We start from the raw sequence: 288358 nt of genomic DNA on the forward strand, positions 1-288358 counted from the left end.
TGTGATCATCCCTACGGTAGCTCGTTTGTGTACTGTGTAGAATTCAGCCAGTGGTGGAGAGTCACGTACCTCTTGTACCAGTCCTACGCCATCTACTGCAGACTGAAATGGCCACCGAACAATTCATTTTGTTATGTGAGTTATCCGTTCACTTAAACCATTATTATATGAATTTTAGTTCCCCACACTCCTTCTCCTGTCGCCAAACCAAGTACATACCTTTGTTCTTATTTTGAAGTCTCCATTTCACAGTTTTCAGCACTACTGACTCCAGTGTACACTCCACGTGCGCACGTGCTCACTATGTTGTCACGTGGCTGTTTGCCCTCGTGCCTGCAATGGCGAGTTTCGGGGCTCAGCGTTCTTGTAGCGGCCACTCCTCCACCTGTATGCGGTGCCACTATGATCACTTCAGTGGTTTTCATGTTATAGCCTCCTGCTCGTTTCATTCTGGATGCCTCTTAACACAGGTTGATTCAGCTCCTCCTGCTCACAGGTTTTATGCAACCCACAACGCCCTCGAAAAGGATACGTGAGATTTTTCATATTCCCTCGCTCACTACGCACAAACTAACCACATCAAAAAATTCTTTGCGTCACTCCGGTTCCCAGAACTCTTGAAGACAGAGGTTGACTGTGAACACTGTATCACAGACACAGTCCCTTTGACTGTTCACGGATGTCTCTAAACCCGCCCAAAATTGTAAACAACAATGCGTGAGCAGTGCCTATTAGACGGAGGGGGTCCTACAGTCGATGAGCTCCAGTCATTCCACCAGAAAGGAGGTACACGGTTCGTGTTGTCTGTAGTTCAACCATGACTAGACGCTCAATACCGCGGTTTGATAGCGTCCTCATCGTTATTTCGCGCCAAAAACGGCTCTCAACAAGGGAAGTGACCAGACGTTTCGGAGTGAACCACAGCGATGCTGTTCGGACATGGAGGAGATACAGAGAGACAGGAACTGTCGGTGACATGCCTCGCTCAGGCCACCCATGGGCTACTACTGCAGTGGATGACCGCTGCATATGCATTATGGCTTGGAGGAACCCTGACAGCAAAGTCATCATGTTGAATAATGCTTTTCGTGCAGGCACAGGACGTCGTGTTACGTCTCAAACTGTGCTCAATAGGCTGCATGATGCGCAACTTCACTCCCGACGTCCATGTCGAGGCAACCACGACACCATGCAGCGCGGTACAGATGGGCCCAACAACATGCCGAATGGACCGCTCAGGATTGGCATCACGTTCTCTTCACCGATGAGTGTCGTATATGCCTTCAACTAGCCAATTGTCGGAGAGGTGTTTGGAGGCAACTCGATCAGGCTGAACGCCTTAGACACACTGTCCAGCGAGTGCAGCAAGGTGGAGGTTCCCTGCTGTTTTCGGGTGGCATTATTTGGCGCCGACGTATGCCGGTAGTAGTATGGAAGGCGCTGTAACGGCTGTATGATACGTGAATGCCATCCTCCGACCGATAGTGCATCCATATCGGCAGCATACTGGCGAGGCATTCATCTTCATGGACGTTTGGCACCCCCATCGTGTACATCTTCTTTCAGGATATCGACATCCCTCGACTAGAGTGGCCAGCATGTTCTCTAGACATGACCCTTATCGAACGTGCCTGGCATCGATTTAAAAGGGCGGTTTATGGACGACGTGACACACCAGCCACGCTGAGGAATCTACGTCAAATCGCCGTTGAGGGGTGGGACAATCTGGACCTACAGTACTTTGATGAAATTGTGGGTAGTATGCCACGACGAATACAAGCATGCATCAATGCAAGAGAAAGTGCTACAAGGTATTATAGGTACCGGAGTGTACAGCAATCTGGACCACCACCACTGAAGGTCTCGCTGTATGGTGGTACAACATGCAATGTGTGGTTTTCATGAGCAATGAAAAGGGTGGAAATAATGTTTATGTTGATGCCAATTCCAATTTTCAGTACAGATTCCGGAACTAGCAGAAGCGAGGTGACGCAAAACTTGTTTTGGTGTATTAGTCCTACGTAAAAAAAGTTAGGTTTTTGTAGGAAATTTAATGTATTTAAATGTAAATTTTGTACTGGTATGGATTCTCGATAGAGACCATGGGTTTACAGTTAATCAAGGAAAACGCATTTTAAGGTAAATTTTATGTTTCTCTCGAATAATTCCAAAACTACAGCGTCTAGAGAAAACTAGATTAAATTGCCTACTAAAAGTTCCGGCTTGTTTTTTATGTAGGACTAATAGTTTGCACGTAGTGAGAGAGAGGGTATATAGAAATCTTGCTTGTGGTATCTTATTGTGTTGTGGGTTGAATGGAGCCCACGCATTGGGGCAGCGGAATCTCGCTGTACATCGAAACATAAGGACTGAAGTAACTTTTGACTCGTGCATTGTTTCGATATGAAATCGAAAGCAGGATTTAACCTCTTCCTCTGTGGCCAAGCAGCCGCTTCTTTCTCGTTCCCCGTGGGGCAGGCGCTCACTGTGCAGTGCCGACTTGGTAGAGATCTGGAGGTGGTCCCTCTCAGTCGATGACCATCGGTAACTGGAGTATGGGCGTCGAAGCACAAGTGCGGGCAGGTACGTGCGACATGGACGCTGCAAGCACCTGCCAGAACTGGGTATCTGTCAACTTCCATGCTTGAGATTCATGTCGCTCGGATATGTTGGAAGGCGGAGTTGTTACTTCGTCTACTGTTCGGTATTTGCTGAAAGTGGAACTGCTGAGTGTTCGATGCACTTGTCTCATGAGTATCTTAATGTGCAGGTTGTGGGAGCTGTTATGTGGAGTTATTCGCTGTACAGTAGGTTTTTTTATACCATGCCTGCGGTTACCCTAGACGCTGCATCACAGACAGGAGCGTCTGCGACGGTGTACTCAACCACGAACCTGGGTGCACGAATGGCAAAACGTCATTTTTTTCGGATGAATCCAGGTTCTGTTTACAGCATCATGATGGTTGCATCCGTGTTTGGCGTCATCGCGGTGAACGCACGTTTCGTGTATTCGTCATCGCAATATTGGCGTATCACCCGGCGTGATGGTATGGTGGTGCCTTTGGTTACACGTCTCGGTCACCTCTTGTTCGCATTGACGGCACTTTGAACAGTGGACGTTACATTTCAGATGTATTACGACCCGTGGCTCTACTCTTCATTCGATCCCTGCGAAACCCTATATTTCAGCAGGATAATGCACGACCGCATGTTGCAGGTCCTGTACGGGCCTTTCTGGATACAGAAAATGTTCGACTGCTACCTTGGCCAGCACATTCTCCAGATCTCTCACTAATTTAAAACGTCTGGTCAATGGTGGCCGAGCAACTGGCTCGTCACAATACGACAGTCACTACTCTTGGTGAACTGTGGTATCGTGTTGAAGCTGCATGGGCAGCTGTACCTGTACACGCCATCCAAGCTCTGTTTGACTCAATGGCCAGCCGTATCAAGGCCGTTATTACGGCCAGATGTGATTGGTCTGGGTACTGATTTCTCAGCATCTATGCACCCAAATTGCGTGAAAATTTAATCACATGTCAGTTCTAGTATAATATATTTGTCCAATGAATACCCGTTCATCATCTGCATTTCTTCTTGGTGTAGCAATTTTAATGGCCAGTACTGTAGTAATTTCTTTCAATCCGATTTAAGCTGTGTTCATTACTTTCTAGTATTATTTTAGCTGCTTCTGTACTTTATTTGGCTCTCAGGATTAATGTTACTGTATGCTGCTTCTAGTTGAAGGCTTGTTGGCATTATTGTTTAAAATTTATTTATACGTTCTTTTGTGGGACTTGCCTCAGTAATCTCAATTTCAATTCAAGCTATATACATTGGTAAATTCAGCCTATGCTACTGTTATTCAGCTGTCTACCGGGTTTGAGTCCAGTTTGTAATTTAGCAGCATTCGTGCTGGCTTTGTATGATTTATTTTGATACTAAGGGTTAATTTTAGTGCTTGTTGTTGAAGACAGATGCTGCGCTGATCTTCAAATTTCATTTCTACAGTCTTTATAGTTGCCCATTAATTTCACAGTCCTGTTATAGTGGCTCGTTGAGTGTTCTAATCTGTTACCTAAATCTTTGTTTGTGTTAACTCTATTGTCATTGAGTAGTTGTTACCTGAATTTTTTCCCTATCTGGTGGAGTAACACCTGAGTTCATACTGTGCTTTATTTGCGTTGAAACAGAACGACAGGAATGGAGTGACAGTCTAAGCAATGTTACGATTTGTAACCTCAAGTTAAACTGCTTAATTTCTAATTTTAAATCTATATTGTTGCTTTGATTACAGTCATTTGCGTCTCTCAGTGCTAACATGTTAGAGAAGCACATAACAACTGTTGGAGTTTCTTTTGGTATAAATTGACATTTCTGGTTGAAATATGTTTTTTGTGACGTGGCTCCTCGCTTACTAAGGAATTCCAAATTTAGTCACTTAGCGACAGAGGGTGCTGGGCACTGGCCATTAGCGTGTCCCTGTAGGTCAGGTGAAAGGAAGCCCACGGCCTGCTGGTGTGGCGCACACTGTAAACTCTGCCAGTGGCCGAAAGCGGGCAGCGCACCACAGCACGGCTGCGCTCTGCAAATGTTTGGAGTGCGGCCATCCGTCACCGCGTCTCCTGAAACGCCGGCTCCCTTACTGCGTGCCCGACCGACACGGCCGGGGTTCAAATTCGTGAGTCGTATTAATGCGAAAGCCTACTGTGGATAGCGACACACTGCATGCACAGGTGTTCCAGAAAGTTTTAAGGACACCTTCGTTTCCGTGAACGATAACCTACTATCCTCCTCTGTTGCTAACAAATTTATTTCTATCAGTCAGCGTGACTTCCCTGTCAACCATTTTTCCGATGGCAAATTCTGAATGTGACCCATCCGCCAATCACGGCAGCTTAACCAGAAAGAAATGCATAATTTTTATATCACTTGACACTGAGAAAGCCTGTGACCACATACAGGGTGGTCAGAAGCAGTCTTAAAAGCTTGTAGAGATGATGAGGGGTAGGTTGTTCTGAGAAACTGTTGTGAAGAAAAAATATACTCTTCACTCAGTTTCCCAGGTATTTAGCATTGAAGCCGGAGACGGTATCGCCAAACGTTTTCTTCGCGTGGTTTCCTAAAACCGAACAAGACGTACGGTGATGTGGATCGAACCCGACCCATAGACTGAGCATTCTCGTGTGCTATCATCTACGGTATGAGAAAGATTGACACTAATTGTACCTGTATTAAATTAGCGCGCGCAACTACGTGACTGTCTAAATTCAATGTGAATTAATTCGGAAACGACACTGAAACCTGGTAGTCAAGGGAAGACAGGATTCGGTTACGATTGTAGACGGAAAGGCAATCAGTTACTATTGGTTGCCTTTACAGTTACACACAATTTATTTTAAACCATTAACTGCAGACTCAACAATAAATAAAAAATACCACACGTTGTTAATGAATGAATGAATGAACAATTGTGTAAATAATAGTGTTTTCAGTGAGCTAGAATTTAGCAAATCACCATTAAGTACAGATACAACAGACAATGTTTTAAAAGCAAGCCACTGTGATCTGGGCAGAAGGCCTTACACGCCAGCAACGGCAATAAATTAAGAATCGTTTAAGAACTCACTGCAATTCACAACTCACAGGGATTGAAATATTAAGGTAAGTCGCCACACAAACAGCAGAAGGCATCAGACGCCAGGAATGGCAGTAAATAAGCATTTAAAGCTTACTGCTAAAATACAAATACCAAATCTGAATTTTAAGGCAAATGACCACAATCATGGCTGAAGGCCTTACACACCAAGAACGGCGATAATATAAAAAAAAATTTTGAAACTTGCTGTAAAACAGCATATGGCAGAAGTTAATTAAAACAAAAACATGCAACTGATCCAGACAGTGCTCCAGGAATGAACCTCTGAGAAGGTCCGGCAACAAACACTTTAGCAGGTGATGAGACAGGCAGCCACGAGTTGCATTCACTTTACAAGATGGTAACTCAGACTAGTGGCAGTCTAACGAATGAGTAATGATATCCTTGCAGAAGGTTTTTACAAACGTTAATACACAGGGTGATTGACTGTCATACAATGCTTGACAAAAAAAAAAAAAAAAGTAAATCACCCGGAAGGTGAGAAGGGAACGAAATGAAACTTCATGGCTTGAGAGGGTATGTGACGTTACTTCAGCGATTACAACATCGAGTAAATTTACAAATAACTTGACAATATCAGCCCACAAACCGGTTCGGAAGGATGTCATAAAACGAGGTGCCATCCGTAACAGACACCCAGACGTTTGTCTTCTTTTGTCCTGTTGTATTACTCTTAACACTTCTACAAGATGGAAAGCTCATTTTAGTATCCCACTTCGGGTTTTCGATGGCTTTCACATACGCAGTTTAAAAAGACTTTGGAACACAATATGACGAATAAAGATTACAGCCTTCTTGTATAGCTGTCGTTTCCAAAGCAAAAGCACAAAATGTGTGGGATGTCAAACTTTCATGCAATACTTCCGCCTGTTTTGTTTATTGTTTATTCATCCGTGTAGCCCCATATCGGGGGGAGGGGGGGTGGGAGAGGAGGCTGTCAGCGGTACAATACTACGCTCTTCAACGAAGAGCAATTTTTAAAAATGTAACAAAGTTGAGAAAAACAACATGAGGACTGAATTTATTCTAAAATTAAAAAATCGAAGACAGACATCTAAAAAACGATATTATATATGTTTAAAAATTAGATTGCAGAATGGCGAAATTCTTCTAAGGATAAGCACTGAAGCACTGCACGTTCTCTTAAAATCTGAAGGAGGAAAGCGTTTCTCGAAGAGATAATATCTTCCATAGGGCTGAGAGGTGGGAAGACTATGGAGATAGGAGTTGGGGTGGATAGTGGGAAGACAGAGGATTGGTGGGGTGGGGGAGTATGGTTTGTGGGTAAGGTAGTGGGTAGTGGTAACAAGAGGTAAGGCTAGGAGCCGTGATGTGGAGTGGTGGAGTGGGATGGGTGGGAAAGCGTTAAAGCTGGAGGGATAAATATCGGGGCGGATCCCTTTGTCTGGGAGATGGAGTTGGTTGAAGCTACATTGGCATATGATGTGGAATGCATGTAGTTGTAGGGTCGAAGGGACGTGTTTGTAAAGCAGCGGCAGCATAGCAGGATTGGTGATGAAAGGGTAGGCACTGGGGTTATTGGAATCTAGTTTGCGGATAGTATTGGAGATGCCGAGGTGTTCGATGTAGGTCAGGAGGGGTGGGATTTGATGGTAGAGGTTCCGTGGGGGGGGGGGGGGAAGGTAAAAGAATGCTGGAAGTGAGACGTAGTACATGGCGTTCGAAGATTTAGAGGGACTTACAGAAAATTAGTGGGGCGGGAATGTGTGCAACATTTCCATAGCAAAGGATGGGTTGGATCAGGATTTTGTATGTGTAGAGAAGAGTGGAGGGATACTACTGCTTGGGAGTAAATAACACACCATACCACTGAAGCATCTTCATGCCGACGGACATCAGTGAAAACTAGAAAAAAGTGTGCCAAATAAACATTAAATAGCGCCCAAACTTGAATTAATTGCGATGGATTTATTTAACTGTGATAGTAAACAGCGCCCTGGTAGTATCTGGATGAAGTACCAAATGGGCAATATGAGCATTCGACTGAATCCAACGATCGATAGTAATCAAAGAATTTGGTGTTGATATCAGAGGGCAGAGATTCCGCATTCCCGACCCGGGCATTGTGAGCTGAAGGTTGTCTGCTGACTCCTGAAGAAACATTTTATCGCCAACTACTGATGTCGAACATTCAACAAAGGTTCGGAATCCACTACAAGTAAGACATTTATTCGAATTCCCCAAAAGGGGATTCACGGCAATAAATTGCATACGCACATTTCATTTTACTTCAGAAATTCGCATCTGGCAGCGTTCTGCTACATGAAGCACCCTAATCCGGTGCGGGTAAGGCACTTATATATGATCGAAAGAATTTAAGGGTCTGCTCTCCACCATGTTCCAGGGACATAGCTCAATGTATTAGTGCTAAATTCAGTTTTATTGAAGAGCCCTAACGGAATTGAGACACACTGTGTATATGTTTAAGATTCTTCAGTAGCCATTAATGTTTCATTAGCTAATGTATCGCACTAGAGCTGTGATCATAAATATTTCATTGCAATTACGCTATAATCTGCGCTGCGTTAGAAAGCCACCCAGTTGCTGGTACAATGAGAGACTGCTGCTCGTGATGTAGGTGTATGCTTGCGTTTGATGTTCGTAAGGTGAGAATTGACTGTACACTAGCGTGAGTAGCTGGCGTTCTGAAGGGATCATCTCTTTCTATTACGGGCTATGGAACACACTCATATCGTACTATCCGTGCTGTATAAAGATGCGAATTTGCTGCCTTCTTCCGCTTATTCCCTGCCCATACATAGCAACACCGACGCAATCGAACAACGAAAAGCACCAGCCATATATTTTCAGGCTGTTTTCTTTGCTTTGCTGTTGAAGGTATTAGGTTCCAGAGTTCGGTTGCTTTTCCCAGGCAAACGAAAGCAACAGCTATTGACTGGCGCCAAATCGCTTTTGGTGCTGTTAAAGAGTTCCATCCTCTTTTGCAGTTTTCTTTTTCCTTGCCTAATTTTTACATTTTTTTACATTTCCACCCAGTTTGTGTGTCCGTAGTTGACTTACTCCCAGGTATTGGAAAGTTGTAACTTCTTCCTGCGATTTACTGGTAATTTTCCCAGTTTCATGCAGCGGGTCTCCTCTGTAGGGCTTTCTCCTTTTTGCTGCTACATTTTCTGGGTTATTTTATTTTTTTTGTTTAAAATTTCTGTCCGGGATCAGCAACCCAATGCCGCCCACTCCTCTCCCCTTCCCAACCCCATGTTGCCGTTCCTCAGCCATTAATTTATATCAGAGAGTTCGGATTAAAGGAAAACAATTATTGAGGATACAAATCATATTTTTATGAATGTAAGATTTGATACGGCGCACAGTATCTGATCGAAAGTATACGATCAGGTGTCACTGGACAGTAAGGTAGGGAGAGTCCACTCTTCGCAGTTATCAGTGATTCAACTCTGGTGTGGACACTTCTACTGAATGTTTGGAGAAATGGCAGCATATTCGTCCTCAAGAACTGAAACCGGAGTAGGTTGTTTGACACTGGGATCTGGAGTGATTTCGGCGCTGTAACTCCTTTGAAAGTGTTCCATTGGGTTCAGGTTAGGCTTCCGGGCAGAACAATTTTCGGGATGTTACTGTCCACAAACCATTGCCTCATAGATGGTGCTTTATGAGATATTGCATTCTTATGCTGATACAGTTATCGTCTTTGAAATGTCCCTATAATGTACACAGTACAAATGCTGTAGAAGTTTTCATATATTTCAGTACTTACCAATTAGTTAACCACGTTTAAGAGGACCGCACCATAACCACAAACAGCAGCCACTTACCGTAACATCTCTTCCGCACTGCACTACTGACACTGTACACAACGGTAAGTGAAGTTCTCCAGGCATTAGCCAAACCCAAACCCTGTCATCGGAATTCCATTGCGTGAAGAGTGTTTCATCACTCCAAATCACTCATTTCGAGTCATTCACTGGCCAGTAACGTCGCTCTTCACAACACCTCAAATGCGCTCAGCACTGACTACGGAAACGTGGCGTTTATATGGAGCTGTCCGATCGTTGTACCCCATTACTTTCAACTCCCTACGCACGGCCATTGTGCTAGGTGGACTGCTGGTGTATGGTGGAATCCCTGAGTGATTTTACAGCCATACTCAGCAATGATCTAATGTCCTTGTCTCTCAGTACATCATGTCTGGCTTGTCTTCCTTTAGCTGTGACTGGTCCTTCGCGTTTCTGCAATCGTGTCCTCAACATATTACATTTACATCAGTAGAAGAGTTGAAACAGCACTTATCGATTTGCTACTCTGATAACATCGAATCACAGCTCCACATCAGCCGCCCGCTGTGGCCGAGCGGTTCTAGCCGCTTCAGTCTGGAACCGCGCTGCTGCTACGGTCACAGGTTCGAATCCTGCCTCGGGTATGGATGTGTGTGATGTCCTTCGGTTAGTTAGATATAAGTACTAAATTATAGGGGACTGATGACCTCAGATGTTAAGTCCCATAGTGCTTAGAACCATTTGAACTACTCCACATCCGAAGACACTGACGTCTCCTGACCGTACTATTATGCTGCTATGGTTGTCTGCTGACAACGCAACAAATCCTCCATCGTTTTGTACTGCTGCTTTCGGTTGCATCTAGTGGTCAATTCTACATTACAGAGTTGATTGTCCGGATACTTCTGATCGGATAGTGTATATGAAGGTGAAAGGAAGGTGACACCTGTTGGCAGGGGTGCGAGCCAACAGGCCAATCTTGTCGAGGATGGTGGAGACTACACGATGTTGGGACCCAAATTTACGGGAAATTCAGGATACACGAAGATGTTGCAAATATTGGAGCAGGTGTGGAGAATTGATTAACTGGTATAGCGGATGTGTTGCAAAAGGTGATGGCATATGAAAGACAAGGTGGAGAGCATGCCGCTCTAGGCTTTGTAGGAATGGGAAAATTTCGGAGAGAGTGAGGTCCACGTAACATTCCCACAGATGAAAGTAGGAGAGTTGTATAGGTATGGAAGATAATAGAGAGATCTAGTCCAACTGTTCGTGGTTTTAGTCTGTTTTGGGCCTTCTTTTGGATGCTGATGAAGTGGAGATCCCAGGTTATATCGGGCCGAGTGTAACTCAAGTTATTTTACTGTTATCATTAGAGTGTTTGGGCGGTTGCCGACTGTAAGGTAGAGGTCTGAAGGACGGAACGTCTGGGTGATTTTTCCAATGATTCTTAACTGACTCCTTGCGGCATTGTTGGAAAGGTACCACTGACTGTACCAGGGTATGAAAGTTGGAGCTGAAGGGATCGTTGGAATGACTCAAAGATAGGGACAGTTTTCTGTCTGTGCGACTTCGTTATATCCAAGAGTTCCATCCACGAACAATCACATCTTCCGGAATTATTCAGCAGGTCGGCAGTATATATTACGAACGGTATCGGTATTATAATACTTCCTTTTTAGCTCCTTAAACTCTCTTCAGATTTGATAATCCCTTTCCGCTAGTTAGTACGTAAGGTAACGTTCACCGGTGGTCAGCGAATATCGTGCGAAACTTAGTAAGTGCTTAACGTTTTGGCGCGAAAGCGTGGAAATTTGCGGAGTGAACGAAATGTTACGAAAACATGTGCTTTTGGTGTCAGGTAATTGATAATGGCAGAAAAGATGTGGGAGACGAGCTAAGGTCTGGCCGGCCGCCTTAGGAACGACACGTCGAACGATTGATTCAGTCTGATAGCCGCATCCTTGTGAGACAGCTTCCACACGAAATCAATATCTCCATTGCTTGTGTGGTAGATATAGCACACACGACTTTTGTCTACAGGGAGACATCCCAAGATAGGTATCACACTAACACTACGACGAGGAAAGAGCCAAAGCGAATGGGTTTCTCTCTCCAGGACTTCATGCGGTACCACGTCGTCATAGCGGTCAGAAGTGAGTGTTTCCTGTGACACCTGAGAGGATGAATATTTTTTCTAAGAAGTTAAAATGAACGGCATCCGCGAAGACAGTCGTGACCACAATCTTTTGGGACAAAAAGATTAGATAGATTCACTTTTCGTTCCGTAGAGCCAAAAATGAGATTATTCTCGTGGATGTCGAACACGCCAGAAAGTATAACATAAAAAAGCACAGAACATTTTAATACAATACTTACTACGCTGATCATTCGTCAGGAGATTATCAAAATAGGTGACAGTAAACGAGAATTGCTAATATTTACAGAATTAATACACTGTCAGAATGAAACATTGTTATGCACTTTTAATAAATGTATCATACACAAAATATCTAATCTTGACTGTCGTGACCAAATGCTGCCAAAACTGAAACGTAACAGACGTTTTTACTTAAAATGGTCTACCGGTGTGCAGGTGGTTCTTTCCTCTCCCATGAAGAGAGCGTGTGTGTTGTGTGGCACTGCGCCGCGATGGAACGGTTCCAGCAGACCATTCGGTATAAAAGACCGGAGATTGCGTTCGAAAGGTGTCGACTTATTCCAGGACAAACCCAGGCCACCAACGTCCTCAATTACACGTGATTTCGTTCAGCGCTTCCGATGGGCTGTATTGGAGCTCCCTCCATACAGCCCAGATCTTGGCACTTCCGAACTGGTAAAAACCTTTAGAAGTCCGTTTGTAAGTGACTGTTAGGTCTGTAGTCTGAATGCTTTTATGGCGGTGTCGACAATTTTGTTTACCGGTCTAACAAATGTGACTATGTGAAAAACTAATGAGCGTCTTCGAGCATCTGATTTCGTGAATCAGCCTTTTCTCGCAGAGGAGTTCTTCCCTTAATTTTTAAGCACCCTTATTTAGGCCCCCGTGCTGAGCTACATTTGCTAGGAAATATTCAGTCCAGCTGCAAGTTATTTGAATAGCGAACAGCGTGGAGCCGTACCGAGCACTTTGCGGATACTAGGTTTCACGGCTTACAACTGTGCGCCTTTACGTTAATGTCTCACGTATAAACGGAGTGGCCTTTGTAAGTTAGAAAATATGCGTGCTAAGCGGAATGCACGTATTATTCCTAGACGGGAGAGTTTAAGTCATCAAGAAAGTCACACACATGTTCATGTTCCATAATTCTATAATAGATTAATGACACCGATGTAAGCGATAAATATGGGCATCCGCCTGAAGAACCTTCTAGAAAACGAACTGACTGGCGTCTTTTTCCATTTCATTGGAGCGGGTAATTGCTCCAGGGACTTAAATCTATTTTACTAAACGATCTATGTTACTAAAAGTGTGAAACAATAATTCAGATATTAAAGTTAGAAACTGTATATATGTCCTGAGACAAGTAAACCATGGCGAGAGAATTACACAAGCTGTATTTATGCAATACTAGAGAATGAGATCACTTAGTGACTTCCAACAAACAGGGTGACAATTACTGAACCATACAAAAAAGTAACATAAATTAGTTACAAAGTACGGCGTGCCCACACTTTATTCGACATGTAAACGTCACTACAGATATTAGAATTTAGGTTATGATATGTTCATTTGCCTCCCATCATTGTCGATGATGTGGTGATGGCCTCTGGAATGGCTGTGTTCAAATGTTCAAATGTTCAAATGTGTGTGAAATCTTATGGGACTCAACTGCTAATGTTATCAGTCCCTAAGCTTACACACTACGTAACCTAAATTATCCTAAGGACAAACACACACACAAACACCCATGCCCGAGGCAGGGCTCGAACCTCCGCCGCGAACAGCCCCACAGTCCATGACTGCAGCGCCTAAGGCCGCTCGGCTAATCCCGCGCGGCCCGGAATGGCTGTTTACAGCACAGAAATGATTTAGGGGATATTGCTGTACACCTTATCTTAAAAACAGCCCCACAAAAAGGGGTCGCATGTGTTCAGATCCGGAGAATATGGCGGCCAATCGAGGCCCATGCTAGTGGCTTCTGGGTAGCCCAGAACCATGATGCGGTCCTCAAAGTGCTCCTCAAGGTTATCACTCTCCTGCTTCGATGGGATCGAACTCCGCCTTGCATGAACCACTTCTTGTCGAAATCAGGGTCACTTGGAACAATGGGGATGATATCATCTTCCAAAACTTTCACGTCCGTTCGGTAGCCACCGTGCCATCAAGGGATGTCGCACAGATTAATCCGTGACTGGTCATTGCACACCACACAGTGACAGGGTGAAAAGATTTGTCAATCGCGAAATACGGATTCTCAGTCCACCAAATGCGCCAATTTTGCTTATTTACGAACCCATCCAAATGAAAGTGGGCTTCGTCGCTAAATCAAACCACACTGCGCACAGTAATTTCCACTATGCGCCGCGGCCAACCGTGTAGTTTGGACGTCCATCGCAAAGTGTTCAGAAGTTATGACGATTTTATTTCATGTAGTTCAGTAATTGTCACTCAGTACATTACACAAAATGTCAAGTCTTTTCCAAACTTCCTCTCGCTAACAGCCCCTAAAACACACACACACACACACACAAAATAATAAAATAGGAAAAATGTTTGTCCGTGCTACATTTCCCTGCTTTTCATGCAGTCAAACTTCAGAATCAGGTGTGACGTTTTAATTTATTACTTCCTTACCACTGATTCTATTCGCATCACATTTTACACATACGCTGTGAATACTGGATGTACTTGCAAAATTATCTGACTCGTAGTTCAGTTATTATGACGTCATAAACAATGAGATGAGTGAAACATTAGCTTTCCTTGAAACCATGTGCAAATTAGCCATATTATGCTGGTCTAGTGTTTGATAATGAGGACAAACTTCCAACAAACTTTAAACACAATATCAAATTTCTTCAAAACTTATCTCGCTTACACAATTACCAGATAATGAAAGGAAGACAGTTTATCAGATTCTAATGTTTGTTGTTGATGTGGTAAAATTTCAGAATCAGACGTGAAGCAGCCATTTACTATGTTATTAATACTAACTCTATTCACAACCTGTTTTGCAGACAGTATCCATATATACCACTGAAGGTAGAGTGTCATGGCTGTCAAAGAGGTGTCATGGATATCAACTTCGAGTAATGTAAGGAAACACACACTCCGTGTGGCATATGGCCGGCGGAAACCAGAGAGATCGTAACTGTCAAAACACAGTGCCGAGAAGTGGCGCATCACAGCCACGGTCACTGCATTTGCAGTAACACCTTTGTGCCCAACAGCGGTACCCACAACAAGACAGCGGAGGCAAACACGGAAATGGTAGGAAAGTCACTGTGTTCGAGAAGCATTTCAAGTAAGGTTCGTTGTTTCCAGAAATTAGGGAAGATTCAAGAGGGAGCGAGGGAAACTCTTCAGATGTCCCTGAGAAGTGAGTACAGAGCGTGAGTCACCTAAAGCTTGCACCGCAAATATTGAGGGAGAGGAAAGTGCTACTGATGTCCGGTTTTCACAGAGTGCATCGGTATTAAACGGCTCGTGTTATTAGCCAATCTGCACAATGTAGTAATACATGGCAAGCGTATTTTTAGTTCAATTATACACATTTTTAATGGGAGCAAAGCATGTTAACATTAACAAACTAGAAGACGCGTACATTAGAATCTCATAGCTGATTGTCGCAGTATTCACATTTACGAGATATCGTATTTTTAAAAGTTCCCACATTGATAATGGTACAATACCTCTGGTAGCATACACTGAAGAACAACACAAGTGCATACACTAGTTTTGTGGATCCTGACCAATAACGAGACAACTGATAATCACAGGATGTGTTCAAAATGACCACCAGAAGCGGTAATATACGCTACCAGTCTGATATGGAACGACTGCTGTACACGTGCTAGCATTTCAGCGGAGATGCTGCAGCAATACCTCGTTGCGTGTCATCGGGTATAGCCGGTATATCCTTGTGGACAGCGTCTTTCAGCCTTCCCCCACAGAAAAATTTGTACGGGAGTCAAATCGGGGGAACGGGCCGGCCAGCGTACAGATCCTCTGTGCCCAATCCAACGATATGGAAACAATTCCTAGGGCGAGTTGTTGTACTTCGTTCACTATAGGCTGGACAGTCATCGTGTTGGTACCACAGATTCCTTCTAGTCTGCAGAGAAACGTCTAGTATCCGTGGAAGATGGTCTTTTAATTGGCTGCGATGCTTGTCCGCTTTAATTGTTCCGTCTACGAAGCTCGGGTCTGTGAGTTGATGGTTCATTAAGACACACCACACGTTTACTCTCCATGGAGGCTGGCGTTCCACCTGATAAAGCCGACAGGGATTTTCAACATACCAATAGTGGATGTTTCGGCGGTTTACTTGGTCATGATTGGTAAATGTGGCTTCATCACTATACAAGATACATCTGGAGTGCCCTATCGTAATGCCCATTTACAGAAGATAAGACGATTCTCATAATAGTTTTAATGCAGCTCTTGATGGAGCGAGATGTGATAGCGATGGAACCTATGTCGATGGAGAATGCCTGTCTCATGACTCTTCCACCTGCGGCTGCGCGGGACCTAACGCGCAGATCAACCGCAATTGCTGCAAGAACGTTAATTTCCCCCTCTCCTGTCGTCCGTTGTTCATTGTGTTACTTTGTCTAGGTGTTACACGACAACCTTTACGTAACTGACTGAAGAGGCTGATGGTTTACGCCTATTGGGATATCTTGTTGATTACACCGTGCATGAACGATATGCATTTTTGCTACATTCTCCTTATACCACGAGCATGTTGGCTTTTTCTGCGTTGGTAAATCCCATCGCCCACTCACGACTTACTGCTTGGACTATCACACACTAACTGACTGGTAAGTCGCAATGGATTCAAGGAACACAGTAGGCCGCTGTGACCGAGCCCTAGGCGCTTCAGTCCGGAACCGCGCTGCTGCTACGGTCGCAGGTTCGAATCCTGCTTCGGGCATGGATATGTGTGATGTCTTTGGGTTAGTTAGGTTCAAGTAGTTCTAAGTCTAGGGGGCTGATGTCTTTGGGTTAGTTAGGTTCAAGTAGTTCTAAGTCTAGGGGGCTGATGACCTCAGATGTTAAGTCCCTCAGTGATCAGAGCCATTTGAAGGAACACACAAGCCCACTGTAGGCAAACATAACAACATCCTACCTGCAAACTATGCAGGTTGAAAGATACAAACAAGTGTCGGTGTGGGATCGTTTCAGGATACGGTATCTCGTAAATGACTGGCACTAGAATTCTGTGAACACCACCACTGACATTCTCGTTTATTCCACTTTTAGGTTCTTGAGGTCAATTGGCATTTGTTCCATTTCAAACATCGCATGTTTGCACAAAAAGAATATTTTCTATGTATTACTACAATCTGTATTTGGCTAACAATAGGACCTCCTGGCTACCAGTCCAGCATGTGGAAACCGCACATCAATAGCACTTCCCAGTTCCGCAATATTTGCGGTGAGCGGTTTAGTTGGTTCGCCCTGTACAAGCTACTACTGCACAGGACTAAAGCAAACCTAGTCAGTACAGTGAGTTAGAGGGGTCACTACCAGAAAGCGGCTATGAGCAGTACAACAATCGAATCCTTGGGGGCAGTCACTGTAGTGGTCACTTTGATACTGACGCTGTAAAAACAGTGTGAAGTCCGTACACGTTCGAGGGAGGACAACTGAAATTTCCATAAGTACCCATTAACAGTTACTATCTTGAGTTTTATACTTATCAGAAAAGAACAAGCTCTGTAGAGTTTGTCGCTAGTAGTGGCAACGAGTAATATTCGATGTTTTCTGTGTGACAGAATATAGGAAAGAACAGGTGCTGTCCTTCACTTGACACCCAGTGGCTTAAAGTGTTTGGTTGTATATTGTCAGAAAGAGTCGCAAGCGGAGCACTTGTTTCTAAAATCGAAAGATGGAACTCAGGCAACTGGAGTAGCTGGAAGAGACTAGCATATAAAGTGTACTCTTCATTTTGCCAAGATATAAAGCCACTATGAGACACCTCTCCAAATATGTTTGAAATAAATTCTTAAATTCTTAAATTCTATCCTCAAGCGTTCGCACCCTTATTCACTTCCTACGAAGCCAAAAACTACTACTCTCCGTTCCAAAATGTTTTGTGCTAAGCGCCCTAGAGGAGTTTCTCTGTCTCATTCCATTGAAGGTAACTCAGTAGACCTCAGCCTACAACGTCGTCGATGTCCTGATTGCAGCACACAGGCCACATCTTCGTCTGTCCAGTGCCAGGACACAACACCATACAAAAATTTTGTCGTTGTACAACACATCGTTCAGGAAAAAATTAGCCATTCAGAGCAATGTAAATAGTGCTGAAGTCTTTTTCATTAGTCTTGTTGTTGTTGTTGTTGTTGTAGTTGTTGTGGTCTTCAGTCCAGATACTGGTTTGATGCAGCTGTGTATGATACTCTATCCTGTGCAAGCTTCTTCATCTCCCAGTACGTACTGCAACCTACATCCTTCTGTATGTGCTTAGTGTATTCATCTCTTGGTCTCCCTCTACGATTTTTACCCTCCACGCTGCCCTCCAGTACTAAATTGGTGATCCCTTTATGCCTCAGAACATGTCCTACCAACCGATTCCTTCTTCTAGTCAGGTTGTGTCACAAACTTCTCTTCTCCCCAATCCTATTCAATACCTCCTCATTAGTTATGTGATCTACCCATCTAATCTTCAGCATTCTTCTGTAGCACCACATTTCAAGAGCTTCTATTCTCTTCTTGTCTAAACTATTTCTCGGCCGTGTTTCACTTCCATACATGGCTACGCCACGTACAAATACTTTCAGAAACGACTCCCCGACACTTAAATATATACTGGATGTTAACAAATTTCTCTTCTACAGAAACGCTTTCCTTGCCATTGCCTGTCTACATTTTATATCTTCTCTACTTCGACCATCATCAGTTATTTTGCTGCCCCCAAATAGCAAAGCTCATCTACTACTTTAAGTGTCTAATTTCCTCAGCATCACCCGACTTCATTCGAATACATTCTATTATCCTCGTTTTGATTTCGTTGATGTTCACCTTATATCCTTTCAAGACACTGTCCATTCCGTTCAACTGTTCTTCCAAGTCCTTTGCTGTCTCTGACAGAATTAAAATGTCATCGGTGAACCTCAAAGTTTTTATTTCTTCTCCATGGATTTTAATTCCTATGCCGAATTTTTCTTTTGCTTTCTTTACTGCTTGCTCAGATTGAATACCTTTCATGCTCCTCGACTCTTGACAAGTTTTTTTTTTTTTTTGGTCTTCAGTCTACTGACTGGTTTGTTGCGGCCCGCCACGAATTCCTATTCCTTTCCTGTGCTAACCTCTTCACCTCAGAGTAGCACTTGCAACCTACGTCCTCAATTATTTGCTTGACGTGTTGCAATCTCTGTCTTCCTCTACAGTTTTTGCCCTCTACAGCTCCCTCTAGTACCATGGAAGTCATTCCCTCATGTCTTAGCAGATGTTCTATCATCCTGTCCCTTCTCCTTATCAGTGTTTTCCACATATTCCTTTCCTCTCCGATTCTGCGTAGAACCTCCTCATTCCTTACCTTATCAGTCCCCCTAATTTTCAACATTCGTCTATAGCACCACATCTCAAATGCTTCGATTCTCTTCTGTTCCGGTTTTCCCACAGTCCATGTTTCGCTACCATACAATGCTGTACTCCAGACGTACATCCTCAGAAATTTCTTCCTCAAATTAAGGCCGGTATTTGATATTAGTAGATTTCACTTGGCCAGAAATGCCTTTTTTGCCATAGCGAGTCTGCTTTTGATGTCCTCCTTGCTCCGTCCGTCATTGGTTATTTTACTGCCTAGGTAGCAGAATTTCTTAACTTCATTGACTTCGTGACCATCAATCCTGATGTTAAGTTTCTCGCTGTTCTCATTTCTACTACTTCTCATTACCTTCGTCTTTCTCCGATTTACTCTCAAACCATACTGTGTACTCATTGGACTGTTCATTCCATTCAGCAGATCATTTAATTCTTCTTCACTTTCACTCAGGATAGCAATGTCATCAGCGAATCGTATCATTGATATCCTTTCACCTTGTATTTTAATTCCACTCCATCATTGCTTCATCGATGTACAGATTGAAGAGTAGGGACGAAAGGCTACAGCCTTCTCTTACACCCTTCTTAATACGAGCACTTCGTTCTTGATCGTCCACTCTTATTATTCCCTCTTGGTTGTTGTACATATTGAATATGACCCGTCTCTCCCTATAGCTTACCCCAATTTTTTTCAGAATCTCGAACAGCTTGCACCATTTTATATTGTCGAACGCTTTTTCCAGGTCGACAAATCCTATGAAAGTGTCTTCATTTTTCTTTAGCCTTGCTTCCATTACTAGCCGTAACGTCAGAATTGTCTCTCTCGTCCCTTTACTTTTCCTAAAGCCAAACTGATCGTCACCTAGCGCATTCTCAATTTTCTTTTCCATTCTTCTGTATATTATTCTTGTAAGCAGCTTCGATGCATGAGCTGTTAAGCTGATTCTGCGATAATTCTCGCACTTGTCAGCAATTGCCGTCTTCGGAATCGTGTGGATGATGCTTTTCCGAAAGTCAGATGGTATATCGCCAGACTCATATATTCTACACACCAACGTGAATAGTCGTTTTGTTGCCACTTCCCCAATGATTTTAGAAATTGTGATGGAATATAATCTATCCCTTCTGCCTTATTTGACCGTAAGTCCTCCAAAGCTCTTTTAAATTCCGATTCTAATACTGGATCCCTCTATCTCTTCTAAATCGACTCCTGTTTCTTCTTCTATCTCATCAGACAAATCTACTCCCTCATAGATGCTTTCAATGTATTCTTTCCACCTATCTGCTCTCTCCTCTCCATTTAACAGTGGAATTCCCGTTGCACTCTTAATGTTACCACCGTTGCTTTTAATGTCATCAAAGGTTGTTTTGACTTTCCTGTATGATGAGTCTGTCCTTCCGATAATCATATCCTTTTCGATGTCTTCACATTTTTCCTGTAGCCATTTCGTCTTAGCTTCCCTGCACTTCCTATTTATTTCATTCCTCAGCGACTTGTATTTCTGTATTCCTAATTTTCCCGGAACATGTTTGTACTTCCTCCTTTCATCAATCAACTGAAGTATTTCTTCTGTTACCCATGGTTTCTTCGCAGCTACCTTCTTTGTACCTATGTTTTCCTTCCCAACTTCTGTGATGGCTCTTTTTAGAGATGTCCATTCCTCTTCAACTGTACTGCCTACTGCGTTATTCCTTTTTGCTGTATCTATAGCGTTAGAGAACTTCAAACGTATCTCGTCATTCCTTAGTACTTCCTTAATCTACTTCTATGCGTATTGATTCTTCGTAACTAATGTCTTGACCTTCAGCCTACTCTTCATCACTACTATATTGTGATCTGAGTCTATATCTGCTCCTGGGTACACCTTACAATCCAGTATCTGATTTCGGAATCTCTGTCTGACCATGATGTAATCTAATTGAAATCTTCCCGTATCTCCCTGTGATTCTTTAACAGGGTATTCGCTATTACTAGCTGAAACTTGTTACAGAACTCAATTAGTATTTCTCCTCTTTCATTCCTTGACCCAAGCCCATATTCTCCTGTAACCTTTTCTTCTACGCCTTCCCCTACAACTGCATTCCAGTCGTCCATGACTATTAGATTTTCGTCCCCCTTTACATACTGCATTACCCTTTCAATATCCTCATACACTTTCTCTATCTGTTCATCTTCAGCTTGCGACGTCGGCATGTATACCTGAACTATCGTTGTCGGTGTTGGTCTGCTGTCAATTCTGATTAGAACAACCCGGTCACTGAACTGTTCACAGTAGCACACCCTCTGCCCTACCTTCCTATTCATAACGAATCCTACACCTGTTATACCATTTTCTGCTGCTGGTGATATTACCCGATACTCATCTGACCAGAAATCCTTGTCTTCCTTCCACTTCACTTCACTGACCCCTACTATATCTAGATTGAGCCTTTGCATTTCCCTTTTCGGATTTTCTAGTTTGCCTACCACGTTCAAGCTTCTGACATTCCACGCCCCGACTCGTAGAACGTTATCCTTTCGTTGATTATTCAATCTTTTTGTCATGGTAACTTCCCCCTTGGCAGTCCCCTCCAGGAGATCCGAATGGGGGACTATTCCGGAATCTTTTTCCAATGGAGAGACCATCATGACACTTCTTCAATTACAGGCCACATGTCTTGTGGATACACGTTACGTGTCTTTAATGCAGTGGTTTCCATTGCCTTCTGCATCCTCATGTCGTTGATCATTGCTGATTCTTCCGCCTTTAAGGGCAATTCCCCATCCCTAGGACAAGAGAGTGCCCTGAACTTCTATCCGCTCCTCCGTCCTCTTTGACAAGGCCGTTGGTAGAATGAGGCTGACTTCTTATGCCGGAAGTCTTCGGCCGCCAATGCTGATTATTTACCAAAATTTAGGCCGTGGCGGGGATCGAACCCGGGACCGAAGACGTTTCGATTATGAATCGAAGACGCTACCCCTAGACCTCGGGGTTTATGGGTGGTTAAACTAAAACTTACAAAACCAACGTAATTATTGTTGTGCGTCTGCAACTACAAACATGTTACGTGCTTAACGTCAAATTTTAACACATTAAGTTGTGTATAACGTAATGAGACCGTTCGGTTAAGGATTCGGGGACGAAGTGGCAGGGCTCCTAATGAACTGCTACTAGATGGGAAGGTGTAAGGAGTTACGAAGGAAAATACCAATTTTAGCACCTTCAGAATGTCCGAAAACGGTGTAGCCTGCTTTTTCAGTTGCAGTGAGAAATGTTAATGGGGAAGCTCTTTTTCTATCCTACCAGTGCTTATTAGTGTTTTTGGACAAGTCAATATCTCAGCTGTGCCCATTTGTAGAAACATCATAGTGAATGCGCAGCGAATTTATCGTCGGTAGTTGAAATACAAACAAATGAATAAGCAGAAATCCGACTGTTGGGAGGTACCACGAGGACAACAGTGACATCTGCAAGCTTTTTTTCTGATTCCTTCCGTGCGGAGTACGTGGGCAGAGACCGCAGGTCTCCCCCTCGTTGGAAATGGTAATATGCATCCCTCGCTGCATATTCATCGCGTTAACTGCCTCGGCTACGTCACAGACGCGTGCTGCCACATGCGGGAATCCACACTAGATTGCCGACACGTGAGTAACAGCTGTGTGCGAATGTTGCCCCGTGGCACGCAACGTACCTTATCACTGTCACTCACATGGACCCCTCTCTCTCTCTCTCTCACTCACTCACACACACACACACACACACACACACACACACACAGACACCATTTGTGGCCTCTGGCAATCTTGTATCTCTATCTTCCACTCTTCCACTCGTCACTTCTGTTGTAATTCTACACGCCGTAAAGGAAGCTATGAGCAATAAAATGTATGTATTACATAAAATTACACCTCTGTCACAATGAGCTCTATCGACAATGCTTCCAGTTTCGGAGGACAGGTGGTCTACCTACAGGCATCTTAAATGTCATGCAAGTTGTCAGAAAAAGCATTACTGAAATGTATGTACTGTAGAATCACTAAGCATCTACAGCTGTTGTATCAAAAAATCATTCCCGTCTTTCATTATTCCTTGATTATTGACTGGGGAATCATTTTAACTTCAGGTTTATAAAAATTTAGTGTTTGTGTACCTCCTTGTTTGAGAGTCTTTACTCGTTTTTGGTTTGGTTCCGATTGACGAAACAGTCCTATTAATTTATTTTAATAATAGGAAATTTGTTTGCTATTCTGCGTTCCTTCACATGTACTCTACCCAGTGCACGTGCAAGAATCGTACGAGTCTTAAAGAGTGAGTAATTTAAATTATAGTGTCTGGTCTTGACTGAATGAACTAATTCGCAGACTCGGGCTTCGCAGCGAGACTCCTCATATGCCAGCGATAGAAAAATAGTCTTTCTCAAAATTTCGTCCAGAGAGTGCATCCATCGGAAAAAGAACGTTAAAGAGTGGCAATATGGCAACATTGTAACCACATGTCTGATAACTACATCTGTCAGCACATAATATTCGAGCTTTACAGTCGGTGCAGTGGACAGTTTTGGGTTACCATGCAGGAGATCGAGGTATCATTCCTGGGTTGGAACACATTTTTTTTTATTTGATAATTTCATTCCGACATTTCATACTGTAATATACACTGTTTCTTAGGTCACTTGTATCCTAAATGTACAACATTTTGTTACGCTGAACATAAGAAATACGTGGTTCGACAAATAAGAAACAGGCAGTTGAAACAAATGACCTGTTATAGGGCAGAATAACTACAAAAACAGTATCAATTTCGAGATGCTAAAGATGATAGCACAGTACAATAACACAGCAATCACTTGTCACGTATAATATATGTAATATGAGCGCTCAGATCTCACACATTAGCAACCAGTGATCATAATGTTCATATCATGCAGTGCATGACCTTCAGAACAGAATAAGTTGTCCTCAGAACAACGGATGCTCAAACCGACCTTCCTGCACGTCTAAACATTGCGCAACCCGCCAGATCCTAAAGCTCTGGACCCTTCGCAGCAAAGCTGCATCCACAGTAACAAGAGCATCATGAACATGCGCTACCAATTCTTCCACATTTTTCGGCGGAATGGAGTACACATGCTCCTTCAGGTGTCGCAAAAGGAAGAAATCCAGGGGATTTACGTCAGGTGAACACGGTGACCATATAACTGGACCTCAACGTCCAAGCCATTTCCCTGCCCAAATACTGTCACACATTAATTCCAGAGTGTCGACGTGCACCATCATGTTGGAACCATATCCTCTACCGAACATGTAGTGAAACATCTTTCAGCGCATCAGGCATATAGCTTGAGAGGAATGCATGATACCTTCCTGCAGTCAACTGGCCGGGCAACATGTAGGGGCCCAAACACCTGTCACCCAATATTCCAGCCCAGACATTGATACCAAAGCGAACTTGACATCCACGGTCGTGGGTGATTTTGTGGACTGGCAAGAGAGCCAATCCACGAGGACGGGAGGCCGAAGGGCACGCGTTTAAGCTCACGCAGGCTGGCGTGAGGTCTGGAACAGGTAAAGTAATTATACTAGCAAAAAAGGTACGTAGCTTCTGGAATACTTAACTTTAATCCATAATTGGTGAACATCGGTCTGACGGTACATGCATCACAAGATAAATAGCAAATGATAATGGCGCCTTGCTAGGTCGTAGCAAATGACGTAGCTGAAGGCTATGCTAACTATCGTCTCGGCAAATGAGAGCGTATTTGTCAGTGTAGCGTCGCTAGCAAAGTCGGCTGTACAACTGGAGCGAATGTGCTAGAAAGTCTCTCTAGACCTGCCGTGTGGCGGCGCTCGGTCTGCAATCACTGATAGTGGCGACACGCGGGTCCGACGTATACTAACGGACCGCGGCCGATTTAAGGGCTACCACATAGCAAGTGTGGTGTCTGGCGGTGACACCACAGGTGACGTGCGGGTTAACCTCAAACCAATGGTAGGCATTGTACATATTGAAGACACCCTCATGAGTGAATGCTGCTTCATCCGACCATATTACAGTGTTCATTAAGTCAGCGCTGGCTTCCGGTTGTTCATCCACAGAATTTCATCTGCTGATGGCGATCTGCAGGGTGCAGGAGTTGAGTGAAAGCATAACGGCAGGGGTGCAGCCCATGCTCGTGCACCACATCAACGCCCGTGCGTTGCGAGACATGCAGCTGCCTTGCTAAGCTACGTGTTCTTCGCTGAGGTTCTTGGCGTGTGACCTCTAGAACAGCTTCCTCAGTTGCTGAAGTATCGGGAGTTTGTGGACGACCTCTTTCACACGATGGTGGAAGGAGAGAACGTGATCTCGAAAACACAGCTCCAGATGACGAAACACACTTTTATCTAGATGGCGACGACGAGGATATCTATCAGCATATTCACGAGTGGCAACACCAGCCCAGTTATCAGATGCACCGTCGGCCGCTGTGACCAAGCGGCTCTAGGCGATTGAGCGAGGAACCGCGCTGCTGCTAAGGTCGCAGGTTCGGATCGTGCCTCGGGCATGGATGTGCGTGATGTCCTTTGGTTAGTTAGGTTTACGTAGTTCTGAGTCTAGGGGACTGATGATGACCTCAGATGTTAAGTCCAATAGTGCTTAGAGCCATTTGAACCATCAGATGCACCAAGGATTGGAAATACATCCACATATTCATCGTTTTTGTATGCCATACGTCTTACACACTGGTTTAGAGGTTTACAGTGAGAAAATTCGATACGTGTAGGTATGTACACTGGAGCCTGTCACGGGCCCGTTTCTCCGCAGGCAACTAGTCCCTTTCTGGTGTACAGCGCATACAGTATAAACACGCCATCAGTTCTGCACGCTATTCCCCCTAGCACGCATTACCCCTCATGATTCATCCCGACACTGCTAATTGTGGAATGTTCGGTTTCGAATTACGTTGTTCCCCTAAAGGTAATAGACAATTTCACAGAAAGAATAATGATGATGATGATAATAATAATAATAATGCATTGAGTAACGTACGAAACAGCATGCGGTTACCAGACTCAATGTTTAAAGGCATAATTAGTGGGACCATTGTGAAAACACATACAAACAGTAACCGAGTTTGGACATTATTCGCGAAGTACGTTGCCAGTCCTGCTGGTAATGTAAGGCCCTAACAAAATGTAATGGACCTGAACGAAGCAAGAATAATAGTTGGTACTAATCTATGGGACCACTGGAGGAGGGTACACAGAAAACACCTTTCGCATCTAGTGGGTGAACTGGTGCGAATAAATTCACGTCCACGACGTGGAAAGGGCTTCTTTCAAAGCTGACGATTTCTACGATTGCAGTATGTACGTGCAAATGTTTTCGAGAGTACCCGGTGCAATCGCTGTTCATTTAGTATATATATATATATATATATATATATATATATATATATATATATATATAACTCAGGATCGAAGCATCGACCTCCTAATTGCTAACTCAAAACTCTATCCACTGCACCACGACTAACGTCTTCTGACACAGGTAGTTACCATACATGTGGTTACAGTGTTGCCAGATTGCCACTCTGTAGCGTCGTTTCTCTGCCGGATCTACTCGCCAGACAAAATTTTGTGAGAGACGTTTTCTTATCGCTAGCACGTGAGGAGTCGCACCGCGATGCCCAAGTGCGTGACTTTCGCTTCACCCTGCATACCTGTTCAGGAATACTTTTACGATGTCTCTCCTGAATGTAAGCTGAGTAGTCCTACCTCCTATTCCTGTCTTTAACTCGCTGACATTATGTACATGTGCGTCAATCAACCAAGAAATTGAATCCCAAGGTATTTCTTTTTCCTTTCCTGTACACGACAATATTTTCATCCATCCTGTCCACTGTCCCCATGTGTTTAATATAAGCTGTAGTATCACAGGGAGCTTTACTTGAATTATTTTCTTCTTTGCAGACTCTCTGTTCGCAGATGATAAAAGTTCTACTCCTTCAGAGATGGATGCTACAACATTGTCCGTCCATTTAGTGACAATAATGAAACTATCCCGGTAAAGGAAAAACTGCTGGATCGGGAAGCGCTCTGTAATTTCCTTCAGCCTGAGGAGTGTTTGTTTCCTCAAACAGGATATCTAAGTCAACCTACACAGTCAAACTTGGTTGTAAAAATTCTGCGAGGCCCCTGTGAAGACATAAAAGAGAAAAAGAGATGAAATAATTTTTGACCCATAGTGTAAACATGGAAACAACTGAAATACGCAATTCATAAACAGAAAGTGAATCGATGGATAAAAATTCTCCAAAACGAAACTGCCAATAAACATATTTAGAGTTAGTGCAAACAGATTCACTGTGGAAAACGGAGTAGTTCTTCATAAAACAACACTCACATCAATCTGCTCCATTGCTGTTGTCAAAGCAGTACTAACAATACAGACTGTCACAAACACAATGGGAATGTTAACAATAAATCTTTAAACAATGAATGAAAAATTCAAATCCTATCTGACAAGAATGAATTTGTGCTAACGTGAAAAATAATTATTAGCTGACAATGGAGAAAGATCAAAGTTATTGAACAGTTGTGTCCACATGGACACGCTGGGAAATTAAGAGTGAACTCGAGACACGATACGAGAAAGTTATAACAAGGAACACGGTATCACCACATGGATAGTCACCTGGACACAAGATTTACCGTTACTCAGACCTTATTTGATCCTAACATGCAAATATTATCAAAACGACCTAATTAGTCGATAGCAGAACGTGAAACTGGCAGGACTTACACGTCTTACAAAGACATAGCTCATTAAACGCGTCCCAAAGAACAAACATGCTCACCAGCCGAGTCCGGTACACGGCTCCCCTAGGACTGTGCCTTTAGGAACGTCACTTTGCCTTTAGATAAGGACAGGCGACGAAAAGTGCTCTACTGGCCAATGGAGAGAATATAGGGAAACGGAAAAACCGCGAACGCGTTCGAGTTGTAGAACATCAAGATAAACGTTGGTGCTACTATTTGAGGAAGAAGGAAAGGCACAGGAAAGAGGCTGTCGTTTCCAAGCAAAAACAAAATAAAACAGTAATTACATTCGTGAGCTTCCCTCCAAGCGTCATCATGTGCTCGAAATAATAAAAATAAGGCGGGAAACAAACCAGTCCCATTACAAGTCACGAAATTTCCAAATTGTGAAAGGGGATCGAAAAGTGGGTCTCTTTCAGTATGACAAAAAAATTTGTGATACTGAAACAGTCCACGCATAAATTATCTCCTAGTGACTGAAATTTAAGTTAATACCACAATATTCACTTTAACGTGGACAATTATAGTCACATGGCAAAGGATGAGATACAAGCCTCAAATTTTATTCGCTATGTTAACTGTCAACAACAGTAAGTCATGCCACTTGCGCCTTAAGTCTCCACAAACTTACTACCTCAAAGCACAATATAATCACAATTACTTACAAGGAATTACTTTCCAAGTTACATGTCGAAAGCACCATGCCGATGTTATATAATAACAAAGAACATGAAAGCGGGTTCACAACAACCGTATATTAAAATTCAAGTTGTGCAACATAAACTTCACGCTTAAATATAACTGTCACAGTTCTGACACTAAATGTAACTGGGTTTTCTCTTTTGATGCTGTTAATTGTCAGGATGAGCATTCTAAAGCATTCTGTCAGGGTGAAAATATTAAATTAATCAATTTTTCTCTCTTAACAACATGTGGGCAGGGTGGGTTCTTCCTTGGCTCGGGTATGAGGTAGAATGAAACAGCATTTTTACATAAGATAACTTTTATTGCAAGTTTCGTACAACTGTATCTTACTGGATGTTACTGGCTCGGAGAGCGGCAGCTGTGCCGTTTGCGAAGCCTTCTGCTGCTGCGGCGGCGGCGGCGGCGGCGTCTGATTACGCGTAGCGGTGTGTATCTCGTGTCGCCGTCTCGCCCAGCTGACTGGAGACGCCCAGCGCGAGGTGGCCCGTTTAATTATTGCGAGCGAAGTCGTGCATCGGATGGTGATACCTTGGATGTGGCGTCCCAGTGTTTCTCTTCTCTAAGCGGCCGCGTGTGTTGTGCGTCGGCCAGCGGAGCGGCGCGGCGGGGGAAGAAGGCCAGTGTCCCGGACTCGAACAACGGACTCCCGCTTGCCAGTCTTCGGCTGTCAGATTTTCATCCCAGCTCACAGGTGACTGCTGATGTGAGGCCGTCTCCTTCCCGTCCTCTCGAGTCACCCGTGTATGTAAAAATCAGACTTCAAATACCTTTTAACTTCTGTCTTCTGGCGCCGAGGCTGCTGCTTGCTATACAATTACAGCGGCAGACTTGGTGCGTCTGTGCATGATGAGGTCTCTTCTTGCATGACGGTCTTCAGCACCGAAACTGACTGAAAACTACTGCTACTCTTCTCTTCTTCCTTCTTCTTCTTCGTCTCTCGTCTGTCGGGCCCACTGCGTCTTGCGTATTTATTCACTTCAGTTTACTGGAGGTGAACGACTTCACGGTCATTGTCTCTTCTGTTCTGCTGTTCTGCCCGCTGTTTGCCAGTATGTAACTCTCTAAACTAAACCAAGTATTTCATTTATATTCTAATTTCTACTTCACTTTGATTTCACTAATTTATTTGCTTAAGTACCACTCAACGTAACACACAGCCGAACCGATAGTTAGAGTCCAATCACAAAGGCCGTGCAGCATTTTTCAGGCCCACACATTTTGTTTACAAGATGTCAGCGGCTTCCTGTATCGAATGATACACCGTGAGGTCGGGTTTCGTCAGTTACGTCTATCTGGATCTCAGTCACACCAACATAGAGAGTTTAATTTTACGACATATTTTGCTTTTCTTTTTTTTTTGTGGAATCGTTGTAGATTCGTATAGAAATGATTTTACTTCTGCAATATCGGCAAAAAGCTTGAGCAGAATCAGAGTTCCATAATTATACAACAAACCGACGACGTGCGTCTGCCCGATGACACTTTTGGAAAAATTAATGATCTGCACCTTTCTCGTAACACCCCGTGGCCTTCGATGCTCCATCGACCTGCTACTGAAAGACGAACGCTTTCTTTCGTACGAACTGTATAGAATGGTGCAGGTATCACGTCCAGTTTAGCTCACTTCTCTTTCAATTATCTCAGTATCGGCGCCTTGGTGTAATTTAAAAGAGTGAAAAATATTACGGAAGACAGTAATCAGTACTTGCTGCTTACCTCTGACAGCTTCTGTTCCCTTTAAGTTTGACCTCTTATTTCGTGACTGTATAAGCTATAGTGTAAGATAAATAATAAGTATTCGACAGCCATATGAGGAAGCCCGTCCTTTACCAACTACAAATAGGCATGAATACTAGAAATCTGTACAAGTAGGGTGGTGCATCAATACACAGTCGTAATGGACATCAGTCAACGAATAGCAGCGTTATGCCGCATTTGTCTGTGATTTGAGTTTCGAGTGCACACTGAACACCAGCTTTGCTGTTTGATGTAGATGTTAGATCACGATGGTCAGGTACCTTCTGTTGTTGTACTTCGTAGCCGAGGTACGGGCACAACAGCAACCTTCTTAGAAGACGCTGTGGTTACATCTTAGGCTCCATGTTTACCAATGGCATCCTCGTGGTAACACGCATACACTATCTGTTACCCATCAATGAGCGCCTATTTCATATTGGACTTAGTGTCACGGATCAGTGTAGTCGCTGTCTCACCATAGACAAACTACGTCGTAGAGTTTCCTACCAGTGCTACCTGGCATTGGCTTAAGAAACAATCTGCGTTCGTAATTCGATCCGCTGAGATTGCCTTTTCGGTTGATATCCTATTGCGTTTAGCCTCCTCCTACTTTCCAAGGGAAAAGTCAAATACCATTGCACGGTTCTTGTGCCACTATGGTTATTACAATGTAGATGGAGGGGGTGATAGGGACCCGCTGGCGTTCCATCAATAAATGGTCACTGCATGGTAGAAGTGTTTGCGCCTGCCACGATGTCGCGACTTTTCGCCAATATTTAGCACCTTGTATTTAGTTGTCAAGGTGTCGGCTGAGTTAACCGATCCTCGTGATCCTACTCCGATTTATTTCAATTTTTTTGAGCAGGAATTTTTAAGGTTTAAAGAATAAAAAATTAAAATTAAAGATAAAAACAATAGGCTTGTACAAAGTGAAGGATCAGCACAATTAAACGCGGGAAAGAGGCATCGGTGTCAGTCCTCAGAATTCTACCCCTGCCCACCGTGTTTCCGCCCAACCGGAATCTGACAGTGTCCGTTCTACCCTGTCGGTACATACATTTTCTGTATTATTAAAAAAGAATTGGTAGCGTGGTCACCTGTGAAGCTAAGGCTGCTCTGGACAAAACAGTGACCAAGACACCTGGTTCGTGAGCACACACTGCGTGTTCGATTCCTACATGGGTGCAGCACTTTTTTCTTTTTTCTTTTTCCATATGTAACTTTCTCCGTTACAGAACTGCTTGGAATTAAAAAAGAAAAAAGAAAAAGTTGGAAGACCACTTTCCCGCTAAACGCTTAGGTTCCGAGTACGAGTCTCGGTCCGGCTCACGGTTTTAATGAAGGTATCGGTTGAGTTAACGGTTCCTTGTGGTTTTCTCGTCGTGGTCCCGTTCACGAAAATTGTTGCGCCGATTATTTCACTTTTGCGAACCTCTTTGTCTTGCTTTCCTTTCTTAATTAATAAAAATAAGAGAAACAAAAATGGAGGAAACTGTAGTGTCACCGCCAGACACCACACTTGCTAGGTGGTAGCCTTTAAAACGGCCGCGGTCCGGTAGTATACGTCGGACCCGCGTGTCGCCACTATCAGTGATTGGAGACCGAGCGACACCACATGGCAGGTCTAGAGAGACGTCGTAGCACTCGCCCCAGTTGTACAGACGACTTTGCTACCGATGCTACACTGACAAGTTACGCTTTCATTTGCCGAGACGATAGTTAGCATAGCCTTCAGCTACGTCATTTGCTACGACCTAGCAAGGCGCCATTATAATTAGCTATTTATCTTGTGATGCATGTACCGTCAGACCGATGTTCACCAATTATGGATTAAAGTTAAGTATTCCAGCAGCTATGTACCTTTTTTACTAGACTCCTTTAACTGTTCCAGACCTCACGCCAGCCTGCGTGAGCTTAAACGCGTGCCTTTCGGCTTCCTCTCATAGTGACTTGGCTGTCTTGCCAAGTCACAACAGAAACGAATGGATGAACCCCGATTATGTTTCATTTTATTTGTGTGCCAAGTTGTGAGGATTAAAGAAAACAAAAATGAGAAAATAAAACTAAAAATATAAAAAAAAGGCCAGGCTTCGGGACTCGACCCCTGCACGTCTTGCCTCCCCCCTGCCTGAAGCTGACTGTGTCCTTTCTTTCCTTCCTTTACAGGCATTCTTCTTTATCATAAAAAATACCAAAAGTCACGCAATGGAGATATGAAGTAGCGAGTCCATGGGTGTAGGTTCGCATCTCTTTACATGCTAATATATTTGGGTTCACGGTATATCGCTGCTGTGCGGAATACGGGGGTTCGATTTCCGGTACTGCCAAGTATTTCTTCTTCGTGGGGCGACCGGTACGGAGTGCACTCAGCCCCGAGAGGCCACTTGAGCAGCTGCTTGAGTAAGAAGTAGCGGCCCCACGGTCTGGAAAGTCGTCAGAACGGCCGGCACAGTCGTGTGCTCACCACATGCCCCTCCATACCGCATCCACACGCAGCCCCTAGGCAGAGGATGACACGGCGGCCGGTCGACACCGCCTGAGCCTTCACGGCCTGAACGAGGAGCTTATACTTCTTAATAAGCTGTCAATTAAGGGAAACAACAAATATGAGACGCAGGAGTGAGAACGGCAGCATTTTATTTTGCTTGTACAAATCTTTCGAGAGAGAATCAGAGGCCATGTCAGTGAACCAACTACGAGTACGGCCCGGCATTACCATCTGCCGAATAGAATAACCGGGTGGTTCCATGTGGCAGAGAAAAAGAAAATATCGTAATTATGCGATCGTAAGGTAAAGCAAGTGGTGGAATGGATGGAAGCTCTTTTTAAAGGTAAGATGACGCCTATAACAACGAGGAAGAGCACAACAGTACCAGTGGCGACACTTGAGCACATTACATCATGGAAGTACCCTGTGGTTATAATTAATGTGCGCCTCTTCACGGAGGACCAGTGTGGGCTGCAATTATCATATGGAAGAGAAAATTATTACATATGCTAATGCATTAACCCTTTCAGGGGAGGTGATTCCGTTTGAAACCACCTACAATTTTCTCAGTTTTTGGCAAAAGGGCAGTGGCTACATTTGGGACACCATTCAGCAGCCTATTTGGTGCTGTCCTCTAGCGGCTGTCACTAGAACCGCTTCAAACTCTGTAAATATTAGCAAGCAGGGAGGCGAGTTGGATAGCCATTTTTGTACGCTGTGCACGAACGTCTTTGTTTTCAAATTGTGACTGTATTCTTCTGTATTATATAACTTTTATGCATGTATTAAATGCAGAATACTGTTCTGTTTACATTAATACTATATGTACTGCAATAATAACCAAAATAATCCATTTATTTCCGTGAATGTTGTGGTGGTTCCATTTGAAACCACTGCTCCTGTAACGGCAGCATTAGTGGGTGTGGCGAATTTTTTTTTTCTTTTTCCAGTTTCACGTGATGTATTCTCACAGAGTAAAGGATGAGGAAATTCTAGAGTGCCTTTTCGCAGATATTCCTTCAGATCCCGACTCACAGATCGACACTAGCAGTGACAGTGAAAGTGATGTGCTAGCTGAAGACAATGATCTGGATTTGGGAACGGTAACACTTGTTTTATCTCAAATTATTTCGGAAAGTGAGAGTGAGGACCATTTTGACAATGAACGTGATGATAGTTTCAGCACTAATTACGATTTGCCACTGTCTTCCATTGCGAGTTTTTCCATGGAGAAAGGATGTCAGTGAAATTTTTCACAGGAAGCTGGTGTACGAGGAAAACTTAAAATTGACAGTGAAGGTATGCAACCATTAGATTTTTTTGTGTCTGTTTCGTGACACTATGTTAGAACACATAGTTTTCGAGTCTAACCTGTAAACAACACAGAAAGGTGGCAATTTCAGACCTCTTTCTAAAGCAGAACTAAAAGTATTTTTGGCTATAAACATTCTAATGGGAATCAAGAAACCTTGTTATTATCGTGATTGCTGGTCATCCCATAAGGAACTTCCGAGATGAGTACATTTTCTCACTAATGTCGGTAAAAAGATTCAGCTGGGTTTTGACACATATTGACATCAATGACAACGCTGTTATGCCTTCAAGGGAGAGCAGAAATTATGACTAATTATATAAAATCTGTCCACTAATCAATCAGATACTGATGAACTTCAAAGAACTCTATGCACCTACTAAGGAGCAAGCTATAGATGAATGCATGGTGAAGTTCAAAGGACGAATCGCATTCAAACAAACAGAATGAGAATTCTGGAAGCATCCCCTGGGCTGTGGCTAAGTCATGTCTCCGCAATATCCTTTCTTTCAGGAGTGCTAGTTCTGCAAGGTTCGCAGGAGAGCTTCTGTAATGTTTGGAAGGTAGGAGACGAGGTACTGGCGGAAGTATAGCTGTGAGGACGGGGCGTGACTCGTGCTTGGGTAGCTCAGTTGGTAGAGCACTTGCCTGCGAAAGGCAAAGGTCCTGAGTTCGAGTCTCGGTCCGGCACACAGTTTTAATCTACCCTGAAGTTTCATTGTAGTCTGTTGCTGTCTACAATTGATTCGCCTGTATGTGTTGGAGAAGTCAACCGTAAAGAAAGGGATGGAAAAATCACAAAGGTACCTTGCCCAAAAATAGTGAAATCGTATAACGCAAATATGGGATGTGTCGATGAGGCAGATATGATGAACAGATTTTATGCAACAGACAGGATATCACGAAGGTGGTGGGTAATAATTTTTTGGTATATAGTTGATATTCCTATTGGAAATGCATTTATTCTGTTTCGATTATGTAATCCAACTGTGAAGCAAGTGCTAAAGGATTTTCGAAGACGTGTTGCCACAGGCCTGGTAGGCAGTAATGTCTTCAAAGATAGTCCTGGCCACCCCAGTACACCGTCAGAACCATCTGCAAAAAATTCAAAACTGTTGTTCCCCATGAGCAGCGTATATCGGAAGCAAAACATCTGCCAAAACATGGAACCTCAAGGCGCTGTGTGCACTGCAGCACAAAGAAAGAACCCCACAGAAGCAGATCGACATGTAGTCACTGCCAGGTAGCCTTACGCATATCTGCAGAAAGGAATTGCTTTTTACTGTATCATCAAAAGTGATGACATTTAGCGGGCAGTGGCTCCATTTGAAACCACCCTGTATGTGTTCAGTTTACGTATATTTCATTTAATTTATAGATTTTTCTGTCTCACTGTATGAAAATTAATACAATAAAAACATGGAAAAATTAAAAATTATTATTTTTTATTTTGCCCCTGAAAGAGGCTGCAAAAAATAGGTTCCAATATTGGCCAACGCCTCCCCAGTGCTCATAATCAACAAATTATATAAGCGTAAGTTAAGAATAAAATAAACATACTGCCTTTTCGATTTTCTTGCAGACATATGCAGACGTTTCTTTACGTCTGTCTTGCATTCGCAGCGGCAGATTTGCACTTGGTGGCCAAAATTAGAAATAATCTTTTTCCAGCGTAAACAGAGTCTGCATTAATACATTAGAATATCTACGAAGTTTCACTGCCTTACGATAATAACAGCACACACTGGATCTCTGTGAGTAGCCACAGTTTAATTATGACCATCCGATATGCACCGAGATGACAAAAGTCACGGGATAGCGATATGCACATATACAGACGGCGGTAGTATCGCGTGCACGAGGCACAAAAGGCCTGTGATTCGGCGGAGGCCGCGCGGGACTAACCGAGCGGTCTGTGCAGCTGGTCCCGGCGGAGGTTCGAGTCCTCCCTCGGGCATGGGTGTGTGTGTGTGTGTGTGTGTGTGTGTGTGTGTGTCCTTAGGATAATTGAGGTTAAGAAGTGTGTAAACTTAGGGACTGATGACCATAGCAGTTAAGTCCCATAAGATATCACACACGTGGGCGGAGCTGTCATTTATAGTCAGCTGATCAGTGTAAAAAGATTTCCGGCGTGATTATGGCCGCAGAATGGGCATTAGAAGGCTCTGAACGCGGAGTGGTAGTTGGAGCTAAACGTGTGGGAATTCCATATCTGAATGTCAACTGTGTGCCGAGAATACCAAACATCAGGCATTATTTCTCCCCATGGATAACGCAGTGGCTGACGGCCTTCACGTAACAACCGAGAACAGCGGCGTTTGCGTGGTGTAATCAGTGCTAACAGACAAGTAACACTGCGTGGATTGACCCCAGAAATCAATGCGTAACGTACGAATAACATATCCATTGGGACAATGCGCGCGGAAGTTAGCGTTAATGGGCTGTGGAAGCACACGACCGACGCGAGTGCCTTTGCTAACAGCACGACATTGATGGTAGCGCCTCTTAAGGGCTCGAGATCATATCGGTTGGACCCTAGACGAGTGGAAACCCGTGATCTGGTCAGATTAGACCCGATTTCAGGTGGTAAAAGCTGATGGTAGGGTTCGAGTGTGGTTCAGATACCAAAAAGCCCTGAACCCAACTGATGAACAGACACTTCATAATGATGTTGGCTCTGTTTACATCGAATGAAATGGGTTCTCTGGTCCAATTACACCGATCATTCACTGGAAATGGTTATGTTCGGCTACACGAAGACCATCTACAGCCCTTCATGGACTTCATGTTCCCGAACAACGATGGAATTTTTATGGTTCAAATGGCTCTCAGCACTATGGGACTTAACTTCTGTGGTCATCAGTCCCCTAGAACTTAGAACTACTTAAACCTAACTAACCTAAGGACACCACACACATACATGCCCGAGGCAGGATTCGAACCTGCGACCGTAGCAGTCCCGCGGTTCCGGACTGCGCGCCTAGAACCACTAGAACACCGCGGCCGGCGGAATTTTTATGGATGACAATGAGTCATGTCATCGGGCGACAATTGTTAGCGACTGGTTTGAAGAACATTCTGGACGATTCGAGTGAGTGATTTGGCCAACCGCCGACCGGTGTGGCCGAGCGGTTCTAGGAGCTACAGTCTGGAACCGCACGACCATTACGGTCGCAGGTTCGAATCCTGCCTTGGGCATGGATGTGTGTTATGTCCTTAGGTTAGTTAGGTTTAAGTAGTTTTAAGTTCTAGGGGACTGATGACCTCAGCGGTTAAGTCCCAAAGTGCCCAGAGCCGTTTGAGCCATTTGGCCAACCACGTAGCCCGACTTCCCCATCGAACATTTATGCCACATAATCGAGGGGTCGATCGTGCACAAAATCCTGTCCGGCAAAGCATTGGCAATTATGGACGGCTATAGAGGCCACATGTTTGAATATTTCTCAGCGGACTTCCAATGACGTGTTGAGCCCATGCCAAGGCAAGTTCGTGCACTAGGCCAGGCGAAACGATGTGCGACACGATATTAGGAGGTGTCACATGACGTTTGTCAACTCAGTGTACAGGGTACTACTAACAAAGAATCATCTGCAACTGGACCTCATACTTTGAAGGAGAAAAAAATTACACGTGCACGACATTGCCCCCCCCCCCCCGGAGAATTTGGGCCACAGTTCTGATAGTATGCGATTACGACATTCTGAATGAGCAGCTTTTTAAACATCGTCCGCACCGGTTGCTTATCTCTCTCTCCGCCCACTTCAGCCGACTAATACCCGAGCGCGGAGTACTGTACTGCCAACGTACAACGACAGTCATACTATTCGCGGAATGTTGAAGGCGAGGGAAGAGGAAGGGGAGATGGACACATCTCCCCACTTGGTTTGAAATCTCGTTCGAGGACACATTATCCTACTTCAAAAATAGGAGAGCAATGTAAGTACGTACTATATCAATTTCACGAACAAATTTATTTAGTATCTTGGATTGATCTGCAGGTATAGTGTGACAATTATTGAACCATATGGGGAAAAAAAGGAAATTCGTTACAAACTACGGCGTGCACACACTTTATTCAACATGTAAATGTCACTACAGATATTCGGATTTAGGTTATGACACGTTCAATATGCCTAACAACATTGGCGATATATGGCAAAGACCAATAGAGAAATTCTGCACGATCCGCTGTAGTGCCACAATATCGATACTGTCGATCACCACCTGCATGGCTGTTTTCAGCTCAGCAATGGTTTTAGGGTTATTGCTTACACCTTGTATTTAATAGAGCCCCACAAAAACAAGTAGCATGTGTTCAGATTCGGAGAATATGACGGCTAATAGAGGCCCTTGCCAGTGGCCTCTGGGTATCCCAGAGCCAGAATGCGGTCCCCAAAGTGTTCCTCCAGAAAATCAGACAGTCTCCTGCTTCGATGGGACAGAGCTCTGACGTGCACGAACCAGATATTGTCGAAATCAGGTCCTATTGAATAATGGGGATGAAATCATCTTCCAAAACAATCACGTACCATTCGGTAGTCACCAGGCAATCAAGAAACATCGCACCGACTATTGCCTGACTGGACATTACACACCAGTGTCACCCGTTGATAATGACATGCGGATTCTCAGTCCCCGGAGTGCCCCAGTTTTGCTTATTGATGAACCCATCCAAGCGAAAGTGGGCTTCGTCGCTAAACCAAGCCATACTGCACATGCTAATTCCCACTATGCCCCGTAACCAACCGTGCAGTTGAACGTCCGAACGTAGACCGTTCGGAAGATATGACGATTTTATTTTAGATAGTTCACTATTTACCACACTGTATATATACGCCTCAAAATCAGAATGAATAAAGCTAAGAAACCGAAGTACTACCACTAAATGATGTTAATGATTTTCGTATTATTCTTGAAATTTCAAGCTAACCAAGATCGCTAGAAATTCTTTTTGTTACTGTGACCACTTTCGGCAGATCTACGCTGTCATCATCGGATCGTGTACCATTACTAGTTGTACATGCTTGTTATAGTAGAACACTGAAATTCACATAGTGATAATGTGTCAAATAAAACGTCACCTTTCATTCTGGAAACATCCCCTAGGCTGTGGCTACGCCATGTCTCAGCAATATCCTTTGCTAGTTCTGCACGCCGGCCGGGGTGGCCGAGCGGTTCTAGGCGCTATAGTCCGGAATCGCGCGACCGCTATGGTCGTAGGTTCGAATCCTGCCTCGGACATGGATGTGTGTGGTGTCCTTAGGTTAGTTAGGTTTAAGTAGTTCTAAGTTCTAGAGGACTCATGACCTCAGAAGTTAAGTCCCATAGTGCTCAGGGCCATTTTTTGCTAGTTCTGTAAGGTATGCAGGAGAGCTTCTGCGAAGTTTGGAAGGTAGGAGACGAGGTACTGGCGGAATTGAAGCTGTGAGGACGGGTCGTGAGTCGTGCTTGGGTAGCTCAGTTGGGCAGTCTGCTTTAGGCAGTGGCGCGGCACGGACCTGCTGTCCCGGCCACGGGCGCGCGTGGACGAGGAAGTGTTTACACGGCCGGTACTCGCGCGTGTTGTTGTCTGACTCGATCGCCATGGCACACAATTTTCGGAAGACTACGCTCCAATTTACGTTCGACAACGAATTTGCCAGACCCAAAGCTTTCGAAATAGAGCGTTTTTTGAGGGAAGAAGTTCTGCTGCAGACATAATAGGAATACACCTGTCCATTGTAAGCAGTACAATGTACGTAAAGATGACCGATGAAGCTGCGTGTGAAAGAACTCTCTCCGCTGCTCAAAGAGGATTTAAATTTCGACACTCTGATGGCCATATCAGCGATGTAACAGTAGCTCCTTCAGGATTGGGTGTGAGGGTCATTCGGATCTTTGAATTGCCGTTTGAGGTGCCAGACTCGATGGTTACTGAATCGCTGCGACCATATGGAACGGTACTTAGTCATACGCCTGAACGCTGGGCAAGTTTTAGCACCTATCGTGTGCTAAACGGCGTCCGACAGGTGCGGATTGTCCTTACTAAACATATCCCTTCTTTTTTATACATTGGAGGATATCGAGCTATTGTGATTTACGATGGCCAGCCACGCACCTGTTCTGGCTGTGGTGGAGAAGGACATATCCGCTCGGAGTGTATGCAACGCCGCGTTGTGCAACTGCCACATGGAGAAGCGTCACAGCGAGAAGTTCCCACGCAACTGCCGATGACGTACGTGTCGGTGGCCCGCCGGGAGGTGTTACCAAGTTCGGAGCGTGACAAGGACGTGTTTATGCAAGAGCAGACCGAGTTACGGGAGCATGGAGGTGACTCGGAGAATGTTCCTACACCCACGTCACGTCAGTTGAGGGAGGAACCTTCCGAAAACTCACATGAAGCAAGCGCCGTGGAAGTAGAGGTCGAGACAGTGGCGCCGGCAACAGACCAACGAACGATCGACGAACACAGTGAGGCAGCAGAGGGCAGGGCACGCAAACAGCGATCGCCGAAGCGTCGCAAAAATCGTCGCCATAGTTCAGGTGACAAGTCCCCCCCTAGCCTAGGGGACACGGATGGTATCCTAGCCGAAGAACTGTCTGACACAGAACACGTGCCTTTAGAGGACGCTGACAGGATTCCGTCAGATGGTGACCGGATGTCCTGCCTTTCAGATGGTCCCTCTTCATTGACACCGACTGACGCAGCGCTGCCGAGTCAGGGACACCAATGTCCCGGCAGCCACGTCGAAATACATCAGAGGACGTTTCTCGGATGGATGACCACTGCGACTGGGCGGAACCAGTCGAAGACAAACAGGACTTGCCACTCCCAAATGATGACCACTCACTTACAGGACGCACACCACGGAACGACAACAAAGGAGGGCAACCCGCTGGCGGGCACCCCTCTGAGCACAAATAGTGGACTAAAGCCCTTGGAGTTCGCAATGACATGATACGAGCATGACAACGACAACGAACCAAGCATATAAGGTGGGCACAGTGAACATTGACGCCGCACGTTCGCTTGCAAAGATGCAACTTCTCCGGGACATGATTTACGCCACAGACGTTGATATTCTGCTGATGCAGGAAACCTGCAATGCTGCTTTTCCCGACGTGCATGGATACAACACTTATCTAGCGCCGACTCCAGATGGAGGACGTGGCACAGCGATACTAGTCCGGGAAGGGATTCCGATGTGTGATCTCGATTACCTTCCTTCGGTTCGGGGTTTGGCTATGACCGTGAACGGGATTCGTATCGTCAACATCTATGCACCCTCCGGATCTGACAATCGACAGGCGCGTACACGCTTCTACTCGGAGGAGATTGCCCCCCTATTCCATGGGAGGTATGACCACATCTTGGTAGGGGGGGATTTTAACTGTGTACTCACACCGAAGGATCAAACTCCTCAACTCAGCTCCTGCCACGCATTGAACACGATCTGTCGGGACATGGCCCTAATGGACACGTGGGAAAAGATCCATGGGCAGCGAGAGGGCTACACGTATTTTACTAGCCACTCGGCGAGCAGGTTGGATCGGATTTATGTTTCTGATGGATTAAGAGATCACATGTTAGCTGCTGAACGTTGGCCCACAGCTTTTACGGATCACCTTGCATATTTATGCACGTTAACCCTCCCGCGGCAGCGGGTCTGGCGGCGTCGTTGTTCCTGGAAACTTAATTCATCCTTATTGGTGGATCTCGAATGTCGCCAGCGGATCGAAGAAACATGGCAGACTTGCACTCGCCGTCTGCCGCTGCACCGTACGGTTCTTTCATGGTGGCTGCAGTGTGCAAAACCGGCGATACGAAGAGCTCTCATAACGTATGTCAAGGAAAAAGCGAAATGGCTCCGAGATACACTTAATTATTACTACATAGTGCTCCGCGATCTGTCCTCCAGGGCCCCATCGCCCGAGCGTCAAGCGGAAGTCCATCACATTCAGGCCTGCATTTTATCGATCACGAGACGTCGACTGGAGGGACTTTCGATCCGTGCTCGGTGCTTGGACAACGTCGATGGAGAACGTATTAGCATGCATCATGTGTCCAAGGGACACGCGCGTAATCGCCTATCCCTCATCACAGTGCTCCATGATGACGACGGTCGGCCCTTGACATCACAACAGGACACAGCTGCTGAATTTCTGAAGCATTACCGCCTCCTTTCCACTGGGACGCCGACGGACAATCGGACAGGAGAAGAAATTTTACGACAGATGCAAACGGAGGTGGATGGTCCAGATGCAGAGGCGCTATTGGAACCCCTAACGGAAGATGACATCCGGGGCGCACTCGCGAAGGGTGCGGTGCATAAATCACCGCAACCAGATGGGTTGCCACTCGAATTTTATCGCTCGTTTGCGGATTTAATGATGTCCCAGTTAGTATCGACGTATAATGAGTTACTGAGCCCTGACACGGACGTTCCGTCGCAGTTCATGGCGGGACTGCTTATACCAATCATGCCCATCAATTTAGACCGCTCACGATGCTCAATACTGACTATAAGATTTTTGCGCGACTGTTGGCGGCAAGGCTCAAGACTGTAATATCCAAGTCAATACCACCAGACCAGGCTTGTTTAGGGGTTCGGAGCAACATACATTCTATCCTCGGCGAATACCGTGACGTAATTTCCCTGACGGAGGCTTGTCGCATGCGAGCGGCGTTCGTATCGGTGGATTTTGATCGTGCCTTTGACAGGATCAACCATGATTTCCTTGACTCGACCATGCGACGCATGGCGATACCACAGGATTTTATTACCGTACTCGTGCGCCTCCTTCGCGGCGCTTCTTCGACGGTGAGAGTCAATGGCAGGGAGGTAGGAACGATTCCCGTTTGCAGCTCAGTTACGCAAGGATGTCCCTTGTCGATGATACTGTTTACAATGGCGCTCGAACCATTGATGCAGACTCTTACACGGACTCTAAAAGGCGTCCGACTCCGTGCGAGATCCTTCACGTGTCGTACATTTGCCGACGACTTGATGATACTCGTCCGGTCGGAGAACGAAGTAAGTAAGGTAGTTAGCCTTCTTACTACGTACGGAGTAGCTGCGGGAAGCAGAGTCAACATGAATAAAACCAAGATCATGCACATCGGTCGAGGGCTGGACGCTCTGCACAGTCCGTTTACGACGGTGGACATCTTGCGATGCTTGGGTGTTTTGTTCACACGATCGCTACGGCAATCAGCGGCGGCGAGCTATCGACGTCTCCTCCAGCAGGTGCGACTGCACATACGCAACAATTCACTGTGAACGCACGACCTGCTCCAAAGGGTGGACTACACTAATGTTCATCTGGGCTCGCGACTGCCGCACCTGGCACAGGTACTGCCAATGCCACATGGTATTGCTGACAGATTACTGGCGGCCTTTGGATACTATGTCAGCCAAGGAATGTTGTTTAAGATCAAATACAAGACTTTAACTCTCCCACACCATTCTGGAGGACTTAATCTCACGGATGTGCGGAACAAGGCTCTAGCTCTATACCTGCGAGCGACGCTACGAACTTGGAACCAACGGCAACACGCCATCACGTCGGCCATCCTGGATGTGCTTCTTCCCGCATTCTTTGAACCACCGGTGGCGGTACGCACAATCTCGCCCTCTTTTTCTCACGTCGCGCGATTTTTTGTTGATTTTAGTTATGTTCAGTTACAGATACCTTCTACAAGAATCTCCACTACCCGTGAGATACAGCGATTCTTGCGGCGTCATCGTGGCAGCAATGTTGTCGAACTTAAATACCCAACACGAAACTGGCGACAGATTTGGCGAGCTGTCCATACACCTCTCCTCATCACAGCAGCGCGATCATCAACCGCAAGACAGTCAACCGCCAACGACTGTACGACATTCGCATGGTAGATTCCCCGCTCTGCCTTATATGTGGCATGCGGGACCCCGACGAACATTCTCTGCAGTGCGGTGGGGCAAAGGATGTTTGGCGGCTGACGCAACGCATCATGGCCCTCCTCCGACGCACCGACGAATCCACGATCACGACGGACGCGTTATTCTTCCCTGACGCTGTCTTTTCCCCTCACAAAAAACTTCGCCAACCCGATGGATTGGAGGTTACGCATCGCACTACGTGCTCTGGCGGACCTTGATATCGGCCATGGACTATTGGCATTATCTACTAGAACAACACGAAATCATCCGACGCCACTCTAAATATAAAACGCATTTTGCGCACTTTCTAGGCGGCATGTTTCATAACCCCCCGAAGCGGTGGGGAGTCCCAGGTTTACGTTGTTTTGAGGGATAGGATTTACTCCCAGTGAAGTGACGAGGATGTCACTTCGGCCCTATATTTCTTTCCCTTCTATTTTTATATATGATTTTTCTTTTGGGACATTAAAATTAAATGGATAAATAAAATATTATTGTTACGAACAAAAAAAAATTACAATGTACAATGTTTCCTTCCTGCTGCCTCTCCCTTATCCTGTCAGGAGACGGGGACACCGTGGCCAGGCCTCCAAGTACAACCCCTGCCCACTCTGCCCCTTGACCTGCTTAATATATATATAAGTTGATAGAGCACTTTACCGCGAAAAGCAAAGGTCCCGAGTTCGAGTCTCGGTCCGGCACACAGTTTTAATCCGCCAGGAAGTTTCCGTCACAGGGAAAATCAGCATGTCACAAATAAAATAACACAAAGCAAGTTGTGCTAATATCCCAGCATACGGTAACCGCTTGACACCACAATGGCTAGTATGCACTACAAAGGCTAAGTCGCCGATGTGGTGTAAAGCGGTTAGTGTATGCTGGGATATCACAACATTCTGTATGCTTTAATTTATGTTACTTCATTTCTTTTCTGTGGCATGCTGATGTTCCCTACCACGTTTTATTTGACGGAACATCGCTATGTTAACATCAGAGTTGTAACAGGCATGTAAAATTAGAAGGGTTACGAGATCCGATGCTAACAGCGTAGATCTGTCGAAAGTGTTCATAGGAATAAAAAAAAAAAATCGCTAGCAATCTGGGCTAACGTGATACTTCAAGAATAACGTAACTTCCACATCTGAGATCGACGTAATTTAAAGCATATATTCATGATTTTCGATTTACAATTAAATCATGTCACTCACGTTGAAGATTAGGCTATCTCCTTGAAATGTAGCTCACTTTAAAAGCGTCAGCTTTAAAACCCAAAGGAAATTACGTTCAACAATGATGTTAATAATTAAATAGCGTCAAGCTAATTCTTTGGTGGCACACTCATTTCTTTTATTCATTTATACTGCCTTTATGAATCGCAACATAAAAATGTTCGAAGGACAGAGATCTCTGGACCAGTTACAAGTTAGGAACTGCGCACTTTTATGCAGTGCAGAAAGCGTCTTACCCATGTCACAGCAGTATTTCACAAACCTCTTACTCGCTCTTCTTGCTCATTCGCGCTCGTGCATTAAGTGGCTGCAGTGGGGCGGAGCGTGTCACAAACATCCAGTGCGCGCCTAAGTTTATAACCTGCACTCTGTCTGAATTATGGCCCAAATTTAAAAACAGTATAAACTTATGAGGGTGATATCTTGCAAATTTGCTTCTTCTCCTGAATATATGAGGTCAAGATAGTGATGTTTCCTTGTAAGACCCGATAGTAAATGGGATGGTTACGTAAATCATCACTAAGAAAGGCGAATAGAAGACTGGGATTTGTTGGAAGGGGTCTGACAAAATGCAGTGCATCTGTAAAGAAAATCTCCTGCAAGACATGTCCAGTATAAGTAGACATGGCAACAGACATTGGGCCTTTTCAGAGACGAGCTGTTACGATCGTAACAGATCGGGCAGAGCCATTATGTAAGTGTAACGGAAGTGTTCTGGGAAGTTAAATTGAAATCCTTAGAAGAAGACGACTTAGTTCTCGTGAAACCTTGTTGGATAATTCTGAGAACTTTTATTCGAAGATGACTGTGACTATCAAGCTGATACCTTACGTGGGGGCAATGAGTGCTTAGGAGACGTACAGTGGCACATATTCGTTTCTCTCTCTTAATACAGGAATGAAAGAGACAGGAAACAGGTGATGTTGTTACAAAGTACACTTCGCCATGAGCTGTACAGTGGCTTGCGAAGTGTATATGTTATCCGCGAAAGAATCGTATTCAGTGATATGACAGGAAGGACAAGTCTTAGGAAAAAATCCTAGTAACATGGGCTCTAAAACGCATATTAAGCACTTCTTTATCTTCGGTACTGTGAAATGAATCTCTTCCACTGCCAGCTCTTAACTATCCTTATTTTGAGAGGTGAGAGTATGGGCCAAAACAACGAAAAAGTCCAGTAAACACGGCCTCATGTGCACGTCCTAAGATCTATGAGCACCTGCTCGTCGTCTACCGAATTACTGCTCTTAGTTCTAAAGAAATGTATCATGCAGCCCACGTTTACTAGAAAATTTACTTTGTTCTCGGTCCACATTACTTCCACTAATATATGGAAAACAAAGATCTTGCAGCATAAGAGATTTGATCACAGAATTGAAGATGATGCAGTGCCCATTTCTCGCAAGGTAAGCATTTCAGAGCCCATGTTTAGTGGACTTTTTTATTCTAATGATTGTTCCTGTCGTATCCCTGAAATACTTACCATTCCTCCTGGGAGACCCTGTGTACACTATCTGACCAAAAGCATCCAGCCACCCGTGTACGATGACGAAGTGACCACTGAATGTGCCGCGAGGCGGGGATGAGGAGTATCTGTATAATAATTTGTGTAATAATTTATTACGTCGCCATCGTTTCAATGTATATAAAATATTCACATTAGCGGATTCAGCAAGTGAATATTTTACGTATACTTAATCTACCGTGATGTAATAAATAAACATTTGCAGAAGTTGCAGTCTTCCAGTTGGCAAAATGACAGTTAAAAAAATTGCATTACGTATCCACAATTTTTGAGGAAAAAATCATAAGTAATAAACGTATCTTTAGGTAGGGAACACAGTAAGTGGAATCGTTCAAACGGCTCGGAGCACTATGGGACTTAACATCTGTGGTCGTCAGTCCCCTAGAACTTAGAACTACTTAAACCTAACTAACCTAAGGACATCACACACATCCATGCCCGAGGCAGGATTCGAACCTGCGACCGTAGCGGTCACGCGGTTCCAGACTGAAGCGCCTAGAACCGCACGGCCACACCGGCCGGCAGTGGAATCGTATTTTGTTCCCTGTCGAGTCGTAAATTGGTGTCCAACTTCACTGCCAATGTATGTTTACAGTTCGTTAATGCGTGGTACATAGAACAACCTCAAATTTGACTACACAGTATCGTGACGTTACGGAGACGGACTGCTGGTGTGGTCAGCTATAAGCTCCGATGAACGTATGTGATACTTTCTTTTCCCTTTCTTTTCTTTTCTTTTTCTATAGTCCAGTCTCATTGAGTATTTACTCCCGTTTACGGTGAAAATAGGCAGCTCCAAGCAGCTTAATTGTGGGACAATGTGAAGATTTCACTCGAATTCCATCACCAGTCAGCCATAGAGATTTTAATCCCATTGAAAGTGTTTGGGATTCGCTGGACTAATACCTCTCAAGCTATTCAAGGATGGGGATTGCTCTCATTCATGGGTCACTAAATGTTCATCACAAATTCATCAGATATGTCGTGCCACTCTGGAACGTAAAAGCTGAGGCTGCTCGCAGTGGACACAAGAGGTATTAGAGGACAGTATTGACGGACGCTTCACCGTTTCTATGCTGTTCGCCTAGCGCAAAAATATGCGTCTCGTATCATTAATCGTAGAGACAAATTAGAAACGCTTATACAGACACTATAAACATGTAATGTGCCGAACCTGTGGGCCATGTATGCAGTTTTGGCAAGTTAATTTTACGAAACGTTAGCAACTCACAAATTACAAGTTGTAAGCCAACTATTTACCAGTTAACTGGAATGTCAAACTCCACATTGGCCTCACTTCACCATTTGGCAAAGCTGTTAGATTACTTGCACCGCGTCACTTAATTCGCTCTTTCAATGATAATTCGAAAACTAAGCATTTTACACACATGTCCCTCTAGTATTTGTTGCTTGCTTTGTACTCGTGAATCCATATCTTTGATATTTCCTGTTCTTTTCCAAATAGTTTACAAAAGTACTTTTTGTTTAAATATCTCTAACACCAACATATTTTTCTTATCACTTTTACATACAGTAATCTTTCATAAATATTTCAGTTAACCGTTTAATCATACTTGTATTATTTGGAAACCGCAACAATACCAATATCAAGTTTTGGAGAACTCTTTGACTTCCAGTTGTGTAATTCAGTTTTTGATCTCTAAAGCTTTTCTTAAAGCAAGTGGAACATCATCAACAGTTTCGTAGTGAAGCCCTTCTTCTCAGTCGATATAAATCGACGTTGATAACATAATGATGCTTCCTCATAAAACGACAGAACAGAAAGTGCACTACTACTACAATGAGTTATTCCATACATCTCGGCCGGCACAGATAACTTTTTCTCCGCAAGAAAAATAACAAAAGTATTACGCAAATGATATTTATCTACTAGAGAAGGATTAACCAGCATGACGGCTTTATTCATTACGAAGACATACATGTCTGTTTTAAATAGAACCCCAAATTTTTTGTTCGGCAATCCACTACATCTTCTCAGGATCTGTACAGAAACGTACCATATTTTCCGTAAGCCCGACATTCAACTAAATAAGAAATACAACGGAAAACAGCCAAAGTCGAAAGTTTCCCTTTTATTTTCTTCATGACTAGTTTCGAGTCGGGATCAAATTTCAGATCCTCCAGAAAATCAAAATCGTATTTCCCAAAATATGAGAACCATTTCAATATAACAAACATCCAAGTTTAAAAAAGTGAAAATAAACGGTTACAGAACGTACAATACTTTGCTACATATGTATGTTTGTCATCTTAACATGTATCATATGTTTTGGGAAATACTATGTGGATGATTCGAAAATGAGTCCCGACCCGACACTATTCGTTAAGTAAATAAAACTGAAATTTGTAACTTTTGATATTTTTCCGTTGTATTGATTAACAAAAGTTGCTGCTCTGCAATTACTCCAGCATGCTGAAAGTTCGTTAACAAATATTTGAAACGCGGATCTTTCATACCACTAGCACCAAAAGCAATTGTGGTCACAGACGCGGGTAGAACATTCCAAGGCGCTCATGGTGATGACCACTGACAGTGATACATTGGGACATGTGTTGACTGTGAGAATTCGTGGCTGTTTCCACTGGTGCCTTCTGAAGAGAATTAAGTGCAAGCACAATACGTTCCTGGCTTTTCTCTGGAATTGTCGGAATATTGCGATAGACGATGTTCTATGGAGTAGTTGTAATATCGAGGTAGACAGTCTTTTATGCATTCTGCATTAAAGAAGTTCACAGGCGTCAGAATTCCAAGAAGGCCTATCCACTGTTCCTCCACGACCAATCCGTCGAGCAAGATACCTTAGGTTCAGAATTCGACATGGACGTGAGGCATTATGTGCTGCACATCCATAATGTTGGTAACGGTAAGCAGTTCGGTTCTCAGCAGCGCTTCACCCAGAAGATGAGGAAGAATTCTTGTGAGAAAGTTCACACGTGCCCTGCCATATAGGTTACCACTGATGAAACAAGGGCCATGTTTAAGCACCTAACATTCCACGCAAGATATACTAACTCTCCACTGACGCTGATGTTCCATTTGTGTACCCAATCGTGAAATTACGATTTTTTTGTATTTACCTGCCCTTTGTTTGAAATGGAACATTCATTAGTAAAAGAACATTGGAGACATTTTTCTGGTTGTAGGGAACCTGATTCATTTAGCACTGACACATCCCTACACGATTCTGGAAATCATTTCTATACAATTATTAGTCTTAGTGCACATGATAAGTCTGGAACTGATGACGTGTGAGAATACTACGTACACTAGTTTTGCGAATGTCAATCTCCCGTTCAAACTGTCGTCTGTTCACATGTCAATTAATTGCATCGAAAGCGAGAACAGTAATTTCGACGGCTTCTTCTGTGCGAATTCTACGACTACTGCGTTGCCTTGGATTGTAGCTTACCGTTTCCTAAAATGTCACTACAAGACAAGAAAAAATTTGTTGCGAAGACAAGAACTTACAAAGATACCGCTCTCTGTAGAGTTCCTCTGCGCGCTTATCATTTCGCTTGCATTCAACCACAATAAAAGACAAGTAATGATGGTGGAGTTTTTAATCTAGAACTGTTTTTACTGTACGTAAATTGGAGTTTAAAAGCATTACAGATGTGTACTACATGTACCTATAAGGTAATTAAGAAGATGATATTGCAATTACTGTTCTCCTTACGAAGGTACCCCACAGATGAGTGACATTTCTACCTTCTCTTCGTTGGTGTGCATTGTACTCACACCAGCCTTCATGGAGACGGTTCATTGAATATCATACATTTTTCTTGTGCTTCCATTGGTTTACTGTCAGCCCCAGCAAGTGAACACTGGATACCGGCACCCTATGTTAGGACAGGGCAGTCTAAGTCAGTTTATTATTAAATTTCTAAAAAACCTCATATTCACGTGAATGCTATTGTGATACGATGTTGAACAGGTGTTGAGCATAGAAAGAGAATTACTAAGTAAATTATATAGGACGCTATTTTTAAAAGTCGCACTGATATTCGTATATTCGTAACGAAGGAAGTTATATCAATGGCGGCAATCTTTTTAGTTAATGTCCCCTTCTAGCTAAGCATTAGCTTGATTTATTATTTCCTTTCCTTCGTCCGCAGCTCGTGGTCGTGCGGTAGCGTTCTCGCTTCCCGCGCTCGGGTTTCCGGGTTCGATTCCCGGCGGGGTCAGGGATTTTCTCTGCCTCGTGATGACTGGGTGTTGTGTGATGTCCTTATGTTAGTTAGGTTTAAGTAGTTCCAAGTTCTAGGGGACTGATGACCATAGATGTGAAGTCCCATAGTCCTCAGAGCCATTTGAACCATTCGAACCTTTCCTTCAGGGCAAAAAGTTATTTGGTGTGATGATGGTACATCGTATACTCTGTATATTTCGCATATATCTCAGTTTTTATTGCTTGGTAGTCATATGCCTTGCACGACCAAGTCCGGAAAGAGCCGATAAACTAATCTGTTAATATCACTCACTGGCACTGCGTTCTTATATTTGTAGCCGAAGCTGATATTAGAAACGAAAGGGAATGTCACGTTTCAAATACTGTGAGTATGATACTAGTGTCAGTACTATTCGATTACTTTTACGTGTCATCCCCTTCCTCCCCCGTCCACAAGCCCACGTTTGAATTTTCATCGTGGCTTGAGAAGAGAGGAGGGACGTATTACATTAGGCAAAGAGAAAAGGGAGAACGTAGAGAGAGAGAGAGAGAGAGAGAGAGAGAGAGAGAGAGAGAGAGAGAGAGAGACAGAGACAGAGAGAGCTTTTTTTTTAATTTGCCGCTCACCCCATCTAAGTTTTTTTTAAAATCTCCTGAGAATTTTTCAAGTTTCATGGCTTTGACGTCTTTAAGTGGTATAAAGACTTGTTACCAGAATGTGACGAGCATAACATTGAGGACAAGTGTTCCGCCACACTTCCTGCATTCCGACTGAAAATGTGTGTTGACAGATATGATCCTGTGGCTAAAGAGTAAAATGTGAGGTTGTTGGAACAATGGAGGCGTGATTGTCAGTTGCGAGGATTCCCAGATGACAGCAGTGAGCGGAATGGACCTTGACGTTAAAAAATGAAAGGAAAGCAATGTGTTTTTGTAGTTCCGTGCGTAGCCTTAACAGGATCACTTTGTTGTCTGTCTGTCCGTCTGTAAAGTCCCCTTTTTCACAGGAATGGGTTCAGGTATCAAGTTGAAATTCATGTGAAATTCTAAGATCTACAGTCCTTTAACGGTGGAAAATATTGGAGCTTTTAAGTCAATGCAATCAAAGCATACGGTTATTTATATCCCATATTGTCACATTCGCAAACTCACTCATTAAAATTTATGCAGTACTGTCCGTTAACCCAGAATCACGAAATTTGGCAGGACGCAAAGTTTCACAGTACAAGTAACGGAAAAAATTCGGAAAGTTGCTGATATGTAATTATATCGCACAAGCATATCTTTTTGCCATTCTTGCCCATCTGTCTTTCTGTTCGTCCGAAGACCCCTTTCCTCAGAAAATGACACAGATATCAAATTGAAATTTATGTCAAAGACTAAGGTCTACACTTCATCGTTAATACTCGCTAACTCACACATGGAAACTTGTAGATGACCTGTCTATATCCATAACTAATTTTGTAGAAAATCCTGAAAGTGCTAGTTCTACTCGAACTTATTTATTTATTTCTTTATTTATTTGGCATGTTAAAATTTATATCTTGATGGAAATGAGCAAAATGAACTTTGTTTTTAACAAAGATTTGGGTACCCTAACGAAACGCATATTTTATAGAAAGTGATGTATAATTGTGTACAAAAAATGGAATAGGATGTGAGTGCCACAAATAAAAATTTTCAATACTCAAATAAATGTGTATTATATATTGGATGATTATATTAATTTTCTCAAAAAATGTGTATATCAAAATACCTCTACAAAACATAAAAACAGTTTTTTTATGAATAAGTATAAAGGGATCAAAAACTATATGGAAAAAGAGCTAAATGCCATCATTTCATTTCCTGGAAAAAGCTGTAAGTCCATTGTTTTGGGAACGTTTAATAACTTTACATATAATTTTACTCTTTCAATGCTAGGCTAATATGAAAAAGGTATAAACTAAAATTTTGGATGGTTTTTTTAAGCGAAGTTTTTTGTCTTCAGTTTATTCAGCTTCTTCTTTCATCAATAAGTATAAGCCACCTGAAAACCAAAAACTGAATCAGATGTCTAAATTTATTTTGGATGCCTCAGCTATATACATAATAGTTTGACTTTTTATTCCCTTTCGAAATTCTTTCTGATACAGTTGATCGTTTTTGACTAAATCAATTTTATTTTAAAAACATTGATACATACGAGAAATCAATCGAAAAGTTATCTGCATTTAGTAATCGAAATAAACTTACAGTACTGTACTTCTTGCCTCCAAGCAGTCCTATTCCTCATCTTCTTCCTACACCTCCATGTTGCAGGCCTCTTCATCTTTGTTCTCCAACAGGGCTCTGTAGCAGTCCTTGTCTTCCTCTTTCTTTTGTACTCGTATAATCAATCGTTACCAAAAGATCATTCTTCTTTTCTTGTGAGATTTAGGATTTCAACAGTATTTTTGGCAAGTAATGCATATCCAGTAGATTGCCGAGATTAGCATCTTACTTTAAGACATCAACTTTTTTCCAAGTTACCATAACATCACCTTCACGACCCCTTTTTTTCCAAATTAGCATAACATCACCCTCAAGACCCAAAACTGATGCCACTTTCACTGTGGTAGGATTCTTGTGGAAAATGCACAAATGGGAAATTTTACTTATAGCCAGGACTTTTGTATGTAGGTAGTCTTTAGCATGGCCTTTAACATCTATCAAGTCATCAGTATTAATAGATACTACAGTAAAATGTGTTGTCAATTTTGCACTTGAAATTAACGTTTCAAGATCTTTAGTTGTTAGTGCATTCGCAGATTTGCATTTCTTCTCAATCACCCTAAAATCACGGTCACAGCTCATGTAGCTGTGTCCACTTACAAGATATTTCACATCTATTGAACGGTAAATTCCTTTGTGGACTAAATAAATAATATACATTAACATCATCTGGTTTTAGTTTTGTGCTCCGCAATTATCGCACCATAATATGAGCCTTTCATGAGGAAAATGGCCTCCAGTAGAAGCAACTTTGGACAAACAAGAAGCTATTTCGTTAGCACCACGGCCTCCAGTCCCTTCATGCCACATACACATAAATGCAGAGCCATTGTCACCAACATGTGTTCCTAGATTGTAGCAAGATAGCTGTCTTCAATAAAACATAGGTCTATGTGTAAGCATTGGAACAAACATAACTTGTTGTACATTCATGCATAAGATTGTGTAAGTAACCACTGGAAACTGTGAAGATGAGGAAGTACAAGTCCGCCTACTCTCTGTTGCACTTTCGGACGTCCCATGACGTCTGGGACCAATAGGTAAAATTTGAATATGATTCAACAAATATGTGTCTTGGCTTTCTTCATCAACTTTATAAACCTCAAAAAACAATAGCTGTACTTGTTCACTGCTTAGGTTTTTTTTATACATGTACATACAGGAGCAGCTTGCCTGTTCTGATGGCGGTTGTTTTGCAGGTATCTCTTTCCCACGTCTGTTAATGTACGGCTGGACCTTCTCTCTTGCTTCACGTCTCTTGCGAACAATCACCTTCTTCCTAACAGGCTTTTCCATTTTCTGGTTGGTACGTTAAACACACAACCGAAGAACACTCTAAAGCACACACGTGAAACGACCGAAATCACTGCCAGGCCAATGTACTGTCACCAACCAAAGCAACTGTGTAGCTGAGGCACATCATGGTGGTGGCACTTACATCCCTTCCCATCCCAGCCCCTCTGGTGCTTGCACAATACTGCTATTTTCGAAATGCTCTTGAAGCTAGTAGGAATTTTATTGGCACTTGCGACCTTTCTCGTTTCATTACACTTGGCTTATACACTCCTTTTCACTATAAAAGTATTTTTTTTAATTTTTGGCACTTACATCCTATTCCATTCTTTCTACTCAGTTTAAAGAAATTGTGACAAGGTTGTCACCACATATCCTTACTCAGCTACTTTTAATTTAATTTCATTTCATTGATTTTTTATAGTTACTGTTATGCAGTTCCTTAAAACATTAGCACCAATCAAAAGTAAAATGTGAAAATAAAACGCTGAAATATGCTTGCCTATCTTTTTTCAGGCAATAATGAAAAAGATTGGTAGATGCAAACAGGTAAGCATGTATGAGTAAATTGCACTAATCAAGTTTCATCATATAATTGTAAATAAAAATGTAAACAATTTTTATTACAAATACTATGGCTAGGGACTGTATTAGCGAAAGTAGGAAATCTTAGGTTTGTCATGATTTTAAGTTTCAGTGATTGAACATGAGAGTGTGGAATGATGGAGAAACACAGAAGGTACAAACCTATATGATAGCAAAAGAATTGGAATGAATACTGCATATGAGACAGTCACCAAGTAAATGACAATGGACATGTTCATTGTTTCAGGTAATAATGAAAGATAAATCTGCGGTACCACCAAGAATCTGTTATGGAGTAAACAGTAGCAGATATAATTTAAAAAAATTAGATGATAATAATACTAATAATAATTGTATAAATAGTAGTGGTGTTTAAAAGGTCAAAAAATTGCAACCTAACAACAAAGAAACTGATTTGGAGTAACAACAACAGCAACAACAACAGTAACAATAATATGTTTAAATTCTTGCATTTGAATTCTACTGCCAGTGTTTTGTATTTTGGAGCATACAATAATGTCAGCTATATAAATAAACAATATTTTGATAATATAACAAGTAACATTCACTTATCTCTCAAATTTTATATATTCTGTTAATGAAATAGAGTTAATAAATAAATCAACAGTCTTCAGAAGAAGGGTTCTATCTGAAATCTTAATTATTGTTATAGGAAGCAATGAGTCACAAGGCCTCCTCTGTGTGGGGTATCGCCGGCCGGAGTGGCCGTGCGGTTCTAGGTGCTACGGTCTGGAGCCGAGCGACCGCTACGGTCGCAGGTTCGAATCCTGCCTCGGGCATGGATGTGTGTGATGTCCTTAGGTTAGTTAGGTTTAATTAGTTCTAAGTTCTAGGCGACTCATGACCTCAGAAGTTAAGTCGCATAGTGCTCAGAGTCATTTGAACCATTTTTTGTGTGGGGTATCAATTTATCCTTTCAATATTGTTATTCCATCCTGGAATTTCTTTTGTCTGAAAAAATAAATCAACACTTCAAAAACTGAATTATAACTTCATTGTTATAGCAGCAATTTAGTTTATTGTAAAATTTAAAATACAGTGAGTTCAAATGCTAATGTTTATTCAAAATATGATCCATCAGAAGCTAAAATACTGAAAACAAATTCTAAGTGACAGCGTTATCATCCCTGTTTGTAACCTATAAAATTTCATTAATCTGCATAGTTGTCCAATAACCAAGGACCCTCACTGGTTTTAAATAGCCATTCATGTGCCATTATCAATATTCTAGCAACAGGGTTACATGAAACTTCCTGGCAGATTAAAACTGTGTGCCCGACCGAGACCGAAACTCGGGACCTTTGCCTTTCGCGGGCAAGTGCTCTACCAACTGAGCTACCCAAGCACGACTCACGCCCCGTCCTCACAGCTTTAGTTCCGCCAGTACCTCGCCTCCTACCTTCCAAACTTTACAGAAGCTCTCCTGCGAACCTCGAGTCTCGGTCCGGCACACAGTTTTAATCTGCCAGGAAGTTTCGTATCAGCGCACACTCCGCTGCAGAATGAAAATGTCATTCTGGAAAGATCCCCCAGACTGTGGCTAAGCCATGTCTCCGCAGTATCCTTTCTTTCAGGAGTGCTAGTTCTGCAAGGTTCGCAGGAGAGCTTCTGTAAAGTTTGGAAGGTAGGAGGCGAGGTACTGGAGGAAGTAAAGCTGTGAGGACGGGGCGTGAGCCGTGCTTGGGTAGCTCAGTTGATAGAGCAGTTGCCCGCGAAAGGCAAAGTCCCCAAGTTCGAGTCTCGGTCCGGCACACAGTTTTAATCTGCCAGGAAGATTCGTATCAGTGCACACTCCGCTGCAGAGTGAAAAATGTCATTCAGGAAACAGGGTTACATAACAATGATTTGTAGCATTAAGGCATATGGAATTTACATATACTGTGTTTGACCGATGTCCAATATAGTGGATCATATTGCAATTGAGGCTTTTAACTTTTTCTTAAATTACTCATTGTATTTCTTGGTGGAATAGTTCATTTGGAATCTCATGCCATTAACACTTGTGCCCTTTTCTGCATTATACATAGAACAATAAATGAAAACATTGGCATCATCTGTTAACGATGCGAAAGTTATATCATAAATTTCGTTTTTTGATAAAATTTGGAAAGGTCTGACCTTTTCCTTGTTGTCGAAAGTAGTAGTGCAATCGCAGCCTATAAATGTGTGAAATGCTGCTAGACTTAGACATAATGAGGATCTCAATTTTTCTGCAATTCATGTAGAGGTCATTAACTTTTTTTCTTAGTTGCTGAACATGCCAACCAAATTTCAGAATCAGATCTTTATGCACATTCACCAACAAAATGAGGACAACAGTAGAGGAGGATTTTACTAAAATCCTTTAAGTTGGTGTGTCTTTGCGAACATGAAATATTATTAACATATCTGTTTCCTGATGTTGACATTCAAAATCAATTTCTTCACCTTTTACTACTTGATCTTTCTATAAAATTTATTTACTATTTCAATGACGACTTGTGTCAGCTGAACCATGTGGACTTGAGATTTCGATGTCTTGTTTATGTTGCCTTGTCTGCTATAAATATTTCATCAGTGCATGATAAAAGAGGAGACTGTATTCATGCTAGTAGAAACGTCAGACAGTGTTCTGCATCTATTTCTTTTTCATGGCTAGTAGTAAGTAGCCAACCAAAGATACTCCCTTCTTACCGTCATTCACCCGAAATTTTGAAGTAAACTGTAATGAGAAATTAAGAATTATTTTGTTTTGTGTTATCTGTTTTCAAATCTTCTGGTAACGGAATAGCATTCACAAATAAGTTAACTTTTGTTGACTCCATAGTAAGCAAGAAATAAGTAACATATGAATATGCTGCTACAGCAGCAGGTATGTTGAGTAAAACATTTTTATCGATACTATCATCAAATGGTTTGACTGTATATTTGGTCATTTTGATAAAATTGTAAAGACTTGCTTAACCTTTCTTTATTCTGCTTCTTGGCAAAGAATATATGTATCAATTGTTGTGATCATATAAGAAACAGCATCTTTTTGGTTGGTTTGCGGGATTGAATGGAACAGACTGCTAGGGCCATCGGTCCCTCAACATCTTTTTATTAGAAGCCTTCAACAAAGTACGCGAGTGATGGTTGAAACCTGCATGGTGTGTTTTTGAACAATGAATACCTCATTGGTGTCAGATGCAACACTGAAGCTTTATTCGTCCTGCACTTGTGAGGTAGATCCAGCTTGAGAACTAGAATGCCGTCATAGCTGCTGTAGAAACGAAATAGTAAAAATCGAAATTTGCCTACTTTTGCTGTATCTGCCCTATACCATTGTGTTTGCAATAAAATGTATATTTTTATGTCTATTTATATGGGGAAACTTGACTTAGTCATACATGCTTACCTGTTTACATTTGGCCACCTTTCATTATTCCTTGAGGGAAAGCCGATTTGATTCTGGATTTTAGACAGTATTGCTCTTGTAATTCATTCACCACTGACCACCATTCTCTATCAACCAATCTAGTGATCATTGACTACCGTCATCATATTGACTACTGGTCATTATTGACCGATCATGATTGTCACTGACAACTGATAATCATCATTAACCATTCATCAACGCTGACTGCTGACCATCATTGGCCATTGACCAACATTGACCACTAATCATCATCAGGGACCACTAACCCATGTTGCAGCAATAAAGCAACAACTCTAACAATTAATCCTCATTTTTGAGAGCTAGTAGCTGATACCCCATTAGCTAATATCTCTCCCAGTACCTGAAACATTCAGTAGCTGTTACCTCCCCAGTAGGTGACACCCCTGTAAATGACACCCAGTAACTGACATCCACTGCAGGACACACTGCTTTCAATAAATTGTGCAGTATTTCCTCTCTCTTTAATGCTTCCTTAAATGTGGCACCAGCATTATGACACATATTACAAATGAAATACAGTTTTCCAATGTGTAACAGCAGAAGATAACAATATTTTGTGAGCCTGGTGAGGTTAGTTTTACCACATAGTTGTCTCAGACCTAACTTCTAATGTCAGCTGTTAATTTACGATATTATCTGTAACTATTTAAGCACGAGAATAGCAATGGAGTACTTAATTTGGAGTTGACAGTCACGTTCTAGGAACTAATCTGACGAACATATGCTTAGTGGAAAATAAGAGTCAATATTTAATGTAAACATTGCACTATTTTGCAGTGCAGACGTAGATTTGAATACATTTTAGAATTGGAAAAAAACATTGGAACACTTGAGAAGCATAAGGGATGAGAGAAACAATTTGTGCCTTAAATCAAGCTTTGTACTTAGATCGAACTGAATGTTTCACCAGTGCGGCCTTTTGTTGACAAAGATAAGCAACAGGAGCTTAACTACAGTTAGTGTTATTTTAGATTTTTGAAGTTTTGCAAAATAGTATTTAAAGTAGAACTCACATTTGGCTACTACATATTACTAATCCGCTAACTGCACTGCATAAGCAAACATCACATTTTAAATATTTATAGAGACCATGATCTTCAGCTCGTTCCAATATCCCATAGCGGATGGTACGTAGCTTTCAGTGAAATTTAGTGATGTGACTGGTGCGCCAGTCCATGAAAGATTTTCTGTAATTGATAGTTTTACGCAATTGAGGTATGTCTTAAGTGTGCGATATATTTTTTGCTAAATATTTCAGTTTGTTTGGATACTTTTTAGCACATCCCAGATGGGGCTAAAGCGTAATTTAATGATGGCTGAAATCCTAGTCTCTGATTGGAGATGAAGAGTTGGTGTATTATGCAGTGTGTGTGTGTGTGTGTGTGTGTGTGTGTGTGTGTGTGTGTGTGAATTTACCAGCCACTGCCATCTTTCATTATTTTTTTTATAATTTCCTGCCAACTTCCCACAATAGTCTCTTGATAACCTAATCAAAAAAGGGTGCCTTTTGTGACCTCATAATTACAATTACAGCATCGAAAAGGGAGCATGGGTTAATGATGCCACTGAGAAGTGAATGGCCTAGGTCAAGGTCAGTGAGCTTATTCAAGATCAATGACGTAGGTCATACGACGACACAAATGTTAACTAAGTTAGTTGTAATCGTCATAGCCATACTACTGTCATCAATGAAACAACACTTCGTGTCATTTTGATAAAATTAGAATTTTATACTGAAGGACTACTTTTATTCCATATTTTTCTCAAGATTAGCATCCACCATTCTAAAAGCAGCCACGATGTGAGCTACCTGCAACTAGACAGCCGTAGTGGCGTGAGATATTCTCCTTTCCAACTTGAATCGTTGTAAGCTTTCGTTTGCCCTGACCTTTAAAAGAAGCAATCTGAAGTCAAAGTTGTACAAACAAGAACTATCCGCTGCGCAGCTGCTTCCTGACAACCACTGGCCCTTCAGAGCGTGGCCTCTTTCGGAGCTCCAGCAGCTGCGGTGTCCGGGGTGCCGGCGCTTGAAGAGCGGAGGTTCTGTGCCGGCCATTCACGGGGCCGGACAACTCGCTACCTTCAGATCCCCGCTTTCATGCCGCGGATGAAGTGCGCGGCTCCTGAATAGCCGCTGTGCGCGGCTTTCCGAGGGCAGCCGGCGATTCACCTCGTCTGCAAAAGAGCACCGCCGTACACAGCAGGTGAAGGCCACGGAGCTGACCAACAGCTGCCTGCAGCGACGAGGCGCAGCAGCAAGCGGCTCTCTGATCGTGCAGAAAGGCGTGACAAATGAACAGCCGTTGCATCTGCAGTCGACAACATAAACACTGGTCACATGGTTTAAAAAGCTCGTGTACTTTCAGTGTTGTACACTGGTGGTGGTAAATGCAGCGCGTACTGTTAACGGCGGCAGTACCACGTGTAACACAAGTTTCGCAGTATATTTGTCCTCTTCTTACTGCAACAGTTTTACTTCTAGACCTTTCCCATCCTCAGTGGTTGCCTATAATGATCACACATTGTTTTATAGATGCAATGTACACTTACACTTGTGTGTGTCTGTGAAACGCCAATACGAGGTCATAACAACAAAAATCCGGAGCATTCGTAAATTCGCGCCAGTAGTGTGGTGGAGTGAAATGCGGTTGGCATCGTCTATTTTTAATGTGTAAGTACTTGAAGTATCACTGTTCTATGTCAGTTAGTTATTGTTCAGTGCTGCGTTGCGTAGAACGTTGTGTCACACATGTTGCGAATTTCGAGATGGAGTTAGAGGAGCAATGCGACAGCATTAAATTTTGCGGGAAACTTAGACACACGAAATGATGCAGGAAGCCTACGGTGATGAGTGCCTACGCCTTAATCAGTGTTACGAATGGTCCACATGGTTTAAAAATGGCCTGACGGAAGATAAAGCTGACACTCGTTCAGGGCTCCCTTCGCGTCTACCGACGGCGCTCATGTCAGGAACGTCAACGAAACTGTGCGTGCCAATCTAAGACAGACGACAGGAGAGATTTCATAATAATATAACATTTCAGGTGGATCATGTCAAGAAATCCTAACACAGCATCTTGGAATGCATCGTATTTGTGGTGTCACCGCCAGACACCACACTTGCTAGGTGGTAGCCTTTAAATCGGCCGCGGTCCGGTAGTATACGTCAGACCCGCGTGTCGCCACTGTCAGTGATAGCAGACCGAGCGCCACCACACGGCAGGTCTAGAGAGACTTACTGGCACTCGCCCCAGTTGTACAGCCGACTTTGCTAGCGATGCTATACTGACGAAGACTCTCTCATTTGCCGAGACGATAGTTAGCATAGCCTTCAGCTAAGTCAATTGCTACGACCTAGCAAGGCGCCGTATTCAATTGATATTTATTATATGAAGCATGTATCATCAAGAGCGATGTTATACAATTATGGATTAAAGTTAAGTATTCCAGAAGCTACGTACTTTTCTTTGTAGCATTCATTACGTATCCTGTTTCAGACCTCACGCCAGCCTGCGTGAGTTTAAGCGCGTGCCTTTCGGCTTCCTCTCATTGTGTCTAGGCTGTCTTGTCTAGACACAACAGTATTGCCACCAAGTTAGTCCCAGGCTCATGAGTCACGACCAGAAAGATCTTCGCCTCGAAATCTGTCAGGAGTTTATGGATCACGCAATGAAAACAAGATGTTCCTTAAGAGAAATATGACTGCAGATGAGACGTGGATCTACAGTTATTATCTTGAGACTAAGGTTCAGTCTTCACAAGGGATCGCCAAAAAGCGTGCCAGGTCAAATTTCGAAGCCATGGTGATAGTTTTCTTTCACTTTGAAGGGTAGTTCATCATTAATTCGTGACGCAAGTATAAACAGTTAATCGATAGTACTATCGGGTCATGTTGCGAAACTTGCAGAAAAATGTGAGAAGGATTCGTTTTCGGCCCTGCCTAAAGGATGATGCGTTCTCCGAATGCTATACAGAGGTTCAAGCAAAATAACATCAATAGTTTCTATTACAAATAAGAAAATTGACAATACTTACCTTGTATTTACAACATGTTGTCGCAAGCGATGGAAGAAATGCAATATAAATTAGAGTATTTTTTGTTTTTAAAATTCAGTCTTAATCACACCACGTATGTTACAAGAACATAGGTGACCGATTTCGGTTATATCACATGACCATCATCAGACCCATGGCATCCTTTGAAGATGGAGTTGACTTCACAGCAGCTGAGAAGAGCGCTCCACCTACCATCTTCGAAGGGAGTCATGGATCTGATGATGGTCATGTGATATAACCGAAACCGGTCACCTATGTTCTTGTAACATATGTGGTGTGATTAAGAATGAATTTTAAAAACAAAAAAATTTTAAAAATTTTAATCACTGTTCCAAAAATGTTTATTAAAATTGTATAAATTAGAGTCCTTTGCTATATGCAATGCTGATGCAAGTTTCTGGATCACTAATAACTGTTATCGTAGCGTTCTCTGCAGCGCCACACCTAGTCCTGTGCGAATGAAACTTCCCCTTTGAAAATTAAGAGTGACAGTGCTGGAAAAACTCTTACGTTATTTTGTACAGAAACAGCTGAGTAAAACTCAACGTACTCAGACAGTTTTCTCTTTACTTATTCTGATCATCACTAAACTTGAAAGGTCTCTGTTGGATTCCTTTCATGTTAATTTCTTAAAACTGTTGTCATTTACGGGATACATTCCACTTCTAAATTTACTGTGGTGTTTCTGAATACCTAGGAGGAGACTAAGCAGTTGAACGTGTTACTTTTACACATAAACAAGAACGATATGTCGCACTACTACACTTTGAAACACAGTATATACGTAATTCATGTCACACAGTCTCATACGGAACCAACATCCACTTTCTTTTATATACCGTATAATATAAGATACTGTCATGCCCCTTCCCTTCTGTGTGAAAGGATGAATGAAAAAATGTGTTTCTAGTTGCATGCTCGATGGTAGCATACAAGCCTGTCTGCTAGAGAACAGTAGGACCAATGTCACAACAGGTAGCTACGCTTTCTAAAAGCAAGGAGGCTTCTATTCTTGGTACGGTCCTGTCCGCCCCTTGTCATGTTGGTATAGGAAGCTGCCTCTCTGGTCACTTCCGTTTGCATCTGTGAAGTACCCTCGGTAGGGGCCCAGGCCAGTCTGTCCTCGGCGAGCATCTGAAGTGGTAAGATATCTGGCTAAGTGCGTCTCTGCTAAGTCTGTAGGACAATGGATTTCTTAAGTTCAGCCTAACTGAAAATTTAATCACCTTTATTTCAGGTTTGGATCTAAAATATCTAATGTTTTCTTAAATTGTAACACAGTGTAATTCGAGTATGAAGTTCAGAATATCTTCCAGTAGTTGCTTTGTCACTACTTTGTGAGTAAAGTGGAACCACATGTTGTGATCTGTAACTCTAAGATTATCAATCTGAAATGTGAATGTGTGTGAGATTATAACGTCTCGTCTTGACAATATTTTTCAATATAGCAACTTTTCTGTATACAATTGTTTGACCCATCAGGTTAATAGTAAGACGATAGTAACCAGTTCGAGGTTTTTCTTTTGTAAATTGCGTTTCGATGTAATTTATTTTAACTATCAGAATTATTGTGGAGTTACACTATTTGCGTAAACCAAGCTGACCACGTGAAGGATGTGGTGTAATCATCAAAGTAGCCCTCAGCTATTCTTTTCGGAAAGATTTCACAGAGAGTTAGTATGAATTTAGTATACCAGTGTGTGGTAATTTCATGACGGACAGGATTGCGCTACGAACGTAACTTCTTTGGGTGAAAATTGAATCTGTTGGTTGTGGTTAATTTCCTCTTGCATATGTTTCAACGTTCTTCGTGTATTATTTTATGAATGCAGTGTTGTATGCTGTCTCCCAATCTTGGATCCATATTTGATGTGTTCTGTAAGATTACAAACTCACATTTTCACAATCCTATACAAGGCACCAGTTTAGTTATAAATCAAGTTTAATATGCTGAAATTTTAACGTAACAATGATCAATGTTAAAATAAATGTCCAAATATAAACTTATTTGTTCTTATTTAAATTCTCATATATATATATATATATATATATATATATATATATATATATATATATATCACCGGTTGTCGTAAGATGACTATTAAAAGATTATAATTAATGTTAGTCTGGTTGGGAATTTGGTAAGCTAGACTCGATACTTGGTGAAACAGTTGCTCAGTAATGCAAGGTTAACTTCCGCAGATAGCTCACAGCTTTTAACCCGCTTTCATTGTCATGAATATCAGCACCGCTTTCAGAACAAATTAATGCATCAACATTACAAACTGACACACAATATTTTAGGGCAATGCCATCTGACTTTCAATAATCCCTACAAAATAATGGCCCTGACTAACAAAAACCTACACATTGCATGAATCACTTACCTCACAAAAATATTCGTTACTCGAACTATTACAGTACAGCGAGCGCCAATACTGCCAGCAAAATAAAAGATTCTAACTGCTGAAGACACTGACTACTGATAGGCATAGCAAATTAAAGATTTTGATAGAGAACAAACAATGTATTTACCTTAACAGTGTTCAAAAGTCATATATCAGTTCTTGACATTCAGTCTTACAAATTTCCTTTTTCTGACGAACAGACGTCCAGATTGTCCGCTCTCAAAACTCTGGCATCTCTCTCCCCACATCCACCACCGCTGACGGCTCATCTCCAACTGCCCAACACTACACTAGCGAATATTCCAACAAGAGTCCAACCAGCCACAGACTGCACACAGCGCAGTCAGCGATTTTCATGCACAGCACTACGTGGCATTACCAACATACAAAACTAAACAGTCTACTTACACGAATACTCTCCGAATACTGAGAGGCCGAAGCTGGCAGGAGCGGCGCTCATACACACGTCAGACAAAGTTTTGCATCACCCCGGTTCCAGGAGCTCCAGAAGATAGATGTTGACTTTGGATATTGTATCACAGACACAGTCCCTTTGACTGTTCAGAAATATCACTAAACCCACCAAGAGATGTACCCAACCATGCATGAGCAGCGCCTGTTAGACGGAGGGGTCCGACAGCCGATCAGTTCCAGTCATTCCACCAGGAAGGACGTACATGGCTCGTGTTGTCTGTAGTTCAACCATGCGTAGACGCTCAATACCGCATTGTGACTTGGTGCCAGGAAGGGCTCACAACGACGAAAGCGTTCAGGCGTCTCTGAGTGAACCAAAGCGATACTGTTGGGACATGGAGGAGATACAGGGAGACAGGAACTGTCGATGACATAACTCACTCAGGACGCCCAAGGGCTACTACCGCCAGTGGATGACTGCTACCTACGGATTGTAGCACGGAGGAACCCTGACAATAACACCACCTTGTTGAATAATGCTTTTAGAGCAGCCACAGGACGTCGTGTTACGACTCAAACTGTGCGCAATAGGATACATGATGCGCAACTTTACTCCCGACGTCCATGGCGAGGTCCATCTTTGCAACCACGACACCAAGCAGCGCGGTGCAGATGGGCCCAATAACATACCAAATGGACCGCTCAGGATTGGCATCACGTTCTCTTCACCGACGAGTGTCGCATATGCCTTCAACCAATCGTTGGAGACGTCTTTGGAGGCAACCCGGTCAGGCTGAACGCCTTAGACACACTGTCCAGCGAGTGCAGCAATGTGTAGGATCCTGCTGTTTTGGGGTGGCTTTATGTGGCGCCGACGTACCCCGGTAGTGGTAACGGCTGTGCGATACATAAATTCCATCCTCCGACCGACAGGGCATCCATACCGGCAGCATATTGGCGAGGCATTCGTCTTCATGGACGACAATCGCTCCCCCATCGTGCACATCTTGTGAATGACTTCCTTCACGATAACGACATCGCTCCACTAGAGTGGACAGCATGTTCTCCAGTCACGAACCCTGTCGTGCATGCCTGGGATAGATTGAAAATGTCTCTTTATGGCCGACGTGACCCACCAACAACTCTGAGGGATCTACGCCGAATCGCCGTTGAGGAGTGGGACAAATGGGACCAATAGTGCCTTGATGAACTTCTGGATAGTATACCACGACGAATACATGCATGCATCAATGCAAGTGGACGTTCTACTGGGTATCAGAGGTACCGATGTGTACAGCAATCTGGACCACCACCTATGAAGGTCTCGCTGTATGGTGGTTCAACATAAATCGAGTGGTTCTCATGAGCAATAAAAAGGGCAGAAATGATGTTTATGTTGATCTCTATTCCAGTTTTCTGTGGAAGTTCCGGAACCCTCAGAACCGAGGTGATGCAGAACTTCTTTTGAATTGTGAATTTTCCTCATGCAGAGGCGGTCGTGGTGCGGTCCTAAGCAGCGCTCCATTGCCCGACGTCGTTTCACCGCCTTCTGTTCTCTTCTCTTGCATTTTTCATCTTCGATCCGGCGCTTGTGGTTAAGCCAGAACGAAAGGGCCTGAACCGTGGCGAGACAATTCATTGCTCTTGCATCACGATAACGCACCCGCAAGTTCATCCCTGCACAAAAAAAAGATATCACTGCGCTGACTCATCCTCCGCACTCTCCAGACCTTTTTTATTTTCATTGGTGAAATCGCCATTAAAATAATGAAGATTTGCAACGGTAGGCAACATAAATGAAAATTCGCTGACGGCGTTTCATGCGATCCAGCAAAAGGCATACCAAGACTGCTTCCGGAAGTGGAAACGTTGAGAGCGGTGTATCAAATGTGGAGGAGAGTATTTCGAAGGAGAACATGCATAACAAGTGAAAAGGTAACTGTAGAAAAATTTTGTGGACGAAGTTCCGGAAATTTTTGAACAGACCTCGTATTCTTCTCCCTCGAACACACAAATGAGAATCTATAGATCTGCTTTGCAACTGCGAGGTAGCATTTGAGGCTCTACATTTCCAATTACGTATTTACAGTTTGCACCACTATGATAGCATATTTAGGGTTCTGTGTCTCAATCTGTACAAATGGAACTCTTATTGGAACTCTCTCGTGTCCGTCTGTCATCTGTCCCACTATTTAAGAACTCTTTTTCTCAGGAACTGTGGTGTCACCGCCAGACACCACACTTGCTAGGTGGTAGCATTTAAATCGGCCGCGTTCCGTTAGTATACGTCAGACCCGCGTGTCGCCACTATCAGTGACTGCAGCCGAGCGCCGCCACACAGCAGGTCTAGTCTAGAGAGACTCCCTAGTACTCGCCCCAGTTGTGCAGCCGACTTTGGTAGCGATGGTTCACTGTCTACATACGCTGTCATTTGCAGAGACGACAGGTTAGCATAGCCTTCAGCTACGTCATTTGCTACAACCTAGTAAGGCGCCATATTCAATCACTATATTCAAGAATGTATTCTGAACAGATAATATTGTGACTAATGTACCGTCAAGAGCGACGTTCATCATTAATGGATTAAAGTTAAATATCAAACTAATTACGTCCGCTTTCTGAATTCTAATTCTTTGTCATGTTCCAGACCTCACGTCAGTATAGTTCTTCCCTCCTCACGCCAGCCTGCGTGAGCTAAGACGCGTGCATTTCGGCCTCCTCTAGTAACACGGTGTTGGCTCTTCTGCCAACACAACAATTGGCGACGAGTGTAAAAACGGTCTTCTTATCTATACTGCCCTGATTTAATTGTGTAATGGCTTCGCCACAATCTCCAGATGTACTGTCCGAATTTTATCGCTTACAGAATCAGCAAACACACGCCTTACTGGATGCCCTTGGACAACTCGTCCAGGGTCAATGTGCAATGCAAAACGATGTGGTAGCCGCCACTCCACCGCTAACGCAGCTGCAACACGCAGTTGCACCGACCTTCAGACCTTTTGATGCTGCACTGGAAAGCTGGACGGAGTTGTCACGCCAATTTGGATTCCATCTCGCCGCCTACAGAATTCAAGGTAACGAGAAGCAGCCTTTTCTTTTGTCGTCTGTCGGTGTGCAAACCTACCATGCGATAGTCAAATTATTTCCCAGCGCGACGTAGCAACTCTGCTCTACGAAGAAATTTTGTCTGCATTAGATGCATATTTCAAAGAATCAGTCAATGTAGTTGCGAAACGGTATACCTTCTTTCGTACAAAACGTATGGCAGGTCAGACTAATTGGGAGTGGGTTGCAACCTTGCAAGGTCTTACTAGGGATTGTGCTTTTGAGTGTCAGTATGGACTCCCGTATTCAGATATTATAGTACGTGATGCAACTGCAGAGAACGTTTTTGATGTTCGTATAAGGGAACAGATTTTGAAACTAGTCAATCCCTCCCTTCAACAAGTGACGGACATACTGGAACGGCAGGACACACTTGACTTTGCTCAGGAATCATTTGAAACTTCGCCACCCGTGTGTCAGGTTAACTGACCCGCCGGGCGAGCTGCATGGAGCAGTAAACAGCCCTCGCGCCCGGCCGCACTGCTGCCGCCAGGCTCGCAGCCACGTGTGCCGCGTCGGCAAGCAAATGCAGTGCTCAAATCCTACCCCCGGTGTGCTATTAAACATTCGCGTGAGAATTGCCTGTCATGCCAAGCTATTTGCTTTTAATGTAATAAAAAAGGACATGTTCAGAGTGTTTGCCACAAAAACTTCAGATCGGAAACTGCAAACCATTCCAGGCCATTTGCTTCACGCCGGATCAGCATCGAACCAAGGATATTCAGGCTCACGAAACTTCGCCCATGGAAATTCATGTCGTTCATTCTACTCCACCCAGTGCCACTCTCACTAACAGTGACTGTGTTTGTCCCACAAATAGTGTGCGGCGACATCGACGGAACTCCTGTCAAGTCACAAGTGATTTTGTACCAGTGTCAGTTCACATTTCACGAGACAGTCGCTCTTGTCGTCAGCAGGACAGTAAGCTTTTTGTAGACTTGGACATTAATGGGAAAGTGATACCATTCCAGCTCGACGCCGGAGCTGCAGTTTCACTAATCAATCAAGACACTTACAAACTACTGGGCACACCTCCGTTGTGTGCCGTAAATGTTAAGTTAACTAGCTATTCAGATCAAGATGGTTCAAATGGCTCTGAGCACTATGGGACTTAACTACTGAGGTCATCAGTCCCCTAGAACTTAGAACTACTTAAACCCAACTAACCTAAGGACATCACACACATCCATGCCCGAGGCAGGATTCGAACCTTTGACCGTAGCGGTCAAGCGGTTCCAAACTGACGCACTTAGAACCGCACAGCCACACCGGCTGGCTATTCAGATTAAGAGATCCCTGTGTTAGGACAGTGCAGCCTTTTTGCAACATACAAAGGACAAACAAAATTTGTGTCATTTTACGTGCTTCGTTCTTCTTCTGCAGTGAACTTGACCGCTACGGTCGCAGGTTCGAATCCTGCCTCGGGCATGGATGTGTGTGATGTCCTTAGGTTAGTTAAGTTTAAGTAGTTCTAAGTTCTAGGGAACTGATGACCTTAGAAGTTAGGTACCATAGTGCTCAGAGCCATTTGAACCATTTTGCAGTGAACTTGTTTGGTTTCGATTTATTTCAGTTGTTTAACTTGTCTATAGTAAATCAGGTCTTATCAGTGAACCAGACTGTGCCTTCAGACAGTGTGTCTCGTCTATGTGAAGAATTTGCAGACATTTTTGCACCGGGCCTCGGTTGCGCTAAGAACTATAAAGCACATTTGGAACTGAAAGTAAACGCACAACCGAAATTTTTCAGAGCGCGCAATGTTCCCCACGCATTGGGTGATGAGGTCGCAAAAAAATACACGATTTGGTATCACAAGGTGTAATTGAACGTGTGCAGGCTTCTCTCTGGGTATCACACTTAGTAATTTTGCCAAAACCTTCGGGAAAATTGAGACTTCGTGTGGACTTCAAGGCAACAGTGAATCCACAACTAGTGACTGCTACTTTTCCTTTACCCCGTCTGGAAGATCTTTTTGGCAAACTGTGCCCGGGCAATTAATTTTCGACGTTGGACCCAGCAGATGCGTACTTGCAAATACCGGTGGGCGAAGAATCCCAGCGAGTTTTGGTGGTTAACACGCATCTTGGTTTGTATCAATTGAAACGACTGCCATTCGGGTGTGCATCCGCCCCTGCATTGTTTCAGCAATATCTACAAACTATATATCCATCCCTAACTAGATATCTATCCCTACTGCAGCAAACTATCTGGACGATATTGTGATCACCGGAAAGACGGAAGAAGAACATTTAGCCAATCTCAGAACATTATTTCAGGTCTTGCGACAAAATGGTCTTCGCCTGCGGAAGGACAAATGTGTGTTTTTTGCTCGGGACTTACTCTACCTGGGCCATGTACTCAATGCCCAAGGCATACATCCAGTCTCACGCACCTCCGTGCCATACAAGACTTGCCTTCGCCGCAGAATTTGAAGCAGCTACAGAGTGTGCTGGGAAAAATTAATTATTATCATCACTATGTTCCCGATGCCTCTTACATTTCAGCTCCGCTTCATCGCTTACGCCATAAAGGTGTTCCGTTCGTCTGGACGACGGACGTCTGGACGACGGAATGCGAACGCGCCTTTCGCCGGTTGAAATCGGCGCTGCTTTCCAATACTTGCCTTACGCCATTCGATCCCCGGAAGCCCCTTTTGTTGATGTTGGGTGCATCGTATTTCGGGATCGGTGCTGTGCTTGCGCGCAAAGATGGCTCGCACGATCGCCCTATTGCCTTTGCGTCCAAATTGCTCTCGTCTGCGCAAAGAAATTATTCACAGATCGAGAAAGAAGCATTGGCTCTCGTATTTGGTGTTACAAACTTTCATGACTTCTTGTATGGTCGTCACTTTGCCATAATCACAGACCACAAACCTTTGACGTCGCTTTTTCATCCGACCAAGCCTGTATCTCCACGTACAGCGCAGAAATTCATTCGCTGGTCTATTTTCCTCTCGCAGTACCGCTACGATATCTTGTATCGGTCCACTGCTAAGCACGGAAACGCCGATGCGTTGTCCCGTTTGCCTGTAGCTGAGGATGGGGCATTCGATTTCTCTGAACTTCCTTGTGTGTTCATTGATTCGGAAACCGATGACGTGGTCGAATCGTTTCCGATTGATTTTCGTCGTGTAGCTACAGCCACAACTGCCGACCCTGCCCTTGCTACCGTTTTGCGTTTTGTTGCTACGCAATGGCCCTTGTCAAAGTCGCGGATCAGGGACCCGCGGGTTCGCCGATTTTTTGCTCACAAGGAGCGACATTTTGTTCGACGTGGTGTTTTGCTTTGGCGTTCTAATAATGATCAGTCCATGGTCGTGGTCCCACGTTCGTTACAGTCCTTAAAGCTTCTCCACTAAGGACATTGGGGTATAGTGCGAACGAAACAACTCGCTCGTCAGCACTGTACTTGGTTCGGAATCGATGCCTCGATTACGAATATGTGCTCTTCTTGCACGGTGTGTGCCGAACAACAGTCAGCACCACTGCGGAAATTCTTTGCATGACCTATAGCCACTTTCCCTTGGCAACACTTACACATCGATTTTTCTGGTCCATTCTGGAATGCTCGATGGTTGGTTGTGATAGATTCATTCAGTAATTATCTTTTGTTGTCCGGATGTCTTCCACGACGTCATCTGCCACCATCCAAGCGTTATCTGCTATGTTTTGCATTGAAGGTCTTCCACAGACAATTTTTTCCGACAATGGCCCACAATTCATGTCCGCAGAATTTCAGTCATTCTGCAAGGCCAATGGTATTCAACATCTGACGTCTGCGCCGTTTTCGCCACAGTCAAACGGTGCCGCTGAACGATTGGTCAGGACTTTCAAGTCACAGATGTTGAAGTTGAGAATCGCATTCACGGGAGGATGCGTTATTGCTCTTTTTGTCCTCGTATCGCTCTCAACCCCGAGATGGTCGCTCGCTGGCTGAGTTGCTCCACGGTCGCCATCATCTAACCTTGATGTCTTTGCTACATCCGCCGCATCAGGTTCCTGTGCAGCGGCAGACACCTGATTTCGCCCCAGGCGACGTTGTCTACTACCGCCACTATCGAGGTTCACGGCGTTGGCTCGCAGGGCGCATTCTTCGCTGCCTCGGACACGCTATGTATCTGGTTTTGGGGGCCTCTGGTGAGGTGCGCCGGCATCTCAATCAGCTGCGCCTCTGTCGTCGCACGAGATCTGTCGCTCCCCGTCTGCTTTCAGCGACGGTGCCGTCCGGTCAGCGCCCTGGGGACCCATCTACTGGCTCGCCTCAGCCCCAGGTGTTACCGACGCTGCCTTCCATTTTGCCCCGTGGCGACGCGCCTCCGCCGCCGCCTCCGCCGCTGCCGCCGCCTGTTCTCCCGCCGGCGACGCCCGCAGTGGACGCGTCGCTGCAGCCGCCGGGCGCCTCCCTGGGTCACGCGCCGCCGATCGCTTCCCGTGACCAGTTGTCCTCCGACATGGAACTCTTGCCCGCTCCGGACCATGTTTCGTCTTCGCCCGTCGGGTGCCCCGGCCCGATGGACACCGCATGTTGGCGTGCACCCTGGAGCAGGTTTTCAGGCGTTCCCTAGCTCCCCGCGGTCCGAGTGGCTGGGTGCGGGCGGCACAGCCTCGCCTGTTGTTAGGCTCCCCACCTTGTCGCATACGTCAACATGGGGTCCTCCCCACGCCGGGCGGAGGCCTTATACCACAACCGTCCGCCGATTTGCGGGGGAGGAATGTGGTGTCACCGCCAGACACAACACTTGCTAGGTGGTAGCCTTTAAATCGGCCGCTGTCCGTTAGTATACGTCAGACCCGCGTGTCGCCACTATCAGTGATTGCAGACCGAGCGGCGCCACATGGCAGGTCTAGTCTAGAGAGACTCCCTAGCAGTCGCACCAGTTGTGCAGCCGACTTTGCTAGCGATGGTTCACTGTCTACATACGCTCTCATTTGCAGAGACGACAGTTTAGCATAGCCTTCAGCTACGACCTAGCAAGGCGCCATATTTAGTTACTACGAATGTATTCTGAACATATAATATTGTGAATCATGTACCGTCAAGAGCGACGTTCATCATTAACGGATTAAAGTTAAGTATCAAACTAATTACGTCCCCTTTCTGAATCCTAATTCCTTGTCGTGTTCCAGACCTCACGTCAGTATAGTTCTTCCCTCCTCACGCCAGCCTGCGTGAGCTAAGACGCGTGCATTTCGGCCTCCTCTAGTAACACGTTGTTGGCTCTTCTGCCAACACAACAGAACGAGTCCACATATCAAGTTAAAATTTACGTCACGCCTGAAAATCCATGCTACATTTGAATGGCTCTCTGAAGAATACCTTGAGCAACTAAGTCGGCAGCCCACACCCAATGGAAATATCTTTGACCTCGTAATTACAAATAGGCTGGACCTTATCAACAACGTCAATATAGAAACGAGGATTAGCTATCATTATGTCATTACAGCAACTATAGTTACGTAAGTCAGAAAGGCTGGGAGAGTTTTTCTGCTGGAAAGAGCAGATAACCAGATGTTAGCATCTCACTTCGACAGTGAACTGACATCACTTAGTGCCAATAAGATGGCCGTAAAGGGAAAGTTGGCAAAATTGAAGCAGACTTAATAGCGATATGAACCTAGCAAGTGAATTAAGGGCGGAGAAGACCCATGAAGTTTTAATAACGAGATTCGGAAACTGCTGAGGAAGCAGAGGCTGTCGCACTGTCGGTTCAAAAGGGAACGCACAAATGACGACAAGCAAAGACTAGGAGAGATTCGTGCGTCTGGGAAAAGATCTATGCGCGAAGCATACAAGTGCTCCCACCATCATACATTAGCGGAAGATCTGTCAGTCACAATTTTATTAAAATTTCATGCAGGAACTGGCGGCTAAATAATGTTCAGTTTTGAGAGGCTGAATTTATCCCAGAAACAATATCTTTTCACACAATTCACCACAGTTCCACTGTTTATTATTAAAACACTTTTTGTCATTGTGGGAACTGAGTAGGTCGACCAGCACTATGTGTTTGCTTAAGCTCTCGCAAAGCCACGAAAATTATTCAAAGTGCTTCAGCACACTTCTAACCTGACGTTCTGTAATCGCGAACTAACGGTACTTCTGACTGGAGATATCCAGCAAAGTTAGCAGCAAAAAAGTTCACAGATGTTTATCTAAAGTGGTCTAATCCAGTATTATTCAGAGTCCAAACGCTGAATAACGTCTACAAACTCTTTTCGATCGAGACTCGCTAAATAATTGGAAATTGCAACCAACCGTTCACGCAAGTGAATTTCTTGTAAGTGCGAGCGAACTCAAATTATTTCGGAGTTCCTCGCGATCGTCACAGGCATAAATTTTACAAGTCGCGAAGGAACACTTGTAAAATATTTCAGTTACACACACGAGATGAGTTGCGGCCGCTCATGCGATCTGTCTCTATGAGAGCTCTGTTCCAACTGCCCGCCGAGATCTGACTGTGTCGCGCGAAAAATGGCCGCCTGTTCTTAATAGGCTCGCCCCGAAAGTGAGTCAACTCAAATATGCCCAACTTTCGAAAACATATATAAACATATGTTAATAAAAGAAAATTCTTTGCACTCTAAGAGAAAACTTATTATTGAAAGACAGTAGGGCAGTAATACAATTATTCCCACATTCTTTTAATATCAAGTTCATCCTTCGAGTACAAACATTTTTCTGTTACTAATATGTTACATATTAGACAGCCCACACGTCATCTGTGCTCTGTTTATATCCTTGGTCAATATTTAATGAATGAAATTTCAGTGTTTTTGCTTAATGACAATCTTTACACTGTAATCAAAAAGATCAGGAATATACGAGGGTTGGAACTTAAATAGTGGCAACTATTTATTCACAACCGATACAAAGAGTTACATGTTTGCACCTGTTACTGTCCATCGAAGTAGTCACCAGCGTTGTGTAGAACCCATTGCCAGCGATGTAGAAGGCGTAGTATACCATTAGCAGAGCCTGGGTTGTTGATGGTGCGAATGGAGAGGTCTACTGGCTGTCGAATCTCTGGAACAGTTCTGAAGCAAATGCCACGAAGTGGTTCCTTCATCTTCGGAATCAAATCAAAGTCACGATGACTTACGTCCGGGGAGTATGGTGGATGGTACAGTACTTCCCATTTCCATCGACCGAACAGAGCAGCCACAGCTTGCGCTGTATGCACCCGCGCATTGTCGTGCAAAATGATGGGTGGGTTGCGCAGAAAGTGTCCAAGCTTCTTTCGCAAAGCTGGTCGCCGGCGATACTCCAAAAATGAACAGTAATACTGTGCATTGATGGTCTGCCGTGGAGGAACGTAATGCATGAGGATAACACCATCACAGTCTTACACGAGAATCACCGTAACTTTCACCATACTGGGGCTCTGCTGCACTTTCGACTTTCACGGCGATCCATTATAAGGGCATTCTTTGGATTGGCATTTCAGTTTCGGTTCGTACGATGTGGCCCTGGCTGAGACAAGTGTTACGATACGGCGTAAGAAAGCCTCTCCTTTGCGCTCATAGCACTCCAAGTGCGTCTGAGCAGCTTCGTAACGCATCCATTTCTGCATTTCCGTCAAGTCATGCGCAACCTATCGTGATCCAGTTTTTCGCATGCCTAGGCGTTCCTTCGGGATGCGAAGCACAGTCGTTTGCTCTAATCCGGATTCGTGGGCGAGCTCACGAATCGTATGGCGTCTATCACTGTCCACTAACGCGGCAACAGCGTGTACTTCTTCTTCAGAGACGCTAGGACGACCTGCCCGACGCATGTCTGCCACAGTTTGTCGACCTTCATTGAAGGCTTCTACCCAACGTACCACTGTTCTGTACGGCAATACCAATTCCCCGCACGTCTCTTGAAGAACTTGATGACACTGTCGTGCTGTATGACCTCTGGCACATTCAGTCTTGATCCAGCTCCGTTGTTCCTGTTTCGAAAACATAGTGACACCGTTACGATTGACCGCTCGACCGACTAGACCCATGATTGTGCGCACACCGGTGACGTGGAACGGGCGAGTCCATTTGCTCGGAGGTAAGGTAGGTATGTCAACAACCTATGCTGTCAGCGACAATAGTAGATTCCATTGCATAGCGTCTCCACAGCAGTGTCGCCACTATTTAAGTTCCAACCTACGTAGCACATGTGTGACGTACAACACTGAGATTAAAGAATATTTTGAAGTGCACCACAGCCATTTATTTGCAATACGTGTGCCCCGTGCAACATATACATCGACCTGTATAAGCACATGGACACCAACAAAACAAATCGGTATCTCTTACGTATGTGGACTCATATATAAAGGCAAATATAAATAAATGAAAGACCTTTAGCATATTTTTATTAATGAAATAATATGTAGAGTGACACTAAATACTCAGATATCATTGTGCAGTGTGGTCGGCGTAAAGAGATATATTAGCAATCTGAAGGTGGACTTGGTAGCTCAAAACCGGTTTTAGCACTAAAATAAAACATTTAAAATCTATCTGTGTCTGGTTGCGTGATTATCCAGCAATAAATTTAATGTTATGTAGACATAATACACATGAATTTAGACATAAATTTCATCAGCTTGTCGGTGTTGCTCTTAGTTTTTGTATCGCTGGAATGGGTTTCGCGAAGGTAGTGTTTTTGCTTCTATGGGCGCGAACTTGCTACAAATGCTGCAAAATGCTGCAAATGTTGCAAAATGGTTCTAATCTTATATCTCTGTCACGAAACAAAGGGTGTTATTAGGAAAGAGACATGTATCGAGCTGTCAGGCATCATCGAACTGGGAACTAATTACATGTGGGGTCCCACAAGGTTCCATTTTGGGGCCCTTACTTTTTCTTGTGTATATCAATGACCTTTCATCAGTAACACTACCAGATGCCAAGTTTATTTTGTTTGTCAATGATAAAAACATTGCAATAAATAGCAAATCAAGCGTAGTCTTAGAAAGATCACCTAATGAAATATTTGTGGACATTAATCACTGGTTCCTAGCCAATTATTTGTCACTAAACTTTGAAAAAACACACAATATGCAGTTCAGAACTCGTAAGGGGTGTCCCACGAGTATATGTCTAACATACGATGACAAGAAGATAGAAGAAGTGGACAGTGTTAAACTCTTGGATTGCAGCTTGATAATAAATTCAACTAGGAGGAGCACACCACAGAACTGCTGAAGTGTCTTAGCAAATGTCTATTTGCAATGCGAATTGTGTCAGACATAGGGCATATAAAAATGAAAAAGCTGGCATACTATGCTTACCTTCATTCCATAATGTCATATGGGATTATGTTTTGGGGTAATTCATCAAGCCAAGCTAAAGTTTTCCGGGCACAAAAACGTGCAGTAAGAGTTATATGTGGTGTGAACTCAAGAACATCCTGCAGAAGCCTGTTTAGGGAACTAGGGATACTAACTACTGCTTCCCAATATATTTATTCCTTAATGAAATATGTCATTAAAAATATATCACTTTTTCAAACCAACAGCTCAATTCATGGAATTAATACTAGAAATAAGAATGATCTTCACAAGGATTTAAAGTCACTTAGTCTTGTACAAAAAGGTGTGCATTACTCAGCAACACACATTTTCAATAACTTGCCAGCAGCCATAATAAGCTTACAACCAATGAAATTCAGTTTAAGAGAAGCCTAGAGGATTTACTGGTGGCCAACTCCTCCTACTCCATTGATGGATTTCTCAATAAAACCAACTGATTTGTGTATATATATAAGTACAATATAACTTCTGCACAATTCATTGTAAATAAGTGTTGTAGTAGTTGTATTACATGTTTATTAACTTATAAATAAATAAATAAATATTTTTATTTTAAATTCAGTGCATTAGTATTTGTAAAATGACTTGCATATAGTGTTCATTAAAAAATGACGATCATTCCACTTGGGACCTATGGAATGGTACATTAGCTATTTGTTTTAGTTGTATATATTTGTCATGTATTGTTGTTTTTATGATATGTTCTACATCGTGGAGGACCTCCTCACTACGGATCAATTGGAATGAAAGTAAATCTAATCTCATCTATCACTAATAGCTAATAAAGAAGTAAATTAATTGTAGTCATACATCCGGAATTACCTATATTTAGCCGGCTGGAGTGGCCGAGCGGTTCCAGGCGCTTCAGTCTGGAACCGCGTGACCGTCAAGATCGCAGGTTCGAATCCTGCCTCGGGCATGGATCTGTGTGATTTTAGGTTAGTTAGGTTTAAGTAGTTCTAAGTTCTAGGGGACTGAAGAGCTCAGAAGTTAAGTCTCATAGTGCTGAGAGCCATTTGAACCATTTACCTCTATTTACTAATGCTGCCGCTATTTTAATGTTAAATGTATTAATTAGCAGAAATTCATTTTTTTGTTCGCGTAGTATACATTCTGGTCTGCAGTTTCAAATATGAAATATTAAAAGAAAAAACTATACATGTATAGTGGTCACTCAGCTCTATCCGTTGACACAATATTTCTCTGACTCGCTTAAGGTGTGAGTTAATTTTTGAAGATCTTTTTATATCCCAAATTTTTAACTTTTAATAACTTTTAAACTAAACCGCGTAATGCGTGAACGTCTTCACTCACACACTGGCATAATTTTTGTCTGTCATTAATATGGTTAATTTTTTATTTAGATTTTCCCCTATTTCATATTTTCTTTATTCCATTAGTTCGGCCACGGCGGTTGCCTTCGCTGGACGGCTCAAACTGTCACGTTTTCCCCACCGCGTGTTCTGAGCGCCAGTGTAGCTGACACGCAGTCAGGAATTCTCGTGCTTTTAGCTCCGCCAATTATCGCGCGTAAAAGGTGCCGCCACTTACTGGCCACGCTGCAAAGCCCGTCCGACCTAAAATGGCCCACAACCGTCAGATTTCACTCTCCCGGCCGCCTGCAACAGCCGTCGACAAGGCTGTCACTTTTATGACAGGGCGCGAGCGCACGGCCGCGTCTGTTGTTAAGGTTTCTCACAGGCGTTTTTGGGGTGTACCGTCTGAAGCAGTAGCTCTATCATTAGAATCTAAGTGATTGATTTGAGATGTTTCTCAACACTTGGTGAAGTTGCACATGAAGGATTTCATAATATTACGCAAACGGAACAGCATAAGCGGGCTATTAAGAAGGGAACTGAAACTCTATAAATCACCGGAATAATGGAAAAATCTTCAATGTTTTTTTGAGTTTCACGGAAGATACATGGTAACAATTATTGAACTATACAGGTTGTTCCATTGATAGTTACCGGGCCAAATATCTCACGAAATAAGCATCAATCGAAAAAACTAGAAAGAACGAAACTCGTCTAGCTTGAAGGGGGAAACCAGATGGCGCTATGGTTGCCCGCTACATGGTGCTACCACAGGTCAAACTGATATCAATCGCGTTTCTTAAAATTGGAACCCCCATTTTTATTACATATTCGAAAAAATGGCTCTGAGCACTATGGGACTCAACTGCTGAGGTCATTAGTCCCCTAGAACTTAGAACTAGTTAAACCTAACTAACCTAAGGACATCACAAACATCCATGCCCGAGGCAGGATTCGAACCTGCGACCGTAGCGGTCTTGCGGTTCCAGACTGCAGCGCCTTTAACCGCACGGCCACTTCGGCCGGCATTACATATTCGTTTAGTACGTAAAGAAGTATGAATGTTTTAGTTGGGCCACTTTTTTCGCTTTGTGATAAATTCCACTGTAATAGTTACAAACGTATAAGTACGTGGTATCACGTACCATTCCGCCAGTGCGGATGGTATTTAATTCGTGATACATTACCTGTGTTAAAATGGACCGTTTACCAATTGCGGAAAAGGTCGATATGGTGTTGATGTATGGCTATTGTGATCAAAATGCTCAAAGAGCTTGTGCTATTTATGCTGCTCGGTATCCTGGACGACGACATCCAAGTGTCCGGAACGTTCGCCGGATGGTTACGTTATTTAAGGAAACAGGAAGTGTTCAGCCACATGTGAAACGTCAACCACGACCTGTAACAAATGATGGTGCCGAAGTAGGTGTTTTAGCTGCTGTCGCGGCTAATCCGCACATCAGTAGCAGACAAACTGCGCGAGAATCGGGAATCTCAAAAACGTCGTTGTTGAGAATGCAACATCAACATCGATTGCACCAGTACCATATTTCTATGCTCCAGGAATTACATGGCGACGTCTTTGAACGTCGTGTACAGTTCTGTCACTAGGCACAAGAGAAATTACGGGACGATGACAGATTTTTTGCACGTGTGCTATTTAGCGACGAAGCGTCATTCACCAACAGCGGTAACGTAAACCGGCATAATATGCACTATTGGGCAACGAAAAATCCACGATGGCTGCGACAAGTAGAACATCAGCGACCTTTGCGGGTTAACGTATGATGCGGCATTATGGCAATCTAAATGGTGTAATGTATGCTGATTTCCTACGTAATGTTCTACCGATGTTACTACAAGATGATTCACTGCATGACAGAATGGCGATGTACTTCCAACATGATGGATGTCCGGCACATAGCTCGCTAGCGGTTGAAGCGGTACTGAATAGCATATTTCATGACAGGTGGATTGGTCGTCGAAGCATCATACAATGGCCCGCACGTTCACCGGATCTGACGTCCCCGGATTTCTTTCAGTGGGGAAAGTTGAAGGATATTTGCTATCGTGATCCACCGACAACGCCTGACAACATGCGTCAGCGCATTGTCAATGCTTGCGCGAACATTACGGATGGCGAACTACTCGCTGTTGAGAGGAATGTCGTTACACGTATTGCCAAATGCATTGAGGTTGACGGACATCATTTTGAGCATTTATTGCATTAATGTGGTATTTACAGGTAATCACGCTGTAACAGCATGCGTTCTCAGAAATGGTAAGTTCACAAACGTACATATATCACATTGGAACAACCGGAATAAAATGTTCAAACGTACCTACGTTCTGTATTTTAATTTAAAAAAACCTACCTGTTACCAACTGTTCGTCTAAAATTGTGAGCCATATGTTTGTGACTGTTACAGTGCCATCTATCACAAAGCGAAAAAAGTGGTCCAAGTGAAACATTCAAATTTGTTTACGTATTACACGAATATGTAATAAAAAATTGGGCTTCCTATTTAAAAAAATGCAGTTCATATCCATTTAACCTGTGGCAGCGCCATCTAGTGGGCCAACGATAGCGCCATCTGGTTTCCCCTTCTAGCTAGACAAGTTTCGTGCTTTGTAGTTGTTTCGTTTGACGCTTATTTCGTGGGATATTTGGCCTGGTCACGATCAATGGACCACCGTGTATAGAGGAACGCTAATTAGTCACAAATTATAGCGTAGAAACACTTTAATCAACATGTAAACGTTACTACAGTTATTCGGATTTAGGTTATGATATGGTCGAGATGCCTTCCATTGTTGGCGATGATGTAGTGCAGACCATTAGCGAAATTCTGCATAATCCGCTGAAGTTCCGACATATCGATGCTGTCGATGACCTCCTCAGTTGATATTTTCAGCTCAGCAATGATTTTGGGATTATTTCTGTGCACCTGTCTTCAGTATAGCCCCACAAAAATGAGTAGCATGTGTTCAAATATGGAGCACATGGCGGTCAATCGAGGCCCGTGCCAGTGGCGTCTGGGTACCCCAGAGCCAGAATGCGGTCCCCAAAGTGCTCCTATCAAACATCTCCTACTTCTATGGGGTCGAGTCCGTCTTGCATGAACCACATCTTGTCGAAATCATGGTCACTTTGAATAATGGGGAAATCACAGTGAAATCAACGAATATCGCGTCAATTATTGCGTGACTGGACATTTCACACCACACATTCACCTGCTGAGGGTGAAGAGACGACAGCGAAATGCAGGTTCTCAGTCCCACAAATGCGCCAGTTTTGCTTATTGACGAACCCATCCAAATGAAAATGGGCTTCGTCACTACACCAGAGCATACATGCGCATACTAATTTTCATGCCACGCGGCCAGCAGCGTAATTTGAACGTCCTAACGCAAACTGTTCAGACGTTATGAGGATTTTTTTCCATGTAGTTTAATAGTTGTCACCCTGTATGTCGTCAACATATTAAAACACCAAAACATTTAAAATATACACTATCTCATGGAAATGTCCGGACACCTACTAGCTGACATTAATATGGGATTTGTCTGGCCTTTGCTCTACTGGAGACACGTTGAGTGAGTTGTATGAACGTCTGCGGAGGAATGGCAGCCCATTCTTTCTCAAGAACCGAGAACAGGGTATGTTGTGGTGCTGCACACTGGGGTCTGGAGTGAAGTCGACGTTCTTACTCATCCCAAAGCTCTTCCATTGGGTTCAGGTCGGGCTTCAGGACAGACCAGTCCATTTCAAGAATGTTATCGTCCAAGAATCATTGCCTCGCAGGTATTTCTTTATAATCGGATGCATTGTCATGTTGATACGGTCATCATGTCTAAACTATTCCTCTACTGCACGAAGTACACAATGCCGCGAAGTGTTTTTTTTCGCGTCAGTGTCACTACTGTATTGTCGCACCTCTCATGTTGTTCCTAAATAAACCAGCAAGAATTTGTTATAGGAAAAGTTTGTTTTAACCATTTCGTAGACCATATATGAGCGGTTAAATATTAATTGTGTACTCTTTCCAGACTTTCCCCTGTAGTTCAATGCAGCCACGCTTATTACCACACGTAAAATGCACAAGTAAAATGCACGCCACCGACCGCCGGAACAGAACCCAACAGAATAGTGACGGAGAAGCTTTGTCCCTTTGAACATGCTAGCCATGTGGACAGTAACAGCACTTTCACTTCTCATCGGTCGAACCCTCAGTCGACTTAAAGATACTAGGAAAGAGCGACCATCGCAGCGGGAGCGACTACACAAATATTCAGCGAGTGGGCGCGAATCACTGACATACATTACTAGACTGCCAAGGGCGCACCTTTTACTGATGCCTGACGTTTGATGAGCTAAGAAGATGGAGTCAGAAAATTTGTGTATGGTAGTACTACGATTTTCTGGAACGAAATTACATTTTAAGCCTTACCAGGTGATCTAAACAAGTTCTGCAGTTGAGCAAATATATGTGAACTAGTTGAATTTAGTACCTATATTGTAGCATCGGCTTACGAGGAGAACATCAAGCTGCATATTCAGACATTTAAAGCATGGAGACTTGATCCTTTCCTTTTATCTTGCGTCTGCTGTACGAAAAATTACAGAGAAACAGGACACATGTATTGATTATTAGGTCAAAACTGTAAACGTGAAGTAGTTATAGTAATTCCTGCCCCTTTCTTAGGACCGTTTTATTAGTAAATAAACAGTAGTTTACACGTCCATTGCGCTCGTCGCACTGTTACGACAGACTTGGTAACATTTTGCAGCGATACTGGTATGTCTTTAAATCTCGTGCAGATATTTTCATTTATTTAACTTAGAAGTTCCTGACACTTTAATTTATTTATGATCCATGCCGAACAATCTTGAAATCAATGACTTCGGTGCTCCCGTTACTTCGGCTCACCATGACTGGAAAGCGCACTTTTTTTTACGAAGAAGCCACTTCAGTTTTTGTCGGTATCTCCAAATTATTCATCCTATATAAACGTGACGGAAAAATAACTAGAAAACAAAGCAAAACTCGGCTTTTTAAGTTTCCTGTGACAATATAAATGTGTGTGGTGTGCCTTAAGCGACTATGTAACTGAAAAAGGGACTTCACTTTGCCTGCATAATCTCTTTTCGGCGTTCCCCAGCCTCACTCGGTACTATATTTTTTTCCATGTCGACCTGGGTGGATTGCTAGAGAAGTAATTGTTAGATGTGGTACCAAGAGCGGTCTGAACGGCAAAGACAGTCGTCGATGTGACTACGAGTCTACATGGGATTTTCAAATGTTCTCTGCACGATAGAGGGCTCTCGAGTACTCCCTTTGTGGGCACCTTTATAGAGGTACATAGATTTTTTCGAAATCCGAGATCAGTATGGCACTTGGGAATTCGTGCATTATACAGCCGGTTTCCCATGACGTCACAGAAACATTTCTGATCTTCAATGTGTATAAATTTGATTACGAACGTAGTGTTGTTATTAGTAAGTGCAAGGGGTGACTAGCTTTACTAGAAGGTGATGTCTGAGGGTGATTTACAAGCGGATTACTTCCCGCCATAGCGCTGACTCACCAAAGAAATAAAAAAGTTTGGCAGATATCAGAAGTTGTTTTCAACTCGCGAAATAGGGGCGTCTGCAGCGTACCATCCTGGATGGAAGGTCGAACGAGACCCAGTTCGATTTCACTAGGAGTACTCCACGGCACTGGCCACTTACCCAGGTTGCATTTATCCTGAATCTCTGGCCGGCTGCGGTGGTCCCGCGGTCCTAGGCGCGCAGTCCAGAACCGCGCGACTGCTACGGTCGCAGGTTCGAATCCTGCCTCGGGCATGGATGTGTGCGATGTTCTTAGGTTAGTTAGGTTTAAGTAGTTCTAAGTTCTAGGGGACTGATGACCACAGCTGTTAAGTCCCATAGTGTTCAGAGCCATTTGAACCATTTGAACCAACGGACCCACAAAATTACAGACTTTTATCTCTGTTTGCTGCAGATTCCTTGAACATAGTCTCAGTTCTACGAGGTGCATTCAAGTTCTAAGGCCTCCGATTTTTTTTCTCCGGACTGGAAAGAGATAGAAACATGGCCATTGTTTTAAAATGAGGCCGCATTCATTGTCAATATGTCCCAGAGATGGCAGCACCGTACGGCTGATGGAATTTTACCGCCAGCGGCGAGAATGAGAACTGTTTTAAATACTTAAAATGGCGACGTTTTCCTTACTTGAACAGCGTGCAATCATTCGTTTTCTGAATTTGCGTGGTGTGAAACCAATTGAAATCCATCGACAGTTGAAGGAGACATGTGGTGATGGAGTTATGGATGTGTCGAAAGTGCGTTCGTCGGTGCGACAGTTTAATGAAGGCAGAACATCGTGTGACAACAAGCCGAAACAACCTCCGGCTCGCACAAGCCGGTCTGACGACATGATCGAGAAAGTGGAGAGAATTGTTTTGGGGGATCGCCGAATGACTGTTGAACAGATCGCCTCCAGAGTTGGCATTTCTGTGGGTTCTGTGCACACAATCCTGCATGACGACCTGAAAATGCGAAAAGTGTCATCCAGGTGGGTGCCACGAATGCTGACGGACGACCACATGGCTGCCAGTGTGGCATGTAGCCAAGCAATGTTGACGCGCAACGACAGCATGAATGGGACTTTCTTTTCGTCGTTTGTGACAATGGATGAGACGTGGATGCCATTTTTCAATCCAGAAACAAAGCGCCAGTCAGCTCAATAGAAGCACACAGATTCACCGCCACCAAAAAAATTTCGGGTAACCGCCAGTGCTGAAAAAATGATGGTGTCCATGTTCTGGGACAGCGAGGTCGTAATCCTTACCCGTTGCGTTCCAAAGGGCACTACGGTAACAGGTGCATCCTACAAAAATGTTTTGAAGAACAAATTCCTTCCTGCACTGCAACAAAAACGTCCGGGAAGGGCTGCGCGTGTGCTGTTTCACCAAGCCAACGCACCCGCACATCGAGCTAACGTTACGCAACAGTTTCTTCGTGATAACAACTTTGAAGTGATTCCTCATGCTCCCTACTCACCTGACCTGGCTCCTAGTGACTTTTGGCTTTTTCCAACAATGAAAGACACTCTCTGTGGCCGCACATTCACCAGCCGTGCTGCTATTGCCTCAGCGATTTTCCAGTGCTCAAAACAGACTCCTAAAGAAGCCTTCGCCGCTGCCATGGAATCATGGCGTCAGCGTTGTGAAAAATGTGTACGTCTGCAGGGCGATTACGTCGAGAAGTAACGCCATTTTCATCGATTTCGGGTGAGTGGTTAATTAGAAAAAAAATCGGAGGCCTTAGAACTTGAATGCACCTCGTAATACGCTTGAAACTGATAAGCTTATGATGCACGAATCGTCATGGTTTTAGAAAGCATCGCTCGTGCGAAACTCAGTTTGCCCTCTTCTCACATGATATACTGCGCACTATGAATAAAGGGCAGCCGGCCGAAGTGGCCGTGCGGTTATAGGCGCTACAGTCTGGAACCGCGCGACCGCTACGGTCGCAGGTTCGAATCCTGCCTCGGGCATGGATGTGTGTGATGTCCTTAGGTTAGTTAGGTTTAAGTAGTTCTAAGTTCTAGGGGACTTATGACCTCAGCAGTTGAGTCCCATAGTGCTCAGTGCCAATAAAGGGCAACAGGCAGATTCCATTTTTCTAGATTTCAGAAAAGCATTTGAACCGGTGCCACATTGTAGGCTTTTAACGAAGGTACGAGGATATGGAATATGTTCACAGATGTGTGAGTGACTCGAACACTTCTTAAGTAATGGAAGCCAGTATGTCGTCCTCGACGGCGAGGGTACATCAGGAAAAAGTGTAGCGTCAGGAGTATCCCAGGGAAGTGGGGTAGGACCACTGTAGTTCTACGTAACCTGAGATGCGAAATGCTATTAACCACACATATTCTCGCAGACGTTAATCGCGTTTCAGTGGTAATTGTCTTCATCTATTTCAACTGATAACGGTCTGTTTATTCAAGGTTTCAATAGGGAATGAGCAGCTATTGCAGTATAACATCGAGAAGTTTTTATTTTCGTTCGTAAAAACATGAGTTTTGAAGTATCCGGTGCAAATGTTTTAGAGCATTTTTATTCAGTTTTAGCTTAGAGAATTTCTAATTTTATTCGTTAATTAGATAGATCACAAGCAGGCAGTCAACTTCTATCGACCACTATATAGTATTTGACATTAAATGCGATTAAGACAATACAGAATGAAGGAGAACAATATTTCTGTTATTGTATGCTACTGTTCTTTCCACACAGCCTAGTCAATTTTAGGTACGTCACCCTTCAGTTTCGCCAGATTAAATATTAAATGACTGCTGCCGATATGTGACGAACTAACGTCATGACGAAAGCCACATTAATAGACACAGACAACGATATCAAATATAGAGAGAAAAACGAAAGAAAGATTTTTTCTTATATCAGTGAAATTATATTGACAGTCTGCAGTCGCGTTAGCTGACTTCAGTAAAGTAACAAGAGAAATAAGGCAGAGAGATCTGCTAAAACCGATTAAAAACGAGTTTAAAATATGGAGGCGCATTTGATCTGCCAGCCATCGACGTCAGACATTTAAAAAACTCTCCATTTTTGATCGATGTTCGATGGTTAACGGATTTAAAGACCAGAGAAGCTCAAGTCACTGAACAAACAACCAACGCCTTGGAACAGAATATTAAGGCTAGCATATTCACAAGAGCCATATATGTATTGTCTGCCCAAAGAAAAAATATTTGCATGAGACAATCTTAAATTATGCAGTACTTACAAAGGCATGTTTCCCGATTTCGAAGTTTCTATATATTATCCACCATAGAATTGGAACTAACAAGTTTCAAGAATGATTATAGCACACCTAAATCTAACAGTTCACGGCAAAGATCTGAACAATGTGATGATCATGATTTTAGCTACAGACAACTGAAGCCCAGAGAAGCCGAAAATACGGCAGCACGCTAACACGTTGCTCTTGCCCAGTTTGTATACTGTCCCATTTGACGGTGTTTCAGTCACTTCATCGCAACTGCGCCTTTGCACTTCGAAGATGGGCAATGGAAGTACGTACGCCACACAGTAACTTCTATTTTGGGAAGTGTGACTGTAAGTACTGCATATATTACATTTTCGTGATCATGACACAAATCTTAAGAGGTGACGGTATGTGTGTACGTATTTGTCGATTAATACGTTCAAGAGCGAAGATATTAACACTTTTGCTTAAACAGTCCGAGATGAAGGATGGTAACCCGAAAATGCACAAAATACGAACTCGCCTTCCTCAACATTAAATAATTCCCTTTCTCTACTGCTTGTTCAGTGTGAAGATTGAATAACGTCGGGTATGATTACAACCCTGTCTCACGTCTCACCCTCTTCTCAGTAAGTGTTACCCCTTCATGGCCCTTGACTCTTGTAACTGCAGTCTTTAGTTTCTCTTTTTTTTTTTAACTTGTAGATAACCTTGCGCTCCGTGCATTTTGCCCCTGCTCCTTTTAGGAGTTCAAGGAATGTGCTCCAGTCAACATTGTCAAAAGCTATCCCTGCAATTGCAAATGCTATAAAAGTATTTTTGCCTGTCTTGAACCTGCCTTCTAAGGCAAGTCATAGGGTCAGTACCGCCTCTTGTGTTTGTGTGTTTCTCCGGGATCTAGACAGAGCTTCCCCAAAATAGCCCTTTTCAGTTTTTTCTTCTCTGAGTAATTCGTGTCAGTATTTTGTAACAATGATTCATTAAACAGACAGTTAGGTAATAATCACATAATAATCACACCTCTCAGCATCTGTACCTTTTACAATCGGAAGTACAACATTCTTCTTGATTTCTGAAGGTATTTCCCTCCTGTCTAATCCATGTAACAGGCAGAGTTCTTTATTTTCGACAGGTTCCGCTCGCCTGAACAGATCTGTTGTGCTCAAGAGATTTCACGTGACTCAAAAAGAGAGATCTTGTGCACTCACGTCAGGTTGATGTGCTGAACGCAACATGGCCACCTCTTGATGCTCACCGCTCAGAGAACGTCTCAGGCAGTTGTTCACGAACCGAATGTCCAAAGTAAGCTTGAGTTCTACCATGTTTGAGCCACACACCGTGTGTCAAACCATCGCCAGTGTATCAACCCTCCTCGTTGTTCGGGTTTCCCAAACGTGTAATGTTAGCAATTACGCACGTAATAAGTGAGTGTTACATCATAAAAACAACTATCGCAGATTCTCGTACTTAGTGTTGCCCTAGACACCCTGTAGAAACTGAATCAATAGAGCAGGTGTTCACATTCGCGAACCAGTCAAGACAGAAGGCAACGAAGGGAGAAATGACTATTTTTCCTATATGGATCCACATGACTACAGATTTGGTACATAGGGCAAAAAATGATAATATTTCATTCAACTGCTAGACGCTATATTACGTGTCAGGGAAGCTTTCGTAGGAGGCGAGACCTTACGGCTTTCTCTCTGTTTCCAAGAGGTTTATATCTGGCTGACACTTTAGCAGATGCGCTGCAGAAAGAGAGCGCGGTGACAGCATTCCCTCCCGTTGTAGCTCCAACTGCAAGAGGGGGCAGAGCTCAACGCTCCACTTCGAGACGCGTCGTGACGGGCTTTACTTGGAGCACAGGTACATTAATTAGACGCCTCCGTTGTCCTGTCACAGTAAGGCGCGCCGATCTGTCTGCGTCTTGCAGCAGAACACACACACACTGAGACCGCGCGACGCATCGGCGGATAACACGGACTGCCTCATTTCAACTGTTTCTCTGGCTGTGCCAACAACGCGACACGCGAAGTATTTGCGTGAACGCTACCATTATTTTTAAGGACTGATACACCTGCCTACCTGTCTACCCGCACGGTAGCGGTGAAGTTAGCTACGCAGGAACTTACGACAGAAGGGGTCTCCAGTTCGTGCACCTCTCTAATTAACATCGTTATTTTCAGTGTAGAAAATTGCAAAACTCTGCGTGTTTGTAAGTAAATTGAACTGACTCAGAATTAATCGTGACAAAGGCACACCCTTTAGAACCAATAGTCGAATCAATGTGCCCAACGGATTGACTGACTCTACGAAATATTGGGGTCTTAGCAGTGAATCTTCAGGTGAAGAATTGGCATTTTATCATTGGAAAACATTAAATGTGATAATAAAACACAAGGTTTAAATGACCTCTGTAGTTTATCACAAAAAAGCGATAGATTCGTAAAGCATACAAAACAATCACGAAATTACTAAAGCAACAATCACGGAAAATATCATTACAATTACAAAACTGGAACAATTGGTTGGCAAAGTTACTCAGAGGGATGAGAACTTTGTCGAACTGCTGACCCTTTCTGCACCACACCTATCTTCTGTCTGTACCAGTCGTCACTTCTAAAGCTCATCCGGAAAAGCAACTGATGTAGTCAGCACCATGTTAGATTAAAGAATAAAGAAGAAATTAAATCAGCACATACAATCATTAATTTCGTTCCTACATCTAAACGGACTCAACTCCCCTCCAGCTGCATAAATGATAATAAATAAATGAAAAGAGACTAGCCGACCGACCGCCTTGCCACTTTCCAAAATCACGAAAATAACAACCGTTTTACGCTGAACTTCGTGTATTATAGAACAGTCTGGCAATATGGTTGGTTGGTTGAGTTTTTTTTGGGGGGGGGGGGGGGAGGAGACCAAACAGCGAGATTATCGGTCCCATCGAATTTAGGAGAGGATAGAGAAGGAGGTCGGTCATGCCCTTTCAAAGAAGCCATCACGGAATTTGCCTGAAGCGATTTAGGGAAATCACGGGAAACCTAAATCTGGATGGGCGAACGCGGCCTTGGACCGTCGTCCTCCCAAATGCGACTCCAGTGCCCTACTTTGTTCGGTAGGCAATATGGAAGAGCGTGATTTCTCAGGCGTATAGTGGTGTTCCCAAGCAGGAGACGCATGATCTACTTCAAAATATTCCCATGATCCTCCGCAGCTCGTCCAGTCCATCTCCAGACATTGTGAGACTTCGTTTTTTTTTTATATTTTGACAAAATTTTTTGAGGTAAGTTTTCAAAAAATATACTACAATCGAAAATGTACTGTAAGTATTAAAGCTATGCAATTTATTAAGTAAAAGAGCAGTAGATGTACTACTTTATTTTTGGCTATGGATACGGCTTCTTCCGTTGTTATTGTGCGAAGTCCAACATGGGATGCCGCTCAACAGAGAATACTTGGTATTCTGTAATACCTACCTTGACTGCGCATGTGGGAGAACGAAGATTATATTTGTGGGCTATTAAGAGTTTCTTGTAACATCTGTTCCAAATTTGTGTTAGTGTATACCTATTTCTTTCCAAATTTACATGATTATCTGCATTTTTACAACCTTCCACCATCTTTCCCAGCTATTCCATATTAGCCACCAAGAGGCACTTTTTTAAAGCCTATTTTTCGGTAGTTTTTTTAATTTCATTGAGGAGAAATACAGATACTTATTATCAACGACTTTAATTCTATCATCAGCTGTGTTTGAAACCGAAGAGTGTATTCAATTTGGAGATACAACTACATAAGTAATTGCTTTTTCATAACACCCGAACTTGATCGAGTTGATGGTAACATGCGGTGAAAATCAGCAAGAGTACGTCACATATACCACGGCATAAATGAAACATGAAAACACAGTTCTAGGTATACAGGCTTTTGGCTATTGTAGGGGTAAGTGGAGGACATGAAACAAAGAAATAATCATACTGAACACAGGTTTGGAAACCAGTGGTTTACACGATACGATGTGTTACCCCTGAGTACATGAACACCTTGCTACAGACTGTCCGAGGATTCAATCTGCAGATATGCTCCTGAGAACAAACACACTTTAACTGATCCACACATTCACGTTTCACGTGATGGCAGGCTTCATCACGACTACTCATCGATACGTGTACACATACAAAAAACTCATCTGGGTTCCGAATGCACTGACAACCATCAAAAATGCGTTCATGGGGTTCATCGTCACTACGAATAGTGATGGAATACACCAGAGATTTTAAATGTTCTCACACAAAAAAATTATCCGAAGGGTTCATGTCAGGGGACCTGGGAGGTCAGTGTATTTGCTAGCCGCGGCTTGTTGTCGAAACGTCATTAATCGTACTTAATTACCCAGAATGTTGTTAAAATCGCACGAGGGCAGTTTACCCCTACGTAGATTATGCCTCAGTTGCTATTTTTAAAAGGAAAAGAAAAAAGAAAGAAAACCCGTAGTATCAGACATCAACAATGTTGTAACATTGGCATGACAGCACTTGTGCATACATCGAGTTGACTGCACTTGTGCATACATCGAGTTGGAGAAACCGTCGGTTTCCTAACTTTCATTTAATTGGATTATTTGCTTGTTTCATTGTCCTCTAAACACTCATTTTGTCTGCACCTATAATCGACAAACATTCTGTGAAATCAATTCATCTACTAGTGACAAGCTTGCGATACATTCTATGTAATTCTTAAACAAGTAATAGAAGTTCAAGTACAAGCTCTTGGAACACGTCTGTCGCACCGAGAAAAGAATATGTTATACGAACATAGATCCGAGAATGCATGTTAGAACTGATTATGTAAAATTCTTCATATTACACTAATTATTGGACGCACACATAAACAGGACATATCACTATACCATGTGATTAGAAACATAGCTTAGAGGAAATGAAGCCTGCTGATTGGAAAGTTGGAACCGCCTTTCTGGAGAGATGAAGGACAGTTTTGAACGGCCACTTGGCTGGCAGTTCTGAAAAGAAATGGACGTGTTTCAGACTACACAAAATTAGAACAGCTTTTCCTTGTTTACAGCGATGACAATTTTGTAACATATACGTTTACAGCTGATCACATTTACAAAAAAAAAAAAAAAGTGTTCGAAAACAGTAGCCTAGCTGGGCGAGGGTAGGATTGACAAACCCAATAGCTGCGCGTGCGGCAAGGTACTTCATATGCCGACGTCACATGTTCAACATTTGTCGTCTACGTTTTGGGTATTTCCCGACATTTTCGGCCCCACGTGTCTTAAATTAAATTACTCGTCTCAGCGTCATCTACAGGGGCTTTTAAACGTTAATAAGAATCACCGTGTGCATTGGTTTACTGATTCTCAGTAAAGACGTCATGGTTGTCAACTGAAGAGGTAGTCCCGCGCCGAAACGTACTGCACTGGCCAAGCACGAGACCGAATCTAATGTCAACACATGGTGAGGGCAGTAAATAACTGCTTCATCAACAAGATGATGCATTTAATGGATGATTAAATTTCTCAGCCCACATCTGTTTTGCGATGACGTTTAATAAACCGCAGGATCCAACGCAGCAAGTTGTTTAAAGAGGAGTTGTTCAACAGATTACATTGTCCGTGATTCAGTTCCAGTCTGTAATTCATTTTACGGAAATGCATACTTGTTTAACTAACAGTGTTACAAGTGCTAAACGTAACTTTATTGCAGTTGCGAGCAGGACTAGAAACAATCAAACAGTAGAACACGATTTGTATTGAACGTCCTGGATCTTTTTGACAGTTGGAATTAAAATAAGCACTTGAGCTTTCGACCACTGCCTGCATCGTCTTCGCCATAGGCAACTGCCTGTTGTTGTTGCTGCTGTGGTTGAATCTGATGAATATGATGAACCAAACCATCGAAAGATCGATTTTTTACTCTAATCTGACCAAACAAGAAGAACAGGATGATTTCACACACGGATGTCTTCGTAAGTGTGTTCCCTCCCATGAAGCATTTTTTTAGTAAGCTGTGATATCACTTGTAACAATATACAAAATAGAGGCATGTTACAGGAATGTGAACGAATACTGTTAGCGCAAATTAAACAGATTAGTGGGGAAGCTTAAAATGTTGAGATATTAATTTAAAATGATGTATATTCGTTTAGAAACTGTTGATAATCGTATAAACTGCAGGTCGTGAGAAAGAAAGAAAGAAAGAAAGATAGAAAGAGAGAGAGAGAGAGAGAGAGAGAGAGAGAGAGAGAGAGAGAGATGAGGGACGGAGGGGGGAAGTGATAGTGGTACCAAAAGTATCCCCCGCCACACACCGTAAGGTAGCTTGCGGAGTAGATGTACATGTGGACTCACTCAAATTCATGTGCAAGATATAGTTCCGTTAAATTGGACGAATCTTTTTGAAACAGCCTGTAGAATGCTGCACGTAGCGTTGTTTCAGCCTTGCTGGACTCGCCAGGAGGGCGCAAATAGTCGATAGTAGCGGCAGAAAGGTCGACCGCGTGGTACAACCCAGTGAGGGGAAACTTACCTTGCCTCTGTGACCGAAGATTTCGGACCGGTACAGATGTAGATAGAGGGCCGCGTGGAGCGGCTGCGATGTTTGAGGCGCCATGTCACGGACTGCGCGGCCCCTCCCGACGGAGGTTCGAGTCCTCCCTCGGGCATGGGTGTGTGTGTGTGTGTGTGTGTTGTTCTTAGCGTTAAGTTAAAGTAGTGTGTAAGTCCAGGGATCGATGACCTGAACAGTTTGGTCCCTTAGGAGTTCACACACATTTGAACATTTATAGAGAGAGCTACAACAATGTGTTGCCGCCAACACTGTGAATCGGCAGCCTGGAATGTTTTCTTTGCTTGGACTGGCAACGGGCCAACTGCGTTCCAGTCGCACAAAGGCAGAGCGTGGCTGCGTGAGCGAGTGACTGCCAGTAGATGGCGATATTGAGACTTCACATATCTGTCGTTTTAAAATTTATCATTTCTTACAGTTTTAATAATCACAGCTAAGATACTCGCCTATTAGTTTGTTTACAGTGAGCATTTAAAGAAACTGCTATAAAAAATTGGAAATTTTACATAAGAGTTGGGACAATTTTTAGAACTTCTGTAAAGGCCTAACTCAACAACAGTACTTCTACAACTACGTGATTACCCTGCTATTCACAATAAAGTGCCTCGCAGAGGGTTCAATGAACCACCTTCAAACTGTCTCTCTACCGTTCCACTCTCTAACGGCACGCGGGAAAAACGAACACCTAAATATTTCTGTGCGAGCCCCGATTTCTCTTATTTTATTGTGAAGATCATTTCTCCCTATGTAGGTGGGTAGCAACAGAATGTTTTCGCAATTGGAGGAGAAAACTGGTGATTGGAATTTCATGAGAAGATCCCGTCGCAACGAAAAACGCATTTGTTTTAATGAGTGCCACTCCAATTCACGTATCATGTCTGTGACATTATCTCCCCTATTTCGCGAACATACAGAACGAGCTGCCCTTCTTTGTACTTCTTCTATGTCAACCGTCAGTCCCAACTGATACGGATCCCACACCGCACAGCAATACTCCAGAATATGGCGGACAAGCGTGGTGCAAGCAGTCTCTTTAGTAGACCTGTAGCACCTAAGTGTTCTGCCAACGAATCGCAGTCTTTGGTTTGCTGTATCCACAATGTTATGGATGTAATCGTTCCAATTTAGGTTACTTGCAATTGTAATACCTAAGTATTTGCTTGAATTTACAGCCTTCAGATTTGTGTGACTTATCGCGTAATCGAAATTTAGCTGATTTCTTTTAGTACTAATGTGAATAGCTTCACACTTTTCTTCATTCAGGGTCAATTGCCACTTTTCGCACCATACAGGTATCTTATCTAAATCATTTAGAAATAGTTTTGATCATCTGATGACTTTACAAGACGGTAAATGACAGCATCATCTGCAAACAATCTAAGGACGGCTTCGAAATCCTTCATGAAACTTTTGGTAACCAATCACGTTCAGAGAATACCGTTAACAATTTTTACAATCTGTTGGTAGATTACATCTTAGTCGTAGGGTAGACTCTCATATGTTGTACAACCCTTTGAATGGTATCACCAGTATATCTAGAAAACACACTGCATCCTGATGACACATGTTGGAAATAGTGCGCATTAGCTTCTTTCTAACCGTTGAATGTGGCCATTTCGACAGACCGTTGAGAAATCTGGCATGGAGTGGTTCAATTTGTGATCTACGGAAGTCAAAATTTTTTGATCAAATTAAGTATCTGTACTTTTACAGGTTTGTCTAGTCTGTTTATAAATTTTACAGCACATAATTTATTCAATGTCAACATAGCGTAGAAACCTTTAAGATCACTCTAGCCTCTTTGCAGTAAAAAAGTAAGTTTGAAAAGTATGACGGCGGCTTATAAATTTTATCACCACTTTCATTATATATTATACCACATATTCTAAGATTCTGTTCCCTATACATGTTTTAACAATTGATGTAATAACTGTACTGCTGTATCTGTCGCCTGCTACACCTTTAGCTACAGGTAACGGTGCAGTCATGCTTTGAATGTCACCATACACCACACATAGGCAACAGCCACCAGACGTTGCATATTTAAAGCCACTTTCTACTTATTGTAAACAATCAGCTGAAAGGTGACTTCTCTCAAATCCTGGTAGCAATACTACTCAGACAAAGGTTGCTCACCTGTTAGGACACTCATATGGCAGGGCTGCGACCATGCAAAGCACTCACAGCGGCTTCTCCGGAACTGGAATCTGGCCATTGGATTCATACGTGTTTCAGATTTCTGACTCCGTGGCGAGCAAGTCCAATTTAGAATCAAAAGCTAGTAGGACAAAGAAATGATTGGAGAAAATGTCTAGACAAACTACTGGAAAATAAGCACAAACTGATAGAAATTATTCACTCCTGAACCTTCAACTCCCACAAAACAAGCTATCATAGGAAAGTACCATCATCTGCTATCAGTTCCAAAGTATTCAGTTTAGACATTAAAGTAGTAACATGTTTTAGATGAAGGATATGTATTATGGGCTCACATTTCTTTGCTAATATTTTAAAAATTAAAATAGTATTGGTCATACTACATTTGTGTACTTCTTGTTACAGCTGAGAAAATTCTTAGTCGTACAATTTATAAATCAGTAACACAATTTAGGAGACCTGCTTTAAATTTTAACACTTCTCACCTCTCTACCAACTTTGTCATATCATGAAAACTGTAGAAAATTTATTTCCGAAAGTTTCATCTTATGGGCTGCACAACGTTAATATTACATTTAGGTAATGTGTATTACATCTCATAAAAATCAGAAAAATTCTGGAAGTGGTGCAATTTATGTGACCTTACCCTACTTCCGGCGGTGATGCATTTCGTTAAAGTCGAACAAAATCGGTTGTTGTTCGAAAAAGCGTCGATTCTGTGAACAACACGATTGACGAGGATCGGCAGATAATTTACTGGTAGGCAAAGACATTTTTACGCACGTCGGAGACTGTTGTACATTTGATTTTCCATGAACATTTAGAAGATTTATTTGCAGTGGATTCCATTCAGTTTTATCGAAGCTGCAAAACAAGTTCGTATCAGTTCTTTTAATGAAATACTCAATAAATTCGGCCAAGGAAGGGCTAAATCCGTATACGTTATCGTAATAGGGGCCTAAACTTGCATAAATTTGGAATCTAATTAGCTATCAACGGTTGGGTGTTGTATTATTAACCGAAACCGACAAAACCGCTTTGTTCGCGAAGCACTTACAATTGAAGGCTCGTTTCTTTGATTACTGTCGAAAATTTACGACTATCGCTTTAGACGATCGGATAAAAGTTAATGCTGAATGCCATAAAACAATGTTTGTCGTAAGTCGCCGATTACAATAGGAAAAACAATCGAAAACGTCGCATCAGCTGTCACCGCAGCACATCATAGATCACAAGCCTCGATTTAATGAGTCATTAACTAATTCACCTGGTCTGTCGCCCAACGACTTCCTTTAGTTTCCTCATTCTGTTTTTGATTTGTTGTAGACTTCAGTCCTAAGACTGGTTTGATAGAGCCCCCATGCTAATCTACCCTATCCTCTTCGTACTGCAACCTACATATACTTTGTAACACCCCACCCGTCACTTATCTGGTTTTGGTGTGTGTTCGCCCCAGGTCAACAGAGAGTGCAAAACTGCCACAATATCGGATAACGCAAAGAAAGTAATAAGGCCCTGTAACTCCTGATTGAACTGCAGTGGCAGTGTTGACATTAATTGATTCAGAATTGATCCCTTTTAATTAAAACAGGGTGCACATTGATGTTATATTCAGCTATTGAACACCAGATGCAAATGTTGAACATAAAATTAATTAAGAAAGTGACTTGGGATTTCAACTACTTGATTGAAAACAGATGCAGTCGATTAGCACAGATTTATTTTAACTCACGACCTTCAATCATCACATTACATGACTCTCTTAACAGGCAGTGGTAATAAATTGCGTTTGCGTGGAGTAAAGCGCGATAAATCAAAAGTAATTCCTATCGACTGACCGAGGTGTAATGCGAAGTACAAGAAGAATTCTACAATACACGGCCCATGAAACCCTCGTGGAAACTTTGCCGACGTGATCCAACAAATTAATCAGTGGCCGGAGCAGGCGCAATACCACCGAATTCAGCGTGGCAGAGCGTCGTGGTTGTGTGGACGTCGGCCGACCTCGTGGTGCTCCAAGGCTGCACTCGTCTATTCACTCCTAGCTATCTTGCTCAGTACATAGCTGAACCAAAACTTCCTATCTCCAAGCTCAATCATTCCCTTTGCTAAGTCCTAAACTGCAGAGATGCTCACTTTCTCAGGCAAGCTGAGTCAAGAACGCCACGTCTGCACTCTAGGCAAGCTGGAACGGAAGACCTCTACGGAGACTTCTCACAGTCTGCTCTTTGCCTCGGTTTCCCCTCCAGCAAAATCATTTACGCCAATTGCAGCGCAAGTCACGTTAACTATGCGTCGCTTCCCAGCGCCGACCAATGCCTGCTCTGGGAAGTGAACAAATTCCCACAAAATTTCCCTTCCTCTCAACTTCTGTTTTGCTCCTCCCAGGCCACCCATCAAGGTTAGCGCCTGCACAAACACCCAGTTTTCCGGAATTCTGACTCCCTGGAGAGTTCTTCAAATTCCTTGGTCCTACGTTCCCATCGGAGGCCGGCGTATTTCATTCTGTCGCTCTTCGCCTGATTTGCTTCAGACTCTGCGGACTGAGAATTCAGCGTGAAGTTGCTATAGTCACGAACACGCATATTTTGACCTCTGTTGACCGCTCCACTGTAGCTTTGCGCGGCTTTCTCGCATGTTTCACTGAAAACGGGACGATGGACATTTATCAACAGGCGTACAAGTTCTCTGTCTGTTTCCTGGTACACCAGCATGGAGTTGGGGTCAACCACCCACTCACTGTCACTCATCTTAAGGTGGCTGGAGGCCGTGCACAGTTACCACTTTCTCAGAGCTTGAGCCGCCCTAAGCTGCCTATTGCCGCTTCCCTTAGCCGCTCCCCTGGCGGCCATGGTCAATTCTGAGTACTTCCCTGGGGTAAACTAGCCTCCAGTAAATCGAAGCATTTCCACAAAGTTTTCATATCACGTGAATTACTTTAAAACCATCACTCGACATTAATTATTCCAATACATCCATACTATACCCTCTACAAAATGCATTGTGCCTTGTCAGTCATTTTTGTTCAGCCCTACTATTCGCTCAACGTGAGTTAGGTGATCTTTAATGACTTCAATTAAGGGGCATAGTTATTGCCATTTTACAACTTGAAGCTGCTAACTGTTAGTCAAGCCTTAGTCTCCCTCTACTATCTTCCCCCCACCCCCCCACCCTTCCCCTGCCTATTCACTCATGCCCAACGATGTGTCCTAAAAAGCTGTCACCCCTTTAGATAAGGTATACCATAACGCCGCTTTCTCTTCGATTCAACCACACTTTGTTAGTCATTCTATTTTCCCATCTAATTCTCGGCATTCTTTTGTAGTACCATGTTTCAAAAGTTTCTTTTCTCATCTGTATTGCTTATCAGACACGTTTAATTCAGTATAAGGCAAGAAACCAGATACTACTTATAGAAAAGTCTTTGTAACACTTAAATTTAAGCTCCATGTTAAAATATTAGTCTCTGCAAAGAAGTTTCTCAAGCTGACGGGAAGGTATATTTTGTATCCTCTCCTATTCAGCCATCGTAAGTTACCTTGTTCCCTAAAGAGCAAAATTATTCTACAAATTTTACTTCCATTTTCTAATCAAAGTCCCGGAGAATGATCTGACTTAAACTGAGGACACACCAGTACCCATGTCTTACTTTTCTTGAAGTTTATTTTGTGACCTCTTCTCGTACAATATTGATTACGTTAAACTCTTTATTCCAAGCCACTTGCCGTCTCTGACAAAATTACTATAGCATCAGCAAACCTCAGTTCCTATAATGAAACGTCCCCTTAGAAAAATGACTGTGCTTAAACTGACACACAATATTTTTAGCGCAACGCAATCTGACTTTCAATAATCCCTACAAAAGAATGGCCCTGACTAACATTATCCTATACCTTTCACAAACCATTTACCTCACCAAAAATCTTCGTTACTCGCGCTACTGCAATACAGCGAGCGCCACTACTGCCAGCTAAATAAAAGATTCAAAACTACTGAAGGCACTAACTACTGATAGGCATAGATAGCAAATCAAAGATTTTAATAGAGAATAAACAATGTATTTACCTTAATAGTCATAATATATATAGCAGTTCATGACATCCAGTCTTACAAATTTCAAAACTCCGCCATCTCTCTCCCCACATCCACCACTGCTGATGGCTCACCTCCAACTGCGCAACGCTACGCGCTGTTAACATCCAGCTGCCCAACACTACAATGGCAGACAACAATGCAAACTAGCCACAGACTGCACACAGCACAGCCAGTGATTTTCATACAGAGTGCTGCGTGGCGTTACCAGTATAAAACATAAACAGCCTACTTACATAGCCCCCATACTCCCCACAAAAAATTTTACAAATTGTTTTGGGCAGTGGCCAATAATGATTTGATAAAATTTGTCATAATTAAAATAACAAAGATATCAAATGCACACACTTATTGATACAATGTTGGTCAAAAACTAAAATTTTCTCACAGTCCATAAAGACAGCCCTGATCATTCATTACAGTAAAATTGCAGTCTTTTTCTCAAAGTCTGAGCAGTTAAAGAAAATGCACACGAAAGTAGTGGATTTCCCTGCAGTCTTGAAGAAGTACTGTTGTCCTTCCAACGGAAAGACAGTGCTGACTCTTGACATGCAGGCATGTAATGGGCCACAACAGAGCAAACCCACAGCAGAGTCAGTCGAAGTTTTGAAGAATATTGGTCGGTAGGTCATCACAGAGTAGATCCACTGTAGTCCAGGTAGAGATTACGGTATTGGTGGGACACCAGCGGTGCAGACCCACTGCAGTCCTTGTAGAAATAATGGTATTGGTGAGTCAGCAAAGGTGTAGACCCACTGTAGTCCTTGTAGAAATAGTGGTATTTGTGGGTCATCAAAGATGCAGACCCACTGTAGTCCTTGTAGAGATGGCCATCAGCCATCTGTTGTGACTGTGCAGGTGCTCAATCACCATTGAAGAGTCTCGCAGATAATATAGCAAGTCCATAACCACCACTTGTGCACTCACAAAGTTTTTGGAATTGTCCTTAGAACAAGCAATGCTGTTATCCAGTCCCTTGCTGAATTATTAACACACGTGCAAACACTAACAGTCCCTACTTCTCACATATTGTCCATATACTATGACCAACAGAAACGTGTGCAGTGAAATGTAACTTACAAGTTAATAATACGATGAACTGGTGACAATTACAATTTTATGACATGAGAATACAATTACAAAGATACAGAAAACATCATTAAAAACATAATAATGCAGATAACATTTGTAGTAATACAGGCTTTACAAAAGAATCGAAATAACATATACATCAGTGTTATAGGAATTATAAGTACCTACATAAAAGATCAGAATAACTTTTGAAACATCAACTTCACACATGAGCAACAAAACAGAACAGATAAATAATGTCTAAACATCTTTACAAAGTAAATAACATATTATTAATGCAAATTATATTTGAGGATAACAGTATTCCTCATCATAGTGAATGTAGCTGAGTATTAGAAAAATTCTACAACATAAATCGTATAAGATAAACACATAAAGACAGGATGAACACAAATACACAAGGGTACACAAACATGTAGCGGAATAATACAAAAGGAAAGAACAGGGTTTGTTTTACTGCAGTATTTTTCAAACAAAACTTTCTTTACTTCTTGGAGATCTCCCTTCATTCATCATTATTCCCAAAAAATCCTATCTATACCTGCTTTCTGTATTCTATTCATATTTCTTTCACAATAATTATTTCTTAGAGTACAATACTCATTTTGGCCCAAATCTTTATCGTATGACTTATCAATGCATTTTTTCCCTATTGTCCATAGTCAGTTTCTTATATAGTCTACCCCCTCTTAAGCTAACTTAAATCTACTGAGCTCTGATGCATAAACTAAGGGACGAGGCAATGCAGCAGCACAAAACAATTAATATGAACAGAAATGACAAAAAAAATGGAAAATAGCGAAGCAAGCAGCATTATAGAAATTAGCAAAGCAATTGCAATATTACAACTAATATAAGGCAATGTGCAGCAAACAATAAAAATAAACCAGTAGTAAAACTGCCTTAAAAGAGTAATACAAAGTCAAATTCAGTAACATTATGCCTGGCAAACAGCAGCAGCAAATGCAATAACTTATATCTAAACATGACAAAGCTCAAGCAGAAAAAAATATTACACTAAAGACAACAATGCAGACAACAGAAATGTATATTCACATCTTAATGTCTATGTAATTAAAGTGGTGCACCACAAGAAGTTATTCTACCAAACAAATTACCAAGTAGGTGAAAAGAAAATTCCGTATGCAATTCCTGTGAAGGGAAATGTCTTTTTGTGATTCTTCGTTTTTTTTTAAGTACATCAAAATTATTATTTACTGGATCTGTAGGCATAAAATATTTATATTAGTACATCTATAAAATTTTATTTTAACCAATGCTGCAGTGCAGCTAGAAACTAGATATTAAACAAAATGAGCAATCTCTCAACTAGAAAGACAATAGATGTAAAATGTCTCTCATCATTTCATTAGGCATTTTAGTAAATATCATAAATGAAGAGCTCCACAATGTGATCATATATTTTCAAGTTTGAGCGTGTCGTATTTGTGATGCTTTCTACAAAGAAATGTCTACAGCGAGGATAATGCCCTCCATTTTTCTCCACCTGTGCCTCTGAAAGGCACACACTAATGGCTTTTTTCCAGGTGACTGTCGCACAGCTGCCCACGTAATGCCATATGAAACGTCCCCTTAGAAAAATTATACATGACTGTGCTTAAACTGACACACAATATTTTTAGTGCAACGCAATCTGACTTTCAATAATCCCTACAAAAGAATGGCCCTGACTAACATTAACCTATACCTTTCACAAACCACTTACCTCACCAAAAATCCTCGTTACTCGCACTACTGCAATACAGCGAGCGCCACAACTGCCAGCTAAATAAAAGATTCAAACTACTGAAGGCACTAACTACTGATAGGCATAGATAGCAAATGGAAGATTTTAATAGAGAACAAACAATGTATTTACCTTAATAGTCATAATATATGTAGCAGTTCATGACATCCAGTCCTACAAATTTCAAAACTCCGCCATCTCTCTCCCCACATCCACCACTGCTGAAGGCTCACCTCCAACTGCGCAACGCTACGCGCTGTTAACATCCAGCTGCCCAACACTACAATGGCAGACAACAATGCAAACTAGCCACAGACTGCACACAGCACAGCCAGTGATTTTCATACAGAGTGCTGCGTGGCGTTACCAGTATAAAACAGCCCACTTACACTATTTCTTCGCCATGAGCATTGAGTCCCTTTCCCAATTTCTGTTACCCAGCGAGGTGGCGCAGTGGTAGCACACTGGACTCGCATTCAGGAGGACGACGGTTCAATCCCGCGTCCGGCCATCCTGATTTAGGTTTTCCGTGATTTCCCTAAATCGCTCCAGGCAAATGCTGGGATGGTTCCTTTGACAGGGCATGGCCGACTTCCTTCCCCATCCTTTCCTAATCCGATGAGACTGATGACCTCGCTGTTTGGTCTCTTCCCTCAAACAACCAACCAATTTCTGTTATGCTTACCACAAAGGCGTCTCATTCCCTTGCCAATCACTGCCTGTGTTTCACGTCCGTGGGTTTTGTAACTGCAGTGTGCTTCCTGCAGAAGTAGTACACAACCTTTCACTCCCGGTATTTCTTGCCCGATACCTTTGGAATTTCAATGACTACACGAAAATACAGAGAAGTGTGGGATGGAACAAATCAAACCGTAAACTCTGTATGTACATAACGATATGCTCAGACAATGGAGACCAGAGATAGATTTCTGAGTGGAACAAATCCTTTGGAAACCATATACAGAGCATCGAAACTCCCTCTATGGCAAGCTAGACTCAACAATCTACGTCGTATGTTCTAAAGAAGCTCCACCATCTGGCAGAAATGTATATTGTAAATCTGGGAAATCCGTTAGAGGAAGGAGTGGGATAACAAGAACAAAGGTAACCACAGCATATTGTAGCCTCCTTGGGGACCAAATCGATTTGTGATTCTGCAGAAAGCCATAAACTATCCAGAACTTTTTGTTCTGCTTGTTTGTATCTGACAACATGTTCGCTGGAAGACTTCATTTCACCAAAGACAACGCTGCCGACCTTCAACATTTATAGACTGATTAAGTTTAATACCTGTTCACATATTAATATGTGCCTCAGATATGGAAAAAAGGAATAGCAGATTTCGAGATCTCATTTCCATAATTTCACTGCGAGAATACGAGCCGATGCTGGAGGCAAGAATTTTAATAAATAGTCGCAAGTCTAACTACATGCTGGTTTCCGTCACATGGACGCCATTGTGATGTTAGGGTACAAGAACTAATTTGATCAGTATGATTATACCTGCAATTTGAAGGGTAGATTGTTCTTAAGCAAAACGTGGTAGGCATTCAGTTAAAGAGTGAACAATGCCAATGGCACATAGTGGCTTTTGGTATGAAGGATCGCTTGAAGCATGTCATGAAAATTAACTGAAAAACTCAGCGAACTGAAACAAAGAGCACTTCGGAACATTTCGTGAAATAAATGAGCTGAATATTAATTTCATACCACTAGCCGGACCAAAAACTTTACCAAGAAGTCTTCCAAGGAACTTCAAATCTTCCTATGGTGGCAGCACCCTATAGTGCGTGACGGAGTGTACTCTGTACCACTGCGAGCCATTTCCTTTCCTATTCAAATCGCAAGTAGAGCGAGGAAAAAACTACTGTCTATGCGCCTCCGTACGACTCCTAATTTCTCTTGTCTTCTATTCGTGGTCCTTACGCGAAATGTATGTTGGCGGGCGTCGTAGAATCGTTTGGTAGTCAGCTTCTCTAGTTTTTTTTTTTTTTTTTTTTTTTTTTTTTTTTTTTTTTTTTTTTTTTTTTTCAAACTGTTCCTCCGTGACTCTTGCATGTTGTTCGAACCCACCACCGTTAACAAATTCCAGCAGCCCGCCTGTGAATTGTTTCAATGTCTACCTTTAATCCGACCTGGTACGGATCCCAAACACTCGAGCAGTACTCAAGAATTGTTCGCACCAGCGTCCCATATGCGGTCTCCTTCGTATATGAATCACACTTCCTAAATTTCCGCCATTAAACAGAAGTCACCCGTTCGCCTTGCCTACCACATTCCTCACACGCTGGCTCCTTTCCATACTGGTCTGCAACGTTATGCCCGGATATTTAAACGACGTGATTGTGTCAAGCAGGTCAATACTAACACTGTATCCGAACATTAGGGGATTGTTTTTCCTGATCATCCTCATTCACTTACATTTTTCTACGTTTAGAGCTAGCTGCCTTACATTACTGCAACTAGAAATTCTGTCTAAGCCGTCTTGTATCGTCCTACATTCACTCAACTTCGATACGTTCCCGTAGACCACAGCATCATCAGGAAACAACCGCAGGTTGCAGCTCACTCACCGCAAAGAAGCAGCTTTGTTAGGTACCTATGGGGAAAGGTGTCGATACTGGTACTGCACGCTGCACAGCCAACAGCACGTGGCGCAGTCTCAGCTTCCTTCATCGACACATTTAAACACATAATCCCAGAGACTAATATTCTGGGGAGATTATGTAGTCATACACAAAATATATATAGTCGCAATCTGGTTAATCTGTAGCCAAGGGAGTACAACACATACAAAAACCGTCTTTTCAATCTATACTGGATAAGTGAGGAGTGTCAAACAGCAGAAATGAAAGTTGGCTTATACAGCCACCTTTCAATACGCTTCCCAGTTTACCATCTAACAGTAAGAAGTAGTTGCCACAAGACAATGAATCCCTAGCCCTTAGCTGCGCCCGCCAGTCTCTGGCAGCATAGCCCGAACTGGTCCCTTTACACTTTCTGCGAGCGAAGTTTGTTGCCTCTGTTGAGTATCCACAGCATCGACTCCCGGAGTCGGTCGGCAAGTTCCCGCTGTGTTGGACACGCGATCGCCGGGAAAGAGACCGGCGCAGTAAAAATATCACCGCCGGCGGTTTACTGCTCGGCGGAGAGATTTACAGCCGTCTGTGTAGCCTCGGCAATTACAGAGTTCTTGTAGAGTGTTTTACGGCGAGGCGGTCCTTAAACAAATGGCGGAGCCCGCGGTCTGTTGCTTACACCCGACCGGCGCCGACCGGCGTTTGTTTGCAGAGGTCAAACGCGGCGGCCGCCGCTACCTGCCATCTAAACACGCCGCCCCGGCAAGTATCTGAGGCGACGGCCGTCCCTCACTGTCTCCCGTCGTTAGTTCTGCGCTGGCCTGGCTACTGTACCTCTTAACGACCGTCCCAACAGGCCTCGAAAGTGCCAGCGGCACCGACCGACCGCCGTGACATCCTCATCCGGTAGGCGTCACTGGATGCGGACATGGAGGGTCGTTGGTCAGCACACCGCTCTCCTGGCCGTTGTCAGTTTTCGTGACCCGAGCCGCTACTTCCGAATAAAGGAGCTCCTCAATCGGGTTCCCGAGGTCTGAGTGCACCCCACTCGCCAACAGCGCTCGGCAAGCGGAATGGTCACCCATCCAAGTACAAGCCAATCCCGACAGCGGCTAAAACCGGTGGTCTTAAGGGAAGCGATGTTACACTGTGGCTGTATAGTGCCCCCCTCCCGCCCCCCCCCCCCCCCCCCTTCGTCCGCGATTCGGAACAGATTAGCCGACCGAGCGATGTGGCGCAGTGGTTAGCACACGCCGGCACCGTAGCTCAGCGTGTTCGGTCAGAGGGTTTAGCGACCCTCTGTAATGAAAAAACTAAGTGAACGAATCAACGAACAACCTCAACTGGTGTCATCGGACGCCCGCCACAAACAAATTCAACGAACAATGTAGAACAAAATGAGATCATTAAAAAAAGAACATTCCGGAGGCCGACGGTTCAATCCCCCGACCGGCCATCTTCAATTAGGTTTCCCGTGATTTCCCTAAATCGCTTCAGGTAAATGCCTGGATGGATCCTTTGGCAGGGCACAGCCGACTTCCTTCCCCACCCTTCCCTAATCCGAAGAGACCGATGATCTTGCTGTTTGATCTCTTCCCCCAAATCAACGCCGCCCCCCTCCTCCAACGGCAGATTCGCCCATTTTTTAAAACTCCTGGCAAATTTGTGAGCCAGGCCACGACTCCAACTGGAGACCTTTGCCTTTCATGGGAAAAAGAAGTGGAAATGACTCAGGTTGGAGTCGCGGTTCCAGTCTGCCAGGAAGTTCAGGTATCCATGTAGTTAACTACATTTCAGAAAATTGAGATGTAACGTGCATTGCTGCAATTACTAACATTTAAACTTTCAGTGGTTGTTCAGGGCTGCATTCTGACAATGGAAACTACCCAACGCACCCCTCTTAGATTTATATATATGGATATGGTATCTGTTCCTTCGGACATGTCCCAAAGAAGAGACACCATACTCATATAAGTAAATAGTTCTGGCAACACCGGCCATGACCTCCTCCTTCTGTGCCGATGCACACATATTCTGCGAACTCTTGCGAAACTTGTTAAGAATGTCTTCCACGACTAATGAGTGTGTTAGGGTGGGACTCTACGAATGTAGTGTGTGGACATACAAGGTGGGAATGTGGGTCTCGCGGGAGGCGAGCGCGAGATGGTACCTGCAGTCTGGCTATCCTCTCTGCCCTTGGTGGCTCAGATGGATAGAGCGTCTGCCATGTAAGCAGGAGATCCCGGATTCGAGTCCCGGTTGGGGCACACATTTTCACCTGTCCCCAATGAACGGTCCAAGCACAAGACTTTTAACATTGAGCAGTGTGCATCAGTAACAGCGTCGTGGTTAGCCATCACGATAGCAAAGCGTATTCGGTCAGAGGGTTAAGAAACCGAATAAATTGTCATTATGTTTTTACGAAACTCCCCTGTTTTCGTTTTACGTTTAGTATATTCTTCACTCCAGCCCCAGAGGCATACTTGCCGCCCGATTTCCAAAAGGAGACCAACATTACTCAAGACCTTGAACATTTTCTCAGCGTACAATGGCCGCAGTACGCTCACATCTACACGGCCGGTTTTAATTCTGAGGCGGGTGTGGGACATGCCTTCTTTTGCCGTTCTATTGGCGCCTTCCAAATGTTTGCTCTTCCACCTGAAACTTCCGTCTACACGGCGGAGCTACTGGCCATCAAGGAAGCTATTCGTTATGGTGCACGGACGTTCAAGTTCGCCCTTATACCTACGGACTCTCAAAGTGTGTTGCAGAAATCGCAACATTCCGCGTTTGATAAACAGACCAACAGGTATGTTCTGGACGTCTTGGTGGCCATAAGAGACACGCAGACCTTGGGCATTTCCGTCCAATTACTCTGGATTAAAGGAAACCGTGGCATTCTTCATAATGGAACCGTTGACCGCCTTGCCAAGGAGAGTATTAAAGAAGGCCAGTACCCACAACGCCGATTCCATATAAGGATCTCACATCGACGATATGGAAGGCTGCTGCTTATCACGCCCGGGACTGTCCGTCGTATGTCTCTCAGCACTCAAAGGGTGGCCACTTCTCGAAAATGGTTCGCCCCAGTGCAAATTTGTAGACGTAATGTGACTTCTACCATTCGCCTGACGCTAAGACGCGGGCGTACATTGGTTGAAGGTTATCATGTCTGGATACTGCGATAAGGACAGAACGGCAGTCGCTTATCTTAACGATATTATATTGACATGTTTCAAGTACAAGAGCGCACAATGAGACTTGTACAGTGCCTTCGTCGGTTGTAGAGCGCAAACTCCGTTGCTTGCAACCAAACTGTGGTCGGCACGATGCATGCCTCCCTATTGACTGCTTTCACCAAAAAAATATCTTAACAGGCACTTAGGTATGAACAGGTAGAAAACACTGATATTTTTTTTAAGGCGTGACTTACGCAAACTGCGTGCCTCATTCCACGCTGCACTTCAGTTGAAACGTTAATTAAATCATCCTTCACTCGAATCTCAGTTGCTTGTTTTATCACACTACCCCACGAATTCACCGGCTGCACCATGATGCTGGTATCCTCATGTTTCATTTCCTGCTCAAAGGTGAGCCGTTATATGGAGACATGATTTAATTGGCTGGTCGTGTTGAGTGCAATGCTTCTGTTCCTTTCGTCTCTTTCAAACAACTCTTACTGTTAATAAACTTAAACATGGTCTGTAGTAGGCTGTAATGAGATGTTTGTTTAATCGTGGGATTAGCTGATTTCGACTAAGCGTCATTGTCAAACACATTTGTAACATCTGCATTTCAGGTCATTTTCAAATCACACTTAATTGCGAGTATAAAGTAGCCATATTCCGTCACTTTGGCTACATTTTACTTGTAATTAAGAGCGATTTGAAAATGACATCAAATACAGATGTTACAAATGTGCTTGACATTGACGCTTAGTCGAAATTAGCTAATCGCGCCATTAAATAAACATCGAGTTACATCATACTGCGGACCATGTTTACGTTTATTAAGCATCTGGAGGCTGTGAATCCACACAAATACAAAATTTTAACACTAACTGTCTTTTCAACATATGACGTGCAACATTCGCACCGTTTCAGAACCCCAGATTATCTTCTATAGAAAACAGGATATCTTAAGTTGTTTGGAGCGATCTATATATTACGGGGAAAGGTATTTTCGTACATCGCTTACTCCTACATACATCTCGTGAAAAGAACATGAAGGTAAAATTAGAGCCCACACGCAAGCTTACCAACAATCGCTACTGCCACGAACGATTCGGTATAGCAATAGGAAACGGAAAAGGGTTATTGGCACACGTAGTACCCTCCGCCGCACATCATAGATTGCCTTGCGGAGTACATATACAGTTAAATCGTATGTAAGCATGGCCTCACCTGTTCCTAGATTTTTCTGGACGCAAAAAAAAAAATCTTCAGTGAGATTGTCTTCTATCACCTTCTCCATTCTTTTGTAAATAATGTGTGCCAGTATTATGACTTGCTAAACTTCCACTTTTTTTTTTATTTTCTCGTTTGGTGAGTTAAACTGAACATGTAGTGTGCTATCGAATGACTTCTACTGCGTCTTTTCTTTTTCCCTATTCAATTCTCTGATGCCTTCTGTTGTCTTCTGTCCCCTTGTTCTGCTCAGTCGTTTCCTAACGCACCCTTGAAACTCTCAGTTCTAGTTCTGTTAGCTTACTCACATCCCATATCCTCAATTTCCTATCTTCCTCAATTTTCTTCAGTTCTTATTTACAGTTCGTAAACGATAAATTAATGTCAGAGCCCACATTCCCCCTGGAAAACACAAATCAATTGAGAGACACCCACATACCTTGCTCATATTGTGCAACAAGGAACATGCATAATCCACTGCCTCTGAACCTATCTTGCTACTCTCCCATGCAAACCACACATAATTAAATCACGTGAAATACATCACACTGGCAACATAAGATACAATCACAAAGAATAGTCACAATGTTAGACTCATTTCACTTTCAGCTTCCCCACTTCAATTAGTATTTATCCCAGTTTCACACGACACTGCCCCACTTCGTAACTTTTCTTTCCTACTACGAACTCTGGAGGATATATGCACGTCTTCCTGTGCAATGCAAGCCAAGTGGCGTTGCTGGATAGACGGCTGACTCACCTTGCTTCTCTGTCAGAGTATCAGAGTTTGAATCATGCGTCACACGGAAACATAACACGCAAAAGTAGTATTGTAAGTAAGCTGTTTAGGTTTTTATATTGGTAACGACACGTAGCGCTCTGTATGAAAATCACTGGCTGTGCTGTGTGCAGTCTGTGGCTAGTTTGCATTGTTGTCTGCCATTGTAGTGTTGGGCAGCTGAATGTTAACAGCGCGTAGCGTTGCGCAGTTGGAGGTGAGCCGCCAGCAGTGGTGGATGTGGGGAGAGAGATGGCGGAGTTTTGAAATTTGTAAGACTGGATGTCATGAACATCTATATATATTATGACTATTAAGGTAAATACATTGTTTGTTCTCTATCAAAATCTTTCATTTGCTAACTATGCCTATTAGTAGTTAGTGCCTTCAGTAGTTTGAATCTTTTATTTAGCTGGCAGTAGTGGCGCTCGCTGTATTGCTGTAGTTCGAATAACGAAGATTTTTGGTGAGGTAAGTGATTTGTGAAAGGTATAGGTTAATGTTAGTCAGGGCCATTCTTTTGTAGGGATTTTTGAAAGTCAGATTGCGTTGCGCTGAAAATATTGTGTGTCAGTTTAAACACAGTCATGTACAATTGTTCGAAGGGGACGTTTCATATGTCGACCCTTAGCCGAGCAAGCCTCACTGGAATCTTCTGATTTTTTCTTGTAGTTTGTGTAATTAGTGTAGATTTTGTTTATTGCTAGCGCGTAATTGTAGAGAGAATCTCCTTTGTTGTTGCAGTCTTTCATAGTTGTACAGTAAAACAGGTGTGGCATGCATGTAGATTTGCACCAAGTATTTTGCAGCTGCAATTAACTTGATATTATTTTCAGTGTTATGTTAATGTGTTCTCTTATTTTGCTCTTCAAATTGTGCTTTTCTGTGTTATCATGTGAAATATTGTGACTATAATGGCGTGTGATAAACGTAATACTAGGCTTCAAAGTAAACTGAGAAGTGACAGTGAAAACGAAAGGAGTGTGTTAGCGTCACCGAGTAATGAATTAACTGATGTTCAAAGTAGTAATTTGGTAATTGTGCATAGGGAAATGGAGCGGGCTGCAAACAATGGTGTAGACAGTGAAACAATTAGTGAACAGGGAAGCATTATCGATCGATCGGTCGGCAAGAGCCCGCCTCACGAATCCGAAACGACAGGACACAATCTTGCAAATACTGTAGATTCAGGTTTTGTGTCCTCACCGTTGTCTCAAATAAGTCAAGACACATTTTCTGCTTGTCAAAATGTGAATGTTGCCGGTGCAAATTCCCTGCCGAAAAGCATAGAGGAACAGATTCCAGATACTAATACATTATTATTGCAATTAATGGAACAAATGGAACAAAATCAGAGACAAACACAGCAAAAGCTTCAAAAGTTAGACACAATGGTACAAAATCTTCGGAAGTTAGACACCACACTTGAACAAACACGTGAAGATTTAACTACTGAGTTACATAACATTGAATCGAAATGTCAAAAAGTCTGTAATGACGTAAAAACACAAATTTGTGAGCATTTTCAACCTATTTTTTCGCGGCATGAAAATGCATTACAGAATCACGAAGCAGCCATAAAAGAACTGCAAACCATTGTTCATGAAAATCATGAGACCTTGTGGGCTAAACCTGACTCAGTTGCATCTACCGATTCGGTTACGCAACTTGCAAAAACTCAAGAAAACTTAAAAGACACAGTAGATACTCTGAAACTTGGTTCAGAAAAACACACTGAGGAAATAAGTACACTATCGGAGAAAGTAGCCGAACTTTCGGATCAGTTCACTAACTTATCTACAAAGGTAGATGATGATCTGAATGACACAAGACCTGTAGCCATCACTGACAGAGAAGGGTATGAACAAATTAAGAAATTCAAACAAAATCAGAATCAAATTAATACGCAACACAAAACAGAAATCCGGGAAGTACAAGATCAGTTGGCACAAGTAATACAAAAATTACATATTTCAGAGGACACTCGCGCTCCAACACGGGAGGAGGGACTTAGAAATACGGAACAACCACAAAATAATAACACAGGACACTTCGGAAATTATGAAAGAAATTGGCAAGGCACACCGAATTTTGAGATGGAACCGCCGAAACGACGTAACAATGACCGACATGCGACTCGCCGACATGATGATTTTGACTATAAGCTGTTCATTACTACACGTAAATTCAAAACATTTAAGAATTCTGGCAACGACATTCATCCACAAGCATGGCTCCATCAATTCTCTCATTGTTTGCCTCCCAACTGGTCATTAGAGCACAGATTAGAATTTATGTGTGGCTACTTAGAGAATGAACCAGCTGTAAGAATGCGATCGGTCATTCACGATTGTCACAGTGGAGGAGAATTTTACCATGCCTTCCTCTCAGCATATTGGTCTCAAGCTACACAAGACCAGGTAAAACATAGCATCATGATGATGAAACACTTTGAACAATCTGAATTTTCCAGTCTTGTCAAATATTTTGTAGACATGTTGCATAAGAATCAATATCTTTCAAACCCATACAGCCCTTCAGAACTCATCCGCATTTGCTTAATGAAATTGCCTGGACATATAAGAAATATTATTTTGACAGGACGTTGCAAAGACGACATTGAAGCTTTTCAGGGACTCTTACAAGAATTAGAAATTGACACAGACAGTCGCGGGATGCGAAAACAAGAAAACAATCACTACAGGTCACATCCGTCACAATTCCGTGACGACAGAAATAATAACTGGACACGACAAGGCTATTCTTACAACGCAAATCGTGAACAGAAGAGACACCACCCATATGACAACCACTGGCAGAATAGTAGTTACAGAGAAAGATCGCATTTCCGTAGTAATGAATATGACAGAGATAAACATAGAAACAGACAATATGGGAACCAAAACAATTATTATCAAAGGAGACAGAATACCTTCAGATGCAACAGTTCATCACGCAGTTACGATTCAGGGAGAAATTCTCCACCACGTGGCTGACAGGAAAGAAACTATGGAATCTACCAACATGACGACTGACGATATGATCGTAACGACAGACCAGAATTGCATCAGAACTGGCGGGATTCAAACAGAGCAGGGTACTCTCGACAAGGTGAATTTGTAGAAATTAGGTCTCCTAATCCCAATAACGACGCACGCCAACAAAGAGACAGACAATGACTCGCACTGCAGGCAGCCGCGTGCGCCGGCTGGCTCAGAGAAAAATAACATAGACGCTAACCTTGAGAAAAATTTTAGCGTTCCTCACCGACGTATACCGCATGATAATTCCGTTCACGTTGAACCTCTGCGTACTAGGAAGAGTAAAGTTTTACACCACATTTCACATGTAAAACCGTTTATTGAGAGATAATCTGCTTTTTAACTTTGTCTTTGCCATATAACTTTTCACTTTACATTACCAGTATGCTTTGTCAGACTTAGAATCTATTAACATGCAACAATGTTTGAAGTTAAATATCCAGTCAAGAACCAAGAGAACTTATTTAAACAGAAATTACGAATGCATTGTTATAGTGAACAGACGACACAGTGTTGTTATTTGTACATTCTTGGTTGTTAGTTGCACGATCACGTAACGACTAGGCTCACATACTTAGAACATATACCGGCACTGCTAATGAGATTTTCATGCAACATTTTGGTTTACTTGAAAAGACATTCTTTATTTGAAGTACTTTCTGTGGGATTAAAGATGACTTAGCACTTGGTTTCTTGGACAGAGACACAATTATATCACGACGCTACTAATGAGTGACAATTTACAATGTTGCTTTTGCGGTGTATCTTTTTTATATCTGCACAGTTTTTCTGAATTCTTCTGTAAAGTAAAACATGTTTTACTTTTGTGGTATAGCTACAAGGAGACAGCCTTTCCCGTAGGACGACAATACGTTACAGCACAGTACTTTCTTCATCACGGCAATAACCGTAATAACTACGATATCTATATGAAAAGCATTTCACTTTTGTTTATCATGAGGTAAGTACATTGACTTCTGCAGAACTTATCTTTCGGAGGACGATAAGTATGACACTTCCACAGAGATTATCTTACAACAAGATGCACAGTTTAGCGCTACAGTACACGTATTTGAGTGACTAATTTTGTACTTAAAACATTTATTTTTAAAGATATTTGAAGTACAATGATACAAAGGTTTTCTGTGATACATTTAATTACATTGCTGTAATCTGTAACACCTGAGGGTATAATTACATTAATCCTCAGGGGGGCACACGCTTACTTTGTGTACCATGTGTTTGGCAAGCACAAGGGGCCCTAGCTAATATGGCATTTGCTTATACAACTTTACACATCGGTACCATATTTCTCTAACACATAATCACACAGCTATCTGATTATTTAACAGAGAAACAAAATTTTTTTTTTACTATATCAGTGACACATGTTTACGCAATTACACTGTTGGATAACTTCACACTTATGAACTTGTATTTTGTCTGTACTTTGTGAACTGTTCATATTTTTCGGAACCATTGTGATAATATGAGAGCTCAGAATGATATATTTGGTAAGGGATCATGATTTTTGAATATGTTTGAGGTAGATGACTTTATTGAAGGTCTTGAAATTATTGAAAGAAGCTGCAACGATTCTGAGATGTGATTGATCTGTTATGATGTTATTATTGCGATGACGATGTGTATTATGCTGTTGAGGTACGTTTATGATCAATAAGCTGAGAATCGTACTTTAAGAGTTATGAAATGTCTGTAAATGTACAAATGTATCACAATGCCGACGAAAACTTTTTGAACACTGTTATATTCATAGGACTTTGTTTCTACACATTTGCAATGCAAATTCTCGACCTGTGAAATTTTTTATATGAGACTGTCACTGTAATGCAAACTGGTGTCGTAAATATTTCAGTAAGAAAGTTAAGTGACCACCTTCACGTAATGAGTCATTGGCACCCAGCTGCGTGACAGTCGCCTGGAAAAAAGCCATTAGTGTGTGCCTTTCAGAGGCACAGGTGGAGAAAAAAAAAGGGGCCATTATCCTTGCTATTGACATTTCTTTGTAGAAAGCATCGCAAATACGACTCGCCCAAACTTGAAAACATATGATTACACTGTGGAGCTCTTAATTAATGATATTTACTAAAATGCCTAATGAAATGATGAGAAACATTTCACGGCTATTGTCTTGCTAGTTGAGAGAAATGCCATATGGCTTGCTTTATGTATTTATTTACTCATTTTGTTTAATATTTAGTTTCTAGCATTGGTAAAATAAAATTTAATAGATGAACTAATATTGTTATTTTATGTCTACAGATCCAGTCAATTATAAATTTATGATCTACTTCCAAGAAAATGAGGGCACATAAATAGACATTTCCCTTCACAGGAATTACATAAATAATTTTTTTTACGATTTGGTAACTTATCTGCTAGTGTAAGTTCTCGTGATGCATCACTCTAGTGTTAAGATGTGACATAGGCGTTAAACATGGCCATTTTTAGTGTAATATTTTTTCTGCTTGAGCTTTGTCATGTTTAGATATAAGTTATTGCATTTGCTGCTGCTGTTTGCCAGGCATAATGTTACTGAATTTGACTTTGTATTACTCTGTCAAGCCAGTTTTACTACGGATTTATTTTTCTTGTTTGCTGCACATTGCCTTATATTAGTTGTAATATTCCATTTGCTTTGCTAATTTATGCTGCTTCCTTTGCCAATTTGAATTTTTTTGTCATTGCTGTTTGTATTAATTGTTTTGTGCTGCTGCATTGCCTTGTTCCTTAGTTTAGCATCTGAGCTCAGTAGATTTAAGTTGTGATGAATTGGAAGAAATGCATTGAGAAGCTATAAGAAAATGGTTTGGCCAAAAAAGTATTTTGAAAGAGGATGTGACCAAGAAACAGTAGGGTTTAGGGACAACAGGTTTAGGTAGGATTTTGTTGGAAATAAATGATGAGGTAAGATAATGGAAAATAAATAATGAGGTAAGAAATGTGTGAACATATAAATACAGAAAGCATGCTTGGATAGAACTTTTTTGGTGGAAACAAATGTTGAAATAAGAGGAAAGATATATGGAATGAAGTTTTGGGGTGGACTGCAGTACCAAACGTCACACTGAAAACAAACCCTGTCCTGTATTTTTGTGTTATTACACTATGTGAATTTGTGTTTTTCCTGTCTTAATGTGTTTAGCTAATAAGAGTTATGTTGTAGAATTTTTCTGATAATATGTTATTTTCTTTGTAAAGATGTTTAGACATTATTTATTCTTTTCTGTTTTAATGCTCATGTGTGAAATTGATGTTTCGAAAGTTATTCTGATTATTTATGTATGTACTCATGTCGTAATTCCTGTAACACTGATGTATATGTTATTTCGATTCTTTTGTAAAGCCTGTACTACAAATGTTATCTCTATTGTTATGTTCTTTAATGATGTATTTTGTACCTTTGTAATTGTATTCTTATTTTATAAAATTGTAATTGACACCAGTTCATCAAATTAAGTAACTTGTAAGCTACATTTCACTGCACACGTTTCTGTTGGTCATAGTATATGGACAATATGTGAGAAGTAGGGACTGATAGTGTTTGGATGTATGTTGATAATTCAGCAAGGGACTGGTTAACAGCATTGCTGGTTTTAAGGATGATTCCAAAAACTTTGTGCGTGCACAAGTGGTGGTTTATGGACTTGCTATATAGTACAAGACTCTTCGATGGTGATTGTGCACCTGCGCAGTCGCAACAGATGGCTGCTGGCCGTCTCTACAATGACTGAAGTGAGTCTGCACCTTTGATGATCCACCAATACCATTATTTCTACAAGAACTGCAGTGGCTCTGCACCTTTGATGGCCCACCAATACCATAATCTCTACCAGGACTACAGGACTACTCTTCAAAATTTCGACTGACTCTGCTGTGGGTTTACTCTGTTGTGGCCCATTACCTGTCTGCATGTCAAGAGTCAGCACTGTCTTTACATTGGAAGGACAACACTACTTCTTCAAGATTGCATGGGAATCCACCACTTCCGTGTGCATTCTCTTTTACTGCTCAGACTTTGAGAAAAAAAAAACACTGCAATTTTACTGTGATGGATGATCAGGACTGTCTTTATGGACTGTGAAAAAATTTTAGCTTTTGACCAACATTGTATCAATAAGTGCGTGCATTTGATTTCTTTGTTATTGCAATGGTGAAAAAAATTTTAACAAATATGTATTGGCCAGTGCCCAAAAAAAAAAATTTGTAAAATTTTTTGTGGAGAGCATGGGGGCTATGTAAGTAGGCTGTTTAGGTTTTTATATTGGTAACGCCACGTAGCGCTCTGTATGAAAATCACTGGCTGTGCTGTGTGCAGTCTTTGGCTAGTTTGCATAGTTGTCTGGCATTGTAGTGTTGGGCAGCTGGATGTTAACAGCGCGTAGCGTTGCGCAGTTGGAGGTGAGCCGCCAGCAGTGGTGGATGTGGGGAGAGAGATGGCGAAGTTTTGAAATTTGTAAGACTGGATGTCATGAACTGCTATATATATTATGACTATTAAGGTAAATACAATGTTCGTTCTCTATCAAAATCTTTCATTTGCTAACTATGCCTATTAGTAGTTAGTGCCATCAGTAGTGTGAATCTTTTATTTAGCTGGCAGTAGTGACGCTCGCTGTATTGCAGTAGTTCGAGTAACGAAGATTTTTGGTGGGGTAAGTGATTTGTGAAAGGTATAGGTTAATGTTAGTCAGGGCCATTCTTTTGTAGGGATTTTTGAAAGTCAGATTGCGTTGCGCTGAAAATATTGTGTGTCAGTTTAAACACAGTCATGTACAATTGTTCAAAGGGGACGTTTCAGTATTAGGATCATATTCGTGACACGCGCGAGTCCTCAACTGATACCTTGGACGAGTACTTCTTTTTGTCCTTTGTCTCATACACAGATTGACACTCACACAGCATTCACCACGTGGAAGTGCTCGTCTCTAATTTCAAGTCCTGCACACGCCATTTCATAAATATTTCCAACTTATAGTACACACGCCAGTAATTCAGCTTAACTTTAGCACTCGAAAGTATTTCAACTTATTGTTGCACGTGGTTTCATTGTGACCGTTGGTCACTTGCGAAGATTACTACGATCCCCTTAATATTACCTGCCTGTCATTTAATTCTCCCCCCAGAAGTTCCTGAAATAGCGAAATAATTATTCCACACTACTCTTTAGTATTTCACATGCATACCATGCTCTCCACTCTTTTTTCGTTACGGAGCACACCTAAGACAGGTCTTACCAACACAAGATCCAGCGCCAGAGTGCTGAAACATGGCCGTTCTTCAGGTCATCTCGCACCTCCGCCGAAGTGGGGGAGCACTATGCTACCATAATGGTCAGCCACATTTCAGGTGCTCAAAGCTCAGGTAAATTTCATCTCTTTGGTTCCACCAAAGGTGACCAAAGGACCGTCTCAAAGATGATCATATATTGCACATTCACTATCTGCGGCTAGCGGACGACCATACATTCATTCATTTCACAGATCTCACTAAATTGGATGTAGGGATTTATTTTGTGGGAGTGTGCATGTGATCAATTAAATAAATAAATTAATCGTTCTTTCCTACACTGGTATCCGGCTTCGGTGTATTAACGGAAATTTAGTTATTATTAGAAAAAATATGTTGTTCTGACAAGAATAACGAAGAATGTTGTACCTATTTTCAATGTCGGGCAGTACTGTACCCTTTCACAATAACACAATCATTTTTTCAGTGTATGTATTCCATATTCATCGGTTTCCTTTATGTAATCGGTCCCCACCTATGTAAATGTAAATTCACTTTCAGAATAGTGGTACTACGATATCATCAACAAAACTTCATGACAGAATGCAATGGCACCCACACAATTTGGGACTCTGCGTAAAGCGGCTAAACTAGCCACTACTGTGATCTCTTGCTTTCTATGTTCTGAAGCTATGTCTACTGATTTAACTCTCAGGCGGAAATCATAAAACAACATCTCAATTAAGAACAAACTGTACTTGAAGACAGTGGAATCTGATTCCGAAGGAGTGTCACTTAAATTCTATTATTAACTATTTACAAGAAAGTTTTCGTTGAGTCGCCTGAATCACTGTGATGGCATATTTCTGCAAATTATTACAGTATGTACTGCGTATAAATATTTCGTAACGTGGTGGAACTGTATTGTCGAGTGGGGTCTATCACTTTCGGCTGTAGTGATCGAACCAGTTGCCTACCCGAACATGTCTGAAGCTCCGTATCTACGTTTCAATTTCCATCCATCTCCCTACCTCAAAACAGAACTTCAGAACTCTGAATTGATGGGAGTTGCACTTAACCACTCGCTGAGCGTGGAGGTTGGAAATCCCGTACACTGTTCTATCTTGTCGAAAAGTGTATTGCCGAAACCGCTTCTAGCAGATGCGCCAACAGTTGATGCAAAGAAATTACTGAATGCTCCTTCCGCCAAATGTGTCACTTTTAAGCAGTGTCAAGTGTGTAAATGCTATGTTAATAGAATGTCAAATTAGAACTTAACAATTGCAATAATTTCTTTCATCCGTCGACCGTTATTACGAAGAGCCCTGATATGTCGTACTTCAGTTAAAGAACAAGTAACATATTTGCTACATAGAGAAGTTCACATACTTCTAGGACATGGGCGGTACAGGTTTTGAACTGTGGCCGCACAGTATGAACATTGCATTTGAGTGAACTAATTTAGTGAAACCAAGGGAAAACCTAAATCAGGAGGGACAAGTGGAAACTGCAGCCTCTAGCTCCTGAATGGAAGGCGAGTCTGTTTAAAAAGCCCACCCTTGTTTACCTGTAGTGTACAAAACTGTTTCGTTTATAATCTCCTACAAACAAGTTATTTCGCAAAGTAAAGGTAGTGCACACTTTTCACGCAATGCTGAATACCAATCGCTGCACACGCTATACACACATTATTTCATGACGCAAAATGCTAAAGGCATACCGTTCATTATTTCTCTACTCTATTGCCTACCGTACTTTCCAGACCTCTGTCCTTTCATAATGTGCTTGTTTTAATTGTAGTAAGATGACAGGTCTGAAGACGAAGAAGTAGCGAGAGACCCTTCATGTAGTACTTATTTTATCCTCTTTTTAACTTTCCTCATCAAGTGTAAATAAATGAAAGATCCAAGGTAAGTATAATTCTCATCAGCCTCAGAGAATTTAATGAATAAAAGAACACCTAAATTACTCAAGGAGAAAGGACACTGCCCGGTGATTATCTGCGTCTTTTTAATCAGAATTACCTTTTCTCCGGTAATGAGTCCTTTACGTAGGCGGGGGACCCCCCACTGCGTCCCCGCAGCAAACGATCGAGTTTTGCTAACTGCCGGCCCGCCGTGGCCGTGCTTTGATGTGGAGGACTCTCCGTTTCTTAACGAACCCCCTGTCCGCAGCAACGATTCACCAACAGTCCATACTGAAGTCAGTAGCCTTTCTAATCAAAATGGGTCGATCTTCCACCGTCTGCAACTAATCTGAACACTTAGCACAACTCAACAGAGACCAAAGAAATCTCTGATTCTCTCCTTTTATCTTTTAGCGTGACCGTCTACTTTTTACATGCCTGTAAATCTCGAGAGATCCACAGAGAGACGATCTACGTTTGCGTATCACTGTCAGCTATTATGGTGTTAGTACTGTGTCAATATTCAATCAGAGAGCACATAACACTATACACCAGTGAAAAATCACGTTTATGGCCACAGGAAAATAACTTTTCTGAAGAACTTTGAGTTGAATGAATGAAATAAAAATTCTTGGATACGTTAAGGCTATACGCCAAATTACAGTCAACCTCCCAGTTTGAAGACGAGTTGTTATAAGAACGTATTGGCAAATTAAAATTGTGTCAAATCGAATATCGATCGCTGACCCTCGACTGATTTGTGAATCATTACATTATGGATTAATTCATTGTGGTAGAAACACTCAAAATGTAACAATGGAAGTTGAAAGGGAGCTGGGTTCTGTTTACTACAGAAAGGAACTTACAAGTCCTGGTTGTATTCGGTTGTTTAGCGTTTCTCGTAATTCTGGCAAAATGAATAAGCGTTGATATAGCATTTACACTTGAAAAAGAAAGCAAAATCATTTTCAAATATCCTTAAGGGATCACTTGTACAATACATCTTACAGTGGGTGGAAAATGAAGGACATCAACTTCAGTAAACTTGACCAAAGGGTTTAAACATTCCGATAATACCCCAAACAATTGCCTGGATCATCATATCAACGTGAAACTTAATAAGGCATGTAAAGGGTGAACTACACTTTCTCGGCATTGGATGAATAATCTGTGGGGCCTTTGTGGTCTCGATTCGCGTATCTATCGTCTACTCTCGAATAAAAAAATAAATTTAAAAAACGCGTCTGGTGGAATTAACGGGCCAAACCAAGTAAAATGCAAACCTCCTTAGAGTTGCGTAAGAATTAGAAATTCTGCTTAGAGCTAGCGCCCTATCAAGTGATGCAGCGCATACCAGATGAAACTGTCGCCATTGTGAACTAAAGGCAGCGTCAGGACCCAACTGGATTCGCTCGAAGTCAGCAGGTACCGGACTATGGGTCTTCTCTGCTCAGAGTCTAACGCTAGACTCCAAAGTAAGCTCCCGTCGGAATCTATCGCCAGCAAGCTTCTCTCCTGCCCTCGTCCGTATGTATCACCAGAACGTCTTTTTACTGTTTCTGTTGGAATGTAAAACCAGAGTATTCTCCTTACTTCGCCTCCGAGTACTCCTTCGCATCTTTATAAGGCAACACGCCCATGAAGTTGCCGTAGCCAGTCAGACTTGAACAACAATCGTCCCGACAAACAGAGGAGAGGAACTCGCAGTTTCCATCCTACGCCGTATAGAATTTTGGGACTGCCCAATGTGATTTTACCACACGTAGAGGGTAAGTTTGTTTTCGGCTGTTCTGTGTGACACCAGTTCGTCGCAACCTGCCTGTACTTTAGAAAATTTTAGGATTTCGACCCCTCGCAGACGCTCCCGACAACCTTTCATTCCGTTACATCTGTAGACGTTGTTGCAGTCAGTCTGGCTCCAGAAAGGATGCGTCAAATGAATGACTTGGGAAAATTGCCTTGCAATGCGACCGTCCACTTGTGTCGGCCACAAGGCCTGCATTTTTCACTCCACTCTGTTCACAGCACGACCAAGAGAGTGTCTAAAAATGAGTGTAAGCTACCCTCCACTTTACTTAGCCTCCTATAGTGTTGCAGTTTAGATAGTGAAGTCGCAGAAGATGGCGGAAGAGGCGTACAGTATGACTGGTCGTTCTTTTCCATCCAAAATTTACAGAGATTAAGACAACCGTTCCTGGATTACCTTAGTGAATCGTCGCGTAGTATTTCTTCCTACCTGTATTTCGGCAAACCTCTTTTATTTGATGGCCTCGCTGAAGCAGTATAGGAAAGTGCAATTCTATGTCCTGTAATTCTAAATCATGATGCAGGAAGCGATATTAGTTGAAATAATTTTCGTGGATGTACTTGTGTTTATTTACGAAAACACCGTAATCTGGTAATAATGAAACAATATACCACTTATTAATGCAAAATTACCAATTTCTTGAGAGTAAGGTATTTCCGTAGAATTAATTCGAAAGGCACCCTATCAGCGCCTGGCGCCAATGCCGCACCGTCTACATATCAGATTTATAACTGTGAAACACCGTAGCTATTCGTACAACTTCGGTATCTAAGCCACTGTTCATTTGTTTATTGGAACAGTAAGCTCTTAATATCTATAGTGGCTTTTATTAGTCGGTATTTACTAAATCAGATCACTTGCTTTGCGTCAGAATGGCTGTGGTTCCCATATGTATCGCGAACTGACTGATGTAACTGTTATTGAGAGGCGTACACGTACTTCGCACGCGCCGGTTGGCGACGCTTGGGGCTAACAGCAACGAAGCGAGCGAACACTGTAATCTTTCCCAAACGATTTTGCAGAAACTATTCAGTAAAAATATTACATTTTTACCTTGCTTGTAGCGTTATATGTCAGCTTCGTGGTGAAGGACCCATAATCTCGCTAATGGTTATACTTTTTGTGGTATACACATTTTAGTAAGAAGCTACGCAAAATCTTAAAAGTTTGCAATGAAAAATATTAGTCGCTATGAGTTTGTTTTTGGTGCGTATTGTACCATATGTTGCTGCGTATGAAATTTAGCCAACATGTTGAATTTTTCTTTGGACTTGGGAGGAAGTCTCTATCTGCCTCCGATCTCGAGAAAATGGATCCCATGTAGCGCGCTCATTCCCGATCTGACCAAACCGCTCGAGACATCCAATCGAGAGTTTGCCGTATGATAGTACACAAAGAGGAGAGTATTTTGCCAATTCGTAAACACACAGAACTTTCTTATCCCTGTCGATATACCAGTTGTTATACTTTCCTTTTTATTTTTGCATTACAGTCACTTAAATTTTTTAAGAGTTATCGACAGACAGTGAAACAAGAGTTTCCTAGTATGAAATTAAACATGAAATGTCTTCACGTAAGTTAAAGCAAACCGACAATATGGGATTTTTCGTAAGCTATTGAGCTCTATGACTGTCAATTACTTGTTTAATGAGGCACTTTGTTTCAGAATTCTGTCGCAATAGCTGCTGTGAGATGCATTTGTGCAAATTACACTGTGTTTTGGCAAACAAAGTACAATTAAACCTGTCAACAAGAGAAATCTGGCCGTTATTCATAAATGGTGATGCTTCTTCCCGTGAGAAAAAGTTAGCAGTTCACACATAAATAAATTGCCAATTCTGTTGGAATTTTGTTGGAATCCCCGTAACCCAACGTATTTTTAACACTGAACTACTTGAATGGAAACTTCCAAAAAGATTTTATTCCTTCTCCTTATCTGAGCAGTATTAAAATAGTGACGACCGTTTCCTTCAGGTGGAATGAAATGCCAGATGCTGGTTACTCACCTACGGCTTGCCAAACTGACCATGTGTGATTCGCGAATAAAATAGTCGTTATTGAGAAAAAGAAATAATTGACCTGTCGTAAAACACAATGGTCACTGCATTGTCAGCAGCTGAGCATAATGGGCGCGAAAGATAGCCATGTGTGCCTTGTGAGCGGGAGTTTTAATAATACTGTCATGAAAGTAGAGCTGCCTTTGTCAGCAATACATTTCAACAAATTAAATATATCTAATCACCACCCTCTTTCAGGATACTCCTTCTTCCGTAATAATTTCGAACATTTTTATTTTCATTTGTGTAGCCTGTTGTATAATTAGTTTGTTAATGCTGATAATGTGTGTGGATTTCTCTGCCTCGTGATGTCTGGGTGTTGTGTGATGTCCTTAGGTTAATTAGGTTTAAGTAGTTCTAAGTTCTAGGGGACTGATGACCATAGATGTTAAGTCGCATAGTGCTCAGAGCCATTTGAACCAATGTGTATGCAACAAGTGAAATGCTTTTTCTCAACACGGCGAGCCAATTAAAACATTGTTATTTGCGGCTGCTTTTCAAGTGTTTCTAGCTTGCAGTGCAAATGTAACGTCCATATGTACAGTCGTGCTCAAAAGTATCCGAACGACCTGAATTGCATTTCGCCTGATTCGCATGCAACCGGCATAACGCAACTGTCTAGCAGTTCCTCTAATCGATACATTGTACAGTCGTTTGACTATTGAAAATCTGTATCGCAATAACTCAAGATGTAAAGTAATACCACGATACTACAAATATCAGGGAACACCTTATCACAGATAAGACTATCCTTAAGGCTTGTAAGCTCACATTTATTACAATAAATGACATACCTGAAATATTACCACTCTCATTATTGCGTCAGACAGGTGATGCACGTAGTAAGTTCGTCGTATTCATGATTTACTCTTGGAAGTAACATACCGTTCTTATTATTTAACACAAAATGACATTAAAAATTTAAGTTATTCAGCTAGTTGAGAATATGTATGAACTTCAAATGACACGATGAACCGTCTCGTTTGCATATGGATTCAAACCCAGGTCATGCAGACTAAGCAAAGATTTCGTCACTGATGGAAACTGTCATTCCTCATTAGGCATACAGAGAATGATATACCTCGATTTTAGACTGTATCAGTTAACAAGGATCAACTTTAAATTACATAACGCAGACATTTTTAACGGACACGAATTCCTACCCAGCATCTACTGTCCCTGTTAACGAACTACGAGAGATGTTAAATATTGCTTCTTCACATGCAACTTACTTGAAATGCCGTGTGGTAAAGCTTGGTGTTGGACGGGGATTCGAACGCAGAACCTAATTGGATTGATATCTAAGCACAATCAACTGCGACATATCGGATTTTCTCGGCAGTAGCTAGAGGTTTTACTGAAATGAAGAGACGAAACACTAATTTTTTCCTTCCCAGGACTCCAACCCGGCACCTATCGCAGTTATATTCTAGAGAAAACGAACGTTAAATATGGGTTTGTTGCAACAGCAGCGACATGTGAGCTTGTTTGAACTAGAAATAATATGACGAAGAGTTCACTGCTGACTGGGAATAGAGCCCCACACATATCGTTGTTGACTACACACCAACAGACGTCAGCTACAGAAGTTTTCTCCACCAGCAGCTCTAAATAACATCCTTGCACTTACAGTGATCTCTCAAATAGTTGTGTGTCTCACTGGGAGTCAGAAACGTCAGATATCGTTAGTGTTGACAACGAATGAAAATGCATTAAAAATCAAAATTATAATACAGATAGGTGTTCTCATGCTAGAGCTTGATAATACACGATGAAATCGGTAGTGCCGGACCAGGATTCGAACCCACTCACGCGCAACATGTGAAGATGTTGAGGAATCTGCAGTTTTGAACAAACAACAAATTGTAGCCGAGCTGTATTGTCACGAAGGGATCAGATTCCGCGTTAAGGGCGTTCTGAGCTGCATTCCCAGTTCAGAACCAATTTTATCGACATTCAGAAGCTCAAATAAAAGATGGAATAAGTGTCCTGTGACCCTACATAACGTTTGTTTCGTCACTAGAAATAAATAACTAGTATAAGAAAGGTTACTGGTGATAGAGTTTCTACATGTCGCCACTGCAGACTTTATTGTGGTTCAAACTAACGTCTACTTAGTAGAGAAGGAATATCATTTTTAATGTGAATTTCAGACCACAGTGCCATAATATCTTCTTCACTTGGTGTAGACAGAAGAGAATGGAATCTGTCTCTCCCTATATAAAATCATTGACCGAAGTTGGAATCGATCCCCGACTGTAGGTATACGAAACTATCATCAGTCCAACAGACCACCAAAGCCTCTTCTCTGTAACTCATTTTTCTATCGTAACGCCGTTGCGCCACACTGGATGAGAATTCTGACACAGGCTCCCTGTAGTAATTTGCAGCATGTCCAGTAAATTCATTTACTTGGTTGACCGAATCACCATGAACTAGCTGCCTCGGCTACCCAGTGCATACATTCGACTCTATTTTGTAATCACCGAAATAAAATCACGTAACTGCCACCTACACAGAACAGCTGACAGTGTAGGATGCAGAAATTTAAATAGGAAGTGTTCCTTTCCACTTGAGCTACCCTATTGCGCTTTCTGTTCGTTGAAAACGTCGTGCAGTGCAAAAGAAAAGCTGTAACTGATTGTCTCTCAGAAGTCTAGACCCAGTCATATGCTGTTAGAGTTCATGGTAAGTGTCGCGCACTGTAGATACGATGTCGCGAGTCCGAATACATTCACTGCTACGTTTTTTAAAACGCAATTCTGCTGTCTGCTAAAGTTATCAATCTAAGGGAACTTTGAACATAATTCCCTTCACTCCTCAACACAAAATAGTTGCATGTCAAAAAAGGGCAACTTCTGCGACATTTTGTTCTTTTTCAGGTTTAATAGACAGCCAGGCAGCAGATACATCTCGAAACTTTGGTATTATGTATGGGGAGAGCGCATCGTGCCAAAATACGTCAGAAAAGTATTTTCTACATTAGCTGACGTGTGATAGCGGCATTTTATTCTTCTTCAAACCTTGTTTGACAGCTTTAACTCACAACAAGTTTTCTACATGCCTGTAATCAATAAACTGCATGTGCATTGTCAGACTGTTATAGATAACATCAGAGAATTCGCATATATCCTTGATGATTAATATCTCTCTCATGTGTTTTAACAGCACTAAAGGAAAACTTACGAAAATTGTGCACTTTATTATAAGAAATGAAATAAAACTACCCACGATAACCTTACGACGAAAGTCTGTTGTAATAAAACTGAGTATCTGTACACAAGCGTGCCTCTATGGACACGAATTAGTAAAATACTACTCATTTAGATTTTGATTGGGTCTGTGTTTAATTGATACGCTGTGACATACTCAAGGGGCATACAAATGTGGCATTTCATAACTAAAGTTACATATTCCTAGAACCCAAAATTTGCTTGCCAGCAGCGGAAAGAGGCGTTACCTGTTACTCAGCATTGTAAGTTTTTCACCATTGCGCTATGAGCCGAAAGTATTTTCTTGCGATTTCCTTATCGATGTTTGATCTGACTGCTTGTAGCTCTTCTACAGAAGGGATAAAAACGTTACACTTAGTGAGACTCGAACTGCGAACCATAAAAGACGCTTTTCCACAGGTCAGCACGTTACCAAAGAGCTGGCGAAGAGGCGTGTGTCTTAGCTTCGTCTTACGAGGTCAGTGGTTGCTAGAACTCGTAAACCGCTATTTAAAGGACGAGATTAGTTGCGATTTCCACGTGCAACAACTTTCCTGGGCTGAAAACCGTAAATTTTCAATCTTTTATTACACCTCAAGCGATAATAACTCAGATTATTCAATGGAAATGACAGGTAAAATCAAGTGAACTTTGATGCTTATTTCCGTGCACACCAGGAAGTAACTCGTCGATCACAGAGTTGCGAAACATACCCTGCCTTGTTGCCAATCTCAGTTACAGCACCAGCAGGAAGAAGACGAACCGATGTGATCCTACAGCGGGCTGGGAAGTGACCATAGTTGGCGTCTCCAAGTCGCGGTTGCTACGGCCTGGAATACGTAATGCGTCTGATTCGCATTTCTGTAACTAGATTTAGGGACTGGAGCGTAGTTACTAACAATACTCAGAACTGACAGCAAACTGAGCATCATAAATCAGTAACTCACATACACTCCCGGAAATTGAAATAAGAACACCGTGAATTCATTGTCCCAGGAAGGGGAAACTTTATTGACACATTCCTGGGGTCAGATACATCACATGATCACACTGACAGAACCACAGGCACATAGACACAGGCAACAGAGCATGCACAATGTCGGCACTAGTACAGTGTATATCCACCTTTCGCAGCAATGCAGGCTGCTATTCTCCCATGGAGACGATCGTAGAGATGCTGGATGTAGTCCTGTGGAACGGTTTGCCATGCCATTTCCACCTGGCGCCTCAGTTGGACCAGCGTTCGTGCTGGACGTGCAGACCGCGTGAGACGACGCTTCATCCAGTCCCAAACATGCTCAATGGGGGACAGATCCGGAGATCTTGCTGACCAGGGTAGTTGACTTACACCTTGTAGAGCACGTTGGGTGGCACGGGATACATGCGGACGTGCATTGTCCTGTTGGAACAGCAAGTTCCCTTGACGGTCTAGGAATGGTAGAACGATGGGTTCGATGACGGTTTGGATGTACCGTGCACTATTCATTGTCCCCTCGACGATCACCAGTGGTGTACGGCCAGTGTAGGAGATCGCTCCCCACACCATGATGCCGGGTGTTGGCCCTGTGTGCCTCGGTCGTATGCAGTCCTGATTGTGGTGCTCACCTGCACGGCGCCAAACACGCATACGACTATCATTGGCACCAAGGCAGAAGCGACTCTCATCGCTGAAGACGACACGTCTCCATTCGTCCCTCCATTCACGCCTGTCGCGACACCACTGGAGGCGGGCTGCACGATGTTGGGGCGTGAGCGGAAGACGGCCTAACGGTGTGCGGGACCGTAGCCCAGCTTCATGGAGACGGTTGCGAATGGTCCTCGCCGATACCCCAGGAGCAACAGTGTCCCTAATTTGCTGGGAAGTGGCGGTGCGGTCCCCTACGGCACTGCGTAGGATCCTACGGTCTTGGCGTGCATCCGTGCGTCGCTGCGGTCCAGTCCCAGGTCGACGGGCACGTTCACCTTCCGCCGACCACTGGCGACAACATCGATGTACTGTGGAGACCTCACGCCCCACGTGTTGAGCAATTCGGCGGTACGTCCACCCGGCCTCCCGCATGCCCACTATACGCCCTCGCTCAAAGTCCGTCAACTGCACATACGGTTCACGTCCACGCTGTCGCGGCATGCTACCAGTGTTAAAGACTGCGATGGAGCTCCGTATGCCACGGCAAACTGGCTGACACTGACGGCGGCGGTGCACAAATGCTGCGCAGCTAGCGCCATTCGACGGCCAACACCGCGGTTCCTGGTGTGTCCGCTGTGCCGTGCGTGTGATCATTGCTTGTACAGCCCTCTCGCAGTGTCCGGAGCAAGTATGGTGGGTCTGACACACCGGTGTCAATGTGTTCTTTTTTCCATTTCCAGGAGTGTAGTTATTATATTTCTTTCGTAAGTGTACTCAAAACTAAGAACTCATTCACAGATATTTTCGTGACTCGCTGATAGTCGAGCACAACAAACAAATAAAAACAAAAAAATAATGTATGTGTGTGTGTGTGTGTGTGTGTGTGTGTGTGTGTGTGTGTGTGTGTGACAGAGATATCAATCCGATTAGGTTCTGCGTTCGAATCTCTGTCCAACACCAAGCTTTACCTCACGGCATTTCAAGTAAGTTACATGTGAAGAAGCAATATTTAACATCTCTCGTAGTTCGTTAACAGGGACAGTAGATGCTGGGTAGGAATTCGCGTCCGTTAAAAATGTCTGCGTTATGTAATTTAAAGTTGATCCTTGTTAACTGATACAGTCTAAAATCGAGGTATATCATTCTCTGTATGCCTAATGAGGAATGACAGTTTCCATCAGTCACGAAATCTTTGCTTAGTCTGCATGACCTGGGTTTGAATCCATATGCAAACGAGACGATTCGTCGTGTCATTTGAAGTTCATACATATTCTCAACTAGCTGAATAACTTAAATTTTTAATGTCATTTTGTGTTAAATAATAAGAACGGTATGTTACTTCCAAGAGTAAATCATGAATACGACGAACTTACTACGTGCATTACCTATCTGACGTAATAATGAGAGTGGTAACATTTCATGTATGTCATTTATTGTAATAAATGTGAGCTTACAAGCCTTAAGGATAGTCTTATCTGTGATAAGGTGTTCCCTGATATTTGTAGTATCGTGGTATTACTTTACATCTTGAGTTATTGCGATACAGAGCAATGTTTGCTAGTGGTGACTTGTTGGAACCATTTTCAATAGTCAAACGACTGTAACATGTAGCGATTAGAGGACCTGCTAGACAGCTGCGTTATGCCGGTTGCATGCGAATCAGGCGAAATGCAATTCAGGTCGTTCGGATACGTTTGAGCACGACTGTACATAGTATAATGTCTCTTATTACATCTATATCCAAGTAACGATAGTGAACTTATGTACTTCATTCCTTGGACGCTTTCTACCAGATGCACAAAGTTGTCACATCTGTGGAAATTATGCCTTTTTGCAACAGATCGTTGAGATACGTCGTCATAACAGGCAGCAAGTAGAGAACCTTGTTTTATTTTCCTGCCTTGGTTCTAAATTAGGAGATTTTTTAATATTCACTACCTTCACGATGAATGGTCTCTCCCATCTTACCATCTGAAACTAGTGTAGAGACAGAAGATACAATCCCAGTGCCTAATGGCTCACCAGTTATTGAACTGTACTTTGTTCTTGACAAAAGAATTAACAAAACAAAGGGACAGTACAGATATATGTAACTGAAAACTACTAGAGCTCTTGAACGGAGAAAAACGAAACACTACTTAGTGATGATAAAATTCAATATACCATAAGGGCGCGCTTTTCGGGTGGGCGATACTTCCACTGCCCATATGCACCATGCCGAAGTGAACAATCGAGCGAGGTGGCGCAGTGGTTAGCACACTGGACTCGCATTCGGGAGGACGACGGTTCAAGCCCGTCTCCGGCCATCCTGATTTAGGTTTTCCGTGATTTCCCTAAATCGCTTCAGGCAAATGCCGAGATGGTTCCTTTGAAAGGGCACGGCCGATTTCCTTCCCCATCCTTCCCTCAACCGAGCTTGCGCTCCGTCTCTAATGACCTCGCTGTCGACGGGACGTTAAACACTAATCTCCTCCTCCTCCGAAGTGAACATACGGCAGGACTGTCTTACCGCTCGCCGCCTCACCCCTTCCGCAGTACTCGCGTCGACACTGTACTTGGCAGGGCATGGACGCCCAAGTCGAACAGATGACGTCACAGTGTCAGGCATGTGCGGAAAATCAGTCTGCTCCGCCACAAAAATTCTCTGCTTGGCCTAAGTCGCAATCTCCATGGCAACGAGTGCACTTGACATTGCGGGACCTTTTTGGAACACTCTTTGGTATATTGTGGTTGACTCGAATAGTACGTTTCCTTTTGCTGTGCCTATGAACTCGACAGCGTCAAGTAGCACAATTCAGGTGTCGTCCTCGACTTTCTGCCTAAAAGGTTTACCTGAAGTAACAGTGTCGGACAACGGCCCTCGGATCACGTCAAACGAATTAGAAACGTTCTGTAAGCGCAATGGCATACAGCATCTAACTAGTGCACCGTTCCATGCACAGTCAAATGGCGAATCGGGACATTTTGTCAGAACAGTCAAACAGCAGATGGGCAGACTTCGCTCCGCACACGCCAGGATCAAGTATTGCAACTTTTTCTCGTCTCATATCGTTCGCACCCACGAGATGGACAATCGCCGGCGGAAATGCTTCACGGCCGCAGCCATCAGACACTGCTCCACTCTCCTCAGCATCCGGCGCCGAAGGAAGGCCACAAGTATCACTTCGCACCGCGTGATATTGTCTTTTACAGGGTTTTTAGCGGCAGCAGACGGTGGGCGCGAGGCGAGATCCTCCGTCGACTTAGCGCTTGCAAGTGATGTGTCGGCAGCTGGGCCAATACCTTGTAGATCGAGGTGGCTGAAAATGCACGCTAGACTAACGCAGACGGGCGTGAAGTACTGGAACAGGCTACGTAATTAATGCTATGAAGAAAAGTACGTAGCTGGATTAATACTTATCTTTAATCAATCATTGTGGTACATCGCTCTTGACTATACACAGGAGACTTTAATTACAATCACTGTAAGGCTAATGGCGCCTTGCTAGTTCGTAGCCATTAACTTAGCTGAAGGCTATTCTGTCTCTCGGCTAATGAGAGAGAAAGGCTTCGTACATCTAGTCGCTAGCTAGGTCGTCCGTACAACTGGGGCGAGTGCTTGTTCGTATCACGAGACCTGCCTTGTGGTGGCGCTAGGTCTGCGATCACACAGTGGCGACACGCGGGTCCGACATGTACTAAATGGTCCGCGGCCGATTTAATCTACCACCTAGCAAGCGTGGTGTCTGGCGGTGACACCACAGCAAGTATCTTCTTTCAGGTCCAGATGGTTTGCAGTGAATCCATCAAAATCATCTTCGCCTCTGTCAGATACACGACAATACTGACCTTACGACTTATCTTAGAAGAAATATTAAGGAAAGGCAACCCTGCGTTTCTAGCATTTCTCGACTTAGAGAAAGCTTTTGACAATTATGACTGGAATACTCTATTTCAAATTCTAAAGGTGGCAGGGATAAAATACAGGGAGCGAAAGGCTATTTACAATTTGTACAGAAAGTAGATGGCAGTTATAAGCGTCGAGGGGCATGATAGGGAAGCAGTGGTTGGGAAGGGAGTGAGACAGGGTTGTAGCCTCTCCCCGATGTTATTCAATCTGTATATTGAGCAAGCAGTAAAGGAAACAAAAGAAAAATTCGGAGTAGGTATTAAAATACATGGAGAAGAAATAAAAACTTTGAGGTTCGCCGATGACATTGTAATTCATTCAGAGAGAGCAAAAGACTTGGAAGAGCAGTTGAACGGAATGGACAGTGTCTTGAAAGGAGGGTATAAGATGAACATCAACAAAAGCAAAACGAGGATAATGGAATGTAGTCGAATTAAGTCGGGTGATGCTGAGGGAATTAGATTAGGAAAGGAGACAATTAAAGTAGTAAAGGAGTTTTGCCATTTCGAGAGCAAAATAACTGATGATGGCCGAAGTAGGGAGGATATAAAATGTAGACTGGCAATGGCAAAGAAAGCGTTTCTGAAGAAGAGAAATTTGTTAACATCTAGTATAGATGTGTCAGGAAGTCATTTCTGAAAGTATTTGTATGGAGATTAGCCATGTATTTAAGTGAGACGTGGACGATAGATAGTTTAGAGAAAAAGAGAATAGAAGCTTTCGAAATGTGGTACTACAGAAGAATGCTGAAGATTAGATGGGTAGATCACATAACTAATGAGGAGGTATTGAATAGAATTGGGGAGAAGTGGAGTTTGTGGCACAACTTGACGAGAAGAACGGACCGGTTGGTAGGACATGTTCTGAGGCATCAAGAGATCTCAAATTTAGTACTGGAGTGCAGCGTGGAGGGTAAAAATCGTAGAGGGAGACCAAGAGACGAATACACTAAGCAGATTCAGAAGGATGTATGGTGCAGTAAGTAAGAGATGAAGAAGCTTGCACAGGATAGACTAGTATGGAGATCTGCATCAAACCAGTCTCTGAACTGAAGACCACAAAAACAACAACGTGCCTCCAAAGTTAAGAATAGACAAGCTGCTTTATATAAATAAAACTGCCAATGTTATTTGTTTGAATTATTGTATAGCATTCCGAGAACCCAGCATCCTTTAGGTATCCTACAGGGTGAGTGGGCAAGATACAACAGTTTGTGTATAGCAATGAACTATCGGTGTGTCTGTTTTTGGAATACTGTTTGCCTATTCAGAAGTTATTTGGCAACAGAGTGTTTTCTTTGTGGCTATTTCCCTGTTTGTGTGTGCTGCCACCATACGTAAAACGTAAGGGTTTTATGTACGGTCTGCATTTGCAGAGTCATACCCTGAATGTAATTTTAATGCTGTGTTTTGACCTAGTGAACTGTTAACAGGTGTTTTATCTTTTTGCGTTTCTCACTCTGCTGTGTCGGATTGTCTATCTGTTCCTTGTTTTTCTCTGTTGCGAGATGAATATGGTTCGGTACCCCTGAGGTGCCCTAGGACGTCCTTTGTGTTCGTTTTCTGATTGTTTTGCTATGTTCCCCACTACATTAATAGAAAACGTCCTCTCCAGCTCTTCCACACGCAGCTGAATTCCGGTCTAGAAGGTTGCCCACTGTGACATTTCGTGCTTCATGTGCCTTCCTACGTGGTAGTCAATGGCTCCCTGTAGACACATCTCGACTACGTCATCAGTGATGTTACAATATCTTCGCTGTATTATGTCAAACTTTTGCAGCGATGTAAACTTGTTCGTTTCTAGATCTGTTAATTGTGATATACCCCATATGTTGTCGCCAGACGACTGCACGCCATCAGTCTCTCGTTTTAGCTGCTGGAGACTTACATTTACGCATGTATGTATTGTTTCTTTGAATGCCTACACTGAAGAGCCAAAGAAAATGGTACAACTGCCTACAACCGTGTAGGACCCCCCAGCACGCAAAATTGCCGTAACACGAGGTGGCATGGACTTGACTAATGTCTGAAGTAGTGCAAGGAGAATGGACACCATGAATCCTGCAGGGATGTCCGGAAATCAGTAACAGTACTATGGGTTGGAGGTCTTTTCTGAACAGCACGTTGCAAGGCATCGCAGATGTGCTCAATAACGTTCATGCCTGGGGAGTTTGGTGGCTAGCGGAAGTGTTTAAACTCACAGGTGTGTTCCTGGAGCCACTCTGTACAAATTCTGGGTGTGTGGGGTGTCGCATTGTCGTGCTGGAATTCCCCAAGTCCGTCGGAACACACAATGAACATTAATGGATGCAGGTTGTTAGTCAGGATGCTTCCGTGTGTGTCACCAGGAAGAGTCGTATCTAGACGTATCAGGGGTCCCACATTACTCCAACAGCACACGCCCTAAGCCATTGCAGAACCTCCACCATCTCGAACAGTCCCCTGCTGACATGATGGATCTATGAAGTCATGAGGCTGCTTCCATACCAGTAAACGTCCATCCGCTCGATACAGTTTGAAACGAGACTTATCCGACCAGGCAACGTGTTTCCAGTCATCAGCAGTCCAATACCGGTGTTGACGGGCCCAGGCGAAGTGTAAAGCTTTGTGTCCTGCAGTCATCAAGGGTACACGAGTGGGCCTTCGGATCGGAAAGCCCGTATCGATGATGTTTCGTTGAATGGTTCGCACGCTGCCACTTGCTGATGGCCCAGCAATTTGCGGAAGGGTTGCACTTCTGCACGTCGAACGATTCTCTTCAGTCGTCGTCGGTCCCATTGTTGCAGGATCTTTTTCTCCGGCCGCAGCGATATCTCAGATCTGATGTTTTACCGGATTCGTGATGTTCACGGTGCACTTCTGGAATGGTCGTACGGGAAAATCTCCACCTCATGACTTTCTCGGAGATGCTGAATCCCATCGCTCGTGCGTCGACTATAACACTACATTCAAACTCACTTGATAATCTTCCATTTTAAAGCAGTAACCGATCTCACAAATGCGCAAGACACTTGTTCTCTTACATAAGCGTTGCCAACCGCAGCGCAGTGTTCAGCCTGTTTACATATCTATATTTTTCTTTTTCGCTTCACTGTATGATTGTACGTATCGAGGGCTTTAGTGTCTGACCGCTGTAGTTGTACTCCGCGTTAGCGAACGTTGTCAGCAATGTCATATTCGTTTCGCTCTATTTGCCTCTCCTGAAGTTACTTGTCAATAGGGCAGCACATCTCCGTGAGTCATCGCATGTCCTGTTCCTTGATTTGCGTTGTATATATATCTCCAACTGTGGCTTCCTCTCGGTATTCTGACTTCTTGTGGCCTGGCTTCACAGATTTTCCATATTGTTGTTGTTGTGGTCTTCAGTCCTGAGACTGGTTTGATGCAGCTCTCCATGCTACTCTATCCTGTGCAAGCTTCTTCATCTCCCAGTACCACACTGCAACCTACATCCTTCTGTATCTGTTTGGTGTATTCATCTCTTGGTCTCCCTCTACGATTTTTACCCTCCACGCTGCCCTCCAGTACCAAATTGGTGATCCCTTGATGCCTCAGAACATGTCCTACCAACCGATCCCTTCTTCTAGTCAAGTTGTGCCACAAACTTCTCTTCTCCCCAATCGTATTCAATATCTCCTCATTAGTTATCTGATATACCCATCTAAACTTCAGCATTCTTCTGTACCACCACATTTCAAAAGCTTCTATTCTCTTCTTGTCCAGACTATATGTCGTCCATGTTTCACTTCCATACATGAGTACACACCATACAAATACTTTCAGAAACGACTTCCTGACACTTAAATCTATACTCGATGCTAACAAATTTCTCTTCTTCAGAAATGCTTTCCTTGCCATTGCCAGTCTACATTTTATATCCTCTCTACTTCGACCATCATCAGTTATTTTGCTCCCCAAATAGCAAAACTCCTATACTACTTTAAGTGTCTCATTTCCTAATCTAATTCCCTCACATCACCTGACTTAATTCGACTACATTCCATTATCCTCGTTTTGCTTTTGTTAATGTTCATCTTATACCCTCCTTTCAAGACACTGTCCATTCCGTTCAGCTGCTCTTCCAAGACCTTTGCTGTCTCTGACAGAAATACAATGTCATCGGCGAACCTCAAAGTTTTTATTTCTTCTCCATGTATTTTAATACCTACTCCGAATTTTTCTTTTGTTTCCTTCACTGCTTGCTCAATATACAGATTGAATAACATCGGGGAGAGGCTGCAACCCTGTCTCACTCCCTTCGCCACCGCTGATCCTTTTCATGTCCCTCGACTCTTATAACTGCCATCTTGTTTCTGTGCAAATTGTAAATAGCTTTTCGCTCCCTGTATTTTACCCCTGCCACCTTCAGAATTTGAAAGAGAGTATTTCAGTCAACATTGTCAAAAGCTTTCTCTAAGTCTACAAATGCTAGAAACGTAGGTTTGCCTTTCCTTAATATTTCTTCTAAGATAAGTCGTAGGGTCAGTATTGCCTCATGTGTTCAGATATTTCTACGGAATCCAAACTGATCTTCCCCGAGGTCGGCTTCTACTAGTTTTTCCATTCGTCTGTAAAGAATTCCCGTTAGTATTTAGCAGCCGTGACTTATTAAACTGATAGTTTGGTAATTTTCACATCTGTCAACACCTGCTTTCTTTGGGATAGGAATTATTATATTCTTCTTGAAGTCTGAGGGTATTTCGCCTGTCTCATACATCTTGCTCACTAGATGGTGGAGTTTTGTTAGGCCTGGCTCTCCCAAGGCTGTCAGTAGTTCTAATGGAATGTTGTCTACTCCCGGGGCCTTGTTTCGACTCAGGTCTTTCAGTGCTCTGTCAGATTCTTCACGCAGTATCACATCTCCCATTTCATCATCATCTACATCCTCTTCCATTTCCATAATAGTGTCCTCGAGTACATCGCCCTTGTATAGACCCTCTATATACTCCTTCCACCTTTCTGCTTTCCCTTCTTTGCTTAGAACTGGGTTTCCATTTGAGCTCTTGATATTCATACAAGTGGTTCTCTTTTCTCCAAAGGTCTCTAATTTTCCTGTAGGCAGTATCTATCTTACTCCTAGTGAGATATGCCTGAACATCCTTACATTTGTCCTCTAGCCATCCCTGCTTAGCCATTTTGCACTTCCTGTCGATATCATTTTATAGACGTTTGTATTCCTTTTTGCCTGCTTCATTTACTGCATTTTTATATTTTCTCCTTTCATCAATTAAATTCAATATATCTTCAGTTATCCAAGGATTTCTACTAGACCTCGTCTTTTTACCTACTTGATCCTCTGCTGCCTTCACTACTTCATCCCTCAAAGCTACCCATTCTTCTTCTACTGTATTTCTTTCCCCCATTCTTGTCAATTGTTCCCTTATGCTCTCCCTGAAACTCTGTACAACCTCTGGTTTAGTCAGTTTATCCAGATCCCATCTCCTTAAATTATCACCTTTCGTAGTTTATTCGGTTTTAATCTACAGTTCATAACCAATAGATTGTGGTCAGAGTCCGCATCTGCCCCTGGAAACGTCTTACAATTTAAAACCTGGTTCCTAAATCTCTGTCTTGCCATTATATAATCTATCTGAAACCTGTCAGTATCTCCAGGCTTCTTCCATGTATACAACCTTCTTTCATGATTCTTGAACCAAGTGTTAACTATGATTAAGTTATGCTCTGTGCAAAATTCTACCAGGCGGCTTCCTCTTTCATTTCTTAGCCCCAATCCATATTCACCTACTACATTTCTTTCTCTCCCTTTTCCTACTGACGAATTCCAATCACCCATGACTATTAAATTTTCGTCTCCCTTCACTATCTGAATAATTTCTTTTATTTCATCGTACATTTCTTCAATTTCTTCGTCATCTGCAGAGCTAGTCGGCATATAAACTTGTACTACTGCCGTAGGTGTGGGCTTCATATCTATCTTGGCCACAATAATGCGTTCACTATGCTGTTTGTAGTAGCTTACCCGCATTCCTATTTTCCTATTCATTATTAAACCTACTCCTGCATTACCCCTATTTGATTTTGTGTTTATAACCCTGTAGTCACCTGACCATAAGTCTTGTTCCTCCTGCCACCGAACTTCACTAATTCCCACTATATCTAACTTTAACCTATCCATTTCTCTTTTTAAATTTTCTAACCTACTTGGCCGATTAAGGGATCTGACATTCCACGCTCCGATCCGTAGAACGCCAGTTTTCTTTCTCCTGATAATGACATCCTCTTGAGTAGTCCCCGCCCGGAGATCCAAATGGGGGACTATTTTACCTCTGGAATATTTTACCCAAGAGGACACCATCATCATTTAACCATACAGTAAAGCTGCATGCCCTCGGGAAAAATTACGGCTGTAGTTTCCCCTTGCTTTCAGCCGTTCGCAGTACCAGCACAGCAAGGCCGATTTGATTAGTGTTACAAAGCCAGATCAGTCAATCATCCAGACTGTTGCCCCTGCAACTACTGAAAAGGCTGCTGCCCCTCTTCAGGAACCACAGGTTTGTCTGGCCTCTCAACAGACACCCCTCCGTTGTGGTTGCGCCTACGGTACGGCTATCTGTATCGCTGAGACACGCAAGCCTCCCCACCAACGGCAAGGTCCATGGTTCATGGGGGGAGATTTTCCATAAACTTGTTCTTTATCGCAACGTTTTGGTGGTCACCTAGAACCTCAGAAATTTAAGCATTTGTGCAAAATCTTTGCATTATAAGGACTCTAATCAAATACATACCTGATACACTGCAAGGAGTAGTCGAAATTTCCTTGGCTCTTCACATCTAATATATTTCATATTTTTCAATGCTATAGGGTCTACAGCTGCCATGAATTTTTTGGATGGCTTTGTGATGCCTTCAGCTATCATCCTCTGTTTCATTTAGTTGTGCTGTCTTTTCTAGGATTTTCCTTTTATTTGGTCGTGTTTTCATTTCTGAGATTGTTTTTGCTGTGGATGTGACTCATTTTGTTTTGCAAATGTCTTCCCATGATTGACTGTTTTAGTGATGGTTTCACATACGGCCTTGGCGTCTTGATTGCCTTCTGATTTGAAGAAGAGAAAATACTACTATTTTTATTTGTCTTTATTCATGCGGTCTTCTACTTTGCTCATCGATTTTGAAGATGAGCCAACGGCCGCAAATGCTAGATAGGGTAGTGGAGTTAACATAATTTCTGGTCTTACTCTTTGATTTTCTGATTTGAGATCTTATTTCTTATTCCATATGGTGAATTCGTTCCAGCGCAACTGGTGCATAGCTGTTAATTCTGTAACTAATGCTCGTTTTCTTTACTTAACTCCTAATTCTTCTAATTTTGCTTCGATGATGACGAGCACCCATATTGTTTTTATACTGTTGATGGTACAACTGTCACAGTTCTTTTTAGCCTCAGTCTCCTTAGAAGCTCCGTAGGAATATCTCCAGCTACGGCCATCTTCTCTGCAGTCCACGCATCTGGAGGTGCTACCGACGATGCCATTTCAGCACATGCACTTCGTTTTGTAGCACTTGTTTTTCTGCCACTCGGTGCGGTGTGCTGTCATTCAGTTTTCCTTCTGAAGCAACCGTGATTACTGTTTTTGGTGATCCGCTGTCGCTGCAAGGACTAGTGGCGGGAGCCACCAGCACAGACCAGGCGAGTCCTCTCCAGTATCCACGCTTTCATGTGGACAGGGAGACAGCGCAATCAGGAAGGCACGTCTTGATTGCTAACAAGGGTTCCTCCTCCTCCCGTCCCCCTCAGATAGAGTGGTAAGATGGCCCAGTAGACTGCCCGTCAGTAACTGAACACAGATCAACCATGAAAACAGGAAGGAGGTGTACTGAATTGTGATAAAAGAAGCAAAGTAGAAACAAGGAACGATCGAAGCTCAAGATATGCAATATTAAGATAGTTCCATTAGCCACGCCCTTGTGGTTACGTAGTCTCAGTGTTTGACTGTGAAAGAGGAGACCCGTGTTCAATCTCCCACATGCCCCCATTTTTTTTTTCACAAAATCACGAACTGTCTGTCTGGTCATTGATGTATCTATTCGCTGTATACAAATTTATGTGTGCGTCGTTGTGTAACGTCAGTTTGCAACAGCGAGGTGTAAGGAAGTTACCTCCAGACGTACACATCTATTTATTCTAAACAAGTACCAAATGTTATGACCCTTGTGTTCGTTTTGGGAGATTCAGCTCTTTAATTCATTTATTGTAACATATTCACCCTTTTGCTTGTTGTTTTCATTTCTGCAGGAGGTTTATCCACCATCTCGCGTGCTCTCACTATTTATCACACCCCACAACCATGATGGCGTACTTCGTGCAGCACACTCGATGTTGCATATCTTGAGCTTGTACCTTTGAAATGTACAGAAGTTCCCGCTCCATAAGCAGCAGGTTTTGCTGCTCGCTCGCACCTGGAAATACAAACGTAGGCGGCTCCGCCGCCAATTTTATTGCACGACGCGGCCTGCCGCGAGTGCAACAGAACCCATGTTGACGGGTGGAAAGAAATGTGTCAGGCTTCATAATATATATTTACATGTGTCGTCTATTATGCATTTCTTGTACGTGAATGTGAATCTGCACATGAACTTTCCTAATCCTCCTCACACCTTTCAATAAAGCGTGGCCAAATCTTAGTTGGGAAGTAGTTCTGTAGCATAGTAGTGCCACCCTTACTCCTGGGTAGGGGATCAGAGAGACATCACAGCAGGTAAAAGTCAAAGACGTTCGAGTGACACAAGATTTGGGGTGGAGAGGTTGGTCACGGCCAAGTGGTTCGACCACCCCCTCCACCGGGGCCCAGGAAGACCTCTGGGTGCCTGCGATATTCTGGGAGTGTTACAGAAGACGGGTAAGTCAGCAGACATGCCCTCAGTGCGTCTGTCCTGATGTTCACGCGTGGAAGACAGGTATTTGAATGTTTACACTATTTCCTTTATGTCCAGCTGTGGATTGTGTAAGGAAATGAATCTTCCCGTTTAATTCCGGAAATTTGACCCCTGTCTTAATGTATCTCGTCCCCCGTTTGCCTGTTATCCTCCTCACATAGTAGATGTCCCATGTAAAATATTGGGAGACTTTGGTGGTATACATTTGACCAACGCAATTCCGTCTTGCCCGTCGAAATGACCGTGCAGATTAGTATACAATTTTTTTTTTTGTTATCAGTCTACTGACTGGTTTGATGCGGCCCGCCACGAATTCCTTTCCTGTGCTAACCTCTTCATCCCAGAGTAGCACTTGCAACCTACGTCCTCAATTATTTGCTTGACGTATTCCAATCTCTGTCTTCCTCTACAGTTTTTGCCATCTACAGCTCCCTCTAGTACCATGGAAGTCATTCCCTCATGTCTTAGCAGATGTCCTATCATCCTGTCCCTTCTCCTTATCAGTGTTTTCCACATATTCCTTTCCTCTCCGATTCTGCGTAGAACCTCCTCATTCCTTACCTTATCAGTCCACCTAATATTCAACATTCGTCTATAGCACCACATCTCAAATGCTTCGATTCTCTTGTGTTCCGGTTTTCCCACAGTCCATGTTTCACTACCATACAATGCTGTACTCCAGACGTACATCCTCAGAAATTTCTCCCTCAAATTAAGGCCAGTATTTGATATTAGTAGACTTCTCTTGGCCAGAAATGCCTTTTTTGCCATAGCGAGTCTGCTTTTGATGTCCTCCTTGCTCCGTCCGTCATTGGTTATTTCACTGCCTAGGTAGCAGAATTCCTTAACTTCATTGACTTCGTGACCATCAATCCTGATGTTAAGTTTCTCGCTGTTCTCATTTCTACTACTTCTCATTACCTTCGTCTTTCTCCGATTTACTCTCAAACCATTCTGTGTACTCATTAGACTGTTCATTCCGTTCAGCAGATCATTTAATTCTTCTTCACTTTCACTCAGGATAGCAATGTCATCAGCGAATCGTATCATTGATATTCTTTCACCTTGTATTTTAATTCCACTCCTGAACCTTTCTTTTATTTCCATCATTGCTTCCTCGATGTTCAGATTCAAGAGTAGGGGTGAAAGGCTACAGCCTTGTCTTACACCCTTCTTAATACGAGCACTTCGTTCTTGATCGTCCACTCTTATTATTCCCTCTTGGTTGTTGTACATATTGTATATGACTCGTCTCTCCCTATAGCTTATCCCTACTTTTTTCAGAATCTCTAACAGCTTGCACCATTTTATATTGTCGAACGCTTTTTCCAAGTCGACTAATCCTATGAAAGTGTCTTGATTTTTCTTTAGCCTTGCTTCCATTATTAGCCGTAACGTCAGAATTGCCTCTCTCGTCTCTTTACTTTTCCTAAAGCCAAACTGATCGTCACCTAGCACATCCTCAATTTTCTTTTCCATTCTTCTGTATATTATTCTTGTAAGCAGTTTCGATGCATGAGCTGTTAAGCTGATTGTGCGATAATTCTCGCACTTGTCAGCTCTTGCTGTCTTCGGAATTGTGTGGATGATGCTTTTCCGAAAGTCAGATGGTATATCGCCAGACTCATATATTCTACACACCAACGTGAATAGTCGTTTTGTTGCCACTTCCCCCAATGATTTTAGAACTTCTGATGGAATGTTATCTATCCCTTCTGCCTTATTTGACCGTAAGTCCTCCAAAGCTCTTTTAAATTCCGATTCTAATACTGGATCCCCTATCTCTTCTAAATCGACTCCTGTTTCTTCTTCTATCACATCAGACAAATCTTCACCCTCATAGAGGCTTTCAATGTATTCTTTCCACCCATCTGCTCTCTCCTCTGCATTTAACAGTGGAATTCCCGTTGCACTCTTAATGTTACCACCGTTGCTTTTAATGTCACCAAAGGTTGTTTTGACTTTCCTGTATGCTGAGTCTGTCCTTCCAACAATCATATCCTTTTCGATGTCTTCACATTTTTCCTGCAGCCATTTCGTCTTAGCTTCTCTGCACTTCCTATTTATTTCATTCCTCAGCGACTTGTATTTCTGTATTCCTGATTTTCCCGGAACATGTTTGTACTTCCTCCTTTCATCAATCAACTGAAGTATTTCTTCTGTTACCCATGGTTTCTTCGCAGCTACCTTCTTTGTACCTATGTTTTCCTTCCCAACTTCTGTGATGGCCCTTTTTAGAGATGTCCATTCCTCTTCAACTGTACTGCCTACTGCGCTATTCCTTATTGCTGTATCTACAGCGTTAGAGAACTTCAAACGTATCTCGTCATTCCTTAGTACTTCCGTATCCCACTTCAATATACTCGACCTATAAGTTGTAAAACTGTAATATCTGTAAACTGGATCAATTGCTGTAATCGCTGTAATGTCGAGCGATAATGTTTAAAATAAATAGGTAATCAATTGTCATCAATCTTTAACATGCCCTAAAAATCACAAAGGAGTCAAGTTAAAGGAATTCATTTAAAATAAAAGATATAGAATGCAGCGACCCACACATCAACGTGTGGGCCCTCCAGCCCCTTGCCTAGTATCGTGCAGAATAGGCTCCCCTCCCCAGTTATTAACTTTCATCTGGCGTCCCTAGGCAGGGAGGTTTGACGGTAATCTTTCACCGTTCACTGTTTCTATTTTGCTTATTTTTTCGCAGTTCTGTAGGCCTGCTTCCTGTTTTGATGGTTGATCTGTGTTCAGGTTTTGAAGGGTTATCCACTGGGCCATTTTACTACAGAGTCTGAGGAGGAGTGATGAGGAGTTAACTTTGGGAGCCTCTGTATCAGACCTACCTACACTGGCCTACGACGCCACCACAGCACTGGCCACTGGAGGGAGTCGTTAGTATCCCCGAAGACTTATTCTCCAGCTGCTTCAGTGTGACACGGTGAAATGGAGACGCGACCGGCAAGGCGATGTCACTTTTTTTATAGAATTTGAGATATTGCAGAGCACTCTTACTTTTGAAATGGTGTCATGCTGCTTAATATTCTTAGGAAAGATGATCTTCATTACTTTGTTGCTGTATTTGATACGATCCGACTTCATTCATATGATGAAATGGTTGGCAGTAGTTAACACTCTTGCTTGTGTGCTTTAGTGAAGGCATAGCGGTAGGCTTTACCTGCGTTCGAAGGAAGAGTGTTGTAAGAGCTATATGCTGTCTGCGATATGTAAGCTATAAGAGAATCTGAGACCAAAGAGCAGTGTTGATTGCAGTACGAACTGTGTAGCAGTAGCAGTAAGTTGTTGCTAGCCAGCAGTCGCCTGTCTGCGCTTGTCAGTCCAGTCTGGTGTATCAGGTTGGCTGGGCCGGTCGCGGTGCAGCGATGCCGGAGCCTCAGTATTATTGTATAAGGTAAAAAAGCAGCCTCGCGCATATCTAGTAATGTTATGTGAAGTCCCGTGTAAATCTCTTAAAAATGTCCTAATAATAATCTTCGTGATATAAAGTAATTTCTAACAAACATTCATTTCAATTTAAAGAATTTACAAATTTTTTCAATCCATGATCATTCCTATTGTTGAAAAAGAAAAATCAGTTGCTTCCTTTCATAAAATGACAAATCTATCGGCCAGCATTGCACAGAGCTGTCCTGGAAAATTTTTATGTAAGAGCAGATATATTCGCCGTTTTTATTGAGGTAAGAATTTTTCCTTTCTTATTCAGAATGATCTTACAGGGCCATGACGCAGCGCTGCTGTCGTCCAAATTCTACCAGGTTACTGAATTTATTTTTTATTACGAGGTTTAGGAATTTTTCTGTTTCGAGCTTACATTAAATGGGAAACAAATTTTGTGTGGAGGTTAAATGTGAATGAATTTCTGTAGGGAGGTTATAAATGGGAACCAATTTTGTTCTGAGGTTACACTAATATTAGAATTGGTATCAATAATAATTATTTTATTACAATTTTTTGTGGGGAGGTTACAGGGTGCCGAGTTAATTGGTTTGAAAGGGTACAGTACCACCCGATAATTGAAAATAGGTACAACATACTTCATTATTTTTGTCAGAACAACATATTTTTTCTAATAATAACTCAATTTCAATTAATACAGTGAAGCCGGATACCAGGGTGGGAAAGAATGACAATTTATTTATTTAATTGATCACATGTGCACTCTCACAAAATAAACCCCTACAACCAGTTTGGTGAGATCTGCGAAATGAATGAATGTACGGTCATCTGCTAACTGCAGATAGTGAATGTGAATATATGATCATCTTTGAGACGATCCTTTGGCCACCTTTGGTGGAACCAAAGAGATGAAACTTACCGGAGCTTTGAGCACCTGAAATGTGGCTGACCAATACGGTAGCATGGTCTTCCCCCACCTCGACAGAGGTGCGAGATAACCTGAAGAATGGCCATGTTTCAGCACTCTGCTGCTGGTTCTTGTGTTGTTAAGACCTGTCGTAGGTGTGCTCCGTAAAGACAAAAGAGTGGAGACATGGTATGCATGTGGAATATTTAAGAGTAGTTGGAAATAATAATTTCTGGGGAGAATTAAATGTCAGGCAGGTAATATTAATGGGATAGTAGTAATCTTCGGAAGTGAACAACGGTCACAATGAAACCACGCGTAGCAATATGTTGAAATACTTCCGTGTGCTTAAGTTAAGCTGAATTACTAGCGTGTGTACTATAAGTTGAAATATTTAAGAAATAGCGTGTGCAGGACTTGAAATTAGAGGCGAGTACTTCCACGTGGTGAGTACTGTGTGAGTCTCAATCTGTGTATGAGACAAAGGATAAAGAGAAGTACTCGTTCATGGTATCAGTTGAGGACTCGTGTGTGTGATGAATATGTTCTTAATATTACTTTGCGAGATATGTTTCCATGTGACGCTTGATTCAAACTATAATACTCTGAGAGAGAAACAAGGTGAGTCAGCCGTCTATCCAGCAACGCCACTAGGCTTGCATTGCACAGGAAGACGTGCATATATCTCCAGAGTTCATAGTAGGAAAGTAGAATCACGAAGTGGGGCAGTGTCGTGTGAAACTGGGATAAATATTAATTGAAGTGGGAAAGCTGAAAGTGATAATGTTGTGACTATTCCGTGTGTTGTATTTCATGTTGTAGTGTGGTGTATGTCATGTAATTTAAGTATGTGTGGTTTGCATGGGAGAGTAGCAAGGTAGTTTCAGAGGTAGTGGGTTATGCGTGTTCCTTTTGTACTGCTCGGTCTGGAGGAAAGTTTCGTGATGATGATTGTGAGAGTCGAAGTGTGAGATATAGCAAAAGGTCCACCATCCTATCCAGAAAGTGCACTGTAGCGTTAAATAATTACGAGACGATAAGGTAGAGAATCACCAATGTAAAGCCATGCCCACTGGGCGGAATTTCTCATGTGTTATTGTTGTAGGTTATAGAATTTGTGTGTTTAGGTTATAGAATTTATCGGAATAAATAAGATAGTGAAAAGACAAAGATTGGTGGCCTTTTCCTTCGAATTGTATGTTGTCATGATATCCAGAATTAATAATGTGTGTGACACTCATATTCAGTGCGATGGCCACGTGTTGATAAAAGCCATTAAATAAAAAAGAAAGAAAATGTGGTATTGCCAGTGCGTAGTGTACAGTCAGAGTTCTGTAAATTACTGATAGTCAGATGTGCGTTTCCGTTGCGTATTATTCATACTGGAGGATAATTTGTAACTTAATTGAGAGTACGAGAGTTCATATTACTCGATAAATAAGAATGAATCCACTCGCTTGGTAGACCACTCATTTTGCAGGCCTGACTGCTTGATGCCACAGTATGAGCAAGACATGTGGGTGCCTCTCAGGTTCAAATGGCTCTGAGCACTATGGGACTCAACTGCTGAGGTCATCAGTCCCCTAGAACTTAGAACTACTTAAACCTAACTAACCTGAGGACATCACTCACATCCATGCCCGAGGGAGGATTCGAACCTGGGACCGTAGTGATGGCGCGGTTCCAGCCTGTAGCGCCTAGAACCGCTCGGCCACCCCGGCTGGCGAGTTAATTGACTGCAGTAAAAGTGTACGGCGGCTGAGAGCTGGGGGGAGGTTTTTTCTGTGGAACCTGTGGGTGAAAACGTTTGCTGACAGCGAAGTCCACCTGTCTCATTGTGCAACCACATTGGGCAGCGCCGGTGGTCGGCAGCCACATCTTGGTAGTAGACTGACTAGTGCCGAGGAGTCGCTGCAGCTATTAGTGGCGCTTTGTACAAACTGATGACAGGCAATAAACCAGAGGATGGGTCCTTGTTAGTAGAAAGGGTCGAGACAGCTGTGAGTTTCTGCGAATTTCTGTGGGACAGGGCAGTGGCACCAAAGTGTGCAGACTCTGCTGCAAAACATGTTTGTGAAGGCACGAGGCTTTTATCGAGTTCATGGCCGTTCTTTGGAAAGTTCAAACTGCACACAGTAGGAGAGATAACTATCGTTATATGGAGAGATGTGGTTCTATCAAAGCCGTGCTTTTAGCAAAGATACTGCGTAAACACATGGGAAAGAGGCCGCAAAGCTGAACCTCTCTTTCCCTTTCTCCCAATTAATTTATAAAGTCTCTGGTTCGTCAGATCTGTGTATGCTGAGCAGGAAGGGGGGGGGGGGGGGGCGGTCGTCTCTCAGCTTCGAATGCCGAGCTCCAGCTCTCATCATTGTCTTGTGCTGAAGTGGGTGCAGTCTAAGTACACTCCTGGAATGGAGGGATGTGGTTCTATCAAAGCCGTGCTTTTAGCAAAGATACTGCGTAAACACATGGGAAAGATGCCGCAAAGCTGAACCTCTCTTTCCTTTTCTCCCAATTAATTTATAAAGTCTCTGGTTCGTCAGATCTGTGTATGCTGAGCAAGAAGGGGGGGGGGGGGGCGGTCGTCTCTCAGCTTCGAATGCCGAGCTCCAGCTCTCATCATTGTCTTGTGCTGAAGTGGGTGCAGCCTAAGTACACTCCTGGAAATTGAAATAAGAACACCGTGAATTCATTGTCCCAGGAAGGGGAAACTTTATTGACACATTCCTGGGGTCAGATACATCACATGATCACACTGACAGAACCACAGGCACATAGACACCGGCAACAGAGCATGCACAATGTCGGCACTAGTACAGTGTATATCCACCTTTCGCAGCAATGCAGGCTGCTATTCTCCCATGGAGACGATCGTAGAGATGCTGGATGTAGTCCTGTGGAACGGCTTGCCATGCCATTTCCACCTGGCGCCTCAGTTGGACCAGCGTTCGTGCTGGACGTGCAGACCGCGTGAGACGACGCTTCATCCAGTCCCAAACATGCTCGATGGGGGACAGATCCGGAGATCTTGCTGGCCAGGGTAGTTGACTTACACCTTCTAGAGCACGTTTGGTGGCACGGGATACATGCGGACGTGCATTGTCCTGTTGGAACAGCAAGTTCCCTTGCCGGTCTAGGAATGGTAGAACGATGGGTTCGATGACGGTTTGGATGTACCGTGCACTATTCAGTGTCCCCTCGACGATCACCAGTGGTGTACGGCCAGTGTAGGAGATCGCTCCCCACACCATGATGCCGGGTGTTGGCCCTGTGTGTCTCGGTCGTATGCAATCCTGATTGTGGCGCTCACCTGCACGGGGCCAAACACGCATACGACCATCATTGGCACCAAGGCAGAAGCGACTCTCATCGCTGAAGACGACACGTCTCCATTCGTCCCTCCATTCACGCCTGTCGCGACACCACTGGAGGCGGGCTGCACGATGTTGGGGCGTGAGCGGAAGACGGCCTAACGGTGTGCGGGACCGTAGCCCAGCTTGATGGAGACGGTTGCGAATGGTCCTCGCCGATACCCCAGGAGCAACAGTGTCCCTAATTTGCTGGGAAGTGGCGGTGCGGTCCCCTACGGCACTGCGTGGGATCCTACGGTCTTGGCGTGCATCCGTGCGTCGCTGCGGTCCGGTCCCAGGTCGACGGGCACGTGCACCTTCCGCCGACCACTGGCGACAACATCGATGTACTGTGGAGACCTCACGCCCCACGTGTTGAGCAATTCGGCGGTACGTCCACCCGGCCTCCCGCATGCCCACTATACGCCCTCGCTCAAAGTCCGTCAACTGCACATACGGTTCACGTCCACGCTGTCGCGGCATGCTACCAGTGTTAAAGACTGCGATGGAGCTCCGTATGCCACGGCAAACTGGCTGACACTGACGGCGGCGGTGCACAAATGCTGCGCAGCTAGCGCCATTCGACGGCCAACACCGCGGTTCCTGGTGTGTCCGCTGTGTCGTGCGTGTGATCATTGCTTGTACAGCCCTCTCGCAGTGTCCGGAGCAAGTATGGTGGGTCTGACACACCGGTGTCAATGTGTTCTTTTTTCCATTTCCGGGAGTGTATGTAAATGTTCTATGCTACCAAGCTGTGGAGGAAAGCTGTAGAGAAAGAGAAACTCACTTTTGCACAGGCGCTTTGCTAGTACAGAACGGCAGATCTTTACGGAGATGGTGACATATGCGTCCTTTGCTAGTGTGCCACTTAGAGCCTGTGCCCATTACCATCAGAACCGTCAGAGGTACTGCTTCTTTCATCACACACACAACGAGTTAAGCGTGGGTGTGCTTATTTGAGTTGGCCTTCTCAACGTTTGACATGTTCCATCACGCATAGTCATGTCACTGAGTCAAACTGTTTTGGCAGGCCAGCAAACGGGTCCACCTGCACAGTGGAATCCACCGGGGTTTCAGAGGCTCATAGGGAAGTATCTGCGTTCCGAATCAGCCAAACGCGGGACGAGACCGCCTAATTGCATACTTCCGGGGGCGCCGTTACTAACAGATTGCCGGTGTTCATGACTACAGTCGGCGAGTGTCGCGCTGTGCCGCTCTCACCTGCAGAAGGGTAAAGTATTCGTTGCTACGGCGTGGGGCTCCAATATATGCTTCTCAGCACCCTGTTCTTTAGAACCATATCTTTCTTTACGGAATAGAAGAGTATAGATGGTTGATAGTAGCGTAGTTCTTGGGCCATACCACGGATTCACATTTATGAAGTCAGATAAAGCGATTAATTCTGGTTAGTGTGGTTTGTTGATTCCAAGCTTATCACTTTGTTAACCATAGACCGCACATTACTGAAAGCGTTTGTCAATTAAAAATGTTTGTGTGGCGCTTCTTTAGCCATCTTTTGCCATGTGATGATAAGAATGGATAAATCTATTGTTATTAAGACCATACCTCCTCCCAGTGTTCTGATTAACATTACCTTTGCCATTTTGTTAAAGTCTTGATTGCAACTGAAAAAGTCGGAAGGCTGCAAATTTAATAACTTCAGTCTTCACTCTGAAGTCCTACTTTCAGATTCAGCTCATCAATTTGCTTCCATTACCAGTCTAGTACTATCCATCTTTCATACTTACATCATAATAATCGCGACACAACTTCATGACTGCAGTTGTCTCATATTATATGCAGTTACTAGAAATGTACCCCAAAGACGTACTTAAATGATGTTATTGCTTCTCAGGTGATCTATGAGTCATTTTATCGTATTCAACAGAATTAAGTGTGATTCTTGTTTCATTTTGTACGCATTGAATTCGTAATTTATTATTATTTGGGAGGGAGTCCAATTAATTTATTTCACATACCAGGTCCAATTAGCGCAGTTCCAGATAATCAGACAAACTGCAAACCTGAAATTTACGTAGGTCAAAGAGCAGCTTCCTGTAACAGTTCCTTGGGGAACAACAGATGTATTCGCTTCACTGCTACGTACTGTGACCTGTCTGACACGAAATTACCTGTCGAGTCGTATAGCTGAGACGATAATCCGTAGACATACAATTTGATATGATGCCACTTGTGAAGAACCGTGTCACTAGTGAAGGACAGAGTTAAAATCATTCCGGAAATAAAGGGAAAGTGAGTCAACTAGAGTCCGTTGTCGGTAACAGTCTAGTGTGAAAGTACCACACTCTTGCTAGTCTTGCTTAAAGGCAATTCGTGACTCGCAGCAGAATGTGATACTGCAAAAGACGGCAGCGTTGCTGCCAGCACCTTTTGTTCTTCGCAGCTGTTTATTCTCTAGCAGGGAGTATGGGGAGGGGGGAAGAGATGGGCTCCGGCATAGTATAAAAAGATGCCATTGTTTAAGCGAGAAACGGCCCGTAGCGTGGTAAATATTAGCCCCTCGCCCTCAGAAGCGGTATTGTATGCAAACGCTGTCCCCACCACCTGCTAATCAAAGGTTGCATTTCATTTAGGTCTTTTATATGTTATGGTGAATTACGTCCAACTCGCAATATCCATTGCCAGTCATTACCCATACTGTCTCGCTTTGAAACTGAAGATATTTTAACACTAATGTAAATCAGAAATCATGAAACCGTAAATCATTGGGTGATGTGCCATTTATACGAGTCACAGAGAGACAGCCGTCCAAACGTCGCAATCGAAAATGTAGGTCAGGAGAAATGACTCGCATTTAAAAGTGCAAGCGCTGCCAGACTCATTAATCTGCGCAGCTACGCATATTTCTTGGCTACTTTTAATTAGATAATCTGTAGGCCTTTTGGGCTCCTCTGACCACAATTTTTTTCCATCACGTACAGTTTTGAACGAAATAATTTAGTCAGGAACTACAAAAGTAGCAAATGACATGTAAATGAGTTGAGGTGGGGGGGGGGGGGGAGGGGGCACGTTGTGTCACAGGAGATTGTAGTTTTCATGTCTGTTGTTTTATGATTATGAACCCGTTAAACTTCGGTTACATGATAAATCTGTCAAATCTAAAAGGCGCAGATTCAACTAAATACCTATGAATGAGAGTTGTGAACAACTTACATCGGAAAGAACACACAGAAAATGTTGTGGGGAAGGCAAATCAAAGACAGCGTTTTATTGGCAGACCACTTAGAAGATGCAACAGATCTACTACAGAGACTGCCTGCACTACGCTCTTCCGTCCTCTTTTTGAGTACTGTTGCGCGGTCTGGTATCTTTACCAGACGGGATTAACGAAGTACATCGAGAATGTTCGAGACTGGAATAATAGAGAACTTTTTGAAGGTGGTTCGATGAACCCTCTGCCAGGCACTTAAATGTGATTTGCTGATGTAGAAGGGTAGTAACTGAACGGTATGAAAGTGAAATTACATTGATTATATCTTTCGCTATTATTAGGAGTTGATAGCGATTTAATTTGTCCGAGAGATAATGAAGTGTAATTAATTGAACTTTAATCCATTTTGTGTAAATAGATAGAACCCCGAACGCCAGATATTACAGACTAAAATACTGTCACCCAGTCGGAGTTATGTACCACTGCTTGTAAGATGTAAGTCGGTGTTCCTTCAATGCTTTCTTTCATCACTGTAATAGTCTCTATTCTCGCAGAATGAAGGGGGTGGACTTCGAGGTCGGCGGAACCCATTTCCTGCACAGAAACTAAAACACGGACCTTTTGACCGACCTGTTATTTAAAGTAGGAGCAGGAACCCCACCGGGTCGGATATTTTCTGTGCTCGGGACTGAGGATGTGTGTGTTTCCTCCTCATCATCATTTCGTCATGATCTACGCCCAAGTCACCAAAAAGGCGTCAAATAAGAAGTACCAGGCAGCCGAACTCCACAGAAGGGACCGCTCGGCCAAACATGTTATATGCACATTTCATTTCATTTCGCCGAGGAAATTGGGTTTATATGCTGGAAACTGTTATCTCGGCAGCTTCCTCTATACGTTTGCGTCACACTCCTTCCTTACCGTTCTTTCAGTTACCCACATGGGGGGACAGCACTGGTGGCGAATAAAACCGCTCTTCGGCCAATGGTTTATATATTTAACAGAAGTTTTAATATACGGTTTTTAAAAGGACAGCTGTTTACGATGCACCAGAATGGTGCGGGTGAAATCAGGATGAAGAAATTGATACAGGACACTTGTTGTCTATCACGCCGGGAAACAACCTCAAACTGACCTACAACAACCACCTAAGCTACAGTGCATGTAGGCTAAAATCGTCTTTGAATATTGAAGATCCCTTCCTCTTGCACTCACAAAATGTAGAATTGACCTTTGTGTAGATTGTATCTCGTTATATGTGAATTTTAACAATAGAAAATTAATAATTAAATTGTTTTGTTTGCCTTGTCTTGTCTTCCTACTACGAAAGTACGGTAGTTCTAGGTGATAAGTTCTAATCATATTGTAATCGTCAGTTTCTGCATAACGTTGTAATGTTGTTGCTTTAATTTGTTCTGCAAGTGGTGCTGATATTCAAGACCATAAAAGAGGGTTAAAAGCTGTGAGCTATGTGGGGAAATAAACCTTGCATTACTGCGCAACTTTTCCACCAGTTATCCAGTCTAGCTTACCAATTTCCTAACCAGACTAACATTAATTATAATCTTTTAGTACTCATCTTACGATAACCGGTGATATATATATAAAAAGACAATTTAAATAAAAAGAAATAAATCAGTTTATATTTGGACATTTATTTTAACATTGATCATTGTTCCGTTAAAATTTCAGCATATCAAACTTGATTCCTAACTAAACTGGTGCCTTATTTAGGATTGTGAAAATGTGAGTTTGTAATCTTACGGAACACATCAAATATGGAGCCAAGATTGGGAGACTACGTACAACACTGCATTCATAAAATAACACACGAAGAACGTTGAAACATATCCAAGAGGAAATTAACCACAACCAACCGATTCAATTTTAACCCAAAGAAGTTACGTTGGTAGCGCAATCCTGTCCGTCATGAAATTACCACACACTGGTATACTAAATTCATACTAACTCTCTGTGAAATCTTCCCGAAAAGAATAGCTGAGGGCTACTTTGATGCTTACACCACATGCTTCACGTGCTCAACTTGGTTTACACAAAGCGTGTAACTCCACAATAATTTTGATAATTAAAATAAATTAGATCGAAAACCAATTTACAAAAGAAAAACCTCGAACTGGTTACTAACGTCTTACTATTAACCTGATGGGTCAAACAGTTGTATAAGCACGTGGTACTGGTCTCACAAAGTACACCCCACGTGGGCTGAACATAAAGAAAAGTTGCAATATTGAAAAATATTGTAAAGACGAGACGTTATAATCTCACGCACATTCGCATTTAAGATTGATGATCTTAGTTAGAGTTACTGATCAACACGTGGTTCCACTTTTCTCACAAAGTAGTGACAAAGCAACTACTGGAAGATATTCTGAACTGTACACTCGAATCACACTGCGTTGCAATTTAAGATAACATTAGATATTTTAGAGATAAACCTGAAATAAAGGTGATTAAATTTTCAGTTAGGCTGAACTTAAGAAATCCATTGTCCTACGGACTTAGCAGACACGCGCTTAGCCGGAGATCTTACCACTTCAGACGCTCGCCACGGACAGACTGCCCTGGTCCCTTCCTGAGGGTGGCTCACAAATACAAACGGAAGTGGCCAGAGGGGCAGCTTCCTATACCAACATGACAAGAGACGGACAGGACTATACTAAGGATAGAAACCTCTTTGCTTTTAGAAAGCGTAGCTACCTGTTCCGACGTTGGTCCTACTGTTCTCTAGCAGACAGGCTTGTCTGCTACCCTCAAGCATGCAACGAGAAATACATTTGCTCAGTCATCCTCTCACACAGAAGGGAAGGGGGATGACAGTATCTTATCATATACAGTATATAAAAGAAAGTGGATGTAGGTTCCGTATGAGACTGTGTGAGATGAATTACGTATATACTGTGTTTTAAAGTGTAGTAGTGCGACAGATCGTTCTTGTTTATGTGTAAAAGTAACACGTTCCACTGCTTAGTCTCCTCCTAGATAGTCAGAAACGCCACAGTAAATTTAGAAGAGGAATTTATGCCGTAAATGACAACAGATTTAAGAAATTAACATGAAAGGAATCCAACAGAGACCTTTCAACGTTAACAAAAGTGGTTCTTTCTTAAATCACTGGAAAGTTAAAATTGTGTTTACGAAATAGCCGACGAAGCCGGTGACGTAACAGCGAGAGGATACTGAAAATCACGGGCAGCGGGCATGCGACGTAGTTTAGGAGGCTATCGCACGCCAATTTGAGGCGGCTTCCCGTCGGCGAACAAATTTTATGTACTCAACAAATTTATAGATTTTACGCAACAGTTAAAGTTTAGTAAGTGTTTCTGCCATGGCATCTGATGATGCTGGTGGTGCATGAAATAATGTTGTTGGTGGTGAGATGTGAGCATGACAGTGGGGCCCTGTGAAAATGCAGGAAGCAACTAACAATGTCGTATGGTGTGGTAGCGGGAGGAAAGTGTAAGGATGGACTGAGTTGTAGCGCTGTTCACTGGAGTTGGAAGAAAGAATTTATCTCGGGGCGAATTCCACCATATGGTACTGTAAGTTGTTTAAAGCTCCGACGGGAGAGGATGCATAAGGCATGGACACGTGCGCAAGATGTCATGTGGATGTAGCGGCATAGTATGACACCTGAACTGGTGATTAGTGGGTAGGATATTGGATGCAGGCACACCATTTCAATTTTATACACAAACGGCGTTCTGCTAGCTGTGCTACAATGGCGTCCTCTGGCGGACTAAATTTAAAGCATTACGTAGGCCTATTATATCCCCTGGTGGTATATGCTGTCATCGTTCCACCATTTACATTGTCTTTCATTGCGTTCTGTATTTTTTTCCGTCAGTTTACGTTCTGGCGAAACACTGTATTGCGGGGAGCAATTTCAACTGAACTTTCTATACCTGAGTGTTGGTGATATATCTGGAGCAACTGTGAAATAAGAAACGCTTGGTATTCATAGGGATGGATATGGAAAATGGGAAAAAGATGAAATGTTAAATTAGGAATAACTCCAGAACAGCTAGGTCAGTTATAGAACAAACTTCCATTTGCCTAATGTAGAAAGATGACAATGGATAATGAACACTTTCCAAACCAATAAGCCGGCTAGGGTTGGAAACTAGCTGATATGGAAAATTATATGGAAACAACACCTATTAGTGTCGAATCTAGAGTTTTTCGGGTCGTCAGGTTGACTGGTGACAGTCGCTATAGTGTAACACCTGTGAGATGTCTGTGGAAATGAGGATGGAAACGTTACAAGACTAAAAAATGAATGATATTTACCACTATTATAGTTTAACTCGCGGGTTTCTTCATCACTGGACTGGTTGATAAGTGTCTTCACAACGTTGGACCCCTTGAAGTTGGCGTTGGAGGGGAGGAGAGTGATATATCAAAATAACTGAAGGAGACAGATTGCTAGCACTCTCAGTACGTTCAGCTTCACGTTGGTCGGAGAGATCGTATGGAAAACACAGGAACTACTGACTTTTTTTTTTTTAATAAATACAACTCTGTGGAATTTTCTAGTAGCACAAAACGCAGAGGTAATAATTTTCACACTGTATGTAAGCGTTAGGATTTTTTTTAGAAAACCACAGTAATCTACGGAACTTTCTAGAAGGAACTGGTTTTACATGATAGATTCTACGTCTAACAGAAGGTACTACGCATCGACAGGAAGTCAACCGGTCTTCAATACAGCACAGGGTTTGATACCCAATACGCAGCTTCTAAGAACATAAATCCCCATTCAAACGTGCCTTTAAGTACCCTCGTGACATACTACTGACGAAAGTTTTTACAGCGGTCTCGCATAACGTTTAGTAAGTGCGCAGGCGCTCTCATTGTTCACAGTCCCTCGCATTCTTTGCGATTGTTGATCCGTAAGTGGCCGTTCATGGTTGCCATTGTCTCCCAAAAATTTTGGAAAGAGCAGCCAACGCTTTCAGCGGCAAACACTGCCAAGCGGGACGGGACGGAGGCCGGCGCTCTCTTTTGTTTCGTTTTGTTTTCTTTTGTCCTATTGTTTCCCAACAAGCAGCTGAGTCAGTTTCAGAGCCTTTCGTAAGAAGCAAACGTGGCTATAAACAGACTATGCACTTTAGAAAGCTGTTCATTGGAAACTTTCAGGTTTTGGACAACATTCACTTAATTGTTGCAAGTGAGATTATTTAGGAAAAGATTTGCGATTTAGCTCCAAAATGTTCAAATATGTGCGACATCTTATGGGACTTAACTGCTAAGGTCATCAGTCCCTAAGCTTTCACACTACTTAACCTAAATTAGCCTAGGGAGAAACATGTACACACACACACACACACACACACACACACACACACACACATGCCCGAGGGAGGACTCGAACCTCCGCCGGGACCAGCCGCACAGTCCATGACTGCAGCCCCCTAGACCGCTCAGCTAATCCCGCGCGGCGCGTGTTGCTAACGTGACAATGAACTCAAAGACGATTGGAAATACGAAGATGTTTGACGAAATTTCTCTTCGAAATGATGACACACGGGGTTACTGATTTGCTGCATCTATAACATGAATTACGTGCTGCATGGTGTAAACGAAACGGAAGAACCTATTTTGTCGAATATTAATCGCTCTATGTAGGTCTCCCCGAGTCTTTCATCTGCGGTTTCATATTAGGTACGAGTACTGGTATCAACGAAATTATGTTAGCTTTGTTACCTTTAACCAGTGCATTTTCTTTGATGTTTCCAGATTTCCAAATACTGTTGCAGATCAGCCGCCATAGAAAAGATATATTCTGTAGGAGAATGGCTTTGCCGTATGTAAAGGGTTGTGTCCAACGTAAATGTTATAGTAGGGACGAAAGTAGCATTCAAATAATCAGTCACTGCCTAATAATGGAGCTCCATGATACTTGGATATTACACCGCAGCAGACGATGCAGGAAACTACATCTACATCGATACTCCAAAAGCCACCCTGTACCATTACCAATCATTTCCTTTCCTGTTCCACTTGCAAATAGAGTTAGGAAGAAACTAATGTCTGTAAGCTTCCGTATGAGCCCTAATTTCTCAAATTTCTCATATCTTCTCGGTCCTTATGCGCAATGTATGTTGGCGGCAGTAGAATCGTTCCGCAATCAGAATCAAATGCCGGGTCCCTAAATTTTATCACTGGTCTTCATCGAGAAGAACGTCGCCTTCCCTCCAGGAATTCCCATTTGAGTTTCCGAAGTATCTCAGTAACACTTCCGTGCCGGACTCTGTGGCCGAGCGGTTCTAGGCACTTCTGTCTGGAGCCGCGCTGCTGCTACGGTCGCAGGTTCGAATCCTGCCTCGGGAATGGATTTGTGATTTTCCTTAGGTTAGTTAGGATTACGTAGTTCTACGTCTAGGGGACTGACGACCTCAGATATTAACTCCCATAGTGCTTAGACCCATTTGAACCATTGTTTGAACACTTATGTGTTGTTCTAAGCTACCGGTAACACACCCAGCAGCCTGGCTCTGAAATGTTTCAGTGTCTTCCTGTAAACCGACCAGGTATGGATCCCAAACACTCTAGCAGTACTCATGAATAGGTTGAATCTGCGTCCCATTTGCGGTCTCATATACGTGTACATGTACTTGGATACTGTGCAAATCACATTTAAGTGCGTGACAGAGGGTGCATCGAACCACCTTCACAATTCTCCATTCTTCCAATCTCGTATAGCACGCGGAAAAAATGAACACCAATATCTTTCCGTACGAGCTCTGATTTCCATTATTTTATCGTGGTGATCGTTCCTCCCTATGTAGGTCGGTGTCAACAAAATATTTTCACATTCGGAGGAGAAAGTTGGTGATTGGAGTTTCGTAAGAAGATTCTATCGCAACGACAAACGCCTTTCTTTTAATGATTTCCAGCCCAAATCCTGTATCATTTCTGTGACACTCCAATATTTCGCGATAATACAAAACGTGCTGCCTCTCTTTGAAATTTTTTGACGTACTCCGCCAGTTCTACCTGGTAAGGATCCCACGCTGCGCAGCAGTATTCTAAAAGAGGACGGACAAGCGTAGTGTAGGCAGTCTCCTTAGTAGGTCTGTTACATTTCCTAAGTGTCCTGCCAATAAAACGCAGTCTCCGGTTAGCCTTCCCCACAACATTTTCTAAGTGTTCCTTTCAATTTAAGTTCTTCGTAATTGTAATAGATTAGACTGATTTATCGTGTAACCGAAGTTCAACGAGTTCCTTTTAGCACTCATGTGGATGACCTCACACTTTTCGTTATTTGGGGTCAACTTTCACTTTTCGCACCATTCAGATATCTTTTCTAAATCATTGTGCAGTTTGTTTTGATCTTCTGATGACTTTATTAGTCAATAAACGACAGCGTCATGTGCAAACAACCTAAGACGGCTGCTCAGATTGTCACCCAAATCGTTTATATACGTCAGGAACAGCAAAGGGCCCATAACACTACCTTGGGGAACGTCAGAAACCACTTCTGTTTTACTCGATGACTTTCCGTCAGTTACTACGAATTGTGACCTCTCTGACAGCAAATCACAAATCCATTCACATAACGGAGACTATATTCCATAAGCACGCAATTTCACTTCGTGCCGCTTGTGTGGTACAGTGTCAAAAGCCATCCGGAAATCCGGAAATACATAATCGATCTGAAATCCTATGTCAATAGCACTCAACACTTCATGTGAATAAAGACCTAGTTGTGTTTCACAGGAACGGTATTCTCTAAAACTATGTTGACTGTGTGTCAATAGACCGTTTTCTTCGAGGTCATTCATAATGTTGGAACACAATATATGCTCTAATAGATTGTCAAGTATAGAGCTAATGCAGCAGCGTACTCCGAAAGGAACCTAATTGGTATACAGTCTGGACCAGAAAACTTGCTTTTATTAAGTGATTTAAGTTTCTTCACTATTCAGAGGATATTTACTTCTACATTACTCACGTTGGCAGCTGGAATATTTACTTCGTCTTCTTTTGTGAAGGCATTTCGGAATGCGTGTTTAGTAACTCTACCTTAGCAGCACTGTCTTCGATGGTATCACCATTGCTGTCGCGCAGAGAAGGCATTGATTGTTTCTTGCCGCTAACATACTTCACATACTACCAGAATTTCTTTGGATTTTCTGCCAGGTTTTGAGACGAAGTTTCGTTGTGGAAACTGTTATAAGCATCTCGCATTTTAGTGCGCGCTAAATTTCGAGTTTCTGTAAAAGATTGCCAATCTTGGGGATTCTGCGTCTGTTTAAATTTGGCATATTTGTTTCGTTGTTACTGCAACAGTGTACTAACCCTTTTCGTGTACCAAGGAGGATCAGCTCCGTCGTTTGTTGATTTGTTTGGTATAAATCTCTCAATTGCTTCCAATACTATTTCTTTGAATCCAAGCCACATCTGGTCTAGGCTTATATTATTAATTTGGAATGAGTGGAGATTGTCTCTCAGGAAGGCGTCAAGTGAGTTTTTATCTGCTTTTTTGAATAGGTATATTTTTCGTTTATTTTTCGAGGACTTGTGGATTAGAATATTCAATCTCTCAACGACAACCCTGTCTTCACTAATCCCTGAATCGGGTTTTGATGCTCGTTATTAACTCAGGATTATTTGTTGCTAAGAGGTCAAGTGTGTTTTCACAACCGTTTACTATTCGCGTGGGCTCATGAACTAACTGCTCGAAATAATTTTCAGAGAATGCGTTTAGCACAATTTCGGAAGATATTTCATGCGTACCTCCGGAATTAAACACGTATTTTCGCCAACATATCGAGGGTAAATTAAGGTCACCACCAGCTATAATCGTATGAGTCGGGTACATGTTTGAAATCAAACTCAAGTTTTCTTTGAACCTTTCAGCAACTATATCATCTGAATTGGGAGGTCGGTAAAAGGATCGAATTGTTATTTTATTCCGGTTGCCAACAATGGCCTCTGCCCATACTAACCCACAGGAAGTATCTACTTCAATTTCGCGACAAGGTAAATCACTTCTGACGGCAACAAACACTCCACCGCCTACCGCGTTTAGCCTATCTTTTCGGAACACCGTTAGGTTCTTAGCAAAAATTTCGGCTGAGCTTATATCCGGCTTTAGCCAGCTTTCAGTGCCTATAACGATTTGAGTATCAGTACTTTCTATTAGCGGTTGGAGCTCTGGTACTTTCTCAACACAGCTACGACGATTTACAACGGTTATAGCAATGGTTCCTGTATCTACGTTTTTCCTGTGTTCATCCTGCACCCTTTGTGACTGAAGCCCTTCTTGTGCTTTCCCGAGACCCTCTAACATAAAAAACCGCCCAGTACAAGCCACAGATGAACTACACATTCCTAAGTTTCTCCCAATAAACGCTAGTCGCCCATTCAGTTGCCTGCCTCATTCCTCACATCTTCGTTCCATTTCATATCACTAGCCGGCCGGAGAGACCGAGAGGTTCTAGGCCCTTCAGTCTGGAACCGCGCGATCGCTACGGTCGCAGGTTCGAATCCTGCCTCGGGCATGGATGTGTGTAATGTCCTTAGGTTAGTTAGGTTTAAGTAGTTCTAAGTCTAGGGGACTGATGACTCAGAAGTTAAGTCCCATAGCGCTCAGAGCCATTTGAACCATTTTTCAAATCACTCTGCAACGTTACACCCAGATATTTCAACGAAGTGACTGTGTCAAGCAGGACGCTAGTAAACTTTAGATTTTTCCCTATTTACAGCTAGCTGCGATTCGCCACGCCAATTAGAAATTTTGTCTAAGACATCTTGTATCCTCCTACAGTTAGTCAGCTTAGACACTTTGCTGCAACTCATAGCCTCATCAGCAAACAACAGGAGATTGCTGCCCACCCTATCCACCAGATCATTTATGTATACAGAGAACAACAGCGGTCCTATCACACTTCCCTGTGGGACTCGTGACGCTACACTTGTCTCTGATGAACACTCGCCGTCGAGGACATCATACCGGGTCCTGTAACTTCAAAAGTCTTCTAACCAGCTATTCCATATACTCGTACCTTCGTTAACAGCCTGCCTGTGAGAAAAGGGCAGACGAATTTCGCACGAGCGATGCCTTCTAAAACCATGCCGAGTCGTTGACATAATCTTCCTATTATTTTGTTGCCGGCAGCCGATGTGGCAACCCCGTAGCGGCAACTGAGAGAGTCAGCTGTCAATTAGTTTTAATGGGGCTATAATTAACGAAAGACAAAGAAAGTGACTGAGCTGCTTGTTGAGAAACAATGAGGGAAGATAAAACAAAGCAAGAATGCTCGGCAGTGATTGCGTGCATATCATTTTGTTACACTGTTTATATCACATCCAGGGGCATCACCAACACTAAATTACTGGGAAGGGAGGAGGGGGGGGGGCGGGCGATTCAATAGACAGAGTACAGATTATAGGATATTCTGAACACGCGATCCCCTCGAGATAACTGAAAACATTACTATCCAAAACCTCTTTTTGAAGCGTTTTGGATGCCTTCGATCATAGATTTCAATGGCACTTAAAACTTCTAAAACATCCCAATTTAATACTGAATTAAACAAATTTTGTGATTACCGAGTATAAAAAATTTATATAATATTAACATTTAAATTTATCGTCTGTGAGTTCATGATTATTGAGTATTATGTCCCAATCATCCGTGACCACTATTTCAAATCGAATCACTTTTCGAACTACATATAAAATTAGTTGATGCAAAATTTCGGATCAGTCGGTTCAGTGAAACACTGACGGACAATTACCTCTACATTTCTAAATACTGTATTAGTCAGATTATTAAACAAAGTAAATTAATAAAGTGAATATAATCACATCCATATCAAACAAGTGCATGGGACTGGAACAAAGAGGCTAACGTCGATAGAGGGTTCCAGACGTATATGAACTCATCAACAATGTAAATAAATAACTGAATGCAAGTGCAGGACCAGTAGCCGAAGCGCCCACCTGGATAGCACGATACGGAAGTCACTAGTGCAGACGGCCCAAAAGCCAACGTCCGAAGCGGGTGAGCTAGGAACCAATGAGATGGGGAACAGGAGCAGATAGCCGCAAAGGAGCGGCAAACGGAGACTGACTGGTGCGTTCGTTGAGGCAAGAGTGGTTCACAAGATGGGTACAAAACAGAACTACAAGTATACTAATACATTTAGTAACATATAAACATAAGTATTCCACAAAGTTGCATAAAAGCCAACGAGGCAGTGTGCAACACAACAAGGTGTTCGATAAAAATACAACCAAAATACCGGATACTGAAAGTCCAGAAAAATCTATTCAAAAATTAAACAGTTAGCACCATGCTGTCTTATATGTGAACGTTGTTATTCCTGTTCTGTGTAATATTTTAAGCCTAACTAATTTACACTACTGGCCATTAAAATCGCTAAACCAGGAAGAAATTCACATGATAAATGGGTATTCATTGGACAAATATATTGTACTAGAACTGACAAGTGATTAGATTTTCACGCGATTTGGGTGCATACGTCATGAGAAATCTATACCCAGAACAACCACCTCTGGCTGTAATAACGGCCTTGATACGCCTGCGCATTGAGTCAAACGAGCTTGGATGGCATGTACAGGTACAGCTGTCCATGCAGCTTCAACACGATACCACAGTTCATCAAGAGTAGTGACTGGCGTATTGTGACGAACCAGTTGCTCGGCCACCACTGACCAGACGTTTTCAATTGGTGAGAGATCTGGATAATGTGCTGACCAGGACAGCAGTCGAACATTTTCTGTATCCAGAAAGGCCCATACAGGACCTGCAACATGCAGTCGTGCATTATCCTGCTGAAATGTAGGGTTTCGCAGGGATCAAATGAAGGGTAGAGCCACGGTTCGTAACACATTTGAAATGTAACGGCCACTGTTCAAAATACCGTCATTGCGAACAAGAGGTGACCGAGACGTGTAACCAACGGCACCCCATACCATCACGCCGGGTGATACGCCAGTATGGCGATGACGAATACACGCTTCCAATGTGCGTTCACCGCGATGTTGCCAAACACTGATGCGACCATCACGATGCTGTAAACAGAACCTGGATTCATCCGAAAAAATGGCGTTTTGCCATTCGTACAGCCAGGTTCGTCGTTGAGTACACCATCGCAGGCGCTCCTGTCTGTGATGCAGCGTCAAGGGTAACCGCAGCCATGGTCTCCGAGCTGATAGTCCATGGTGCTGCAAACGTGGTCGAACTGTTCGTGCAGATGGTTGTTGTCTTGCAAACGTCCCCATCTGTTGACTCAGGGATCGAGACGTGGCTGCACGAACCGTTACAGCCATGCAGATAAGATGCCTGTCATGTCGACTGCTAGTGATACGAGGCCTTTGGGATCCAGAATGGCATTCCGTATTACCCGCCTGAACCCACCGATTCCACATTCTGCTAATCGTCATTGGATCTCGACCATCGCAAGCAGCAATGTCGCGATACGATATACCGCAATCGCGGTAGGCTACAATCCGATCTTTAGCAAAGTCGGAAACGTGATGGTACGCATTTCTCCTCCTTACATGAGGCATCACAACAACGTTTCACCAGGCAATGCCGGTCAAATGCTGTTTGTGTATGAGAAATCGGTTGGAAACTTTCCTCATATCAGCGCGTTGTAGGTGTCGCCACCAGCGCCAACCATGTGTGATCGCTCCGAAAAGCTAATCATTTGCGTATCACCACAGCATCTTCTTCCTGTCGGTTAAATTTCGCGTCTGTAGCACGTTATCTTCGTGGTGTAGCAATTTTAATGGCCAGTAGTGTATATTGAGATTTTGTTTTGGCTCTTTAAGACGGGATTATATCGAGTACCGATCTCAACAGTTGGCATAATTCTCCTACCACACCTCATCCCTTGTTGTCCTACTGCTCAATTTTTGCATATACTTTTTTATGTGTGATGTGTACCCCGTGCTTTAGTTTATTTTATGCTAGATCTTTTTATTCTGGTGTACTCTTTCACGTTGGTTTTTATGCATTTTTGCCAAGTACTAATGTTTATATATAATTGTAGTTATTCTTATATTTCTATTTCTATTTTGTATCAATGTTATGAACAACACTTATATAAGTGGACAAACCAGTCAGTCCTCGTTTCCTGCTTGTCAGTTCCCCACCTCATTGGCTCCTCCATCAGTCGTTTCCGATGGCACCGTCAGCTGGTATCTGAGCCATCTGCACTGTAGTCTGATTAAAATTATTTGGCAGTTGGCGTTTGTCACTTGCTGCTACAGTGTTGCCACATCTACTGCCACCTACCGCTCTGTTATAGGTGACGAACACGGCAGGTGACTTCACAAATGCTGTTAATGTGTAATGCAGACTAATATTGAAAGCAGTCATCGTGAGATGTGACGGAAATGGGAGATGTTCCACCAACAGCGGATTTTAAATGATCAATGTCTGAACTGCAGCAGACAATGGATTTTGTACTCCTGAATTTAAACCCATGTCGTAAGCCAACAAAAACCTCGTGACATGCTACATATCCGAGAAAACGGAGATCAGTGTTCAGCAGAACTATAATCACGATCGCTTTTTTCGTGGCTTTTAAGGCTAACCTCCACCAGCAAACTCAAAACAGAAAAACCTTACAACATGTTTGTTTACAAAGCCATCATCAGCAGCGAAATTTAAGTTTCAGCGGTAAAAGCAAACAGTAATTTCTAGTTGTTACCGATTACCTGCAACTATTCTCACACATGATAAACGGGATGCTGCGTTACCAACTGATGAGCAGTCCTGGTTGGCAGTTGGTTGCAGATTATAGGTAACAGAAGCAAATATCAAAAGAAAAATTAATTGTAGGAAGAAAAATAATACGGTGATGAAAATGGCACAGCAAAGTGTTAGAACTAAAAAATTTCATTTAAAGCAATTAAACGAATAAAAACGCTAATCGAAGTCTTATGATTAGAGTTCGAAAAATGCAAAATTTCGCTACAATAGACGGGATTCGAACCTTCCACCTTCTGCACATCTGTTTTGTATACTAACCACTACGCCACTCCATTACACTGCAGTAGGCGCTTTTATATATGGCTCTGGCATCGTAGTTGCAACGATTAACTGACAGCCTTCAGAATTTTGGGTTCACACACTGTCATACGAAGCTTATCTAATGTAAGTCAATCTCTACGATTACAATAACTGTATAAATGACAAAATGGCTCTGAGCACTATGGGAATTAACATCTGAGGTCATCAGTCCCCTAGAACTTAGAACTAATTAAACCTAACTAACATAAGGACATCACACACATCCATGCCCGAGGCAGGATTCGAACCTGCGACCGTAGCAGCAGCGCGGTTCCGGGCTGACGCGCCTAGAACCGCTCGTCCACACCGGCCGGCTGTATAAATGACAGTGACTCGCGTCTTGTCTGGAAGGATCCGGTGGCGTTTGGCTAGTGCTGTATATGAAACGTGAGTACTTCGTTAGCATCGTTTGTGTGTGTGTGTGTGTGTGTGTGTGTGTGTGTGTGTGTGTGTGTGTGTGTGTGTTTGTTTTATCATGGTTTCAAGCACATCAATAAAGCCATACGAGGAGCTGGAAATGAACTAATGGTCGTGGCAGTTCGGCAATGGGGAACTGTTCGGGAGTGAGGTTGAGAGCTCTGGTTGCACGAAACCAGCTCCAACACATGAAGTGTCAACTATCAAGTAATTTTAATCCGACTATAGCCACTTCCATGTCGTGCCTTCCAGACGGCCCTGTGGTTAGTGGTTCTATACGTGATTCCAGTTACTTATTTATTTACGTTATTATTGAGTTCATTTCTGTTCAGAGCCCTCCCTCACTGGTAGCCTATTAGCTTCAGTCCCATGCGTTTGCCTGACATGGGCATTATCGCCATGACTGACTGGTCTAACTAACACACATTTATGTTTCCCTAATTATGTGAATGCACCACTTTTTACAACTTTACCTGTCATCTTGTACGTCGGTCCCAGAACAGTTATATGCTAATTGCCCTCCTCTTGTCCGCAGTTGGTGGCACCTGAAAATGAAGCTATAGGCTTCGAAACCGGTCGCGCAATAAATTAAAAAATTACTGAAAACTGAAGCGATTTTTTTAATTCTATTAATATGTTCCTCAAATGCTGATGTTCGCCTGATCAAATATTTTGTTCTTTATCGTTCATTTGTTTGTTTTCATTTGGTGCACGTCAATGTGGATGTACTGGAGTCAATTTGCAGCTCTACTTCAAAACTTGTTTAGTAATGTTCTTCAATGTCGTCTTGACGATTACGTGCACTAGATGTGTACAATGAAGTCAGTGAACCGAAAGTGCACATACAAAAATAGAACAATAAAGATTGAAATTTACAAAATTTTGATGGACGCTCGAACTCAAAACGTGAGTATTTCTCGTTATTTAATATAACTATGATGCATGTGTAACGAGTTAATCTTGTATGTGAACACTGCTTTTGTAGTTTCACTGTGTTCCAGTTGAATAGGGCTAAACGGACAAACCGCTAAAGCGGATATCATTTCAACACTCTAAGAAGACTATAGTGACATTCAAACTGCTTCATATGAATGTGAGAACGGGAAGAAAGTGGGGCGTTGCTACACACTGAATATATCGTATACGCGTACCCTAAGCCAAACCACAATTCATAATCTTTGCCTGTTGTACAGTTTCGTTGACGATTTTGAAACGGTCCACTGTGCTGCAGTCACTTTTATAGTTAGCTTGTTCCTTTACGCGAGTAAAGCGCCACGTTTCTTCTATCCAATTGGTGATAATTTTAGTGAATATTTTGTATATTGCGGATAGGAGGCTAACAGCTCTGTAGTGCTTTATGCGTTCTTTGTTTCCTTTCTCGTTAAGCAAAAAATTGCATCACTGGTTTGCTTAGGGGGAATTCTCTACACTCAAAGTCATTCTGTAACTAATTCTGCAAGTTACTTCTGCATTCCTTTTGGTCCAGCTTAAACAGTTTCTACTGTAACGCCCTCATGCCTACTGCATTCCCTTTCATATCGCGATCAACCTTCCACCCATCACCTAGCTTTACTTGCAGGATGATATTTTTAGTTTTAAGTATCTGTATATCCGATTCTACTCTTGCATTATACAAACATCTAATGAAATCCTTGGAAATTTTTTGTCTCTATTATTTTAAATTTATTTACAGTGGCATTTTCCGTTGTAACCAGTAAAGTGTGAAGTCAGAGTAAAAAAAAATTCTTAATTGTTTTCATCCTAGTCTTATTGTGTTCAATTGTTTCTGCTGTTGGATTTTCCCAGTATATCAGATCCTATCGAAGATTTTTCGAAATAGTATTGTCCAATGTAGCATATAGCATCATCTTCCTAAATGTTGCTTCAAATTTTCGCTTTCTCGCTAATAATTTTTCCCAAAGACGAATCCTCCTAACGTACCTTAATTAACTCAAAGTTCGATAGTACAGTTACGTCTACGTTTTACGATCTGCGATCTTATCGTTGTCGATAGTATTATCAGTCGAACGAAACGAATCTTCATCTGCGTACCCCTTTTTTCAGTATTTTATATACACTTCACAAGTATTTTCGGAAAGTAAATGTTAATATAGAAGGAGATGTAGATGCAGATGCAGATCTGGAGGGACATTCTCGCACTGCACTGCTGACGATAATGCCTAAGCCATCACTGTTTGTGGTACGTTGAGAGTCGCTTGTACACCGTCAGTAAGTTTGGCTACGCTACTAAGATTGAGAGGCTAGGGATTAGTGGTATTTTCGTAGAAAATCATGCAATAGATAGGTAGGGTACGAGTCAGTGATTTTCTAGTGATGTATAAGTGTGAAGCTTGAATTGGTTTAAGTCGGTTGTTACTACAGTACTACCGTATGAACCGTAGTTTGCCAATATTGTGATGTGCTGTTGATCCACATAAATTCTTAAATAATTGTCAACACTAATGTAACTGTATGAAGCAATAGTAGACTCCAGAGTGATTGTGTAAAGTGGTCATCTCATTTCGTATTTGTATGTCATCGATGTGCACGTGATAGAAAGAGCAAGTTAAGTTACTGTTGAACGATCTTTGGTCTTGTCGTGGCACAGTCTTTGCCTCCGTGCAGACTGATACATTCTTAGTTTACGTGTGGTAAGTGATGGAGGAAGTTAAGTTATTGTTGAACGATCTTTGGTCTTGTCGTGGCACAGTCTTTGCCTCTGTGCAGACTGACACATTCTTAGTTCACGTGTGGTAAGTGATGGACGTATTCAGTAGTGCTGTATTGGCTTGTGATGGTGTCTGTTAGATGAAGAATCAAAGGGTTCAAATGGCTCTGAGCACTATGCGACTTAACTTCTGAGGTCATTAGTCGCCGACAACTTAGAACTAATTAAACCTAACTAACCTAAGGACATCACACACATCCATGCCCGAGGCAGGATTCGAACCTGCGACCGTAGCGGTCGCTCGGCTCCAGACTGTAGCGCCTAGAACCGCACGGCCACAGATGAAGAATCGTTCACTGTAAAGGACAGTAAGGATGAATACGAGGTATGTACTGGAAGGCGAGAAGGATATAAATTTTGAAGAACGTTATTAGTTTGGAAGAGTAGTAGTCTGAGATAATACTGCAGCACTGTGCGGCTAGAAATGATTATTATCAGCTAGTTAACTTGCTCAGAGCTGAGAGTAGGACCACCCCACTTCCCAGAGTCATGCATTAACATATGACCTGATTAAGCTGTTTGATTTTTATAGAAATTCTCTGTCAGCATTTCACCCTCTTTAACCATTGGTCACTTCGTTAAGCATAGTATTGTTCAGACATGTTACGTGTGAAGATCAAGCGAAGTTTTACTTTGTCTTCTTGAATACATACTTCATTCTAAAATCGTTGTCTTGGAATATCGTTTCATAGGAATAGTGACTCTCCTCTTTCGCACTGTTTATCATTAAACATTATCACACCTCACAGCTTGAATATAGTTGGGAAATTTTTTTTAGAAATAGAAATCTTGCGTAGCCGTTGCCTGTTTGCTGTTTGCTATTGTGTTTTCCATAAATCTGCAACAATGTTGTGAAGACGCGAGCTAAGTGGAAATTTTGATTAGCGCCAGATAATCGTTTTTTTCAGTTGCGCGTTTAATACAAAGATAAGTTGCATTCATATCAGTTACCGTTCAGTTCAAATTAAGTTCTGTTTGGTCAAAGGTTAGCTTAACTTGGATAAAAGTTTGTGAAGACTTCGTTTTCGTGATAAGTAGACTTTTACAGAGTGGGGGCTGAAGTTGGGCTAAATTTCTGGCATAAACAAAAATAGTGAGGAGGCTACAATAGGACAGAAACTACTTTGTACAAAGACAAATGTATATGGATCAGGCTCTATTGGGGGGTGGACGGGGGTGGGGGGAATGAATCCAGCATAGACCGTAGAAATGAAACCATGTAACACGGTGAGCTGCTGCTACAAGTATTCTGTTACAGCGGTAGATGATGTCATTTCCACAGTTTGTCAAAGCTGTGGAGTGCAGCCAACGCAAAATGTACTGGTGAATAGCCACAATTACACGAACTGTTCCTGCTTAAGAGTCGATGATGCTGAATCAGTTAGGTTAAATTTACTTTCACATTAAAGTGGGCGGGACTTGCTGTTGGGTGGTGGCTGAAAGGTTGTCACGTAAAGAAGTGAATTTCAGGACAACTCGTGATTTCAGCAGAATAGTGGCCTAGGAAGCTTCCCAGGCCTGTCAGCTTTATTCTGAAGTTGCAGTTTGTGGGCATTAATCCTTTAAGCGCTGCCATTGGGCTGCTCAGCCCTTAAGTGCCCACTTTAGATGCGACAAGTATCTGTCTAGCAGGGATGTCGACAAGAATCCTGCCTTTCTGTTTCCATGAAACTTGAGAAATTTAGTACCATCTCAACAGCATTTATGACCCGGTTTATCCTGGGTAGTGTCTCTCCACCTGAACACTGTATATGCTTCGTCAACCAATATTAAAAGAGCTGTACCAATCTAGTAAGTTATTTATGCGTATTTATACGCCATGTCAGAGAAACTTTTGCAGAGTTCCCCTCTGTTTATGTCTGTAACACTGGTTACAAGCTTGCTGTCGCCCATCAATAGAGAGATTATAGAGAACTTGGCATTCTTTGTCATTTGTTTCCTGGCTTTCGCCCGTTGCTGATGCTGCAGTGTGAAATTTCATGTCTGAGAGTACGCATTCTGAACATCTCATAATTTAATTAGTTGAATGCAGAATACATTAGATTAATTTCTCTTGTTACTCGGAAAATGCGAGTTATGCAGATGAGGAACTCTGATTTTGTTGTTCTTTTAGTCTTTCTATCTATGTCAGTCACAGCGCCAACTATCAACATTAATATTTCGTATTAGTTACGTATGTTTTTGTTTATCAAGTCACATTGCAATAACTGCCTACGACTTCTCCCATGTTTATTTAACAAACATAAAAGGGAGTACACTAAGTTATTGTCTCAATGTGATAGTTTCCTTTGCGTGCAGTGGTGAAATTATTAGAGATATGTTACGCAACACATGAAAGTTGTTAACAGGGGGTAGTGCTCGCAGGTCTTATTTCGGAGCTCAAGCCGTTACTTATGCAAACTAGTTTCATGGTATATGCATCACATTCTCAGCGAGAAGCAAAAGCCTTATGGTTACTCTTCATAGATATGTCTCGTTGGACAGAACTGTTGTTGTTGTTGTGGTGGTGGTGGTGGTGGTGGTGGTGGTGGTGGTGGTGGTCTTCAGTCCAGACACTGGTTTGATGCAGCTGTCCTTGCTACTCTATCCTGTGCAAGCTGCTTCATCTCCCAGTACCTACTGCAACGTAGTCTTCTGAATCTGTTTAGTGTATTCGTCTCTTGGTCTCCCTCTACGACTTTTATCCTTCACGCTGCCCTCCAATACTAAATTGGTGATCCCTTGATGCCACAGCATATGCCCTACCAACCGAACCCTTCTTGTAGTCATGTTGTGCCACGTAAGTTTTCTCCCCAGTTCTATTCAATACCTCACTAGTTATGTGATCTACCCATCTAAACTTCAGCATTCTTCTGTAACACCACATCTCGAAAGCATCTATTCTCGTCTTATCCAAACTATTTATCGTTCACGTTTCACTTCCATACATGGTTACACTCCATACAAATACTTTCAGAAACGACTGCCTGACACTTAAATCTATACTCGATGTTAAAAAATTTATCTTCCTCAGAAACGCTTTCCTTGCCACTGCCAGGGTTACCCTCGTCTGGTGTGAGACGTTCCGGTGTTCCGGGGGGGGGGGGGGGGTGTTCTCTGGGGGCCGAACCTCACGATAACCCGTGTGGAGCGGCGGTGGAGTTAGTGTAGACTTGTGGAGCTGTGTACCACTGAGGGCTACGGAGAGGATGAAGCCTCGCCTCACTACTTCGACCATCAGCGGTTATTTTGCTCCCCAAATAGCAAAACTCATTTACTACTTTAAGCGTCTCATTTCCTAAGCTAATTCCATCAGCATCACCCAATTTAATTCTACATTCCATTATTTTCGTTTTTCTTTTGTTGATGTTCATCTCATATCCTCCTTTCAGGACACTGTCCATATCGTTCAGCTGCTCTTCCATGTCCTGTGTCAGAATTACAATGTCATCAGCGAACCTCAAAGTTTTTATTTCTTCTCCACGGATTTTAATTTCTACTCCGAATTTTTCTTTTGTTTCCCTTACTGCTTCCTCAATATACATTTTGAATAGCATCGGGGAGAGGCTACAACCCTGTCTCACTCCCTTCCCAACCACTGCTTCCCTTTCATGTCCTTCGATTCTTATAATTGCCATCTGCTTTCTGTACAAATTGTAAATAGCCTTTCGCTCCCTGTATTTATCCCCTGCCACCTTCAGAATTTGAAAGAGAGTATTCCAGTCAACATTGTCAAAAGCTTTCTCTAAGTCTACAAATGCTAGAAACGTAGGTTTGCCTTTCCTTAATCTATTTTCTAAGGTAAGTCGTAGGCTCAGTACTGCCTCACGTGTTGCAACATTTCTATGGAAACCAAACTGATCTTCCCCGAGGTCGGCTTCTACCAGTTTTTCCATTCGTCTTTAAGGAATTCGTGTTAATATTTTGCAGCCATGGCTTATTAAACTGATAGTTCGGTAATTTTCACATCTGTCAACACCTGCTTTCTTTGGGATTGGAATTATTATATCCTTCTTGAAGTCTATGGACAGAACCATGAAATGACATAAATAAAAATGAAGAATAACGAGAGGGGGCTTTAACAATTTCCTCGGTAATACAGGGAACGTGGTGCATTCGGATCATTTTAGGGCCAGAACGGTAGAATTACAGAAATAGGAACGTGTACGGCAGTGTTGCCCAGTTGGTTAGCCGTGCAGTCTAACGCACTGCTTCCCGAGCGGGAAGGCGTGCCGGTCCCCGGCACGAATTCGCGCGGCGTATTAGTGTCGAGGACCAGTCTGTGGATGGTTTTTAAGGCAGTTTTCCATCTGGCTCGGCGAATGCGGGCTTGTTTCCGTTATTCCGCCTGTTACACTATGTCGGCGATTGCTGCGCAAACACTCTCCACGTACAAGTACGCCATAATTACTCTACCACGCAACCAATTTGGGGTTACACTTGTCTGGTGTGAGACGTTCCGGGAGGGGGGGGGGGGGGCACTGGGGGGCAGAACCTCACGATAACCCTTGGTTCGGTGTGGGGCAGCGGTAGGGTTAGTGTAGACTGTCGTGGGTCTCTGTACCTTTGAGGGCTACGGAGAGGACGAAGCCTCTCCGTCGTTTATAGGTCGCCAGTTCAATACAGTACAGTACAACACAAAACAATGCAATACGGCAGTGGTTATATACACTTTGACTACTCCGCAAACCAAATCAAAGTGACTGCTGTTGTGCGTTTGCTGAGGGTCGACAATAGAACCAACCATTGCCTATGGACATTCATCGTACTGTAATTTACCTGATTGTCAAATGGATTAAATTCTACTTACTGCGCAAATGGTACGTATCTAGCTACTCCTGAAAGAACAGTTGAAGTAATGCTTCCTGTGCTCAGTAACGTAGTCTTACATTCATCATTTCTAGACATGACATTTAGAGTGCAAATCTGTGACCCGTTAGCAACGTGAATCACGGACAAATGCCTGCGTTCAGCTTGTATTTGCCTGTTTACTGAAACAAATTTTAGAAATAACGGAAGGAATAGTAACGTTTGAAGAAAAATGAGTTACAATATTCACTGCGACGAAAGAAAAGTGAGTTTCACACTTCGCATTATACGACAACAGATAGAACCATGTAACTTACCAACCGCCAAGGCCCATTTTTTATTTTGTCATGATTAGAGAGTATCTAGACGCTAAGCGGTCTGCAGCTAACGGTTGTCACCGGGTCTCTCTGAAGTTCGATGATCGTTACCTACAACATAACAAAAGGCACAATGACAGCGCTAAATTGACTTGTAATTGTGTTGTAGTACATATACATGAAAACATACAAGAATTATTGTTTCATATCTGATTACACTGTCCTTTTGATAGTGGTAATTTCTGAATGTGGCTGACAATTTACCCAAAATAATGCTTTCGGCCAATTCTCTTGGTAGGAGAGCATAGTCTCCCATTAAATGATATGGATTTATAATGTACTTAATACTACTCCTATGACCTCACTTGTATGGTTAAAGAAATGGCTAGGATGTTCGGTACAGGAGAGGCCTGCGGTGTTGCACAGATCTGCTAAGCTCACTACCCCACCCACTCCTGCATGTTTCCAGGAACGCGAGACAAGTCTATATCCATGCGTGAAAGCCCATAGAGTGTTACACGAAAGCTGCCGTTAGAAGCCAATGCGTTCATTCTCTAGTTTACTTTCAAGCGGTGGAAACGTCCCGGTTGTTCACTTCACTACCCTCGTGACCCGCTGACGAAATGTTTCTTAGCCGCGCGGGATTAGCCGAGCGGTCAAAGGCGCTGCAGTCATGGACTGTGCGGCTGGTCCCGGCGGAGGTTCGAGTCCTCCTTCGGGCATGTGTGCGTGTGTGTGTGTGTGTGTGTGTGTGTGTGTGTGTGTGTGTGTGTGTGTGTTTGTTTGTCCTTAGGATAATTTAGGTTAAGTACTGTGTAAGCTTAGGGACTGATAACCTTAGCAGGTAAGTCCCATAAGATTTCCCACACATTTGAACACAAATGTTTCTTAGAAGAAAATGATAGGTAGAATGTAGTATCACTGCGGCAAGAACAAGTGATTGTTTTAATTGAACTTGATGAACTGAGGCCGTGTGTTTTCGAGATCAGAAGTAAAGATTATTACACCAGGAAAAAGACCTACATCATTAAACAAAATATGCTGTACTATTATATTAACAGACAGTAGGCAGCAGGTGACAATGTAGAAACTTAAAAATAAAAAGTCTGCGTCCATAGGGCTGTCGAGAAACATTTCTTTGAGATCTTGAACATCAGTGGTGTTGGCAGTGAGGTGGTTGAAGTATCGTAAGTACAGACGATGATTCACTAGGAGCATGGAATCTTGAAGTTGGCGATGAATCTCGGAAGAAGTAATTTCCTTTCTAATCACACTGTACTGATTCTTTAATATCTGTTACGCAAGGCCAGTAGCAATTGATAATTATCACCGCTCATCCTCAGTTAATTTTGGAACTAGTGCTCATCCTCTAAAAATATTTTCGAAGAAATTTCAGGCTCTCTCTCTCTTCTCCAGTTTTTCCATGCATAGTGACAGTTTTCTTCTTTTCATATTCTTCACTGCTACGGAATATAATGCAGAGAAAGCAAGAATTTCTGACTGACTTATAGAACTCGACGCCACGATATCTTGCTCTCTGTGGGTGAAGTACTGATGTGTGAATTGTGGCGACATTTCCTGTTCGCTTTAGCATGCGCTTTGGTGCGTACTTTAAAGAATGTGTAAGTGGGCACTGACGTCATGAACTCCTGAAATCACTCAGGTCCAACGCGAGGCGTTCAGCCTTCCGTTAATCAGCGTTACAACTCAAATCTGCTGATGAGCGGAAAAGCGGCAAATGTCATTGGGTGACTTTCTTAGACGTAAGTTCCTGCCCTTAATTTGTTTCTCAGCACTCCCTCTAAAAACCTTAGAACTGTGTCAGCACATATTTGTTCCATCGTCACATTTGAAACCGAACTTTCATCAGTACAATTTCAATGAATTACGTTTCCGGGCTTCACTGTTCGTGGCGCAAAATGCGATTTCATAAATGCCTCCCACTCGTGGAACATGAGTCTCGAGCTTTAAGTATTGGCCCATTACAAATCATCTTAGAATTTAGATAATCTATCAGAAATTGCTGTAAAAGTTATGGAAAACCAGGAACATTCTGAATCTGTGCTCGTTGTGTCCTGACCAAGGGAGACTTTCTACAGCAACTATGAACAATTCGTAATTTATTTACTGCACAGAAACGTTTACTTTGTTGCATACCATTTAATCGTTCAGCCAACTGATCTGTTTCGAGGAGTCATAATTTTATGTACGTAGACTGAAGCGGCAAGTAAACATTTGTACCAAGGCTGGGAATCCTGATTACCGGGCAGGTGCGTTACCCACTAAGCCACCTTGACACACAGATTCACACAACTCCACGGATTACCAAGGTACGCCTACTTCCTTGATCCAAATTCTCACGGCCACACCGGTATACTTTAAATTCCACCTTCATGTATAAGCAGAAGACCCGGGTTCGATTCCTGCCATTGGTACAAATTTTCATTCCCCACTTTCGTCTGTACACACAGAATCACTCTGTATGAGACCAGTAAAGTCTCTGAAATTGTAATTTGATTTACATATAATTTTCATTAAACCTATTGAAGGAATGACAAAACCTGCTAAAACGTCAGGGAAACTAATTTTTCAGCACGATTTTTATGGAAATTAGAATGGAAGTTTGGTGACCTTTGAGGAACAAGGAGGGATTAAAAAATTAGCAAACGTGGAGCACGCAAGTAGTGGTGAGGCACAGCATTGGCGCTTCTAACAGGCATACAGACCAGTGGAAGGTGGTGAACTTAAGTATAATCAAATGCAATTGAAGAACAGTTCTAAGAAGCAAGTAAATTAAATAGTATCAATATCAGGATGGAATTTAACATCAAATACTACATTTAAATGTTGGCAAGAATTTTTTGAAGGCATGTGCCTAACATGCAGCCTTGCACGAGGATGGAGAATTAAATACCAGGGATTACAGCCTAGCATTTTCATGTGGGGTAACCATGGAAAATTGACGAATTGCAACTTACGTAAAAGTTGGACATGAAGTCAAAAATATTGAAACAAATAGTTTTTGTTCAGATGAGAACCTAGAAGTATGTGCTTGTAAGTTGTCAGTGCAGAATATTTCTCTGGTAATTGTAATAGTCTACAGCCCCCCCTCTAGAAAATTTTCAACTGTTTAGCAGGAATCTAGATGCATTATTGAACTGTCAGATAGGAATAAGTAGTTAGTAGTTTGAGGAGATTTCAATGTAGATTTCTTAAAAGATACGAGCAGTAAAAATGAACTAGTATCAGTATTTGTGGTTTCAATGTAAATTCGTCAGTCTACTTTCCAACTCATGTGTAGCAAAATAGTAAGAAAATGGTTGATAATATTTTTAGAGACAGTACTCTGGCTGAAACAATATGTGCTCAGAATGAGATTTTCACTCTGCAGCGGAGTGTGCGCTGATATCAAACTTCCTGGCAGATTAAAATTTTGTGCCAGACCGAGGCTCGAACTAGGGACCTTTGCCTTTCGCAGGCAAGTGCTCTACCACTTGTCCGCGAAAGGCAAAGGTCCCGAGTTCGAGTCGGTCCGGCACACAGTTTTAATCTGCCAGGAAATTTCATATGTACTCAGTTTTAATGGAAAATCTGATCATGATGTACAATTAGCAGAAATAAACAATATAGCATATTACATCCCTGAGGAAAGTTCATATAAAAACAGTGAAAAACTGATGCTTATTAACACTTTTCCGCCCGCACGTCTCCCACAAATTTATTCGCTTGGCGCCGGCAGCGCTAATTTGGATTACTTGCGTTGGCGCCAGTCTCTTGTCACCTTTCTGTTGATGACAAGCTTCAAACACATTGACTTTTGCGTGCTTTAATTTTTCCGGAAATCCTTTACTTTGCCGTATCGTTCCACAAACTCCAATTTTCAAGTAGCTTCTCTGCAAGTTCTACACTGTTATAATAATTATCCATGTAGAGGTGATGCCACTTTCCATAAGAAGGTGTCAATAGTTCCATCACTGTATTTGCTAAAGGCTTTCCAGCACCGGAATATATTTGAATGAGGAAATGTATCCCGTACTCGAATCACACAGCATCCGAATGAGTATGCCATATTTCGAAATTTTCGACGGACTGTAAACTTTAAAATTTAACTGTCCACGCCACGGTATCTTTCCATCATCAGTTGAGATGTTTTGACTAAGATTAAACTTTTTTTTTAACTTTTCAGTATAATAATCTATTACGAATTGCATTTTGAAAAGGCAGTAGACATTATCCCGTTTATTATTGTTGTCGGAAAAATGTAAAAATGATAATATTTCTCTGAATCGGTTGGGGGACACCGTTTTGCGAAATATCGGTGTTCTATCAACGGATTCGGTGACCAATAATCATCGATCCTCGCTTTTTTTACAATTCCCATTAAGATAGCAAGCCCAAACCACTCGGTTCCCGTGACGTCGACATATTTAGCATTTTTTTTATCCAGTTACCTTCTATTGCATTTCTGACTGTAATACTTGTTGGTTCGTTGCTAATATATTCATATAGATCGTTCCAAATATATAATTCTACGATATCCACGACGCTGTGTGTATCTTTGGGAAATACATGTGGACCTGTAGATCCTTCAAATTTATTATTGGTCCTCAGTAAATCAAAGTCTGTCTTCTTTGCCTGATTAATCCGAATCTGTTGGCAACCATAGCGTTCGGCGAATTCTTCTTGGGCGTACTACACTATCTCCCAACGATTCTGCTTGTTATTCTTGTGGTCTTCAGTCCTGAGACTGGTTTGATGCAGCTCTCCATGCTACTCTGTCCTGTGCAAGCTTCTTAATCTCCCAGTGCCTACTGCAGTCTACATCCTTCTGAATCTGCTTAGTGTATTCATCTCTTGGTCTCCCTCTACGATTTTCACCCTCCACGCTGCCCTCCAGTACCAAATTGGTGATCCCTTGATGCCTCAGAACATGTCCTACCAACCGATCCCTTCTTCTAGTCAAGTTGTGCCACAAACTCCTCTTTCTCCCCAATTTTATTCAATACCTCCTCATTAGTTATGTGATCTACCCATCTAATCTTCAGCATTCTTCTGTAGCACCACATTTCGAAAGCTTCTATTCTCTTCTTGTTTATACTATTTATCGTCCATGTTTCACCTCCATACATGGCTACTCTCCATACAAATACTTTCAGAAACGACTTCCTGACACTTAAATCTATACTCGATGTTAACAAATTTCTCTTCTTCAGAAACGCTTTCCTTGCCATTGACAGTCTACATTTTATATCCTCTCTACTTCGACCATCATCAGTTATTTTGCTCCCCAAATAGCAAAACTCCTTTACTACTTCATTTCCTAATCTAATTCCCTCAGCAGGTTTCCATCTGAGCTTTTGATATTGTTACATGTGGTTCTCTTTTCTCCAAAGGTCTCTTTAATTTTCCGGTAGGCACTATCTATCTTACCCCTCGTGAGATAAGCCTCTACATCCTTACATTTGCCCTCTAGCCATCCCTGCTTAGCCATTTTGCACTTCCTGTCGATCTCATTTTTGAGACGTTAGTATTCCTTTTTGCCTGCTTCACTTACTGCATTTTTGTATTTTCTCCTTTCATCAATTAAATGCAGTATCTCTTCTGTTACCCAAGTATTTCTACTAGCCCTAGTCTTTTTACCTACTTGATCCTCTGCTGCCTTCACTATTTCATTCCTCAAAACTACCCATTCTTCTTCTACTGTATTTCTTTCCCCCATTCCCGTCAATTGTTCCCTTATCCTCTCCCTGAAACTCTGTACAACCTCTGGTTCTTTCATTTTATTCAGGTCCCATCACCTTAAATTCCTACCTTTTTGCAGTTTCTTCGGTTTTAATCTACAGTTCATAACCAATAGATTGTGGTCAGAGTCCACATCTGCCCCTGGAAATGTCTTACAATTTAAAATCTGGTTCCTAAATCAGTCTTACCATTATATAATCTATCTGAAACCTGTCTGCTTCACTTTCATTTTTTTGATATCCAGTGTTTTCTTCCCAATCGGCCAAGTCGTCCGGAGCGTTAGACAAGACGTCCGCGCATCCATCGTAAACAATCGTATCCTCTCGTCTCTTTCGTCTGCCTTGATGAAAGTTCACAAATACTTATAAAAACAAAAACTTGTTGACGTGTGTAACATATTGTTACCTAAACAAGACACCAACGGAATGAAAAAGATGCTGAAGTGCTGCTGCAGGCCACTGCGCGATACTACCTATGCTCATGACACCACTGTATTGTCGCTGCCCACTGAGCGCTGCTACGCACACACCACTTTGGTGTCGCCGGCCGTTGACCGCTATTTCGCGCACGACACCATTGTGGTGTCGCCGGAAAGCAAAGTGTTGATGAGAACAGGACACACTAATTTAAGACTAAGTTACAAGAGGTGATATGGGATTAGGTAAATATACATACATACAGAAAGAGATACTAATGTGAAATTCAGTTTATTTCATAACAACTTTGTATCATTATCTGAAAATTGTTTTCCCGGCCGGGGTGGCCGGACGGTTCTAGGCGCTACAGTCTGGAACCGCGCGACCGCTATGGTCGCAGGTTCGAATCCTGCCTCTGGCATGGATGTGTGTGATGTCCTTAGGTTAGTTAGGTTTAAGTAGTTCTAAGTTCTAGGGGACTGATGACCTTAGAAGTTAAGTCCCATAGTGCTCAGAGGCATTTGAAAATTGTTTTGCTAAAAAGTTATCTAGAAAAACGATTATTGCTGTAGTATGCAGCACTTGTGGGTGATGTGGGGTGGGTACAGCACCATGTTTATACGATATGTTTGTGGAGCATAAGGCGTTTATTCTTTATATACTTTGTTTTATTAACTTAAATTACGTTTGGCTGCTAATGTTTGTTTGGTCGTTTATTATGTGTTATTAACTACTTTTGGACTTGTAAGTTCTCTTGTAGGGTCAGGTAACTTTTAATCCAAATATTGTCTTGTCTTTTCCTACTGTGGTATAGTGGCGGCTTTTTTTTATCGGAGGTGGTCTACAAAAGTTGATTTTAGTTTCTAAAAATCGTTGTATTATATGTAGTATTTGATATGAGGCGTCCCTGAGACTCTTAATATACCTATTAACATTATATACTAGTTTCTCTGTTTATACATAGTTACAACATTTACTTGTTCCTGGAACTATATGTTTATTTTAATAATTGTAGTGCCATTTATTGTTTTCCTACCGTCAGAATGTGTTGCCAGCAGGGTTGCCAGTTTTTTCTCCTTCTCCATCGACTGGTCATACATTGAGTATAAGAATGCTGGCCTTCAAAGAAAGCAACTAACTTCAAAATTTTTATTGCCGAAAAAACCTGATATAAAATAATTATCATGATTCGAGATCTACAAAGATGCTGGAGGAGGTGAACGAAAACAAGAAAAAATTAATTCATCTCTCACTATCTACACCAAATAAATGTTTCACACATACCAAGAATCGCTCGGAAACAGTGAAGCTCCGTGTACATGGAGCTGTTTTTTTTTTTTTTTTTTTTTTTTTAGGCCTGACTAGTATCAGGTGTATTTTTGCCCTATTTGCCCTTATTTTAACACGAGACTTTAAGAAGTAACGTAAGTATCATTAATGAGGTGACCTGCCTGAGTACTTTACAGCAAAAAAGCAAGTTTTGATTGCGTTAGTAAACTGAAATGAAGTAATATTTACTGCTAACGAATTTATCATTTTACCTCAGAAACCTGATTTTTCACATATGATCCATGAACTGCAACAATGTGTAAATACCCACCCAAAAAATTTATTCATGAACAACATATTTCGGGCTAACTCTATCACAATCTAGCACTGGAACCACATGTTCTTACCATGCAACAGAAAGATCACCAAAGACTGAAACTTCTAGCCGACCGAACATTGCGTCTATTCTTCATACTCGACACCTAAAATTGTTTGATCCAATACGATCTTATCTATACATTTGTCAAGGTGGACGTTCGCTTTCCCAGAATCCTGTCACTCGCTATAAATCCGAAGTTTATCCACTCCACACTTAATTTCGGAGCTACTTACTCTCCACTTCATAAACCAATTACGAGCACCTTTGAATCAGGTTAGTCATATGTCTTACTAACCACCATCTGATTTATTACACTTTTAACAAACTTAGCATCAGTTCTCCAACCGTTTCCCCGTGCGGTTCAATCCCAGCTATATGGCAAACATTATACTATCACAGCCAACCTCACCCCCTTCTCGACGACACTGTAACGACCGTCTCACAGCTGATGCTGTACTTCACCAGATATGTGCTGAACCTTCGAGAATAATAAAAATCCCAGTTATCCTCTAGTCAAGGTACTTTTCCATCCAATAGTGTCCTCTTCCTTTCAAACACAACAGGTTGACAAGCGTCAAGCTGGCCATCCTAATATGCATTACTGTTTTCCCTATACATTCCGGTAGCACTGTTGGGAGTGAGTCAGACGACGAAAGTTTAAATCTGAGCGCGGTTCGAAAATTCCCATATTCTTTGTGTGTCCTGTTAAACGATAAAATGGACGGTCAGCGGTGCACCCGGAATGTACACAATTTTTCTTTATTTTAAAATAAAATACATTCTTTGTATGGAAACAAGCAAAAGATGGATTGTTGCTGTTTCCAAACGGGATAGGTTGCCCTTACCAGTGGCTTGGTATAGTATTCTCAAATCAGTCACCCCATGCCTTTCGTTCTCCAGATAATTTCGCAAATAAAATGAACGCAACTATTCCCTCTTTCTTCAGTGCTCCCATCCTAAAAATCTAAAACATTCTATTTTCTGGTATCTATAAAATTCAGTAACCGCCATCATCACCAGCAACTGTAAATGCAATCTACAACCGCAGCTGCAATTTTTTTCCGTTTACTAGCGTATCTGAAGGAAGAGACCTTGTTGGCGATCCACAGCTGTACAAAATAATTCGAAATTAATTCGCTGACACCGAATTCTTGTCTAATCGGTGTAGATGTACTACCTGTTAGTGAAATATGAAAATTTGTGACGGAACGCATTTCGAACCCGTTCTCTCTAATCGCGTGAGGTCGTCTCATGCCCTTCGACTATTCTGCCACACTGTCCGGGCCGACCCAAACCTCCATCGTCTACATACTTACGCCATTCATCACCTAACACTCGCCAACAATATTAACTTGATTCCCTCACCAGGTGTAATGTGACTAAATAAGCTGAGACTGATGTTCTTATCGTCGTATGCCTGTCTAAGCACACCTACATTTCTGAAAGAACACAGCTTGTTGACTATCGACAGCTGTATGTATTCATAAATTATCACAAAAAGCGAGTTTGTATCTATTAAATATTCAACCATTCCGACCGTGTTTTAATTTAATTTTTAATTTTTGATGTCCTTCGCTATTGTCGCTCTTACGCTAACCCTGCTATATCCTATTTGATCTTCTTTATTTCCTCTTTGAACTCCACTACCGTATCTTCGGATTATGAATCATACACTTTATTAACGTTAAAAATTCAGTAGAAATTACTTAAAGTGTGACTAATTAATGAAAGGCAAACACGAAATAAATGTGGGAAGGGATTTTGTTATGTCGAATGCGAGACCGAGTCAAGGAAGTGAAAAAACCTTTTTCCTTTTTATTATGCCTACTCGCTTCACGCGTTTTCCGAAAAGTGAAATGTGTCCAAAATTTTAACAGAAAACGAAAAACGCTGTAAATAAAAAGAACTAAGTCTACATCAAATGAATCAAGAAGTTTACTGTTATCACTCACTGTTCAATTTATTCCCACAACGAATTTCATAGATTTGAACCTCCATCATCAGGTAGATTTATTTCTGTCTTTGTGTTTATTATGTTACGACCCTCGAATAGCAAAGTCTACTTATTACGGAGCTCTTTCATTGATTAGATGAATAGATACGTACGTTGGAGTAAATATTTCGAGTGGATCAACAATTCTTTTTAATCACATTTATTTAGCTTAAACTCGTTCATGTAATCAGGTTAGGTTTTGAAAACGTTATGTCGATAATACTAGCAAAATAAAAAAGATGTACGTGATGTCAGACTGATATTGGATAGAGACTGTTGGTTTTTGGGGGCTCTATTGTGAGTTAGAGTTACGCAATCAGCTCTTCAGTTAAATAACGTCAAAGAAACATGCTAATAACTACAGAATTCACGGTGAATATGAAGGGAAACATGAAGGCGCTGTGTTTGTGTGTGTGTGTGCGTGTGTGTGTGCGAGAGAGAGAGAGAGAGAGAGAGAGAGAGAGAGAGGAAGGAAGGAAGGAAGGAAGGGATGAAGGGATAGAGGGATGGAGTGACACGAGGACAGGAAGGTTTTGTTTACGCCAGCAGAGCTCTGTTTGTTGGGCTTACACCTCTTACATGTTAGAACTAAGTAAACTCCGAGTTAATACATTGAAAGAAATTAAAAATATTCAGATGCATGTACTCTTAATAATAAACGGGGGTCTACTAAAATTTGTATATTTGTCAGTAGGGCCATTCTAGCCTTCATTTGGGTGCAGATCATCGGATTTTCTGTACATTCTCATTTAACTTCACTAAAACACATTTACATACACGGACAGTGAAACTGAAGAGAGTTTTAAACCACAGTTCGACTGGGAAGAAGAAATGATAAGAACATACATGAAAATACCTTCTGCCTTTTAATTCCTACACAACATTCGCTCTAGCTCATGTGAAAACGAAGGAAACCATTGTAGGACATCTCGACAGTCTTGCGTTTTCTGCTGTCGACTGCTGACGGAAAAATTCTCATACACCAGCAGTGGCTATTCATTGTAATAGCCTGTTGTTGTGCCAAAAGCAGGAATTGCCTGATGTAAGCTGACTCCCTTTATAACAGTGTTTGGCCTTGTGGAAGAGGCCATGGGAAGGTCGATGTGCTTCTCTGTAGTCGACAGCTTAATAGCGCGACTTCCCAGCTGTCGGCTAACCGCGAACTGAACCGAGAGCTAACAATAGCGGGAGGGCCCAGCGCTTAATCTAGCGATTAGCGGCTCACGGGGCCTTGACCTGCTTCCACGCCGTGTGACTCCGGCACAGCCAACAGACCAGAGACTGTGTCACCCCAAAGGCAGCCTAATATGATGAAAGGTAAACGTGTGGCAGAGTGAGTAGGAGGGACATGCAAAGGCCGCTGGGATTCTTGGCACATTGGCTTTTATCAGAGAAAGATTACAACTCTATGCAGAGCATTGTCTCTATTCGATATACGTTCTTAAAAAGATGCACCGGTAGATGTGATTTAGATGTACAGATAAACAACGGATTATAATTTCAGAAGAACTGCGTGATTTACTTAGGTAAAAGAGCTTCACTAATTGAGCAAGTGAGAAACAGGTTGGTCCACGTCTGTCGCTTATGCCAGCATATATTTATACTGGCATTGATTACTAGGGTTGTCGATGGCGTCCCGATATCGTGCCAAATTCTGTCCAACTAGCGTGTTAGATCGCCAAAACCCATGCTTCAAACGTTCTCGCTGGCCGCTGTGGCCGAGCGGTTCTAAGCACTTTAGACCGGAAACGCGCTGCTGTTACGGTCGCAGGTTCGAATCCTGACTCGGGCATGGTTGTGTGTGATGTCGTTAGGTTAGTTACGTTTACGTAGTTCTAAGTCTAGGAGACTGATGACCTCAAATGTTAAGTCCCTTAGTGCTTAGAGCCATTTGAACTAAATTTTCTCAATTGGGGAAATATCAGGCGACCTTGTTGGCCAAGATACAATTAGGCAAGCACAAAACAGACAGACAGACACTCCGTGTGCGGGCGGACATTATCTTGCTGAAATGTAAGCCCAGGTTGGCTTGCCATGAAGTTCAGCGAAACGGGGCCTAGAGTATCGTCGACGTACCGCTGTGCTGTGAAGTTGCCACAGATGACAACCGGTTGGGTCCTGCTTTGAAACGAAATGGCAGTCCAGACCATGAGCCCTTATGGAAAGCGACAGACGGGTTGGTTTCCCACCACTGACACGTCTTTGCTGGTCATCGCAGCTCATTTTGAACCGGGACTCATCACTGAAGGCAATTCTACCCCAGTCAATAAGACTCCAAGCTGCAGACGTGTGTGGAGATGCAAGGAACAGTGAGTGTAATACCAACCCGATTGTCACCCGCCATACGGCTTGATAACCAGGAGTGCTATTTCTTTTCGGAGCAGGACCCCTTTTATTTGTCATCCGCAGTAGCGTTACAGCACAGTGGTACGTTGACAATGTTATGCGCCCCGTTTTGTTGCCCTTCATAGCAATACAACCTCGGCATGCATTTTAGCAAGATAGTGCGCGTTCTCACACAGAGACAGTTTCAGCTGCTTGTCTTCGTGTTCGCCAAATCTACCTTTGCCCGGAATGTCGCCATATCTCTTCCGAATTGACAACATATGGAGCATCATGGGCAGGTACCTCGAATTAACTGGGGAGTTTGACTATCTACCCCGCTAGTTGGACAGAATTTGGCACTATGTCCCTCAGGAGGACCTTTCTTATAATGAATGTCGTCGAATAACTGTTTGCGTAAGGGCCAGGGCAAAGCGTTATTGCCTTGTTCAACTAATGAATCTTTCGGTCTTGGATAAATCATTCAACGGTTTTGAAACTGTAACGTTTTGTTTCTCCGTACATGTAGATCACATCTACCGATTTACGTCCCATTCGGATAATTGTTTCGTGTTGCTTCGTTTCTTCTTTTGTTTACTTTTTTTCTTATAGTGTATTTGTTGAAAATTCTTTCGTGGTGCGTCACATTTTTGTTTCAGTGTGTTTTTTGAACATTCGGAACCGACGCTCAGAAATATCTTACGGTGGAAAGGTAGGCGGTCCCGAGCATGTAGCAACAGTCTGTGAACTTCAGGCACATGTTACAAAGCAAGTACTTCTGAAGCATAGCGTAACATTCTAGAAGACGCAGATCTATGTTTAGGCAAAATTGCATACGCAGTTTCTAAAACACCTAACAGCTGGAGTGTACCCAAGAGAGGTTTATAGAATGGTATTACGTACAGTGCGTAATTAGTATACACGAAGGAATTCGCAAGATATGAAAATTTCAGCATTTGTAGAATAGATATGAAATAGTAATAGAAGTAGCAGGTTTAATTTTTATGTATTGATGATGGTGCCTCAGTAGCAGTTTCATTTAATGTAATTTTATTGTTCTCATAATGGTATGGTAAACATTGTGTTAAGCTACAAGTAACCTTATAATTGTGATTTCAACAATTATTGGTTCAAATGGCTCTGAGCACTATGCGACTTAACTTCTGAGGTCATCAGTCCCCTAGAACGTAGAACTAATTAAACCTAACTAACCTAAGGACATCACACAATCCATGCCCGAGGCTGGATTCGAACCTGCGACTGGAGCGGTCACTCGGTTCCAGACTGTAGCGCCTAGAACCGCAAGGCCACTCCGGCCGGCCAACAATTATTGATTGTCATAACGTCCTACTTTGTGTGAAAGAAAAGCTGCAATAGAAATTGCAGAGGGTAGATTTTATGAAATAGAAATGAATAAATATTTGTATGTAAAAATGAACGTTGGTATATATATGTTTGGAATTAATAGGCCAGTTGATCACCATGACAGTTTGTATATACATATGTGGAGGTTTCAACGCTATCACTTTGCTCCAGCTCACCATAATGGCGCTAGAGCAAATCAACTTCTATATGTAATATCGATCGCAAAAATCATTTCTATGCTCCAGTCCTCAGTAACAACAAGTGGTGATTGTGAGGATGATCAGTAACTGGTGGTTGAATTTGAAAAGGAATACTATTTACCTTGGGTGAGTATCGAACGTAAATATGAACTATTATTCTTTTGTTTATAGATCAATGACTTTCCATTCTTCTTTTATTTATCGGCGAAGGAAATTTTCGTCACTAGATGGCACTGCAATTTATCAATTTGTATATCGTTCAGTCGATCGCAAAAATCATATCGATATCTCGATCCTCGAAAGTAACGAAGAGTGATGGTAGCTGTGATTCGTAATTGACTAATGAGTTTGAAATGAAATGTAATTTACATTTTGGTGAGCCTTGAACGTCGATATGAGTAACTACTCATCTTTCGTTTGTAAGCGAGTGACATTCACTACTTCTTTTGTGTACAGGCCGAAGAAATTTTCGCCACTACGTAGCGCTTCATCAAAATGGTTCAAATGGCTCTGATCACTGTGGGACTTAACATCTGTGGTCATCAGTCCCCTAGAATTTAGAACTACTTAAACCTAACTAACCTAAGGACATCACATACATCCATGCCCGAGGCAGGATTCGAACCTGCGACCGTAGCAGTCGCGCGGCTCCGGACTGAGCGCCTAGAACCGCGAGACCACCGCGGCCGGCTGTAGCGCTTCATCAAACAACTTCTACACCAGAATGAGATTTTCACTCTGCAGCGGAGTGCGCGCTGATATGAAATAGTACTTCTATACCATTCAGTCGGTCGTAAAAATCATATCATAGTTTCAGTCTTCAATAATAACAAGCAGTGATTATGACCGTGATCAATAATTGGTGCTGAGTTTGAAATGGAATACTATTTAGTTTCATCGACGTTCAGCACTCAGAAGTATTCTTTTGTTTATAGGCTAATGACATTCCGTTTTTCTTTGGATTATAGGCGAAAAAAATTTGTATCAAATACAACTAAGCCATCTTGGGATGCCTCTCCTATCACCAAACATTAACCATTGGAAATTATTTGAATTGCTGCCGAAAATTATATAGGAAATGGAAGAATCAAACATATTGTTCATTAACATGATTTATTAACAGAAGTATATATAGTTCATCAGTTTACAACAATAAAAATAATTGTATCTCATCAGTGACTACTATTTTTCATTTTTCCACATCGAATTGTTGATTCTACATTAATCACATATCATCCTTTTTTATGTATGTAGAGGTAAATAAATATAGATAGACAGGACAACGTCTGTAGGGTTTTGCTAGTACATAAATAAATCCCACAGGCTATGAGGAAACAGCCACCCTGTCTGCTTCTTACATTTTCTTTGGCAGAAATGATATATGCCTTCATTAAAAATTACGCCATAAGTTATTGGATATGACATACACTGATGAGAGAAGACATTGTGACAACTGAATACCGTGGTCGCGTTACAGGCACATGTTGCATTAAGGGAAGGTTACAAGCACAGACAGATACGGTCCCCAAATGGGAAAATCTAATGACATAAGCGTCTTTGACAAACAGAAGTTTTTATCGCCCTGTGTCTGGGAACGAACATACTGGAAACAACAATGCTGGTCGGCTAATCGCCTGCCTTTGTTGTGGCCAGCCAAGGAAAATGGCCTTCAGTACTTTACATGGGAGGCATTCAGTTGGGTTTTCATGGTACCTTTGGTATAAGTTGAAAGCACCATGCCAGCTGCGGACCATGCGAACATTACTGTGCACCAACTGTATCTATTACTGATAGATGTCTTCCCCAACAGTAATGACATCTTCCAGGCGGATAACTGTTAGTTTTACGGAGCCAGAATCGTGTTACGTTGGTTTGAGGGACATGGTAGCGAATTCACATTGATATCTTGGCCACCAAATTACCTTGATCTGGACCTCATGCTATTGGGAGCAAGCTCCGCGCCCACAAACCATGCCTCACTTGTGCGTGGACATCTGGTTGGTTAGTTGGTTGGTTGGTTGGTTGGTTGGCTTAAAAGATGGAGGGAGGGGCCAAACTGCTAGGTCAACGGTCCCTCATTCTGATTCAAATAATTTCACAAGGGTGGGAGTAAAACAATCGAGGCATACAAAACACAGCTGGAAGAAAGGAAGAAACCACAAGAATGACAGAAGGGCAATAAATACTAACATAGATAAAATTGGACAAGAGAACCACAGAGAGACGCAAGAAACAGATAGAAGAGATTAAAACAAGAAAGCAGATTGCCTTGGCTGGTTGAACATGAGAATAAAAAGGAGAAGCCAGCCACTCTGCAATACATTAAAACCTCCACTCTAAAAGCATTAGGGTGGAGGACACAGAGGGACAAAAGACATGCGCTAAAACTTCGATCAAATGATAAATCCCACCCTCACTAATAAAACGTAAAACTATAGCTGTCGATGAGGCGTTTCAGCCAAAATTAGCGGCAACGATTTCAGTAACCGAAGATCCTGTTGCAGGACAGTCAGAGTGGGACATTGCACCAGAATATGGGCCACTGTCAACTGGGCGCCCCACCAACATTGAGACGGGAGTTCACAGTCCAGCAGGTAGCTGTGAGTCGCCTAAGTATGGCCAATGCAGAGCCAACAAAAAACCAGAGTCCCTGCGAGAGGCCCACGTGGAGGACTGCCACACATTCATAGTCTCCGTAATGACACGCAGTTCGTTGTGCGTATGGAGGTTACGCCAGTCCGTTTCCCAAAGCCGAAAAACCTGGCGGTGTAATAATGAACGCAGGTCAGATTCAGAGATTCCTATCTCCAGAAGCGGTTTCTGCGTAGTCAGTCTGACCAGCCTTTCAGCAAGTTCGTTGCCTGGGATTTCGACATGTCCCAGGGTCCAGACAAACACCACTGAACGACTGGACCGATTCAGGGCATATATGGACTCCTGGATGGTCGCTGCTAAAGGATGACGAGGGTATCACTGCTCGATAGATTGCAGGCTGCTCAGGGAGTCAGTACACAGAAGATATAGCTCCCCAGGGCATGAACAGATGTACTGAAGTGCACGAGAGATGGCCACCATCTCTGCAGTGAACACACTGCAGCAATCGGCAAGGAATGCTGTTCAGTATGGCTTCTGTGGACGTAGGCGAAGCCAAAAATCATCAACAGACATCGAGCCGTGGTGTAAAACACTTCAGAGCCCCGTAACAGTTCAAGAAACGAGAGAGTGTGACAGCAGGAGTAAGTGAGTCCTTAGGCGAAAGGTCCTGCCGAATCTATGTCCTGGATGTACTCCATGGAGGTGTATGTAGATGGACCTGGATGGGAGGTAGTAAAGAGAAGGATTCCTGTTCAGGTAGAAGGAATCGGATACAAACCACAATCGTGAACCCTGGGCCACTGATGTGGGAGAGGAACCACTATAGGTGGGTAAAGGAGACGGTAATTCGGACGCTGAGGAGAACTATGAACGTGTGCAACGTAACTGGCGAGCAATTGTGTATGGCTGATATTCAATGAAGGGACTCCAGCCTCAACCAGAACACTGGTCACCGGACTCGTCCTAAAAGAACCTGTCACTAGGCGAACCCCAGAGTGGTGCACTGGGTCGAGCAAACGCAACACTGAGGGCGCCGCCGAACCATAGTCCAGACTCCCATAGTCAAGGCAGGATTGAACAAGAGCTCTGCAGAGCTGCAGCAGCCCCCCTGCGGGTCCGGGGTAAGAATAGGCCCGAGGTATTCCTGCCTGTCGTACGAGGCGACTAAAACGAGTTTCAACCGTTTCGGCCTTCCATGTGATGGTCCCCTTTGGGGTTTGACCTCCATGTTCCAAATTCTACAGAAGTACGAGCCTTTTGGGGAAGGACACCTTACGTGGTGTACCACTGGTCCTAAGTGCACTAAGACCTTGGCACTCAGCATTGCACCGGCGTTGTAACCATACCCACTATTCCTCAAATTGGGCCTAAACGCCTGATGGGTTGTCCAAGTTACGCCCATAGTGCATCTCCATCTGCACCTGCGATCATGATGGACTTTCCATGGCACCAGAAATCCAGCACGGTAGCCAGCCCGTTGTGGTGGGGTCGTCATGTACCCTCTAGGTTGTAGCCCCCTGACAACACAGGGATCGTACTGCCGATACCTGAGCTGCACCCTCCCCACGTCGGCCAAGGAGTAGATGCCCGTCTCCTTGGGGCATCAGGACTCCCGGCAATGGTCATCCTGCCAGGTGGCCCTTGCTGCAGCTGGGTGGCGCCTGTGGGGAGAGCCCCTGGTCGGAGTGGGTGGTATCGTGGCGGATGTTTCGCAGATGAAACATCAACACGTATCAGGTCGCTCTGCGGCCGAGTCTTTTAAAAGAAAAGGTACCGTTTCTAGCTCTGGTTCTCCTGCCCTTTCCCCCTTGGCCACTCCATGGGAGGAGGGTCAGGCCCGCCGGCTTGGGGCGAAGTACTTCCCCTGCTATTTGGTCTGTTCTCGAACCGATGGGGGGGACATTCGCCACCTCCAAGCCCATGTTCTTTGTTCAGCACATTGAGGACATCTTCGGGGAAATCAAGGCTCTCAGCAAGGTGCGTTCAGGGTCCGTTCTTCTCAAGACCACCTCCGCCACACAGTCGGTGGCGCTCCAGGCGTGCGACCGCCTAGGGGACATCCCAGTATCCATTGTCCCACATCTGGCACTAAATAGGAAGCAGGGGGTTATTTTTCATCGTGACCTCCTGCTCCAATCTGATGTGGAGCTCAGGGCCAACCTGGAGCGCCGAGGCATGCATTTCGTCCGGGAGTCCAGCGCGGCCCCAAAGACCATCGCATCTTCATTGGGGCCTTTATCCTCGCCTTCGAGGGGGACGTTCTCCCGGAGAAGGTAAAGGTGATGTGCTACCGGTGTGACGTGCGACCTTACGTCCCGCCTCCTATCCGCTGTTTTAGGTGTTTGCGCTTTGGGCACATGTCGTCACGGTGTGAGGCTGAGCCCCTTTGTGTCGATTGTGGACGTCCTCTTCGTGAGGAACATACATGCACCCCACCACCTCGGTGCATTAATTGTCCTGGCGTCCACTCGCCTAGATCCTCAGACTGCCCCACATATCAGAAGGAGAAGAAGATACAAGAAATCAAAACTTTTGATCGGCTCTCTTATTCTGAGGCCAGGAAGAAGTATGACCGCCTCCATCCCATGCCATTGACCACTTCGTTTGCCTCAGTTGTGTCCACTCCTTCCGCGGTATCCTCACCACTATCCTGTCCCCTCGCCGCCTCCTCTGCCCATCAGGGGGCTCTGCCTCCGCCTCCCAAATCCCTCCCTTCCAAATCCTCCTCCCCCATGGCCCCCACCCCCTCTGCCCCAGGGGCCACCCTTCCTCCTCCTCCTCCTCCCCCCACGCGACCTGAGAAGCGATCCTCTTCTCAGGCGTCCATCGGGGAAACGTTCCGGACCCCAGCTTCCGAGGTCCGGCGTTCCAAAACGGACCCCGCGCATGAGGACCTTCTTCGGGTCCAGCCCACCATCCCTGTGCCTCCTCGGCCTTCCAAGAAGGCCTCCAAGAAGAAGTCTCTATCCCCCTCTCCACCCCGGCGCGTTTCGTCTGACGCTCCATCCGTGAGTCGCTGCTCCCGGCCGTCCTCAGTTTCGCCGGGACGCTCTGCTGCCAGGCGCTCAGCTGGCCTTTCATCGGCAAATGATGCTGCCCCTCCTACACAACCAGGGACAGCGGCTGCAGCTGGCGACGAGTCGATGGAACCGTGGAACCGGATCCGCCTCCTGTCGGTTGTAGTGTTGTTCCCTCGCAACCTGGCCCTTCGCGGCCGTCGAGGTGACCAGCTCTTCCCCCATCTCGTTTCCCCAACTTTTTGACTAGCGATGGCGTTGTTTCATTGGAACATAAGAGGTATTCGATCTAATTGGGAGGAATTACAACTGCTCCTCCGCCTGCACTGTCCGCTCGTCCTTGGTCTCCAGGAAACCAAGTTGCGCCCGACTGACCGTATTGCCTTTACCCACTATACCTCGGAGCGGTATGACCTCACCCCTGTGGATGGTACCCCAGCTCATGGTGGGGTCATTTGCTCGTTCGGGACGATGTCTATTACCATCCCATCCCATTGACCACCCCACTCCAAACAATAGCTGTCCGCATTACTCTTTCTGCTTTTACTTTTTCAGTTTGTACCATTTACACTCCACCATCATCTGCTGTTAGTCGGGCTGACATGATGCACCTGATCGTTCAGCTTCCCCCGCCGTTTTTATTGTTTGGCGACTTCAATGCCCATCATCCCTTTTGGGGCTCTCCTGCATCCTGTCAAAGAGGCTCACTCTTGGTGGATGTCTTCAACCATCTCAATCTTGTCTGCCTCAATACCGGCGCCCCAACTTTCGTCTCTGACTCTACTCATACCTACTCCCACTTGGACCTCTCGATCTGTTCTACCACTCTTGTCCGTCGGTTCGAGTGGTATGTCCTTTCTGACACCTATTCGAGCGGCCACTTCCCCTGTGTCGTTCGTCTCCTGCACCACACCCCATCCCCACGTCCTTCGAGCTGGAACATACTGAAAGCTGACTGGGGACTTTACTCCTCCCTGGCGACCTTTCCAGACCAGGATTTTCCCAGTTGTGACAGTCAGGTCGAATACCTCATGGCTGTTATCATCCATGCTGCCGAACGTTCCATTCCTTGTACTACTTCTTCTTCACGTCGCGTTTCCGTCCCCTGATGGAACGAGACTTGTAGGGACGCTATCCGTGCTCGACGACGTGCTTTACGCACCTTTTGCCGCCTACGTTGGCGAATTGTATTGAATACAAACGACTCTGAGCGCAATGTCGTAGAGTCATCAAAGACAGCAAAAAAGCTTGTTGGGCCTCTTTCACCAGCTCCTTTAACAGTTTTACTCCCTCTTCCGTCGTTTGGGGTGGCCTGCGCCGGCTGTCGGGCATTAAGGCCCACTCCTCGGTACCTGGCCTGACCTCAGGTAATGAGGTCCTTGTTGATCCTGTGGCTGTCTCCAACGCCTTTGGCCGCTTTTTCGCGGAGGTTTAAAGCTCCGCCCATTACCATCCTGCCTTCCTTCCCAGGAAAGAGGCAGAAGAGGCTCGGCGACCTTCCTTCCACTCGCTGAATCTGGAAACTTATAATGCCCCCTTTACTATGCGGGAACTCGAACGTGCGCTTGCACTGTCCCGATCCTCTGCTCCGGGGCCAAATGCCATTCACGTTCAGATGCTGGCACACCTTTCTCCGGCGGGCAAAAGCTTCCTTCTTCGTACCTACAATCGCGTCTGGACCGAAGGTCAAGTCCCCATGCGTTGGCGTGACGCCGTTGTTGTTCCTATACCCAAACCCAGGAAGGATAGACACCTTCCTTCTAGTTACCGCCCCATTTCTCTTACAAGCTGTGTCTGTAAGGTGATGGAGCGCATGGTTAATGCTCGGTTAGTCTGGATTCTTGAATCTCGACGGCTACTTACTAATGTCCAATGCGGCTTTCGTCGCCGCCGCTCCGCTGTTGACCACCTTGTGACCTTGTCGACATTCATCACGAACAACTTTTTGCGAAGGCGCCAAATGGTAGCCGTGTTCTTCGACTTGGAGAAGGCTTATGATACCTGTTGGAGAGGAGGTATCCTCCGCACTATGCACAGGTGGGGCCTACGCGGTCGCCTGCCCCTTTTTATTGATTCCTTTTTAACGGATCGAAAGTTTAGGGTATGTGTGGGTTCCGTATTGTCCGACGTCTTCCTGCAGGAGAACGGAGTGCCTCAGGGCTCCGTCTTGAGCGTAGCCCATTTTGCCATCGCGATCAATCCCATTATGGATTGCATTCCACCTAATGTCTCAGGCTCTCTCTTTGTCGATGACTTCGCGATCTACTGCAGTGCCCAGAGAACATGCCTCCTGGAGCGCTGCCTTCAGCGTTGTCTAGACAGCCTCTACTCATGGAGCGTGGCAAATGGCTTCCGGTTCCCTGAAGAGAAGACGGTTTGTATCAACTTTTGGCGATATAAAGCATTCCTTCCGCCATCCTTACATCTCGGTCCCGTTGTTCTCCCATTCGTGGACACAACTAAGTTTCTAGGGCTCACGTTGGACAGGAAACTGTGTTGTTCTCCACATGTCTCTTATTTGGCGGCCCGTTGTACACGTTCCCTTAATGTCCTCAGAGTTCTTAGTGGTTCATCTTGGGGAGCGGATCGCACTGTCCTGCTTCACTTGTATCGGTCCATAGTTGAATCGAAGCTGGATTATGGGAGCTTCGTCTACTCGTCCGCTTGGCCATCCCTCTTACGCCGGCTCAACTCCATCCACCATCGGGGGATACGTCTTGCGACCGGAGCCTTCTACACTAGTCCTGTCGAGAGTCTTTATGCTGAAGCTGCCGAGTTACCATTGACCTACCGGCGCGACGTACTGCTGTGTCGGTATGCCTGCCGGCTGTTGTCTATGCCCGACCACCCCTCTTACAAGTCCTTCTTAGCCGATTCTCTCGACCGTCAGTACGGGTTGTATGTGTCTGCCCTGCTGCCCCCCGGAGTCCGCTTCCATCGCCTGCTTCGACAATTGGATTTTGCCCTCCCTACCACCTTCAGAGAGGGTGAGAGCCCGACACCACCTTGGCTCCAGGCTCCGGTTCATATTTATCTCGACCTCAGCTCACTCCCAAAGGAGGGTACTCCGGCTGCAGTGTATTGCTCACGGTTTGTCGAACTTCGTGCTCGACTTGCCGGTCACACCTTTATTTACACTGATGGCTCCGAAACTGACGATGGTGTTGGCTGTGCCTTTGTCGTCGGGGCCGCCACCTTTAAATACCGGCTCCTCGACCAATGTTCCAGCTTTACGGCCGAGCTTTTTGCTCTCCATCAGGCCGTTCAGTATGCCCACCGCCACCGCCATTCATCGTATGTACTCTGCTCTGATTCACTCAGTGCTCTTCAGAGCCTTGGAGCTCCCTATCCGGTCCATCCCTTGATTCAACGGATACAGCAGTCCCTCCATTCTTTCGCTGATAATGGCGGTTCTGTCAGCTTTCTGTGGGTTCCCGGACATGTAGGAGTGCCTGGGAATCAGGCTGCGGATGCTGCAGCCAAGGCTGCAGTCCTCCTCCCTCGGCCAGCCTCCCATTGTGTCCCGTCATCTGACGTACGTGGGGATGAATGTAAGAGGCTTGTGTCGTTGTGGTGGGATGCTTGGTCATCACTCCAAGGAAACAAGCTCCGGGCAGTAAAACCGCTCCCAACTGCTTGGACAACATCCTCCCGTTCATCTCGGCGCGAGGAGGTCCCTTCTGACCAGGTTGCGGATTGGGCATTGCCAGTTTAGGCACCGCTACCTGCTCTCCGGTGACCCAGCCCGGCAGTGCCCTTGTGGTCAGGCATTAACAGTGCGCCATGTTTTATTGTCGTGTCCCCACTTTAGTCAATTTCGTGTTGTCCTGTCCCTGCCATCTACTTTACTGGATGTTTTAGCTGATAACGCTCGAGCAGCTGCTCGTATTCTGCGTTTTATAACTGTAACTGGCTTGTCCAAAGACATTTAACCTTTTTACTTATTTTATCTGCATCTTTGCCAGGTCCTTCTGGTGTCCCCCCCATCCCCTTGAGTTTTACCAGATTCCATGTGCTCTAACAACAGTGACTGGGCGCTAATGACCTCAGCAGTTGAGCGCCCTTAAACCCAACCAAAAAAAAAAAAAAAAGAGCTGCAGCAGCATAGAGCAATCCGCACCGCAGTTGATGTTGCTCAGTCAGTGGAGAGCATTGAGGTGCTGCCAGCACTTCCGCTTAAGCTGACAAAGATGAGAAAGCAAAGTCAATTGGGCGTCGAAAACCAGTCCTAAGAATCGATATGTCTCTACCTTAATGAAGATCCACTCACTGTAGTAAAGTTATGGTTGCGCATGAACGGTACGACGCCGACAGAAGTGCACAACACACGACTTTGCAGCTGGAAACTGGAAACCGTGGGCTAGAGCCTATGACTGCATCTTGGGGATGGCTCCCTGGAGGCGCTGCTCAGCAACACCAGTACTGGAGTGGCAGTACGAAATGCGGAGGTCGTCTGCATACAAAGAAGGTGAGACAGATGGCCCTACAGCTGCCGCTAAGCCGTTAATGACCACTAAAAAGAGAGATACACTCAATACAGAGCCCTGCGGGACTCCATTCTCCTGGAAATGAGGGAAATACGGGAGGCAACAACCTAAACACGAAAGTACAGAGCGACAAGAAATTTTGGATAAAAAGCGGCAGGTGGCCCCAGAAACCCCACTCAAACAATGAGGCAAAAATATGTCGCCACGTTGTGTCAGAAGCTTTTTGTAAGTCAAAAGAGACGGAAACAAGGTGTTGGCATCTGTAAAAGGCAGTTCGGATGGCAGATTCGAGGGACACAACATTATTAGTGCTAGACCGACCCTAGGGGAAACCGCCTTGCCATGGAGCTAGTAGGCCACGTGACCCCAGGATCCAACGCAGCCACTGACACACCATGCGTTCTAGTAGCTTACGAAGAACGTTGGCGAGGCTGATGGGCCTCCACATCAAGCGGATTTTTCCAGGTTTGGGCGTTGGTATGATGGTTGTAAGGAGTATGCTTCGCCAGCGATGGGCGAAGCATGACAGAATCTCTGACCAGAGAGTAGTTTATTGTTAGTTGTTGCTTGTCGCGACTCTGCGCTTGACTGCGCGAGTGGACAGTGCTAGTCTGTGCGAGTCGACAGTAGTAGTCGGTCGGATACAGTAGCGAGTGGACAGTAGTAGTTTACGGGAGTTGGCATGCGTCGGCTGTGTGCTCTACTCGCGACTCTGGTCAGGACTCTGGAGGATGAGTATTGTTGTAGAAGGTAAAGAAGCAGCATTGTGCATATTTAATAATGTATGTTAATTGTAATTAATTTGTTCAAAAAAATTGCCCCAATAATAATTTTTTTTATAAAGTAACTCTATTAAAGAAAAACATTCATTTCAATTTAAAGAACATTTCCAATGGATCGTCACTCCTTTCAAGAATCCAAAAAAAAAGACATATATAGGCCAGCTCTTTTAAAGAAAAGTATTCATTTCAATTTAAAGAATTTTTCCAATGCATTATCATTGCTTCCAAGAATCCAAAAAATATATATAGGCCAGCATTGCACGAAGCTGTGACGAAGAATGTATAATTAAGAGCAGATATAATTGCAGTTTTTATTGGGGTAAGAATTTTTGCTTTTTTATTCAGAATACATGGCCGAAGGTCAGCGCTGCTGTCCTTATAAAATTTACCAGATTATTATTTCTGTTGGGAGGTTACATTTGGTTCATGGTTCATTATTTAATCAATATTATTGTGTGGTTCATGGTCAATTATCATTCATTAATTTTTGTGTGAGGAGGTTACACTTGGCTCCATTTTCATTATTATTTAACATTTATCGTGTGGGGAGGTTACATGGTGCTCTCCCCCTTTTGCTATGGAAAGACGCCATCGCACCAGATCTGGGTGAAGATGATGAGAAGATGTCGCTTGTAGTCAGATGAGAGATGTTTCATCATCTGACTCTGGATCAGACCTGGCCCAAGAGCTGTGCTGGGGCAATGTGCAAGGGCACTGAGGAACTCCAACACTGTAAATGGGGCGTTACATGGTTCATTGTGGCATGTAGTGAACGAGGACTTTCCCTTCCAGCCGCCCCTTAAGAGTGCGAAAGGCTGGGGTAATTCTCTGATGTAGAGGCTCGGGCATAGTGCTCAGAAATGTGCCTGGCAATCGCGGTTGCGTTAGTAGATAACACACCGACGACGGCAATGCCAGGGAAACCTGTTGGTCTGGTACCCAAAAACACGTCTGACCTTCAACTTGACTTGGGAAGGTGATGTAAGGCACCCAATGTTCGAGACATACCTCTCGTAACACTCCTGTTTCCGTCTTTTTATAAGCTGGTGAACACGGGCACGGATCCGTTTACAGGTTATTAGGTGTTTTAGGGAAGGATGTCGCTTACGTCGCTGTAGAGCTCGCCGACGCTCTTTAATTGCCTCAGCGACTTCCGGCGACTACCAAGATACTGACTTTCGCCGGGGACACCCTAAAGAACGACAGGTCGCCTTTTGCCCCTTAGAAACGATCGTTGTAGTGACCTGCTCAACATAAGATCAATGGCATGATGTGGAGGAGATTCAACGGTGACAGCAGAATTAAAGGCTTCCCAGTGTGCCTTGTTGAAAGCCCATCTGGGTAGGTGTCCATGGGCATGACGACAGGGTAATTATACGAAGATATGGAAGTGGTGATTACCAAAGGTCGCCATGTGCTCTCCAGAGGATAGATGGGAGAAGGCGAGGACTACAAACCGAAAGACCATGGCCGAATATGCGCCATGCACCCCACTGAAATGTGTTGAGGCACCTGTATTTAAGAGGCAGAGGTCGAGTTGGGAGAGGTATGTCTCGACCACTGGGTGCCATACGTCACCTTCCCAAGTTAGGTTGAAGATCAGTAAATTTTAGGCATCTCTACCTCCAGCATTAACCACAGTGATACCACACAAGGGGTTATGGGCGTTAAAATTTCCCAAAAGTAAGAAAGGTTTAGGGAGTTTATCAAGCAGTGCAGCCAATACGTTCAGGGGTACTTCACCATCTGGAGGGAGATAAACGTTGCAGACAGTCATTTCCTGTGTCGTCTGTATCCTGACCGCCATGGCTTCAAGAGGAGTTTGAAGAGGCACAGGTTCACAACTCTTCTGTGGATACGTGCGTAGTGAGCACGGGACCCCGAGATAATGTGGCCCTCCATCCTTTCCGGGCTGCATACCTTCCTCTTCCGCAACCTTCCCTATCCCCGTGTTCGCCCTCCCCCCCCTCACTTCCGCCTCTTTCCTTCCCTTTCTCCCTCTCTGGGAATATGTTTTGTGCCTATGTCCAAAGACGGACGCTTGAAAATTTAACACATTCTTCGCTTTCTCTGCATGTAAGTTTTCGTCCTTCCTTTGTCCTTCTCTTTTCCTTACCTCTTCTCTTTACCCTTTTCTCCGCTGCGGCGTTTGAGACCTCACTTCTTTCCTCTTCCTTTCCTTGTTTTTCTCTTTCTCTTTTTTCCTCCCTGTGCGTGTCTGAAGGCCGACCCACGCATTTTCATGTGTAGCTGGCGACGGGGTAACGCGTATTTCCCCGCCCCGGGTAGACAGGTAGGACACATATGTACCCCCTGGTAATGGCCAGGCCCAGGGAAGGGTGATTACCCGAGCTGATACCTTCTGAAAGTTCCGATTGGTCCTTCCGTCCGTTTCTCGGGAGTTGTGACCTGAGGTGTGAACAATCACCTAAGGCGGGAGTGCCCTCAGAGAGGGCCCCCCACAAGGAAGGAACGCGCCATCGGAGACGCCAGTAATCATGGGGGATACTTTCGCTATGGTTTCCTCATCTTCTACCATGTCTGCTCACAAGCGTAAGTTCAATGAATCTCAGCCACAGACAGTCCTTCCATCATTGCCACAGTTCCTTGTTGTTTCTCGGTCTGACGAAGATCACGACTTCTCCATGGTCAACCCTTTCATTATTCAGCAAGGTGTCGACGCAATTGCAGGTCCTGTAAAGTCTTGTTCCAGATTACGAAATGGCACCTTGTTGTTAGAAACAGTCAGTGCCCTCCAGGCACAAAAATTGCTGCATACTTCACTGCTACACACCTTCCCTGTCCGGGTGGAAGTGCACCGCACTTTAAATTCCTCATGTGGGGTCGTTTATACACGCTCCCTCGACAGATGGTCTGACGAGGAAATTCAACACTACCTGTCTGACCAGGGCGTAACGGCTGTTCATAGTCATGAAAAGGGTTGACACGAACATCATTCCAACCTGAACTGTCTCCCTGACATTTGACAAAGTTCAACTCCCATCGAAAATCAAACCTACGCGTTGCTATCGATGTCAGCGGTTCAATCACACCAGCCAGTCCTGTTCCAATCCGGCCAAATGTGTTACGTGTGGCAAGGATGACCATGAGGGTGCTTGCCCATCTCCATCCCCTCGTTGCATCAACTGTATGGGTAACCACGCTGCTTCCTCTCGAGATTGCCCATTTTTAAAGACGAAAAGCTCATTCAGGAAATCAGAGTGAAGGAAAAGGTGTCGACCTTTGCTGCTCGAAAATTATTCGCCAGTCGAAAGCCCACTCTGCCTCAGACAGGAATATACAGCACTGTCCTTGCCTCTCCTCGGCCAACAAAGGAGGTGGCCATGCAGACTTGTGATCTCACCTTTAATGCCACGGTCGTCAGATCGGCCAGCGCAGAGATCGCCCGTTCAACCTCCCCACTTTCGCCTGCTCACTCTGTGGTTCACCCTTCATTGGGTTCTTCTAAATCTCGAGCCCAAAAGTCAGACACCAAGACTTCCAAAAAAGAGCATACTCGTGAAGTTTTTTACGTTCCCCAACTTCACAACCATCGGTTCCTCCTTCATCTAAAAATCATGTTTCCAAGAAGGCTAGTAAGAAACCCAGTTCCTCTCCTTCTCCACCAAGGCGTGTCTCATCTACAGCACCACCTGGCAGTAACCGCCCTCGGCCGTCTTTTATGTCACCGAGGCGCACTGCTGGCGGCCGATCAACCGGCCGAACGCTGGTGGCAGGAGCTGCTCCTGAACAACCTATGGATCAGGATCTTCTGCCTTGGGCTGAATGCCATTCCATGCCGTCGGTCGCAAGCTCTGAGCAGTCGTTGAGTTGACGGCAACCTTGGTCACATTCCTCCATTTTCTGTTCACCCTATGTCCATTATCCACTGGAATATCCGCGCCATTCGAGCCAATCGGGATGATATGTCGATCCTCTTACGATCCTAATCGCCAGTCATCTTCTGTCTTCAGGAAACAAAGCTGCGTCCCCACGACTGCTTTGTTCTCCCTCATTTTCAGTCCGTTCGATATGACCTCCCCTCTGTTGAAGGCACTCCAGCCCATGGAGGACTCATGATTCTTCTCCATGATACTCTCCATTATCACCCAATCCCCTTAAACAGTTCCTTCCAAGCTGTCGCTGTCCGTCTTATGCTTTCTGGATACACCTTCTCTCTTTGTACTGTATACATTCAAGCGTCCACACCAATGGCACGGGCTGATCTCCTTCATCTTCTTGGTCAGCTTCCACCCCCCCTATTTGCTGGTTGGGGACTTCAGTGCCCACCACCCGCTTTGGGGATCTCCACATCCTCGTCCGCGTGGCTCACTATTGATAGATGTCTTTCACCAAGCGGATCTTGTTTGCCTCAACACTGGGGACCCTACATTTTTGTCTGCCTCCACTACAAATTTCTCTCCTTTGGACCTTTCGGTCAGTACTGTTCCGCTAGCTCGGCGCTTCGAATGGTTCGCCCTTGATTATACACACTCGAGTGACCACGTTCCATGTGTCCTTAGACTGCAGCCTCAACTGCCGTATATGCGCCCGCGACGCTGGAAGTTTGCCCAAGCCAATTGGACACTTTTTTCGTCTCTAGCGACATTCGATGACCATCACTTTCCTAGCATCGACGATGAGGTCACACATATTACAGACATTATCCTTACAGCTGCGGAACGTTCAATACCACGCACCTCCGAATTGCACTGGCGCCCCCCAGTTCCTTGGTAGAACGAGGCAGCCCGTGACGCAATACGTGAGCGGCGACGTGCTCTCCGCGTTTTCCGCCACCATCCTACTTTGGCCAACTGTATCCGCTATAAGCAGTACCGTGCGCGATGCCGTCGCGTCATCCGCGAGGAGGTTACACTCAACAATCGAGCTAGGTTAATAATTGGCTCCTTTTACCGACCTCCCGACTCAGCAGCATTAGTGGCTGAACAACTGAGAGAAAATTTGGAATACATTTCACATAAATTTTCTCAGCATGTTATAGTCTTAGGTGGAGATTTCAATTTACCAGATATAGACTGGGACACTCAGATGTTTAGGACGGGTGGTAGGGACAGAGCACCGAGTGACATTATACGGAGTGCACTATCCGAAAATTACCTCGAGCAACTAAACAGAGAACCGACTCGTGGAGATAACATCTTGGACCTACTGATAACAAACTGACCCGAACTTTTCGACTCAGTATGTGCAGAACAGGGAATCAGTGATCATAAGGCCGTTGCAGCATCCCTGAATTTGGAAGTTAATAGGAAAATAAAAAAAGGGAGGAAGGTTTATCTGTTTAGCAAGAGTAATAGAAGGCAGATTTCAGACTACCTAACAGATCAAAACGAAAATTTCTGTTCCGACACTGACAATGTTGAGTGTTTATGGAAAAAGTTAAAGGCAATCGTAAAATGTGTTTTAGACAGGTACGTGCCGAGTAAAGCTGTGAGGGACGAGAAAAACCCACCGTGGTACAACAACAAAGTTAGGAAACTACAGCGAAAGCAAAGAGAGCTTCACTCCAAGTTTAAACGCAGCCAAAACCTCTCAGACAAGCAGAAGCTAAACGATGTCAAAGTTAGCGTAAGGAGGGCTATGCGTGAAGCGTTCAGTGAATTCGAAAGTAAAATTCTATGTACCGATTTGTCAGAAAATCCTAGGAAGTTCTGGTCTTACGTTAAATCAGTAAATGGCTCGAAACAGCATATCCAGACACTCCGGGATGATGATGGCTTTGAAACAGAGGATGACACGCGTAAAGCTGAAACACTAAACACCTTTTTCCAAAGCTGTTTCACAGAGGAAGACCGCACTGCAGTTCCTTTTCTAAATCCTCGCACAAACGAAAAAATGGCTGACATCGAAATAAGTGTCCAAGGAATAGAAAAGCAACTGGAATCACTCAACAGAGGAAAGTCCACTGGACCTGACGGGATACAAATTCGATTCTACACAGAGTACGCGAAAGAACTTGCCCCCTTCTAACAGCCGTGTACCGCAAGTCTCTAGAGGAACGGAAGGTTCCAAATGATTGGAAAAGAGCACAGGTAGTCCCAGTCTTCAAGAAGGGTCGTCGAGCAGAAGCGCAAAACTATAGACCTATATCTCTGACGTCCATCTGTTGTAGAATTTTAGAACATGTTTTTTGCTCGAGTATCATGTCGTTTTTGGAAACCCAGAATCTACAATGTAGGAATCAACATAGATTCCGGAAACAGCGATCGTGTGAGACCCAACTCGCTTTATTTGTTCATGAGACCCAGAAAATATTAGATACAGGCTCCCAGGTAGATGCTATTTTTCTTGACTTCTGGAAGGCGTTCGATACAGTTCCGCACTGTCGCCTGATAAACAAAGTAAGAGCCTACGGAATATCAGACCAGCTGTGTGGCTGGATTGAAGAGTTTTTAGCAAACAGAACACAGCATGTTGTTATCAATGGAGAGACGTCTACAGATGTTAAAGTAACCTCTGGCGTGCCACAGAGGACTGTTATGGGACCATTGCTTTTCACAATATATATAAATGACCTAGTAGATAGTGTCGGAAGTTCCATGCGGCTTTTCGCGGATGATGCTGTAGTATACAGAGAAGTTGCAGCATTAGAAAATTGCAGCGAAATGCAGGAAGATCTGCAGCGGTTAGGCACTTGGTGCAGGGAGTGGCAACTGACCCTTAACATAGACATATGTAATGTATTGCGAATACATAGAAAGAAGGATCCTTTATTGTATGATTATATTATAGCGGAACAAACACTGGTAGCAGTTACTTCTGTAAAATATCTGGGAGTATGCGTGTGGAACGAATCGAAGTGGAATGATAATATAAAATTAATTGTTGGTAAGGCGGGTACCAGGTTGAGATTCATTGGGAGAGTCCTTAGAAAATGTAGTCCATCAACAAAGGAGGTGGCTTACAAAACACTCGTTCGACCTATACTTGAGTATTGCTCTTGAGTGTGGGATCCGTACCAAATCGGGTTGCCGGAGGAGATAGAGAAGATCCAAAGAAGAGAAGCGCGTTTCGTCACGGGCTTATTTGGTAACCGTGATAGCGTTACGGAGATGTTTAACAAACTCAATTGGCAGACTCTGCAAGAGGCGCTCTGCATCGCGGTGTAGCTTGCTCGCCAGGTTTCGAGAGGGTGCGTTTCTGGATGAGGTATCGAATATATTGCTTCCCCCTACTTATACCTCCCGAGGAGTTCACGAATGTAAAATTAGATTAGAGCGCGCACGGAGGCTTTCAGACAGTCGTTCTTCCCGCGAACCATACGCGACTGGAACAGGAAAGGGAGGTAATGACAGTGGCACGTAAAGTGCCCTCCGCCACACACCGTTGGGTGGCTTGCGGAGTATAAATGTAGATGTAGATGTAGAAGAAGGCAAGCTGGGACTTCTTTACTAGCTCATTTAACACCTTCACTCCCTCCTCGGAAGTTTGGAGTCGGTTTCGACGGTTATCTGGCGCGCCTAGTTTCTCTCCGGTCTCTGGGCTCATTGTCGCGCATGATACATTAGTGGACCCCGTCGCAATTTCTAACTCATTGGGTCAACACTATGCTGAGATTTCGAGCTCTTCAAATTACCCGCCAGCGTTTCTCCCGAAGAAACGTGCAGTGAAAGTGCAACCTCATGCTTTCTCCTCTCAAAACCGTGAAAGCTATAACACTGTTCCCTCCATGCGGAAACTCCAACATGCATTCTCTTCTTCTCGCTCCTCCGCCCCAGGACCGGATGGTATCCACATCCAAATGTTGCTGCATTTATCAACCCATAGTCTGCGTTACCTCCGTCGCCTTTATAATCGAATTTGGACCGACAGTAGTTTTCCCAGACGATGGCGGGAAGCTATCGTCGTTCCTGTTCCGAAACCTGGAAAGGACGAACATCTCCCCTCTAGCTATCGCCCCATTTCTCTCACGAGTAGTGTATGAAGGTTTTGGAACGTATGGTGAATTGCCGTTTAGCATGGTGGCTGGAGTCCCACAGTCTTTTAACACCTGCCCAATGCGGATTCCGAAAGCATCGTTCTGCAGTTGACCACCTTGTTGCTCTCTCCACCTATATCATGAACAATTTTCTCCGGAAACGCCAAACAGTAGCAATATTTTTTGATCTGGAGAGAGCATATGATACCTGTTGGAGGACAGGCATCCTCCGCACACTGTTCTCTAGGGGCTTTCAAGGTCGGCTGCCCCTTTTTCTTCGCGAATTTATGGCAGAGCGCACATTTAGAGTGCGGGTGAACACTACTCTCTCCCGTACTTTCTCCCAAGAAAACGGGGTACCTCATGGCTCCGTGCTAAGTGTTATACTGTTTGCCATTGCCATAAATCCAATTATGGACTGTCTTCTTCCCTCTTTGTGGACGATTTTGCGATCTACTACAGCTCTCAACGGACCAGCCTTCTTGAACGAAGTCTTCAAGGATGTCTCGATCGCCTCGACTCTTGGAGCATCGAAACAGGCTTCCGCTTTTCTCCCAGTAAGACCGTTTGTGTTAATTTTTGGCGTCGTACGGAGTTTCTTCCACCTTCGTTAGATCTAGGACCTGTCAACCTTCCGTTTTCGGACGTCGCTAAATTTTGGGTCTTATGTTTGACAGAAAGCTGTGCTGGTCCTCCCACGTTTCCTATCTTTCGGCTCGCTGTCTGCGATCCCTCAACACCCTCCGTGGATTACGTTTAGTGTCTGGAGCTTTTTACACCAGCCCTGTGGAAAGCCTTTATGCTGAGACTGCTGATCCTCCGCTGTCCAATCGGCGAGCAGTCCTTCTCAGTCGTTATGCTAGCCATCTGTCTTCCATGTCTGCTAATCCAGCCCATGACATTTTTTTCGACGCCTCCTTGGATTTAGGGTATGCAGGCCACCCTTCCTCCCTACTACCACCAGGAGTCCTCTTCCGTCAACTGCTCCATTCTCTTTCCTTCCGCTTTCCTAAAACCTTCTTGACAACTTACGTACAGCACCGCCTTGGCTCCGTCCCCGGACCTGCCTGCTCCGTGACCTTTGTCAATTTCCCAAGGGTGGTACCCCTACACTTGTTTATCGTCGGGCATTTGCTGCTCTATGTGCACAAATGAAGGAAGCCACATTTATTTACACTGGAGGCACGAAAACATCGTTCGGTGCTGGGAGTGCCTATATTGTTGGCGACACCCCAAATCGATTTCAGCTTCCCGACCCGTGTTCAGTTTATACTGCGGAACTTTACGCTGTTCTCCAGGCTGCCCAATACATATGTCGCCATCAGCGGATAGAGTATGTTATCTGTTCAGATTCTCTCAGCTCTCTCCTCAGTCTCTGTACCTGTCCACCCTCTGGTCCACCGGATTCAGGACTGCCTCCACTTGCTCCACTTGGGGGGCGTTTCTGTGGCGTTCCTCTGGATCCCAGGACACGTTGGTATCTGTGGAAATGAGGCGGCCGATATAGCGGCCAAGGCTGCAGTCTCTCTTCTTCAGCCAGCTATTCGCACGATACCCTTCGCCGATCTACGGAGTGTTTTATGTCGTCGTGTTACTCTTTTATGGCACGCACATTGGTCGGCGCTTCCCAATAATAAATTGCGGGACGGGAAAGCTCTTCCTTGTGCTTGGACCTCTTCCTCCCGAACGCGTCGTCGGGAGGAGGTAATTTTAACTAGACTCCGGATAGGGCACTGTCTTTTTAGCCATCGACATCTTTTAAGTGGTGATCCTTCCCCACTCTGCCCCACTGCTCTCAGCTGTGGGCGGTAAGACACCTTTTACTTGAGTGCCCCTATTTTACTCCGTTACGCGTCCGTCTACAGCTGTCGCCTGAAATATCGTCCATTTTAGCAGATGACACGCGCTCAGCCCATCGCGTTCTCGAGTTTATTAGTGCCAGTGAGATGACGTCAGTCATTTGAAGCTCTTTTTGGGGACAACCAACTCCTTCTATAGTGGTTTTTTAAGCTTTCCTTCTGTTTTCAGTTTCTCCAATTTCTTTAGTTTCGTTCCCATTTCTGCCTTTTCCAAAGTCACAGGCTGGGCGCTTATGACCGTAGCATTTTGCGCCCTAAAACCATAACAAAGAAAAAGGTTCACTACATACCGAGTTCAGGACATAGACGTAAACTCCACCTGACATACTGTTATATTCGCTACAGTTCTTGAGATATCCCCTGTAGCTGCAAAGGGCAGGGGTCCGCATTGCCAGGAACCAGGTTTTCTGGAGGGCAATGCAGAAACCAGCTGCAAAACTTAACAGTTGCCGTAGCTCAGCCAGGTGGTGGAAGAAACCGCCGCAATTCCACTGGAGAATGACGTGATCGTGAGAATGGGAAGGCATGAAACACTCAATGAGGCATAGACTTATGCCTCAGGGTCACCTGCTGCCTGTGCGATCAATATCCATTGTCTCAGAGGACTCAGCGAGCTCTACTCTCATGCTCATAAATTAACGATAACTGCAGAATGTGCTGCCACACAACGTGACACTACACAAAACTAGTGCTAATAGCTTAGGCACATAGGGAACACACAGACACAGATCTGTAAGGCCATGGTATTGGTGGTAAGTTGCGAAAACCGTCCTGAAAGACATGTGCTACAAATCGCCACTGTTTCCTGCGCATGTACGCAACATCAATGAGGGATATGATCACCATGCACATGTACACAGGCCGCACAACGGGCTGGTATACTCTGGATCAGGTGGTCGAGCAGCTGCCGGGGTATAGCCTCTCATTCTTGCACCAGTGCCTGTCGGAGCTCCTGAGATGTCGTAAGGGTTTGAAGACGTGCAGCGATACTTCGACAGAGCATCCCAGACGTGCTCGATGAGGTTTAGGTCTGGAGAACAGGCAGGCCACTCCAATCGCCTGATATCTTCTGTTTCAAGGTACTCCTCCATGATGGCAGCTCAGTGGGGCCCTGCGTTATCGTCCATCAGGAGGAAGGTGGGACCCACTGCACCCCTGAAAAGGCGGACATACTGGTGCAAAATGACGTCCCAATGCAGCTGACCTGTTACAGTTCGTCTGTCAAGGACATGCAGGGGTGTACATGAATGAATCATGATCCCACCCCACACCATCAAACCACAACCTCCATACAGGTCCCTTTCAAGGAACATCAAGGGGTTGGTATCTGCCAGATGCAAACCCCGTCAGTATCACTGTTCTGACTATAACTGGACTCATCTGTGAACATAACCTAGGACTACTGTTCCAATGTCGATTTACTGTGTTCTTCACACCAGGCTTTACGGGCTCTCCTGTGACCAGGGGTCAGTGGAATGCACTTTGCAGGTCTCTGGGAGAACAGACCATGTCTTTTCAGTCGTCTGTAGACTGTGTGTCTGGAGACAACTGTTACGGTGGCTGTGGTTAGGTTCCGAGCAAGGCTACCTGCAGTACTCCATAGCTGTCAGTGGGCACTGATGGTGAGATATCGGTCTTCTTGTGGTGTTATACACTGTGGACGTCCCGTACTGTAGTTCTTGGACACGTTTCCTGTCTTCTGTAATCGTTGCCACAATCTTGAGAACACACTTTGTGGCACATGGAGGGTCTGTGCTGTAACCTGCTGTGTTTGACCAGCCTCCAGTCGCCCTAGTACTCTACCCCTCATAACGTCATCAATATGTGTTCTTTGAGCCATTTTCAACACAGTCACCATTAGCATGTCTGAAAACGTCTCTGCACACGTACTTGCTGCACCGTATTCTGACATGTACCAACATACCTCAGGTATGTGGACTGCTGCCATCGCCACCGTGCTGCGGCGGCAGGTCAAAGGCACCACATGGCCATACCCTGAGGTGATTTAAACCCGCAAACCGCCCACCAAAGCGCCGTTTTACCGTGTATCAGCATTATCCTTCATTTATGAGCACGAGTGTAGTTCCTCAGCAGACGCCACAATGTCCACTTCATTCTCAGATGCAGAGCTTGTAGGCAGCGGCGTTGTGGGTGCCATCACATTGCCTTGGTTCTTTGGGGTCTTCTGCTTTTTAAGTTTCTCTCACTCCTTAGGTTTGTCTGTCTGGGAGGGCTTCACTAATTCAGTCTCAGAGACTGAGAACGACCGTGAATCCCTACAACCAGCTACCTGTGGTTGCTTTAGCCACTGACGGGTGTCTACTTTGCCACTGGTAGGAAACTGGGAAAGGGGTGACCCATGGGACCGCTTCCTAGCGAAGGTAGCCAAAGAAGACTTATGCTTCTCCGGCCGAGAAGGGAGACTGACGTCACTGATGGTTGGGGGATGTTGCTCCTGAAGGAGGTGATGAGGGAGGAACAGGGATAGAAGTTCCCCCCACCATCAAGGGGACAGGTGGAGTCTCACATCTCTGACAGCCAACTGTGCACAGTGGAATGGAAGGTGCTAGAACAGTTGACATAGTGGCAACATAAGTTGATGTCATATGCACAGGATGTGGCCTTTCATATTTTCTCAGCCTCAGTGTAAGTCAGTTGGTCCAGGGTCTTGTATTCCATTATTTTCCTTTCCTTCTGTAGAATCCTACAGTCCAGCGAGTGAGGGGAATGGTGCTCTTCGCAGTTTATACCGTTGGCAGGCGGGGTACATGGAGTATTGGGATGTGATAGATGTCCGCAATCTCGACATGTGACGCTGGAAGTATAGCGGGCAAACATAAGGCTGAACTTCCAGCACTTAAAGCATCGCATCAGGGGAGTGATATATGGCTTCAGATCACAGCGGTAGACCATCGCCTTGAAATTCTCGGGTAATGTGTCACCCTCGAAGGCCAAGATGAAGCTGCCAGTGGCAACCTGATTATCCCTCGAACCCCGAAGGATGTGCCAGATGAAATGGACACCTCGCCACTCTATAAGTTGGCGCACAGCTTGTCATCAGACTGCGTAAGAAGGCACCTACAGAATATAATACCCTGGACAATTTTTAAGCTCTTATGGGACGTGATGGTAACAGAAACAGCCCCCAGCTTGTCACAGGCGAGTAGTGCCCATGATTGGGCAGAGGATGCTGTTTTGATCAAGATCGATCCTGACCGCATTTTGGACAAGCCCTCCACCTCCCCAAACCTGTCCTCAAAATGCTCCACAAGAAACTGAGGCTTCATTGACTAGAAAGATTCCCCGTCAACTCTCATACATACAAGGTACCAGGGTGAATAAGCTTCAGTGCCATCCTTAGCCTGGTGTTCCTTCCATGGTGTGGCCAGAGGGGGAACGATTTGGGGTCACATTTCTTAGCATTGAAGTTAGACCTTGACCACTTACTGATGGTGTTTGACCACCAGCAAGGGATGATGTACTACACTTCATGGCGTGTCATCCGCCCTCATACCACGCACTCCGACCAGGGACCCTCCCCATGGGCGTCACCCAGCTGCAGCAAAGGCCACCTGGCAGGATGGCCATTGCTAGGAGTCCAAATGCCCTAGGGTGATGGGCACCTACTCCTTGGCATACATGGGGAGTTAACAGTGCAGGCATCAGCAGAGCGATCCGTGTGTGGTCAGGGGGCTGCAACCAACAGGGTACATGGCAGCCCCACCACAACAGACTGGATACTGTGCTGGATAGCAGGTGCAAAATGGTTCAAATGGCTCTGAGCACTATGGGACTTAACATCTATGGTCATCAGTCCCCTAGAACTTTAGAACTACTTAAACCTAACTAACCTAAGGACAGCACACAACACCCAGCCATCACGAGGCAGAGAAAATCTCTGACCCTGCCGGGAATCGAACCCGGGAACCCGGGCGTGGGAAGCGAGAACGCTACCGCACGACCACGAGATGCGGGCTATCAGGTGCAAACAAATAAACAAGTCGTTTATCGTCGTCAGCGCAGGAAACGATACCGCACTGGGGAAGGAGTAAATTGGTGTACAGACATTATTTTCCTATTACGTCAGTATCTGCAAGCAACACAATACCTGGTGTTTAGAATCTAGGTGACTTGTGGATTTCCCGCTGTTGGGCACTGAATATAATTATTAACCATTTACGTTACTGCAGCTGTTCCTCGGCCATGGTGACTTTCATTACACTATACCCTCCAATTTTTTCCAGGTGTCTTGACGGTTCGTTGAACGTTCAACGCCCGCCCGGCAGAGCTGCATGTGCAAAGTTTTAATGAAGCGTTGGAGACTGGTTCCGGTAACACGGCAAGGTATTCGTCACACAGTGATTCACGTAAAAAAAATTGTCTTCTACTTAGTCTGAAGACAACTGCTCTATTATTTGATATTAGCCAAATACGGACAAAGAGACAGGGATTAACACTCGCGTGTTATGTTATTTCAGTCACGTGAGAAAAGTTCCGAGTTGTTTAATATTGCAGGGGAACGAAGGAACAGAAATCAGGATTAAAGTTGTCTGCGATGAGGTCATGAAGGACTGAGCACAAATTCGTATTGATGAAGGAAATCAGCTGTGGACAACTGAAAGGAACCATCCCAGCATTTGCCTGGAACTATGAAAACTACGGAGAACTTAAAACTCGATTGCTTGATAGAGATTTGAATCTCCCTCGAACACTGCGCCACTTTTCACTGAGGTACTTTGCTGTCAAGAATAATCGAACAAATTTTATTCGATACTCGCCACACAAAAGAAGTTAACAACAAAGCTAGTCAAGCTTTATTGTCTGTATCTTTTACATTGCCTTATTTACAGCAAATAACCAAGAGATGACATAGCACAACAGAAGGAATGATTTATTCTGTACTCCGGTAAGCAACAAAAGTTCAACTAAAATTATTCGTATTATGCAATCTATTACATTTGTACCTGAAACTGTTGTTCGTAATATGAGAAACAGGGCACCGTATGAAATAACGAATGTTATGTCGTTGAAACCAGAACTTTTCGAAATTGACGTCCAGCGTACGAAAAGTCATCGTAAATTATTACAAATAATTTACTGTGACACACAGCGAAATGGTATTCATTAACAATTGATACTGTTTCATATTTTCGATTGGCGAATGAAATAATGTTGCAGGTTTTTATGCAGAAAGGCCACAGTTTTCCTCTTGGATGGGCTTATCAAAAAGGATATGTTTTCAATAAATAAACAATATTTCGTTGGTGACTAAGTAGCTTAGATATCTTAAGTGCACCTAAGCCTACAATAGCAACTGTGTAAATGACGTGCAAGCGCAGTTTTCCTTCTGCAGATACGTTGCCGCCATTTTACACCGAAACGTTGTGGGGAGACAGTTACGGGTAATTATCGAGTGAATGGTGTCAATTCATTCTGTAGACATTGAAATTTTTAAAGTACAATAAAAGACACTTTGTCTCAGCATGAAAAAAGTTACAGTAAGCTCACGTTACTGTACGGAATTTGACATTCTGTCAGTTTTCAGTATTCTACGTTCCTTGTTAAAAACTTGCCATTTACGCACAAAGGCCGTGGTCGTAACAATATAATCTCGACAATGTGGCCGCTAGCTGCTCCGCTTTAATTGAGGATACTGGGAAAGATACTTTTCTCTCTGGGCGTATCTTAACAGCAGTGGGAGAGGGAGAAGAGTACACATGTACTTTTTATGTCCGTGAGAAGTTTTACTGAAAGTAGGGCTAGGAAATTTCCTTTTAAAATGCACTAACTGCATACGGCACTTTTATGAGACTTTCCACTTTGTACCCGACTTAAGAAGTGTCACAACTAGCTACAGTGAATAATTGTAAAATAATCCTTGAGGTTCGGGGCACGTCTATGGATCGTGAAAGTTGTGCGCACGTCTCACCGTCTTAAGAGCAAGGCCACAGCCCCATGACTCTTGATTAGTACAAAATATTACCACGATCTTCTCCTCTATCTTATAAGTAATCTACTTCAGTATAATTTCCAGGAAACATAGTATCGTTCACTGGAATACTGACTTTTATATCCAGGGATACACTCAATAATGACTTTTCACACTCAGAACGTACTTTCAGAAAAAAATCTGTCACTACTGGAAGACTCTCTGACAAAATGCGATTCACAGATCTATTTTTTCCTAAAATTGGCTTTCGATCACACACGACGTAAATGAAATTCATATGGGACACCATTATGACGATTCTTTTGGATCGGGATACCAGAAAAATTCCATAGATATTCATGATTATTTCAGGGTTGGTCATTAACATTCTGATTATCTACCTACCTGATTACTCAGCTATTCACAATAAAGTGCCTGGCAGAGGGTTCAGTGAACCACTTTCAAGCTGTCTCCCTACCGTTCCACTCTCGAACGGTGCACGGAAAAAACGAGCACTTAAATTTTGCTGTGCGAGGCCTGATTTCTCTTATTTTATCGTGAAGGCCATTTCTCCCTATGTAGGTGGGTGTCAACAGAATGTTTTCGCAATCGGAGGAGAAAACTGGTGATTGGTATTTCATGACAAGATACCGTCGCAACGAAAAACTCCTTTGTTTTAATGACTACCATTCTTGAAACGGAAACGCGAAATCATCTAATTTGTTTAGTCCATGCTTTGTAGACAACGTGTATTTTATTAGCAATGAAGGATGTCCAGCGAGACCTGTAGTCAACATTATAAATAGCCCTGCATATAAACTATAACACAGACTCAATCACTTCCTGAAAAACTGTTTCACATGTCAAGTAATATACTGCAAAGAACGGTTCCACGTTCATCACTGAAATAAAAGACATAAACATTCCAGATGTTGCCCATTTACATCACTAGACATCACAAACCTGTATTCCAATCTCCCTCTTAAAAAAAAGCCATTACAAAAAATGGTTCAAATGGCTCTATGCACTATGGGACTTAACATCTGAGGGCATTAGTCCCCTAAACTTAGAACTACTTAAACCTAACTGACCTAAGGATATCACACACATCCATGTACGAAGCAAGATTCGAACCTGCGACCGTAGCAGCTGAGCGGTTCCGGACTGAAGCGCCTAGAACCGTTCGGCCACAGCGGCTGGCAGCCATTGCAGTAATAAAGAACAACATACTGAAGCACAGAAAATGTTAACAATTTGAAATTATTGAATTTAAATATTTACTATAAGTAATCTTCAACAATAAGTACTTTCTATTAAAGGATAATGTTTATCAGCAAGGAGGTGGGTTAGTCGTTGGCTCATCCATGTCTGGCACAATAGCAGACATGTTCATGAACCACTTAGAACACAATATATTCAGCAGTCGTGAGCCCTGTTTAAAAACGTATTATACTGCAAAAGTGTGTGGACTGTACCTCAGTTTTAGTCGAAGATGACACCAAGGAGGCAAATAACTGCATAATTTTTTTAATAATGTACAGAAGAAAGTAAATTTCACAGCTGAATCCCAAGAAAGTAATAGCATTGATTCTCCAGATTTTTGCATAGAAAACCAAAAGAAGAAGCACAATTTCAAGATATATAGAAAAAAGGCAACTCCCAGCATTAGAATCCCTGCCAAATTATGCCATCCAGCTGTGCACAAAAAAGCTGCACACACAACGATGGTACACAGAGCAAACAAAAACCCAGTGAATCGAGACGACAGGGAGAAAGAATTACACATCATTAAGTACACTATAGTGGCCAGTGACTTCCCCGGCTCAAAGATAAATGAAATTAAAAAACAAGTAACAGAAAAGAAAAATTCTTGGCTCTTTAAAAGGAACAAATGAGACAATCAAATTTGTGGCCAGCATACCTTATGTAGGTGACATTTCTTAAGAAAATAGCAAACCTACTTAGGTCACTTAAAGTGAAAGTATCATCTCCACAAACAACCGAAATTAATCCACACCTGAAGAAATATTAAAAGATAAATTTTAAAATTCAGAAATACACAGAATTACATGTAAAACTTGCTCAAGCTACTACATTGGACAAACTGGCAGGAAGTTTTAAATTAGATACACTGAACACAAGAACTGTTACACTCAACCAGGTGGCAAAATCAGTGATAGTAACACACACACAAAAAGACACTGGATACTCATTAGAAAATAAAGAAAATCTTAAGATACTTCACAACTTCCCTGCGTGACATACAACGGATATAATGGAGGAGCATTAAATTTTCGTACACTCAAGAAATTAAGGAGAAAGACATCTTAGTGACTAGATAGTGAGTCAGTTAATTCTTTCGAATATTTCTCCTGCATGTGATAACTGCTGTAAATATCATAAATATGTACACACACACACACACACACACACACACACACACACACACACAGAGAGAGAGAGAAGTAATGGGTAAGTGGAATAAATTTCATAATTGACAACTCTATATATAATGTAGTCCACAGAAAATTTAACGCCTCTGACTGCATCCAAACTCTTTTGAAACCATCCTAAAATCTCTGTAACATGTGTGATTACAAAAACAAGTAGTGTATGTGATGACTTGCCTGCGTGTGATATTCTTTATCCTGGAGGAGGTGGAATACTTTTAAATAGACAAACAGAACTACCATATCTAACATTAGCATATAAAAACATTCCAACATTCATTTTGTCCGATTTTCCGACTACAGTACATAAAAAAAACAATACTGCAAGAGGCAGAAAATCAAACAAGTAAACGCCAGAGAAATATTTACGTAAACAAATGCACTTGAAAATAAGAATAAATTTTAGAAACACATTCCGCTAGGCATGAAAGAGTAACAAGTGGAGTTTTTCCGGTATTTAAATCATGAGAAATGTTTTCTGCTTATACACAACACCCGTTCGACTTCGTTTCGTAACAGTGATGCTGCTTTCTGTGAATGTACAGTACTTTCTTGCGTTACAATGTTACTCATACGTTTTTATGAGACGATGTCGCTAAACGAATGTGGGTCCTGCACTTTATTTTCTACTAACATTTTTACCAGTGATATGTTCTCACGTTCCAATCTTATGTAGGTGTTGTGAGTTTGAAGTTGTGACTGTTCAAGGAGAAACAAACGTTGTTCGGTCCAAGAATACCACTGTTACACCAAACCTGATGAAAAGCGTAGGGTGCTGTTTAGTAACTCGTTCATTGTAATAGCGTTCATGGCGTTTCCTTATACCAACCGTCTAGAGGTTTTCGTTCTCCGTTTTTTTTCCCAGTAAGGAGTCTCATTTTGAACTGTTTCAGCGTTTACTGGTGTCGAATAGTGTGTACGCTGTAGCTCAGAACTAACGCTAACAACTAGGGAAACTCCCCATCGCACGCCTCTTAGATTTAGTGGTAAAACAGCCCTTGTAGTGGGACGAAATTGAAGCGTCACCCATCCACCAGTGTCAGCCCAGTTTGCAGGTGAATATAAGTTTAATTTAGTTTTGTTTATGTATTTTTCTTAATATTTGTAATAGCTGTGAATTATCTAAAAGTTTTGAATTTTTTTATGTTTCATGTACGGAGAGGGCGGCGCAACGAACGGAGACAGCATCTTCGCTGCCGCGACCAGAGAGGAAATTGCTGGCCACTATACGTCGCGGGTCGACAGCCAAAAGAGCAACAGAAGATCCTGAAACCGAGTTGTTGCGTCGTGCTTCTAAAAATTAAAAATGAATTCTTTTGTACTCTTTTTGTACAACAATGACGTCATAGAGAGCTTAATCTTATTGAAAAGTCAGTCCTAGTTTGTCAACGGTCAAGTTCACATCTGTATGTGTAGGAAGCTAATAAAATAGTGGATGCTACTACAGTTGAAACACGTGTTCTGAGGATTTATTTATGAAGAATTATGTGAACGGATTAATAATATATCTGACAAGATTATTGAATTCTGACAGCGTTCATCGAAACTTTGAATCTCAAAGGTTTATTCAATGTGTGATTCTGATATCGATTAAATCAAGATAACGTGTGTCAATATAATTTCTGAGGAGAAACAAACGAAATTTAAATCGAAAAAGTTTACGAAAACCAATTGGCCCAAGTGATGTAATTCTTTGCATACGACTCAACTGATGTTTTACAGTTTCGTTCAAGAACCATTCTATGACAATTTAAAAAGAATATAAATCATTTTGAAGTGGGTTGTAACTGACGTAGTTGACGAAGTCTGCACATGGTCATATATCAAACGAAAATCGGTTATAAAAAACTTACGTAATTACACTACACCCTTCAAAAACTAAACACAGATCAAGCATGAAAACAGTATGAAGGTGTACTGACGTATGAAAATAGAAGCGAAACAGAAACACTGAACGGTCCAAGCTCAATCAAGATGTGCAACATGGAGCGAATTTGAATAGCCACGGCATCGTGGTTATATGATCACTGTACTGGACTGCGAAGGCAAAGATCTGAGTTCAAACCTCTCTCGTGGCCCTCTTTCTTTCTAAAAGATCATGAACTGTCCGTCCGATCACTGACGTGTCTGTTCGCTGTATTCAAAAGTCTGTGTGTGTGTTGGTGTAACGTGCGTTTGCAACAGCGAGCTGTTAGGAAGAGACCTCCAGACGTACGTATCTGCTGTTTGTTCTAACCAAGTACCGCATATTATGACTCTTGCGTTCAGGTTTGAAAGTTGTGACTCATGAAATCCTTTGTTGTAACGTAGTTCACATGCGTTTTTTTCTGTTGTTTTCATTTTTGTGTGAAGTTGATGCGGCATATCGCCTGCTTTCACTATTCATCAGTTCTACTTGCTAGGGTGATATAGTCTGTAACACTATCGTCTGCTACTACTATACCATAACCTCAAAGCTGAAGGCAATTCGTACAGCGAAATTATTTTTATTCAAGTAATTATAGTATAAAGAAGCAGACCAGTGTTACCCTCTGAGAGGAATTTTGCTACGTTGACCGTGTTGCACCTAACGGAGGTGGCTTATCGGAAGTGAAGGTAAGAATTACGTAAATATTTAAACAGTAATAAATAATATTTTACCTAGCTGTTCAAAGAATAAAGAAAACGGTCGCCAGTCTAATTAGGCAAGAGAATGATTAGCATTCTTGTTCAAGAAAATAAGTATGAGTAACTTTAACAGACAAACACAACCTATACTTTGCCACACGCAACTGCAATGAACTCTGGCACCTGAATACAGTATGTTCAGGTTAAGGTTGGAGCTAACAGATCAGAATAAACTATTTGCATAAATATAACCTCATAATACTACACACTGTTACTTTCAGGGCTTATTCAAACTGAATGGTCTTTATAACATTACTATTGATATTCACTGTAGAATCATAAATTGGACATAGGTTCAGTATTATTTTTCAAACATTTTCCTAGCTGACATAAAATTGTAAATGTAGTTCACTGCAAAATTGTGAACTGGTCACAGGTTAAGTCTCTCTCAGCTAAATAATTTTCTGTTTAGAATGAAAGTTAAGTAGAATTCACTAACAGGTTACTTCCCACTGTCTTTTGAATAAAGAAATTATTGTTTTCATAGATAGTGGACTTTCTATTAATAGTTATCTAGCATGAGCACAATAGACAAACTGTTGATCCTGTTACACCATTAATATGCACTTTTAATACACAAAGGGGGGCCAGTATTGTACAGAAGTTCAATTGAATAGGAAGAGTAATTGAAACTTGCTATAATGAAGTACCTTTGTGCATTTGAACTACTTTCAGTGGAGGAGGGGGGCCCTTAATCTTGAACCCTGTAGCAGAGCATACTAAACACACTTTCAATACACTAAACAAACAAGCCCTTAACAAGTATGAACATGTAACCTTCAACAGTATTAGTTCTCAACTCTTACAGCAGTAGAACACAACTTGACATATCTGTAAGAAACTGATTCACCTTCTGCGATCCGCAATAGGCAGCAATGTGTTCATTTACTACGCAAAAGTTTATAAGCCACAGTTTTGAGAACATTCACTTCAGAAGTTGGCAACAAAATATTAATAAACTGTTTTAATAGAAAGATTACTTTCAACAAGCATCATACTATACACTCCTGGAAATGGAAAAAAGAACACATTGACACCGGTGTGTCAGACCCACCATACTTGCTCCGGACACTGCGAGAGGGCTGTACAAGCAATGATCACACGCACGGCACAGCGGACACACCAGGAACCGCGGTGTTGGCCGTCGAATGGCGCTAGCTGCGCAGCATTTGTGCACCGCCGCCGTCAGTGTCAGCCAGTTTGCCGTGGCATACGGAGCTCCATCGCAGTCTTTAACACTGGTAGCATGCCGAGACAGTGTGGACGTGAACCGTATGTACAGTTGACGGACTTTGAGCGAGGGCGTATAGTGGGCATGCGGGAGGCCGGGTGGACGTACCGCCGAATTGCTCAACACGTGGGGCGTGAGGTCTCCACAGTACATCGATGTTGTCGCCAGTGGTCGGCGGAAGGTGCACGTGCCCGTCGACCTGGGACCGGACCGCAGCGACGCACGGATGCACGCCAAGATCGTAGGATCCTACGCAGTGCCGTAGTGGACCGCACCGCCACTTCCCAGCAAATTAGGGACACTGTTGCTCCTGGGGTATCGGCGAGGACCATTCGCAACCGTCTCCATGAAGCTGGGCTACGGTCCCGCACACCGTTAGGCCGTCTTCCGCTCACGCCCTAACATCGTGCAGCCCGCCTCCAATGGTGACGCGACAGGCGTGAATGGAGGGACGAATGGAGACGTGTCGTCTTCAGCGATGAGAGTCGCTTCTGCCTTGGTGCCAATGATGGTCGTATGCGTGTTTGGCGCCGTGCAGGTGAGCGCCACAATCAGGACTGCATACGACCGAGGCACACAGGGCCAACACCCGGCATCATGGTGTGGGGAGCGATCTCCTACACTGCCCGTACACCACTGGTGATCGTCGAGGGGACACTGAATAGTGGACGGTACATCCAAACCGTCATCGAACCCATCGTTCTACCATTCCTAGACCGGCAAGGGAACTTGTTGTTCCAACAGGACAATGCACATCCGCATGTATCCCGTGCCACCCAACGTGCTCTAGAAGGTGTAAGTCAACTACCCTGGCCAGCAAGATCTCCGGATCTGTCCCCCATTGAGCATGTTTGGGACTGGATGAAGCGTCGTCTCACGCGGTCTGCACGTCCAGTACGAACGCTGGTCCAACTGAGGCGCCAGGTGGAAATGGCATGGCAAGCCGTTCCACAGGACTACATCCAGCATCTCTACGATCGTCTCCATGGGAGAATAGCAGCCTGCATTGCTGCGAAAGGTGGATATACACTGTACTAGTGCCGACATTGTGCATGCTCTGTTGCCTGTGTCTATGTGCCTGTGGTTCTGTCAGTGTGATCATGTGATGTATCTGACCCCAGGAATGTGTCAATAAAGTTTCCCCTTCCTGGGACAATGAATTCACGGTGTTCTTATTTCAATTTCCAGGAGTGTATTTCTATGTTACTATTTTACTCAGTTCCTTTACATAAAGTTTAGCTTTCCTTTTACTATGTTCATGTAGCTTTAATTAGTAAAACACTGGGCTTTCCTATTTTCACAATATGGACACTCGGTAATCACTTTAGCGTGGGAAGGACCCTAAGTAGATGTATGACTAGGGATAAAAAAATAAAGGTAGGTATAAGAGTTAGAGTATAAGTTACCTTATATTTGAGCACATTAACACATCCACTAAGCTGGTCCTTCACTGTACATTACTGTAGTGTTCCATTACAGTGATTGCCCAATGTGATGGCGATTGTATGTTGGTAGGTGGATTTGCAGGTAGAATTGCCGGACTCTTGTCATTTCTTGGTGGCGATGATAGATACCAATTTCAGAATAGTTCGTTCTTTACCCATCCATACGAGGCCTTGGAAAGCGTCAGGAAAAGCCTCTCTCGGAACCAGCCAAATACACAACTTTTTACATGTGCAGTTGTTAGTTTGTTAACGTCCCCGACTTACTCTTTGTTCCACCTTTTCTACCTAGGCTAACCACAATTTGCGCGCGCTATACAGTTCCGTTCCCGAGGGGAACCGCAACACCTTTTACATACAAAATAACGAAGAACTCTAAGTGAAGGTCAGCAGTTTACATAACAGCAAACAAACATTTTAAATAAAACAGAAAATTTGCATATATTGGTAGTTCTACAAAAAATTATTTAAATAAAATTGTTTAATTTTAAAGATAAACAAAGAGATTATATGAGGAAGACAAAAGATTATTATAGAGATTATATTTCATTACAGTATCGAATTAATCGTACACCAATTATAGAAGTTCAACGATGGGATGTTGACAAAATAGAAAGCTAAATGAATCAACAAAAAGTATGTAATGTCTAAGCTATGGTGTTACAAGTCCTACCACGTGACTCATATTCTATACCGAATGTATAGTAAGACAGCTGCCAAGAGAACAGAAGGGAGACAGATCAAAGACTGGAAGGAAAGATTATTATTCTGTGAAAAAAATTAAGCATGAGAGAGATCTGAACACGGATGTTTCGCTTTGCAGGCCAACACCGTGATCTCACGATCACGACACCAAACCTCTTGCAAATTTCTCGATGTTGCATGTCTTCAGCTTGGACAGTTCACTGTTTCTGTTTCGCTTCTTTTTTCACAGTTCAGTACACCTTCTTTCTGTTTTCCTGCTTTATCTGTGTTCAGTTTCTGGTGGGCTTTCTAGTAAGCCATTTAACCACTAAATCTAAGGGAGATGCGATGGGGATTTTCCATTGTAAAGAATGTGATCATCCAGGCGCTGTTTATCTCTTGTGAGAACCAATGCGGATTTCGACACAACACTGGCAGTTCACTGTTCCTAGGAAAGTACCGCTATTTTCATTATTACAGATGAACACAAGTAACAGGCTTGCTCGTGTATCGTAACACGCAACGCGACAGCATGCCGTCATGAAGTTCGGCCAGACGCGGATCTAATTCGCACGACGAACTAACGACCGTGGCCGGTGCACCGGCCAGTCTGACTGGTTTCACAGTGGTTTTCCCCGTCCGAGTAACAAAATGCTGGGCTAGTCCCCACTTTTCGCCTCAGAAAATACGATCCAGGAACAGTTAAAATACGATCCCAGACAGAACAGGTTTTCACTGTACACAGTCGAGTGGCGTACGGGAAAATAAATGTCCCAATTGGCGAGTACAGAGGACCCCACACTAGACGGGATTCACGTTAGCCAAAAGAGAAGTAATTAGTTCCACTTTGCTCCAGCTATACTTTGTATCAAAAAAGGATCTAGTACAAAAGCATAAAGCTGTGAAGAGCTACTCGTCTTCCGAGCTTTGACAAGGCACGGGCATTGAGAAGCGTTCAAGACTAAGTTAGTAGTGTGTTGAAACAAGTCTATCGGGATTTTATTTGCATGTCTGGTGTTTGTACTTACTTTGGATGTCTCAAACGCTAATCGACAACTATTTTGAATCGTTTGTTATTTGCGTGCTATATTTGGTCAGAGTAGCTGTGTCGCTGGAAGATTTGCTTCCTTGTTTTTGTCATCGCTGCTTGGCAGCGAGGATCACAAGAGTTCTATCGTTAGCACAGTAGCGAGACAGGCGCGGAACGGAGGACTCGTGGCATGTAGACAAAGTTAAGTGCATCTTCGTTTGTGTTTGAATATTGCGTAACAGGGGAGAACTATTCGATTAGTGATTTAGAATAAAATGGGATACAATAAGATCAGAAAAGCGTATGAAGAGGAAGGAAGGTAAAAATTTTATTTAGTGGCACTGCAGTCGCAAGTAATCTAGAATCGTTGTTGAATGAGACATCTATATCAGGGAACTTTAAATTTTTCATTAAAGACTGAGTAATTTTCACTGAAAGGTATTTTCATGTTTATTAATGATTTATCTGACATTTGTGAGAGTAAGTGTTTGGTATCAATTTTGCATTTTTTAAATGGTAATGAGGGTTTTAACACGAAGTGCATACAAGTAGTAATATATCAGATAATTTAAGAAGAGTTTGTTAATGAAATATTTCACTTAAGAGCATTGTCCACATCCGTGATCCAAGTAAACTTTAATAAATAAGTGTCTCACTCAATGATTGTATAAGATACCAGTAGTTTACTTGTTGTCTGGAACATTACACTAAGCTGTCAGCTACCGTAGCAAGCACTGCGTTTCCAAGCAGTCACATTTACAACGTAAGAGTTTTAATTTTCATTTTGCTACGAAAATTATCAGAGCAATGGAACCATTTAATGAACACCATTATTAGGCAGATCATTAACGCACAGGGACCATTTTATATTTAAATAAAGAGATCAATAGTAAATCTCAGGATTTAAATCAGTCTGTATATTTCTTTAGAAAGATTTAAAACAGGGCCAAATTCATGTTCTATTCTCGCTGGCGGATATATTTTGTTTCTCTCGCAGTTGCAGATTCAAAGAGACACCCAAAACAAAGTTACACCGCACCAAGCAAGCAAGCCAGCCAGTAAGAGTTCAAAATCAAATCAAACCAACAGAATATTTAAATGAAACTTTCAGTGTGACCTATATCAGCGTGACTATTGTTACTACCACCTGGAGTCCACTATCGATCCAGTTTGTGAAACTTGCGGACTTCGGAATCTCCAGGTAAGTAGCTCCTCAGTGACGTCACAAAACTAAGTGCACCCCGTTCCAGACTCCCAACAAAGAACAAACTCCTGCCAGTACCGAGAATAGAACCTGGGTCTTCCGTATCGCAGTCAGATGGACACATTGCTCAGCTGTACGCAGTAATATTCACTTACAAAACATCCACATATAACGAATTTGGCATTATCGACGTTGCTTTTGCGGCGTGAGGTAATTCATGGAACTGCATGCTATCTCACAAATCTCGACGTAGCCGTATGCAGGCAGGTAAAATAGTCAATATCACATCCACTGGAATGTCTCAGTATACGCATCGAGTGGTGACATGGACTCAGCAAGTCATTGGAAGTTGTTTGTTGTTGTGGTCTTCAGTCCTGAGACTGGTTTGAAGCAGCTCTACATGCTACTCTAACCTGTGCAAGCTTCTTCATCCCCCAGTACCTACTGCAGCCTACATCCTTCTTAATCTGCTTATTGTATTCATCTCTTGGTCTCCCTCTACGATTTTCACCCTCCACGCTGCCCTCCAGTACCAAATTGGTGATCCCTTGATGCCTCATAACATGTCCTACCAAACGATCCCTTCTTCTAGTCAAGTTGTGCCACAAACTCCTCTTCTCCCCAATTCTATTCAATACCTCCTCTTTAGTTATGTGAGCTACCCTTCTAATCTTCAGCATTCTTCTGTAGCACCACATTTCAAAAGTTTCTATTCTCTTCTTCTCTAAACTATTTATCGTCCATGTTTCACTTCCATACATGGCTACACTCCATACAAATACTTTCAGAAACGACTTCCTGACACTTAAATCAATACTCGATGTTAACAAATTTCTCTTCTTCAGAAACGCTTTCCTTGCCATTGCCAGTCTACATTTTATATCCTCTCTACTTCAACCATCATCAATTATTTTGCTCCCCAAATAACAAAACTCCTTTACTACTTTAAGTGTCAGATTTCCTAATCTAATTCCCTCAGCATCACCGAAGTAATCAGCAGAAATATTTAGCCATGCTGCCTCTACAGCCGTCCACAATTGCAAAAGTGTTGCCGGTGCTGCATTTTGTGCACAAGCTGATCTCTCGGTTATGTCCCGTAAATGTCCATGGGATTCATGTCGGACAATCTGTGTGGGCAAATCATTCCCTCGAATTGTCCAAAATGTTCTTCAAACCAATCGCAAACAACTGTGGCCCGGTGACATGGCGAATTGCCACCTATAAAAATTCCATCGTTGTTTCGGAACGTGAAGCCCAAGAACGGTTGAGAATGGTCTGGAGTAGCCGAACATAACAGAGGACCCAATCCATTCCATGTAAACACATTCTACACCATTACAGAGGCACCACTAGCTGTCTCAGTGCCTTGGTGACACCTTGGCCCCATGGATTCGTGGGTTCTGCGCCACACTCTAATCGTACCATCAGCTCTTACCAACTGAAGTAAGGACTCATCCTACCAGGCCACGGTTTGCCAGTCGTCCAGAGTCCAGCCAATGTTCTCTCCAGCCCAGGAGAGGCTGTCGTGCAGGCGACGTCGTGCTGTTAGCGAAGGCACTCCCTTGTGCCGCCTGCTGCCACAGCCCATCAGCGACAGATTTCGCTGCACTGTCCTAATGGATAGGTCCCCCGTAAGTCTCACACTGATTTCTGCGGTTACTTCATCCTGTGCTGCTTGTCTGTCAACACTGACAGCTCTTCGCCAATGCCACCTGCTCTTGGTCGTTAAGTGAAGGCCATCGGCCACTGCGTTGTTCGTCGTGAGAGGTAATGTCTGACATTTGGTGTTCTCGGTATACTCTAGACACTGGTGAGTTCCGAAATTTACGATTCCTTGCGTCTAGCTCCAAGTACCATTCCACGTTCAAATTTTGTTATTTTACGTCGTGCGGCCATAACCACGTCAGAAAACTATCCAAGTGAATCTCCTGAATACAAGTAATAGCTGCGCCAATGCACTGCCCTTTTATACCTCATATACGCGATACTAGTGCCATCTGCTTGTGTACATATCGTTTTCCCATAAGTTCTGTCACTTCAGTGTTGCTGTTGGGTTGCTGGGTTGGGTTGTTTTTGGGGGAGGAGACCAAACAGCGAGGTCATCGGTCTCATCGGATTAGGGAAGGAAGTCTGGAGCGATTTAGGGAAATAACGGAAAACCTAAATCAGAAAGGCCGAACGCGGGATTGAACCGTCGTCCTCCCGAACGCGAGTCCAGTGTGCTAACCACTGCACCACCTCGCTCGGTATCATTGCTGTTCATTTGTTTCGAACAAACTCCATTTCTGCTTTACAGCCCGTTCTCAAGTGCAAGTTGAAACGTCGCAAAATGTTCGACATGTCTAAATGACACGTCTTCGTCGAAATAACGTATACTGTTCCTATAAATTAGTCAATGTATTACAGAATATGACTAATATCAAAGATACATAATAAGGCTGACATTGTGCGCAGAGGATGAACATTTACCAAGTGTAATGCGTTTGTGGCAGCCAATACATTGCTGTGACCTGCATTCATCAAATCCAGACATTAGCTGAGTGATGGACGTGATGGCTCTGAGCACTATGGGACTTAACATCTGTAGTTATCAGTCCCCTACAACTTAGAACTATTTAAATCTAACTAACCTAAGGACATCACACACATCCATGCCCGAGGCAGGATTCGATTCTGCGACCGTAGCGGTCACACGGTTATGGACGTGATGAATACCAGTAATAGCAATGTACTGACTCTCATAGACACACACCGACAACGCCTGACATCATGCGTCAGCGCATTGTCAATGCATGTGCGAACATTACGGAAGGTGAACTACTCGATGTTGAGAGGAATGCCGTTACACGTATTCCCAAATGCATTGAGATTGATGGACATCATTTTGAGCATTTATTGCATTAATGTGGTATTTACAGGTAATCACGCTGTAACAGCATGCGTTCTCAGAAATGATAAGTTCACAAAGGTACATGTCTCACATTAGAACAACCGAAATAAAATGTTCAAACGTACCTACGTTCTCTATTTTAATTTAAAAAAAAACATACCTGTTACAAACTGTTCGTCTAAAATTGTGAGCCATATATTTGTGACTATTACAAAGCGAAAAAAGTGGTCCAACTAAAACATTCATATTTCTTTACGTACTACACGAATATGTAATAAAAATGGGGGTTCCTATTTAAAAAAAACGCAGTTGGTATCCGTATGACCTATGCCAGCGCCATCTAGCGGGCCAACCATAGCGCCATCTGGTTTCCCCCTTCAAGCTAGACGAGTTTCGTTCATTGTTGATGCTTATTTCGTGAGATATTTGGCCCGGTCACTATCAGTGGCCCACCCTGTATAATATGGCGACTGGTTTCTAGGACCAGATATATGTCATATAGGCATGTCGGAATTTTGTGAATTCCAACTTCCACTTGGGAATAGCTACGAAGTCGAAATTATGGTAGTGTGAAATAAATGAATTCTAATTTATAATGAAGTGGCGGAGCTTTCTTTCAATAAGTTTTGTCACAGTCCCACTCCTACTTTCTATTAAACACCAGTAGTAAACGTTATAGAGGAAAGGACACAATATAAAGAGGTCACACACGTAAAAGGCGAAAGCAACTTTGACCAACCAGAAGATCCAGCAGGAGAGATCTGAAAACAAATATAGGAAGCTGGGAGAAGAGGAAAGAGCAGCAAAGTTCGCGTTGGGTAGCTTCATCAGTGTCCGCAGGCGGGAAGTAGGAGCGAAATGATTTACGAGTTAATCTCTCGAGATTGGATCCCCTTCTCCCTTCTTCCCGTCCCCCACACTCCCCACTCCAGAAATACTTCACCGATATTAATCTTCAGCCCAATATCAAGATAATAACTGCTCCCCTCGCTAAAGAAATTGAGCGAGCACTAATTGCGGTTCATCTTTATTTAATTTACCCATTCCACTGCGGGGTTACCTACATCTGTTGATTATATTTCAGTGTAAAGTCCTGGCATCGAATTCAGGTTTCGCAGATGCTATACCAGAACTTCAAATTACCACCTGAACTTAAACGTTCGCCCGAAGACTGTGCTAACCCTCCTCTGAGAAAGGCTTTGTGTGGTTACATTATCCGTTGCTTTCAAATGCACCACATGCTGGTAGCAGCAAATTCCTGGAGTACAGCCGGAATGATACGCCTATAAGAAAATTTCCCCCGTCTTACTGAAACTAAGTTTTTGTATTTGAATTTAACCAAACGAAACACGCTCTTGTGGACTAGCACTTTCTCCCGCGACTCTTATTATTTTCAGTTTTTTCTGTTGCTCTATGTCTTGCAATTGTGTTGTTTCTTTCGGAACGGACTGCTGTATGTGACTTCCTAACTTTAATATCTCTCTCTCTCTATCTCTCTCTCTCTTGTGTGTGTGTGTGTGTGTGTGTGTGTGTGTGAGAGAGAGAGAGAGAGAGAGGTGACGATACAATGCAACATCACAAGCAAGCAAACCCGTAAGATGATACTGTACACCCTAAAACATCATCAACACGACCTAAACGTTACGCTATTGATGATAATGATTGTCAGTTCACACACAAATTTCTGTGGTGTAAGGTGTTTTAAATTGGTTCTTTTAACATATAAATTATTACTGTAATCCTGTGGAAGTCTTATCAAACACTGTTCCGTATTTAATAGAAACATGTAAATGAAAATTTACATACCTTAAAGTTGGCCATCAATAGTTATTGTAGTCACAGTCTAACATAACACTCAGTCCTTTTTTTTTTTTTTTTTTTTTTTTTTTTTTAGCCATTGCGATTGCATCGCTCCGTGCGATCAGGAAGTTATACTGTTGAGTTCGGCGAGATCTTGTGAAAGCGAAAGTGAATTGTAATTGTTTATATTGGTCTCTAGAATGTTTTTTACAAACGGGAGCGTCGATGCTGTTGGAATTTTCAGATATTTACCGGAGAATGTCGTGTTTTTAAGCACAAAAAATTGCTAATAAACAGTAAAAGACTTGACCTTTTGCAGAAAGGTGTCGTATATCTACTCAAAAACGTGAAGTTTCCTTCGCTACACTTCCAGGCAAATTAGTGAATGTGGAACATAGGTAATGTTTATGGAGTGCAATACATACATTATTTAACGTACCAAATAAGCTACCACATCTGTGGCTGAAGGAAAAAGCACACAGATGTGATTATGTAAGAACAAAAGCAATAATACTATTTCCTATCACGGAAGGAACCAAAACCACCATGATTGTTCAATCTGAGCCACGAACGGAAAGAATGTTCAACACATTCGCTTTTGAAACAAAACTAATAACGCTTACAAAATTTTTTATGTATTACAAAGTCGAGTGAAGTGCAAGAGTGTGTGAAGAAATTTGGTTCCCTAGGCAGCTGTTAGGAGCCAAGGAAAGCGCCTGTCATTATGTTAACAGGCAGTATACGGCGCTGCAGTCGGCAACGCCTGTATACGACGACAAGGGTGCGGTGCAGTTGTCAGCTCGGTTACTGCTGCTGCAGTGGTAGGTTATCAAGATTTAATTGAGTTTGAAGGTGGTGTTATAGTCAGCGCACGAGCGATGGGACACTGCATCTACGAGGTAGCGGTGAAGTGGGGATTTCCCGTACGACCATTTCAAGAGAGTACCGTGAATATCAGAAATCCGGTAAAACATCAGATCTCCGACATCGCTGCGGCCGGAAAAGAAACTAAGACACTACAAGAACGGGACCAACGAAGACTGATGAGAATCTTTCAACGTGGCAGAACTGCTACCCTTCCGCAAATTGCTGCAAATTTTAATGCTGGGCCATCAAAAAGTGTCACCGTGTGAACCAACCAAGGAAACATCATCGATGTAAACTTTCGCAGCCGAAGGTCCACTCGTGTACCCTTAACTGCATGACAAAGTTTTATGCCTAGCCTGGACCCGTCAACACCGACATTGGACTGTTGATGAGTTGAAACAAGTTGCGTGGTCCGACGATTCTCGTTTCAAATTGTATCGGCTGATGAACATGACGAGTATGGAGACAACCTCATGAATCCATGGACACTGTATGTCCGCAGGGAACTGTTCAAGCTAGTGGAGGCTCTGTAATGGATTGGGGCGCTGTGCAGCTGGAGTGATACGAGACCTCTGATACGTCTAGATAAGATTGACAGGTGACACGTACGTAAGCATCCTGTCTCATCACCTGCATCTATTCATGTCCATTGTGCATACCGACGGACTCACGTAATTCCAGCAGGACAATGCGACACTTCACACGACCAGAATTGCTGGAGTCTGTCCATTAACACTCTTCTGAGATTACGCACTTGCGCTGGTCACCACACTCCCCAGGCATGAACATCGTTGAGCATATCTGGGATGCCTTGCAACGTGCTGTTCAGAAGAGATCTCCACCCCCTCGTACTCTTGTGGATTTATGGACAGTCCTGCATGATTCATGGTGTCAATTTCCTCCAGCACTACTTTAGACACGCCACGTCGTGGTGCGGCACTTCTGCGTGCTCGTGCTTGCCCTACACGGTATTAGACAGGTGTACCAGTTTCTTCGGCTCTTCAGTGTTCTTCTGCATGAGATCTGGGTTTGTATTTTCTCGTTTTCTGTTGAATACGCTGCAATTACACACATTTCGAAAGTATTTCATCATCATGAAGTTGTAGCTTATGTCACTGGATTAAGGAGATCCGGCTGTTTTACAAGTATTTCATGATCATTCATCTCTCTTGATAATTTAAGAATGCTTCAGCGCAAAAATTTAGTAACTATTTCGTTACTCAAGTAGGAAAACTGATAAAAACAAACCTTAATTTTACGGCTGCTTTCTCGCTCCTTAGCGTGGTTGTGTCGCAGCTGCTGTCAGATGGTAATAATCTTCACAGCAACGAGTGTAGCGACCGTGTACGTTGGACATTGTTTCCTCTCAAATTGGAGATACGTCTATCATATGAACCATAAGTCAATAATTTCTTTACATAGTTACTTAAAAAATGTCACAGTCGAATAAACAAAAGCTTGATGCATACCAATACTCAAAATCAGATATTCAGGAACGGAGACAATATGGAAGCCCGTGCTGGTTTGCTGGATGTCTATCACACTTAGTGATTTTTCAAATCTACATCGTTATTGTGAGGAAGAAAATAGGTTAATTCATTGTAACACGTGAAAACAAAGCCAACACATTCCTGGACGACGAAATTATGAATAAATATTTCTGTTTAATTATTGCACAGTTCAGGAAAGTTCCTTTCAACTCGTTATGAAAATTGGAAAGAAGAAGCCAAACTATCAGGATGCATGCCAACCACATAATTCGTCTTTCGGAGTTTGACCACACATGTTCTGTACAGTATCCTTGCTGTTCAATAACTGGCTATGGAGTGATTCAGTTTTACGAGGAGGTGATACGACTATAATAAAAAAGTCACCATTTCGAATTTCGCTAGTAGCATACTTTTTTCGATCCTATTTATTAATGAATCAAAATGGTAGTAAACAAATATTGAATTATATACTTGTTTTGTAAATAAAACTGCCTTTTCCTGCTGCTAGTTACTTTATTTATCCCATACGCGTTTCGCCTTCTCCTGCTCTAAGGCATCATCAGCGGGATCTGTAACGATACAGTTTTGTTAGTTATAGATTACCAAACAGTTCACTTCGCGATTTTTTGTAAAAATGTAATTACTTACGATTTGCTGACCTGCGTTTCCTCACATCTGGTCTGTAGGTCGCACTACCACTTTTACCACTGTTCTATGTTCACATCTTTGTGTTTTCGCCATCTACACACTGTTCACCATGTTTCTCACTCTTTTTTTCTGGTGGACTATCGTTCTTCTGTCACTCGATACAACTATTTCGTCATACACTTCTTTTCAAAGCGTAAATATTGCTACTCCCACTGATGATGCCTTAGAACACGAGAAGGCGAAACGCGTATTGGATGAATAAAATAACTAGCAGCAGTAAAAGGCAGTTTAATTTGAAAAACAAGTATTTATATGCTTGCTGTGGAGGATGGTCACACAACCAAAGTTGTTACTGAATTATATGTTTTTAGAAAAAAACAACTTTTAATTTTCATTACTGTACGAACCACCGAGGTTTGTATCACAATCCCCGCTACGCTATGTACTTTTTTGTACTTAACGGGGCTCTTTTATTTATTTATTTATTTGAGTTTTTGATGCATTTTACTACCATAACAAGAAGAAAATCTGAGAGGGCTACTCGATATTGACGCCTTGTTGCTCTCATTACTTTTGTGACTGTAAGAAGTCGTTTGCACTGATAGTCGCCTGTTGCTGTTATCAGCTGGTGTAACGACTCTTCCTGATGTGTAAAACTCAACAGCCGTAAGAAACAAGAGTACGAGAACAGATAGCAAAAGCTTTTAGAACTGAGAGTAATGCAATGGTCCTTTTACTGTACAGTACAGTTCTTCAAAATACATAAATTTTTCTTTACACCATCTATTTTAAGTGCCACCAGCACAATCAGGTAGAATTTTGTAGACCTCGGCGAGAAACTCGCGTGTTCGTATTTGTAAGGTTTCAATATATTTTTCTGTAGAAATGTTACAGGGTTTTCCACGAACGGCGCAAACCGCAAGACTGCAGTGAGAAGACTTGCATATACGATGCTGGCAGCAGAGTCGTTGCAGTCTTCCTTGAATGCCGGATGTCTAAATTTACCCAAGACTGTTGCAAATATTCATGTTAGATTTCCCTGAGCATCTCTGTTAGTCTTTTCTGTTGCCTGTACCGAAGTGATACGGTAATATTTTCTTTCCTGGGTCATCAGTCTTGTGAGTGAAGACTGTTGCAAAGATTCATATTAGATTTCCCTGAGCATCTCTGTTAGTCTTTTCTGTTGCCTGTACCGAAGTGATACGGTAATATTTTCTCTCCTGGGTCATCAGTCTTGTGAGTGGTTTGATGCTGCCCACCACGACTTCTTCTTCTCCTCCTGTTGCAACCTCTTCCTCTCAGAATATCACTTGCACCGTACTTCCTCTCCTATTTGTTGGATATATGTCTTCCCCTACTATTTTTATCCTCACCAGCTCCCTCTGGTACCACTGATGTTATTGCTTTATGTCTTAATGAATGACATACCACACTGTTAGTTCCTGTTGTCGGTGTTTTCCACATCCTCTTGTCACCGATTCTGCAGCAAATTTCTCATTTCTCATCTTATCCATCCACCCAGTTTCAACATCTTTCCATAGCATTCCATCTTATAATTCGATTTTCTGGTTTTCCACTTTTACCACAAACCATCATCATTTTCTCTGGCCTTGGTCGCACTGCAACATGGGGTCAGTCCTGTTCTTATGGATTTAGCAATGTTAACGGCGGGGTGTGGCCAGATGCCCTTCCTGTCGCTGCTCCACACCCCTAAGAGCAGAAGTAATGTACCCAAGCTGTCTGTGTCAAGTTTAAGTCATCAAATAGTGCAAACGTTTTCAAATGACTGCGAGACGTGTAACTAAGGCGGGACGTGGGGACCAGCACGGCATTCACCTAGTGATATGTGGAAAACCGCCTAAAAACCACATGCAGGTTGGCCACCACACCAGCCCTCGGCGTTAATCCGCCGGGCAGATTCGATCAGGGATCGGCGCACCAACCTGAGTCCAGGAAGCAGTGGATTAGCGCTCTCGGTTAGTATTGCGTCTTTTACCACAGACCGTAATTCGATTTCACAGTACACTGTGCTCCAAAAACCTGTTCTCATAAATTCCTCCCTCAAATTAAACGCTATGCTTGTTGTGGTGTCACCGCCAGACACCACACTTGCTAGGTGGTAGCCTTTAAATCGGCCGCGGTCCGTTAGTATACGTCGGACCTGCGTGTCGCCACTATCAGTGATTGCAGACCGAGTGCCGCCACACGGCAGGTCTAGAGAGACTTCCTAGCACTCACCCCAGTTGTACAACCGACTTTGCTAGCGATGGTTCACTGACAAATTACGCTCTCATTTGCCGAGACGATAGCATAGCCTTCAGCTACGTCATTTGCTACGACCTAGTAAGGCGCCATTACCAGTTACTATTGATGCTGTAAAACATGTACCGTCAAGAGCGATGTTCACCAATTATGGATTAAAGTTAAGTATTCCATCAGCTATGTACTTTTTTGCTAGTCTCATTTCTTTGACCTGTTCCAGACCTCACGCCAGCCTGCGTGAGCTAAAACGCGTGCCTTTCCGCTTCCTCTCATAGTGGGTTGGCTGTCTTGCCAATCCACAATACTTGTTACTGCTAGACTCCTTTTAGCGAAGAATGCCCTCTTGGCCTGTGCTAATCTGATTTACCTTAGTCCTCTTTGCTTCTTCCGCCATACGATTTTTTCCATCCAAGGCAGCGGAATTCCTTTTCTTCGTCTACTTCGTGGTCATCAGTTTTGATGTGAAGCTTTTCACTAATATCAATTCTGCTGATCCTCATTACTTTCATCTTATTTCGGTAGACTCCCAATCCATAGTATGTACTGAAACTGGCAGTTTAAAACTGTTTGCCGGACCGAGACTCGAACTCGGGACCTTTTTCCTTCCACAAACAAGTGTTCCATCGACTTTTTCCGGACTGTGCGCTCTAACATCATTTTTTTTCGTATGCACTTTGTAACGGAAGGAAAGAGAAGAGAAACAATCGACGAAGCTCGAGGGCAAGGAGAGCAGGGTTTGTAACTGAGGCCTGGCCACAGTGTTCCCGGCCCTCTCCGTAGTCGGGTGCATAGGAGGGAAGTGTCTGTGGTAGTGAGGGTGGGGTGGGGTGGGGGAGACACCCTTTTATTTATTTTTTCCCCATTCGCGTAACATGGAGAAGAGGGCAAAGTGTCAAGGCACTGCCTTATGTGAGCTGACTTGTTCGGCGAGTTTGATGTGCTCTGTTTTGTGACTTCCTCAAAAGATGGGAACGAGATATTCAGATGCAGTGAGAAGAGCGGGGGGAGAGGGTGGGGGAGGGTGGGGCGGACATGAATACTCGTTGCAGGTAGTTGCCAAGCTACGTCCAGTATTTGGGTCGCCACTCCAAGTCGACGTGGGCGTTCTGTCTTATGCACCAAAAGCCGAGGCCACAGAGATAGCTGAGAGTCCTAACTTTAATGCACAATATGGCGTTGATTTTGCCAGCTGGGAAGTATGTGTCCACAGGAAACATACGTATTAGATTCAGCCATGATAGGAGGAATTTGGAGAAAGCAGGAAATCGTTTTGCAGCTGAGCTTCCAGATGTCGGGGACTGATGGGTGTGTGAGGTGGTGGGTAACCTTGTCGAGGTGTCGGCAGATAGCACACAATGGGGTGTCGGCTAATCCACTTGTATGTTACTTCTGTCGTGTTCTAATTTTTCCATTGGTAACCAAGTACCAAGTTGCTCGAACATATGTAGGGAGGTGAACTTGGTGAATATGGTGCCATACATTTGACCAACAGATCGCAGGGCACTTCTGTTCGACGATGTTGCGTGACACTGGACGTAACAGGGTGAACAGATGTGTTTGGCAGGAGAAGGATGCATGGTCGCTAATGCAGGGTGCAAATAACTAGAGGCAACAACCAAGACAGCAATGGGTGACAAGGTAGTATTAAAGTGAGCAACCAGCACTGGTGGAAGGATGGACGCCAGCATGAACATGTCTACTAAACTGTGTGCCCATTGTTTCCGCATCCTTCGCATATTTACAATATAAGCCCTGTTGCTGGACGTTGAGTAGACGAAGTCCTCCTTGACTTAGAGGGAGCGTAAACGTTTCATATTGGACCTTAAAGATTGTTCCCCCATCAGATAGTAGCCAGAGGCCAGTTGCAAACGAAGTACAGTCGTGTTCAGTAAGGATTGGACTTGTGTAACACGCACCAGTTTCGAAGCAACATGGTGATTGAGATAGACCACCCGCTGAAGAGGGTCGAGACGGCAGATTGGATTGTTGTAGATGTCGGCGCGAACACATTGCAACACGCGATGGAAATTGGTGGTTCTTGTCCGGGATGTATTTGAGGTGAAGACAATGCCCTCATACTTGATTGTCTCCACCCGTGGGAAGGGTGCTTGTTTGGAATCGGGGTGGCAACGTCGTATTGTCTGCACTGCTGATTTATTTATGTTCATAGAGCTGCCTGTCGCTGAGCCGTATGTCATGATTGCTTTAGTGATATGCTGAGTTTCCACTCCCGAGCAAACCAAGAGGAGCATATCGTCGGCGTATGGGTGACAACGTAAGGTGCGCTGTCGTAGCGTGCCTCCAATGAGCGTAGATTTAAGGTTCCCTGTGAAGGATTTCAGCGTGAAGGCATATAGCAGAGTCGATAGCTGACTGCATTGTCGAGGAGACTGCTGTCTCAGAAATGGACTCGTTAAGCGACCATTGACTTGTTTACGGGAGCAAGACAGTGAGAAACGAGGATGGAAAGCACATCTGCGCCATCACGGGGAACAAGAAACATTTTGTACTTTGTCATATGCGTTATCGAAGTCAATTGTAACCATGGCTGCCTAGAGACAAGACACCATGACCATTGTTATTACATACCGACAATCTCCAGTTGAAGTCGGCATTGTCACTCGACCACGTGAGTTTGTCTTCTCTGGTGTAAGGATGCTGGGAAAAAGGGGATAAAGCGCACAGCCAAAATGCAGACAAAGATTCTGTATCCACATTAAGGAGGGTTACCTGATAGTAGTCAGTGATTGCCACAACACAGCGAGGCTTGTGTGTACGAATGATGACGCCCATCACAGAGCTGGGAGGGTTAACACGGCCCGGCGTGAAAAGTTGCTATTCCATGTCTGGGACATTAACATCCAGAAGGCACGATAGAGCTCTATAGGCAGACCAACCCTACCGGGAGATTTGTTAATGCCACTTTCGCTGATGGCGGTCACCACGTTGTCCCTGGGGATCGGTTCGATCAATTGGGCATACTCTCCATCAGGGATGGTGCAGGTGCAAGTCATGTAAGACAGGATCTGACCAGCTGCTGTTGCATCAGCAACCATAGCGGTGTAGATGTTCCAGTAGTGATTGGCGAAAGCAGTGACCATTTCAGATTGTTAGGTGGGGGGCTTTGCCTGTGGCGTGACAAGTTTTGGTATGATTCGCCGTCGTCATCTTTTGTAGGTTGCGACATGACGCATGGTAAGTATTGCCTTGGTCCAGTGAGTCCTGTAGACGCGTTCTCGTGAGGACTTCTGTAGATGATGTCATGCCGTCGTTATTATGCGTACCTTAATCCGTTGATGCTCCATCCATGATTGTGTTGGGTCCTTGGGATTCCAAGTATCGGAGGATAGCATAATAGTAGTTAACTGCTTGTCGGTGCCATTCCATCACGTCCTTCGCGCATGGCATCAGGCTTTACTATAACGAGGGCTTAGCACACCCTAGACACCATTCTAAAGTCATTCTGTAGGTGGGTGGTCACCGTTTGCAAGTCGTCCAAGCCTCTGCTACATGTCGTTACCATTCTGGCTCCTGGAGGTGATAATTGTTCACTTCCGATGGCGTGCGACTACACCAGACTGGTTGCGATTTGAGGGGGAGTGTGCAGACGTATCCACTGACGTGTGAGAAAGCCAGCAGCCACAGTTCAACATCATGGACATCATATACAATTCCTAGGAGACGTAAATTCTGTAAGTCGACTTTCCGAATTCTTGTTTGATATGTGGAGCCAAGGGCAGTGCTAAATTTCTCTTTCCATGAATCACTAAGCCGGAGGTCTCGGATCATTATGCGGAGTTCTTGACAGGTATCAAAGTCAGGCGTCAGACCATTCTGTTGCCAAGACACAGTTGAAGTCGCCTCCAAATATGCAACTTGCCCTAAGAACAATGGGGCAATGTCTTCAGAGTATAATGTGGCTCTCTCCCACTGTTGTTGAAATATGTGTCCATAGCGATGAAGGAAATGCCTCGTTCTGATGATAGAATGGTCAGTTCCGTAACAGGGATTCCTTGATGAACATATGGAGCTATGTCACTGGCAAGGAGGTCACCACAGAGGTGTAAAGTATGTATCCAGCAACGTGATCCGGAGCAGCTAGATGCGGTTCCTGTAGGAATGCAATAGCAACGTCAGAAGCCCAGATCATGTCTCGTAACAGAGATAATTTCAGGGGAGAACTGATGTGATTGGTATTTATTGCTGCAATCCTGTATGATTGAGGGCATGGTAAGGTTGGTTCGGTGTCACATTGTAGGTAATCACAGGGGAATGAGGAGATGGTAGCTGTCACGTCCAGCTCCAGCTGCTGCAGCCTGTTTATACTTGGGTCGTGGCTTCCACAGGCGCTTCCGGTGACAAAGTCAGAGTCGATTCAGATGTCGTCGCTCCACCCAGAAGTGTGGAGTCCTGGTGACTCATCGATTTGCTCCAGCGGTACAGGTTGCTCGGACGTGACCTCCAGTTCGACGATCCTTTGACTTGCTGCCACAGCTGATGGCTGTTCGTTAGTGGGGGTCGGAGTTACATTGGTGTATTTGACTTCAATCGATGTGGTTGTATGTATGGCAGTTGGGTAACTAATGCTTCTATGACCAGCATTCTGCGTCGGAAGACAGAGGTGAATCTTATCGTTAAGGCATAAGGCTGTCGTTTATGTAAACTCCGTGTCGTCTGAGAGATGAATGGCTTGCTCAGAAGGTTGAATAATCAACGAAAGCATAACGTTGTAAGAGTTGGAGAGTGGAATGTCAGAAGCTTGAACGTGGTAGGTAAGCTAGAAAATGTCAAACGGGAAATGCAAACCCTCAATCTACATATAGTAGGTGTCAGAGAAGTGAAATGGAAAGAAGACAAGGACTTCTGGCCAGAGGAGTATAGGGTAATATCAACAGGAGCAGAAAATGGTATAACGGGATTAGGATTCGTTATGAATATGAAGGTAGGAAAAATGAGTGTGTTACTGTGAACACTTTGGTGATAGAGTTGTTCCAATCAGAATCGACAGAAAACCAACAGCGACAATGATAGCTCAGGTACACATGCCGACGTTGCAACTGAAGATGAAGAGACAGGGAAAGTATATGAGAATACTGAAAGGATAGTACAGTACGTAAAGATAGACGAAAATCTAACAGTCATGGGGGAGTGTAATGCAGTTGTAGGGGAAGGAGCAGAAGAAACTGTTGTCGAGGAACATGGGCTTGGGACACGAAATGAGAGAGGAGAAAGACTAATTGAATTCTGTAATAAATTTCAGCTCTTAATAGCGAATAGTGTGTTCAAGAGTCTTAAGACGAGGTGGTATACATGGAAAAGGCCAGGGAACAGTGGAAGATTTCAGTTAGATTACAACATGGATAAGACATATTCCGAAATCATACTACACTCCTGGAAATTGAAATAAGAACACCGTGAATTCATTGTCCCAGGAAGGGGAAACTTTATTGACACATTCCTGGGGTCAGATACATCACATGATCACACTGACAGAACCACAGGCACATAGACACAGGCAACAGAGCATGCACAATGTCGGCACTAGTACAGCGTATATCCACCTTTCGCAGCAATGCAGGCTGCTATTCTCCCATGGAGACGATCGTAGAGATGCTGGATGTAGTCCTGTGGAACGGCTTGCCATGCCATTTCCACCTGGCGCCTCAGTTGGACCAGCGTTCGTGCTGGACGTGCAGACCGCGTGAGACGACGCTTCATCCAGTCCCAAACATGCTCAACGGGGGACAGATCCGGAGATCTTGCTGGCCAGGGTAGTTGACTTACACCTTCTAGAGCACGTTGGGTGGCACGGGATACATGCGGACGTGCATTGTCCTGTTGGAACAGCAAGTTCCCTTGCCGGTCTAGGAATGGTAGAACGATGGGTTCGATGACGGTTTGGATGTACCGTGCACTATTCAGTGTCCCCTCGACGATCACCAGTGGTGTACGGCCAGTGTAGGAGATCGCTCCCCACACCATGATGCCGGGTGTTGGCCCTGTGTGCCTCGGTCGTATGCAGTCCTGATTGTGGCGCTCACCTGCACGGCGCCCAACACGCATACGACCATCATTGGCACCAAGGCAGAAGCGACTCTCATCGCTGAAGACGACACGTCTCCATTCGTCCCTCCATTCACGCCTGTCGCGACACCACTGGAGGCGGGCTGCACGATGTTGGGGCGTGAGCGGAAGACGGCCTAACGGTGTGCGGGACCGTAGCCCAGCTTCATGGAGACGGTTGCGAATGGTCCTCGCCGATACCCCAGGAGCAACAGTGTCCCTAATTTGCTGGGAAGTGGCGGTGCGGTCCCCTACGGCACTGCGTAGGATCCTAAGGTCTTGGCGTGCATCCGTGCGTCGCTGCGGTCCGGTCCCAGGTCGACGGGCACGTGCACCTTCCGCCGACCACTGGCGACAACATCGATGTACTGTGGAGACCTCACGCCCCACGTGTTGAGCAATTCGGCGGTACGTCCACCCGGCCTCCCGCATGCCCATTATACGCCCTCGCTCAAAGTCCGTCAACTGCACATACGGTTCACGTCCACGCTGTCGCGGCATGCTACCAGTGTTAAAGACTGCGATGGAGCTTCGTATGCCACGGCAAACTGGCTGACACTGACGGCGGCGAAGCACAAATGCTGCGCAGCTAGCGCCATTCGACGGCCAACACCGCGGTTCCTGGTGTGTCCGCTGTGCCGTGCGTGTGATCATTGCTTGTACAGCCCTCTCGCAGTGTCCGGAGCAAGTATGGTGGGTCTGACACACCGGTGTCAATGTGTTCTTTTTTCCATTTCCAGGAGTGTATATTGTAAGGAGCATGCAGGGGCAGATACAGGCTCAGATCACAATGTAGTAATGATGAAAAGAAGGCTGAAGTTCAAGAGATTAGTCAGGAAGGTCAGTACGCAAAGAAGTGAGATACGGAAGTCCTAAGGAACGCCGAGACACTCTTATAGTTTTCTAAGGTTATAGATACAGCATTAAGATACAGCTCAGTAGGCAGTATAGTTGAAGAGGAATGAATATGTCTAAAAAGGGCAATCACAGAAGGTGGAAAGAAAAACATACGTTCAAAGAATGTAACTGCGAAGAAACCATGGGTAAGAGAGGTAACTGACTGAGGAAAGAAAAAGTACAAGAATGTCCTGGGAAATTCAGAAATACAGAAGTACAAGTCGCTGAGGAATTAAATAAATAGGAAGTGCAGGGAAGCTAAGAAGAAACGGCTGGATGAAAAATGTGAAGAAATCGAAAAATAAATGATAATCGAAAGGTCTGACTCATCGAACAGGGGAGTCGAAAGTAACTTGGGTGTCACTAAAATCAAGGGTGTTAAACGCGGAGTAGAGGGCGGATAAATGGAAAGAGTACATTGAAAGCCTCTATGAGGGGAAAGATATGTCTGATGTGATAGAAGAACAAACAGGACTCTACTCAGAAGAGACAGGGGATCCAGTGTTAGAATCGAAATTGGAAAGAGCTTTGGAGGACTTTCAATCAAATAATGAAGAAGGGATAGATACGTAGGTTAGAACTTATGTAGTGGCAACATCGTTGTGGAGACGCTATGCAATGGAATCTACTATTGTCGCTGATAGCACACGTTGTTGACATACCTGCATTACCTCCGAGCAAATGGACTCGCCCGTCCCACGTCACCGTCGAGGAGAACAGTCACTGGTGAGTGAGCAGCCTAACGCTCGCCACACTGAATGAATGTCTAGCTCAGCAGGATGTGTCCACCTTCGCATAGCTAATTCTATAATAGTCAATGAGAGTACATCACTGAAGGTGAGTTATGTGATTCACCTTCCTTTGAGTTCAGGTGCTTTATAATTTTTATTTTATTCCTTTTGTTCTGAGTTTTCAGCCTTCTGACAGGTTTGATCCCGCCCCGATTTCCTCTTCTACGCCACCTTCTTCGTCTGAGAGTACCACTTGCAACCTACGTCCGTAATTATTCGGTGGTTGTGCTCCAAACCCTGTCTTCTCCTACAGTTTTTTTACTTCTACAGGTCCTTCTAGTACCATGAATTTTATTCCTGACGTCTTAACAAATGCCCTGCCTTCCTGTTCCTTCTTGACAGTGTTTATTTACCTTTCTACGCTGATTCTACAGAGAACCTTCTCATCACTTATCTTACCAGTCCATATCTTTATTAACGGCCGTCTATAACACCACACCTCAAAGGGACTGATTATCTTCCGTTTCTGTTTTACCCATTGTCCAAGATTCAATAACATACAATGCTCTGTTCCAAACCCACATTCTCAGAAATTTCTCTCTCATATTAAGGCCTATGTTCGATACCAGTAGACTCCTCTTGACCAGGAATGCGCTCTTTGATTGTGCTACTCTGCTTCTTATGTTGCCGTTTATGGGTCCGTCAAAGGAAGCAGTATTCATTAACTTCGCCTACTTCGTTACCATCAGTTTTGGTGTTAAGTTTCTCGCTATTCAAAACGTGTGCGAATTCCTAAGGGGCCGAACTACTGAGGTCATCGCTCCCGAGACTTAAACATTACCTAAAGTAACTTATGCTAAGAACAACACACACACACACACACACACACACACACACACACACACACACACACATGCCCGAGGGAGGACTCGAGCCTCCGGCGGGAGGGGCCATGTAATCCGTGACATGGCGCCTCAAACCACTCGGGCATTGCACGCTGCTTCTCGCTACTCTCATTTATATTATTTCTCACTTCTTTTGTCTGTTTCCGGTACAATCTCGATCCATACTCGGTACTCATTCGACTGTTCATTCTGTTTATCGGTCCCTGCTATTGTTCCTCACTTTCACATAGGATAGCAATGTCCGTAGCTATTCTTATCATTGATATCCTTTCACCTCGAATTTTACTCCAACTCCTGAACCTTTGTTTTATTTTCGTAGTTGCTTTCTTCGATGAAAGGACAGCATTTCTCTCTTACACCACTTTTAATCGAGCCCTCCGTTTTCTGTGTTCTATTCTCGGTTTTCCATCTGAATTATTCTACATATTGTATGTTATACGTATCGTCTTATTGTTTACAACTATTTTCCTGATAATTTCGAACATTTTGCTTAGTTATACATTGTCGAATGCTGTTTCAAGATCGACAGACCCTTTGGACGGGTCTAGATTTTCTTACGTTTTGCTTCCATTATCAAACACAATATCAGACCTTTTGTTTCTCGTCTCTTTACTTTTCCTGAAGCCTAGCTGATCGTCATCTAACACATCCTCGGTTTTCTTTTCCATTCATCTATATAATGTTTTTGTAAGCAACTTGAATACATGATATGGTAAGGTGACTGTCCTATTGTCTACACACTTACCTGTCCTTTCTATCTTTGGGGTTCGGTGGGTGATTTTTTTCGAAAATGTCTATTAGTATGTATCCGTACTCACAGTATCCACTCTTCCCTCCGCATTTAAGAGGGTAAATACTCTTGCACTCTTCTTGTCGACATCTTTTCTTTTAATTCTCCCTAAGGTTGTTTTCACATTTCTGTTTGCAGAATCAGTCTTTCTGGCGCCCATGTACTTTTCGATTTCTTCGCAGTTTTCTTGCAGTCACTTCATTTTGGCTTCCTTACACTTCCTATTTATCTCACTACTAAATGGCTGACCATTTTTATACTTCCTTCTTTCATCGATACATTGAAAAATTTCTTCTGTTAACCAAGCTTTCTTCGCATTTGATTTCTTTGTACCTACATTTGCCTGTCCACCTTCTGTAATTTTCGTTCTTGGATCATCTTCTGTGATATTCATTATCACAGTATCAACAGCCTTAGCGAACTTCAAACGTATCTCAGTATTCTTCAGTTCTTGATTACTGTCATTCCTACTAACCAGCCTATATTCCTGTGTAACTCTTAATTCTCTTCCATCCGATAATACAGATACCCAGTCACCCATGATAATTGTATTTTCATCTCCCATTACATAATACTGCAATACACTTTCAGCATTCTCACTTATTTCTGTCTAATGGCTACAAGTTTCGCTACCAAGTTCCGTCACCATGCCATCTTACGACAAAAGATGAAAGTACTTAGCTAAAATATTCTTTAAGAAACATTGACTTTTTTCCTACGCTAGCTAAACTATGATGTAGTCTTAACATACAGGCAACGCCTTATCCGGGGTGCTGAATCGTATAGCTCGCTTACCGAAGTAGGTGTGTTACATACTGTAAGTAAAGGTCAATGCTCTGCTTTAAATAGACACAACCTACAGCTAGACGTTATAAGAGTGCCCCTGTATACAGAGGGTTCCTTTTTTATTTCTTACAGAAGGGTCAAAATTTAGAAAATAAAAATTTGAATAACACTGAGGATGTTATAAGATAAATAATAAAACGTAGAAGGCGGAATAACACAACCTACACTAAAGCGCCAAAGAAACTGGTATAGGCATGTGTATTTAAATAGAGCGATATGTAAACAGGCAGAATACGGGGCTGCGGTCGCCAACGACTATATAAAACAAGTGTCTCGCGCAGTTTTCAGTTACTGCTCCCACAATGAATGGTTATCACGGTTTAAGTGAGTCTGAATGTGGTGTCATATTTGGCGCACAAGCGATGGGACACAGCAATTCCGGACTAGCAATGAAGTGGGGATTCTCCCGTGTGCACCATGAATATCAGGAATCCTGTAAAACATCAAAGCTCCGACATCGCTGCGACCGGAAAAAAATCCTGCAAGAACGGGACCAATGACGCTGAAGAGAATCGTTCAGCGTGAAAGAGTTGCAACCTTCCCGAAAATTGTTGCAGATTTCATTGTTGGGCCGTCAACAAGTGTCAGCGTGAGAACCATTCAACGAAATACTATTAATATGGGCTTTCGGAGGCGAAGGCCCACTCGTGTTCCCTTGATGACTGCACGACACAAAGCTTTACGCCTCGCCTGGGCCCGTCAACACCCACATTGGCCTGTAAATGTCTGGAAACACGTTGTCTGGTCGGACGAGTCTCGTTTGAAATTGTATCGAACCGATGGATGTGTACGGGTATGGAGACAACCTCATGAATCCATGGACCCTGCATGTTAGCAAAGGACTGTTCAAGCTGGTGGAGGCTCTGTAATGGTGTGGGGCGTGTGCAGTTTGAGTGATATGGAACCCCTTATACATCTAGATACGATACTGACAGGTGACACGTACGTAAGCATCCTGTCTGATCATCTGCACCCTTTCACGTCCACTGTGCATTCCGACGGACTTGGGAAATTCCAGCAGGACAATGTGACACCCCACACGTCTAGAATTGCTGCAGAGTGTCTCCAGGAACACTCTGCTGAGTTTGAACACTTCCGCTGGCCACCAAACTCCACAGATATTAATATTTAACATATCTGGGATGCCTTGCAACTTGCTTTTCAGAAGGGACCTCCAGCCCCTCGTACTCTTACGGATTTATGGACAGCCCTGCAGGATTCATGGCGTCAATCCCCTTCATCACTACTTCAGACATTAGTCGAGTCCATGCCACGTCGTCTTGCGGCACTTCTGCGTGCTGGCGGGGGCCTACACGATATTAGGCGGGTGTACCAGTTTCTTTGGCTCTTCAGTGTAAATGGTAAAGCACAACATAGGAACTTGCCTGCGTTACTCTGCGTCTAATATTTTAGTACATTCTTTCTCCTTAATCTTGTTTTACTATTTTCCTTCTCAGATTCAATACCTTATGACATTTTTATAATTTTAAAACTGCACTTTGTATCACACGTTAGTAATCATTGAAAAACTATTTTGTAAATATTTCTTACGCCATATTTAACTTTACACTATGATATTTATTTGTTGGATGGCTTGATGACGGTGCTTGATACCGAGACAAGTGTACATATACATCTACATACCCATTCAGCTTTTCAAATTTAAGTGCTTCGTAGAGAATATGTACGATCACTTTTAGACTTTTTCTCGACCATTCCACTTTCGAACCGTAAGTGAGAAAAATTAACACCTAAAGCGTAAACGGGACTCATTAGAAAAGATAGAAACTTAAGTAAATAACTTTATGTTGTTCGCTGTTCCAACTGATATTGTATCGAGAACACGTTTCCTTCTATTGCTTGTGGTGATGGCCTTTCTACTTTATTTGTAGCTGCTGGCGTCGGTTTACTGTCAATTAGATCACCACCACACACTTTCAGTTGCAGGTGACATTTCCTGTGCATACAGATGGTGTGTATTTAAAGCAGCGGTTTCGGTTGCATTTAACGTACTCATGTTATCGACCATTTGTCAAGGCCCTTAGCAAGAGGAGGATGACTCCTTATACCGGGGCTGTTCAGTCACCATTGCTGATGATTTTCTTTGTAAATTTAAGCAGTAGCTGGCATCGACTTGAGACCTAGGGTATTTTTTTTACTTGTCGAAAACGCTAGCATTTTACTGCTAAAGCTGTGAGGCGGAATATGAAGCAGAATATGTAAGGGTAAATAATAGTAGAACATGTGTAACGTTTGAAGATAGATTAAAGAATTTCGATTCAATTAAAAACTCTAGACCAGAAACACCACACAACACAACACGTATACATCAAGGAAATTAAAGGCAGCTCCCTCTGCAAGAGTCTTTTGCGATAGTGATGGTGCCATTGATGTGAGTGTTTTGATAGAAAGGTCTACCATTAATTCAGAGTCATATATGAAGACTCAACAAACTGAAGAGCAGTTTACGACGTGTTCGATCACACAAGGGACCACGAGAAAACTCATTCAAAGACGGCAGTGCACGCCTGCGCAAGTCGCAGAACCCGTGAACACATCGACACACTGGGTTGGACCTGCTGTCTCATCCACCCTGAACCCCACACCTGGCACCCTCAGACTTCTGTCTGTTTGGAGCAACTAAGAATTCTATACATGGGACTCACGTTGGAAATGACGAGAGCGTAATTCATGCGGTGAAAACTTGGTCACGGGCACATGACAAGAGGATTTACCGAAACGGAATAGCTGCTCTTGCGCAACACTGGCGTAAGGCCATAGAATGTGATGGAGATTATGTAGAAAAACAGTACATGTAAAATAAATGCTGGTTAATATAATCTCTAAATACTAACTCTTGAGAATAGAAAAACTACGCTCTGTGAAAAAAAAAAAAACCTTGATTCTTTATTTATTGAACGAAGGGATATCGGATGAGGCTACATCTCGCTGTCTTGGGTGGGAGGGAATGGGGGTTTTGGAAATGGAGCGTGGATGGGCTTGAGGAGGCAGTCGCAGGGACGAAGCGCCCACCCCCTACCTCGGAGCGCGTTATGGACAGAGGAGGCGGGCAGGGGGTGGGAAGTTGAGAGGAGAGGCGGGCGCCTTTTGGAAAGTTGGAGGGCCATCCAGCCCTGGCAGAGGGCGGAGTGGCGCCGCGCCCTAAGGGCCGGCCCTGCGTCGCTCACGTGGCCGGCGAGCAGCCCTTGGCGCGCCGCCTCTCTGCGCTATCACAGCCGTCGGCCCCCAGCTCTGTCGTACCACGCGGCCGCCCCGTCTCTGCTTGTCACGGAAGGACAGAGTAAGACAAGTGATAAGCTCTTTAGCTTCGTAGCTGCACGAAAGTGCAAAGTCATAGTAAACGCTGCCTTAAAACGAATCGTTACACAGCCGGTAGACTTAGTACACATTCCAAAGCAAAGTAAACTCAGGGTCTGACTCGTCGACAGAGAAACAATAACAATTTCAGCCTGTCAAAGTGATGAATGACGATTTTAATGCACGAATTAGAACAGCTCATTTAGTTTTCCACATTCCATCTGATGTCCTGATTGTCTATTGTAAATAAGACAGGCACCAACTCCCACAGTCACTTAAAACTTTATGAAAAAAATAACCGCAATTTGGTTGTACGACAAATGTTTTCCCATGATCTAAGTGTCAGCCTAAGGCCATTATGAAGTATAACATGAATCAATAACAGTACACTTCATGTCAAACAGTATCGTCAAAAATATATTTTTTTTCTTTATTGAATTTCGATTCCCCCCGAAGGGGGTGGGCTGGCAGCAGCTTAGTATGCCGCTCTTCAGCCTACAGACTTTGTTTTAAAAAGGTGAAGATAATATATAATAAAAAAAAACAGGCGATAAAATCGGAGACAAAGGGTAAAATGGCGAAAAAAAGCGTGGAACTTAAAACATAGAACAAAGGGATGATGATGCTAATAAAATACATACGAAGCAGACAGGTAAAATACTAGACAGACAATTAAAAAACACAGCGACAGTCTGGTTTCTGTTCGCAAAAGACATAAAATTCACACCCAGCGACAGCTTGGTTTCTGTTCACAACACGGGAAAAGACGAAACAACACTGAACAGTCACTGGAACACTGCACTAAAATATGACATATCACAGCCAAGAGCAGGTGGGGGAAACTGGACAGATGATGGGAAAATAAAAAAGGGGGGAAGGTGAGGAAAAGTGAAGGGGGGAGGGGGAATGGAGCCAATGAAGGATGAGTACCCATAAGAGGGGTGCTGGGCGGACGTGACAAGGAGTGGGGAAGGCAGAGGACGGGAATACAAAGGGACTCGAAGGGGGGGGGGAAGGGGGAGGTTAGGTGGGGAGAAGCACAGATGGAGGGGGGGGGGGAAGAGAGAGCCCAGGGAAAGGACGGAGGAATGGTGGGGGGGTGAGGATCGGAGTTGATAGGAGGGATAAATGGAGAGAGGGCATCATCTGGGAGGGGGAGTTGATGGAAGCCACCTTGGGAAAGGAGATGAAGGGTGGAGAGATGGAGGGTACCGGGGACAGAACAGTGAGGGCGTGGCAGGGGGTGGCGATGGGAGACGAGAGGAGAGGAGCAACCAGGGGGTGAGGGGGATAAAGGCGGCGGGAGATGTACAGTATGCCGATATGTTCGAGAATAGGAGCGGATGGGAAAGGAATGAGGTCAAGATCCGCGTGGGGGACGGGAGGCGTATACGGAAGGTGAGGCGGAGTGCATGAAGCTGAAGGATCTCGAGGCACTTATAGCATTTTTGGAGGGGGGGGGGGGCAGATATCCAGGCGGGACCGGCATAACGGAGGATGGGACGGATTAAGGATTTATAGGTGTGGAGGATGGTATAGGGGTTCAACCCCCACGTCCAGCCGGTCAAAAATATGTAGCTTCGGTTATATAAACCAATTTTATCAAACGTAAATGCGAGAACATTTGAGTAACAGGCTAATTTACTGGCAGTTGGCATGACTTATTCACTCGATATGGTTGTGGAATAAAATAGATGACCAAATAGCAGGTTTTAAATTCCCCTACACTGTGTCTATGCAGCCACTTTCAATATATGTGACATATATTCTCGCAGTTAATTTTGATTAAACACGTTTATATAACTGAAGATAGGCGTCTTGACGATGGGTTGTTATCCATTGTAGTCTTATAAATGCCAAAGTCTATATTGTGGAATAAACTTCAAATAAATTCCCTCTCAGTTCAGACAAGGGTTTCGCCCATCAACATCCTCATGTAACTTCAAAGGAAATAATCTACCAAAGGGATATCACAGCCGGTGCTATACATCATTATTTCTTTATTTCTTTCTAAGATAAAATCAGTATAGTGCCACCAGTGACGATGTTCAAATAGTTGACTCCCACGTCATGCGAGACATTCTATCACTTGCAACATTAAATTCCAGTATTGGCTCCTAATCTCAAAATAGTGTGTTTTGGGACATCTACATCATATTGTTCTTCAGGCGATGCAAAGAAATAACACTGAACGACACTAGCTAATCAAGCAACATGGTTACTACCGTTCGCCGCTTATTGCTACCTTCCGGATCTCATGAAATAGTAGGATATTACGATTCCTGGCTGATGCTCTGTGACCCTTATTGAACCTATAGATGCCTATTTCCTAAAGGAAAGATTCCGGTACCTTTTCTTTGTGGACTTACGCTCCTTTTGGCTTTGTCAGGGGAACCCGTGTTTCCTGCTCAACGTTTGGATTCTTGTAGGCTCGTTTCTCATTTACACTTTGTCCGTGTATTTTCATTACTTGTTCTGAAGGCGTTAACGCAGCAGCTCCTAGAAGAGTAATCATTTGGTTTAGAACTGATCTGAATAAAATTAGTAATTGAATAAATTGACATATTTTATTTTGAAATGACACTTAAGGTTCTACCTTTTGATGCGCAAAAATTTATGTCATGGTTAATATTTTCATACCAATGTGACTTCTTGGAAGCTTATCTAAGGCACATGTGTATCTTTAGCTTTGAAATCCTAGGCGAATTGGCATGTATGTAAATAAGTATGACGAAGGAATTGCTTTTGTGTGCTTGTGACTTAGCGCTTGTTAATTATCGGCGGTGGACATTTTTTAGTTATTTAATTGTACGGATTTAAGTTCGAATTCACTGATGTTGTGATGAAAATGGAATGCATCGTATACATCAAAAGAACACGAACAGAGTTCTTCTTGGATTGAATAAACAGCCAAAAAGAATGCAGCCTGTACTTGCCACTTATTCCTCATGCTGTGTATAATGGGCGAAGAGGACTTGCAAACTTTCCGTTCTATCACCACCACTACCAGCTATCCATTGCTTGGTAAAGAAATCGCTCAGGTTTCTCCACACATTACGTTCTTCAGCTATTCCCAACCATACTGTTTTTGCCTATTTCATAATGTCGCCTGTTCACTTTCAATAAGGTCGTCTAGTTCGTCTTATATCCTAGGATGCATCAAGGTAATTCTTCAGTTCAGCTACTACAAATTTGCCTTGGTATGTCGTACTCGACTCCATTTGATTTTAATTTCAGTCATAATTACGTCTTCTGCCTCAGATCGTTCCATGATCCATTTCGTAGTTCACCAGGCTATACTATTAATCCCCAATATCAGTCTCTCCCATGCTCACTGACCACTTAAAGTTTGTGAATGGTTTTTGCATTTCAAGCCTATATATCACTGCCATAAAACACAACTAATGATATACGCTGATTGTAAACTTCTCATACCAAACCCGTCGAAGAACTATCCTGGAAAATGTTTCATCTGGAGGAAGGTTGTATTGGAACTAAAATATTTTTTGTTGATTGCGTTCCAAAGCTTTTGTAAACTGTAAAGTTACGTCGTGTACCACCTCAATCTGCTGTTCAGATTATTCTTTATTATCCAGATTAGATACATGAATAGGTACATAATAAATCCACTATTTCAGAAATGTAATATGTATAAATACACATGTACTCTACCTGACTACACTAACGCTTTTTAACGTTATTTTTAAAATTTCCAAAGTTATCGACCGATTTACTCCAAATTTTATGAAGTACCCTAATAAATATTGCGACGAACACCCGAAGTACAGTATATTTCTAAACAAAACTGTCCAGGTTCTCTCTTAAACGCGGCCACTAGAAGGTTTGTTTTTCCTGTAGTTACTTTTAACTATGACAGACAATTATTGTTTCTCTCATATTGACCCTTCCTCGTTACGTATATAATTCTAAAGAAAAACTGCTCTACAACAATGTGCTGTTTTGTTTTCTTCCTCACAGTTAGTTTTACCAGGAAACATGAAAGTTGTATTTGTGGATTATCGACTTATCATTAAACATCTACTGCGGAATCTTAATCGTCCCATACTTTCCAATCCCAGCTGTCCGCGAATTAAAACTATGCCATATACTTCGTTGTAGCTACTATCCTCACAGATACAGCAGCTGTCTCATTCCCCATATACATTTATACCTGCATCATATTCCGCAAGTCACCTGACGGTGTGTGGTGGAGCGTACTTATGGTACTACTAACCGATTCTCCCTTCCCTGTTCCACTCGCGAATGGCGCGTGGGAAGAATGACTGTCGGCAAGCCTCTGTACTGGCTCTAATTTCTGGAATTTTCTCGTCGTGGTCATTTCCTGAGATGCCTGTGGGAGTAAATGGTATGTTGTCCAACTCTTCCAGGAAAATGCTCACTTGAAACACCAGTAGTGAACCTGTCTGTGATGGACAATGCCTCTCTTGTATCATCTGGCACTGGAGTTTGTCGAGCGTCTCTGCAACGCTCTCGCGCCGAATAAATGGAACCCTGACGAAATGTGCCGCTCTTCGTTGGATCTTCCCTCTCTCTCTTCTGTATTGATTGTAATAGTGATCTCAATCGATTTCTCTATTCAAACAAGTTGTGGTGTCACCGCCAGACACCACACTTGCTAGGTGGTAGTTTAAATCGGCCGCGGTCCAGGTAGTACATGTCGGACCCGCGTGTCGCCACTGTGATCGCAGACCTAGCGCCACCACCAAGGCAGGTCTCGTGATACGAGAGTGGACTCGACCCCAGTTGTACGAGAACCAAGCTACCGCCCAGTTGTACGCGAACCTAGCTATCGCCCAGTTGTACGAAGCCTTTCTCTCTCATTAGCCGAGAGACAGAATAGCCATCAGCTAAGTTAATGGCAACGAACTAGCAAGGAGCCATTTGTATCAGTGCCTATAGCTTACGAGTAATCAAGAGAGATGTATTCCAAGGAATTATTAAAAGTTAAGTAAAAAGCATCTACATACTTTTCTTCTTATTCATTTATAAGTTCTCATGTTCCAGACTTCACGCCCGTCTGCTTATTGCCGTTCGTGCACTATCGGCCACAGCGTTAGTTTAGCATTCCTTTTCAGCAATCAAAATCACGGTGTCGGTCCAGCTACCGACACTACAATTATTGGCGACGAGATAAAGAGTTTGTATTAATTCATTTGCACCATTGGCCGATTTCAAGTGTTCTGATTGCTTACATTTAATTGTGTCATGGCTTCGCCACAATCTCCAGATGTTGAATACCATTGGCCTGGCAGAAAGACTGGAATTCTGCGGACATGAATTGTGGGCCATTGTCGGAAACAATAGTCTGCGGAAGACCTTCAATGCAAAAGATAGCAGACAACGCTTGGATGGTGGCGGAGGACGTCGTGGAAGACATCCGGACAACAAAAGGAAAATTACTGAAGGCGTCGACCAGAACCAACCATCGAGCATTCCAGAATGGACCAGCAAAATCAATGTGCAAGCGTTGCCAAGGGGAAGTGGCTTTTGGCCACGCAAAGACTTTCCGCGGCGGTGCGGATTGTTGTTCGGCGCACGCCGGGCACGAAGAACACATATTCGTAATCGCAGCATCGATTCCGAACCAAGTACAGTGCTGACGAGCAAGTTGTTTCGTTCGCACTATACCCCAATGTCCTTGGTGAAGAAGCCGTAAAACAGAGGACTGTAACGAACGTGGGACCACGACTCGGGACTGATCATTATCAGAACGCAACAACAAAACACCACGTCGAACAAAAAATCCCATCCTCGTCGCCAAAAAAAAAAAAAAAATCACCGGGCCTCGCGCACGGCGACACAGCGACCGCCGCGTGCTAAGCCAGGTGTGCCGCGCCAGCCCACAAATGCAGTGAAATCATGCCCGCGGTGTGCTACTAGACATTCGCGTGAACATTGCCCGTCACGCCAAGCTATTTGCTTTTTCTGCAATAAGAAAGGACATGTTCAAAGTGTTTGCCAGAAAAAGCTCAGATCAGACAATCACAATCATTCCAGGCCCTTTGCTTCGCGCCGGAATCGAACCAAGGACACTCCGGTTCGTGGACCTTCGCCTATGGACATTCATGTCGTTAATTCCACTTCGTCCAGTGACACTTTCTCTAACAGTAACAGTGATCGTCCCACAAAAACTGTGCGTCGACGTCGCCGGAAATCACGTCAATTAGCAAGTGATTCTGTACCAGTGTCTGTTCCAATTGCACAAAACAGTCGCTCTTGTCGTCAGCAGGACAATAAACTTTTTGTGGACTTAGACTTTGACGGCCAAGTGATACCATTCCAGCTCGATACCGGAGCTGCAGTTTCATTGCTCAATCACGACACATACAAACAACTGGGCGCACCTCCGTTGCGTGCCGCAAATGTTAAGCTAACTACATATTCCGGACAGAAAATTCCTGTGTTAGGACAGTGCAGCCTTCTTGCAACATTCAAGGGACAAACCAAACTTGTGTCATTTTACGTTCTTCGTTCTTCTTCTGCAGTGAACTTATTTGGTCTAGATTTATTTAAGTTGTTTAACATGTCTATTGTAAATCAGGTCCTATCTGTGAATCAGACTGTGCCTCCAGACAGTGTTTCCCGGCTGTGTGACGAATTTGCAGACATTTTTGCACCGGGCTTAGGTTGCGCTAAAAACTATGAAGCACATTTAGAACTGAAGGTAAACGCGCAACCGAAATTTTTCAGGGCGCGCAATGTTCCCCACGCATTGCGTGATGAGGTCGCAAGAACGTTACACGATCTCGAATCACAGGGTGTAATTGAACGTGTGCAAGCTTCTCTCTGGGCCTCACCCTTAGTAATTTTGCCAAAACCTTCCGGAAAATTGAGACTTTGCGTGGACTTCAAGGCCACAGTGAATCCACAGCTAGTGACTGCTACTTTTCCTTTGCCCCGCCCGGAAGATCTTTTTGCTAAACTGTGCCCGGGAAAATATTTTTCAAAGTTGGACCTAGCCGATGCGTACTTGCAAATACCGGTGGACGACGAATCCCAGCGCGTATTGGTGGTTAACACGCATCTTGGATTGTACCGCTTCAAAAGACTGCCATTCGGGTGTGCATCCGCCCCTGCCTTGTTTCAGCAATATTTACAAACTATTTGTGCGTCGGTCCCTACTGCAGCAAACTATCTGGACGATATAGTGATCTCCGGACAGACAGAAGAAGATCATCTTGCGAATTTACGAACATTATTTCAGGTCTTGCGGCAAAATGGTCTTCGCTTGAGGAAGGACAAATGTGTGTTTTTTGCTCGTGACTTACCATACCTGGGACATGTCATTAATGCCCAAGGCATACATCCGAGTCCAGAGCACCTCCGTGCCATACAAGACTTGCCGTCCCCTAAAAATCTGAAACAGCTACAGAGTGTGTTGGGTAAAATTAATTATTACCATAAATATGTGCGCAATGCCTCTTCCATTTCAGCTCCGCTTCATCGCTTACGCCGTAAAGGTGTTCCGTTCGTCTGGACGCCGGAATGTGAACGCGCCTTTCGCCAGTTGAAATCGGCGTTGCTTTCTAATACTTGCCTTACGCCATTCGATCCCCAGAAACCCCTTTTGTTGATGGTAGATGCATCGGATTTCGGGATCGGTGCTGTGCTTGCGCACAAAGTTGGCTCACATGATCGCCCTATTGCCTTTGCGTCCAAATTGCTCTCGTCTGCGCAAAGAAATTATTCACAGATAGAGAAAGAAGCTTTGGCTCTCGTGTTTGGTGTTACTAAGTTCCATGATTTCTTGTATGGTCGTCACTTTACCATCATCACAGACCACAAACCTTTGACGTCGCTTTTTCATCCGAACAAGCCTGTACCTCCACGTACAGCGCAGAAATTCATTCGCTGGTCTATTTTCCTCTCGCAGTACCGCTACGATATCTTGTATCGGTCCACTGCTAAGCACGGCAACGCCGATGCGTTGTCCCGTTTGCCTGTTGCTGAGGATAAAGCATTCGATTCTTCCGAACTTGCTTGCATGTTCATTGATTCGGAAACCGATGAAGTGGTCGAATCGTTTCCGATTGATTTTCGTCGTGTCGCTACAGCCACAGCTGCTGACCCTGTCCTTGCTACTGTTTTACGTTTTGTTGCTACGCAATGGCCTTTGTCAAAGTCTCGGATCGAGGATCCGTTGGTTCGCCGATTTTTTGCTCACAAGGAGAGACTTTTTGTTCGACGTGGTGTTTTGTTGTTGCGTTCTGATAATGATCAGTCCCGAGTCGTGGTCCCACGTTCGTTACATTCCTCTGTTTTACGGCTTCTTCACCAAGGACATTGGGGTATAGTGCGAACGAAACAACTTGCTCGTCAGCACTGTACTTGGTTCGGAATCGATGCTGCGATTACGAATATGTGTTCTTCGTGCCCGGCGTGCGCCGAACAACAATCCGCACCGCCGCGGAAAGTCTTTGCGTGGCCAAAAGCCACTTCCCCTTGGCAACGCTTGCACATTGATTTTGCTGGTCCATTCTGGAATGCTCGATGGTTGGTTCTGGTCGACGCCTTCAGTAATTTTCCTTTTGTTGTCCGGATGTCTTCCACGACGTCCTCCGCCACCATCCAAGCGTTGTCTGCTATCTTTTGCATTGAAGGTCTTCCGCAGACTATTGTTTCCGACAATGGCCCACAATTCATGTCCGCAGAATTCCAGTCTTTCTGCCAGGCCAATGGTATTCAACATCTGCCATCCGCGCCGTTTTCGCCTCAGTCCAACGGTGCCGCTGAACGATTGGTCCGGACTTTCAAGTCACAGATGTTGAAATTGAAAGAGTCGCATTCTCGGGAGGACGCATTGTTGCTCTTTTTGTCTTCGTATCGCTCTCAGCCCCGAGATGGTCGCTCGCCGGCTGAGTTGCTCCACGGTCGTCCTCATCGCACCTTGATGTCTTTGCTGCATCCGCCGCATCAGGTTCCTGCGCAGCGGCAGACTCCTGCTTTTGCTCCAGGCGACGTTGTATTTTATCGCAACTATCGAGGTTCACGGCGTTGGCTCGCAGGGCGCATTCTTCGCTGCCTCGGCCGCGCGATGTATTTGGTTTTGGGGGCCTCTGGTGAGGTGCGTCGGCATCTCAATCAGCTGCGCCTCTGTCGTCGCTCGGGTTCTGCCGCTCCCCGTCTGCTTTCAGCGACGGTGCCGTCCGGTCAGCGCCCTGGGGACCCATCTACTGGCTCGCCTCATCCCCAGGTGTTACCGACGATGCCTTCCATTTTGCCCCATGGCGACGCGCCGCCGCCGCCGCAGCAGCAGCAGCAGCAGCAGCCGCCGCCGCCGCCGACCGCATTCGACGCTTCGTTGCAGCCGCCAAGCGCCTCCCAGGGTCACGCGCCGCCGATCGCTTCCCGTGACCAACTGTCCTCCGCCATGGAACGCCCGCCCGCTCCGGACCACATGACGTCATCGCGCGTCGGCTACCCCGACGCAATGGAGGTCGACCCTTCAGTCCCTCCTGTCTCTTTACGGGCGCATACACCGCATGTTGACGTGCACCCTGGACTAGTTTTGCAGGCGTTTCCTAGCTCCCCTCGGACCGGATGGCCGGGTGCGGGTGGCACAGCCTCGCCTGTTGTTAGGCTCCCCACCTCATCGCATACGTCAACATGTGGTCCTCCCCACGGCGGGCGGAAGCCTTATTACACGACCGTTCGCCGATTTGCGGGGGAGGAATGTGGTGTCACCGCCAGACACCACACTTGCTAGGTGGTAGTTTAAATCGGCCGCGGTCCAGGTAGTACATGTCGGACCCGCGTGTCGCCACTGTGATCGCAGACCTAGCGCCACCACCAAGGCAGGTCTCGTGATACGAGAGTGGACTCGACCCCAGTTGTACGAGAACCAAGCTACCGCCCAGTTGTACGCGAACCTAGCTATCGCCCAGTTGTACGAAGCCTTTCTCTCTCATTAGCCGAGAGACAGAATAGCCATCAGCTAAGTTAATGGCAACGAACTAGCAAGGAGCCATTTGTATCAGTGCCTATAGCTTACGAGTAATCAAGAGAGATGTATTCCAAGGAATTATTAAAAGTTAAGTAAAAAGCATCTACATACTTTTCTTCTTATTCATTTATAAGTTCTCATGTTCCAGACTTCACGCCCGTCTGCTTATTGCCGTTCGTGCACTATCGGCCACAGCGTTAGTTTAGCATTCCTTTTCAGCAATCAACATCACGGTGTCGGTCCAGCTACCGACACTACACAAGTTTCACATCAAATCAAGATTTCGTATGTATTAGCAACAAGCAAGGCTCAATGTCAGAGAAAAACGGAAAAGGAGATATACAGAGAGATGGAGTGGAGGGAATAGACAAAGAGAGAGGACAGCAGGAGATGGACGGGAAGTGGGGGCAGGAGGAGGTGCAGAGATTTGGGAGGCGAGGAGGAGGAGATGGACAAAGTGACGGGGAATGATGAGATGGATAGAGAGAAGAGGAAGATGAACATTAGCACTTATATCCATTTCCCATACACGTTTAGCAATTACGAGGCATCGCCAGTTATTTATAAATATAAATTGAACAGCAGCTTAAGTTGTTAAAGGTTGTAATTTCTACAAATGCACTGTAACATTCTTCACATCAAACACTATTTACGGTACGTTAGTTGGCAGAGTTACAAAACTCGATGCCATAAAAATATATGTTCATAGATTTGTAAAATGTAAGCTTTCACGGCCGGAAATGTCAGAATTAATAAAATGTTCCGAGCTATTATACCGCGGTCGGATGGATTTCAACTTAAAACCCGATGTTTCGTCTCCATCTGCGGAGAACATTTTCAAGAGGGATGGTAGCTTTCTTGAATGTCCGAATCACACGCTGGCTCGTCACTGACTACAGCAAAATTCCTCTTCCGCACAGTTGCGTGACGTCACATGTTTTGAATACGCTAGCGCGGTTGGCCGTTGTCGACAGCCGTCGTGTGCCGTTGCTATCAGCCCATGGAGGAAGAGTGGTACACATCATCTTCATCCTCTTAGGAATGTCCTCCGCACATGGGGATGAAACGGATTTTCAATTCAAATCCATTCGACCACGGTATAACAACTCGAAACATTTTATTAATTCGTAGATTTTCAAATATTTCTGCCACCCTTCAGACTTTGATTGTTTAAATTGTTGGAGGGGTGTGTCAGACATGAAGTAGAAACGTCTGAAGAGTTGTTTTTTGGCAAAAAAGTAATAATAGTATGGTAAATGGTTATAAATTTTATCTCGTCCGTCAGCTCTCTTGGTGTATCAGAGGATATGTCAACTTGTTCCGTGCTGAAATTTGCTGTTCGGTGCAACCTCATTGATTCGCCTGTCCTCAACCTTGAGACTGCATGACTTTTCATAAAATATGGTGAAAGTCCTTACTCGCTTCCATTTTTGCTATGGAAAACTTAGTTTTCTCAAAAAGCTTCAAGTCCATAACTTACTGTACTAGTTCTCACTAGCTTCCTTGATTGTCATTTCTCGACGTCTTACTTTTTCTATTGTTCTCTTATGTCCTGTCTTCTCCACCTTCGCCTACTGAAGAAAGAAGACCGTATAAATCTAACTTTTAAGGTATCTTATGGCCAGTAGAAACTGAAATTGCTTTGCCCGATACAACTCGAACGGACTGATGTGGTAGTTTAACATTCCCAATGTTATTACTTGGAGCAGGTATTATTGCAGTCTGCGTATACAGAGAAGAATTAACAGTTGTATCCAAAGACACAATAAGAATTTAATATTAGTTACTTGCAAAAAAAAAAAAAAAAAAAAAAAAAAAAAAAAAAAAAAAAAAACCACACACTCCGTGCATGCACCCAACCACTCATTAGGAACAAATAACTTGTCACTCTGGAACGCACTGTTGCTTTCAAATGGTTCTGAGCACTATGGGACTTAACATCTGAGGTCATCAGTCCCCTAGAACTTAGAACTACTTAAACCTAAGCAACCTAAGGACATCACACACATCCACGCCTGAGGCAGGATTCGAACCTGCGACCGTAACGGTCACGCGGTTCCAGACTGAAGCGGCTAGAACCGCTCGACTACAACGGCCGGCACTGTTTCTTTGATCCAAAATCGCGTGAGTGCTGTTGCTCCCCAGGAGTTCACACTGGAGTGGAGTGACAACTACTGCCGATACGCTAGCGACTAGCAACAGTTCTTATCCGGTACAGTTCACTGCCCAGTACTTTGTACATATGTCCCTACTAAGACATTTTTTAAGTTAGCACCATGAAAACTGTTATTTCGTTTCTCAATCAGATACAACAAAATACGTGTTTCAGCATTTTTGGAAATTTTTGAAAATAAATCATTGTTAAAGAACTGCTAAAGCATTTTTAAACCTACATCTATGGAAACATATTTGACTTCTCCAGTAGATATGTGTTCGGAAATTCAACCCCCTAAGGGACTAAAACAGGGGATACAACATTTTATGAAATTATCCAATATTGCAGCTTTTGCAAAGCTAAATCTATGAAAATTTGCATTTGGTCTGTCTGTTAGAAATTAAAGAAAAAGACGTTTCACTGTTTTTGGAAATTAAACACCCAGTGGCTCGAAAAAGGGATGAAAATTTTTAATAAAATATTTCGTTAAAAAAAAGGTAAATCAGAGAAAATTGGTAATTCACTTCTCGATTACATATAAAGAAATATGCCAAGGGATGGAATTTTCTATGGAAAAATCACCATAAGAACGCAGAAGGCTTGATTAAAACTAAACTTTGATTCCAGTTACCAGAATCACTATTTGGTCAGAAGTACATTGGGGCAAGTCAATGCTTTAGAAGTCTTAATTTGCGTGAGAAGTTTAGAAAGTATTGCAAACTGTAAACTAAATCAAAGAAAGCTATTTCACAGTCATCTCGACAAACTGACTGTGTCAAAATTTCATAGAAAAAGAAGATGATTAATACACTAATTTTTCAGTAGGCTTTTTAAACCTACTACTCAAAAAATAATTTTTATGTGATTACTATACAAACGCGAGAGAAGCAGTGGGTGCTAAGCTAGTAGTTAATATTAGCACTGCAACACAATGAGATGTCATAATGATAGGTCATATAAATGCACTGCATTGAAATGACAGGTTGCTACATCCTTGACTTCTTTCCACATTCCGCGGGTTCCTTCGTGTATAAATAATGTGATGTAATGCAGAATCACTTTTAGGGCGTTCTGTTTGGCTCCCAAATTGAGTGTTCACATTATCGTGTGTAACAAAGTACGAGAAAGTTGTTGCAAGAGAGTTTCGCTGTCGGTTCATAATTGTATGAAACAACGTCGGCCGTCGAACCCGCGTTCGGTCGCAGCAACAACAGACAGGAAGGAGCAGAGGAGGGCAGGTCGGGGCAGAGCTTCGCCTTTCAGAGGGCGTCCCCGGTCCCGCCGACGTCACACGCCGCGGGGCTGCCCCTAATGATCCCCGACAGACGGTAATCAGAGCGGCAGCGCCGGCTGATTGCAGACTGGAAATTGGAGTTCAGCAGCCGGGAAACCTCTGCTGAGTAAAATCTGAGAGCCGAGGGGAAGGCAAGCGGCGAGGAAATTCCCGGGAAATGAAATAATCGACACACCCCAAGGCGGAAACCGCTCACCTTGACTTCGCGCCAATGTCTCCGGGGTAACTCGGGATTAAATTAACTGCGGGAGACCGCTGGCTCAAAAACGTCCCTTTGGTAATGACCTGCCTGCGCCACACGAGCAGGGCTTTCACCGCATAAATAATTTCCCTTACAGCTATTTGCTTTATTGCTCTGTTCATCTCATACTGCTATCGGCCATATATTTCTTCATCTTCTTGCACTTCTTAAACATGCGTCGAGTAACCGTTCTCCACAAAAGTCACAATAAACATTCAAAATAAGAGCAACGGACAGTACGAAAAATTAAGGAGATTACCAATAGGGAGTGGTGCTACAGAAGAATGCTGAAGATTAGATGGGTAGATCACATAACTAATGAGGAGGTATTGAATAGAATTGGGGAGAAGAGAAGTTTGTGGCACAACTTGACTAGAAGAAGGAACCGGTTGGTAGAACATGTTCTGAGGTACCAAAGGAGCACAACTTTAGCTTTGGAGTGCAGCGTGGAGGGTAGAAATCGTAGAGGAAGACCAAGAGATGAATACACTAAACAGATTCAGAAGTACTGGGAGATGAAGAAGCTTGCACAGGATAGGGTAGCATGGAGAGCTGCATCAAACCAGTCTCAGGACTGAAGACCACAACAACAACAACAAAAACAACAACCAATAGGGAACAATGTGGAAACATTTGTGAAGAATTAAAAAGGTGTACTCATCCAGGACTGTGCATAAAGATTGTCCTGTTCCCCTTGAACAAATCAAATAAAGGTTTGTCCACAAGCAAATTAAAAAAATAATGCATCAAGAAAATGCTTTTAGGTACCAGTGGGACATCAAACAGTTTGATCACCTTTCTTGTAACTTTGTACATTGCGACGATATTGAAGGGTAACCATAGTAGGGCCTATTTAAATGATTGATTATGTTGGCATAATTTTACTGTTCTAACAGCAATAATTTTTCAAAGGAAAAAACAGACAAATTATGCTAACCAAGTTATTGATTCAATCTTGTAAACAACTAATAGGTGGTTTAAGACTTCAATGGACAAGGATCCTGGGTGCCAGAAGTGAGTCAAGTACTCTGGCCCCAAACATGTGGATAACTCAGTCTGAATTAATTTGGCGCTGAGCAGACTTTAACTTATCAAATCTACTGTAGTTTCTCTACATAGGTGCAGCTGAGTGCAACTTGCGGTTGAGATCTGTATGCCCTGACAATGCCTGAGCGGCAGTACGTTACCCTGTTTGCTTCGTGCGGCGATGTAACTTGCAGCTGGCGAGATGCGTGCGGTGTAGGTGAGACGTGGAGGCGGCACCTGTGAATCTATCGCGACCACGAAAGAAATTCAAAACTCTCATGGTCTAGCGATCAGGCAGACGGATCGCAATTTACTCTCAACCAGAACCCTGAAATCACGGTACATTTCAGTGTGTGACACACCCGTTCGCTAGTCGTACCAAGGACCAAATTGGCTCACTCGTACGACGGAGTGCACAAGGATACCAAACGTCAAGACTGGTAGACCAAAAACGAATGTGTGTGCCCTCGGCAAACGAGTAGTCTGAGACGTTTGAAGTCACACTGTCGGTACAGTGAGAACTTCACTACAAGCTCCCCTGTCTAAACTACTCCCAAGTGAATTCAGTCTGAGGACAGGTGCCAGGTACCAACCACACATGCCAAAGCTTCAACTAGAAGTGCTTTCAGACCAAAGTCCCGCACCCTAGTGCTACTCACCTCTCCAGAAAGAAATCCGTTTACCCGCAAAGTGCACGAACGACTCTGTCTTCACCCGATCTTGAGTCGATCACAGGGCTCTAGAGGCGCTAAATATCCCACCCACACGACAGTACAAACACATGTCGAACCAGGGCAAGAGTTAAGAAATATGCATCTCTGAAAAAAAAAGAAACCGCCAAAAACTGGCTTCCTTAAGTTTTCGCAGAGGGGAAGATGATTTTGTTCGAAGTTGTGTTGCTTCCCATGGCAACAAGAGGACAGATACAGTTCTTTATCTAAATCGCCTGTGCCTTGGAACTTGTTAGTCCTAGCTATTGGTGTAATAAAGATTGTATCTCTAAACGTTTCTCAGATGGAGTTTCTTCTACAACTGGGATGGCCATGAAGTGGTTCACTGGCCTATTTGCACTATCAGCGAACACGGACACAGGTGAATTTTTATTACTTGTGGCTCTGCTGACAATGCTCAGTTTATGACTCCACTGTGTAGACACATTCCTTCAGAATGTTGCCCCCATCCTGGCGCCACGACAGGTACCTCAGCATTGTTCTGCTGGAGATCTGTCTCAATGAGGGGTTGCCCTGTCTGCTCTGTAAGGCTGTGGATGTGTCTGGCAAAATTTACTGAGGGATGGGCTCGGCACCAATTGCTTTCAACTCCCAACATGCCATTCCTTTGAGCTAAGAACCATTAAAATACATCAAGCTTTTAGCTTAGTGATCAGGCCATTAGCTCTTTAGAGTCTCTCTCAAGGTGTCAGGTTGTAATAAAGTCTTTAATAATTTCCCATATACGAAAAATAGGTGAGAGAGTAACTTGTCCTCTCTCAACATGAACCGCAGTACGTCACTTTTAAATAGCATCCTAATAATTTATAACAAGTTGGTACCATTCCTGCCTTTTACTGCAGAAAGTAGCCTCAGGATTCTGTCCTGCAAATTATCAAAGATGCAAGTACACTGCGGAACACAACTGAAGTATCTCACATTCGAATTCAATTGATTCTCTCCTACTGCGAGACAGAAATTTGAAATTTGGCTCAATTCTGCCAACAACCTCCTGCTGTAATAGTGCAAAAGTGTGGCGCTTGTCCAAACGTCAGGCACGCTGAACACTTCCAACAGTGTCAACGCCTGCTAGGTTCACGTGACGTTTAAGATGGATTATTGATGCCACAGTGGCACCAAGTTTCTCCACAATTCTGACCAGCTTCACCGTCAGCATGTCACATGCTGAGAAGGTCGTCACATCCAGTCTTGCCCACATTTCACCCTAACGTGTTTGCGATGGAGGTCACAACCGCGGCACCCTGCGTCGAAATGGCGCTTTTTGTTGCAGGTGGCCAAGGAAAACATTTCAGACACACCGCCGCTCATAAATGACACTAAGAGACCTTATGGGGAGGCATAAAGGGCGTCAATGAAACCACCCCTTCCCCTGAGGCATTGATTCCCAAACATGTCGCGGTAGAAGAAAACAATTAGCAGTGCAGTAAGCACTGAGACGACGCTTTTGACAACCTTCCACGCTGCTGTCACTCCCAGACGTTTCAACCCTTCTCTAAGGACACTGTGGGGGCTCCATCCCCATCGAATGTGATCGCGTCCCTTTGGAGTGCCGCGCAACCCCAATTTTTGCATTGGTATATGGAGTACAACTACTAGGGACTGTTCAAAATTATTGGACGAAATTTGTTTGTGATCCGAAGCAGTAAACGATGCGTATGCAATTTTGGGCCTGCTGCCCTCTTGTGACGTATCACAGGAGGGTGGAACATTGAGACATGCATGAATGAAACAGCATAGCGTGCTTCTAAGACCCCCACATCGACAACACCTTTCGTGGAAACCACTGACATTTATTGAGTATTGTGAACTTGTGCCTCTGCAGTGATAACTTGCAAAGTATTCCTAGGCGCCTGCAAGCTGTCATCTGGAATTGGAGGTGTCAACAGGTGGCTTGCCTGCAGGCGCCAGAGAGTAATTCACGGGTTTCCTCTGTGTAGGCTACCTCTCTGAACTCCCTGATAAGGCAGGCTGGTGCCACCAATGGTGTTGCTGAGCTGGTGCATCTTAGAGGGATGGTTTCCAGTTTTATTCACAGATGTGTCAACGTCGCCCTCGACCCCTCCCAATCATGATCACAATATAAGTGTGTGCAAAAGAGGAAGGCTGAAATACATAAACATTATTTGCTGCTTCGGATCGCGTTCAAATATTTTCTAACGGTTTCGAACTGTCCCTAGTGGTACCTAGCTGTACATGAGAGTGACGCTATACCTGGAAGGGGTGTGATTACGTTCTATAGATAGGAATCTAGCCCCATAATGTCCTTAGGGAAGGGCTAAAATGGCCAGGGGCGCCGGTCAAGTTAAAAGTTGTCAAGAACTTCGTCATGTTGCTCATCGCGATCCGAACTGCAGTTTTCGATCTCAAAATGTGTGGGAATCAACGCCTCAAGGGAAGGAGTGAATCCACTGACGTCTTTCGTGCTACTTCCAGAGTCCTATACGTGTCGATTCTGAGCGGCGGTATGCTTGAAATGTTTACCTCAGCAGCCCATAAGAAAGGTTGCATTATAGGGCTCAACGGGGTGCAGGATGAGACAGAGTTCAACTCTGCTAGTCTGCCTGAGAAAGGCAGCAGGGTAAAAAGAGGACGACGATGCCATTGCAAAGTGTGTCGCAAGATGTTCTATGAGGACCAATGGATCAGTGCACAGATCACCTTTCACGTTAAGACCATAGAGAGTTGCTGACAGCCCAGAAGGCTACAGAGCTTGGGCCAAACCTGTGATGAAGAGGAATACGTCCACAGGTAGGACACATAGCGCTACCAGCATTCCTTTTTACTCCGCTTCATAAGGTAACGAGCTTTAGCATGGAGATGCTTACAAGTGAGGAGGTTGGTCTGTGAAGGAGTCGCCTAAATCGCTGCAGCGCTCGTCGGCGATCCTCGACAGCGATTGCGACGTCCTTGGTCCACCACAGTACCGCTCGACGACGAGGGGGACGTGTCGATAGGGGGACAGCAGTGCTCACAGCATGAAGAACTGCGGCAGAGGTGCCTTGCACGACTACATCAATGGAGATTAAGAGGGAGGTGTCAAAGTGGACAACAGACATATATAAAGGCCAATTGGCCCGGCAGAATGTCCAACGTGGGGGCCTGTCTGCCTGGTGGCAGCAAGGGAACGTTAGAATTTCTGGAAAGTGGTCACTGTCACAGAGGTCATCATTGGATGACCAATGTACGGAAGCCACGAGGGCGATCGTGAGATCGATAGCAGAGAAGGTGCCATGAGCAACACTGAAGTGGGAAGGACCGGCTGTTTTGGCCGAGGGGTCCTAGGCGTTTCAGTCTGGAACCGTGCGATCGCTACAGTCGCAGGTTCGAATCGTACATTGGGCATGGATGTGTGTGATGTCCTTATTTTAGTTAGGTTTAAGTAGTTCTAAATTCTAGGGGAGTGATGATCTCAGATGTTAAGTCCCATAGCGCTCCCATTTGAACAATTTTTTTTAAGTGGGTAAGGGAACCGTCATTGATGAGACATGAATCGAGGTCCGTGATAAGTTGGTCAATTAGGATACCCCTACCTGTTGAAGTGACACTCCCCCACAGTGGATGGTGGGCGCTGTAGGAGAAACGACGGCGGGAGTTGCTGGATTAAGGCAGAAAGTGCAATGTAAGGAAGTGGCCTACCTGGAGGGAGGGAGACATTGCAGATGGTGATTGCCGGAGTTGCTTGCACTCTAACCATTATTGCTTCCAAGTTGGTATGCAGAGGGATCTAGTCACTAATGACATCAGAGCAAACCAAAGTGCACACCCCTCCAGATGCTACCTGAGGCCAACACGGTTCGAACAGAGTGCGTGATAACCATGAAAATTAGGACAGTGGTCATCACAGAAATGCGTTTGTTGATGAACGAGACAGAATACAGAATAAGACAAAACAAGACATTGGACTTCCGGCGGGTGACGATAGTATCCATTGCAATTCCACTGATTGATCATGTGGTGTGAGTCCAAGTTAGACATGAAGAAGCCGAGAAGGGAGTCAGGTCATTCAGTCAGTAGTGGTCACCGACAAGGGTGAGGTGAATGTCAGACTCAGGCTGCAAGGGGCAGATGGCACCTCTGGGGGCACTGGGGATGCCTTGTCTTGGGATTTATTTTTCTTCTTCTTCTCTATCAGAGGTGGAGGAGGGCAGGGCACAGGTGCAGCGATGTAAGTGCATTCTTACGACGACTGTCTTCCGCACGTATAATCTGTAAAACTCGATCTTTCGTGAAGATGACGTGGCGGCAGTATGTTGTAGAGACCATGGTTGTACCTATGGAAATATCATGTTTGTTGGTGGGCACGTCAGTCTCGTCACTGATTTTAGCATCATATGAAGGAATGCGCCTCCATAAGCGGTTTCCGCCATTTTGGATAGTATTTCGTTGCTGCTAGACATCAGGACGTGCATTGTGCAGCACTTACAAATATTTTGATTTCTGAATTAACTGACTGTTCCGCCGGTTGCTAGTAGAATATTTCATACATTATGAATGAAAAAACACTCGATACTGGTGTAATGTTCTACAGTACTTATTATTTTACAAAACGGCTTTCGGCTGTTAACGCTACTCTCAGGTACAAAGATAAATAGGTGTGGCTGTGAAACTTTTATGTGTAATCAAAAGTTGTAAGATCTTGCTTCCAACTAATATATTTTGTAGCTGCATTATTTTGAAGTCTTCGATACCACAAAAATTTCAGTCACACATATTTATCTTTGTACCTGCCGACAACGTAAGAGCTGAAATATTTTAGAATATTACACAAGTGCCGTATGTTTTTTCCATTCATAATTTGGAGTTCTACAGTTGAAGTGCTGTATAATACAGAGGGTTAGGAATATACATCGAGATACTGTAGTGGCTGGTACCTTAATTTGTACCTGCTCCAGTGTGATATTTTTTTTTTCTCCGGGTCTAAGAGAGTTCTTCGAACACATCACATAATTTAGTATCTGATGTTTTCTGCACAATCGTATACACGCCACGAACTGGACTACGCCTGTTAGTACAGACTGTCCGTTTTGTATTGGCGCATCCACCCTTTCATGCCTGACCTGCTGCCCAGAGGAAAAAACATTAATAGCCTGCTTGTGCTACGCGTACCTGGAATAATGTAAGGTAAATACTGATTTAATGTTGTTCAGTACACTGTCTTCCGTCACCAATAGAAATATCTATACTTGTATCCGAAAAACCTTGTGTGTTAAAGCTATTTGGGATATATTGTTAATTACAGAATTTAGAGAATTATAGGGCAAATAATATCATACATATTTTTGAACGATTCATGTAAGTTGCGGACGGTTAAGCCAAATTTAGGTGGTCGTTCATCATCTTGTAGCTTCAAACAGGTAACGATCTTTTGGGATATTTGCAAATTAATTGAGTTCCCTTAATGTCCTAACAAGTTTGCCTGTCTGGAAAATGAAATTTATGTTGGTTTCAGAAATCTTCAGTTTCAGTATACATTTAAGCTGTAATTGGTTTTTGATAATACTTCTGCTTAATTTGATTTCAGTTACTCAATATTGGTGTTCTGTATAGTAATAATGTAAAAGATGGAAGATTAAATGGAATATTTACAAGATGTTCTTAATGGCAACTCTTTTAAATTTCGATGGAATATTTGTTCCTCAGTACATGACCATGTTGTTCGTTGCAGCCTAAATCTTCCGGAATAATTTTTGTAATTTTATAAAAAGAAAGTAGTACATTAGAAATTAATGACACCATTTAAAAATGGAATGAGAAAACATATTAAACTTCTCTAGAGCCGAAAGTTTGAGATGTGTACAGGCTACAACACTCTCGGCCCCCCACGCCATTTTTTTGTTCGTAGGTCATGAGTTTTCTAGCTGATTCGATGCGGCCCGCCACGAATTTCTCTTCTGTGGCAACCTCTTCATCTCAGATTTTAACGTGCACCCTACGTGCTCAATTAATTGCCAGATGTTTTACAACCTCTGCTTTCCTTTACAGATTTTACCCTCTACAGCTCCCTCTATCATCATGGAAGTTATCCCCTGATGTCTTAACACATGTCTTATCATCCTGTCTCGTATTGTTGCCGCTGTTTTCCATATAGTCCTTCCTTTGCCGTTTCTGCAGAGAATCTCCTCAATGCTTACCGTATCATTCCACCTTATTTTTAAAATTCGTCTGTAGCACGGCATCTCCAACGCTTCGAGTCTCCTCTTTTCCGGTTCTCCCACAATCCATGTTTCACTGCCATAAAGTGCTGTGCTACAAATGTACATCCTCAGAAATTTCTTCCACCTATTAAGGCCTATGTTATACACTGGCAGACTTCTCTTGGCTAAGAACACCCTTTTCACCTGTGCTACTGACTTTTATATCCTCCTTGCTCCGTCCATCATAGATTATTTTGCTGCCTAGGTAGCAGAGTATCTTTTCTCCATCTACTTCTTGAACCCCGATTTTCATGTTACGTTTGTCACTGTTTTCATTTTCGATAACTCTAATTACTTTCACCTTTCCTCTATTTACTCTCAGCCCTTACTCCATTCACCACATTCTGTAGTTCAAGTTCAGTAAGGATAGTAGTGTTTCCAACAAATCTTATTAGTGATATAGTGGACAATATAGATCTGGCGCGCTCTTTGTCGTCGTCTTTTCTTTACACAAACTACACTACTGGCCATTAAAATTGTTACTCCACGATTATGACTTGCTACAGACGAGAAATTTAACCGACAGGAAGAAGATGCTGTGGTATGCAAATGATTAGCATTTCAGAGCTTTCACACAAGGTTGGCGCCGGTGGCGACACCTACAACGTGCTGACATGAGGAAAGTTTCCAACCGATTTCTCATACACAAACAGCAGTTGACCCGCGTCGCTTGGTGAAACGTTGTTGTGATGCCTCGTGTAAGGAGGAGAAATGCGTACCATCACGTTTTCGACTTTGATAAAGGTCGGATTGTAGCCTACCGCGAATGCGTTTTATCGTATCGCGACATTTCTGCTCGCGTGGGTCAAGATCCAATGACTGTTAGCAGAATATGGAATCGGTGGGCTCAGGAGGGTAATACGGAACGTCGTGCTGGATCCCAACGGCCTCGTATCACTAGCAGTAGAGATGACAGGCATCTTATCCGCATGGTTGTAACGGATCGTGCAGCCACGTCTCGAGCCCTGAGTCAACAGATGGGGACCTCTGCAAGACAACAACCATCTTCACGAGCAGTTCGACGTCGTTTGCAGCAGCATGGACTATCAGTTCGGAGACCATGGCTGCGGTTACCCTTGACACCGCATCACAGACAGGAGCGCCTCCGATGGTGTACTCAACCACGAATGGCGAAACGCCATTGTTTCGGATGAATTCTAGGCCGGCCGCGGTGGCCATGCGGTTCTTGCGCTGCAGTCCGGAACCGCGGGACTGCTACGGTCGCAGGATCGAATCTTGCCTCGGGCATGGGTGTGTGTGATGTCCTTAGGTTAGTTAGGTTTAAGTAGTTCTAAGTTCTAGGGGACTTATGACCTAAGATGTTGAGTCCCATAGTGCTCAGAGCCATTTGAACCATTTTTTCGGATGAATCCAAGTTCTGTTTACAGCAACATGATGGTCGCATTCGTGTTTGGCGACATCGCAGTGAACGCACATTGGAAGCGCGTATTCGTCATCGCCATACTGGAGTATCACCCGGCGTGATGGTATGGGCTGCCATTGGTTACACGTCTCGGTCACCTCTTGCTGGCATTGACGGTACTTTGAACAGTGGACGATACATTTCAGATGTGTTACGACCCGTGGCTCTACCCTTTATTCGATCCCTGTGAAATCCTACATTTCAGCAGGATAATTCACGACCGGATGTTGCAGTTCCTGTGCGGGCCTTTCGGCATACAGGTAACGTTCGACTGCTGCCCAGGCCAGCACATTCTCCACATCTCTCACCAACTGAAAAGGCCGCTATTACGGCCAGAGGTGGTTGTTCTGTGTACTGATTTCTCAGGATCTATGCACCCAAATTGCGTGAGAATGTAATCACATGTGAGTTCTAGTATAATGTATTTGTCCAATGAATACCCGTTTATCATCTGCATTTCTTCTTGGTGTAGCAGTTTTAATGTGCAGTAGTGTACGTGTCATCGTTTTAAGTAATGGGACGTGCTTGGATGCACTGCAGTAGAGGCCAGTTTTGGTTGATGTTGATCTACGCTGGCTTCCACAGAAAGTTCGCCGTACGCTCTACGTCATAATTCTCCAAATTTACATATACGCTGTGAGGCTGACACTATGGTAATCAGCAGCTTTAACGGTGGCGCCGAGCCGTCCTCAGCTAACACTTTAAGAGCGGCCGTATATCTCCAGCAGAGTATCATCGCCTAGCGGGGCGTGCATTACGTACGACAATATCCGCGGCGTGAGCAGCGGGTGCCTGCTGGAGGGTCCCCACCAGCGCGAGCCGCCGGCGATAAGGTGGGGGCTGGGCGGCTGTGCTGACAGCCGGCGGCGTATCTGGCGCGGGGGCGGATGCGGCGGAGGCGGTGGGGGCGGCGGAGGCGGCGCTTTCAGCCCGCCGCGCCGCTGGTTTATCTGCGCTGCGCTCCACTCCGCTCTACCAGGGTCTGCGCTTCGCTGTCCCGGGCTGCAGTTACCATTACTGCCGCCGCTATCCCAGCACTTCACTTCAGGGATAGGTTGCACGCACTGTCGACAGTAGCAACTCGCCAATGACACGTTGACACAGCGGGCTACCGAAGAATCCGATATATATCCCTCCCATCACAATATCGTGTGTCAGTGCTGTGATATTTCATTAACGTTAAATTTAAGAGACTGCTATTTACTGACATGAGTAACGTCCCACATTCATGTACAGAGAGAGTCACTAACAATTGCCATCTGGAATAACTCCGAAAGTATGAGAGTAGCTGAAAAGTTTGTGTGACTGAAGTTACAGGGGACAATGGGGGCCATAATATGGCGTTGGTTTTTTGCTGCTAGGTGGGATCGCGTCAGAGATATGAAGGTCAACTTTTTTTTTCTGAATGGGATGCTATGATTTGGTACTGGTAGCGGCTATCGAGATGAATCAAATATGTGTAACAGCAAGGTCTTTGAAGGACAACGAAGGTGGCATGAACGTCCATTTACAGAAGGTGTTCGAAGTGATGACCATTGGTATCAATGAAGTGCTGCAATCTTCTTATCATGGATTGAGTGATATTCCTTATCAGTTCAGCACTTATCGAAGTACATGCTCTGACAGTTCTTTCTCGTGTATCGTGCAAAATACCAATTATCCGACAAATATGGCGTATTCATTTAACGTGCCATTGACATGTAAACACCATTCGGCGGTTTCGCAATGAAAGACTAATAGGAACGGTAAGACTAGTATCCTCGAATCAAGTGAATGTGAATGATGTATTACTTCGAAGAACAACTCGATACGCTTCTCATTTACGGGGAATGCCAACGAAATTCAGTGAGAGCTAGAGACTTACACGCTGAAAGATATCCTCAACGTACTCACCCTACACGTCCTACATTTAAATATGTGCATGATAGGTTGAGAACAACTGGATCTTTAACGCATCGGAAACATATTCGGCAAAGGAAAGTTACTAATGAGGAAACGGATATTGGCACTCTTGCCACTATGGTTCGAGATCCTTGTGTTAGTTCGCGTCAAATCGCAATGGAATCTCATGAGCCAGAATAGTGTTGTTCTTGTTCTGCATTGCCATAAACTTACGATATCAGTCTCCACCAACAATTAACTGGTACGGATTGAATTCTGCCGATGGGCTCAACTTTAAGATTCGGAGGGATGACACATTTATTAATTTGGTTATATTTACTGACGAGTCTACAGTGACGAAACACGGAAATGTTAATTTGCATAACATGCATTATTGAGCAACTGAAAATCCATGTTGGCTGCGGCAAGCTGCACACCAAAACCCGTGGTCGATGAATGTATGATGTGGGATTCTGTAGGATAGAATTATAGGCCCCTATTTCATCGAAGGAAATCTTAATGGTCGGAATTACACCACATTCCTGCAAGAAACATTAAGTCTGTTATTGGAAGAAATACGTTTAGGAACAAGGGACAGAATGTGGTAGCAATACGATGGGTGTCCGGCATATTTTTCGCTGATGGCTAGAAATTTGTTGAAGAGAGAATTCCCAAATCGTTGGATTGGACGCGGAGGAGATGTGTTGTGGTCTGCTCGTTCACCAGTCTTGACCCCTCTGGATTTTTTCTTGTGGGGATTCATAATAGATAAAGACGTTCCAACTACACCTGAAGATACGCGATAGAGAATTGTCAGAGCATGTAATTAGATAAGTGCTGAAATGATAAGGAATACCACTCAATCCATGATAAGAAGATTGCAGCACTGCATTGATACCAATAGTCATCACTTCGAACACCACCTTCTGTAAATGGACGTTCATGCCACCTTTGTGACCTTCAAAGACCTTCAAAGACCTTACTCTTACACATCATTGGATTCGTCTCGATAGCTGCTATCAGAAAATAAGTACCAAACTACAGCATACGATTTACAAAAAAAAAAAAAAAAAAAAAAAAAAAAAAAAAAAAGTTGACCTTCATATCTCTGACGCGATCCCACCTAGCAACAACAAATCAACGTCGTATTATGGCCGCCGTTGTCTCGTGCAACATTTGTCCCACAAACTTTTCAGCTCCTATCATAGTTTCGGAGTTGTTCTAGGTGGCAATAGTTAGTGACTCACTCTGTGAGTATCACACTGTGGCAGAAGAAAGTAGGTCAAGCGAGCAGGCAGCACACGGCATTCGGCATTGTTATAGGAATGCGTGGTGTCTGTTCCTCCTGTTCCGAAAGAACAGGCACCACACATTCATGTAATTGATTCGTCTAGCTGGGCAATGGGACAATTTCCTCCAGTGGGGATGAACAAATACGTCCTACCTGCTGTGGGAATCGCAGAGTGGCGAAGGAGAAGGCAGTGGGGTGAGACTGCGGGCAGGTGGCGCTCAGTTAGGATGTGGAACGCCCGTGAAGCGTGCTGAGACAGTCCGCGCGAAAGGGACAACGCCGTGTCTTGGATGGCACAGTGGTTAACGCACTTGCCTAGTAATCAGGAGATTCCAGGTTCGAATACGGGTCCAGTACACATTTTCAGTCCGCGCTGCTAATTCCGCGTGATGTCTCGATGCCGCTGACAGCAGTGATCCGCTCCGTGTCTTTTCCCTTCTCCCCTCTCCATCTTTAATTTACACTCAAAGTCAGCACTGTGTCAGACACATCTTCGTATGTCTTTCAGCACTGCTCCGGTACAGTTATTGATAGCGTAGGAGATACTTGTACCTGCAGGACACAGCAGCTAGGAGCACATGATGTTTCTCGGTCGGTGTTTCAATCTAGTGACTGATTTTAGAATCGCATGAAGGAATACGCACTAGAAACCGCCATAATCAGGTTCTGGCATTTTCTCCTGTGTTTACTGTTGTGAGACGTGGGGCTGTATTTTGTGCAGCGTCTGCAAACATTACGAATTCTACCAATTTAAGAGCTCTACAATATATTAAAGACATCTGGAAAATATTGTTAATTTTTCAGTTGCAGAGTTTTATGGTGCGTACAATTCCGTGTATTTTTAAAACCAGTTACCTAACGTTTGGACGGTTAACCTATACTTTGTTGATCGTGCACCATCTCGTACCTTGAAACAGAAGGTCTTCTACCATGGGATACCTTATACGAGGGTTGGAATTTAAACAGTGGCAACTGTTTATTGACATCCGATACAAAAGAGTTCGACGTTTTCACCTGTTACTGCCCTTCATAGATGTCATCAGCGTTGTTTAGAACCCGTTGCCAGCGATGTGAAAGGCGTAGTATACCGCTGGCAAAGCCTGTTCTGTCCATGGTGCGAATAGAGAGGTCTAAACTTAGGGTGATTCTCGTGTACGACTGTGATGGTGTTATCCTAACGCATTACGTTCCTCCACGGCAGACCGTCAATGCACTGTATTACCGTTCCATTTTGGAGCATCACCTGCGACCAGCTTTGCGAAAGAAGCGGAGACACTTTCTGCGCAATTCACCCAACATTTAGCACATCAATGCGCAAGCGCATACAGCGCAAGCTGTGGCTGCTCTGTTCGGTCGATGGGACTGGGAAGTACTGTACCACGCACCATAATCTCCGGACGTAAGTCCTTGTGACTTTGATTTGATTCCGAAGATGAAGGAACCACTTCGTGTCATTCGCTTCAGAACTGTTCCAGAGATTCGACAGGCAGTAGACCGCTCCATTCGCACCATCAACAAAACAGGCTCTGCTAACCGTATACAATGCCTTCCACATCGCTGGCAACGAGTTCTACCCAACGCTGGTGACTACTTTGAAGGACAGTAACAGGTGAAAACATGTAACTGTTTTGTATCGGTTGTGAATAAATAGTTGCCACCATTCAAGTTCCAAACCTCGTAGTTGCACGAAGTTTCTATGATGTCCTACGGAAATTTGTTTTTGAAGCCAGTAACTCATATTTCAAAATGTTTTTTTTAATTTGTAACTCGTTGTTGACAATATTCTTAATTTGATTTTACATACTCAAACTTTGTCTGTAATGGAGTAGTGACAAAATACACAGGTTATTAAATACAGTGTTGACAACGAGCGAAGGGGAAAATGGTGCAAATGGTGCGCACGCCACCGCAGCTACAAGGTCACCGCAGTGCGATAACATGTCTATTCTACAGCTGACAGGCCAGCAGGTGAAATAAAGACATGCTAGCAAGGGCACACGAACCTGAAAATCACTAACTGGGGTCCGTAGATTTCCATAAATTAGGAGTTCCAAAAGGGAAGGCAGAGGCGATGTGACAAGACACTGTGTGGGCACAAAGCTAACAGCCGTTCATGTGCTGTAAGTAAGGGACGAGCAGTAATAGAGAAGAGTGTTCGACCTTGGATCGCCTCTGTCCTGCCCTGTAACAGAAGTACAGCGCATTTTCTTATTCCATTTTGAAATGATTCCATTGCCTATATTCTTTTTCTTCAGTTATAAAACACACTGCAGACAATTCTGGTTCTTCCAAAAGTGAAAAATTGTTCCAAGGTGCAGCTTGGGCAAGTACCTAATATTTGAAGGCTTTGCAGTCGGAAAAATATTGTCGGTACTCTATTTAATAGTCCGTGTATTAACTTATTACTGTATTACAAATCAAGTATCACTAAGTAAAGTCAAATGAAGAACATTATCGAAAACCAGTTAAGAACTAAAACCATTTTGATGCTGAAGTTATTGTCTACCAAAACAAATTTCCATACGAGATTATAGAAACTCAATGCAAGTACAGCGTGTTCCATGGCAGAAGATTTATTTCGAAGCACAAGACGGTGCATGGCAGACGAAATATGGGTTAACCATCCACACGTTTTGCAACTATTTTTAAAATATACAAAATTTTACTCACCATGAAAATCCGACTCCGGGGTGGCCAACATTTCGGATGATGGGCCATGCGGGGGCCCCGAGTACCAAAACGCTCAGCGTCGCTACGCATTTCTCCCAACTGCTGTCTGAGCGTGAGGTGTAGGAAGAGATGAAAACAGCGAACGCGCCGTATTTAAACTGCAGTGCAGTGGCTCTGCATGTGAATATAATTTTTTTCTGGTACAAACTGCCAGCCTACGGACAGACGTGACAGATTCACAGAGTTTCGCACTCAAGTTGCCACGTAAATCATGACTTATTTAGTTTCATAATAAAAAAGACTTTCACACAAATAAGTCGGTCCAAATAATGTAGCACTTTTGTAGCCTCATTGTTGAGACTTGGGAAATCTACCTGAGGAAAGCAATGTAGACACCCTGTACGGTTTTCAAGCAAGTAGATTTGTCATTGAAGCTGGAATTACCTCCTGATCAATCGGTTATTTCTGCATATGCTCCGGACGCTGTGGCCGAGCGGTTCTAGGTGCTTAATTCCGGAACCGCGCAGCTGCTACGGTCGCAGGTTCGAATCCTGCCTCGTGCATGGATGTGCGTGATGTCCATAGGTTGGTTAGGTTTAAGTAGTTCTAAGTCTAGGGGACCGATGATCTCAGATGTTAAGTCCCATAGTGCTTAGAGACATTTGAACCATCTGCATATTCACAGGGGCGCTTTCTATTGAAACGGCATCACCTCGAAAATAGATGTAAGACTGGAATGGTCCTCAAAACGTTTAGGAAACTATCCTTTCAATTCCTGCAAGGCTACAATGAATTATTCAAACCTCTCAGTTTCTTTCATGTCAGTGAGTTTAGGAAACTGGACTGTCTTTGTCAGAACTTGTCCCTTGTACAATACGGTTTTTTCGCACCATTCAATGTCTTGCTGTGGGCAGTGGGCAGTAAAGTCCACTTAAAACGCCAGTTCTGCAATCCACAATCCGGATGTTCTAATTTTCGTTCCTGCACTCCTTTTTTCTTCATAAATTCAACAATGTTGTTGTTGTGGTCTTCAGTCCTGAGACTGGTTTGATGCAGCTCTCCATGCTACCCTATCCCGTGCAAGCTTCTTCATCTCCCAGTACTTACTGCATGCAACCCACATCCTTCTGAATCTGATTAGTGTATTCATCTCCTGGTCTCCCTCTACGATTTTTACCTTCCACGCTGCCCTCCAATGCTAAATTTGTGATCTCTTGATGCCTCAGAACATTTCCTACTAACCGGTCCCTTCTTTTTGTCAAGTTGTGCCACATACCTCCCCAATTCTATTCAATACTTCATCATTAGTTATGTGATCTAACCATCTAATCTTCAGCATTCTTCTGTAGCACCACATTTCGAAAGCTTCTATTCTCTTCTTTTCCAAACTATTTATCGTCCATGTTTCACTTCCATACATGGCTATACTCCATACAAATACTTTCAGAAACGACTTCCTCACACTTAAATCTATACTCGATGTTAACAAATTTCTCTTCTTCTGAAACGCTTTCCTTGCCTTTGCCAGTCTACATTTTATATCTTCTCTACTTCTACTATCATCAGTTATTTTGCTCCTTTACTGCTTTAAGTGTCTCATTTCCTACGTATACTCTCAGTCATGAAACAGTGCTCCACTCTGTGTGACGTCTCCTGGCAAGACATTTACAAAATCGTTAGAATATATAAAAATACACATTTATCTGTACTACTACTACTACTACTACTACTACGTCAGTATTATTATTACTACCACCACCACCACCACCACCACCACCATTATTATTATTATTATTATCTTCATTCCTTTCTCAGACCTTAGGTCTGGTTAAAAATGGAAAGTGGCGCGGACCTTGATCAAGCGTGACTTCCTTTTAACTGTAAGGTGTATGTTACATTGCATTTAGGAACTTCCGGGTAATTGAACATGTATCAATAATTACAGATTTCTGTAGTTGTATATATACGTTTGGATGTAGCTGTATTGCGTTGATGTACTTGTGGATATTGTGTGGTATGACTCCTGTAGTTGATAGTATAATTGGTATTATGTCAACTTTATCCTGATGCCACATGTCCTTGACTTCCTCAGCCAGTTGGATGTATTTTTCAATTTTTTTCTCCTGTTTTCTTCTGTATATTTGTTGTATTGGGTATGGATATTTCGATTAGTTGTGTTAATTTCTTCTTTTTATTGGTGAGTATGATGTCAGGTTTGTTATGTGGTGCTGTTTTATCTGTTACAATGGTTCTGTTCCAGTATAATTTGTATTCATCATTCTCCAGTACATTTTGTGGTGCATACTTGTATGTGAGAATGTGTTGTTTTATTAGTTTATGTTGTATGGCAAGTTTTTGATGTAATATTTTTGCTACATTGTCATGTCTTTTGGGGTATTCTGTATCCGCTTGTAATGTGATCTACTGTTTCTATTTGTTATTTGCAAAGTCTGCATTTATCTGTTGTGGTACTGGGATCCTTAATAATATGCTTGCTGTAATATCTGGTGTTTATTGTTTGATCCTGTATTGCAATCATGAATCCTTCCATCTCACTGTATATGTTGCATTTTATTAGCCATGTGTTGGATGCGTCTTGATCGATGTGTGGCTGTGTTAGATGATATGGGTGCTTGCCATGTAGTGTTTTCTTTTTCCAATTTACTTTCTTCGTATCTGTTGATGTTTTGTGATGTAAAGGGTTGTAGAAATGGTTATGAAATTGCAGTGGTGTAGCAGATGTATTTATATGAGTGATTGCTGTGTGTGTTTTGCTAGTTTCTGCTCGTTCTATAAAGATTTTTCTTAAATTGTCTACCTGTCCATAATGTAGGTTTTTGATGCCGATAAATACCCTTCCTCCTTCCTTTCTGCTTAATGTGAATCTTTCTGTTGCTGGATGTATGTGATGTATTCTATATTTGTGGCATTGTGATCGTGTAAGTGTATTGAGTGCTTCTAGGTCTGTGTTACACCATTTCACTACTCCCAATGAGTAGGTCAATATTGGTATAGCATAAGTATTTATAGCTTTTGTCTTGTTTCTTGCCGTCAATTCTGTTTTCAGTATTTTTGTTAGTCTTTGTCTATATTTTTCGTTTACTTCTTCTTTATTATTTGTATTATCTATTCCTATTTTTTGTCTGTATCCTAGATATTTATAGGCATCTGTTTTTTGCATCGCTTCTATGCAGTCACTGTGGTTATCCAATATGTAATCTTCCTGTTTAGTGTGTTTTCCCTTGACTATGCTATTTTTCTTACATTTGTCTGTTCCAAAAGCCATATTTATATCATTGCTGAATACATCTGTTATCTTTAGTAATTGGTTGAGTTGTTGATTTGTTGCTTCCAGTAGCATTAGATCATCCATGTATAGCAAATGTGTGATTTTGTGTGGGTATGTTCCAGTAATATTGTATTCATAATTTGTATTATTTAGCATGTTGGATAGTGGGTTCAGAGCAAGGCAGAACCAGAAAGGACTTAATGAGTCTCGTTGGTATATTCCACGCTTAATCTGTATTGGCTGTGATGTGATATTATTTGAATTTGTTTGGATATTACACGTGGTTTTTCAATTTTTCATTACTATGTTTAGGAACTGTATCAATCTAGGATCTACTTTGTATATTTCCAATATTCGTAGTAACCATGAGTGGGGTACACTATCAAAAACTTTTTGGTAATCAATGTATGCATAGTGTAGCGACCTTTGTTTAGTTTTAGCTTGATATGTCACCTCTGCATCTATTATCAGTTGCTCTTTACTTCCTCGTGCTCCTTTGCAACAGATTTTTTGTTCTTCATTTATAATTTTGTTCTGTGTTGTATGTGTCATTAATTTCTGTGTAATGACTGAAGTTAATATTTTGTATATTGTTGGTAGGCAGGTTATAGGGCGATATTTAGCTGGGTTTGCTGTGCCTGCTTGATCTTTAGGTTTCAGATAAGTTATTCCATGTGTAAGTGTATCAGGGAATGTGTATGGGTCTGTAATGTAATTGTTAAATAATTTAGTTAGATGTGAATGTGTTGAGGTGAACTTCTTTAGCCAGAAATTTGCTATTTTATCTTTTCCAGGGGCTTTCCAATTGTGAGTAGAATTAATTGCTTGGGTGACTTCATGTTGCAAAATTATCACTTCAGGCATTTGTGGTATCATCTTGTATGTATCTGTTTCTGATTGTATCCACCGTGAATGCCTGTTATGTTGTACCGGGTTTGACCATATGTTGCTCCAGAAGTGTTCCATGTCTGTTATGTTTGGTGGATTGTCTTTTTTAATGTGTGTGTTATCTATTGTCTGGTAAAATTTCTTTTGGTTTGTGTTGAATGTTTGGTTTTGTTTCCTTCTATTTTCACTTTTTTTGTATCTTCTAAGTCGTTTGGCCAATGCTTGTAATTTCTGCTTCTTTTCATATAATTGCTCTATCGCTTCTTGTTGTGAGATTTTACCTAACCTTTTTCTTTTTTTTCTGACATTTCATTTCCTATAAATTATGTTAGCTGTCCGATGTCTTTTCTCAGTTTTTCTATTCTGATCTGCAGCCTGTGTTGCCATGCTGGTTTTGTGGGTTTCTTCTGTGTGTTGGTTGGTTCTGATCTCTGCCTAGTGTGTATATTTAGTGTAGTGAGTGCTCCTATATAAACCAGTGGTTGTAACTCTTCCATAGTTGTGTTTTCATTTATTTTGTTGTGTATGATTGTGTTGATAGTTTTTATTGTTGTTTCGACTTGTGGGTTATTTGGCAGTCTATGCAAGAATGGTCTAATGTCTGTATTTGTGTCTTTGTATTCTATATATGTCAGCTGAAGTTTTTCTTCTATACCTAACATGTGTGTCACTTTGTGTTCTATTTGTGCTTGTTCTGGTGGCTGTCTTAAGATTTTGTTTTCCTCTGATTGTTTAAATGATGCGTGTTGTTTTTTGTTTGTTTGCTCTGGGGTGTTTTAGTCCATACTGTATTTCCTTCTTCTTCTGATTGCACATTATTTTGTTCCAGTATTTGTTGTACTTGTTGTTTGATGTTTTCTGATTCTGACTGGGGTATCCTGTTAATTTTTATTATTACACAGATCTGATCAGCTAGTCGTTGTTCTGATAAAAATTTTAATTCTGGGTATCTGATAATAAATGTTGTGTATACTTGTGATCTGTATCCAGTTGTGTTGGTTCCTAGGTTTGTTGCTTGGTAATAACAGAACATGAGGTGTCGATTAACTTCATCTGACCATCTCATCTTCTGTCTTTGTTTTCCTTCTAGGGTGGTTGCAGGAAGCATATCCTGCAAAACACCTCTATTTGGATTTAAATCATTTTCCAGTTGGCTAGCAGTGTCGTTACCATTGTGGGCGGGCATAGGGTTCAAACGTCGTCCCCGACCTTGACGGCGCTTGTCCGACGCTTCTTTAGTTCTGTCCTGAACCAACTAATAACACTAAAAGGGGGGTTAGCCCTATTAGTGGTTTGTTCTTTTCGTCGCCTTTTACGATTGGCAGAACATACCGGAGGCCTATTCTTTTCCCGGGCCTCCACGGGATTAATAATAATAATAATAATAAAATAATAATAATAATAATAATTATTATTATTATTATTGTTTCATTACTGTATGAATGGTTGTAGATTATGTATAAACGGAAACAACGATTTTTAATGTCTATGTTTGTGCAATATTTATGTATTTATATTTCACAAATAACGTCTGTGGTCGGCGAATGTATGTATCAAAGCACACAATGATAATTCTAAGAGATAACAAAGAAGCTTATTTAGTTGCCTATAAATAGTGGAGGTTAAACCATTACCCCCTGTGTCTTCTTGTAGCCGTTAAAGCTGGAAGAGCCTGTGACGCTCGCTTGAATGCTTAGGTAGCCATCGTTTGTCCTTTGATCGAGAAAGACGCCATTGGAGGCTGATATCTGTAAAAGGTGTGTACGTTCAATTCATGTTGATTTTTTTAATATATAAATTGTTAAAATTATTACCTGCAATAATTTATTGCTAGCCTGCCCAATATTTCATTCTACATTCTTAGCAGTTTTCAGCATATTAGGAATTTTTCATGAAGCAGAGCCGTGCAGCGATCGCGTAAGCCGCTGCCGCGGCAGATTCAAATTAGACTGAATGAAAGCAGTTTTCCCGCAATATAGCGGGGAGGTAACGGTACATTAAAATTGTCTCTTTTAGCTTCCTGGAGACTTCAGAGGGAAATTGTGGATTTTATTAGGTCATTTTCAGGTGTACATGGCCAGCTGCTATTATGTTATCAGTTAAGTAAATATTTCCATGAGTGATAAAATTTTACTTGTGTGTGATCAAAGACTGCTGTGCAAAACGTGTTCTGGCTGATAACATAATAATCGAATTTCATTTTTTTAATTTCATGCTCTCATGCTAGTTGTGGCAGTTAATAGTGTGCACATATTTTTTAAAAAATCCACTGCAGCTTGTACGTTTAGTGAACATAACATACTGTAACTTCCGTACAAATAGTAAGAGTGATTTCTGTGCATTCAACAGATGAACGTAGCGAAGGGCATTTTTTTATTGCACTATTATTTACAGTAATGATATCATGTTCCATATGTAACAAGGTTGATCAGAGTTATATAAAAATAGTTTGCAAATTAAAGATCGTACGTCCACAGCAGTGTTGTGCGTATCCCTACATCATAGGTCAAAGTGCATAAAGTTAAAATATTTTCAACTGCAGAAACTAATAGTGAGAATCGTATTTTATCCGTCGTGCTCGCAACAATAAGCAATATAAAATTAATTAAAATTTTATGCCATATAAACTGCATATAAAGTAAAAAGGGTGTGCATTGGGGATTACGCGACATCTGGTTGCCAGTAACCGATGATGTTAGAGTGATCTGAATGCAGCTGCCTCTTGAAAGAGATACACCAGCAAAACAGAAGAGTAAACCCCCTGGAAGATACCTCTCCCAGTTAGGTATATATGTGAGAAACTCCTGAACTGTTTAAGCTGTTCTTGCTTGAGACTGAGTTTATCCACTTTGTTGTTCCACTCGTCTGTCCTAGGTAAATGGAGAAGCCATCTGCTCCTTTTCATTTACTATGTCGTTACAAAGGAGACAGACGACGATTCTCAGTCGCTCGAGTCCTGACCTCATCTAACGAGGACGTGGATACGTCGTCCTACACAGCGCTAGCTATTCCACCAGAGGATGTAAAGCAGCAGCTTGCTCTGTCTTTCTGTGGCATCTTCACTGCAGTTTTGAAAGCTACTGCTGATTTAGCTTCCTGCGTAAGCGATGAACTGTCAATGTCATTCTCATTATCAACTGTTTTTATCTGTACGTTTAGGTTGTAGACTCTGTCGATCTCGATGGGATGGTAGTAAAATGCTTAAAGAAGGTTTGGAGAATCTTTCGGGTTTGGACGTGATCCACAAAAGTTCTTCGACGTTTCTCCCAGAGATGCGTTGGACACCTTCAGAGGTGCCACCGAGTCTTGCCGACTGTTGGTGTCCGAGACCAATGTAAAAGCCTTCAGAAGAAGGCGTGGCAGAAATTTAGACGTAGTCGACCGAGGTAACACTTTTCAAAGACAGAAAACTTAACTATTTCTATACTACCTAGATGTCTAACTCTGACTTCGGAGCGAAGAACTTCATCGTGCCTGCCGATTCCTGCACCTGTGTCATTCGCCATCTTGTAATTATACAAAACGTGTTCCATTAGGCTATATGTGTCAAACAATTATTTACTTTTTCCGATTTTAAATATTATGTCAATTACTATGATGTGGTAAGGTGATGTGAAGTTTTCCACCATTCTACACGTTGTAAGTAAACTGTTTAGGTTTTTATGTTGGTAACGCCACGTAGCACTGTGTATGAAAATTACCAACTGTGCTGTGTGCAGTTTGTGGCTGGTTGGCATTGTTGGAATGTTGCGATTGTAGTGTTTGGCAGTTGGATGTGAACAGCGCGTAGCGTTGGGCAGCTGGAGGTGAGCAGCCAGCAGTGGTGGATGTGTGGAGAGAGATGCCAGAGTTTTGAGAGCGGACGATCTGGACGTGTGTCCATCAGAAAAAGGAAATTTGTAAGACTGGATGTCATGAACTGATATATATTATGACTTTTCAACACTATTAAGTTAATACATTGTCTGTTCTCTATCAAAATATTTCATTTGCTAACTAAGCCTACCAGCAGTTGGAGCCTCCAGTAGTTGGAGCCTCCAGTAATTAGAATCTTTCATTTAGGTGGCAGTATTGGCGCTCACTGTATTGCAGTAGTTTGAGTAAGGAACATTTTTGTGAGGTAAGTGATTCATGACAGGTGTAGGTTATTGTTAACCAGGGTCATTCTCTTGTAGGGATTATTGAAAGTCAGATTACGTTGCGCCTAAAAAAATGCCAGTTTAGTGATGATCAGAATAAGTATAGGGAGAAATGTCTGAGTACGTTCACTTTTGCTCAGCTGTTTGAAACTCAAATAACCTAAGGAGTTTACCAGCACAGTCATTTATAATTTTTCTAAGGGGTCGTTTCAACGTGTCAAAGAGTTATTTATCTGTGTGATTTTAAATCTTATTTAAACTACAGTGATGTAGTAGGGCGAAGTGGCAGTACAACGGTGAAGTATTTTCTTCTGTGTCCTATTAACACTCCGTGGCAGCCATGTTCTAGTCGGGCAAGGAATGAAATACCTGCATCTTTGATCGGCAC

This window comes from Schistocerca piceifrons, chromosome 1 (genome assembly GCF_021461385.2).
Source record: "Schistocerca piceifrons isolate TAMUIC-IGC-003096 chromosome 1, iqSchPice1.1, whole genome shotgun sequence".
In the NCBI taxonomy this organism is placed as follows: Eukaryota; Metazoa; Arthropoda; class Insecta; order Orthoptera; family Acrididae; genus Schistocerca; species Schistocerca piceifrons.